The 288358-nt window shown below is 48.2% G+C and overlaps 2 protein-coding genes and 1 long non-coding RNA gene across 9 annotated transcripts; 1 reads left to right on the top strand and 2 right to left on the bottom strand.

Annotated features, from left to right (window-relative positions):
• Nucleotides 1-47653: 47653 nt before the first annotated feature.
• ARHGEF9 (Cdc42 guanine nucleotide exchange factor 9) lies at nucleotides 47654-286781 on the bottom strand. Of its 7 annotated transcripts, XM_068151951.1 has the most exons (14): nucleotides 286478-286781; nucleotides 256464-259189; nucleotides 246221-246368; nucleotides 241649-241758; nucleotides 122904-123083; nucleotides 111685-111876; nucleotides 102980-103159; nucleotides 100385-100617; nucleotides 94064-94193; nucleotides 83890-84021; nucleotides 64159-64402; nucleotides 63442-63510; nucleotides 51546-51705; nucleotides 47654-48938 (listed from the first exon to the last, which is right to left on the bottom strand). In XM_068151951.1, the coding sequence occupies exons 2-14, from the start codon at nucleotides 259119-259121 to the stop codon at nucleotides 48932-48934; spliced, it is 4443 nt and encodes a 1480-aa protein (XP_068008052.1). In that variant the 5' UTR covers nucleotides 259122-259189; nucleotides 286478-286781; the 3' UTR covers nucleotides 47654-48931. The 7 variants fall into 7 exon arrangements, with proteins under 7 accessions (XP_068008052.1, XP_068008051.1, XP_068008053.1 ...); XM_068151950.1 differs by having other exon boundaries at nucleotides 47654-51705; XM_068151952.1 differs by lacking the exons at nucleotides 241649-241758; nucleotides 246221-246368; nucleotides 256464-259189; nucleotides 286478-286781 and adding an exon at nucleotides 192892-192990 and having other exon boundaries at nucleotides 47654-51705.
• Nucleotides 57287-64167, top strand: LOC137447943 (uncharacterized). The gene is made up of 3 exons (XR_010988949.1): nucleotides 57287-57623; nucleotides 57743-57978; nucleotides 63590-64167. It is a non-coding gene; the product is annotated as an uncharacterized lncRNA (long non-coding RNA).
• Nucleotides 175090-175676, bottom strand: LOC137447942 (uncharacterized). Its single transcript, XM_068151960.1, has one exon. The coding sequence runs from the start codon at nucleotides 175267-175269 to the stop codon at nucleotides 175090-175092; it is 180 nt and encodes a 59-aa protein (XP_068008061.1). The 5' UTR covers nucleotides 175270-175676.
• Nucleotides 286782-288358: the final 1577 nt, after the last annotated feature.

Genomic DNA, 288358 nt, shown 5'->3' with positions numbered 1-288358 from the left:
CTCTGAGAAGCAAGTTGTCTTTCAAGAGAAAATGTCTTTATAACCGCCCCCGACCCCCACCACCCCCCATGTCTTTACTCTCCTCCCCTCCCCCCCCTTTCCCTGGTTTTGGGCAGTTTGGAGTTTTCCCGATGCCACTCAGCGTATCCCGCTGGAAAGTCACCCCTCCCACACTGCCTCCCTTCTTGCAGCAGCCAAGTCTGAGCATCCCTCACTCTTAGGAGACAGAGAAAGTGGGGTTTATTCGGGGGGGAGAGGACATTTCAGGCAACCCTCCTGGTGTTATTATTCACACAGCACTGCTGGCTGCCCCATCTCTCATGGGCTCCTCATCGCAGCTGCTCCCGTCACCCGAACAGTATCGCCATCCATTGGGGTGGTGACTGATCCACCCATGCTTCGAGGCTTCCTCCTGTCCCATGCTTTGCTCTCACCATACCAGGATTTCAGCAGGGGTGAGCACTCCTGCCATGCTGGGGAACAGCCTGGTTTGGCTACAGGAGTTGCAGATGGTTCCCCTTACTCCTTCACATCTTTTTCCTGGGTCCTTCAGCCACAGGGGCAGCACAGCCTGGGTTAGAAACTGTACTTAGCCAATGCCAGGTGTCCTGAGAGATGTCCCAGTGTATTTAAGGGACACTTCTGGAAATTCATCTTATGGGGAGGGAGTTGTTCTGTGCTTTGCAATGCACTTCTGAGCTATATGGCTTTCAGAGAAACATCAATCAGAGAATTATTTCACTTGGAAAAGAACTTTTAAGATCATCAAGTCCAACCACTGACCTAACACCACCGTGGCTATCAAAACATATCCCAGAGTGCCATGTCTACACATCTTTTGAGCATCTCTAGGGATGATGACTCCACCACCTCCCTAGGCAGCCTTTTCCAATGCCTGACCACTCTTGCAGTGAGGAAATTGTTCCTAATCTCCAACCTAAACAACATACACAAACCACTGTGCTGATAAGGAGAGAGTAGGGGAAGCTCTACAGCTGCCCGTACAAGTTGTCATTCCTGGTAATGCCATAAATGTGACACTGGGGTTAAATGACTTCTTACAGGCTTAAAGGAAAGCACTGTTGGAGTCCCATGGCTGAATCCCAGAATCCCAGCATGGTGGGGGTTGGGAGGGAATCTCTGGAGATCATATAGTGCAACCAACCCTGATAAAGCAGGGTCACCCAGAGCAGGTTGAATATGTGGATTGCTTGCCCTTTTGTGTGTGTGTGTGGTTTGTTGTTGGTTTTGGTTTTGTTACTCTTGATCAGTTTACCTTCAAAAGAAGAGAAAGATAACCAGGGGCATTATCATAGTGTCATAGTATCAGCCAGGGTTGGAAGGGACCACAAGGATCATCTAGTTCCAACCCCCCTGCCATGGGCAGGGACACCCCACACTGGATCAGGCTGGCCAGAGCCTCGTCCAGCCTGGTCTTAAACACCTCCAGGGACGGCGCCCCAACCACCTCCCTGGACAACCCATTCCAGGGCTTCACCACTCTCATGGTGAAGAACCTCCTCCTCACCTCCAGCCTGAATCTCCCCACCTCCAGCTTCATTCCACTCCCCCATGTCCTATCACTGCCTGAGATCCTGAGAAGTCCTTCCCCAGCCTTCCTGCAGGCCCCCTTCCTGTAGACCTTACACTATGCATACATCAAGGGATTTAGTGGAATTGAACTGGGGCTGGGGTATTAAGAAGTTTTTCATAGAATCACAGAATGGATCAGGTTGCAAGGGACCCTCAAATATCATCTAGTCCAACCCCTCTGCAGTCAGCAGGAATATCTCCAAATACATCAAGCGGCTCAGGGCCCCATCAAGTCTGACCTTGAATTTTGCCAGGGATGGAGCCTTGACCACATCTCTGGGAAACCTGTTCCAGTATTTCACCACTCTCATGCCTATTTTTATTATACTTCTAAAATCCTAATGCATGTAACAAGTCTGTATGTACATTAAAATGCACTAGAGCACAGTGGGACACAGATATGGTTCTCTGAGTTCTAAGTCCCTATTCAAAATGTAACTTCATTATAAAATGATTGGACTTGATGCTCTTAAAGCTCTCTCCAACCAAAACCATTGTATGATTCCATGAGTAGTGGTTTAGGTTTGATTTCCAAGGAGTTGCTTAAGAATTCATTGGAGGTTACTGACCAGCTGCTAGCAGATCTTGTGAGATGCCCCAGATAATAGGTTATCTGTTGATGAACTTAATTGATCTTTAACTGTGATTAAATGCCTAGGGTGTGTGGATTCACAAGGAGCAGGAGCAATGGGTTTAGACTAAAGCAGAGCAGATTTAGATTGGACATTAGGAAGAAGTTCTTTACTATGGGGCTGGTGAGATGCTGGAACAGGTTGCTGAGAGATGTTGTGGATACCTCATCACTTGAAGTGTTTCAAGACCAGGTTGGATGAGGCTTTGAAGGTCCTGGTCTAGTGGGAGGTGTCGCTGCCCATGGCAGCGGAGTTGGAACTTGGTGACCTTTAAGGTCCCTTCCAATTCAAGCCATTCTATGATTCACCCTAGCTCAAAAGCATGTTAGGAAAAGCAATTTGCTAACTGGTCTAGTAGTATAACTTGTTTTGCTGTGACAGTTATTCCATCTGAGGAACTCAAAGCCCCTTATGAACATTAACCAATATCTTAGACTCGCAGTACTGATGGGAACTGAAGTAGAGCTAGAAAAGGCCATTTCACTTCCTACTGAGATACTTTTAGTGTTGCAAAGGTATCTGGCAGTTGCATCAGCATAGAATCATAGAATTATTCTGGTTGGAAAAGACCTCTAAGATCATTGAGTCCAACCATCAACCCAACATGACCATGGGTACAAAACCATATCCTGAAGTGCCATGTCCACATGTTTTTGAACACCTCTAGGGATGGTGACTCCACCACCTCCCTGGGTAGCCTGTTCCAGTGCCTGACTATTCTTTCAGTACAGAATTTTTTCCTAATAACTAAATAAAATAATAACAAGAAGGAAGTGAAGATTGCTGTGTCTGGTGGAAATACTAGAGAACTGGGATGGAAAGCAGTAACCAGTAAGAGTTTGGCTGGAATATCAGGGCTGTGGCCTGATGTATCATGAGCACTGTATGTCTGTAGGACCAAGGCACTGTAGCCTATGAGATCTATACTAACTAGAGAATGACTACACAGCTTGCCTGGTCATCCCTTGGAGTATCTTCCATCCTTTATGGAATTTGCCTAGCATAAAGGATTACAGGAATTTGTCCCTTTCATCAGTTTGGCAGAGGATGATACCAGACCTGGGAATAATCACAGAATCCCAGCATGGTGTGATGGAAAGGGACCTCTGCAGATCATCTATTCCAATCCTTCTCCTAAAGCAGAATTGCTCATAGCAGCTTGGCCAAGATCACAATGTCCAAGTGGGTTTGGAATCTGGGATTCAGCTGAAACTTCCTGTGTTCCAGTTTGTGCCCATTGCTCCTTGTCCTGTCACTGGGAACTACTGAGAAGAGTCTGGCCTTGTCCTCTTGCCCCCCACCCTTTAGCTCTTGCTGAGCATTGATCAGATCCCCTCTGAGGCTGCTCTTCTCCAGGCTCAACAGCCCCAAGTCTCTCAGCCTTTCCTCCTCACAGAGATGCTTCAGGTTTTCCAGCATCGTTGCAGCCTCCTCTAGACTTTCTCCAGTAGTTCCCTGTCTGTCTTCAAGTGGGGAGCCCAGAACTGGACACAGATGGTAGCATTACCAACAGTAGCTGCCTTAATGCTGAGGAGAGCTGCAAAACTGTGGCTGGGTGTGCCCTTCTCCACAATTTGGTCAGTGTCTCTATGCACACATATCCTCTAATCCCTTGGGGATCAAAAGACAAGTGAGCTTTGGCATCTGAGAGCAGAGTGGGGAACATTCTGATGAAAATATTTTTCATTGGAAAATGGCATGTTATCAAACCAGGAAGCTGCTGGGGGAAGTTTCAGCGGGAGTAGCTTCTGATGGGGAATGCATCTGTTTGGAATTGTTTCTGACAGAGATGCAGTTTCTAAGGAGTGAAAGCACCACCACAGCCTTGCCTGCAGCTTGGTGATCTAGGTGTTCAAGGTCTGGATTCAAGGTGTTAGCATGAATTAGGTGAGAAAACTCTGCTCTCACATGCAGGAGTCTGTTCAAAGGTCCTCTGGCTGTTTCATTTATCTTGTTGCAGACAGGTTTACTTATTGATTCCTTTGTTTGGAAAATAGCAGAAAGAAAATACCTTGAAGAATCCCTGCTTGGCTCAATCACAGAATGGGAACAAAACACTTCTCTGGCTGGGAAAAACATTTCCTACGCAGCTTTGTTCCTACAGTAGTACATAGGCTATTGGAAGTCCAATAGTAAGAGATATGAGGCCAGTAGAGCCATGGGCACATTTCTGATGAGTAGCAGCTTGTCTGAAGGATGGCACCTTCAGAGGAAGGAGACAGGAAGCACACACAGTCCTTAGCAAGCTTTCTGGGCAACTTTATTGTTTACATAAAAAGGGGGAAAAAAAGCCACGACAAAGAATCATCCCAGTCCCAGCTTGTCCCAGCACTGGTGCAAAACCATGAAGACCTCTCTGAAGAACCTCTTCAGCACTTGTTCAGACCCCAGAGGAAATCTGAATGTTTCATCCTTTCACTGGAAACATGGGAGATTAAAGGATAAAGATTATTACCTCCCATTACAGGGCTCTTTGAACTGCAGTCTGTTGTTTTAAACTTCAACATGGAGGAAATGTGTGATGTTTCATCTCTTTGTGATTCCTCTGTGAGGCTGTTTTCAGGCATCTCCTCATGGCTCTTTGACTCAAATCCTTTCTAACTGAGGCTGCCTGGGGAGATCCTTACAGCTTATAAATATAATCTTGGGCTCATACAGCTCTCAGGAAGAATGAGCTGGTTTGGAGCAGTAGACAGATTTCTGAGCCAAGAGTACAAAACAAGAGAAAAGTTAAGCAAAATAAATGGCCATCAACAAAAGGAGACAGACACGAGGTTCGATCACTGTTTTGTTCTGCTAGAGTCTGTGGCAGAGAGACAAAGATATCCACCTCATGAGCAAGGAGTTCATGAGCCAGGTTTCATCCATACACAGCATTTGAGGTACGAAAAATATTCCATCCCTTTAAGGTCCCTTCATCCAGATCTTCTCCCTGCAGTGACCTTCCTCAGTCAGAGGCCAGATTGCATGTGAAAGGTTTTCCTTCACCAGAATGTGAACTTCAAAGTGTGAGAAAAAATGGGTTTCATCCAGCTGCAGGTCTCAGAGTGAGCGACCAAGAATGCTCCTTTTATTTATTTTCCTTTGGATTCTAATTCCCTCTTTACTCTTTCTCGCTCTTTGGGGATAAAGCAGGATTTTCTCCACACTGAGAATGAGTAACGTGGTTCACATCCATGGTACTCTGAAGACCTTCCCTTTATGCTGAAGGTTTCTGTTCATGTCTCCAAGGCACGATCACAATTAGAACTGATTCAAATAGCTGGAGTGGAGGGAGAGAAGCCTTAGAGGACAAAAGAAAAAACAACAAAGCAGAGATAGTCTTTGAGAGTGGTGAGACAGGGAAACATTAGTGGCTCCAGAGCATTCACATTAATCAGGACACTAGCCAAATCCAGCAGAAAAGTGTTAGGGTTAATTCAACCCCCAGCACAAGGCTGCAATCTTCTACTGTGAGCTTTTTAACTTGGTAGTTTATCACTTCAGTCTTGACATGCACCCATGCCTTGTCCAAAGGTTCTTAAAAGCTATGCTGTAAATGCCAGACCCCACTCCAGCCTTCTCCTCCCCATGCTGGTCTTGTTGGAGATGTCCCTGCTCTCTGCAGCGTGGATGGATTACCTCCTTGGTTTGGTGTAACAGTGTCCCAGGACGTGGATTGCAGGTCATCAGCAGCTCTGAGTCAGCCAGAACAGCTGAGCTGAGTTGGCTTCAGGTGTATCCCAGACCACCAGCATCACACTCAGTGTAAAGGGGGAAGTTTGCTGAGAGCAGAGGTCCTCTTGCAAGGTGGGGCTCCTGCTCTTTTTTCTCCTGGTCTTGAGGACTGCCTTCCTGGTGTGCCTGCTCTACGTTTGCTGGGCTGAGTACAATTTTATATGCTTTATCTTGACATTGGCATTAAGTTGGTTATTTTATTAAGTCTGTTTTCATTTCAATCTGTGGGTCTTCTCTCTTTTCCCCCAATTCCTCTTCTATGCTGGGGAGGGGTCATTGGGCTGGTAGATCAACTGCTGTAGTTTAGCCCCAGATATGGGCTAAATGTAGACTAGATGACCATTGAAGGTCACTTCTACCCTGACCCATTCCACAATTGCTTGTGAAAACTGCAGTGTGAGTTTTAGATCAGCCTGTACTGGCCTCTTTTCTCACCCCATTTGCTACCTCTTAGTGATTGCAGTAACCACAGAGCAGCATCTAGAGCAATGTAAGATGTTTCCTTCAGCACTGACCTGGAAGACCACTTTGGAGAAGCAGACATCCAGACATCCCACTTGGCAGGAAGGCTGTCCAGCACAACTACACTGCCCAGCCATCAGCTGGAGAGAGCTTGTGATGGTCTTGCAGAGATGTGAAGGTCATTAATCACCGTGCTGGCTTTTTTCCTTCCCCTTGCACATACTCCATGAACATGCTCAGCACTGTTAGATTTCACAAGTAAATGCTTCATGTCCTAGTTGAGATTGTCCCTGGTTACACTAGCCCCAAAGTAAACCAGAGAGAGCTGCATGCCTCAGTGCAGCCAAGCCTGGGAGGCAAAAATAGCAGGCTGGTTGCTGAGATGATGGAGAGAATCAAAGAGACACTGTCTACCAAAATGAAGATGTCTGCAAATGAGCTTTCAGCCAGCGCAGAGCCAAAAGAAATGTTTCTTCCATGGACTTACTCATTTCTGAAATCTGAAAGGACACAGTGGCTGAAGACAAATGGCCATTGTGCTGAAGGTTTTAGAAACGAGACGTAGTGGCACAAAGACACTGATAGTGACACTGCCATCACTGATCTTCATTGTCCAAGCCAAGAGGCAGTGAATAAAAGCTTGAGAAAAAGCAGATGTAAGTGAATGGGAAGATTCTCACTGCCTTTAATGAGTTTTGGCTCTCAATCTAGATAGAGAAACATAACCAGCAATGAATAAACAAGACCCTAAAAATCCTTTCACCTTTAGTAGAAGAGTGGTGTTAGTAAAATGACCAGGAGGATCTGTTTACCATGCAGGCCTTTGTTTGGCTTCTGTTAGAGAAAGTGGCTTTGTCCCACATCAAGTAACAAATCTAAGCTTCACACATTGTTTTTGCCTAGGTCAGCAGCAGCCATCAGGCTGGGATCTCAAAGCATAAACTCCTAACCTGTCCTGGCTGCTCTAGCAGAAAGCTTCTCTTCCACCAGCCAGCATGGAGCAGCTTTGGTGTTCTCTCACCAAGGCCAGCGCTACTTAGAAAGGATGAGGTGTCATGCTGAGGAGGACAGAAGAGAACTAGGAACAGAAGGGCGTTAAGAAAATGTGCTTTCTAGAGCACGATTCTTATGAGGAACTTAGGGTTGTTCAGCCTGGAGAAAAGGAGGCTCAGAGGAGACCTTCTGCCCCAACTCCCTCAAAGGAGATTGAAGCCAGATGGGAGCCAGTCACTTCTCCCAGGTAAGAAGTGATAGGACAAGAGGAAACAGCCTCAAGTTGCACTGGAGGAGGTTTAAGGTGGACATCAGCAACAATTTCTCCCCCAAAAGGGTTGTCAGGGCCTGGAACAGGCTGCCCAGGGCGGTGGTGGAGTCCCCATCCGTAGTGTGGTTTCAAAGCCTGGGAGATGTGGTGGTGGGAGACATGGTTTGGTGGTGACCTAGCAGTGCTGGGTTAAGAGTTGGACTTGATGATCTTACAAGTCTCTTCTAACAAAAATGATTCTACAATTCTAAAATACTTGCCTGCCTCAGGCTGTGGAGGTGTCTTTATGGGTAGAAGGACTTGGGGCAGCCCTGGATTACTGCAAAACCATGATTTATCGGTACAGTTGCTTGTGAAATCAGGGCAGGAGGTGCAGGCAGAGCTTACAGGAGGAGGGCAGGACAGTTCTATCTGTTTGTCCGGTTCCTTCTTACCCCAGGGGTTGGGCGTTGAAGGAAAGCAGAAGAAATATTTCATATTTGTTCATCATGTATGCTTCAAATAGCATCCACTCTTAGGAGACCATGATGGCTTTTACAGGCAGGCAGACTTGGATCTAAGAGTCTGTCTCAGCAAGGTCATGGAGTGAGTCAGCGCAAGGCCAGGAATAGTGCTCGGGACCAGCACGTCTGAGCGGCTGTGTGGAGCTGGAGACAACAGGCTTGCCTTTGTCTCCTGGGAATCACTGCCCTGGCCACAGAGCTCTGCTCAGGCCCTTGTTCCAGCACACTCCATGTTCTGAATTTCTGAGATAAAGTAGACACTTCTTGGATGCTGTTTCCTCTAAGAAAAAAATAAACAGCAAGACCTTCCTATTCTCAGTGAGAGCATTCTGGTGTTTCACCTCTGTATGCCAGAATCCCAGCATGGGTGGGGTGGAAAGGGACCTCTGGAGATCATCCAGTCCACCCCTCCTGCTAAAGCAGAGTTACCCAAAGCTTGCCCCAGATCACAATGTCCAGGTGGGTTTGGAATCTCTCCAGAGAAGGAGACTCACAACCTCTCTGAGCAGCCAGCTCCAGCACCCTCCCAGGAAAGAATTTTCTCTTCCTGTTCATATGGAACCTCCTGGGTTCCAGTTTGTGCCAGCTGCCCCTTGTTCTGTCCCTGGGCACCACTGAGAAGAGTCTGGCCCCATCCTCTTTCCCCCCACCCTTTAGCTCTTGCTGAGCGTTGATCAGATCCCCTCTGGGGCTGCTCTTCTCTAGGCTCAACAGCCCCAGGGCTCTCAGCCTTTCCTTCTCACAGAGAATGCTCCAAGCCCCTCAGCAGCTTCCATTTGACAATAATTTCCTGTTCTTCTTGGACTGGGGAGCCCAACACTGAACCCCTTACTCCAGCTTTGGCCTCATTAGGGCAGAGTAAAGGGTAAGTTAGATGATGTCAAATGAACTCAGATATTTTCTTCCCGCTTGGTGCTCTTCTTTCTCCAGGTTTCTCTACTAGTCTCTTAAGCTCAGTGGGTTGTCCAACATTAGAATGGAGGAATGATCTAGTTGTTAGGGCACTAGCTGCTGGGTCAACAGCATGATTCAGTTTGCTCCTCCACTAAAGCCCACCTGTTGGTTCCTGGAAAAGTCTCTTGGTCTCTCTGTCTTTCTGTTCCTCATCTTTAAAGCTGGGTTAAGTACATGTCCTGAAGATGGAAAGTTCTCATAACAGCTGTGCTCCAGGCTCTGCAGTAACACCAGCTGCTGAGTACCTTAGTTCTCCTGGACAAGGAGATCCTGGTGTGATACTAGATTTACTCACAAGGTGAGAATGTACTTCGGGGTTCAGTGGGAGAAGGATGTCACCATAGAATCACAGAATCCTTTTGGTTGGAAAAGGTCTTTAAGATCATTGAATCCAACTGTTCTGTAACTCTGCCAAGTCTGGTGCTAAACCATGTCCCTCAGCACCACAGTATTCCATCTTTTAAACACCTCCCAGGAAACATTGCCTCCCATGGCAGTGGATGAGACTCACTGGTCCTGGAAAGCAAGATGGTTGAATGTTGAATTTGATTATCTTATAAGTTAGACTTGATCTTAGAGGTCTTTTCCAATCTTAATGATTCCAGGATCATAGGATTGAAGCTGCATCAAAGCCTGTATCCCATGGAAGTTGAGTTCTGCTCATTGCTGCAGAATGGAGCTAAAAGTCCCCAAACTTGGTGTTTCCTGAGGGCCAGCCACCTGCATCTCCCAGTCTGTTTACTCATTTAACAAGCAAAGCAGTTATTTTTTGAAAAGCCTTCATGTCCCCAGCAATGCCACAAGGCTTTTGTGTATAGAGGTTCTTTGTCATCCAGCCATCAGGAAGGATGATAAATCCTGCAGGGATAGAAGTGGGGATAGTGAGAACTTTCAGAAGATAAAACAAGGGTTTATGAAACCAGCAAGGTGGGCTCTGAAGACTGACTTGTGGTTTTCTTATCTCTGCTTCTCTCTCTTATCAGTTCTTGTTATCTCTTATCATCATGTTACAAGTATTTGTCTTAGTCTCCTGGCTGGTGCTTGGCAATTAGGATCAAGATCTAATCACAGCAACCTTTTCAGTTGTGTGGGAGGTAGGACTTTCTTCAGATGAGGGTTGAACTCACGCTCTGTTTTGAAAAGTACAACCAAAACATGGAACTGTTGCTTAATTTTTTCATTTTGTTTTCCTCAGCATTAAGCTCCTCAGGCCAGGCGTGTTCCTCTTCTCCACACAGCACAGAGGCCACGCTGGCTGCTGGAGGCATTGGCATCTGTAACTGACAGCACATTTGCCCCCAGGCTCTGTGTCTTTCATCACTCGTACTTTTATGGCAACAGTTAGTAGCGTATATTAAACTTTCTCTTTTTCTCCAGAGCCTGGGGACATCCTCAGATTTGTTGTCCCTTGGCTTAATCCAAGATGGCAACACTTGGTGTGAAGGCAGCAGCAGTGGTGCTGTGCAGAGGAGCTCACTTGGGAGGCTTTGATCATTTCACGGGAAGGGTCCAAAGGAGATCTCTACGGGGACTCCTTTGGGTTTGGCTTGCATTTCAGGGGAAAAAGAAGGACCTAATCTCTTGAAACCAGTTGGGAAGGAAGGGAGGGGGTGCACTTCTCTGCCCACACAGTGTGTCGCCTGTACTCTGTGCCATCCTGCACTCCTAGAACATTCCTACAGGATGCTAAATGGTCTTTAAAGGAACAAACTTCACTGGCTGACTCATGGTCCATAAACTGTTGCATGCTGCAAGTAGTAAGGTGGGTTTACTGGTGGCATCTTTACTTGCAGAAGACAGAAACTAGCAGCTTCTTCTAAAGGAAGAGGATCCAATGGGAAATGAGGCATGGAGATCCCAGCACCAATGAGATGAGCAGGGTGTTACAAGGCCAAGAGCTGCCTCTTCCTTCCCAGCATTATCCCAGAGCACTAAGGAAAGCAATTGTCCTCTAAGTCTTTCCTACAGGATTCATAACCAAGCTTCCTGTTTCCACCAGCTGAGTGCTGCTTCTTGGAGCTAACAGGCATGAACACCACCACTGACAGCAGAGCCTCTTTACAGAATAGTAGGGGTTGGAAGGGAACTCTGGAGATCATCTTGAAGGATTTGACCATTGCTTCTGCATCAGCCAGAGGCAAAAGGAATTTCTACCTCTCATTTCTTCTCCCCATGGCCTCATCACATGTTTTCAGATCTTCCCTTTGGCTCTCCTGCACCTGCTTCAGTCATACCATTTTGTCTTTCTTCATCTGGAACATCTGGAATACAGGAAGTTCCATCTAAACATAAGGAAAAGAACATTCACTTTGAGCACTGGAGCAGGCTGCCCAGAGAGGTTGTGGTGTCTTCATCTCTGGAGGCATTCAAAACCTGCCTGATCATGTTCCTGCGTTATTTACTCTAGGTCATACTGCTCTAGCAGTGAGGTTGGACTCAGACTTCAGAGGTCCCTTCCAGGTTCCAGCATGCTGGGAGTCTGTGATCTGCATTTGCATGATGAAGGCCTTCATGTCCTTCCCCCCACCTCCCTCCTGCCCCAGCTCCTCTGCTGCTTTCCTGCTTTAGCCTGTCCTACCCCATCAGCCTTTCTTGTGGTGTTACCAGCAGTGCTGTGCTTACCCTCTTTGCTTCTTTGACAGCTATGACACATGTCCATGCCTAGCTACCATGTTTTCCCATGCCACTATTGCTCCATGCTGCTCCTTGGTTCATCCCAAGCCATTTATTGTGTTTGACGTGCACTGCAACACCCTGCTCCAAGGAGCAGCAGGTTTGATCTGGGGCAAACTGGAGGGAACATACAGGCAATAATGTCCTTGTTGAAGGAGTGATGATGGTTGGTGTGGAGGGTTTGAAGACTGATGTGTCTCCTTTACAAAGAGACATGGAATTATACTGGGAGGGTACAATTCAGGACATTTTGCTCTTGCCCTTCTCTGTTGGCTTTATTATTCCAGTTCAGTGTATTTTTGGTTTTTTGTTTTTTTTCAGTGACCCTTTCCCTCTCAAACCCCATCACCTTCAGTGGGACCACTTCAGGAGTAAGGGACTATTCAAAATGCATAAGGGTAGCAGTATGTGGCAGATGGAAATGAATATAGAGATGTAGTAAAAAGCATTTCCTAGGGTTCTTTCTGCCCATTTTATGCAAGGTATCAAAATTTAATAGGCATGAAACCACCAAGGTTCTGTAGAAATCTAACATTGCTTTGGAGAAATGGTTTGAAAATATGTAAGTTGCATCCTCTTAGTGTCTGTTGGCAAAATCAGCAGAGCTCTGCTGCTCTTCACAGTGTCTGTGCCTTATGGAGTCAGGGAATTGTTTTGACTGGAAGAGACCTTTAAGATCACTGAGTTCAACTGTTAACCCAACACTAGACCATGTCCCTCAGCAGCACATCTCTATGGCTTTGAAACCCCTCCAGGGATGGGAATTCCACCACTGCCCTGGGCAGCCTGGGACAGGCCTGGACAACCCTCAAGGGGAAGAAATTGTTCCTCACATCCAACCTAAACCTTCTGTGTTGCAACTTGAAGCCATTTCCTCTTGCTTTATCACTTGTTCCTTGGGAGAAGAGGTTGACCTCCACCTGGCTCCAACCTCCTTTCAGAAAGTTGTAGAGAGGCAGAAGGTCTCCTCTGAGACTCCTTTTCTCCAAGCTGAATAACCTCAATTCTCTCAGCTGCTGCTCACAAACTTGTGGACACCACAACTGCTTTGGACAGCCTGTTCCTTCTTGCATCCATCCATCCATCCATCCACCCATCCATCCATTGCTTTAATATAATAGGTAACAAATGACCTGTCTGCCATAGGTGGTTGGAGTATGGTCACAAGATGTCCAAGCACATACCATAATTCTAGAGAAGACTTTCTTTAGTCCCATGACCATCCAACTAATGTTACAGCTTTCAGCCGCCATCCTTCAATACTCTCCTCCTAGTCCTGGAACCCTGACCTGAAATTTAGCTGTCCCTTTGGCAAGAAATCTCTTCATGTGGAAATTAGAGAATTGTTTTGGTTGGAAGAGACTTCTATCACCAATTCCAACTGTCAATCCAACACCACTGTGGCCATTAAACCATGTCCCAAAGTGCCATGTCTACATATTTCTTGATTCCCTCCAAGGATGATGACTCCACCACCTCCCTGGGCAGCCTGTTCCAATGCCTGACCACTCTTAGGAAAGACTTTTTTTTCCCTAATATCCAATGTAAATCTCCCCTGGTGCAATTTGAGGAGATTTCTTCTTGTTCTATCACTTTATACTAGGGAGAAGGGACCAACACCCACTTCTCTACAAATCACATGTGTTCACTGGGATTTATCCTAGACACACCACTGCTGCCAGGGGCTATCTTGCCTCTCTCTTGCCTGGTATGATTGTTAAAAGCAGGATTTGATAATTTCTCTGTTCAGCTGCCTGTGGTCTATTGCCACGTGTTGTCCTTGATGTGATAGAAGCCCTGAGAGCCATTATACAGGAAACTCCAGGGAAAATGGGAAAGCTGCTTATTTTTCTTGGCATATGACTGGTTGTTCTGGCCAGATTGAGTCCAGCCTTGTGTGTGTTTATGTCACACGTTGTTATTTGCATGGCTGGTCCTGGTATGGCTTTCAGGGGCTGGTGGTTTTGTAATTTGTGCAACCCGTGGTCTGTCTGCCTTTGCTGTCCTCCGCTGGACTTGGGGCAGTTTCCTTTTCTGTGACCACTTCCTCCTGAGGGAGCAGTCATTTATGGTCAGAGGTTAACCTCATTTGCTGAAGCATCCAGCTTCTATGCCAATAGATCTATAAAAATGGAGAATGGGGACCAAGAGATGGGAAATAAATAGAATCACAGACTGGTTTGGGTTGGAAGAGACTTTTAAATCTCATCTGGTCCAACACCCTTGCAGTGAACAGAAGCATCTGCAACTAGAGCAGGTTGCTCAGAGCCCTAGAAAACCTGACCTAGAATGCTTTCAGGCATGGGGCTTTTACCACCTCTCTGGGCAACCAGGGCCAGGTTCTCACCACCCTCAGCATCAAACATTTCTTCCTTCTCTCCAGTCTGTCTATTCCTCTTTTAGCTTAAACCATCACCCCTTGTCCTGTCACAACAGGCCCTCTCACTGAACCTCCTTCTATTTTCCCATGAGGGGGGATTAATAGGACAAGCTCTCCAGTTCACCGCCGTGGGTGGGCGTCCTGTGTGTCTCAGCCTCGGGCTTCAGCTCCCCTGGGCGTCATGAAGCTACTTCTGTTTTCTTGCTAGAGCTCTGTCCTAATTTTGGCTTCATCATCATGTTAGTACTTGGATGGAGCAGCTTATCAGCCTTGGCTGGTGGCTGGCTAGCTCTGCCATCTGTAAATCAGTCGATATGTTCCCAGTTTGGTCCCCCCAGAAATGTGCTGAATGTTGACGAGGCAATAATTTTAGGTTGCCAGGAGTCATGTTTGGCTAAGAGGAGTTGGCAGCTTCCTTGAGACTGAAAGAAAATATTCTAAATACAATAAAAAGCACTATAAAGCTCAGCTTTAAATAAATATTAGGCTTTGATGCTAACTGGGAGAAGCCAGATTTCCAGCTGCTGATAGGATATCCTGCTCCAGGAATGTAATCTGAGTTGCTTGGATCACTTTGTCTCAACAATTTATTAATCATTTAGACTGAAAAAGCCCCAAAGTGTTGTCCATAAAAGTGATCTTGACCATAAGTTGGAATTGTCCAGGGAACGATCCTTTAATTAGCTATTACTGGTTGCAGGGTCTGCAAATACCCTCGTACAAGAACCTCACCTATTGTCCATCCTGCTCCAGACATAGAATCATAGAAGTGTTTCAGATGGAAAGGACTTTTCTAAGATCAAGTCCAACAATCAACCCAACACCACCATGGCCATTAAGCCATGTCCCAGATTGACATGTCCACACATGTTGACTCCACCACCTCCCTGAGCAGCCTGAGTGCCTGAGCACTCTTGCAGGGAAGATTCTTTCCCTTAATCTCCAACCTAACCCTCCCTTGGCACAATTTCAGGCCATTTCCTCTTGTTCTATCACCCAATACCAGGGAGAAGAGACCAATCCCCACCTCCCTCTAACCTCCTTTCAGGGAGGTCTCATCTCAGCCTCCTCTTCTCCAGATTAAAGAACCCCAGTTCCCTCAGCTGTTCCTCATGAGACTTGTTCTCTAGACCTTTCACCTGGCCCTGCCTATCTCAGGTAGGCTGACTAGAACTTGGTCTGGAGAGGTAACACCAAACCATGACTCTATTCCTGTGCAAAATTCCCATGAAAACCATATTTTGAGGTCAGTGATCCCTGTGTTTATTTCCTGGCAGGTCCTATTTGGTGAACTTGCCCCTTGTTCTGTGTTTACTGATGGGAACAGGGTGGGGAGGGTTGTTGTGTTGAGTGATTATAAATATCTGCTGCATCCTTTCAGCAAGGGATAAAACAGCTCCCTTGGTTTGAACCCAGTGGCTCCAGCTCAACAATCAGAGCACCCAAACCACATGATCCACAGTGAGATTCCCTGGTGCCAGACAGAACATCCCGGAAAAACCCACCAGAGCCTAAACAAAACAACCTCCTGTGAGGTAAATACAGGGATACACAGGAAAAGCTTTTCATCTTGGATAGACAGGCAGAATTGTCCTGTCTTCCTCTGCCCTTAAGGAAAAAGAGAATCCTATAAACCCTGTTTTACTACCCAAGGCATTGTCTGATCAGTAGGAGTGGGAGAAGAGGGAGCAGCTTGTGAGAGAATGAAGACTTAAGCTGGAATATAGGACTTTTGTAGAAAAGGAGAGAAAGATGCTGAAGGTGTTCAGGAGTTCTGGATCATGCAGTGTAGAATCACAGAATTATTTTGGTTGGAAAAGACCTTTAAGATCATCAAGTCCAACCATTAACCCACCACCAAACCATGTCCCTCAGCACCATATCTATATGGCTTTGAAGCCCCTCCAGGGGTAGGGACTTCACCACTGCCCTGGGCAGCCTGTTCCAGGCTGTGACAACCCTTTTGGGGAAGAAATTGTTCCTGATGTCTAGCCTAAACCTCTTCCAGTGCAACTTGAGGCTGTTTCTTCTTGTCTATCACTTCTTACCTGGGAGAAGAGACCAACAAGCAGAGGCAAGTGCTTTTTTGTCAGCTCAGCTGCTTCCAAAGAGCAGGTCTTGGAATGGGCTGCCCAGGGAGGTGGTGGAGTCACCATCCCTGGAGGTGCTCAAGAGGGGATTGGACGTGGCACTTGGTGCCATGGTTTAGTCATGAGGTCTGTGGTGACAGGTTGGACTTGATGATCTTTGAGGTCTCTTCCAACCTTGGTGATCCTGTGATTCTTGTGAGGATTGTCTGAGGGAACTGGGGTGGTTGAGCCTGGGAAAAGGAGGCTGAGGGGAGACCTTATGGCTCTCTACAACCTGAAATGTGGTTGGAGCCAGATAGGGGCTAGTCTCTTCTCCCTGCTAACAAGAGATAGAACAAGAGGAAATGAGCTCAAGTTGCACCAGGGGAGATTTGAGTTGGATAATAGAAGAAACTGCTTTGCTGAAAGGGTTTTCAAATACTGGAAAGTCTCCCTAGGAGGTGTTTTAAAGCCACAGAGATGTGGTGCTGAGGGACATGGGGTAGAGTTAGAGAATGATTGGACTTGATGATCTTAAAGGTCTTTTCCAGCCAGAACAATTCTATGATTTTCTGACTCTTCATCCTAAATATGTGTAGCATAGTCAGGACATTTCTCACACCTGAATCTGAAGGCAGAGTGTTAACTTTTATAAGCTTTGGGAGGGATTTCAGCTTTCCCTTGATTTCCTATTTTACCTCTTGTTATGTGTTCCACAGCAGTGTGGCAGGACCACCGCATTGTGCCTTTGTAATGCCTTTTATTTCATGACTACAAAGGGCTTTGAGACCATTCAACATTTGGAATAAGAACTGGGTCAGTTCTGCCTTCCTCATTTTAGAGATGAGGACAAACAGGTGGAGAGGTTAAATGGTTTGCCCTGCAAAAAGGAAGTGTATGTATAGAGCAATTCAGGGGAGTACCTCAAATTTTTGGCTCTGTACTTCCCACAGGAATGGATTTCCTCCTCCTGTGAAAATTGCTTCCTCTGTTGTCATGGACAGTGAGGCTTCCAGCCAGGAATTAGGGTCTGTTTAGCTCAGAAAAGAGGAGACTGAGGGGGGATCTTAATAATGCTTACAAATATCTAAGGGGTGGGTGTCAGGAAGATGGGGCCAGACTCTTCTCAGTGGTCCCTAGTGACAGGACAAGAGGTAAGGGGCATAAGCTTGAACATAGGAAGTAACATCTAAACATGAGAAGGGACTTCTTTACTGTGAGGGTTGCAGAGTGCTGGAGCAGGCTGCCCAGAAAGGTGTTGGAGTCTCCTTCTCTAGAGGCTTTGAAGGCCAGCCTGGATGTGTTCCTCTGTGGTCCTTGTCTGGCAGGGTGGTTTAGACTCGATCTTCAGAGGTCCCTTCCAACCTCTACCATTCTGTGAAAGAGACCCCAAAGAATATCAGCAGCCCAAATTTGAGCTTTGTCCCTCTACAACACAACCAGAGGGATGATTAAGAGTGAGCTCTTGCAAGAGAATGGGACTGGTTGATGTGTGTTCAGCTGATGGGTGAAGTAGTGGCAAGAAGTGTCAAGGCCACCCAAAACAACGTGCTGCCATAGCCTAGCCCAGCACCCTGTGAACGTGGGGCAGAACTGTGGCAAGACCTCGAATTGCAGAATATTTCCCCAGTTACATGCTTCTGAGAAACTGCAGAGCACCAAGGAATAACGTTGGCTGGCCAACAGATACAGCAAGGATTCCTTCTCTCCATTTCTGTTTGCTTTCATTGCTGATCAATCCCTGGATGTGGAATTTACTGGAAAGTGCATTTCTCTTGATGACCTCATTTCTTGTAGGGACTTATGATAATTTGTGGTTTTCTGGTAGTGTTTCTGCAGAGATGAGGGTGCATGAGGAGCCTCAGTTTTCATTTAAGGGTAAAATGGAGTTTCCAGCCATCGTAGCTGCAGCAAAGAGCTAGGTGACAGCTCAAAGAATACATAGGATGGAAAAGTTGCATGCCAGGCCATCTACATCAAATGACCCTGCAACAAAATTAGCATGGATTTCAAGATGTTATTTTATCACCTTGGAGAGGAACTGCAGGCTTAGAAAGCAGAAGTTGTTCCAAAGCATTTTAACAATGTTAGATTTGTCTCCAAATGTACATGAGAATACATAGAATCATGGAACTGTTTTGGTTGGGAGAGACCTTTAAGATCATAAAGTCCAACCATGAACCCAGCACTGCCAGGTCACCACTAAATCATATCTCCCAGCACCACATCTTCAGGGCTTTTAAATCCCTCCAGGAATGGAGATTCCAGCACTATGATGGGCAGCCTGGTCCAGGCCTTGACAACCCTCGAGGGGAAGAAATTGTTCCTTCTGTCCAACCTAAACCTTCCCTGGTGCAAGAATTGTGCCATACTGATGAGACCCAGCTGGGTTCTGTGCACCTGGTGTTCCTCTAAGTGTTACCGCTACTCATTTTGGTAGGAAACATCCATGTCACCATCTTTCTTCTGTAGCACGGCACAAACCCTCAACAGGTCTGGCTCAAAGCTGTTGTCTAAATTTTGAAGTGTAGCCCCTACAAGAATGAAAACCTGATTTCAAGAATCTAAAACCTTTTCCTTCCTTCTTGGTGGATCCTTAGAGAGGAAGGGAGAAGACAGGGTCTCCATTAAGACATGACAGGATTTCCAGCAGGAAGGGCAGCATGTTCTTATCTAAGACACTTACGGGAAGGGGAAGGATGGGAAATGTTGATTCATCAGTAAGTGTTGTGGAACAAGTATTTTTTAAATGGCCCCATTTTTGTGTTGTTTATAAATAGTTGTGTCTTTAAATGCCATGGCAAGAGCAGGATTGTGCTGGGAATCATGGATGTGATCCTGGACAATCTGGAGACTTTGTGTGGAAAAGCAGCACCTTTTTATAGTGATCTACCAAAATAAAGAGGGTGTGGGAGTCCCTGGGGCCAAATGGATGAGGGACCAAGAAGTTATTTAGAGAGAGAGTGGAATGTTCAGGCTTGAACAGGGACCGTGATGCATAAAGGGGCTAGAGGAGCCAGCATGACCCTTTGGAAAGCAGCAACATTCCTTCTCAGTCACTTGAAATATGGTAGGAGCTGATAGCAACTGCAGGAATGATCTTTGTAGACAGAAATTGATTTTCACAAGATTGCCAATAGAGAAAAAGAGTGAACTGGCATGAGCACAGCACGTGTCAAACCCAGTGTTTGCTTCCACCCCTCTGAATGGACAAAGCATCAAGAATTTTGACAGCAAAGGACCTGACCCTCTGAAAAGTAATTTTCAGTGGATCTGCAGATTCTCTTCCTTCAGGCTGAAGGACAAAAATAAGTATTCTGCCCCTCACGATGGTTCACTGCAGTGTACCTGCTGGCTTGGCTTCTGGGCACAGTGTGTCTGAGCTGGCTGGGCTTGGCCACTAGCTAAGGATGGATGCATTTCTGTGTTCAATGTCCCCTGCTCTTTTCTGTAGCTTTGTTTTGTGCCAAAAGGAGAAAACTACTATTCAATAACAAAAATAGCTAGGGGGAAAATTAAATAAATTATACTTTTATATTCTAGTATGGACAAGAGTATGGCCCCATCTCTGGAACCATTCCAGGTCAGGTTGTTTGGAGCTCTGAGGAACTTGCTCTAGTTGCAGATGTCCCTACTGACTGCAGGAGGTTGGACTAAATGAGCTTTAAATGCCCCTTCCCACCCAAACCATTCCATGATGCTATGATTCTAGGATTGTTGAGTTAACTGACTATATGTCAACAAGACACATCAGCCATGGTGGTTATGGCAGAGGGCACTTTGCTCCTTAAGGCAAGTCCTTACACAGCATTGCTTTGAAGCTGTTGGTGATTCTCATGTCAAAAGCAAGCAGATTTCAGGAGAAGACCAGGGTTTGTCAGAGGGTTTAGGATCCTGGGTATTGAGAGACTGGATGCAAAATAATCATTCTCCCTGGGAACTGAGATTATTCAGCCTGGAGAAGAAGAGGCTGAGAGGAGACTTTCTGGCTCTCTACAGTTCCCTGAAAGGAGGTTGCAGTGAGGTGGGTGTCAGTCTCTTCTCCCTAGTACCAGCTGATAGAATGAGAGGAAGTTGTGCCAGTGGTCAGGCATTGGAACAGGCTGCCCAGGGAGGTGGTGGAGTCACCATCCCTGGAGGTGATCAAGAAAGGTGTGGATATGGTGCTCTGGGACATGGCTTAGTGGCCATGGTGATCTTAGTTTGATGGTTGGACTTGATGATCTTTGAGGTCTTTTCCAACCAGAACAATTCTGTGACAGAGGAAGGTGGGGGGCAATGGGGAATAAGGCAGACCCCCAAATTCTGTATTTCCCTGTTGACTTGTATCTCAGAGACCCTTGAAATGTCAAAATCATTTAAAAATGCCCCCAAAAATGTTAAAACAAAAGAAAAAACAAAGTGATGTGGGCTCTATCCCAGATGGAAGCTGGCATTGCATGCTGGAGGGTGTGATGGTGGCTGAGCTACAGCCAAGAGCCACCGGCAAAAATCTTCCCTTCCCTTTGTGCACAGGCTCTGAGTATGAATTTAAGTTCTAGCTCAACTTTGCTTCCCCAACCAACATTTTCCCTGATCCTTTGTGGCTGGTGAAAGTATCTAGGCGGGGTTAGTCTTGTGCTTCATTTTGGCTTGTTGGGGACAGTGCTCCTTGGGGTGGCTGATGGACCCCAAAAGCACCTCTGGACTGAGTTAGAGACGGAGAGTGAGGCAATGTGTGGGAACTGAGATCAGGTCACCCTTTATGAGAAATGTCCGGGTCTGATAACGCTTCCTTGTGAAGCTGCCAGCTTCCTTCCAAGGGCTGTGAGGACGGCTCCGTCGCGGCTCTGAAGGAAACGAGGCCAGGGTGGTGACTCACCCAACAAAACCTGAGTGAAATACTTTACAGATGAACTGTGGACAATCTGGAGGGAAGCAAGGGCAGGACAGGGTGGGAAGGGGAGTTTGCTGCATGCTGACAGTGGGCTGCTGGCTTGGCTGACATGACAGAGTGTTTGGAATTCCTTGGGAAGGGTGAGTGCAGAGATAACTGGGTAGGGATGTGGGTCTACTGCACTTAGCTTTGAAGGGTCAAGTTTTGTGGGATCTTTAACATTCCTGCCTGAAAGGAGAGGGGGTTGGCCTCTTCTCCCAAGGAATAAGTGATAGGACAAGAGGAAATGGCCTCAAGCTGCACCAGGGGAGGTTTAGGTTGGACATGAGCAGCAGTTTCTCCCATTGAGGGTTGTCAAACCCTGGACCAGGCTGCCCAGGGCGGTGGTGAAGTCCCCATCCCCAGAGGGTTTTCAAAGCTGTGTAGATGTGTTGCTGAGGGACATCATAGTTTAGAGGTGACCTGACAGTGTTGGGTTAGTGGTTGGACTTGATCATCTTAAAGGTCTTTTCCAACCAAAACAATTTGCTGATTCCATGAATGACATGGAAATGGCAGTCCCAGCAATGCCAGGTGGTCAGTTTACACTGAGTGTTTTAAATGTATTAGGGATTTTAGTGAGAAACATGTATCTATAGTGAGAGCATCTAGACCTACATCTAGATCTGTACCTCAGCCACAGGACCACTCATTCCACCAGTGACACAAGCAGACACTGTGTTTTACCAGGGCTCATGCAAGCCTGACTTAAGCACCTACCTCAAAGATAACTCCATTTGGATGGTGGCCATGGACACTGGGAGGACACTGTCCTTAATGATGGAAATATGTGACTGTGGCACTCTGGGACATGGTTTGATGGCCATGGAGGTGTTGGGTTGGAGTTGGACCCAATGACCTTGTAGCTCTTTTTCCAACCAAACAATCCTATGATTAATTTTTTTTCAGGGGAGAAGTGTTTTAGATGCTGTTGCTTGAGTGAAGTAAACCAGAAGCTGAGAAAGGTCTCATTTCTGACAACAGTTACAAGAGGCATAGTGGGATGAACTTTCAGTGTTCCAATAAGATAAAGTGGAATAGAAAATTGGTGTGATAAAAGAAGAGATTGGTGAAATAGACATTTTTGATGTGCCACCCTGAAATATGCTCTGTTTCATTAAGTGATTCCTTCAGTTGAAGGGATAACATTTAAACGCAGTAAGATTAGGAATGAAAAGGCTTCAAGAGAGCTTCGTTTCTCAGCGAGAACATTCAGGGACATTCTGACATTTAATTTTCTGAGCAGAACGCAAAAGTGAAGCTGGAAAATGGGACACAATTAACATTTACTTAAAAGCTGGGTACAGTTTTGCACCGCTTCAAACAATGCGCTCGGAGCTGAGCAAGTAATCTGAGCTCCATTTCTGCTTAGGAATGGTTTGGAACCAGCTTTGCAGTTGTCTCAAATGCACCAATTCTTCTCTGAGAGGTTATTCATCAGATAAGTTTTATGAGTAATTCTCAGTCTTTCCGTGCTGGCCTTCTATATTTAGATTTTCTGCTGCGGTGGCTAATACTGAGTGGAGGCTTAGGTCACCCATGACTATTTCTATTCTCTGACTGAGCGCTCTGAGCACCAGCCTCAACTTCAAATGCCCTTTAATTTTGGTTAATTTACTCATCCTCTCTAGCACCAGTCAGAAATTATTTTAAAAGCAAAGTGTCCAAATATTAATTGACCTCAGCACCACTCTGTCCTTTCAACCACATCTGCAGTTATTTACTGGGCTGAAAGACAAGTAAGCAAATTCAGAGATTCATAGCATGGTTTGAGTTGGAAAGGACTTTAAAGATCATGTAGTTCTGATCTCCCTGCTGTGGGCAGGGACACCTTCCACGAGACCGGGTTGCTCAAGGCCTCATCCAAGCTGGCCTTGAACACCTCCAGGGAGGGAACAACCAAAACCTCCCTGGGCAACCTGTTCCAGTGTCTCACCACTCTCACTGTAAAGAATTTCTTGCTAACATCCAGTTTAAATCTCCCCTCCTCCAGTTTCAATCCATTCTCTCTTGTCCTGTCACAAGTACTTGTAAAAAGGAAGGTGGTAGCCAGGTGGGGGTTGGTCTCTTCTCCCAGGCAACCAGCACCAGAACAAGAGGACACAGTCTCAAGCTGTACCAGGGGAGTTTTAGGCTGGATGTTAGGAAGAAATTCTTCCCAGAAAAAGTAATTGGCCGTTGGAATGTGCTGCCCAGGGAGGTGGTGGAGTCACCATCCCTGGAGGTGTTTAGGAAGAGACCGGATGAGGCACTTAGTGCCACAGTTTAGTTGATTAGATGGTGCTGGATGATAGGTTGAACTCAATGTTCTCGAAGGTCTTTTCCAACCTGGTTAATTCCATTCCATTCCATTTGTCCACAGCTTTCCTGTCGGATCCTTTAAACTACTGGAAGGCTTCTATAAGGTATCCCTTTTTCACAGGTTAACCTTTTTCTTAGTCATATGTATCACTTGGGTTGTCATGGATTTGTGGAAAGCAGCACTAATTCCTTACAAAATGAATTGAGGGTGTTTGGGTTGCATCAGTTTCTACTTTATCCAGTAGTTACATCGTCATCTTCTTCTTTTCTCTTTTTCTCAGTACTTAACAGTGGGGGGGAAAAAAATGGGAGATTTTCCTTCAGAAGATGTTATGCTAGAAATATTTTTTGTTGTTTGGTGTCTGAAGCCTGATGTGCAGTGGGAGTAATTGAGGAAATTCTTCTGCACCACTGACAGTAACTAGCGGTGTCCGTTTTCTTCCATAGCAAACTATTTCTGTGCTTGTTCCAGAAACTGAAATGACTCTCGCTTCTGTGAAGGGAATGATCTTAAGCTGTTGATGTGTTTCCACCACTGTTGTTGTCAGGATCAGACTCAAGGACAGGATGGGACTTTTTTTGGTTTTATTTTTAAAATCAGTTTAAAAATACAGAATTGTTTGGCTTCGACCTGCCCTGCAAGTGGTGTGAACCGTTCTGCAGCACCTTTGATCACAAAGGGTTTCATGGCCACAGTGGTGCCAGGTTAACAGTTGGACTTGATGACCTCAAAGGTCTTTTCCAACCAAAACGATTCCATCTATGATTCTATGATGAAATAAGGTGGCTCAGGGAAGCTTCAGCAAATCTGGTTCCTATGCAGCCACTCAATCCTTCTCCCAGTCCTTCGCATTTACTTTGACTCACAAGCCTCTGTAGGTTCAGGATGAGAAGGCTCCATCTCAGCTCTCCATAGCAGTGCTCAAGGGATCCTTTTCTGAAGGCCAGAGTCTGATTTTGTTTCTATGCAGATCTGGGACCTGTCCTCTAGCACATGGGGACAGTGCTGGTGTGGTCTGGATGCAGCATCTCCTCCTTTGGGAGCGTGGCTGTGGAGGTTGCATCCTTCATTTTCCGTGTGCCTTGGGACACACTGTTAAAACATCTCTGAAGGACAATGATGCAGCACTTCCATCTCTCTCTGATGGCTGGGACATCTCCTCCCACAAATGGGAGAAACAGCAGATAAACTGCTTGGAAACACTTCAGACATCATAGTGTTGTCATTGAGACAGAGACAGAAGAAAGAGAAAAATATAGATCAAGTGCAACACTTTGAAGTGGCAAACCATCAAGTTTGATAGCCTCATCAGATAGCTGAGTGTTAACAGGTTGGAAGGGACCTCTGAAGCTTGTAGGATACTTCTTTAGCCCCAGAGTGGATTGATGTGGGACATGAAGCCACAGTGTGTCTTAGTCTGCACTCCTGACTACAGTTTTGGGTAGGAGCAAGTTGGTGGGAAGTTTTGACAGTAGGTCATCTCTTGAAGATCTGATTCAATGAAAGACCATTGTCAGGTCTTCCTCCCATTAGAGAGGTCTTCAGGCTGCTGAAGGGTGGGTGTTGGTTGAACAAGGTGAGCCCTACTGTGGGGACTGATGAGTGTCAATAGTTCTTCATCTAGGTGTAGCTATCACTTACCCATCTCTGCTGAATACAGGGCATGGAGAGAAACACATATCTTTAGATGTAGTGTTAGCTTCAGAAGGGTTTTCCAGCTGAATGCATGGCTTGATAGTGCCAAATCCTATACATGGTGCTCCACAGCAGGGCTGGTCCTGAAGAAAATACCACAGGCTAAACCCATCAATTTAGAGAGCAGAGTAAGAGCAGCTTGTTGGAGTCAAGAGCTGCATCCTCTAAATGTTAAGGGGCATGTTGCAGGAGATGCTTAACAAATGCAAAAGGTCACCGCTGCCCAAGCTTTCAGCAAAACAAAGGCCAACTATTTTTAACTTAATTTCAAGTGGGAAGCCTAAAGCCATGAGATGGCCTGATTGGAGCAGGCCTGGACTTGTGTGCTGATCAGAGTTGGATGCATAATGTGAGCTGCCTCCAAAGCCTTCTCTGACCTCTGCTAATGCTGTGACACCTGCAGTTGCAGCTGAGGTCTGACCTTGTGAAGTCCTACTAGCACCACACTGAAAATCTGTTCCTGTCTTGGAGAGTTGCTGTAAGAGACAAGGAGTTCAGCAGCCAAAGATGGGGATTAGCAGAGAGGGGCATAAATAATTTGCATTGCTTAGTGCCCCATCTCTAGCTGTCCACTACAAAGGAGTGAAAAAGCAAGAGATGGATTGCCAGGCAAATGGGACACACACCATGAGATCCATAACAAGGGGATCTTGTGTTCTCCTTGGAGAATGTAGGGCTACTTAGATGTGTCCTCTACAGGACCCAAAGCTTTGGCCCCAGTGTTATTGTCAGAACTAAACATGTGTATTTTCTTTTTGAGACAGGTCTGTAGAGGTCACAGAATCACAGGATGGCGATGCTTGGATAAGACTTCTGGAGAGCATCCAGTCTAACCCCCCTGCTAAAGCAGGGGCACTCACAGCAGGGCACCCAGGATCAGTGTGCAGGTGAGTTTGGATTCTCTCCAGAGAAGGAGACTCCACAACCTCGCAGGGCAGCCTGCTTCAGGGCTCCAGCACCCTCACAGCAAAAAAGCTTCTCCTCATCTTCAGATGCAACCTCTGGGGTTCTATTCTGGCCCCCGTGTCCTGTCCCTGGGCACCACTGACAAGAATCTGTCCTCTTGCCCTCCACACCCTTCAGCTATTGACCAGCACTGAGAAGATTCCTTCTCAACCATCTCTCCAGGCTGAACAGCCCCAGGTCTCTCAGCCTCTCAATCCAGCCTTGGGTTGACATTTTGCAAATGAAGCTAATCTCTGCCATTGGGTTGCTGCCAAATGCACCATGAGGTCCCTGCCTTCAGCAGTGACGTAGGCAAGACTAGGAGGGGTTTGTATTGAAGTTAATAAATACAGCACAAGTTGGGTTTGTTCTTGGCTGTCTTTCTACCAGCTCTGGTAGGAAGCAGTCATCAGAATGACAACCCCAGCTGCAGCTCACAGAGCACTGCACTATCTTATTGTCACAGCCAGTGGTGCCACTCACGCAAACAGATGTCCCCACACTTACAATCACTGCATGATCCTCTGGATCCCATTCCTCAGCCACTGATCATCCCAGCATCTGCTTCTGTGGAAGAGCAGGTGATCCTTCAGCTCAGCAACTGGGTCAAACTTTGTGTTTCAAGGGGGAATTCTGCCGTTGCCTCAGTGGCTATTTTTGACAGTCAGGCTCTTCCTCCCCTTGGTACAGGCAAGGACCATCCCAGGCTGCTGCTGGTTCTAAGTGTTATGATAGAATCATAGAATGAAGTTTTTTGGAAGGGCCCTTTGAAGATCATCCAGTCCAGCCACCCTGCAGTCAGAAGCGACAGCTGCGACTACATCAGGTTGCTCAGAGCCCCATCAAGCCTGACCCTGAGTCCTGCTTGGCAGCCTATTCCTTTTTTGCAAGAAGCACAAGGCTGACTTTCCATAGAACTGTGGGGGCTTTGGAGCTGTTCTCAGGGTAAAACCCAGCTGCCTCAAAGGTGTTGCTCATCACTTTCTATCTGAGCACACCTTGAATACTGGGATTCTGTTCTGGGCCCTCGTTCCAAGAAGGACATTGATGTGCTGGTGTAGGTCCAAAGAAAAGAGCCCTGGTGGAGGGTCTAGAGCACAAGTCTTGTGAAGAGCAGTTGAGTGACCCGGGGTTGTCCAGCCTGGAGAAAAGGAGGCTGAGGGGAGACCTGGATCTCTGCAACTCCCTGAAGGGAGGTTGGAGCAAGGTGGGGCTTGGTCTCTTCTCACAAATCACAAGGGACTGGACAAGAGAAAATGGCCTCAAGTTGCAGTTGGAGAGGTTTAGATTGGCTGTGAGGAAGAATTTATTCGCCTTGAGGGTTGTCAAAGCCTGGCCCAGGCTGCCCAGGGTGGTGGTGAAGTCCCCATCCCTGGAGGGCTTTCAAAGCCATTCTAACATGGTTTCTTAGAAGTCATTATAAAGCTCTCAGCATGGGAGGCTTCTGGTTTCACTCCTTTAATGAGAGGCTGAGGTCTACAGTGAGGGTTTTCTGGTAGGAAAGGAAGGGCTTTTGACAGACTGCTGAGAAGAAGATCCAGTCCATGATCAGGTTTAATAGTTTCTCAGGCTCAATTACATATTTGTTTTGCCATCACACACCCTGACACCTTTGAGGTTGTTACTTGTGGTGAAGACTCAATATTTTCCACACTCATCACAGCTTAAATCTTTTTCTATTTTTCTTCAAAATATTGCTGTGAAGGTGAAATGAATGTTTCTCACCTCAGCTTCAAAGGCAGCAACCAAAGCTCACAAGGTCCTAACCGCAGCCCTGGAAGTGGATTTGCGAGGGATATGAGATCGTTGGGTTTTACACCGAGCACACAAGAAATGACTGATCAGATACATCCTCCTCCAGGCTGGCATGGACCAAGACCTCTGTATGTCACTACCCTTAGAATCATAAAATCATAGAATTGTTTTGGTTGGAACAGACCTCTAAGACCATCGAGTCCAACCATCAACCCAACACCACCATGCACACTAAACCATCCCCGGAGTGCCATGTCCATGTGGTTTTTTAATACCTCCAGGGATGGTAACTCCACCACCTCCCAGGACAGCCTTTTCCAATGCCTTGTGTGGAGTCTTTCCCATATTTCAACCTACCCATCATAAAGCACCACATGAGGTGTTTGTAGCCAGCAGCCTCCTTCTCTTCTTAGGAGAGCAACCTCAAAAACCAAACCCAAGCTGCATTTCCACAGCGTCCTGCAGTGCACCATCTCAGGAGACTTTCCAGAACTGGCTATTACAATTAATAATAATTAAAAGCAGAGAAGCAAGGACAGAAATGCCTGGCTCAGTTAGTTGCAAAGCTGCTGCAGATTGCATGCTCCAAAGCACAAAAGGGAGCTGATGCCACGAGTGAGGAGCAATAGTTAAAACAGCCCTGGCTGCTTCCCAGAGAGATGAAGTTCTAATTAGGGCCATGGACAGTCAGCTAATTCAGACCTTAATGAGCCCTAAGGGACTGGGGGATAACAAAAGTTCAGATGGGTACACCACTGTTCAGCCTTGAAGCTCTGCTGGTTTATTAATAGGAACTTTGACAATGGATGTAGCATCCTACATGCAACTGGGAAGAAACTGTGGAGAAGGAGCTTCTGAAATCTGGATGGTGGAGACAGGTTCAGTCTTCTGTAGTGACAGGTTTCAGCTGTTAAAAAGCCAGAAGGGTGCTAGCCAGGTTTGAGGTCTCTGTAGGGAAAGCCCAGAGAGCTGCAGAATTGGTTTGTGAGTCCTTGGGTTGCAAAGAGAAATCAAACCTGTCCAAAGGTCAACAGCCTGAGAGCGTAGAATCATAGAATGGTTTGGGTTAGAAGGGACATTTAAAGTTCATCCAGTCCAACCCTCCTGCAGTCAGCAGGGAGATCTGCAGCTAAAGCAGGTTGCTTAGAGGCACAAACATCTGACCTGCAATGGTTCCAGGGATGGGGCTTCTACCTTCTTTCTGGGCCAGAGTCTCACCAGTCTGTCAAACATTTCTTCCTTCTCTTCATTTTAAGTCTCCCTCTTTTAGTTAAAACCATCACTCCTTGTCCTGTCACAACAGACCCTGCTCAAAAATCTGTCCCCAGCTTTCTGATCAGCCCCTTGAAGTCCTGCTAGGCCACCAGAGGGTCTCCCTGGAGCCTTCTCTTCTCCAGGCTGAACAGTGCCAAGTCTCTCAGCCTGGCCTCACAGCAGAGGGCTTCCAACCGTCCCATCATTGCTGTGGCCTTCTCTGGCCCTTCAACAACTCCATGTCTCTGCTGTGCTGACTCCAGAGCTGGCCCTAGCATTGCAGGCAGGGTCTCAGCACAGTGGAGCAGAGTAGAATCCCCTCCCTCCATGTGCCTTTGCATCACTCATCCTCTTCAAGTACTCCATATAATTTTCTTTTCCTTTTCTGTTGCATGTGTCAGTACAGAGCTGTGCTACACCTGTGGATCTCAAGCCCCTGCAAGGAGCAGAGAAGTTAGATGTTAACTCAGCTGGAAAGGTCCATCTAGCCAATGGTAAGCAGGATTCATTTTATTTTCTTGCTAAAATAAAGGAGAGTGCCTTGCTCCTTACCCTTGTTTACACAGCTCAGAACAGCTCCTGGCTTTGTAAGGCAGGGTCACACCCTTCCCCTCACTGCCGACGTGCTTCCTGAGAAAGAACAACCTGTCTCCTCCAGCCACTGCTGCTAGCAAAATAGCTGGAGTGCCTCACCTTCCCCTTCCTCATGTGGAAAGTGGTCCTCAAAAAAACTCAAACAGGTCTTCAAAAAGAAACAAACACCCACAAACTGTCCTTGCAGATAGGGCTTAGCACCTCCCAGCATGGGTCAGGGTCACTGATGGTGACAATGATCTGCTCTTGGAAAGCGAAGGGAGCCGGTGTGCTGCACGTGTTCTGTAGGTGACAGAATCACTGAAACCTAGTGTGGAGGAGGTTGCAAGGGACCTTTGGAAATCATCAGATTCACTCCCCCTGCTAAAGCACAGTCTCCCACAGCAGCTTGCCCAGGATCACAGTGCCCAGGTGGGTTCAGAATCTCTCCAGAGAAGGAGACTCCACAACCTCTCTGGGCAGCCTGCTCCAGGGATCCAACACCATGACACCAAAGAAATTTCTCCTTGTGTTCAGATGGAAACTCTGGGGTTCTACTCTGTGCCCCTTGACCTGTCATTGGGCACCACTGCTAAGAGGCTGGCTCCATCCTCTTGCTGAGCTTTGAGGAGATCCCCTCAATCTGCTCTTGTCCAGGCTAAACAGCCCCAAGTCTCTCACCCCTTCGTCTTCAGAGAGGTGATTCACCCACACATCTTCCTGTTATATCTCCTGCCTCTCCTACATCAGCTCCTGGCTCCTGCACAAAGAGGGAGCAAAGGCTGATGCCTGGATGGAGAAGGGGATTCCTACACTTTGATACCTGTATCTACTTTGACCTTGACCCTGGGATAGACAAAGGTACTAGGTTACTGCAGTATGAGTGTTGTATGCCTGTTCTGGAGGTGTCTTGGCAATTGACTCTGGGAACTGACTCTTCTTAATGCCACAGAGAATTATACTTCTGTCTGTATGAGAGATATGATGTCTGTGTCCACTGAAACAAAATTAAGACAGACATACCACAAACTTCTGTGTTTGTACAAGTAAAAAACTTCTGCTCCAGTCTGGTCTCCTGCCCCTGCTGCTCACCCCAGTAGTGAAACACATGGAGGGAGGCTGAGGAGTCAAATGGAAAGTGAAGGGAAATGTGACTCACCAGATGTTCTGCAGCCTCTTCATTAGAAAACTGAGTAGGTGGAATAGCTGGGATTGGGTTAGGAATTCCCCATCCCACCCTGTGCTTAGCTCCCTTCTCCTTTTTCACTTTGAAATCACTCAATGTAGTGTTCATCAAGATGACAATAGTGGATGTTTTCCATCCCCTACCAAGTCAATCCTCCATCACTCCTGCTCCTCAGTTCCTTTCTTCAGCAGCATCCTTGTTCCTACATTTTGGGTCATAGCATGGCCAAGAAGGTCTTTGGTAACCATGTTCACTGTGAACCCTCATGGCTGAGAAGGCCAGTGGTGTGGTGGATGTGTGAAAAAGTGTGACAGCAGGTTGAGAGATGTTTGCCTCCCCTTCTACTCTGCCCTAGTGAGACCAGGTCTGGAGTGCTGGGTGCAGTTCTGGGATCCACAGTTCAGGAGAGACAGGAAGCTACTGGAAGGAGTCTAGTGGAGGCCACAAAAATGCTGAGGGGCTTGGAACATCTCTGTGAGGAGGAAAGGCTGAGAGCCCTGGGGCTGTTGCACAGCCTGAGAGGGAAACTGATCAATGCTCAGCAAAAACTAAAGGGTGGGGGGCAAGAGGGTGGGGCCAGACTCTTCTTAGTGGTGCCCAGTTACAGGACATGGGGCAATGGGCACAAACTGGAACCCAGGAGGTTCCACCTGAACACAAGGAGAAACTTCTTTGGTGTGAAGGTGCTGGAGTCCTGGAGCAGGCTGCCCAGAGAAGTTGTGGAGTCTCCTTCTCTGGAGAGATTCCAAGCCCACCTGGACATTGTGATCCTGGGCAAGCTGCTGTGGGTGCTTTAGCATGGGTGATTAGAGTGGATCATCTCCAAAGGTCCCTTCCAAACCCCACCCATGCTGGGATCCAGTGGTACTTGTTCCCAACTGGAACTCCTTTTCCCTGGCTTTGATACATGGTGAGTAATCCCTGCCTCCTCTTTTCCCTCCTCACCATTGTTTGATGGCCATTTCCTGGGGCAACAATGTGAGGGAAATAATTAGCAAAGCTCACAGCAGTAACAAGCCATGAAAACCTTTGCTCTCCAATTATCAAGGAGAAGAAATGTGACATGATAACACTCTTTAATTCATTAACGTGTTAATTGATTTCACAATGTCTCTTCTGTGCTATTTATGAGCTGCAAGCAGAAAGCATCAGCACAAGGTAGCTACTTGAATAAAAGAAAATACTGATGTGAAGGTGCCTGAAAGCAAAACTGAAATAATTGCCTCTCCTACTGAACTTGGTATGCATCAAACCCACAAACTTGCTGCACTTCCAGTAGTCTGGGAAGAAGACAGGGGCAATTTTTCCCCCTCATTAATAACAAGCACTGACAAGGTGATTGGAACAGACTAATGAGCAGCAAAACTCCCTGAATTTATTGTTTTGCAAAAACACAAACCAAAACACCAACCAACAACAAAGAACAACCCCACTCCTCTTTTCTCTGTGGTCACAGAGGAATGCTAGGCAGAGAATCAGGACCTAGACATTAAGTGGAGTTCTTGTACACAGTGTGTCTCCTCTCCAAAACACTTCCAGTGGTATTTGGGTTTGTGTGTTGATTTCAGAAAGCTCTTGCTATAAGCTGGGTCTCTTTTGGCATGAATCCTTCTCTCCTGAGTATTTTCCAGGTGGTTTGGGTTTTGTGTGTGGTTTTTGGCTTTCTTTTTTTAATAGCTGAGAAATCAAATCAGCAGGGCAGCAGACAAAGGCAATCTTGTACGATCTGGAGTCACCGTCCCTGGAGGTGTTAATGAAATGTGTGGACGTGGCACTTTGGGACAGGGTTTAATGGCCAAGGTGGTGATGGTTGGACCTGATGATCTTAGAGGTCATTCCCAACCAAAACAATTCTGTGGTGTTACGAAAGGCAGTGCCTTCAAAGGTTAACCCACTGGTTGGCATTATTGGCTCAGCATCTTTGCCTGGACATCTTGAGCCAAAGATGCTATTGAATCATAGAATCATTATTGCTGGAAAAAGACCTCTAAGATCATCAAGTCCAGCTGCCAACCCACTGCCACCTCAGCCACTAAACCATGCCATGTCTACAGGTCTTTTTGCACACCTCTAGGAGTAGCATATCCTAGGAATAGGACCCTTCTTCCCCTGCCTTCTCTCCAGGAGTCTAACACACATTCAGAAGATAAGAATGATGCTCCTAAAGAAAGGAGAAAAAAAATTGTGCAGGTTGCTCAGTTGGAATGAAAACAAATTATGTTTTTTCTCCCATTTTATTTGCAGTGGAGATAGGTGTAAATAACAAAGAGGTGCCAGGGAAAGGTTAGGCTTGAGGTGAGGAGAAAGTTCTTCACTGAGAGAGTTGTTAGCCATTGGAATGTGCTGCCCAGGGAGGTGGTGGAGTCACCGTGCCTGGAGGTGTTCAAGAGGGGATTGGATGTGGCACTCAGTGCCATGGTTTAGTCATGAGGTCTGTGGTGACAGGTTGGACTTGATGATCTTTGAGGTTTCTTCCAACCCTGGTGATTCTGTGGGAAGGGATGTGTTCTCCCTTACCTCTGATGGAAACAAGGCTAGATGAGCAGGAACTGCACTGACAGGCAATGGGTGTTTCCCTCACTGAAATGAAATCTCAATTGACATTTCAGGGGGGTTGTCCCCCTCCCAGGTAGTTTTTGCTGGACAGCTGTCAACTGGCTGGTCAGTTTGGCCATTTCCATGTCAAACTTTTGAATTTGACCTGGACAGACTGGCAATTTGGGATGAGGGTCTGAGAGGAATCTCCTGAAGTTCAACAAGGGCAAGGGTAGAGTCCTGCACCTGGGGAGCAATAACCTCCTCAACCAGTGCAGGTGAGGGGTGACCTGCTGGAGAGCAGCAGAGGAGGACCTGGGAGTGCTGGTGGACATCGAGCTCACTGTGAGCTACCAATGTGGCCTCATAGCCAAAAAGGCCAGTGGTTTCCTGGGGCCCATGGCAAAGAGCATGGCCAGCAGGTCAAGGGAGGTTCTCCCTCTGCTCTTCCCTAGTGAGGTCACAGCTGTAGTACTGGGCCCAGTTCTGGGCTTCCCAGTTCAAGAGAGGCAAGTTGGATTAAATGATCCCCAGGGGTTTCCTTCAACCTGGCCCATTCTGTGATGCTGTGAAAAGCAGATTGAGGCTGAAACTGGGCAGCATTTGGGGTGTTGAGGTCTTTCTAACTGAGCACAATGGAGATGGCAATCATGACCAAGGTTATTTCTTCTTACCACTTTTCAACATCTGTTTCTCCAAGAAGTCTTGGAGCACAAGTTGCACAGCTGAAAGTGGAAGGGCAATGAAGTCCTGCCCACTGTGAAGCTTCAGCTATTTGGGGTTCCAGAAAAGCTCAGGCATCTGAAAATGCATTATCTTAACATTTGGCAAGAGGAAAGTATGGAGGAGAGAGCATTAAAAATTTGCTGTTCATTAACACAGGCTAATTAAGTCATTTAGCCAGCTCTTTCAGTACTATTCTGAAGGTTTTTTTCCTGCCAAGTTCTAGTCTCTGGACCAGCTTTAGGAACTAAGGGCTTGTGGGCAATGTCAAGCATCATGCACTGGCTCTGCTAATTTGTGGCTGGATTGTGCAATCCTTCCCCAGCCAGTGTGACTAATTTTAGCTGTGCCTAGCAGGGCAAGTGTGGGACAGCTTTGCTTAAGTTACAGGCTGGAGGACCAGCCCAAGCAGAAGGATTAATTGCATAAGAATTTAGGACAATCATGAGTAAGGCTCGTATGTTGGAGCCCTTTTAATTCTGTGTTCATAATGTGAACTTTGCTGTAGTCAAGGGTTTCCTGAGAATATTATCTCTAGTACACTTGGTTCTTGAAAGCCTTTTATTTCTCAGTGGCAGGATCTCAGCCTTTCTGTGGTTTCAGCATCCAGCCTGGGAAAAGAGGCTTGCTTTCGCTTTGGTGTGGGTTCATCTCTTTGCCATTATCCTTCTCACAGCTTTGTTTTCTGTTAATAAACTTATTTTTAGCTCAATATAGCCCACTTGAGATGCCAGCCTTCCCAGGCAGCCATGCTGCTAAGCAACACTGCTCTTTCTTGGAGCATTTCATGTAGGGTTGGGTTTGCTTTTTTCCCCCCACAAGTAAGTAGTGAAGCCACCCTGAAATACATGTGGTGCTTGGGCTGCAGCTTTATTTCCCAAAATAGGCTGAAATCCTGCAAGCCAACAGTAACTAACCAACAGTGGCTGGATTTGATGATCTTCAGCTGCACCTCAAATCCTGGGTTCAGTTTTGGGCCCTTCACTGCAGGAAAGACGTTGAGGTGCTGGAGCATGTCCAGAGAAGGGCAACAAAGCTGGTGAAGGGTCTGGAGAATAGGGCTGGTGAGGAGCAGCTGAGGAAACTGGGGTGTTTAGTCTGGAGAAGAGGAGGCTGAAGGGAAACCTTACTGCTCTCTACAACTTGCTGAAAGGAGATTGGAGCCAGGTGGGGTTTGGACTCTTCTCCCTAGTATCAGGAGATAGAATGAGTGGAAATGGCCTGAAACTGTGCCAGGAGAGGTTTAGGTTTGAGAGTAGGAATAATTTCTTTGCTGCAGGAGTGGTCAGGCATTGGAATGGGCTACCCAGGGAGGTGGTGGAGTCACCATCCCTGGAGGTGTTTGAGAAATGTGTGGCCATGGCACTTTGGGACATGGTTTAATGGCCATGGGGGTGTGGGGTTGGTGGCTGGACTCAATGATCTTAGAGAGATTTTCCAACTGAAATGATTCTGATTCTTAGAGGTGTTTTCAGTCCTTTATGCTTCTTTGATTCTATGATTGTAAAACCTCTGGTGAAGCAAGGATAGAGGGACAGTAGCCAATAGATAACCTCAATAAAACTGGGAGTATGTGGGTACATTGCATCCAGGAGGAACAAAACCCTTACCCAGCTGCTCTGCAGAAGCAAAATAAACTTGATCCCAGCTCACCACCAACTTTTCATCTCTGAGATCGTTTGTCTGTCCAGAGGCTTGTGCCTGGCAGGGATTTGGCTAGCAAGGCTGAAGAATGTTTGGCAAAAAGGAAGAGGGAATTCAACAACAAAGTCTGAGAGGAGACTTAGTATTGAGATCAAAATCCAAAAGCAGTTTATAAGGTACATCAAAGTGCTGAATTTAGATCCTGATATTTGTCTGATTAATTCAGAGGAAAATTCCCTGCAGACCTCAATACCCTTGGAGAGAGGCTCTTCCCATGCTGCTGCTGCCAGATTTGGTCCAGGCCATCTTCAGTGGGGCTTTGTATGGTGAGAATAAAGCTCCATCTCTTTTCCCAAGGGCAGTGTGAGGGCTCTTCCAGTTATGGCCAGCAAGATGTCCAGTTTAATAGATGGTAATTCTGACCAGAGGGAGGGAGGAGTGATGATCCAGGGCCACAGATTTGATCTTCAAGGTCTTTTCCTACTTAAATGATTGCATGGTTAATATCTGGCTGGTTCTCAGCAGCTCCTAAGAGGAGGCTATGTCAATCTCATCCCTTTCATTGAAACCATTATTCTAAGAGATATCCCACCCTGCTATCTAGTTTGATAATGACCTTTTTTTCTTCCCCTCTCACATGACCTGGAATGTTTCCAAGGATGAGGCATCTATCACTTCTCAGGTGGCATCTACCCCCTCTCAGATGGGGTCTCACCACTCTCAGGGTAGGAAAAAATCTCTTCCATCTCTCTGGTCTGACTCTCCCTCTTTTAGCTCAAACCATCAGCCCTTATCCTGTCACTACATGCTCTGCTCAAAAATCTGTCCCCAGCTTTCAGGACTCTTGAAGTCCTGAAAGTCCACCAGAAGGTCTCCCTGGAGCCTTCTCTTTTGCAGGCTGAACAGCCCCAACTCTCCCAGCCTGTCCTGTCAGCAGAAGGCTTCCAGCTCTCCCTTCATTGCTGTGTCCTCCTCTAGCCCTGCTCCAGCATTTCCCTGTCTCTGCTGAGCTGAGGACTCCAGAGCTGGGCTAGAGCTGCAAGTGGGGTCTCAGCAGAGCAGAAGGACAATCCCCGCCCTCCACCAGCTGCCCACACTGCGCTGGATCCCATTGTCTGTGACACTGGTGAGGGTACTGACCAGCACTGATCCCAGTATGGAGCAGTGCTGTTCAAGCAGATAGAGACATGTTAGTAACAGCCATGTAGAGGGCTGAAGGTCATGCTCAGGCAGCACCCAGCACAGAGGTTTTGTTGTCAGAGACAGGCTGATGTGAAGCTGTGTAGAAACACCATTTTAAGTCCCACCCCCCCAGTTATAATTCCTCTGCTCTTCTGAGGCTGGAGGGTGAGGAATTCAGCAAGGGCAGCAGAACAAGGGCCATGCCTGCAGTGCCAGGCATTGTTTATAGCTGCTCCATGCCAGCGTGAGTGTTGTACCAGCAGGATCTGCTCACTGGGATCTGCTAATGTGGGCGGCCACTGCCAGGTGCACAAAGGGGTTGAAGACCAACAGAAATATTGTGATGGGCTCTCTCTGTGCCAATGGAAACAGATGGTTTCCATGAAGAGCCACATCTCTGCAGTGTTTCCATCCAGACATTGCGGTGGAGACCTTTCAAGTGAAACTAAGCATAAAAAAAATACCCTAGCTAAGCTGATCACAGTTGCTGTCCCTGTCCAGTCTAGCAGAGCGCTCTGGGCTAGCAGCAGATTGCAGCTAAGTGGGCTGTGAAAAGGCCCAGCAAAGGGAGGCAGAGCTAATGACACAGCAACACTTGTCTAACTCAGATAGATAGACTGATTTTTTGTGGGGGATTTTTGGTTGTTTAAATTGTGCCTCTTGATTTACGGCTCACATCAACCGAAAAGTGTTCTTGAAGGAATGTCACTAAGAAGAAACAGCCTAAAGTTGCACCAGGGGAGGTTTAGCTTGGGCATGAGGAACAATTTCTTCCCCCAAAAGGATTGTCAAGGCCTGTCCCAAGCTGCCCAGGGCAGTGGTGGAATTCCCATCCCTGGAGGGGTCTCAAAGCCATGGAGATGTGGTGCTGAGGGACATGGTTTAGTGGTGACCTGGCAGTGCTGGGTTAATGGTTGGACTTAGTGAGCTCAAAGGTCTCTTCCAACCAAAACAGTTCTGTAATTCTGTGATTATTTGGCTCCTGAGAACAGGCTTCAGAGCTAAAGCCAGTGAATGATTCAACTGGAAGACTGAGGTGGTGGGAAGAGGGTGGTGTATTCAGAGCCATCATTTTGAGCACCCAGCCATGCAGAGGGTTGAAGGCCACACTCATCCTGCACTGACCACAAGCAGAAAAGTTTTGCTGGCAGAGACAGGCTTATATAAACCACAGTGGAAATGCCAGTTAGAATTCCACTCCTCCCCAGTTATAATTCCTCTGCTATTCCCAGGCTGGCAGAGATTTCAGGAGTGTTTGAAAGGAACAGAAAGGTCAGGGCTCACAAAGTGAACAAAGCCAGTGCTGATCAAAGGGAATCCAGGGCAGGGACCACAGTGTCTGCTCTGATCTTTATGCCTCATTAACCCCTGCCTCTTGCTGCCTCACTGGGTGCTCCTAAAGGCCACCCCAAACTGCTGTGTGGACATTTGCACCACCAGCAGCACCTGTCTCTGAAGAAGCAGTAAGTATTTCCATCCAGATGGTCCTGGAGAGAGTGACATAAGCTGGCCCCAAAGAGCTGCCCAACACCATGTGTCCCCAGCCCATGCTTGGCAGCCCCACAACCAGCCCATCCCTTATCCAGCCAGGACACTGTGTCCTGGCCCCACAGCCTGGGAAGATGCCAGAAGCCATGTTCTCCCCTCCTGCTTTCCTGGTTTACTTGTTCTGGAGCCCATCCACCTGCTCTTCTCTTGCTGCCCCCCTGAGCAGTGTAAATAGTGCCAGCAGAGCTCTATGCCATGTGCCTTTACCCATGGCAGACTGTAAGGAGGACTGGACTGGCCAGAGTCCATCCAAAATGAACCAAGCCCACTGCCAGCACCAGTGTTTCTGCAGAGCCTTCAGCCAGGCTGGCCTGACAGAGGCTGGCCCGACAGAGGCTTGGAGAGGTCCTGCTCCCATCCTTCTGGGTAGCTCCAGCCTTACAAATCAATGTATTCCTTACCTGCTTATTCTCTTTCTTTTCCTTCGTTTTCCTCCCTTTCCCTCATTTTCTTCCTCTCCTTCCTTTCCTTCCTCCCCTCTTTGCTTATTTCCTTTCATATTGCATTCATTGTCTGCTCACTTCTCAGATAGACCTTTCTAGCACAGCTTGTCCAAAAGTAGACTATTGTCATCACCCTATTTCCCTGCTGTCAATCTTTGCTTGCTGAGTTGATTCACAACCTCCTCTCCTTCCTACTTGTTGCTGGAGATGAGGCCACACCATGCTGATCCTCAGCAGTGTGGGCAGCAGTTGGAGGGAGGGGATTCTGCTCCTTTGCTCTGCTCTTCTGAGACCCCACCTGCAGCTCTGGACTCCTCAGCACAGCAGAGACATGGACCTGCTAGAGAGGGGATAGAGGAGACCATAGCAATGATAGGAGGGCTGGAATCCCTCTGCTGTGAGGCCAGGCTGGGAGAGTTGGGGTTGTTCAACCTGCAAAAGAGAAGGCTCCAAGGAAACCTTCTGTTGGACTTTCTAAACTTAAAAGGGCCAAAAGAAAGTTGGGGACAGACTTTTGGGCAGGGCCTGTTGTGACAAGACAAGGGGTGATGGTTTGAACCAAAAGAGAGAGATTTATACTGCAGAGAAGGAAGAAATGTTTGAGGTGAGGGTGCTGAGACCTTGTCCCAGGCTGCTCAGAGCAGTGGGAGATGCCCCATCCCTGGCACCATTGCAGGTCAGGTTGGTTGGGGCTCTGAGCAGCCTGCTCTAGTTGCAAGTGTCCCTGCTAGCCTTTAAAAGTCCCTTCCCACCCAAATTGAGTCTGGGATTCTACAGTTCTAACCTGCCTTTTCACAAAAAGCCAGAAGACTTGCAGAGCCAAGGCCAACAGCAGCACTGAGCAGCCTCTGCGTCGCTGTCCCTCTTGGGGTTTTTGGGCACCTGTTATTTGCTAACTTTGAAGCACCCCCATTGTCTTCTGACCCTGCTGCTTGTCTCTAATTCAAAATGGGTCTCTCTGGGGAGCATGAAGGAACAGTGACATTGGATATGGGCTTTGGTGAGTGATGCCTCTTGGGTGCATGCTCTGATTTCTTTCCTCCCCACCCCAGCAGACAACATTAACACAGTCCCTGTGGCTTCTCCAATTCCAAGTCTGTGTTTCCATGTGTTCATAGCATCACAGAATGCCAGGTTGGAAGGGACCTCAAGGATCATCTGGTCCAACCTTTCTAATAATAGTGTAGTTGAAGTGGTATGGCCCAGCAAGCTGTCAAGCTGTCTTAAAACAGTCCAGTGTATGGGAATTCACTGCTTGCCTTGGGAGGTGATTCCAGTTGGTAAATCAGGGGAGTCAGCACCCCCAAAGTGCAAGATGCAGATGGGACAACCCAACCTCCTGGTTCCCTTTGCCCCATTCCAGCAGAAACCCACTAGCTACTCCCTGTCCAACAATGTCCTTACTAGAGCCCTCATGCAGCACTAGTTCCATGTGAGGCTGAAACCACTCGTGTGTAATCAGGCAGCGAGCTCAAAGGTGTTTAATGATACATCCAGACAGTAAGAGTAAGGCCGGTGTAGCTGCACTAGCAACACCCATGGCAACGGTGCTGGCACATCCTTGAGTGTCTTGGCTGGGTGCTCTGCTCCCCAGCCCTTCATCAGCCCCTTCTCTGCAGCAGACAAACACTTCTTGGGCGTCTCCATCCGTTTCCTTATGCCCCGGTGATCCTGACAAGGATCTGACACGCAGGCTGCAGGTCCCACAGCCGGGATCCCAGCTGGAGCAGGCAGGATACGTACCTGGCATGTCCAAACCTCTTCAACATCACCTTTGCAGTCACCTTTACTGTCACCAGCAAACAGCAGATGCCTTCAGGCGTTGCTTCAGCAGGACCAAAGGAGGTCGGTGGCTCTGTGTGGCACCCACACGCTTGCAGTCCTTAGAGACTGGGCACAACTGGTGATGGGAGCAGCACCAGAGACCACGTCACCCATCTCGGCTCTCACAGCTATGAGTATTTATTGTATTTGCTCCTGTTCTCTTTTCCTGGTCCAAAGACTCTGGATTTCCTTTGTATAGCACGAACCCACCGCAGCAGCAGGGCTGGCCAGGGACTCCTCTCTTGCTGCCCTGTATCTGTAGGGGAGTGAAACTTTGAGGAAAGCAGTGCCTTGGTCACATAGTCCCTCTAAACCCAGCCTATAGGGCAGGGTGGCAATGTGGTTACAGCTTCCTTGAGAGGATGAGAGAATAACTCTCTGTGTTCCTGGCCCACCTCAACCTAGTTCTGTGGGTGACAGAGCACAGGACCAGGCTCTCTCCAGAGCGTGGAGGCTCTTTATCTGGAGACTTCCAAAACCCACCTGGACACATTCCAGTCAGTCTGACGTAGGCAAACCTGCTCTAGCAGTGGGGTTGGGTTGGATTATCTCCAGAGGTCCCTTTCATCCCCCCACCATGCTGGGATTCTGTGATTTTATGTGATGGGCACCAGTGAATTGCCTGTTGGAGTAGGTGGGTGCCAAAGGCCTTTGTGTCATTGGGGTGACACTGAGTGCACAAGGAACCTCCACAGCTGGCTATGGGCACCAACACCAAAACATAGATGGGAAATCAATTCCACTTTAAGATGTGCTAAAGTACCTTTGATTTAAAAGCCCTGCAGCCAAGGCTGTGTAGGAGTGACTGATGATGGCAAAGTGACCAAATGTCCAGGTCAGTTGGCATTAAATTGATATTAAAATGACCTGGGTAATACAGTTCAAGAAAGCTCTGCTCAGACCATTCATGGGGCCAGGCCAGTGCTCAGCTGGGATGAAAACACAGTCTCAAAGGACTGGGTGAGATAATGACTTCGTCTGTAAATGACTTCTTGGCTTAGACCTGCTGCTCTCCTTACCCTTCTGCAGTGTGCTGCAGTCTATGGGATGTAGTTTCCACCCAGCCTGTATAAAACCTGCCTTAAAACTCACTGTCCCTAGGAGGAAGAGATGCCAGTGGCTCACCTCAGCTATTTCCAAGTGTTTCCTCTCTGGATCAGCCCAGGCACTAAACCCTTGGATCAAGACCACAGAAGCATAGAAGTGTTTTGGTTGGAAAAGACTTCTAAGATGATCAAGTCCAACCATAATCCTAAGACCACCATGGCCATTAAACCATGTCCTGAAGTGCCATCTTCACGTTTCATAAACACCTCCAGGGACAATGACTCCACCACCTCCCCAAGACCAGCTGTCAGTTACACCTGCAAAAGCCTGTGGTAGGCACTGGGGTTGTTCCAGTTGACACCACATCAGGAACAGGATTTGTGGTGTTTTTCAAACCTTGGTTACACAGTTCTAGGGAAAAAACCCTGATTCAAAGAGGGCTCAGGATGGGCATTGTAGAAGTGAGGGGAACCCTGGTCCTGCTGGGTGGGTTGATGGCTGTTACTTGTTTGTCATCACCACCCAGAGCAAATGGTGCTGTGGGCAAAGGTCACCTGCTTCCTCATGTCCTTGGAACCAGCAGAGGTGTGGATTCACACGTCCACAGCCTCCAGGTGTCTGCTTCAGGAATAAAAGCCTCACATCTACCTAGAAAGAGAAGCAAATAAACCAACACACACACACACCAGCTAGAAAGAGAAGCAAATAAACCAACACATCCTCTGAGTGCTGCTCCAGATGGGGAAGCAAGAGAATAAAAGTTCTTTTCCAAAGTTAACTTCCACTGGGACCAGCCAGCAAGACACCACCAAGTCTCTTGGAGATGGATTCTCAGAGGTTATTGAAACACTACTTTAATACCAAGGTTTATTTTGGAAGACCCTAGATCCTGGGCAAAACGTGGCTGTTCCCCTCCTGCTGTGTGATAGGGACAAGCTGGTTCTAGCTGTGACAGGGCATGAACAAAGTCCTTTGTGTGCAGCCCTCATCTCCACTCACAATGAGATTACCAGTGGTGGGAGCTACAGAGGAGGTGGCTCATGCTCCACAAGATGCCCCAGACACTAGAACAGGCTGCCCAGTGCAGTGGTGGAGTCACCATCCCTGGAGGTGTTCAAGAAACGTGACACTTGGGGACATGAGTTAGTGGCCATGGTGGTGGTAGGTCAGTGGTTGGACTCAATGATCTTAGAAGTCTTTTCCAACCAAACCCAAATTATTCCAAGACCAGAGACCTTCCTCAAGCACTGATGTTTTCTTTATGAGGCAAACATTCCTTGCAAGGGTTAAACTTTTATAGCTGGTCTCCTAAATGAAATATTAGGCTCAGTCACGGAGGTGCTAGGTAGAAGGTTGGACTTGATGAGCTTAGAGGTCTTTTCCAACCAATTCTGTGATTCTAATATTCTATTCCATGATTAAACCCCTGTGGTGTTTCTGGAGTGGAGATTTCTTAGTTGCTGCTGTAACTGACAAGAAAAGTGCTCTATGTGCCTCAGACAAGGAATGTGCCACCAGATTAGCTTTGGCAGGTGTGTCCACAGAGAGGTGCTGGAAGAGCATTTGGAAATGGGCCCTTGGGGTGGGGAGAAGGGGGTTGGAATGGGAAAACATTTTGGGGGATGTTGGTGATGCCTGGCCAGTGGAAAGGGCTGTGCCCAGAGACCTTCCTAGAGGTAACAGCTGACTGTGGCTCTGAAAGGAGAAGGTGCACATCTTCACCAGGATGTGCTTTGCCTGGAGAGAGCTGGAAAAAAAAAAGGATGTGAACATTAAAAGCATTTAAGGAATACCAGGTATTGCTTTGCCATGGGAAAGGAAAGAGATTTAGCCAAACACACACAGCTTAACCATCTGGACCCAGAGTTGAGGGGAGACCCTGCTTGCAGGAAGCAGCTAGTGTCCTTCTTAGAAAAGGATTCTGAACCCCCTCAGTGGACACTGCTCAGGAGTGCTCTTGGAAATGCCAGTTATTCCCACTGCACCACCCATGACATGTAACTCCAGTTTGCTCCTCCTAACCCCGGCACAGATGGGGCATCACGTGCTCTGGAGGACACTGACCTGCTACCAGATGTAGTGTGAGACCTGCTGCTGCTGCTTAGCTGCAGAACAAGAGGAGAATGTGGTGTTGGGTAGATTTGGATCTGTAATCCCAGTGCCATTAGGCAGAACAAAAATTTGAGTCCCTAAAAAGCAAAATCTGTCCTGCAATGCCATGGAGACGCACATGGAGCAGGCAGACATGGCTTTGACATACGGAGGCCTTCACAGGATGTTCCTGCCATGGCACAAACATCTCGGCCTAAAAGCTTTATTCAATTCATTGCAGTTCCCTACAAGACCTGGGGTCTGATTTTGCCTGTGGAGGCAAGGTGCCCTGAGCCCCAGCTTGGTGACCAGGCAGGCAGCCGAAGGAGCCTGACAGACCACCACAGCGGGCTGAACTCATGGAGATGGTCATTTCCCTGCTCACCACCATTCCTTCTGAGGACTGAACTCTCAGCGTTGCATGTAAGTAATAAAGGCTTTGGTAGAAAAGAGAGGACTTGGGATATGTTTCAGGGAAGTTCTGAATCAAGAGCTCAGGGGTTAGCTGGGCACATCCATGATGGTGTGCACTTACTGCTAACTTGAGAGTTGGTTTGGTCCATTAGCTGGAAAAATGGACTAATGAATCCCAAGCAAGAAACTGAGTGCTGGGGCCAGCTCTGGAGTCCTCAGCACAGCAGAGACAGGGACCTGTTGGAGTGGAGCCAGACAGCACCACAGCAATGATGGGATCTCTGCTGTGATGACAGGCTGAGAGAGTTAAGGGTGTTCAACCTGGAAAAAAGAAGGGCACAGGGGTGCTGATCAGAAGGCTGTGCACAGACTTTTCAGCAGGCCCTGTTGTGACAGAACAAGGGGTGACAGTTTGAACTAAAAGAGGGAGACTCAGCCTAGACACAAGAAAGGAAATTTTTTAGGTGAAAATGGTGAGACCCTGCCCAGAGAGGTGGGAGATGCCCCATCCCTGACACCATTGCAGGTCAGGTGTTTGTGGCTCTGAGCAACCTGCTCTAGTTGCAGCTGTTCCTGCTGACTGAAGGGAGGAGTGGACTAGGTGACATTTAAAGGTCCCTTCCCACCCATTCCATGGTTCTATGAATTTTAAACTGGGTCTCTTTGGTTTTGTTTCTGGCTTATGCAACCAAAGTTGCTAGCACCTGGCTGAATGCTGTGTAGCTGGAGAAAGCTAAAAATGAAGGCATCTTGTCATTAAGTGCCACACAGAAGTTGACTACAGGCTGCTGGGACATGCCCAGCCATGGTGAGTGTGACAGGAAAGCAGCCAGGGCTGCGAGCATGTTGCAGGTCATGAAGGTTGCTCATTGCTTCTGTGTAAGCTTTGCTGGTGCTTATGCTCCCAGGACACACACTGCCTGGTTGGGTTTCCTCCCCATTCCCTTTGTCAGGTGTGGGTTTTTTTGGTACAGTTCACATCTTGGGCAATGCTCCTCCTGACCACCACCCTGCTTGGTTATGCAAAATCCTGGCAAACAACTTTTTTTGGCCTGCAAGTGATGCTGATGTGGGTAGGAGAGGCGTCCTTCAAGGGGCGGTTATGTATGGACCTAGAACTTTGGGTCTGCTCTCCCCAGCAGTGTGATGGAATGATGCTGTGCCAATCCTGTGTGACTTCAGTTGTGTGCTACAAGAGCCCCAGGATCACTTGAACCTCGGTGTGGCACCAACATCCTCTTCATGGCAAGCAGTAATGTAAGCAAGAGACCCAAGCATGGCTTGAGGTATTGCTGAAGCAGTAGGCAGATGTAAAGCTGGAATGCTGGCGCCTGCTCCTCAACCTGCTCAAACTCTGGCCCTGCAGAAGCCTTTGTGCCTGCAGGGCTGCCTTGGTCCTCTCTTTTTTCCCCAGAGCAGAGCTGCTTGGGCTTTGTGGGTTTTTAGTTCCTTGTCTGACTGGTTTCCCAACACAGCTGGGTTAAGATGTGGTCAGTCCATGTGTCAGCAGACTGGCCCTCGCTCACCCCAGCAGGCAGGGAAGAGCATAAAGCTGTCAGTGACCTTCCTGAAAAAATGAGCTTCTTGGCCACAATTGCTTATAGCACTTGGTACACATCCCTCTGTGTATCTCCACATGACACCAGGCATCACCCCAGCCACCACCAGCCAGGGCTGGATGATGTGTTAACTCCAGTTTGGTTATAACCCTATTTCTGGGATCTCTAGAGGACTCAACTCTCTTACCTGTGAAATGCCACTGGGTTTGTGGAGCAGGCACATTGCCTTTTGGGGGTCAAGCACCCAGTTCCTCCTCCCTGTGGGCACCTGCTCCCTGCACACCAAGGGAAAACCCAGGCAGGAACCTGCACAGCTCCTGTGGTGCAGCCCTCTGCGGCAGCACAGGCTGGGACCAGGCTCCCTCCCCTCCAAACCCACCCCCTGCTCTACTTTCACATGCTCACCATGGGTTCGTGATTAGATGTGGCTGGAGAATTTGGTGGTCTGGATGTTTGGGCAGGAGCTAAGCAGAGGTCAGTGACAGAAAGCATTTTAAAGCCATGTTTCACAGCAGACTTGTAAGGCAGCATTTGAACTGCTCAAAAGCAGGAAGGCTCTGCAGAAGAACCTGGCCAGGCTGGATCAATGACTCAAGGTCAGTTGTATGAGGTTTAACAAGGCCAAGTGCTGGGTCCTGCACTTGGGTCATGGAAACCAAATGAACCCTCCGGGCTTGGGGCAGAGTGCCTTGTACTGGGCACTACTGAGGCTGCACCTCAAATCCTGGATTCAGTTTCAGGCCCCTCAGGGGCTCCATTGTGTCCAGAGAAGGGCAAGGAAGCTGGTAAAGGGTCTGGAGAACAGATCTGGTAAGGAGCAGCTGAGCAAACCAGGGTTGTTCAGCCTGAAGGGGGACCTGTCTCTCTACAATGCCCTGGAAGGAGGCTGGAGCTAGATGAGGATTGGTCTGTTCTCCCACATAAAAGTGATAGAATGAAACGGCCTCAAGTTGCATCAGGGGACGTTTGGATTGGATATTAGGAACTATTATTTCATTGCTGCAAGAGTGGTCAGGCACTGGACCAGGCTGCCCAGGGAGCCACCATTCCTGGAGATGTTCAAGAAACGTGTGGTCATGGCACCTGGGGACGTGGTTCAATGGTATTGGGTAGTGGGTTGGGCTCACTGATCTTAGAGGCCTTTTCCGACCAAAGCGATTCTGTGGCTCTGATTCTGTCAGCGTTGAACCTCCAGCGACTCATTAAATCATTGCACTCAGTTCAGATGGAGGGCACCAGGTGAGGCGTGGTGGGGAGGGGACCAACTCCAGGCCAAAGCCAGTATCTTGGCTGCCCACCACTGTCTTGGTGGGGCTGGCAGCCACGCGTGCTCAGCCTCTGGGAGAAGAGCGAGGGGGAGAAAATGATTTAAAATGCCTTCGGATGCCTTTTCACTTCTTTTTATTTAATTCCATAAATATTTTCATAAGGCTCAGTGTCTTTTACAACACTTCTTTTCTTTTTTTTTTTTGTGTTTTTTTTTTAACTTTGTTTTTTTTTTTTTAACCACTTTTTCTGTTGTAGTTTGTTTGCTGTTGGTTTGTTTTTTATACACACGACTTTGACACTTGTTTGACAGGGTCAAACGGTCCGATAGAAACAGAACTCATAAAACTGGCAAGTGCGGATCAGAGCTGGGTTACCAAAATCTCTCTCTTTGTATTGTATTTTTTTTTTTGTCTTTTTTTTGGTTTTTTCTCTTACTGTTAAAACCCCAAAAGCACTAAAATATCAGTATTTGGCTTCAAACTAGAATTTTTAAAAACATCTCTTGTTTGTTTGTTTGTTTTTCGTTAAATTCTCTCTTGCTACAAGTCCCTGTCGTCATAAGCGCCTGGAAAAACCTCCTACAGATTTCTTCTTCTTCAGTTTGTTTGTGTTTTTGTTTTTTATATTTTGTTTTGTTTTTTTTTTTTTGTTTTCTTCTTAAGGAAAAAAAAAAAAACAAACCCAAACATAAGCTTGGTGATGCCATGCAGAACTTACAATATAGCTACTAAATATACATGTTCCCTGAAATGTAGCTGCAATGAAAAGATGACCAGAGCATAAAGAGAACAAAACCAGAAACCCAAAGCACCACAGTGGACTAGCAATAACATTGCAGTGGACAGCCTGGGGACTGCCCAGCAACTGAAACAGATTTCAAATATATTTCTCTATGTCATTTTTTTTGTTGTTGTTGTTGTTGTTTGTTGTTGTTGTTTGTATCCTTTTCTATTTACAACTGGTAAAGATGCACCTAGGTTGGGTCTTGGTTGAGCTTTTTTTTTTTGTTCCTTTTTTTTTTGTTTTGTTTTTCTTTTGGAGAGGGTGGGGAGGCAAAAAGTCTTGAATTTAGATCCTCTGTTCTAGTGTCTAGGTCAAAGGAGGGGGAGGGGATGCATGTCATTTACCTAGGGAGGAGGGTCTTTCTGCTTGTTAAATAGAGAGGGAGGGAGATTCAGCCAGAGAAATGCCGTAAACACGTCAAGTTGGCGACAGCTCTCCTGTTTCTGCATATGGAATGGTCAGAGGGGTCCTCCTGGCTGGCATTGAAATCAAAGTCTGCATCAGATGCTCAGTTAAGACCTCCCCCCCCCACGGTCTGAACTGCGTCCACGCTGCTCCCAGCGCTTCCAGACGTGGGAGGCGAGCAGCCCAGCCCTGCTCCCCACTGGGAAAGCCACAGCAGGTAGGAAAAGTGGGACCCAGTGCTGGTTCTTCTTTTGTGACAAATGCTCCATCTCTTGCGGCACCTCGGCAAATTAGGGAAGGGGAAGAGCTTTCTTGAAGGCCACTGCCCGAGAGCCAAGCCCCTCTTCCCTCTGGATCAAACGCCTGCATCTGCTTTGCCTGCCGCCCAGCCCCGGCGAGCACGAGCAATGCTAGCTTGGTTTTTGGCTTTCCTTTTTTAAGAGAGAAGCTGCGAGTCCAACAAGTGGCCTTGTCAGATCCAGCCAAGTCTTGATTTATGATGCAAATAATGGTGTGGCGGTGGTGTTGCTTTTTTTCCTAGTGCTGAATATTTAGGAAGCATCTTCTCATAAAAATTATGGATGTCTCAGGCTCACTCTCTGAGGCACAAAACAGTAAATGAACAGGCTTAACTAATGTGCTTGTTACTTGCTTGCTTTTTTTTTTTCTCTTCCCTAAGCAATTAAAAAGGCAAAGGAATAAGTGAAATTTTCATTATGTTGACAACACTTTGTAACATCTCTCTCTTTCTCTCTCTCCCTCTTTGCATCTCTCCAGCCATTCAGAGACAGGAAAACATTTCCATTCATTTCTGAGAACCCAGCTTGCTCCCTTCTCTAAACACCCAGAAACAAGATCCTACTCCACATTAAAATCTGACCAGAAAAAAAAATGCAAAGATGCAAAAAGCTCACCAACAAAAAATCATCCCTGCCAGAAATCTGCTTCCTATCTGGGATCGGCGGCGGTTCGCCACTGCCTGTCACAGAGGGGATTTCTCTTCCCCTCCAAACCCCTGAGCTGGCTGTGCAGCTCAGTCAGACTTTCTAGATGACTAAAAAAATAAATTAAAATTGCTGAGATTCATTTTGTACTTAACAAAAAAAAACCCAACAACAACAAAAATTATACAGCCAGTGCCTTGTGATATGCCCTGAAATGAAACAGACTCCAAGGAAATACTGAAATCACACTCTCTGCTCTTCCTGTTGGTTTTCTTAGGGGAGGAAAAAACCCAACCAAAGATGGATCTTCCTGCTGCCAGATTCAGAAGAAGATGATAAATGCAATCATCAATCACTTCATGACATGTTGTCAAAGGAGCCTACAGAACAGCTCTGTGAGTTTTAAAGTTCATCTTCTAAACCTGGTTAAACTGCCTCATTTGCCCTAGGATACAAAAAACCAACATCCTAGAGCACAATAATTTGTTTTATGAGCTTAAATAGAAGCTTTTCAGCTTGCAAACAAAGGTACTTGAAGTTAAATTGTAGGAAGTGGCTTTGAAATTGGAGCTGTGAATCTCCGGAGGGAGAAAAAGAGAGAGAAAGAGACCTGGAGCCTTGGGCTGATGGCTCCAGAGCACCCTGACAGCCATACACCTCTGCAGATGCTGCTGAGGTTAAACTGATCCCTGATTCAGATCAGGTCACTTAAGCCTGGTCAGACAGCTCAACATCTCAGGTCACATCTATATCTTTACTAAAGGGCACTTCTCAACTCCTCTGCAGCTCAGGTGCATTAAATGTCAGGGAAATCATTCCAATTAATTGGGCAATAACCCTTCTGCTACCAAGTCACTGACAGCAGTGCCTGTTCTGCTCAGCAGGTCACTGTCCAAGTCAGACCAGGGACCCTCTATGTGACAGAGTAGAGCAGACAGGGAGAGCTGTCACGGTCCTCACTATTCAGATAATTGTGCCTGTAAATGGCACTCAGTGGTTCATTAACACAGGACTGTGCAGGTGGGAGTGTGGCCAAGAGGATGGGACCTTAGTTCCTGAAGGAAGAAAACTGGCCATTTGCAGGAGCCTCATAGCCAATTTTCCTGGAGCTGGAATGGAGCCAGAGGGTGTGGAGCCATTGGTTTGGAAGCTTTTATCTTTGTGTGGACAACAAAGATAGGGGTGGGCTTTTCAGTGTCTCAGCTTCAAATGAAAAGAACTCAAAGGCAACACCCACCCCATCCCCAAAAAATGAAGCTAAAAGCAAAAGAAGTAAAAGCCCCTGGTGGTCTTTTCTCAGTCTTGCTCTGAGTGTGAAGAGATCACACTGAATTGAGAAAAAGAGTGCTTAAAGAAACAAACAAACCCAAAAGCAAATCATTAACTGAGGAAACCCCATCCCTAACTTCCTAGGGAGCTGAAAGCCCTTTACTGCTTGGTTTCACCTCAACAAAACAGTTAAAGCCAGAGAAATACTGCGCAGCAGAGCATGGGCACGAGGGAGCACATCCAGACAGGCACGAGTCAGACCAGAGAATGCAGGACGGGGGAGAGATGCTCTTCACTGAAATGGTGACTCTGGGGACAACCAAGGAAGGGACGGAGAGGGAGCGAGAGGGAGCGGAGAGCTCCTGGCACTCCAAAATACAAACAACACCCCCCCACACACCCCCCCCATAAATAAAACCAAACAAAATATACACCAACATAGTCCATGAGGAACTTGGATGATGAATTCACACAAGCCAGGAAAACATTCTGGGATGCCGGTGACGACTTGAGATGGCAATGAAGACGAAAAGAAAGAAAGAATAAAAACAAACCAACCGACTAACAGCCACAAAAACCCCAACACAACCAACCAAACAAAACCCAAACCAAAAAAAAAACACACCACAATATCCAACCAATGGAAGAAAAGAAACCAGGTCAGATGGTTAGAAATCATTGGTGCTTCCTAGTATCTAGTAGCAGTTTGCTTCCCAAAAACAACAAAAAAAGGTTTTTGGTCCTTCTATATATATATACATATATGTATATACATTATTATTTGTAACCTGTGTGTGTGTATATATATATGTATATATATTTAGTTGCAACAGTGCTTCTCCGAAAAAAGGTCCATCTATAAATATAATTTTATTTCTTTTTATTTTTTTTTTCCTTTTTTTTGTTTTTTTTTTCTCCTTTTTTTTAAAGTTTTAGTTCTTTTAAGTTAAAATTCTCCATCTCTCTAGGTATTATTTTTTGAATGGTGTTAACCTGCTGAAGTTTTGCCAGAATGGTGCCTGGCTGCGTCTGGGTTCGGTGAACTCGAAGACCTGGGACTGGGATATGCCATCTGTCACCATGTATTGTCCCTGATTTAATGGATCCTGGGGTGGTGGGTAGGCTGGAGGAACCGACTTGGAGTAGCTCACACCTGCATCGATGATTGGGGGGAAAAAGAAACAGATCAGTCAGAGTGCAATTGGGTCAATAGTCTTTCTTCGTCATGCTATCGTCATGCTGCCCCCTCCCTGGAGGTGTTCAAGGCCGGGCTGGATGAGGCCTTGAGCAACCAAGTCTGGTTGAGAGACATCCCTGCCCATGGCAGGGAGGTAGGAGTAGATGGTCTCTAAGGTCCCTTCCAACCTAAACCTTTCTGTGGTTCTGTGACTCTTCTTTGCTTGACAACCAGGGTCCCCAACACCACGGGGATGTGCTAGAGATGGTGACTCTACAGAGGAAAGCGGCCGCTGCCTCAACTCAGCTCACAGCTACCTACACTTAACCTCCAGGTGAAGATCTGGAGAAGATCCATTACTTTTACATTGGCAGAGTTTTGCCTGCCCTCATGGAAAAGTCCTGTGGGACCTAAGGAGGCACATACATGGACAGGCCACATGCATTATTGATCTGTTCAGATGAAGGCATCTGCACTGTTCAGCCTGCTTGCAAATGTATCACTTCCTGCTTCCAAGCTCCTTTTCATCCTCCCTCCCAGTAGACTTAGGCCCAGCATGCCCCAGCAACCAGCTTGAAGGACCACTTGGCTTCGGTTCTTGCACCAGAACGGAGCAGAGCTGCTTTGGAGAACATGCTACGCTGTAGGGACCTGTTCTACCTGCACAAAGGGCAACTTGTGATTATCTCTGTAGGACTTTTCCATAGGGTTTGTTTTGAATTTACCAGCCTGGTTTCAGCCAGAAAAATAAAAAAAAGGGCAGAAAATGTTGATTCTGCACAATCCAAACTAGTAGCAATGGATGGACTGGCAAGATTACACTTTGAGGTTCTACATGTTGCATTCCCACACAGGTGAGGCACAGCTCTTGTGCAGGAATGGGGTGAGGGGATGCTGTCCTTACAACCTTCCCATGGAAAAGGAGGTCTTCAACAAGTTGGGACCTATGGATGGTGGAGCAAAGGTGGCTGTTGGTGGATGGAAGCATCACCACCAAAGCGTACACTACAGGGAACAGCAATAGATCTACTTCTGCATGTCCTTCCCCACACCACCACTGCTGAGGGATAACCCCTCCTCCAGCCTCAGGTCAGCATGATCAGCTGGAAACCACCACTGCAGAGAAGGGCAGAAGGAGAGAGGAGCAGGTTGCTGTAAGCTCTGGCCATCTCTGGATCCCCTCTGCTGCAGGCAGAACTGCTCTTCCTTCTGCGGGGAGGGCAGCCCCGGCCGGGTGATGGGTGGTAGGCTTCGCAAGGGCCATCTCGAGGCCATTGCCTCCCCAGGTAGACTCTACCCAAGTAGATCAGTGTCCTCATCTGGAAAGCGGGATGGCATCACCCACCTACCTCACAGGAGGGTTGTGAAGCTAAATTAATTAATGTTTGTAAAACACTTTGAGATCCTCGGCTGGGAAGGTGCTAGAGAAGGCAAAATATGGTGATTAGCACCCAGGTACCACAGCAACGTCTGCACAAGAAATGTGACTCTTTGCATTCAGTTAGAGGTTCCTACCCACACACAAACACATGCTTGGTGGGACCAGCATGGGCCAGCCCAGGCACAGGAAGGCTGCAGACACTTGGGTACTTACAGACAAAGGGGAAAAGCCTCACAAGTGCACTCACAGAGCTCATCAGACAACTCTGGGACGTTGCCACGTTGTATTTTGGGACCTCTTTTAGATACAAAGCTTAAGGCAGTAGGAAGGAGAATTGATTCGCTTCCCCTTGCTATGGAATTTACCAGTTGGAAATCCTCACAAGGTTCAGACCAAATGAAGATATCATCTGAACTATGTCTGTTTTCTCCTTCTTTACAGCCAACAGCATTGAGTCATGCACCTCTCTGTCCACTGTAGGGAGTAACCAAGACCTTTACGGTGGACAAAACCCACTCTGATTCACACTGATTAACCTTTAACAAAGTCATCACAGTTAATATCTGAAACTTATTTGAAAGGAACAACCTAGAGATGTCTCTGCTTGCTGGACTGAGTTACTCATCCACAGGTTTTCTGTTCTGTCCTTTCCAAGCTCCTGTCTCCCAAGAAAAGCCTGCACAGCACAGTATGGGCACAGAGCCCTCACTGTTCTGGGGTCAAACCTGGACAGGGTCAGCTCACCACAGAAGTACCTGAGACAATCTCTGTACCATCCTTGTTGGCAGACCCCACCTGTCAATTTGAATTTACTACACTACATAGCTTAAGCCAGTGATATCCTATAAGTAAGTGTAAAGCATGAGCTTGAGCTCATCTTTCTCCTGCCTCTTTCATCCCTTCTTCTATCACTGTCAACCTTGTTGGAAGTCAGGTCAACATGTGGGCAGTGGGACCATCTGCAGAGTCTGCTGTGGAGGGCACACTCTAGCCCTGAACCCATACAAGAGTGTAGATGTTCTCCTGGAGGCCACCAGCCTCCATTGCCTTGACTACTTTTCCCAGCAGAGATTGGTGAGGAATTCTAGGATCTGTGGGGAGGTTAGGATATGGTATAGGTCCTTTGCATGGCTTGAGCTAGGAAATTTATCTTCTTCTGCCTGGCAGGTGGTTTGGCTCTTCTAATGACCCAAAGGACCAGGAATTACTTCAAAGGCAAATAGACCTTGTGCCACTGAGATTACAAATTCATGTTATACAACAAGAAAGAGCTGTGAATCTAAAGGGATCTACAAAGATTGTGTCTAGCTGTGGAAGACCTTAAACCCACGTTGCACTAATGACATGGACAATGCCTTCTGCATCCTTTGGTTGCAGAGCAGCACTCAGCCGTGAGTCTGCTGGGCTCTTTATTGTCTCTAAATCCATAGAAGGTTAACTGATGTATTTTAATTGTGACACAGAAATTCTGAGATCTCCTTGATCAGCAAAATGCTCTTGGAAGGCTGAAGCAGCAGAGAAAGGGCAGTCTGGCTGAAGTCCACTGACATTGATGGCGTTCCAATGCAAAGAATGTGATCCACAGTCTATCTTCTCCAAAAGACAAAAAGGCAGACTCCCCTGGCCAGATCACTAGCAAACCACATTCAGTTCTTTCCCATAATAATCTCTTTTGGTCCAAACTCCTGAAAAATGTCTGTTTTTACTTGGAAAAACCCCATGCACACACTGCCATGACCTCCATGAAGAAGTTCAGACCCATACTCTCCAGTTGTGGCCTGTAATCACAAATGTGTGGATCTGCTCGAGGATCGAGGCTCTTGGCTTTAATATCTAAGCTGGATGAACATCAGAAGCTCCTGGCTGGTTCTACAATCAACAAGCAGCTGAAGTTTTGCATATTTATCCAACAATCTCCATGGGCTGAACAATCAACTCTCCAGTGGCATGCAGAATCAGTGTGGGCTTATGGGCATGCAAAGAAAAACCCTATTGGTGCTCTGGCAAGTCAGTGCTAATTCCAGAAACCACATTTTCCTTGTGAAACTCTGATACAGCTCTTGGCAATAGCTTGAGGTGCCCCAAGAATGGTTCATTTTTATATTTAACAAGGTAGAACATAAGAATTGGGGTGGGGTGGTGAGGGTAGATTCACCTAATCTGCACATCTTGTTGTGGAGTCTCCTTCTGTGGAGACCTTCAAAACCCACCTGGACATGTTCCTATGCAATCTGATCTGGGTGAATCTGCTTTAGTGTGGGGGTTGGACTAGGTCATCTCCAGAAGTCCCTTCCAACCCCTACCATTCTATGATCTTCAAGCCCTGAGAAAAAGCATGACAGGTCGGTGTTTTTCTGTCCTACCCTGAGGTGGTTTGCTCCTCAGCAGAACCCACGGTGCAGAATTGTCTCTTGAGGGATGTTTTTCAGATGCAAAGCCGTAACTCCGCTGCAACTCAACAGCAAGAAATGAGCAAAGCCCTTCTCCAGCATAATTTTGGGCTGCTTGGCCAACACAATTCCACATGCAAAGGGAAGGAATCGATAGGTGAGTAATGATTTCTAGAGGCTGCCTTGCCAAGGCGCACGCCCATGACCAGACTTGGAGCTCCTTCTGCTGGCTCATGCAGAATTCTGCACCGGAGCAGCATCCAAAAGCTGCAGCTGCAGAGCGAGAGCGCTGGGCAGGGTGGGGGTGGTGGAAATCTTCTTGGAATGAGAAGAAGAAAACTGCAGGGTTTATAATTTGGCTAGACAGATCTGGTTAAAGAGGGATGCTGCGCTGTCACATGAAATCAGGGCTGTTTTTAGCACCAGGCAACGTCACTCAGAATCTTTCAGATTTCTCAGCTCAGAAGAAGACAATTAAAAAGATTTAAAGCTACCTCTTTTTTTTTTTTTTTTTTTTTCTCCCTAGTTCTGGTTTGTTTTGTTGGTTTTTTTTTTGCCCAGATCCTTCTCTTTGAGGTTACAACACGACTTCAGTAGCACTTGGAAGATTTGGCAGCATGCTGTTAACTCACAGGCCACATGGACATGCAGACAGACCCCGCTGGAATATAGCAGGACAGGGACATCGACACTACACCTCAACGTCTGTTCATACAAAACACACACAATACACCCAGATCTGCCTAAGTATAACCATGGAAACGTGCCTTATGAGCTGTTTACTCCATCCTCAACCTCTAAGATCACTTCTGCTTTGATCAGGAGCTGTTTCATAGGCTTTTCTTCTACCTAGCTGTCTAGATACTGTGCTGTTCATTAGCCAGAGTTGAGTGGGAGACAATAACATACCAACATCTGCTTTTTTCTGCTGGTTGAGTGGACGCTGCTGGTAGCAAAGGATGAAGTGCTGTGCTCCTCTCTCTCTCTGATCTGAATAAAAGCAGAGCCAACTTCCATCCAATGCTTGTAATTGGAATAGGTTGCCCAGGGAGGTGGTGGAGTCACCCTCACCTCCACTCACAATGCCATCACCACCTCTTGTCCCCAGTAGGGAGCTGCAGAGGAGGTGACTCATGCTCCACAAGATGCTTCAGACCATGCTGGTCAGGCATTGGAACAGGCTGCCCAGGGAGGTGGTGAGGTCACCATTCCTGGAGGGGTTCAAGAAACCTATGAACATGGCACTCTGGGACCTGGTTTAATGGCCATAGGGGTGTTAGGTTGATGATTGGACTCAATGATCTTGGAGGTCTATGATTCTCTCTTTCAGGAGCCACACTCCAAAATCTCTTTAATTCCATTTCCCCCTGAATATGGTAACCCATGCACATCAAGGAACATACCTCAAGACCACTAATTGCTGTATGGTTAATTACTCCTACAGTAGCAACAAGTTAATTGGAAGCAGCGATGGCTGATGGGTCCAGCCCTTTGCCTTTCTTCAGCACATTTCCACAGAGGATCTCAAAGCACTTCACTACTGCTTACTTGGTTTAGAGTTGGCAAACTATGCTGGGTCTGAGCTCCCACTCAGGGTCCCTTCCACCCACCAGCCTTCTATGATTCTACGACCTGTGTTCAGCTCCCTCATTGCAGATTGACTTTTTATGGCCAGAACAATGGATGGCACCTGTGAGCAGGCAATATCTGCCTCTGAAGGCAGTCCAGAGCAGCTCTTGACTTCATCAGATTGTGCTTCCACACTAAGCTACCCGACTGACATTTTGTCATGCTGAAGAGGAATTTAAGTGTGTGTCAGCCACAGCTCTTTACCCAGCCAGGGACTTCACTCATGGGTCTAGCAGAGGTGGGTATTAGCAGGGATGGTTCTGCTAGGAAAACATGCCTTAGCTCTCTTCCCTATACACTAGCTCCTCTGTTTTGGAGGAAGAGGGAGGGAAAAGAGTTGACTGCAGCTTAAGAAGTGCAACAAAGGAAACCAGTCGTCTTTTGTCCTGGCTATTCCACAACCAACCACAGCACCCACAGATACTGAGGAAATGACCTTCTTGACTCTATCAAGTCTGTTGCTGCAACCTGATATCATTAGACAAGACATTAAGGTAATGATTCCTCATGTGAGAAGCAAAAGCTAAGTGAGGCAAGATGGAATAAATGATACTAGGGCTTTATCAGTCAAAGCCAGGTGAAAACTAATTTATCCCATCTCGTGTTTACACAGCCCCCCTCTCCTCCAGTGCTCTGCATGCTGACAGCAAAGATCTTTCTGTCACCTCCATTGATCAGCTCATCCATCACTGCCCTGCAACTCTGCCTCTTCTGGGTAGCAACACTGCCCCTCACCTATAAGACCTCACCAAACTGAAAGAGCAGGAGAGCCTGGGCGGACAGACTTGGTTCAGTTGGAATCTCAACATGACACTGATGTCAACATCCAGCCAACAGAAAGCCCCAGAGGTCAGTATCACATCTCACCACAAAACTCCCCTGGAGAATTTGCTCCAAAGCATGCACACATTGCTGACTCACCAGTACCATCTTTAGAGCTTTCCTAGCTGTGAGTGTATTCCTGATTTCCTTAGCTTGGACATCTGACCAGCTCTCAGATGATCCTGTTGACTCCAGCTGGGTAACAAATGCTGTGAGTGAGGAGCCATCTAACTATACATCATCATCAATGAGGCTGGTGTTTGTGGACCCAAAGCATGAAGTGCTTGAGTAAGCTGCAGACAGGCACCTGTGTTTTGGAGGTGTGGCGTGGGGTCTGTTTTCTACAAGCAATGGGCTAAGCTCATGGTTTCTCCAAATCTGTGGGGAAATCCCACCAAAGGCATGATTAACTCAATTCTTTCACCTACAGAGCTCTGAGAGAAAAGGGAAGTGACCCTGATTATCTGAAAATGCAAATGCTCCTCTTTGCTTTGATGGTTACTCTACCTGTTGCTCAAGCTCCTTCAATCCCCTGGAGGCTAAGCCTACACCTGTGAGTAGGATGGGGAAGCATGTCAGGGCCACATCAATCTTGTTAGCAATGAAACAGATGAGACAGAAGAGAACCACAGGAGGTAGCCAGAGCTGCTGGTACCTGATAAGGCCTATCCTTGCCAGCTGGATGGAGCCAGCAGGAGAATGCTAAGGTGCCATCATCTCCTTTTGCTCTGCAGGCTGGCTGGGGGAGAGTTTGAAATGCAGAAGTGTGAGAAGCCAGTGAAAAGCTGTTGGGCATTTGGTCAGGGTTTGATGACAGTTCACGGTGAGCTCAAGTGATCAGAAAGGCAGAAATTAGCAGGAAAGCTCAGTGATTCAGAGGGTGCTTTACTGCAGGCCAAAGCAGTTTGTGCAGGCTAGGGACTTAACCCCTTCTGGGTCTTCACAGCTGAGTATTTCTGGGCACATTTAATGACAACATCTTTCTAAGCTCAGGGCTAGGGGTGATGGGGATGGAATGTGTTTTTCTCCTTCCCACAAGTCCCAGGCCACCAGGCTAAGGAATTGTCTGGGCTGAGGGCATCTGCTTTGGTGAAGCTGTGGCACAGTGCAGAGGAGAATATATATAGGACAGAAAGAATTGCCTAAAGGAGGCTTATAGCATGGGCCTGAAGGACTCTCCTGGGGTGGAACACCCTCCCAACTCACACTAAGGTCACTTCTTTAAATCAGAACAGACATTCCATTCTCCAAAATGGAGACAATAAGTGGGAAGCAGTGCTTTAAGAATGGGGTCTCCTTACGGGGCAACGAGACCTCTAATCCCCCTGACACCCTTGGCTGACAGCTTCTGGGAATGTGAACAAAAATCTCTGCAGGTGTCCTGCATGGGGACAGATGTGCACAAAGCTGGGAATAAGTAACTGAACGTTTCTAAAAGCTGCAGACACTAACCCTTGGAGGGGAGATTAAAAGTACTTGGTGGATCAAGGCACTCGAGGAGCCTTTTGTTTTCAGATGCTTGAAATGGAGAAAGCAGCCTGGATAATCCTAAGGCTGGAAACCCACAGGAGATCCATTTCCAAGGGAATTTTAGGCTCATTTCCACTGTTTTAGTCTAGAAGGAGCAGAATTCTGGAAGCACAGCTTGGTGCTGCAGTGCCGGTGCAGGCAGTGAAGGTCCTCAGTGGTACCTGAACTCATCAGCAGAGAAGCTGCACACTTGACTGGCTGTAGCTTAAAAAAGGGCTGCTGGGGCTTTTTGTTGTTTTTGTAAGTCCAGACAAATAGATCTCTCTGTTGCTTTACTATTTCTAGGAGACACCACACTGAATTCTATTCCCAGTTACCACACTGACGTTGGAAGAAGCTAAAGGGCAATAACCAAGAGCAAAAAATCTTGAACAATCATTGAGAAAAGAAAAAAAACCAACAACAAACAGTCCTTTAGCTGGTGGTGAGGTGCAGAGCCAACACTCCCTGTTTCCTTTATGTCTAATGGACTTCAAGAAGCCCTGGTCTAATACCATTATGTTTTGCCCAATCCAATAAGTAGTGCAAATCCCAATATACAGCTGAAATCTGACCTTGTGCATCATTAAATGGATTTGGAAGGAAACTTGGCACTGCATGTGAGCATGACCTGAATGTTGGGAGGAGGCTGCTTCCAGAGGGGACTGACTTGGGCCCCATGGGGGACCTGCATTTTGGGATCAAAAACTCCTCAAAGGACCAAGAGTTGTGTCCTCCTGGATAAAATTTCTATTAGTTAAAACCCCAGAGTTTTAAGGTTTCCTCTTTCCTTGTCACTCTCTACAACTCCTTAAAAGGAGGGTGGAGCAAGGAACAAGTGACAGGACAAGAGGAAACTGCCTCAAGTTACATCAGGGAAGGTTAAAGGACACAAGGAACAATTTCTTCCCCAGGCTGCCCAGTGCAGTGGTGGAGTCCCCATCCCTGGAGAGCTTTCAAAGCTGTGGAGATGTGGTGCTGAGGGACACGGTTTAGTGGTGACCTGGCAGTGCTGGGTTAGTGGTTGGACTTGATGACCTTATAGGTCTCTTCCAACCAAAAAGGTTCTGTGATTCTATCATAAGGAAATTAAGGCTGAACTTCTATTGGAAAACCTGAAGATCTGAGGTTGGGATGTGGCTCCCACAGTGAATCACCACCTTCCCCTGAATTACTGCAGTGGATACAGATACATGTAGAAAGGATTGCACCTGTAAATCAGACTGTTCAACAACTCTCACTATTAAATTGACTCCTATTTGTCTCCTCCTGCTCTCTGGCTTTAATCAATCAATCACCTGCTGGAGTCCCCATTCCCTGTAAGGAATGAAAAACTCTGTAGATGTGGTGCTGAGGGCCATGGTTTAGTGGTGCCCTGGCAGTGCTGGGTTAATGGTTGAACTTGATGACCTTAAAGGTCTCTTCCAACCAAAACAATTCTAAGATTCTCCTGCTGCTGCCTCATGCAGTGAGCTGTAGTTTACACACTAGCCAGCACAGGCCAGCTCCACAGCAGACCTTTGGGGAGGTGTGTGCTACAGCAGTGTGTGAAGCACGCAGCACTCCATGCTAGCTGAAAAATGTTTTTCTGCTTCACCTCTAACAAAGCTGATTGCATTTTCCATTTCACCTCCTTTGTGGCTTTCCTCTCATCCTTAAGTATTCAGTGACAGGCAAATTACCATGGCTTCCCATTCAAGAGGTGGAGGGATGTGCTGAGATAATCTAGAAACGAGTCTGTAATAGGCATCCATGACACAGAAGCATCAGCATGTTGGGTCAGGCTGTTGAGCCATCAAGCCCTTCTGTAGCTACCAAGACCTGTCCTGCAAAGCCCATCAGTTTACATGAGTAAACACTCCTTCTCCTAAAGGCTTCACTGCTACCAGCCCCAAGGGCTGCACCTCAGCCTCAGCAACACTGCCTGCCAGGACCTTTGGCAAAGAAACTATTGGCAGTATGTGTAAAGTGGCAGGATTTGAGGAATCAGTCACTACAAGCCAGCTCTCAGAGATTTTGTCATCCCTCCCTCTTCTGAGCAATGCCACCAGCTCCCTGCTCCAGCAGCCCCATACCTGTCTTGGGGTCTTGGGCACAAGACAAACCACAGAGCTTTCAGCAAAACTTTTAGTACTGGTACTTAATTTAATTAATCTGAGTCAGGGCTATGATTACCACAGCACAGGACAACAGAAAAAGAGCTACTAATTTAATGACCCTCTTTATTGCTTTGCAGACTTCTCATGTCTTAAAACCAACCAGCCCTCCCTTCACTTGTTGCTGGGGGTCTGCCTGAGCTTCTCTCTGACTGGAGCACTTCAGCCCATAAACAGAACCACCAAGCTCGTTCTTCCTCAAAGAAATGCTGACTGGTGTTTAGGGAACTAATTAATTTTATAGCCAAAGAAATCAGAGATAATAACCTCTCCTTTTTCATCTCCAAGAGAAAGAGAGAGAAAGAGAGAAACCAAGAGAGCAATTGCTGCATGAGAAACCAGTCTGGTTGGGCATGTTGGATTTGTCAGGATGCAAGTCCAGTGAGTTAAGTGGGAATGCTCATAGGCATGCTCAGGCACCTTTGAGGGGTCACTAAATGACTGAACAGTACAATTATTAATTAACTAGTACCATAATTAATTAATAATATAATTAACAGTAAAAAAATAATTTAAACTGGTTTTGTCATGGCCATCATGCAAGTGAGATCTTCTGACATTTGTCATCATCTCCATGGTTGGTTCCGTGCTGGGACAAGCATGCCAGTGGTGAGGGATGGGCCTGCAAAACTGAGCTCATGAGAGGGTCCACTACCACCTGACCTGCATGGACATTGTGTATGATTACACATCCCTGGGTCCTTTTTTTGGGGTGTTCAGATTCATACTTTAAGGTTAGAAAATCTGGCCAGGAGAGTTTTTAGAGAACATCTCAGTAGACAACATAGGAAGTTAGTAGAGAGGAAAAGACTAATGACAATGGAGAGACACAGCAAACCAAGGAGTTCACAGTCGGCCTAGCAAACCACTACTGGACCAGCAAAGCCAGTAGACAACAAACAGGTGAGGCAGAAAGCAAAGAGCTCTTCAACTTCTGCAAAACACAACCCAAGGCAGAGCTGGGATGGATCTGCCTGCAGCTGACTAGAGCCTATGAATGTTGAGTCCTCTCCAGACCCATTTAGAGGCATGGTGGTGCCATGGTACTTTGGTAACGAATCGATATGTCTACGACTTTGTGAAGCTTTGGAAAACTTGAGAAATATCCTCTCTGAATTTCCCTCTGGGGTTAGTGTTTCAAAACCTGTAGCTGCAAGAGTGATTGCCAGAGATAATTAATGCTGGCTGCTTGGCCAGTGGAGACTCTGTAATATCTCACATGGCATTTATTAGTTGGCTGTAGCCTGCCTGGGTGGGGAAATCAATCTGACATCAGGGAGATTTAATGTCTTTACTAAGATGCTTTATTCCCTAGAGCTGATGCTACTGTGCTGTCCTTAAAAAGTTACAGGTAGCCCCAGGAAACATGAGTGTCCCCTTTCCAAAAGGAGGAAAGGGGGAGATGATCCCTCACCATCTCCAGGATTTTAGCCACTTTCCCCTTCTTTGCTAATGGGAGACTTTGGGAATTAGCAGAACCCCTACACATCTCCGCACTCACTCCCATTGCAGCCTGAGATAAACGTCTGAGATAAGATTTCTGCCCCCAGGGACAGCTTCTGGACATCAGACTGGAGACAACGAGATCAAATTCATCTCTGGTGCAACTCCCACTGGCTTTCAGTCACATCAGACCAGAGATTAATTTGGCCCACAGATACATTAAGAAAGATACAAAGCACAAACGGTATTTTATATAAAAAGAGAGAAGAAAGAGAAAAGGGGAGGGGGAAGTTGAAGGGAGATGCTGGTCCCTAACCCAGCAGGACTCAGCCCAGCCCGCTCCACCCTCACATCACCAGGCACAGTGCGTGTTGCCGGTTACCTTTTTGCTTACTGACTTTCTTTACTGTCATTGCCGCTTGTCGCTTTTGATTCTCTGATATTTCAAAGCCTGGAAAAGGGAACATGGCAAACACAATTCAGAAGGTTGCTTACAAAGCTTCTTTTGTCTTTTTGTTGTTTTTTTTTAGGGAGAGGGACAACTATTCTGCACTCTTAAGCCCTAAGCGGCAAAGCATCTGCGCATTCAGGCGGGGATCTGAGTGGAAAGCCTTTATAACGTGACTCGTGCAGGGGCTGCATGGAAAGCAAGTGAGACCCATCATCATTTATACACTCCCATGAATCTGCCCAGTGCTCCACAGCTCAGCAACAGCCTGAGCTGATGTTGGTTACAGCCATTTATAAGCTGGTGCTGAAGGAAGGGCATGGCTGGTAAGTTACTGACTTCCTTGTCTTCTGACCCTTCACCGGAACAGAAGTCATGCAGCCAGGAGACTCTGAAGTCAGATGGCCACAAAATTCCTTCTCCCACATGCCCAGGGAGGCCAGCCTTGAAGCTATGGGCAAAATTCCTTTATGAAACACCAAATATACCATTAACTTAACTAGGAAAAGCCCTATTTATGACTGTGAGAGCAACCAAGGACTTCTGAACAAAGCTGATCTTACTACAAAAAATTCAACAGGCTTCTCCAACAGTGGGGCTAAATGAGGCATTGCCAACAACCACCTTTCAGATTCATTTCTTATTTCTCACCTATCTTTTCATCTTCTTTTACCATCTTCCTTTCTTCTCTGAAAGCTCTAAGCCATCGAAGCTTCTCCTCCAGTTTCTTGGCAAAGAATAAGTGCATTTCCTCAGTCTCCTTGTTATGAAGTTTGAAGGCATTCTTCATGCTGACATTGAAGTCATCATCTCTCCCATCTTCTATATCCACCACTTCATATTTATCCATGTCTATGCGACCCTTGTAATACAGAATATCTCTTCTTATCAGATCCTACAGAGAGGAAAGAGAGATGGGTTGGTTGTAAGATACTTATAGAGGCTGAACACAGCAGGGAAATCATGGGAGGGCTGAAAAAAAAACCACAAGGAATGGTGAAACCTGGTCAGATTCTTCAAGCCTCACCTGCTGTGAATACATTTGTGGTTGACTAAATAAATAACCCTATTTATTTAGTAAAAGAACAAAAATACACATCCTCAAGCTGCCAGATTTTGCTTATAGGCATGAAGAAACACCTTTGACTAGGTGACACTTCCACCGTTTTCCACGATGGGAAGTTCTGTTCCATAGGACAAGTGGAAAACACAGGCCACCAGCCTGCAAACAAAGCTGTGGGGAAGCATAATTCTGAGCAATGAGGTTGGGCATGTAGGGAAAAGCAGACTGGGCAGTGCAGGTCTCAGCTTGCCAAACATGTTCTCAGAGTTCAGTGAGATGGTCTCTGCCCCTTCTCCTTGGAGCCCATTTCCCATTCATACACAACTCAGTAGTCAGCAAATCAGCCAGATTCTCAGTTCAAAGAACTCCCAACCTATCTCTGCCCCATTACAGCCTGACCCTGGCTTTAACCCTAAGCCAGATTATTTTTTCCCTTTTTCTCTCTTTGATGTCTATAACCTTTACAGCCAAACCTGCTCATCCACACCTCCTCTGTAAGTTGATCAGATGTCAAGGGGCCACAGGTGGAGGGAGGGGATCCTGCCCCTCTGCTGAGACCCCACCTGCAGTGCTGGGGCCAGCTCTGGAGTCCTCACCACTACAGAGTCATGGAAATGTTGGAATAGTGGCAGAGAAGGCCACAGCAATGTCAGGAGGGCTGGAAACTCTCTGCTGTGAGGCCAGGCTGAGAGGTGGGGTTGTTCAGCCTGCAGAAGAGAAAGCTCCAGGAAGACCTTCTGGTGGCCTTTTAAGAATTCAAGGGGCTGTCAGAATGATGGGGAAGGATTCTTTATCAGGGAATGTTGTGACAGAGCAAAGGGTGACAGTTTAAACTAAAAGAGGGAGATTCATACTGGAGAGAAGGGAGAAATTTTCTATGCTGATGGTGGTGAGAACCTGGCCCAGGTTGCCCGGAGGTGTTAGATGCCCCATCCCTGGACCCATTGCAGGTCAGGTTGTTTGGGGCTCTGAGCAGCCTGCTCTAATTGCAGATGTCCCTGTGGACTAGGTGACCTTTAAAGATCCCTTCCCACCCAAACCAGTCTGTGGTTCTATGACTTTATGATTCTTGCCCTGTGTTGTTTAGCAACAGCTCATTTCTCTAGATAGGGAAAAGTAAAATAATCCTCATTATGAATTTTTCAGAGCTCATGAGACCACCCACAGCTCCGGGGCTGTTTGACATGCCTGGCTGAGCTCTGCTCCGTGTCAGCAGCAGCCGTGCTATGTCCCAGCTATCAACATCCCTCCTGCCAAACCAGAGATGTCACACATTCACAGCAGCAGGAGACAGTGGTAGGTGGAGGTGGCACTAAAATCAAGTCTTCTGAAATGTATTGTGGGAGCTGCTCAACCACAGATGTGAAATTGTGGATGCTGATAAACTGTAGTAAAAAACAGATAACTTCTTGGTTTCCTCCTAACCCTCTTTATACTTCTTTGTGCTTTGCCCACCAAATTCTGCACTGCCTTTACAGACTGAAGGAGTTGGGGCTGTTCAGTCTGGAGAAAAGAAGGCTCTGAGGTGATCTTGTTGTGGCCTTCCAGTATCTGAAGGGGGCTACAGGAAGGCTAGGGAGGGACTTTCAGGATCTCAGGTAGTGATAGGACTAGGGGGAATGGAATGAAGCTGGAGGTGGGGAGATTCAGGCTGGAGGTGAGGAGGAAGTTCTTCACCATGAGATTGGTGAAACTCTGGAATGGGTTGTCCAGGAAGGTGGTTGGGGTGCCATCCCTGGAGGTGTTTAAGCCCAGGCTGGATGAGGCTCTGGCCAGGCTGATCTAGTGTGGGGTGTCCCTGCCCATGGCAGGGGGGTTGGAACTAGGTGATCCTTGTGGTCCCTTCCAACCCTGACTGATTCTGTGATTCACTCCAGATTTATACTGGGGTAAGAGGAGCACTGGCCCAACATCTCCTGTCTTTATAGGGACAGATAACAAAAAAACCCTCAGAAAGCAAAGTATCTAACCATGACAACACAAGGTGGCTCAAGTCACAAGACACAAATACTAAAACAGCTAAATTCAGCCACACACCATCAAGATCTCCTTCTTCTCCCCACTCTCAAAAGCCAATATTTAGGTGTCTTAAATAAACTGACCTTAAATACTTTTTGGTTTTTGAGAGTGCCCTAAAGATAAATGCTATGGCAAGGGATTCATTTAAGGAGAAAACTAAAATCAATGTCCAGCATTTATTTACTCAACTTAGATTTAGTAGTGAGGGCTTTTTAAAGATAAGCAGTAGGTATTGCTTTAAACAAATCATTAATCTTGGCAAAGAAATTGCACATCATCATTACTATTCTTTTTGTTAGCAAACATGCCAATGGATCTGCCAGACAGCATTAACTGTCAGCAGACAGGGCAGTTTCCAGGACCTCAGCACCTTTAAAACCTGCCTCCTTCCTCTGGGATGATCTAGCAGGGGAGGAAAATCCAGTAGCTAATGTATTGTGCAAATACAGAACCACAGAATTGTTTTGGTTGATCATCCAGTACAACCATCAATCAACACCGTCAATCAACACCATCAAGGACATTAAACCATGTCCCCAAAGGCCATGTCCACACATTTCTTGAACACCTCCAGGGATGCTGACTCCACCACCTCCCTGGGCAGCCTGTTCCAGTGCCTGATATGTCTTGCAGGAAAGAAATTGTTCCTAATATCCAACCCAGGCAGCCAGCACCAGAACATGAGGACACAGTCTCAGGCTGCGCCAGGGGAAGTTCAGGCTGGAGGTCAGGAGGAAGTTTTACACAGAGAGAGTGATTGCCCATTGGAATGGACTGCCCAGGGAGGTGGTGGAGTCGCCGTCACTGGAGGTGTTCAGGAGGAGACTTGACAGGGTGCTTGGTTACATGGGTTAGTTGATTAGGTGGTGCTGGATGATAGGTTGGATGTGATGATCTTGAAGGTCTCTTCCAACCTGGTCTATTCTATTCTATTCTATTCTATTCTAGTCTAGTCTAGTCTAGTCTAGTCTATTCTATTCTAAACCTAAATCTCTAGGATGGAGGCTTTGAGTAGTGCTGTTGTCCAAAACACAACAAAAGGATTGAGTTGAATATGCAGTAGAAAATCTTTTCTGCTTTGTCTTTTCTTGGAAAATTGCCTTTTTCCTCTCCCTCTGCACCCAGCAAAGTGCTGGGAAAAGGCTGTGAGTATCTCACTAAACTGGTTCAATTAAATCAATACTCTGCTCTGTGCTTAAATGTGAGCCTTGGTCTAGTTCTTAAAAACAGCATTTATCTTCTCCACATTCTTCAAAACACTTGATAACAAATCTCACAGGAAACATGGATGTGCTCCTTAAATTAGCTGTACCAGAGACCATTCTTCCCACTGCTGAGGAAGACTGTGGTGGGAGAAGTGGAAGCGAACTACAGCTCCCTGAAAGGAGGCTGAAGCCAGGTGGGAGTTGGTCTCTTCTCCCAGGGAACAATAGGACAAGAAGATATGGCCAGAAGTTGCACCAGGGTATGGCTAGATTTGACATGATCTCTGAGATCTTTTCCAACCTTACTGATTCTATGATTAAGAACTATTTCTTTTCTGAAACAGGGAACAGTCTGCCCAGGGAAGTGGTGGAGTCACCAGCCCTGAAGGTGTTCAAAAAACATAGAGACAAGCCACTTTGGGACATGGTAGTGCTGGGTTGACAGACTTGGTGATCTTAGAGGACTTTTCCAACTGTAATGGTTCTCTGATTCTCTATGCAATATCCACCCTTATGTGGAGGTTTGGTCATAAAAGGTATTACCAGAATAGATAATCACCCTTCTCCTCTCACCCAGCTGTGTGCATTAGCTTTTTCCTTGTGCATACCGACACAACAACTTGGGTTGGACTTGATGACCTTTAAAAGGTCCTTCCCAACTCAAACTGGTCTGATTCTATGATTCCACAAAAGGAGGACCATTTCCCACTCATTGACCATAAACTCCAGTACTGGTAACACGAGTTACCAGGAAGTTCAGACCATGTAGTGGATTAATACCAGTAACTGGATGATGTCATAGATCACAGATCATAGAACCATTAACATCATTTGATCATCAAGTCCAACCATCAACCCAACACCACCATCCCCAGAGTGCCATGTCCACATGTTTTTTGAGCACCTCCTGGGATGGTGACTCCACCACCTTCCTGAGCACCCTGTTCCAAAGCCTGAATGGAAGGGACTGGGCACTGCTTACCATGATTTCTCCTTCCTGCTTCTCCTTTCTTCCCTTTTTTTGCCAACACTCAATAAAAGGATTATTTCCCAAATGACTAAATTTTAACAGCCAGAGTATGGGAAGCACAATAACTATTTGATCTATTTTATGACAGATGTTCCCACAGCTCTTAAAGAAAAGCATATATCACTTAGCTCCTTAGTGAGGCATAAGCCCCTTCCAATGCACTTGGCTTACACTGCAGCTGATTTCTGCGGTATTTAGGAATTCATCTGATCTAAAGGAGAGACCAGACCTGTTTTAAGGAGCATTTTAGGCACCTGGACAAGAGAATAAAGACTTAGGGAATGTGCAGGCAATGAGAGCAATGCTGCTTTGCCTGATTTCTGCCAGATGCAGAGAGAAAGCCAGCAGCAGTGCTGAGAAATGAACCTTGTCCTCCACACCGTCTCTGTCAGCACAGGACTATCTTCCCTTCCTTCCAGCACATAAGCTAAAATGGAACACACACACATGAGATAAAGGAAAGCAGATAAGTGGCTGAGGATGGCAGTGGATGGTCTGAACAGACTGGTGTAAGCACTGCATGTCAAGAAGGACAAAGCAGATAAGGACAAAATGGAGATTTATCAGCTCTACGTTGGCAGCTCTACATCAGCCAGCACCATGTGCTCCCAACCCAGAGCCAGCTCTCTCCTGGGCTGATCCCCAGCAGCCTGGGCAGCAGGTGGAGGGAGGGGATCTTGCCCCTCTGCTCTGCTGAGACCCCACCTGCAGTGCTGGGGCCAGCTCTGGAGTCCTGAGCACAGCAGAGACACGGAGCTGCTGGAGCAGGGCCAGGGGAGGCCACAGCAATGATGGGAGAGCTGGAAGCCCTCTGCTGTGAGACCAGGCTGAGACAGTTGGGATTACTCAACCTGGAGAAGAGAAGGCTCCAGGGAGACCTTCTGGTGGTCTTTCAAGACGTAAAGAGACCAATCAGAAAGATGGGGAGGGATTCTTTGTCAGGGATGGCTGTGACAGGACAAAGAGTGATGGTTTCAACGGAAAGAGAGATTCAGACTAGAGAGAAGAAGAAATGTTTTATGCTGGTAGTGGTGAGAACCTGTCCAAGGTTGCCCAGAGAGTTGTTAAGATGTCCCATCCCTGGAACCATTGCAGGTGATGTTTGGGGCTCTGAGCAACCTTCTCTAGTTGCAGATGTCCCTGCTGACTGCAGGGTGCTTTGAAGATCCCTTTAACCCAAAACTTTCTATGATAAGCAGCCACACTGTTGAGAGAAGCTCAGGCTTAGGGGAGGGCAGAAATGGCAGCTGGGACAGGCTGCTCTTGTTACTCCTGATTATCCCAGGGTTAACATAGGAGAGAATTAGGAAGGAATCATTAAACTATAGAATTTACTTTGTTTATATGCTCATTAAGTAGCAGAATATTCTATATCATCCTGCCCCTGGTTTAGCCAGGACTAGCTGGTTCACACTGTCCATTTCTGAATGGCATAAAAAATTACTTTCCATAGTTCAATCAGGGAAGAGCAAGAAAATACAGAACTACACACACACACAACTGAAAAAAAAAGACTCTCAAAAAGCTGATTAGTAGGGAAAGGACAAAAAACTGGAGTTGTTTAATCTAGAAGAGGACATAAATAAAAAGGAATGGGCTGTCGGCATGCCAATATGTGAAAGCTGCTTCCCCTCTAAGGAGGCTGCTGATTGTGGCTTGGCTTAATATACCACAAGGGAGAAGAGGATTAGATCCTTGGAACAAAGTCCTTCTAGCTCAAAAAATACCTGAACGCTGGAACAGACCAAATGGGGAAGGTTTGGGACAGCATTCCAAGGAGATTTTCACAAATAAGGTTAGGCAAACATCCATCAGTCTCTGATGGATGTTTTTGAGGATACTTAATCCTGTGAAGGGAACATCTCATCTCCTGGGGTGCTGCCCAGCTCTGAGTTTTGATGATGCCTAAGAGAAAGGCAATAGATCTCCTTCTCTGAAGACTTTCAAAACCCGCCTGGGTTCCTGGGCAACTTGCCCTCGGTGAACCTGCTTTGGCAGGGGGGGTTGCATCAGATGAGCTCCAGAGGTCCTTTCCAACCTTCACCATGTGGGATTCTGTGGTTCTGAGACGCAGTAGAAAAAGGGACTGAGAGCAGGCAGGATCAGCACAAACTTCAGGACCTCTTGAAACTAGAGCAGGGTAGACATAGGCTGAACGTTAGGAGGAAGTTCTTCACAGTGAGAGTAGTGAAACACTGGACCAGGTTCCCAGGGATGTGGTTAAGGCCCCATCCCTGGAGACATTGAAGGTCAGACTTGATGGGGCCCTGAGCAACCTGATCTAGTTGGAGACATCCCTGGTGACTGCAGGGGGCTGGACAAGATGATCTTTGAGGGTTCCTTCCAACCCAATGCCTCCTGTGATTCTGCTGGGGGTGGGGGGCTGGAGAAGCCCCAAGGCACCACATGGGACAAGCAAAGCATGAGGAGCTGGACAGAAACCTGCAGCCTCTGCAGAGAGCATCCAGCTTGCACTGCATGGCTCTTAAGGAAATTGATGCATCTAGGTCATTTGCACTTATTTTTCTAAATATGATCTTTTTTTACCCTACAGCTTCTCTGGTTTCCTTTTCTTTCCCTGGCTGAGGTTAATTAAGCTCTTCTGAGTAACGCTCTGCAGTCTGTTCACGTAATATGTACTAAGGAAGAGATGGAGCCAAAAAAAGTCCCACTTGACGGGAGCACAAAACCAAGTTTTGACATGTTACGTAAACCCACCACAGCTCTGCTCTCTGCCTTTGCTTTGTTGCAGCTTTACAGCTGAAGTGCTTGTGCCTGAGGTAGTGGTTGCACTCAAGGGGATGTGCTTTCCTCTTTGACCTCCTCAGGTTGTCTTCTCCTGCTCATCCTGACTTAAACATCCCCATTTTACTGTCCCCTCTCTGGAGAGGTGACTTTAGCTGTGCTTGAAAGAAAGAAAGAAAAAAACACCTCTCTTTGGTGACGACCACTAAGTGTACCCAGGTGGCCAGGAAGGCCACCAGCATCCAATTTCTTCCCCCAAAAGGGTTGTCAAGCCCTGGAGCAGGCTGCCCAGAGAGGCTGTGAATCCTCCTTCTCTGGAGACTTTTAAGACCCATCTGGCTGTGTTCTTTTGTGACCTGCCCTAGGTGATCCTGCTTTGGCAGGGGGACTGGACACGATGATCTCTGGAGGTCCCTTCCAACCCCCTACCATTCTATGATGCAATGGCCTGGTAAATGCCCCAGGCTCCTGTTAGCTTTGCATGGAGCCAGCTTCATGCATTTCAGAAACTACTCCTATTGACTTCTTACTGGGAGGGGTGGGGTGTGCAAGGATGGGTGGGGAGGTCTCCAGTGAGGGCTATGTGCCCTATGAGGAGAGGCTGAAAGCCCTGGGGCTTTTTAGTCTGGAGAGGACTAAGAGGGGATTTAATAAATGTTTATAAATATCTGGGGGCTGGGGGTTGATAGGGAGGGGACAGGCTCTGCTCAGCTGCACCCTGTGACAGGACAAGGGGCAATGAATATAAACAGCACAGGAGGTTCCACCTCAGCATGAGGAACTTCTTCACTGTGAGGGTCACAGAGCACTGTAACAGGTTCCCCAGAAAGGTTGTGGAGTCTCCTTCTCTGGAGACTTTCAAGATCCATCTGGATGTGTTCCTGTGTGACCTGTGCTGGATTCTATGGTCCTGCTCTGGCAGGGGAGTTGGACTTGATGATCTCTGGAGGTCCCTTCCAACTCCCTACATCCTATGATCCTATGATTTTAGGGCAGCCTATTTTTCCCAGGCGCTGTGGATTACTCTGTGCTAGGTCACACTCCACTTCTCCTGAGTAAAACAGATCATCTGTAAAATACAAGTGGAGAAAGAGCCATTTCCAGCCATGACTCATTGGATCCCTCCTATGAGCTGACAGCACACAAGATGCACCCAGAACAACCTCTAACAAGTTTCTCATTGCAGATGTAGGTTATTGGTTCTCCTGGTTCTCAAACTCCTGCATGGCAAAGGAGTTTCAAAATTACTTGGGAAGGTATCCTTCACTCCCTATCAGGTGTTCTGACCCCAGCTCCTGAGGCTGGCAGGGACTGGCCATGAGCCTTTGGGTATAAAGCAATTCCTCCCCCACTCCTTCCCCATCTCTGTAATGGGATAACAACATTTGCTTATTTTAAAGTGCAACTGGGAGCTGTAAATAAGTAATCACTGAAAGACTCATTGAAAGCCTTTGATGGTGGATCTTTAGCAGCTCAAAGCCTTGGAAAGAGCTTCACATTACACAGGCTTTGGGATTTGGAAGCTGGCAAGAGAAGGGAGGCAGAGAGAAGGCTCTGCAGGTGACAGCCAGCACTGTGCAGATCCCTCTGTCCCTGCTGTGAGGCCTGAGGGACATGAAATCAGACTCGTTTGAGTGGGAAGGGACCTTTAAAGCTCATCTAGTCAAACCCCCCTGCAGTCAGCAGAGACCTCTGCAACTAGAGCAGGTTGCTCAGAGCCACAACCAACCTGACCTGCAGTGGTTCCAGGGATGGGGCAGCTACCACCTCTCTGGGCAACCTGGCCCAGGCTCTCACCACCCTCAGTGTCAAACATTTCTTCCTTCTCTCCAGTCTAAGTCTCCTTCTTTTAGTTTAAACCATCACCCCTTGTCCTATCACAACAGAGTGGCTCTTCGGCTCAGGATCATCTGTCCCCACCACAGCTTTACAGATCATCCCAGTGAAGATCTTCTGAGATACTTTACTCTTGCACTAAGCATGGATGACTACAGGGCAAAGAAATAGAAAGGTTTTCTCCTCTCACTCCTCCCTACCTGAAATCATAGAACCATGGAATGGTTTGGGTGGGAAGGGATCTTTAAAGACCATCTGGTCCAACTTCCCTGCAGTCAGCAGGGATATCTGGAACTTAGAGCCAGGTTACTGAGATCACGGCTTGAAGTGTGTTGCAGTGAAGCAACAATCCTTAGCAGCAGTTGTGAGGCTGCAAGACCAAGAGCATTACACTAAGAACAGAGAGATAAAGCAGTAGATGATGGAGAGTGAATAGTTGATACTGAAACTGGCACAAGATCAAACTAGGGTCCACAACAGCTGCACAGCCCACAATGTGGAACAGGAAGAGGTCTAGGAAAGGCTGAGTTGTCCTCTGTGCTATGATGTGTGTCTCGGCCCCCTCTCTGATGGCTTCTCATTGACCTGGGCAGTGAGTGCAGAGCAGAAGGGATGAAGCAGATGGAAGGAGCAGTTTTCCCATGTAGTCCCAAAATTTGTCCTGATTTTCCTGCCTGCCTGCTCTGTCTCCACTCTGCCCAGCCTGCCGTGAGCAGTGAGAGCGTGGCATGCTGCCCTGTCTCTGGGTATCTTCACTCAGGAGGGCTTCCAGTGGCTTTGGGTTTCAAAAAAAAAAGAAAAAGATGGAGAGCCTACACTTTTTAAATCTCATTTACCTTAAAGCAACCCTCTGCAGCCCAGCCTGCTTTTCAGGAACATGAAGCAGAGAGCTTTCCCCAGCATCAGGTCTTTACACATCACCCTGCTGTGGGTTGCATTTGGAGATGGGACAGTTTTGCACCACTCCCAGAGTCTTCAAAAGTGAGCCTCTCTGCTGTCCAAATGAGACTCAATGAACTCTTCTGAATGTTTTTGTCCTACATATTCTTGATACAGACTGAGAGCATGGTGGGGGACCTCTGGAGATCATCCAGTACAACCCCCCTGCTAAAGCAGGGGCCACCCACAGCAGCTTGCCCAGGATCACAATGTCCAGGCAGGTTTGGAATCTTTCCAGAGAAGACCTCACAACCCCTCTGGGCAGCCTGCTTCAGGGCTCTAGAACCTTAACAACAAAGAAGTTTCTTCTCCTGTTGAGGTGAAACTTCCTGGGTTCCAGTTTGTGCTTATTGCCTCTTATTCTGTCACTAAGCACCACTGAGAAGAGCCTGGCCCCATCCTCTTGCCTACCACAGGCAAGAGCATTGCTGAGCATCGAGAAAATCCCCTCTTACGCTGCTCTCCTCCAGGTCTCTCAGCCTTTCCTCCTCACAGAGAGACTCCAGGCCCCTCAGCATCTTTGTAGCCTCAGCTGGACTCTCTCTAGGCCAGTCCTCATCCCTGTCTCTCTTCAAGTGGGGAGCCCAGAGCAGGATGCAATACTCCAGGTCTAGCCTCACCATGGCAGAGCAGAGAGGAAGAAGAACCTCAACACTCTTCTTCCACACACCCCAGGAGACCATTGGCCTCTTGTCTGTGAGGGCACACTGCTGGCTCATGATGAACATGTTGTCCACCAGTGCTCCCACAAAATAAAGACAGACATCAGAAAACCAATCCCAGCCTTGCTATGTTTTTGGGCACCTGTGAGTGGAAGCTTTGCTCCCACATCTTTGGACACCACCATTTGGGCAGGGCCAGCATTCAGAGGGCACAGAAGTTGCACCCTGAAAGCGTGATGAGGAATGGGTGGAACTGAAAACAAGGGGATGAAGCATCACCTCCACAAGACAACCTCGGCCATTCTTCCTACCACAAACTTCCTGGGATGGGTCAAACCCTTTGGAATTTCCCCAGGGGCTGCCCTGGGAAGGAGGGAGGTGAAATCCCTGTGCTGCTGGTTTATGTAACTCCTCCTTGCAGAAGGACAGCTGTACTGGGGAGGTCGGCAGATTCCTGCCAAATTATTCAGCACTGTCTGTCTCCTGAGCTTGGAAAGAGACTGCAGTGTGGGATCTGAGTGGGGGAGGACTGGAGCTGAAAGCATTTCTGTGGAACTGCTATTTTTGTTCCATGTGTTTAGTGGAACATCAGTGGCATTCTGATGCTTTGGTTCCACCTCAAGCCCAGCCACACTGGCTGCAGAGCAGCGAGCTGAGGGCAACTGCATTCCCCACAAACCACTAAGAGGAGGAGATGGGAAAGCCTTCTGCAGGCACATCACTCAGCTATTCTGGGCTCTCCAGTTTGCTCCCAGGGGCTTTACACTGGGCTGCTGAGAGGCCAGAGCAGCAGGAGGGTTAGATTTCCATCTCTGGGCCAAATTTACAGCCCCTGCAATTACAGGAGTGATAAATTAGGCACAGGGTGCATTGTACAGCATCTTGTATAGCTGCATGGCTAGATGAGTAGGCTGAACCTGTTCCTCATCCAGAAAAGGAAACCCAGACTGTGCAGGGCTCTAAATTCAGCCCTTTCTGGATTTTACCATTGAATTAGCAACTAACAACCAAAATCTTTCTCCTGCCCCTGTCCAGCTGACCTTGATGTTTTTCTCCCTACAACTCCAGCTCTTCCCTTTCTGCAAAGAGGCAGCTCCTGCCTCCCTGAGCCAGCAGATCATCAGCAAGTTGCTGAGTCCAGACAGTGCAGCCCCTCAGAACTGTTGGGGTTGGGAAAGACCTTTGAAATCATCAAGTCCAGCCACTCACCAGAGCTCACAATCTCACCACCACTGCTAAGCCACTGCCACTAAACCATATCCCTCAGCACATCAACACATCTTTTAAACACCTCCAGGGATGGTGACTCCACCACTACTCTGGAGCAGTCTGTACCTCAGTGCCTGAGAACCCTTTCTGTGAAGAAATCTTTCCCAATATTCAACCTGAACCTCCCTTGGCCCAACTTGAGGCCATTTCACCTTGACCTGTCACTTGTTTCATGCAAGAAGAACCCAACCCCCACCCCCCTCCAGCCTCCTTTGAGGGAGCTATAAAGGGCAATGAGATCTCTCCTCAGCCTCCTCTTCTCCAGACTGAGCCACCCCAGTTCCCTCAGGGGCTCCTCATAACAATTGTTACTCTTCTTTGGACACTCTCCAGCACCTCAATCTCCTTTTTGTAGTAAGGGCCCCAAAGCTGAACCCTGGATTCAAGGTGTGGCCTCACTAGTGCTGAGTAGAAGGGGACAATCACATCCCTAGACCACGCTGTTCTTGATACAAGCCAGGATGCCATTGACCTTCTTGCTGGCTCATATTTGATTGGCCCTAGGTCCCTCTCTGTCAAGCAGCTCTCCAGACCAAGCAACACAAATTCTGCTGCAAAACCAAGCCCAGGGCAGTAACCAGCAGATGCACATCGTTGCCAAGGGGTCACCAAGCAAATGCAGATCTGTAGAGTCACCTGCAAATGTTTTCTTGCCTCGAATAGGCCAGTCTGAAAGCCCAAGTCCTTTTTCATATATGTTTTTAATATATAACCTGCTGGAATTCATCCTTCATGTTCAGCTATCTGCTAAGACAAGGACACAGATAGCAGGGCAAGAAGTAAAACTTCCTTGCCATGCTCCACTATCTGGACCTACAGAAACCTCATCTGCAGGTCACTGTCTGATCAGCTGGGAGTGAAGGTGGGCCTCCATCAGCTGGGCTCTGGAAACACTGGTCTCCAAAAACTTCATTTAGTGCTTTGCTTCTGGGGCTGTGAGCAAGGCAGGGTGTTTACTTTGGTGGCCTTCGTGCTCATCCTGTGCTAGCTCACCAGCTGAAAGAGCAGAATGCCACCCAGCCCCTCCCAAGCTGCTGTCTGCAGACAGCAAAACACAGCCTGACCCATTTCCCCACCCTGCTGCAGGCTGGAGCCAGCCCTGGCCCAAACCATGGCATCTCATGGGGAAATCTGTGTTTCTGGGAGGAAAAGAGAAGGGGTGGGAGGTGCTGCAGAAGTCACACAGTGTTCCTCGTGGGTCAAAACCCCTCTGGAAGTAGTAAGAATTGCCCCAGTGCTGGTCTGTGTGTTTGCAAACAAGATTTGCAGCTGGCCCTGGGAGACCTCTTTTAGCCTGCCATAAAACCAGGGCTGCTGTGTCGATGCAAAGATAACCTCTATGTTTTTAACAGAACCAGACCTTCTTATACTAAAAGGGCTCAGAAATGTCTCTTTTATCTTCCCCTTTGGAAAGCTGAACCATGCTGGAGTCTGACAGGATTATTTTCTTTACTCCAGCTGCTAGAGCACAGCTATTTCTGGCTGACTCTACTGCTATTAAACTGGTCTCATTTTCCTTCTCCTCCAACCTGCTCTGGGAGCTCAAGGGAAGACAACAGCAGCAATAACCCATGAGCTGGAGCTTGCATCTCCCCTTGATTACAAGAGACACCTAAAAAGCACAAATTAAAATGTGTTTCATGAAGTCACTGAGGAAGTGGGGAAATAGCCTCAAGCTGAGCCAGGGGAGGATTAGATGGCATATTAGGGAAAATTGGAATGAGCTGCCCAGAGATGTGGCGGAGTCACCATCCCTGGAGGTGTTTAAAAACCTGTGTAGGTCTGGCACTTTGAGACATGGTTTAGTGGCCATGGTGGTGTTGGGTCAGTGATCACAGATGCATAGAATTATAGATGATCATAGACTTACAGAATGCATTGGGTTGGAAGTGATCTTTAAATGTCGTTTAGTCCAAACCCCATGCAGTCAGCAGGGACATCTGCAACTAGAGCAGGCTACTCAGAGCCCCACCAAGCCTGACTTTGAATGTTTCCAGGGATGGGGCCTCCATCACCTCCCTGGGCAACCTGTTCCAGTGCTCACCACTCTCAGAATAAATAACTTCTTCCTAATGCCCAATTCTAACCTACTCTACTCAAGTTTAAAGCCTTTGCCACTCATCCTATCACTAGGAGCCCTTGCAAAAAGTGCCCCCCTGGGTTTCCTGGAGCCTCCTTCAGGTACTAGAAGGCTGCTGTAATGTCTCCATGGAGTCTTCTTTTCCCCAAGCTGAAGAACTTTGAGGTCTTTTCCAACCTTAATGACTCTATGATCTTTCTGTGCTGTCAGCAAACATGAAGCACAGAGCCCCACCAAGGTGTGCTCAACTACTGGCAAAAGAAAACCACAAACTGGTGCAGTGACTCTGTTAACCCTTTTAAGCCACAGCACTCTGGAGCTCACTGGGGAACTCCAAACCATTACCCAGCACAGAAAGATGAAGATCCTCATCTGTTATGTGCTGAGCACCTCGAGCATCCCCCAAGGGATGTTAAGGATTACAATAAGTTAAAGCATCTCTGTGTTGAAGCCTCTCAGCTTGAGGGTGATAAGAAAAGGAGGCCCTGTGCCTTTAACATCTTTTAATGCTACCATCATCAAGGGTTGACTTAATTGCATGGTAATTAGGGTTAGCAGACTGGAATATGTATTCCTTATTCCTGATTATAGGCATATGGTAAATCAGAGTGAGGCCAGGGCTTGCTTCCTACACAGCTTATTCCCTTCTTCTTTTCCAAAGGCATTTTTGCATTTGGGTAACCAACCAACAGTCTCTCCTGAAGAAAGCCCCACTTTATCCTCCACACTGCAAAGCTTCAACTTCTGGATCAGGAAATACTGGCAGAAAATCCATTAGGAGAGTTTGCCATTAATCCAGAGTCATAGTGCTAGGACCAGAGGCAATGGCTTTGAGCTGGAAGAGGGGAGATTTAGACTGGAGATTAGCAAGAAGTTCTTTACACTGAGGGTGGTGAGACAGTGGAACAGGTTGCCCAGGGAGGTTGTGGATGCCCCCTCCCAGGAGATGTTCATGGCCAGGTCAGATGAGACCTTGAGCAACCTGCTTTAGTGGGAGATGTCCCCACCCAAGGCAGGGGGGTTGGAACTAGATGATCAGTAAGGTCCCTTCCAACCCAAACCATGCTGTGATTCTATAGAAGTTATTAAGCTTTGCAAAGAAAACCCAAATCAGTAGCTCTCCCAGTGTCCCTTTTATCAACAGCTGGAAACATCCAAACTAACTCCATGCTCCCACTCTGACACAGGTTGTGAGGATGTTCTGCAGAACCACACCCACTGGCAGGATTGTGTTCACTTTATTGATCACTGAAGTGGCTGACCTGACCATTTCATCTGGCTAAACCTCTCACTTCCTACCAGAATTCAGTGCTGACACCAGGAAGTGACCAGTGCTGTTTGTGAGGGCAAAATCTAAGCCCAAGATTTCTTCCTAAAGCTCAGAAAGCTTTTTGTTTGTGAGAAGCTTCCCACGCAAGTTGCTTGGCAAGATGTGTGCCAGGAACAAAAGCTGCCTGATGCAGCATCAGCTTCTCCACCTGCTGCTACTGCTCTTCTTCATGCAGCCCTTGTAAATCTCAGTGCAAGATTCCTGCTTGGAAGAAAGTCTGGAAGCAGAATGCTGCTGAAATGTTTGTGGTAGAAGAAAAACAAAAAGGCTTTTACATTTGCAGACACTGCAGGAATTCCTGCACCATCCTCCTGGCCCTAGTGTGCACCCATGGGGCTCAGCAAATGCCACCAACACCTCACCTTAGCCTATGGTTCCAGCCAGTTCTGCCACAGAGCAATTATTCCATCCTCTAGTGAGCAGCAATCTGACAGCTTCTGCAGTGAGCCCATTGTGCAACAAGTTTTGCAGATCATGCTGTTCAAAGAGAATGGCAGAGAACACCAACAACCAAAACCACCCCAGAGCTTTGATACCAAACTGTCTCTGCTCTGTCAGAAACTCCTGCATCGGTATCTGGCACACCGCAGGATTCATACAGGGGATTCAAGAGCACAGAGCTGCAGCAGCTGCCAACATCTCCCAGGGAGACAACAGGTAATGAAGGTGAGGATGATGTGCAGGTAACTGCAGTGAAGATCTGGAGGAGTGGCAGACCTTAGCTGAGATATATGCTTGTCTTCTAGAGCCTCATAGAATGACAGGGGTTGGAAGGGACCTCTAAGATCCCCTAGCCCAATGCTGTCATCAAACTGAAGTATCTGTGACACATTCAGATAAGGAATTGGGTTCTGTTCCTTCTCCTCTCTTAAAAATGTCTTCTGACTAATAAGGAGGTAAAACTCAACCATCATAACTCAAAATTAAATCTAGTCTCCAGTAGGCTGTGCCATGGTTAAGGATGCACTGCAGCTACTAATTGATTGTATCTGAAGAAAGCCCACATCAAGCTCACTGACTAAACAAAGCCCAGCAGGCTGTCCGTGGATTTTCTCATTGCCCACCTTTGCACTAAGAGGGGTGCTAATCAATCTGCTGCTTTGGAAACATCTGAAGAACTTCTTGTACAAGAAGCCAGAGGAGCTGGCAGTCCTGGACCAGTCTGAAACCTGAGACCTTCTGGAAACTTCCAACTATCCCTTCTGGACTCAGGTCAAACTCCAAATCCCTGAGGGTTTATTGAAGTGGGACATGAAAGCACATTGCAAGCTCACTGTCAAGCACTTTAATTCCCATGACTGGCACCAGGCTGTGCTGCAGATGACCCCAGGACATGCTGCTCTGCCCACTTCTGGCCAGGCTGAGCTGAAGCAGCAGCACCCCTGCAGATCTGCTATCTCCTCCCCGCTCTTGGGCTTGTGTAGGTCATATTTCATATCCCTCAGAGAGTAATTCTAAAGCATGGGGTAAGAAAGACTGGCACCAGATTCCCACACCATGATATAAATGGTGCTTCACTTGGAAAGCCCCAGGATACAGCACTCTGGCTCTGAGCAGAGGTTCTCCTGCCAGATGGTTGCCTGTTGGGATCAGTAACAGCAAGGCCTGACACAAGGGTCAAGACATCACAGGCTATAAATCATTCAGATTCTTTTTATGTGGGATCCCAAAATGTGAGCTAACGCTCCTCTGCATTCCATGCTCAGGCAATCTTCCTTAGTCATGTTCAAGGAAAACATTATCAAGGTGGGAGAGTCCAGCTGTAACCCCTTCTCCTACCCCAACTGCAGACTGATGCTGCAGAAAGAGATGCTAAAGGAGAACCTATAAAGACCAGGCTGCCCAGGGGAGATGTGGAGTCTCCTCTGGAGAGCTTCCAAACCCACCTGGACATTGTGATCCTGGGCAAGCTGCTCAGTAGCTCTGACATGCACACACCCACCACAAAATGCCTTTAGAACACATCAGGGAAGAGGACAGTGCCTCACCAGTGCTGTTTGCATGCTGATGGAACCTTCTGAGCTTCCAGAAGTCTGCTATAAATTGCTGAACACTCTCTGCTCATATTGATGCCCATGGAAATCCTAGCTCTGGTTTTCCTGGGAGTTAAGGGGACACCTGATACCTCTTTGGACAATACCCAATGCAAGCCAAACTGAATGCTGCCTGATGAACCAGAAGTTCAGGGTCATAATCAAAGTACAGGAGGTTAAAGGAGCTAGGATTGTTTAGCCTGAAGAAGGGAAGGCTGAGAGGAGACCTAATTGCTTTCTACAGCTCTCTGAAAAGAGGCTGGAGTGAGGCTGGTGTTGCCCTTATTTCCCAAGTAACTAATGACAGGACAAGACTAAATGGCCTCAGGCTGTGCCAGGGGAGGTTTAGGATGGATATAAGGAAAAATTTCTTTCCTGCAAGAGTGGTCAGGCACTGGAACAAGCTGCCCAGGGAGGTGGTGGAATCACCGTCCTCAGAGGTGTTCACAGAACAAATAGATGTGGCACTTTGGGACATGGTCTAGTGGTTATGGGGCTGCTGGGTAGAAGGTTGGACTTGATGATCTTAGAGGTCTTTTCCAATCTTAATGATAATGATTCTAAGATTGAAAACCAAACCCAGCTGTGTACTTCCAGACTCATGTTGGCAGTTCCCTGAACATCTGCCTTTGTTATTGTTGCTCTGTGGTTATTTTTCCTTTGGCAGAGCTGGGGAAGAAGTAAAAGGCACAGCAACAAGGAGGGAAAAAATAAGCACAGGCATTCCAGAAGGCAGAATTTCAGTCAACCATGACTCAGGAGAAGAAAGTGCCACCCACTGAACAACAGAGACCACAGCTTGGTGTACAGCGGGCAGTGATGCCAGTGTGAGTCAGGAGCCACCCACATCCTCACCCACACTGCTTCCTGAGGCACAGGGCACTCCTGGGGGACTGCCACGCAGCCTGGGGCTTGTTCAACCTCTCCTGAGCACATGAGATGTGACAGGAACACATCCCTGGTGGCTTTGTCCAGAGTTGTCTGCAGGTTGCCCTTGATCCCACCTGAAGCAGGTCCAGGGGACACCCTCTGCACAGCGAGCTGCAGAGAAAATGTCACTGAGTCCCTGTCTGTTAGAAGGCAGAGCCACCAAGGACTTCACTTGGAACAGTTGTGATGGCAATGAGCTGGGATCACCTCAGTGGGATGACAGCCACACAGCTCTGCTGCTGCTACTGAACACAGCTGCTCCAAAACACAGTTCACCTGCTGCTATTAATACTACATCATGTTGGCTACAGTGTGCAGAGACCTTGGTGTGGCCATGGAGACCTTTGTGTGGCCATGGAGACCTTTATGTGGCCTTTCAGGACTTCAAGGGACTGATCAGAAAGATGGGGACAGACTTTGAGCAGGGCCTGTGACAGGACAAAGGGTGATGGTTTAAACTAAAAGAGGGAGATTCAAACTAGACAGAAGGAAGAAATGTTTGACACTGAGCATGGTGAGACCCTGGCCCAGGCTGCCCAGAGAGGTGGCAGATGCCCCATCCATGGAACCACTGCAGGTCAGGTTGGTTGTGGCTCTGCTCTAGTTGCAGATGTCCCTGCTGACTGCAGGAGGGTGACCTTTAAAGGTCCCTTCCCACCCAAACCATTTCATGACTCTTCACTACCTTTCTCTACCTCGTGATGGGTTCCATAGCAGAGATACTGTTCCATAAAATCCAGCACAGCACCTAGGTGAGGATGGGCCTTAAAATGCACTTCACCAAGTGACAGCACATACACCCTGCCACAGACCAGACTGTGCCTGACACTTCTTGGAGAGACAGTGACCATCATCTGAATGCAGCAATTGAGTTGTCTGCCCAAGCACCAGCCTTCACGGCTCACACCAAAATTCCAGGGCTACCGAGTCCCAGCCCATAAAGCACAGCCAAACCCCAACAGTAGAAGTGAGGCAGTGAGCCAAACAAGGGGCAGTGAGGAAAAGGCACGACATGAACAAGAGAGGTTGGATTTGCTGTGACATACAAATCCCTCTGTCATGGTGTACTCACCACTCTGGAATTCAGTATCTCAAGGATGTGGATCGCCCTTCCTCAGTGCTCTCCACGTCCTCTTCTGCACATGTTGCGAACAGCCACATGCCCTACAAACCACTTTGGACTGGCAAGCCTGTCCGCAGCACGTCCTTAGCTGTGCTGCTTTCTCCCTGGATGTCCTTACCTTCTTGCAGAGAACCATCTGGTGATCAAAGAGAAAGAAAACACGCTGCTGGTTCCGTCCATAAGGCTGGTAAATCCAGGACATCTCTCCCGTGTAGATCAGCTCTGAGCTGCGGTCCAAGATGTCATCTCCCTAGAGGGCACAGAGAATGAGGCCAAGCGAGTCACAGAATCATACAACAGTAGGGGTTGGAAGGGACCTCTGGAGATCACCCAGTCCCATTCCCCTGCTAAGGCAGATATGCCTAGATCAGGTTGCCCAGGATCACAATGTCCAGGTGGGTTTGGAAGCTCTCCAGAGGAGACTCTGGGCAGCCTGCTCCAGGGCTCCTGCACCCTCACAGCAAACAAGTTTCTCCTGAAGTTCGAGTGAAACCTTCTGTGTTCTAGTGTGTACATGTTGCCCCTTGTCCTATCACTGGGCAGCTCTGAAAAAGGACAGCCCAATCTTCACAACCTCCACCCTTTAGCTCTTGCTGAGCACTGACAAGATCCCCTCTGAGGCTGCTCTTCTCCAGACTCAACGACCCCAGGGCTCTCAGCCTTTCCTCCTCACACAGATGCTCCAGGCCCCCCAGCATCTTCCTAGCCTCCACTGGAATCTCTCCAGCAATTCCTGTCTCCCTTGAACTGGGGAATCCAGAATGGGATCCAATACTCCAGATGTGGTCTCACCAGGGCAAAGTAGAGGAGGGAGAATCTTCCTTGACCTGCTGGCCCCACTTTTCTTCATGCACTCCAGAATACCACTAGCCTTCTTGGCCACAAGGGCACACTACTGGCTCATGGTGAACTTCTTGTCCACTAGCACTCCCATGTCCTTCTCCATGGAGCTGCTTTCCAGCAGGCCAGCCCTTCACCTGTACTGGTTCTTCCCCAGGTGTAGGACACTGCAGTTACTCCTGTTGAACTTCAGGAGGTTCCCCTTTGCCCAGCTTTCCAGTCTGGGCAGGTCTCCACTGCTCCCAGCCAGGGCAAAGGGATGGGGACAAGCAACAATTAAACTATACATTGCCCCTTCTGCAGCTCTCAAAGCCACTCCATCTCAGACCAGAAATTGGAGATAAGGAATAAATCTGGAGGAAGAGAAATGAAGGAATGAAGTGCAGACATGAAGCATGGTCACTGGGCTTCACTTTGCAATGAGTGAAGAGTTGCTCCATGTACTGTCCCTGTTCTCCATTCTCCAGGCATCCCCAGACCCTGGATCTTGCTGCAGGTACTGGTGGCATCCTCAAGCCTCTTCCTCCTACCCATGACAGCATCACTTTGTAATTAGTGTAACAAATTCATTGGCATCCTCTCCCTTGTAAACAGCATCCCAAAGCATGTCCTCCTCTGGAAATCTGACTAGCCACCAAAGTCATCTGCACTGGGATATCCATTCCCTCACCAGTGAGGCTGCCAAAGCTCACCCCTCCAGACTGCTGCCTCTCTTCCCACTCCTCCAGGCAATTACCCTCCCTTCTGCCCTAGCTTATTAGAGCTCTCCATCTCCAAAAAGCTGTCAGGACCACCCTGGCTCCTCTGGCAGCCTCCAGCCCCCCCTCCCCAGCTGGCTGCCAGGATGTCCTCACCCTTCCTCAGCCTGCAGCTAAGGCTTGTTTTCCTCTCCAGTGTTTTTTGAAGGAAGGATTCATGAGCAGATGGTCTTGCAAGCGCAGCGCTCGCTCTCCCACTCGCCGAGAGAACAAATGCACTCACCCTCCACTAATTGGGATGAGCTGGACTTTTTAAAAAGTTAATTAAAATCTATTTATTAAAAAATGGGTGAATTCACCACCACCTGCCCTGGGGGCATCTCAGTGTGCATCTCACTCTGGAACACCACAGAAAGACAGCAGGATGGCTTCGGCTAAAAGGTAAAGGAGGAGGATTCAGGAGTGAGGGAGGGAAAAGCTTTTTTGGTTTTTTTGGCTCTGAAAGTGGTGCAGTTCTGGCTTTGATGCCAAACTAGAACAATCTTCTGGGACAAAACTGTCCCAAAATCTCAGCAAACACTTGTAAAGGTTCCTCCGGCTAAGAGGGGCATTACAACAGGCACACTTTGATGGTGCTGAGCACACTTGTGGGTGCCAAAGCAATCAAGACTCATCCCCACTCCTAATTTCTCAGTAGAGGATTCAACTGCTCTTCAGGTAAACATGTCATTAACCTCTCAGCATTGTTTGGATGTGACCACCTGAGTCCCTGGGACCTGTGACAACAGCAAATTCATGAAGCCTTGCATCCTGCTCAGTTGGCTGAAGATGACCCAGTGTGGCCACCAACATCCTGGCCTGGATCATCAGTAGTGTGGTCAGCAATAGGATGAGAGGAAATGTTCTCAAGTTGCAGCAGGGGAGCTTTAGGTTGAGTATTAGGGACAATTTCTTTGCTGCAAGAGTGGTCAGGCATTGAACAGGCTGCCCAGGAAGGTGGTGGAGTCCCCATCCCTGAAGGTGTTCAAGAAAAGTGTGGACACGGCACTTAATGGCCGTGGTGGTGTTGGGTTGACAGTTGGACTCAATGATTAGAATAGAATAGAATAGAATAGAATAGAATAGAATAGAATAGAATAGACCAGACCAGACCAGACCAGACCAGACCAGACCAGATTGGAAGAGACCTTCAAGATCATCGTGTCCAACCTATCATCCAACACCACCTAATCAACTAACCCATGCAACCAAGCACCCTGTCAAGTCTCCTCCTGAACACCTCCAGTGATGGCAATTCCATCTTTGAGTTTTTTCCAACCAAAGCAATTTTGTGACCACCATGCTGCAGCACAGCCTTTACAATTGCCTCAGCAAGGTGTCTGTCCACCTCTCAACACCGCCTCTCACTTTGGTGGCTGTGGCATCTGAAGGACTCATCAGGGAGAACCTCCTGGGAACATAGAGGGCTGTTCCCAGAAGGACTAGGCTGTGCATCATGCAAGAGTATGGTGTCAGGGTCTGATTTCAGCCATTGTGCCTCCTGGCTGCTGTGACAGCTGAGGACAGCTCATAGCCAAGCCCTTCAACAAGCAAACACAGCAGCTGCAGACATGGTGGCTTTTCCTGGCTAAACATCAGCTCCTGGGAAGGAGCTTCACACAAGCCTATGGATGGGAGCTTTATGAGAAGGGCTGAGGCTGGAAGAGGCTAGGGCTGCTAAAAATAGAAAGCCAGTTTTTTTACTCCTGTGGTAGCATCTCAAGCCTGAGGACACACAGAGGACTCTGTAAACACTTCTACTTGATTAGCTGAAGCCAAACTGTGTAGTCCCTGCGAGCAACATAACCCAAAAAGAGGCAGATCTGAGGCGATGGAATTTGTATTGCGTTTTTTATGTTGGGAAAACAATTCCTGCCTAGAGTCTACAGGCTAGAAAGAGCTCATTTCCATGGCTTAGCCCCTTTGGAAAAACACACTGCAAACAGTTTTGGACTAGCTCATGGCTGGCCAGTCCCAGCCCCCAAGAGCAGCATCTCTAGAGCCCTTGCTGCTCCTCAAGGCCTCTGCTGCTCGAACAGGACACCAGTCTGGTTGTGCCACCAGAGCCTCCTACAGCAAATGCAACCAACCTTGAAAGACTCTTTTCTTTCCTCCCTCAACACAGTTACACCACCTCTTTGAACAGCAGCAACTGCCTTCTGCTAGCACAGTGTCCCTGCAGGGGGCTCATGGGGTCACTTGTAGGGTCCTGTTTGCTTTTCTGTTCCACTGATGACATGACTACCCCAGCAGGACTCAAAACTGGGTCCTGACTTGAGGCAGGCTTTGCACAGTGCCTCTCCCAGTCCTTCCCTAAAGCCAGTCCTAGCACTGGAACCTTCCAATCCTATACAAAACTAGGGGGAAAACCAAAGTCTCTTTCTTTTTATTTTCCCCTTGAGGTTGGATCATCTATAGCTTCTGCAAGAGGGCTCTGAGCAAACTGAGCTAGATCAAGATGTCCCTCACCACAGTGGGGGGTCAACTAGATGATCTTTAAAGGTCCCTTCCAACCCAAACCAGTCTGTGATTCTGTGAAATACTGCTAAAAAAAATACAGAGCTGAACTTTTAGTTCCACTGAACTGGCACATATCCTGCTGGCTTCAGCAGAAGCCAGCAGCAAAACAGCTAAGAGAAGACCAGAGGAGTGCCTCAGGTCTCTTCCAACCTGAGTTATCCTGTAAGCCTGTAAGAAAAAGCCTCAGCCCTCCTCATTCTGGAATCCTGCAAAGGGCAGCAAAAAGCAAGCTGACTCTTCTCTTCCTCATGCAGGCAGAGTCCAGCTCCTTAGTATGCAGTAATGGGAGCAGAGGGTCACCCAGATCTAGGCTGGACAAGTGCTTCATGCTCCCTCAAGCTTGCCAGCACTAGAAGATGTGAAGTCCTAGAGCTAACCCTGACTGTTGCAGCAGAGAGGCAGCTCTGCTGCTTCTGCTGTGGAAGGATGTTGATCAGCTGCTCAGTTATGCTACAGGTGACCTATAAGGTGACCACCATGTTCTGGAAAGAACTGGGAGGAACCAGAGGGTTTTGTCATGAAAGAAATGCTGTTTGCAGCACCAGCATAACATGGAAGAGCACCTCACAGAATGGTAGGGGTTGGAAGACACCTCTGAAGATTGAGCCCAACACCCCTGCCAGAGCAGGATCACCTAAAGCAGATCACACAGGAGCATGACCAGGCTGGCCTGGAAAGTCTCCAGAGATGGAGACTCCACCAGCTCCCTGAGAGGCCTGGGCCTGCTCCAGTGCTCTGCCACCCTCATGGTAAAGAAGTTCTTCCTCATGTTTAGATGGAACTGCCTACGTTCAAGTTGATGTCCATTATTACCTCTTGTCCTGTCATTGGGGACCAGGGAGAAGAATCTGGCCCCATCTTCCTGACACCTCCCCCTCCCTTAGATATTTGTAAGCATTAACAAGGTCCTGCTCCTTCTTGCCATGAGCAGTCCCTGAGCAGACACTGTCCCATGCTCAGAAACACTCCTCAGCCCATGGGACCTGCTGCTCCGTGCCCCAGCCCACCTCCCAGCGTGGCTCTGTGCTCTCACTGCTGGCCACAAAATCCCTTTTCCCAGTCACCACTCAGCATGCTGAGCTCTCTCCTGCCTGCCACTGTTGTTGGTTAATTAGAGATTGACAGGCTGATTAGCACCCTGGGCTAGAGAGAGAGCAGCAAAAGCAAAGTGAGAGAAATGTCCTCTTCATCAGGCTTGGGTTCTGATACCTTCTGTTGCTTGGAGGGGAAAAAAATGAAAGAGAAAAAAAAATCCCCTAACCAGAAGGCTGTGCTTCAGTCCCTGATGCAATTTCTCTCCCAGGAGGATTTCTCATCAGGCTGTCCTCACTAGGGGAACAGTCTGTTGGTTTGATGCCTCTTTTTTTTCCCCCCATGTCATTCTTGGATTCCATAATGTAATATCAGGCTGAGGCCAATTACAATGCATTACATAATTAAGGGCACTAAGCCTTGATTTAAAGGACCCAAAAATAATGAGAAGGGGAAGGAATTTAAAAGGACAACATTCATGAGGTTTCCCAATTCTAGTTGGTTTTTTTCCTTTCATGTACATTTAGTACTTGTGAAACCTGCCAAAGTGGCAACTCATGGGAATCTTTTGTAGAACTATCTGGAGATCTACATGAACCAAACCCATCAGTTTAAAGAGCAGGTTAAAACCAAGCCAGGCTGATGAATGAGGCTCTCTACTAGGCCAAACATCCCAACACTTGCTTGGGGACCTTCAGCTTTGGAATGTGTCCAGAGAACAGCAGCAAAGCTGGTGAAGGGTCTGGAGAACTACTCTTGTGAGGAGCAGCTGAGGGAACTGAGACTGTCAGTCTGGAGAAGAGGAGGCTGAAGGGAAACCTCATTGCTCTGCACAACTCCCTGAAAGAAGGTTGGAGCCAGGTGGGGATTGGTCTCTTCTCAAAAGGAACAAATGACAGGACAAGAGGAGATGGCTTCAAAGTCCCCCAGTAGTGGATTAGGTTGGACATGAGGAACAGTTTCTTCCCCAAAAGGTTTCTCAAGGCCTAGCCCAGGTTGCCCAGGGTAGTGGTTAGGTCTATATTCCTGAAGGGCTTTAAAAGGTGTGAAGATGTGGTGCTGAGAGACATGGCTTAGTGGTGACCAGGCAATGCTGGGTTAATGGTTGGACTCAATGATCTTGGAGGTCTTTTCCTACCAAAACAATCCTGCTGCCTCACCTGTGTGCCTGTAAGAACAGCAGTGCCCAAAATGTGGCTTGCATGGACTCAATGATGATGGGCTTGGTGGAAATAATTTCTTTATAGTCCTCTTGTGTGTGTATATATCCAGACATTACCCACCAACCTCTGAGATTTGTAATTCTCTCTCTAAAGAAGGGACTGAGCATGTAAAGGCTGCCCAGGATAGTCTCTACTTGTCCCACCTGAAGTCTTGATCCAGAGGAGACTTCACAGGCTGTTGTGAACCTGCTCTAGCTGTATTTGTGCACTGGTTTTGCCTGCCTTCACTTAAATGTCACTGGTTTCATCTGAGGGTGTTTAACTACAAGCAAGGGGATGATGCTGAGCGATGGGAAACAGAGGTTGAACATCAGGAAACACTTCATAACCACGAGAGCTCTCAGACATTGAAAGGTCCCTGCAGGAGGTGGTGGAAGCCCTGGATTTTGTGCTGTTAACTACTGAAAGGACAAAAGGCACTGAAGGATTGAGTGTAGGCAAGGGCAGCACCTCGCTAGGTCTGTCTAGATATTGGCTATTCGAAATAAAGAGGTGAGTCATACATGGCAAGAGTCCAAGCCAGGCTTTTTGGTCAAGGCCACATTCCTCCAAATTACACAGGGCCACATTTCAAAGTCTTGGGATTATTTCTCATTTATAGCAGGCAGGGAGATCAGAATCTTCCCTTCAGGTTCTGCTCAGTCATTGACTTGTATAAAGCAGCCAAAGCTGCCAAGAATTCCTCAAGACTTCATTCCCTGCCTGCCACAGGAGCTTATCAGCTGCCTCTGGAGTAAGGCCACCCTCTCTTGGTCCCATTTGTGATTTCAACCATCAGACCTTGCTTAGGTGACTTCTTGAACAAGAATAAATAAATACATCTGCTTAAGTCAAGGATATTCACATTTTGCAATTGCTGACCCTGAAATTCACCTTCATGAGGCTTGAAGGGATTAAAAAGGACTCCTGAAACACCCAGGCATAGCTCCATGGGATTCAGTAAAATCCCTTCTGCTGAAATTAGCCAGGACATGCCCCCAGCTCCCACCTTCCCCTGTTTATGTTAGGCTCAGCCATCACAGAGTCAAAGACCTCTAAGATGATTGAGTCTAACCATCCCCAATAACACTCTCTCCTTGCAGGAAAACTTGGACTCACACTTGGTATCCAACAACAATCAAATATTCTCTCCACTAAATATTTTTTTTTGTTTGGTTTGGCTTTTTACTTTAAAAACCTTTCCCCAGCATCTTATCACAGAAAATGGCTTTAAGCAGGAAGAGGAGAGACTTAGACCGGGTATTAGTAAGAAGTTCTTTCCAGTGAGGGTGGTGAGACACAGGAGCAAGTTGCCCAGGGAGGCTGTGCATGCTCCCTCACTGGAGACATTCAAGGGCAGGTTTGATGGGGCCCTGAGCAATCTCTAAAGAGAGTACTTGTACAGATTTAGGGCAGATCTAAGCATCTGACACTGCTTTTCATTTCTCCTGCTCTCTTCCTGTATTGTATTATTGTCAGATTCTGAGTATTTGGGGGTTTGGTGCATCCTTCTGGCCATCATATGGACAACTGTGAAGTGGGGGCTGGGTGTGACCATTCGGAAGTTACTTCAGAGGAAAGAATCAAGCAGTCAAGTCCTCTGCTGAATCCAGCTCTCATCCTCTAGTACACTTAGCCCAACTCTATGGTTCTTCCTGATCCAAAATACAGACTAAAAATGGCAGGAAGGGTGATTTCCTTTGAATGGGGACAGGAGTTGCATGCCCACTGGATCTCTGAGCAGTACCAACAGCAGTTTTTGCTGTATGATGAGAAGCTGAAGGATGCTGCTCTAATTCTACTTAAAATTTGGAATAGTTGTGGAGGGAAAAAAGAAAGGAAAAAAAGGGGGGAAAAAAAGCCTGGAAGAATGATTTGGCAAGTTGCTGAGGATTGGATGGACATAAAGAATAGGTACTGCTAAGCTGCAATGAGTTATAAACGACATGGCTAAAGCTAAGCAGGAGTGAATTATCAAGGAGATGGCTAAATAAAAATGAATTATCAACTGAGCTAATGGAAGAGAGAAAGGAATGGCTGTTCCACAGATCCCACATGGAGGTCACCTTGGCTTTCCACTCACACATGAATATTCACCAACTTGGAATTGATCTGTCCTCAATCTAGAAGTATTTATGACAAAGGTCTCAGCACTTCTACAAATGACACACATGAGCTCACCACAAGGAATTCACTGAGGGCTGGAGATGCACCCGGTGGTCCTGTGCCTCCTAGAGAGCAGATTTCAAGCTCCGAGCATCAGCTGGTGTGTCAGTAAGAGAGACTTTCTTCAAAGTAGCCAACAATCAAGCAAATAATCTGCCTTCTCTGCTCTCTGAATTTGAGAACCAGCTGTGATTGCTGCATTTAATGCCTTATCAGGGTTGAACCCAACCTTCATTGCAGCAATGAAACTAGCTCAGCCAAGAATGAAACACAACCAGGTGATCCACCTGGATTTCTCTTCTTCTCCCTGCCTTCCTACATCTTTTCCAGGCTGGAAGGATCTCCTTCTCACCACCATCCTAGATCCTTCCACTACCTGAAGAGGACCTACAAGAAAGCTGGGGCAGGGCTTTTTACAAGGGCTTGTTGTGATATGATGAGGGAAGATTTAGACTGCAGATTAAGAAGAAATTCTTTATAGTGAGGGTGGTGAGACACTGGCACAGGTTGCCCAGAGAGGTGGTGGATGCCCCTCCCTGGAGGTGTTCAAGGTCAGGTTGGACAGGGCTGTAAGTGACTTGGTCTAGTGGGAGGTGTCCCTGCCCATGGCAGGATGTTTGGAACGAGATGATCTTTAAGGTCCCTTCCAACCCAAACCATTCTATGAATTAGAACGAATCAAAAACTAATTAGGATCAAAAATTAGAAAATAATTGGGAGGATGTCTGCATATTTCCTCTGTACTAATTTAGACAACATGATCCTATTGGCTTGAATGTGGAGTTATTCCAGACCTTCATGATTCTGAGGAAGAAGAAAGGCTGTACCATTGCTCTGAGGATCTACTCAGTAAACACATGGATGGATGACAACACAGAAAGGGATTTACAACGGCACTGATCATCACTCTGCTTCAAAACCTCTATTTACAGATTACATCCATCAAATTACTTTAAAGAAACTCAGATGAAAAGAAAAGCAGAACATGATTTTAGTCTGGCTTAAATCCTGGAGGAGACTGAAGGTCTGCTAGTGAGGCATCCCCCTGCTGACTTTGCCTTGCCTGTGCTTCTCAGCTCCTTAATTATACGCTCACTACACACAGGGGTGGTTCAGAAACATCTTGAAGTGGGTACTCATTTTAAATGTGCAAATAGCATCTCTCACTTCAGCTTAATGTTTTGGCTTCTAATCATGAAGCAACTGCCAGCAGAGTTTGCTCCGTTTTCCTAACCTGCACAATTCCCAGGGCTTTTTGCTCCCTCTTTCCCTACTCCTTCCCCAGTGCCACAGCACAGAGCCACCACACACACAGAGACTGAGCCAAATCCCACTTACTCCCAGGACCACAGCACTTCTGTCACAAGTCACTCCAGGTTTCTACTGATAGATTGGAACTGCACCCTGGATTTTCTTCAGAGCACCATTAATGTTTTACATCTCAAGGACCATCTCTAAGGTTTGTGAATCTCTCTTCTCTGTCCCAAGCTAAATCCCCATACTAGGTTGTGTGAAAGCAGCTAGGTATGAGGTGTGACTGGGGCAGGCCACTCAGAGAAGTTGTGGAGTCTCCTCTGGAGAGCTTCCAAACCCAGCTGGCTATTGTGATCCTGGGCAAGCTGCTGTGGGTGCCCCTTCTTTAGCAGGGGGGTTGGACTGGATGATCTCCAGGGGTCCCTTCCAACCCCTACCATGCTGGGATTCTGGGATACAGTCTTGGATAATTCAACAATAGTATGAAATGTACATTTTCCAGGTCTACAACACTTAAATCAGGGCTGAGCATCTACTGTACCTCCCAGTCCAGAACGGAGGCCTGCCACTGAGCTATCTTGTCAATGTTCTCCAGTCTCCGCTTCCGCTCGTTGATCTGTAGAGTCACGTTCCGCATGACGGCGAGAGCAGCAGCCACGTATCTGTAGTCACTGGGGAAGGCAAAAGAGAACGCCCATCAACCAGAGCCTGATGTGCAGTGGAGATGCAGAGGTCTGTCATTAGCAGCAGCATGATCTCACCACCCTCTCAGACAGCAAGGCAGGTAGGATCTGCTGCTCATTACTAGGATACTGTATTTTTGTCTACCAGCAATGTCCTTCTGCATCATCACAGAAGAGTAGCTCACTGGAAACTGAAATGCCATGTCCATGAGACAGGCAAACCAGCCAGCTCCTCAGCTGGCTTGCAACAGCCCAGCCTCTACCAACCCAACACATAACAGTTGTGAATATTGCTTCTTAAAGGCTTGAAGGTCTCAGCTAAAGAGCATCTTAAAAGGAAGGCTGAAATGCTTACAGCCTGTGTCCTTGGGGGGGATTTTCCCAAGAAAAAGTGAAGACTGTGCAGGGTTGGACTGATATAATCAGGAGAAGGGGAGATTAAGAGTGGATGTTAGGAAGAAATTCTTTACAGTGAGGGTGGAATCACACACACAGAATCACACAGAATCACCAAGGTTGGAAGAGACCTCTAAGATCGAGTCCAACCTGTCACCACAGACCTCATGACTAAACCATGGCACCAAGTGCCACATCCAGTCCCCTCTTGAACACCTCCAGGGATGGTGACTCCACCACCTCCCTGGGCAGCCCATTCCAGTGGCTAATGACTCTCTCAGTGAAGAACTTTCTCCTCACCTCCAGCCTGAACTTCCCCTGGCACAGCTTGAGACTGTGTCCTCTTGTTCTGGTGACGGTTGCCTGGGAGAAATACTGGAACAGGTTGCCCAGGAAACCTGCATCTACCTCCTCCCTGGAACCATTCAATACCAGACTGGATGAGGCTTTGAGCAACCTGGCCTAGTGGAAGGTGACCCTGCTCATGGTGGGGAGGGGCTGGAACTAGACAATCTTTAAGGTCCCTTCCAATCCAAACCATCCTATGATTCAAAAAGATTTCTTGATGAGACACAAAGTTGGAGCCTTCCATGCCATGGAGTCACCTCCAAACGTGCCACAGAGCAGACATCCCATGGCATTCACTCTTACTGCAGCCTTCAGGTGAGCAAATCAAAGCAACTCTTGGTTGGTTTTTTTCCCCCTCATATGGAGCTGTGAGTGCAATAACAAGGAGAGAAACCAGTCTCCTGCCAGGGCCAGCGAAGATGATGATCAGTCTCTTCAAAAAGTGATGCTGCAATCAATGCCATTGATTTCTGCCCTGTGCCTTCTTCTCCATTCCAAGGAACTTTAATGTTCATTTCAATCGGGAAGACAGACAAGGCCAGCTGCCATACCACCACCATAATTTATTATTAACTGAAGGCTTGGTATTGATTGCTGACTAATGAGAAAACCTGCCATCTGGGCAGCTGCAGGGGAATGGGGTATTGATTATTGCTAAGAGTCGCACTGCTGACAGCTAAAATAGGGGTGGAGGCTATGAATTAAATCCCTATGTGATCCAAACAGGATAAATATCAAGAAACAATCACAACATGATCTACAACAGAATATTGCTTGATGTTTTGTCCTCCCAACCATTCCACAGAATTATTTCAGTTGGAAAAGACCTCCAAGATCATTCAGTCCAACATCACAATGGCCATTAAACCATGTCCCAGAGTGCCATGTCCACATGTTTGTTGAACACCTCCAGGGATGGAGACTCCACGACCTCCCTGGGCAGCCTCTTCCAGTGCCTGACCACTCCTGCAGGGAACAAATTGGTTTTGATATCCAACCTAACCCTCCTCTGGGACAACTCCAGGTCATTTCCTCTCATTCTATCAACTGATACTGGGGTGAAGAGACCAATTCCCACCTCAGTCCAGCCTCCTTTCAGTGAGCTGTAGAGAGCAATGAAGTCTCCCCTCAGCCTCCTCTTCTCCAGACAAAACAGTCTCAGTTCTCTCAGCTGCTCCTTACAAGACCTGGTTTCTAGACCCTTCACCAGCTTTGCTGCCCTTCTTTCTTGGTGAAATCTTGAGATTGCAAATGTTTAGTCAATTCTCATGTCAAATTTCTGAGCTTAAAAACCAAAAAGTCTATGAGTTCCAGAACATCAGTTCAACACAGTAAAAGGAAACAGAGCAGCAGGCTGTCTGACATATCTACTCCAGGACATGGTTTAATGGCCATGGTTGTATTAAGTCAATGGTTGATGTGATCTTAAAGGTCTTTTCCAACCAAAATAATTCTATGATTCTGTATCCACCACAGAATCAGGGAATGGCTTGGGTTGGAAGGGACCTTAAAGATCACCTAGAACAAACCCCTTGCCATGGGCAGGGACACCTCATACTACACCTTGTTGCTCAAGGCCCCATCCAAACTGTCTTGGAACACTTTCAGGCTTGGAGACATTACTCTGCACCTCAAAATGTTCATGAGTTTTTGGAGGGAAAGTCATTATGGCCAGGAGGGATCTGCAGAGGCAGGGAGAGGTGCAGGGTTTAGAGACAGACATCTCCTAGCAATGATGCTTATGCAAAGAAAGGGAGGCTCATGCCAGCTCAACCCTTCACAGTCTCCACTTTCTTACATAACATATCCATACACTCTTAACACCATCTCTGCTCCACAGCAGGAACACTCAGGACACCACCAAGCCATGCTTAAGACCTTCATATATTTAATTCATATTAAGCTGGGGTAAATCTTTTAGAGGTGAACAGATGCAGCTTTGTGAAAAATTCAAATGAGAGCCTCAAAACAATCAGCCATTGAAGGGAGCCAGGCTCTGGAGTCATCCCCATACCTGCCTCCATGCAGAGGGGGTCACAGAACCATAGGTGTTTAAACAGCACAGGTGTGGACCTGGTGCTCAGGGACATGGTTTAGTGGTGACCTTGCAGTGCTGGGCTCAAGGTTGGACTGGATGATCTTGAAGGTCTCTTCCAACCACAGATATTCTGTGATTCTGTGAATTGTTTCAGATGCAAAAGACATCTAAAATCACTGAGTCCAACCATCAGCCCAGTACCACCATGGCCATTAAACCATAGCCCAAAGTGCCATGACCACACATTTCTTGAACACCTCCAGGAACAGTAACTCCACCACCTCCCTGGGCAGCCTGTTCCAATGCCTGACCACTCTTGCTGGAAAGAAATTTTTCCTAATATGCAACCTAAACCTCTCTTGGCACAATTTGAGTGGCAGTCAGGCTGGGGTTGATCTTGATAATGCTAATTCCCTAATTCCAATTCCAATGTTCTGTTTGGAGAGGAAACTCCATGCACATTGTGGGGTTTTTTTCCCCACACAATAATGAAGAAAGAGTCATGATTGAACTTTTTGGGCTCCAAGCCCATGTCTGGGGCAGAGCTGGCAAAAACTCAGAACAAAAAAATAAGAGAAGAAAAGGATTTGGGCAGTGCAACAATATCAGGATAGCACTAAGTATGAAATTAAGGTAAACAGATTGTTTGTCAGCTAATGCTGGGGCTGCAGGGATCTCTTTCCAGTGCTCAGCCAGAATGCAAGTTGAGATTCTTGCCAAGTATCACATGCTAACTAAGGGGAGAGTGGTCAGGCTTGTGGTTTCGGCTCTGTTGTCCTGACCTGGCACTGGGCAGGTCCACAGCTCTAGAAGCACAATATTAGCCAAGAGGAAGCAGGGGGGAAAAAAACCAAACCAAGAATATGATGTTCATCAGTCAGATGAAGTGAAGGTATTTGCTTTCCTTGGGAGTCCTGCTCCTTTCTGAGTTTTGCCTGACTCTGTAAATGGCTCAATTGATTTAAATTCTATTTTCTACATATTACATTCTAATCAGTGTGCCTAAGAGACTCCTAACCCAGCCACTGATGAGTCTGATTTCACTGCAGGATTAGTCCACTCTATAATTTCCCAGCTTCTGTTTCAGACTCCCAATCTAATTGTGAGCACTGTCAAACTGTAAGTGCATGAGGACAACTCTCCACCTGATTAGTGGGCCCAGATGAAGCTCCCCAGTTGGTTTCCCATTTCTCTCATTTTCCAGACCTCACCTGCCAGTACTGTGTCTAGCTCTGGGGAAGCCAGCACAAGAAGGACATGCACCTGCTGGAGCAGGTCCAGAGGAGGGCCAAGAAGATGATCAGAAGACTGGAGCACCTCTCTGTTCAGCCTGGAGAAGGCTCTGGGGAGACCTTACAGCTGCATTTCCATATCAGAGTATGACTGTGTCTGCTTACTTAACAACATGTTTATTTTAAAACATCCCAAAGGAAAAAGGAATGTACTCCCTAAATAATTCAAGCCTTGGGTAATCTCACTGTCCACATCCCTTTTGGTATCACTACCAAATAATTTTAAGCACAGACCTCTTCTCTCCTGATGTCTTCCAACTCCAAGCCACATCTGAATTCACTGTAAGCACTTTGAGGGCATCATATGGCTAGGAAGGGGAAAAGCCACAAGATTTGGGGATCCCAGAGCTGCTTCCTGATACCCTAATGGTCCCACAAGTCCACTCCAAGGTTGATTTAATCTCATTATGAAGGGAACACCAGAAATTGGATTTGGAGCTGAATCCATGTCCAAATTGGTGATGGCAAACCCCATCCCCTTCTGCTTTCTGAGGCTTGTGCATGTTGCCTACCCTGATGGCCACAAAGATACAAGTAACAAGCAGGCTCCCCAGGGAGCGACTTGAATCTCCTTCCCTGGAGGTGTTTAAATGACACAGAGATGTGTTGCTGAGGGATATGCTTAGCACCAGACTAGGTAGAGTTATGAGAAAGGTGGGACCTGATGATCTCAGTGGTCTTTTCCAACCAAAATAATTGTGTGATTCTGTGATTTGGAACTGAGCATTCAGTGAGTGGGAACCAGACTTGTGAACTAGGTCAAAGCAAATCAAGGCATCTCCTTGCTCACATCAGGTCTCTCTGCCCTTCACAGCTGGATTTGGGGAAAACCCAAAAAAGTAATTCACACACTTGCATAAGTTTCTGAAACATCCATGGTCTTTTGTGCTCTCTGTGGCACCTCCTTTTCAGTGGGTTTTGGAAAAAGACAGAAAATTGGCAAGGCAGAAGAAAATCTTCTCTTAGGGAGCCTGATTCTTCTTTCAGCTTGTTTTTATAGCAGTGTATCTCAAGTGATATCATACTGGTTTTGATTTGCATTAGGTCAGGGAGTAAGGCTGATGGCCCTCAACAGCAGCAAAAGAGATCCTGGAAATTTTAGGCAGTAACCAAGTGCTGGGTACCACACTGAGCCACAACCCAAGGGCAAAATGAAGCATGGAATCGGGCTGAAGAGCTTCTCAGATCTGAGCATATTCAGGTTGGAGTTGAGAACTGACTGCTATGTGCTGAGGTCCTCTTCAGGATAAAGGAATGGAGCACTGCTTCCAACTCTGGGGCCCCCAGCACAAGAAGGACACTGAACTGTTGGGAGAGAATTCAGAGAAGGCCAGAGAGACGATCAGAGGGGTGGAACACCTGCGCTACAGGGACAGGCTGAGAGAGTTGGGGCTCTTCAGCCTGGAGAAGAGGAGGCTCTGGGGAGACCTTACAGTACCTGAAAGGGCTGTTAAGAAAGCTGGGGAAGGGCTTTTTACAATGGCTTATAGTGACAGAACAAGGGGCAATGGCTTTAAGGTGGAAGAGGGTAGATTTAAACTGGATATCAGGAAGAAATTCTTCACAGTGAGGGTGGTGAGACAGTGGAACAGGTTGCCCAGGGAGGTTGTGGAGGCCTTGTCTCTGGAGGTGTTCAAAGGCAGGATGGATGGAATGTGGAGCAACCTGGGCTAGTGGAAGGTGTTCCTGCCCATGGCAGGGGGGTTGGAACTAGATGATCTTTAAGGTCCTTTCTAACCCAAACCATTCTGAGATTCTATCAAGAATGAGCCTTTCTGAGCTCTGCATGCTAATTAGGGAATTCTTCCAGTATAACAGGGAGAATCAGGAAGTACATACAAGGGTAATTAGTTCACATGTCTGATTATAACAGAGAAGAATTTGGCTCCACTGAGCACCAGCACTTTGAGTAGCTTTCTAAATGTCTGCTGAACCTTTGCCCCACTTCAATTTATATTAGCTGTCACGGAGAGAAAAGCTGGGCAGGGAAAAAGCCCAACAACCCAGAAAAAGCCCACAGAAAAACCCCAAGCCCTGGCTGTGTGCAGAGGGCAGCTAAAGAAGCAGCAAGCAGAATCCTTCTGTGTGGTAAGAGGTGGACCTACCTGTGATCCTGTGCAGTGTACTTCAGAAGCTCTGCCAGCTGCAGTGGGTATTTGCAGATCTTCTGCACCGGTGTGAGAAGGAAACCATCAATGGCAATGTCGATCATCTGCTGCAGGAGGCGACAGGCTTCGAAGAAATGCTGGTACCTGCTGTCTTTCATCAGCTTGGAAAGCTCCATGCATGCATCCAGGTGGTTGTTACAGTACTCCGAGTAGATCCAGAAGCCATCTTGCTGTGAGGGGCAGGAGAAGAGGGATGGATGCAGATGGGAGGACACATCAGATAAGGGCTGTGAGCAGTCGACCACCCAACTTGCCAGCAAGACCATGTTACAACTGAAGAGGTTAGAATAACCCAAACAGGAGGAGGAAGGGCCCCAGCATGCAGGTAAGGTCTCAGCAGAGCAGAGGCAGGATTCCCTCCCTCCACCTGGGGATCAGCCCAGGACATGCCTGGCTCTAGGCTGGGAGCGCACAGTACTGGCTCATGCCCAGCTTTCCACTCCCCAGCACCCCAAGTCCTTCTCCACAGGGCTGCTCTCCAGCCCTTCATCACCAGTCTGTGCTGATACTGGGGATTGCCCTGACCCAAATGCAAGACTTTGCACTTGGCCTTGTTGAACCACATGAAGTTCAAACAGACTCTCTTCTGCAGCTTGTCCAGGCCCCTCTGGATGGCATCCCCATTACATGGATGATCTGCAGCTCCATATCACAAGGGCTCAATGTCCTCATCCCTCAGTTTCCAAATGGCTAAACAGGGATAATTCCCTAGGAGTTTATTAGCCAGCTTTCAGCCCCTCTCTGATGACAGAGAAGTGTCAGATGTTCCCCTGAACAGTGGTAATAATCCTTCCTATTGTCACCATAAATGAATTGACAGTACAGCCTCAAGACATGAAGTTTTAGCTGCTCATTCTCACCACGACTTCTTACATCTCTTCAGCACAGAGGTGGAATCTGATGCTGCTTTGGGAGGCAGCAGCAGAGACTGTGGGCTCTGCTAGGAATGAGCAGTGTTAACACCACTATACAACTTCTCACAGGGAAAACTGCTCTTCAATTAGAAGACCAATGATGCTTAGGAGATGCTGTGAACCTCTTCAGGGATGACCTGCTGAAGTTTCATGACTGTCTCTCCAAAAATGTCTCTAATTACAAGTGAATTGTTGTTGCCAGCTCAGCCCTGACTGTAAGGAAAAGGTAACAAGGCACACGATCTGCACCCCAGGTTGAAGCACCTCATAAGCAGGCTCTGACCCAGCACTTCCTTCTCCCTAAAGGAAAGCCAGGAGCTGCTCAACTATTGTTTCCTTGACGTGTCCTGACACATTTACCACCCTGGCCAGTTTATCAGCTCCTGTAGTATGTGGTTTATGTAACAGCACAATGGGCTGGGCAAAAGCCTCCAGGACTCTACTGTCAGCTAAGATGTCCTGTCCAATGTGCACTTAGCGTGAGCGAGTATCTGCTGCCCTGCTGCCACCCAGGCAGCAAGAACCAGGAGCTGACACCTCCTCACCTGGCCCAACAGCTCCAAGGAGAAGGGAACTGAAGATGAATGGGGCTTTCAGCCCATCCAAATTCATTTTGGTGCCATGGAGGACAGCTTGGGCATTTGCTCTCCTCTGCTTTTTGTGTGTAATGCACAACTAAGGCCTCTTTGTACTTCTCTAGACTTTCTTCCAACCCTCTGGTCATCCATAACCTGATCAGGATGGCCTATGAGTGGCTGTGTTAAGTCATATACTGAAGAGCAAAGTAAGGCAAGGGAATAGGAGAGGGACACAGAATCACATACTGGACTGGGTTAGATCTTTAAAGCTCTGTTCCAGCCCCTTGCAGTCAGCAGGGACATCTGCAACCAGAGCAGGCAACTCAGAGCCCCAGACAACCTGACCTGGAATGGTTTCAGGGATGGAGCATCTATTACATCTCTGGGCAACCTGGGCCAGACTCTCAGCACCTTCAGTGTCAAACATTCCTTCATTTTCTCCAGCCTGAATCTCCCTCTTTTAGTTTCAAGCCATCACCCCTTGTCCAGTCACAACAATCCCTGAGAAAGAATCCTTCCTCATCTTTCTGATTGGCCTCTGTAAATCCTGAAAGGCCACCAGGTCTTCCTGAAGCCTTCTCTTCTCCAGATGGAACAGCCCCAATTCTCTCAGCCTGGCCTCACATCAGAGGGCTTCCAGCCCTCCCAGCATTGCTGTGGCCTCCTGTGACCCTGCTCTAAAAGGTCCTTGTTGTGCTGAGGACTCCAGAGCTGGCCCTAGCACTGCAAGTCAGCAGAATGGAACAGAGGAACATTGCACCTGCAGAAGGTTAGTAAGGGTGGATGTGAAAAGGTGTTGGAATTCAATGGCACTGGGGGATCACCCAAGTAAATGCCTCACTCTGAATTCTCCCTGCACATGCACCCCATGAAGCAAATGGAGAACCATGCAGCGTTCTGTGATATGTAACTGGAACTGATGCACAGAAGTCATCTGGAGCAGCTTCTGCCTCCTGACCTTCCCTGCCCCTCCCCTCCTGTCTCTGTCAGAAAGCCACCCCCAAGCCCGGCTGCCAGAGGACGGAGGCAGGTGAACTCACGTGCTCCAGGAAGCAGGGTCCGATCTCGCTGAGATGGGGGTCCTCGTTGTTGTACTGCTTCTCCAGGTCCCGGACAAAGCCCATCTGGAATCTGTAGATATCTTCGATGTTCCCAAAGATGATCTTCAGCTGTTCGTCACTGAACATGTCCCTCCTCTTCCGGCACTGCTTTAAGTAACCCTGCCAGGAGTAAGATGGAGCAATCCAGAACAGAACCCAAAAACCCGGCGCTGAGGCTGCTCCCAGATTTCTCTTGAGGAAGCAGAGAGTGAAAACAAAATCAGGCAATGGTCTGAAACCAAAATCCACATCAGGACATGGCCACCCCCCAGCTCCTGCCCGTGAGCGCAGGCGCGATACACACGGCACGCCTTCAAACGCCACAAGTCCTTTTGGATAGACAACGTCTCAGCTTCAGCTGTTACTCCCTCAGCACCCTACAGCAGACCCACAGCACCACCTTTGCTCAGGACCCACCAGGTTCAGTACACCCAGGCCTTCACAGCCTGCCTCAGAAGACACTGGGGACCATGTGTGTGCAGTGCACTGGGGGGACAGAGATGGGTTTTATCTCAGCATGGAGGGTTGTGCCAAGGGAAGTTTAAGTTGGCAAGAGTGTTCAGGCACTGGAACAGGCTGCCCAGGGAGGTGGTGGAATCACCATCCCCGGAGGTGTTCCAGAAACATGTGGACATGGCACTTGGGGACATGGTTTGATGGCCATGGTGGTGTTGGGCTGATGGTTGGACTCAATGATCTCAGAGATCCTTACCAACCAAACCAACTCTATGATTCTGTGATCCCAGTTGATTCAGCACCAAGTGAAATGCTGAAGAAAAACACCCTTGCTGTGTTCCCAGGCTTGGGAATCATCAACATGCGTTCTTCAAGCACACCTGCCTGAAGCACACGTGTTGACACATGGAGGCTCTGCATACCTGCACTGAATTTCTGGCTCTGCCACCAACTTACGTGACATTGAACAAGTCACTTCATCCTCCCTGTGCTTTCTCCTGCACGAGTGATTCAGGGCAGAAACTCTGCAAGGCCAAATATATCAAATGTTTGCTGGTCTGGATGGTGGCCTCTTGACTGAGAAGAATTTACACAGGGGTCATCCTGAGATGACTTTGCCTGCCTGTATTCTATAGGAAAAGGAAAAACTGAAGGGACAGAGCAGCCAAGAGCTCCAGTGGAAGGACTATATTTGGGAGCTCTAGATGCTTAGTCACGCAGACGAAGCGGCAGCTGGTGACACGCAGCTGCTGGTCCACAATGCCAACTATCACAACGCTATAATAAACTGTCCTTCAGCCTCACCATGTGGTTCCTGGGAGGGAGAACTTCAAAAAGATGAATGATAGAGGCAACTTTGGCCAATCTGGCAAAGAACCAACCTCTGTGATGTCCAGATTAGCTCCAAGGATGGCGTTACCCAGAATTTACTGGCTCTTTCAGATGGGAGGCTTGGGCTATGGAATACCTTCTGCATTTACTAAATGTAGGTCTCTCCTCTTGCAGGAGCTCCTTGATGACTCATTTCCCTGGGTTTCCCTCTCTCTTTTTTCTCATTGTGATCGGCAGTGCAGAGCCTACTTGGAGGCCTCAGAACTGTGGCCAGCAGCTAAAGGGAGGTTCTCCTCCCCCTCTGCTCTGCCCTAGCTTGTCCACAGCTGCACTACTGGGTTCAGTTCTGGGCTCCCCAGTTCAAGAGAGACAAGGAGCTACTGGGGAGATGCCAGTGGAGGCCAGGAAGATGCTAAAGGGCCTGGGGCATCTCTATGAGAAAGGCTGAGAGCCCTGGGGCTGTTTACCTTGCAGAAGAGCAGCCTGAGAGGTGATCTACTCAGTGCTTGGCAAGAGCTAAAGGACCTGTAGTGGGAAAGAGGATGGGGCTGGGCTCTTCTCAGTAGTGGCCAGCAACAGGACCAGGGGGAATGGGCACGAACTGGAAGCCAGGAGGTTCCACCTGAACACAAGGAGAAATTTATTTGCTGTCAGGTGCTGGAGCCCTGGGGCAGGCTGCCCAGAGAGGTTGTGGACAGATTCCAAACCCACCTGGACTCTGTGATCCTGGGCAAGCTGCTGTGGGTGCCCCTGCTTGAGCAGGGGGTTTGGACTGAATGATCCCCAGAAATCCTTTCCAGTCTCTGCCTTCTGTGGTTCTCTGACACACTCACTTGCTCTAGAAAGCAGTATTTGTATAGCCCAGATGGGGCATTCCAAACTGTGGGATGGTCTGCAGGACAGTGTAGACAGACCCCAAAACCAGTTTAGAGACAGAAAGAAACTGGAGTATTACCACAACTGCCTCTGAAGTTACACCCTGCAGTGAGGGTCATCCTTCTCATCCTCTCCTTCACCTTGCTTTCAGCCAGACAAGAAGGATGGATGGATTGCCCACCTCTCCTGACTATCTCTACACCCACTCCAGGTTGGAGAAAACTTAGCACTTAACCTCCTGCAAATACTTTCCAACTTTGGCCTATACTCCAGGGACTACATGGAAAAGTACTTTAAAGAGAGACAGTCTAGCAGCTATTTTTAGGTATTCATTGAGCAAAACATTCTCCAACATCTGCTCATCAGTCAGCTATCCTTTCTCTGAGCAGACCTGACGAGAGGAGCAGAAGGAAGATGACATTGTTTTATGTAACAGAAGTAAATTTACTGGAAAAACTCTGCAGCAGCCTTTTCCCTGGCTGTGGATGAATCTTCTGTAGAAATCTTCTTTCTCCCCTTTGCTGGCTGCTGCTGGAAGCCAACCATCCAAACACACAAGCTTGAGAGAACATAAAGCTTGGGTCTGTTCAGCCTGGAGAAGAGAAGGTTCCAGGGAGCCTTCCAATGCCTGAAGGGGGCCTAGAAGAAAACTGAGCAGGGACTTTTTACAAGGGCCTGTAGTGACAGAACAAGGAGCAATGGCTCTGAGCTGGAAGAAGGGAGATTTAGCCTGGAGATTACAAAGAAATTCTTCAGAGTGAGGGTGGTGAGACACTAGAACAGATCCCACAGGGAGGCTGTGGATGCCCCCTCCCTGGAGGTGTTCAAGGTCAGGTTGGACGGAACCTTGATCAACTTGGTCTAGTGGAAGGTGTCCCTGCCCACAGCAGGGGGTTGGAACTAGATGATCTTTCAAGTCCCTTCCAGCCCAAACCATTCTAAGACTCTATGATTCCATGAACTCAGTGCATTCTGTGCTTCTCCCTGTGGTTTTACAGGTGCCCGTGCAGCAATGCACTGCTTCAGCTTCTCTGGAACACGTGTCTCAGGCAGAGTGATGAAGCAGCATGAGGAGAATGGGGAATATTCAGGACGGTAGTCACAGCCAGCAGCAACCCCAGGGCTGAAAGATGTTCACACAGATCAGCCAGTGATGGATTTCAGCGAGCAGGAGGCGAGCGTGGGGGCTGGCCGGCGGGCAGCCGGCAGCACGCAGCGGGGCAAAGGGCTGAACACAAAGGGCTTGGGGCAGTCACCCAGCGCCGCTGGCACCAAAGCCAGTGTGAGGAAGAGCCTGACCTTCTGGACAGGTGCACATCTTCTTTCTTTTTTTCTTGAAAGCTCTTCCAAGATAAGCAGATAAACATGAAAAGCAGCATGAGAAGACATTCTGCATTATTCTTTGACAGCAGGAGTTGGTTGGGTTTTTTTTCCCCTGCAATGTGCAAACCAGCCTGCTCCTCTTCCTTGGAAAGTCCCAGTCTCCCAGCTTCATGGGGGTTGGAAGGGACCTCTGGAGATCATCCAGTCCAACTTCCCTGCTAAGGCAGGTATGCCTAGATCAGGTTGCCCAGGATCACAATGGCCAGCTGGGTTTGGAAGCTCTCCAGAGGAGACTCTACAACCTCTCTGGGCAGCCTGCTCCAGGGATCCATCACCCTCACAGCAAATTTTCCCCTCCTGTTCAGATGGAACCTCCTGGGTTCTAGTTTGTGCCCATTGCCCCTTGTCCTGTCACTGGGCACCACTGAGATGAGTCTGGCCCCATCCTCTTGCTGAGCATTGATCAGATTCCCTCTCAGACTGCTCTTCTCCACCCTCAATAGCCCCAGGACTCTCAGCCTTTCCTTCTCACAGAGATACTCCAGGCCCTCAGCATCTTTGCAGCCTCTGCTGGACTCTCTCCAGTAGTTCCATGCCTCTCTTGAACTGAAGAGGCCAGAACTGGACCCAGTTCTCCTGTTGATTTACACAAACTAGATCAGAGGCCCCGTCCCTGGAGGTGTTTAAGCCCAGACTGGACGAGGCTCTGGCCAGCCTGATCTAGTGTGGGGTGTCCCTGCCCATGGCAGGGGGGTTGGAACCAGATGATCCTTGTGGTCCCTTCCAACCCTGACTGATACTATGATACAAAAAAAAAAAAAAACCTAAGACCAAGCATAAGAACAAAGTTGAGATTGTTTGAACTGAAAAGGCCAATACAGTCACATCTGGTCCCAGGCAGTCAGGACTCTAAAGCACCTACTAAAACAGTGGCCTACAGCTGTGTATTCAATGTGAGGCACTGGAGCCCACCTCAAGTACCAAATCAAATCCTGGAGGAGCACAAGCCTGTCCCTCCAAAAAGCTTCAAACCAGAAAAATTAGGTGTGCACAAGCAGGCTGTGCAAGACAGAAACTGATTGCACACAACCCCACATTGATCCAATGAGCTTTATGCCCTCCAGTCTCATAGTCACAGATGACAAACTGGTCCTACAAAGGGGCCAGCAGCTCCTTAGATGTGATCTTCTGAAGAAGGGCCACCCTGCTGCCACGTTTTTATGCTGCTCTGCTGTGAGGCAGCACAGGAGTGGGTTTTCTCCATCTCCAAGAACAAGTCAGGCTAATGCCATCCAGGCCATGTGAGAACTTGTCCCTTCAGCTCTGCACAACAGGCTCAGACTGACGCACTAAGACGCAGTGAGGATGTTCTCCACCCAGCATTCAGAGCTGTCCTGGCACCACAGCAGAGCTTAGGTGTAATCCAGCCAATGTTATTAGAAAATAAATTCCAAGTGAAATTACTTGGAAAAGAGCAAACAGCAGCACTGGGAGTTGGCTGCCCTATCTAACCTCCCACCTCCTAATTACTCATAACATGAAGGTTTCCTTTGATCTCCCAACTGCTTCACTGTTCCTATCCAAGCTCTGTCACTTCTTCCTCTGAAAACTCCTTAAATGTAGCCTTGTCTTCCTAATCCATATGCTGGTCCAAATCCTGCTCCTTCTCAAATCACCCTGCTCTTTGTAGCCCTGCTGTGTCTTGTTCTACATTCCCCACTGCCTGCTACAGCTCAAACCATCTTCTTAACCTCCTGCTCTCATCAGGGTTCCTGCTCTGACCAAGCACCTTGGCTGCTCTACCAGCACCACTGGTGCCACATCATGGACAAGCGTGGCTTTTCTGTATCCTTCTGGGATCAAACCCCAAGAGCAGGATCATATCTTTTGCATGAGCAGGGAGGTATCTTTCTTTCCAGGAGCATGGGAATATCTTTTCTAGGAGCAGAGGCTGATCTTGTCAAGCCTGGAGATGACCATGTGTCTGTGTGGTGCTTTACAGACCATGAGTGAGAAAAGCCTGCCTGCCAGTAAGACCAGCTATTGGTACCTATTATAAAATCCCAGCTTTCAGTAGCTTATTATTTTTGGAAGCTCTAACATTTAAGCCTGAAATGCCTCTTGCTGGCTATTTCCTTAAGGTTAAATTATTTTTCTTTCTGTCTTTTCTTCACCCTAATGCTCCATCCACTCCTGATTACGTAGCCCAAGGAAAACTCATATTTGCTTCCTCTTCAAAATGGTCACAGAGCTGTTTCAGCCCTTCATCCCCTAAGGAGGGCACAGCAGCAGCAGCAGCATTGGGCTTTGCTGGGATGGGGAATTCCCCTCCAAGTCAGCTGCTTCACACAGGTCTTGGCTTGAGCAGGTCATTTTCATTCTGGTGCTGGCTAGCTTATGAGCGCCAGACTTGGCAGGGCTAGTGCCATGGGTATTATGAATAATAACATGGTGTGCAATAATATAGTGGCAGGTAGTGGAAATAAATACATCCTGAGGCAGGAAAGAGCAATTGGAGGGCTCTTAATCACCCTGCTATGGTCCTGTGATAACAGCCAGACGTCTCAAAGTGCCTGAGTGGTGTTAGAGTTTCTAGAATCTAGAGTTTCTAGAGTTTCTAGAAAAGACCTCTAAGATGGAGTACAACCATTAACCCAACACCACCATGGCCATCAAATCATGTCCCAAAGTGCCATGGCCACACATTTCCTGAACACCTCCAGGGATGGTGACTCCACCACCTCCCTGGGCAGCCTGTTCCAGTGCCTGACCACTTTTGCAGTAAAGACATTTTTCCTAATATCAAACCTAAACCTCCCCTGGTGCAACTTGAGGCCATTTCCTCTTCTCCAATCACTTGATACTAGGAACAAGAGGTCAACACCCACCTCACTACAACCTCCTCAACAACAAGAGTGTATCTAAGCATTGCTAAACTCAATATTAAATCAGGCTCAACCTTTTTCACCCAGCCAGAAGTCATAGTATCACATCCCCTCCAAGACCTCATATCCCTGCTGTTCGTTGTGACAACTTAAAATAAAGACCAAAGGGGAAAAGGGAATTCACCACAGTCAGCAGCATTTCTGCATCTCATCAGGGGCTGTCTGATATCTACTGATTCTTCAGTACAGAAATCACCTCCACACAAATCCATGCAGCAGCACTGGGAGGACCTCAAGCTAGGCAACTTCCACCTCCAGCCCCACTCCTCTCTTGCACAGACGGAAGAGCCACACCATGCCATGCCAAATGCCCAGGATGACTGAGCTGGCCCCAAGCCTTCTTACAGCAAACAGATGATCTGATTAAAGCCAGCACAACAAGGGAGGGACAGCCCATCATTTTCCAGATGAGAATGCCTATTTCAGTCCTCCTCCTTCTTTAAGAGAAGGAGCTGAATCATTTCCTGGTGCTCTACCTGGAGGTAAGATTTATTCCCTCAATACCATTTTGCATCAACTAGAATGAAGAGTGAGCCTTAGAGATCTCTTTCATATCTGGGACACATCATTAGGTGCTGTCAATCAGTGTCACCCCACAGATGTCACTGAAGCCATACCTGCCTGCCCCTCAGGAGACTCTGATTGGCAAAAGCACGGGGAGATGGATGAGAAATGCAACTTGAGGTTGGTTTAGTTTCTCAACACCAAAGTGCCAATGCAGGAAATGAAACAATATGTGGAGGAGGAAGCTCCTGCAGTTCTTCCCTTCTTCACTGCAAAGCCCTCAGACTGACAGCACAGCAAAATTAAGCTCATTTGTTTCCCAACTGAAATCCCAAGACTCTTCCATGTTTGAAAGGCATCCCAGATGTTTTTTGGATGGCTGCTTCACCTCGTCAATGGAGAAGCAGTGAGAAAGAAGGGAGGAAGACATTATTCCTAGCAGAAGTCACAAGGGGCTTCACCACACTGACTCCTGAAGACTGGGCAGAGGCTTTCTAAGTCCCAAATGTACAGAGGGATGATCTGAAAGCCATGGACTTTGATTTTAGTGCTAGCAAATCTCTGCCACTTAGTGATAAGCTCTAATCATAATGTCCAGGCTGTGCTGCAGCACCATGCATTCCCCTTCCTGAACACCCAGCACCACATGCACTGCACTTGGGGCTTTGCTCACGGCACTAACTCTGTACATTGCAGGACAGCAAGGAAGGGTTGCAGTGGTTAATTGTAACATCATGAAGAAGAACCAAGTTGAGGATGTATGGGGTCAGTCACCAGCGTTCATTTATTGCTGGTTCCCTTACACCAGATAAACATTCCCATGGTGAAGAAGTGTTGCTCCCAGTCTCACCATAAGATAAGGCACATGGGAACCATTCTGAGCCAGGAGAAGCTGTGAACCCAGTATGAACCACAGAATCATTTTGGAGGGAAAAGACCTTCAAGCTCTTCAAGTTCAACCATTCTCTAACTCTACCAAGCCTGGTGTTAAACCCCGTCCCTCAGCACCACATCTCTGTGTCTTTTAAGCACCTCCAGGGACAGGGATTCAACCACCTCCCTGGGCAGCCTGGGCCAGCCTTCGAGAACTCTTTCAGTGAAAAAGTTTCTTCTAATACCTAATCTAAACCTCCCCTGGGCCAGCTTAGGGCCATTTTCTCTTGTCCTATTACTTGTTACTAGGGAGAAGAGACCAATTCCCATCTGGCTTCAACCTCCTTTCAGGGAGTTGCAGAGAGCCAGGTCTCTCCTCAGCCCCCAGTTCCCTCAGCTACTCCTCAACAGCCCAGTTCTCCAGACCCTTCAACAGCTTCATTGCCCTTCTCTGAATGCACTTCAGGACCTCAATATCTTTCTTGCAGTGAGGACAATGAAGATGAAATGGGGAACTGATTGGTTTAATTACAACCTGGTTTCCTCAATCATAAGTTCAGAAGTGGACGGCCTTGGGTTCTAATTAATCGGCCTGCTTGAGGGATCTCAGCTTCATCATTTCTTAGTCAAAGAGGTATGAGAAAAGGTCAAGAAAATCACAATTTCAAGTGAATACAAACTAAAGGTAATTATCAGATCCAGCAGAAAGTGCTGCTCCTCTCTAGACTCGAGACTCCAAGGGATCATCAGATCCTTCCCCTCACCCCCCCAGGACAAAGCCCCTCCTGAGTTCTCGGCAGCCCACCCGTGCCCCCTGGTGTCACAGCGCCCCCGCACCTCGCAAATGTCCTTGAGGTGCTTGATGTAGTGGCGCTCCGTGCTCATGATCTCATTGATGACGTTGGCTCTCATCTGGTCTCGGTTCTGGACGGTCCTGCCGAGACACAGGCAGTCGGCGCTTGGATCCAAGTGACCATTCTGCACATCGCTGGTTCCCTCCTCCACACCATCTTCTTGGTTCACCCATAGCTGTGAGGAGAAGAAGGGAGAGCAAGAGGATTACTCAGCAAAGCAGCAGGAAGCCAGCCAGTGAAAGCTAGCTGGGGCTTAGGTTGCATGACCCTGGGACTGACTCCCTCCTCAGGGCAACAGTGATGTTCCTGCCAGAGATTTGCTGTGGCGTCCACCACAGCTCCTAGCCCAGACAGGCCACGTTGGGACTGGTGCAACCAGCCCCAAATGGTTCCCCACACACTGCCAAGCTCCTCTTGCATAAGAAGAGCTTTCAAGTCTTGATGGTTTTGATCCCAGACACAAGATAACCACGTGAAAGGGCTCCTGGGGCTGGCTGCTGCCAAGTGCTGTGAAGCAAGATGCACACACACCTGTAAGCCAGCCCAACCTAAACCTGCTGTGAGTAGGGTAAAGCACTGCTTGTCCCAGGTCCTGCACACCATCAGCTAGGGTCTCTCTCTCTGCAAGGAGGGATAAGCTTTTTACAAGTGACTGATTTGAGAAGGTCAAGAGCATGACCATCTGGTTCAGGGAGGTTGTCCTCCCCATCTTCTCTGCCCTAGGGAGGCCACATCTGGAGTTCAGGTCCAGTTCTGGACTCCACAGTTCAAGAGGGACAGGGAATTACTGGAGAGAGTCCAGGGGAGGCTCCAAAGATGCTGAGGGCCTTGGGGCATCTCTGTGAGGAGGAACAGCTGAGAGCCCTGGGGCTGTTGAGCCTGGAGAAGAGCAGCCTGAGAGGGGATCTGATCAATGCTCAGCAAGAACTTAAAGGGTGGGGGACAAGAGGATGGGACCAGACTCTTCTCAGTGGTAACCAGACACAGGACAAGGGGCAAGGTGCACAAACTGGAACCCAGGAGGTTCCACCTGCACTGGAAGAGAAAATTATTTGGTATGAAGGTACTGGATCCCTGGAGCAGGCTGCCCAGAGAGGTTGTGGAGTCTCCTTCTCTGGAGAGATTCTAAACCCACCTGGACATTGTGATCCTGGGCAAGCTGATCTAGGCATACCTGCCTTAGCAGGGAAGTTGGACTGGATGATCTCCAGAGGTGCCTTCTAATTCCTACCATGCTGTGATTCTGTGAGTCTGTGATAAAGCCTTTGCAGGTGACTGATTTATGAAAGTCAAGATACATCTGGTTCAGGAATCTGAATGAAGGTGAACATCAGCCCAGGCTCACCAGGCTGTGGCACTGGTTTTTAAGCTTCCCAGGCTGGGGGGTGTGAGTGAGCATTGATTTCCATTTCACAGCAGCTTTCCTCATCATTTCACATGAAGAGCCATTCTTGCTCAGGTGAACTCCCCATCTCAGCATCCAAAGCTGCACTGAGATCAGACCAGCTGAATAAAGCTCCAACAACCTGGGGCAGATGAGGGCAGCTTTGGACAGGATGGAGCGCCTCTCAGCACTGGATACTCTACATTGGAACAAACCACAAAACCAATGAGAAAGGGTCACAGCCTTTTCAGCAGATTGGATTGTTTTCCCATCATCAAATAAAACTATAAATAAATCTCTTTAACTTCTGGTGGCCTTTCAGGGCTTCAAGGGGCTGATCAGAAAGCTGAGGACAGACTTCTGAGCAGAGTCTGCTGTGACAGTACAAGGGATGATGGTTTAAACTAAAAGAGGGAGACTCAGACTGGAAAGAAGGAAGAAATGTTTCACACTGAGGGTCGTGAGAGCCTGGCCCAGGTTGCCCATCCCTGGAACCACTGCAGGTCAGGTTGCTGGGGGCTCTGCACCTTTAAAGGTCCATTCAACCCAAACCATTCCATGATTCTATGAACTTGTAAACTCAAGATAACACTGCCTCACTCTCCCTGAGTCTTTGAACCAGAAGACATGGATCAAATGTCTCCTACTGTTACATTTCCCCCCAAATAAAAAATAACTAACCAACTCAGATTTGGCTCACTGCAGTTTGTAAACATGAAATTAACCTTCAACCAGACATATATACTCTTGCTTTAGACAGAAGTACAACCTTGCTGCAGCAGCACAACTCAGGGTCACCTGAGCTCTGATGTAAATGAAGCTCCTCTGCATGTAAACCCCAAATACTGAAGACTTTCAAGTGTAAAATTACATCCAACTATAAACAAGTGACACTGTCCAGCACATGGAAACCAACTGCATCCTTAAGCTCACCTTCCAGTCCTCTTTTGCAGTGGTAAGAGCTGTTACAACCTAATTCTGCCCATGCTTCTGCCCTGCTTTCCTAACCAGTATCGTTCTCTGCTAAACCACTTCTTACAGCTCCCAGTTTTGCCCCCCTATAGGGAGTTACAAGAGGCTGAGATGTTTGAAGGAAACCCATCTCTTCTCTAGCAGAACATCCACACCAATGCAAACTGAAAAGATTAAACCTCCCAAAGCAATAAAAGGCTGGACTTTTCGCCCTGCTCCTGTGACCTACCTTCCTGCACCTCAGAGAAGGTATTTTGCAGCTCTCCCAATCCCAATTGGAACAGCTTGGCAGCAAGTTTCATGACACTCCTGTTAGGTGGCCAACAGAGGATATTTTTAAAGCTCTACCTCCTGGAGTCAAGTCATCAGGAGAATTTCAATTTTCATTTAGAAGATAAAGAAGAAAAGATCTAATCCTAATAGCAGAGAGGTGAAAGCTTGAAAACATGAACCCTGAAGGCTTTGAGACTCTAAGGCAAACAGCAAGTTTGCAAACTTTTGTGGTTTCCAAAAACCTTCACAGTTTGGTCTGGTTTTTGTGCCTTGCAAGAACGTTCCCTGCTTCCACATCTGGAATCTCCAGAGTCCTGCTTGCCTGCCTTAATGAAATTTTTGCTCCTTCCTGCTAGGATTCGTGTTCCCTAAAGGACAAAACTTACTGTTTAGATGAGTTCTCATTTGATTACAAACAAATGCAACAGTTATATTGGCAAGAGAGGAAGATGAAGGTGCCTTCCACCCCATGTTCTCCAACCTGAGCTGCTGAAAGGATTCATCCCACTGTGCTGTTCAAACGTTCCAGCTTTCTGCCTTAACCTCTAAATTCTCCATAATTCAAGCAAGGATCACTCTCTCAGGGGGTCACTTGAGGTCTGGACCATGACTCTCAGAAGATGAGGTACACCAGCAACCCTGCTGCTGATCTTGGGTCAGTGTCTTCAACTGGTGGAGGCCTTTCCCATCAATAAATGGGGATCATTGCCCTCATCAGTGACATTTTCACTGATATTTGTGAGGCTGAGAGACTTCATGTCTAGGAAACTCACAGAAAAGCTCACCCACAGTTTGAAACATAGACTAAATACATGACTGAGGGCTCACCACACTCCTGTGCTCATCCATGAGCAACACTTTGGTGAGAGGGACCTTTGGTCTGACGTAGATGGTTGATTTTGCAGCTTCACCTCACAGATCCTCTTGTGCCCACACTGAGAAGGAGCTGGGCTGTGCTGATGGAAGGGAAGGTTGCCCTTAAGAGTGTTAAATGTCCCCTCTGACCCAACACTACCACCTCAAGCCAGATCCTCTCTGCTTCACTGACCTGCTCGCTCAAACCGCAGTGCTGGTGTGCTGCAGGCGACAAGAGGTGGAAGAGGCAAACTGGGGGTGACACTGTTTTACCCAGGAAGTTATGAAATGTCATGTTTAGTTGATTTAGACAATGCTACAGAAGTCCTTATTTTAGCCCAGTCCACAGTCACCTCTAAGTAGGGTGTTCACCATGTTTAGATACAAGTGACCCTGCCAAAAATGTTCTCCTGCCTGAAATGCTGGACCAGGCTACCCAGAGAGGCTGTGGAGTCTCCTTCTCTGGAGAGCTTCCAAACACACCTGTCTCTAGTTGGCCTTTTCAATTCAAACAGTCTTGACTTTGGTTTTGTGCTTACTCTTGGTATGTGCAAATCAGCTGCAGTACAGTGCCCAGTTGTAAGCTCCCCAGTTCAAGAGAGACAGGGAACTACTGGAGGGAGTCCAGGGGAGGCTCCAAAGATGCTGAGGGGCCTGGAGCATCTCTGTGAGGAGCAAAGGCTGAGAGCCCTGGGGCTGTTGAGCCTGGAGAAGAGCAGCCTGAGAGGGGATCTGATCAATGCTCAGTAGAAGCTAAAGGGTGGGGGGCAAGAGGATGGGGCCAGGCTTTTCTTCCAAGGAACAAACAACAGGACAGCAAGAAATGGCCTCAAGTTGCCTGGGGAGATTTAAGTTGGGCATGAGGAACAATTTCTTCCCCCAAAGGGTTGTCAAGACCTGGACCAGGCTGCCTAGGGCAGTGGTGTAGTCCCCATCTCTCAATGGGTTTCAAAGCCCTAGAGATGTGGTGCTGAATGAGATGGTTTAGTGGTGACCTAGCAGTGCTGGGTTAATGGTTGGATTTGATGATCTTAGAGGTCTTTTCCAACCAAACCAATTCTCTGATTCTTCCCTAAGGTGGTGGTTAGCCTGTGCTGTGCCCTTGTTTCCAGTCCTGGCACTGCATTCTGTGCACGCTCTGTTGGACTCTACTGGATTAAAAAGATCAGTTGCTTATTTGCAATCAAGCAGGGCTCATGGTGCAGAGCTTTGCATAAGTAAAACATCATCAGTCTCCGTGTGTCCCTCCAGCGATCCGGGCACAGCCTCTCTCTGTCCTCAGGAGGAAGCACAGACTCTCCTGAGCTCTGCAAGTGCCCAGAGGCATGTCCTTTCCCTACATTTAGAGAGGAGGTGAAGACCTGGCAGGCCCAAGGATGCTCCAGGTGCTCATATAGCTGTCCCAGCCAGCCCCAGCCTCATTGCCTTTCCCCAGGCAGGCTGGAGGCACAGGGAATGCATGGAACTGGGGTTGGGATGCTGTTCCTGGGAATCATAAAATTGTTTTGGTTGAAAAAGACCTCTAAGATCAACCTAACACCACCATGGCCATCAAACGATGGCCCAGAGTGCCACATATTTCTGGAAGGCCTCCAGGGATGGTGATTCCACCACCTCCCTGGGCAGCCTGTTCCAGTGCCTGACCACTCCTGCAGGAAAGAAATTGTTCCTAAAATCTAATTATTTCTAAAATCCAACCTAAACCTCCCCTGGTGCAACTTCAGGCTGTTTCCTCTCATTCTATCACTACTAGGGAGAAGAGATCAACACCCACCTCACTGCAACATCTTTTCAGCGAGCTGTAGAGAGCAACGAGGAGCCCTCTCAGCCTCCTTTTCTCCAGACTAAACAGCCCCAGTTCCCTCAGCTGCTCTCCAGACCCTTCACCAGCTTCATTGCCCTCCTCTGGACTCTTGTTCTTGGAGTGAGGGGCCCAAAACTGCCCCCAGGATTTGAAGTGCAGCCTCCATAGTGCCAGTACAGGGGCACTATCACTTCCTTACTCCTGCTGGCCACACCATTCCTGATGCAGGCCAGGATTGTGGTGGCTTTCTTTGATGCTGAGCTGAGTGGCATGAGCTGTCACGACAACAGCAGCTGCAATCAGCACAGGCATCATTTGGATGCTAAAACACTGCTTGAATTTAGGAAAGAAACCAACCCCCCAATTTGGCTGCAGTGCATCCCGTGGCTGGCAGGCTGCTCGTGCCGTGGGCCATACCTCCACCAGCAGCTATTTTTGTGCTGGATTTGCCACGGGAGAATTCAAATCTCCTTTAGAAGGCACCAACTGCAGCAGACACTGCAGCACATCCTGCTTTCTTTGTCCAACAGGTAAATGCCACATCTCCTTCTGTGTGCAAGACCTCGCCTTGGTGGCACTGACACCGGTGCTAATGCAGTGGCTGCTGTGGGTGGAGAAGCAGGTGAGGGATGTGCTGCTGCATCCACGTCCCTACGTGTACAGGAAGGTCTTAAAGGCAAACCCAACCCCAGCAGATGGGGCAGGAAGGTGTGACTGGCTCCTGAGACAATGCCTTCAATACACAGCATTCACTGCTCCCATGAATGAAAGCTAAACCCACCTACCCAATAAAGCTATCAGCTGACAGGAATTCAGACAAGACTTTGTATTCAGAGTCTCCTTTGATGCCTTGAAAGCTCATTCCAGTTTCTCCAGCACTTCTCCTCTAGCAGCACAAAATAAAGTGGGTCAAAGGCAGCTTTTCAGCAGGAAAATCAACCTAAAATTACGACACCTGGGGAAACCTAGGCAATGGTGAGAGGGACCCACAGAGCATCACTGCACTGCTCCACCCCTGCAGTTCCTCCTATCTAAGAGTTACAGACTACAGGTAATTCATACACCATTCATTGCTCACACCTTTGAGGACCATCTGCCTTTGTTTCTGGACAATGACTCAAAACCAGGCGCTACAATGTTCCCCTATCCTTGAATGGGGAAAAGGGGTTGGAAGGAACCTCTGGAGGTCATCTAGTCCACCCCCCTGCTCAAGCAGGGGCACCCACAGCAGCTTGCCCAGGATCACAATGGCCAGCTGGCTTTGGAAGCTCTCCAGAGAGAGAGACTCCACAACCTCTCTGGGCAGCCTGCTCCAGGGCTCCAGCACTTGCACACTGAAGTTTTTCCTCCTGTTCAGTGGGAACCTCCTGGATTCCTGTTTGTGCCCATTCCAAACCCACCTAGACATTGTGATCCTGGGCAGCAGGCTGTGGGTGACCCTGCTTTAGCAGGGGAGTTGGACTAGATGATGCCCAGAAGTCCCTTCCAACCCCTACCATGCTAGTTTCTGTCCTAAACCCAGCTCATTCTTCAGCCTTAAGTCTGGTTCTGTAGCTCTCCTCTGCCTCCCCGATGACTTACAGGGTTTCATAACATTCTCCCTGAGCACAGAAGCTTCCTGCAGGAAACCATTCACCATTACCAGCTCCAGATTCTACTTCTCTGCTGTGCTTTTTATCTTCCCCCAAAAGAAGCATCACTTTATCATCCCACTTCTGCTTGGAAGTTCCTGTGCTCCCAAAACTCCACAGCTTTCCTATTTCCTTCCTGCTTTTATTCACGTCTCAAGCTACTAAGAGGACAACTGCAGGTACTATGCATGGAGACAACAATTCCTGTATGAGACAATTCCAGCCTGGTTTTTGTTTGCAATCCCCCAACTATTCACATGAAACAGGCCAAGGGAGCCAGCAGGTCATCACTGTTTCCCTCTGCACTTGCAAATGTGCATTTTTCCTGCTATGAGGTTGAGCGAGCACCAAATGCTTTGCCAAAGATTTTCATATGATCTGGCTGGAGAGCAAGCAGTGTCAGACTTCTCATTGCAAACTAGGTTTCCAGCCCAGTTTTGTCCTCAGAATTGATCCAAATGACTGTTTAGAGGAAGCTGACTTTGCAGTGACCTTCTCCTGCACCCTATCATAGTACCCACAGGAGCCCAGCAGTCCAAAATATCCTGACATTCCTGATAGGGTGCTGAGCCATCTCTTTTCAACTATATTATTAGCTAGAAAGGCTGGACCAGATGATCCTTGGTGTCCCTTTCAACTGGGCATTCTAGGATTCTGTTCTGGTTTTCTACCTGTCTGGTTTGCCCTGTCATCCCTTACTTGATCTGCTTTTCATCCTCTAGTATGCAACACGTTGGTCCTTTTTCCTCCTGCACTTGCATAAGAGAAATAGAGATTTATAGCCAAGTGATTCTTTTGCAAGTAAAACTAGAACCACCCAGGCTAAATCAGGCAGTTTTCTGGCATCAGCTTCAAAAAGCAGGGCTCAAAGTACAACAGAGAGGAAAAAAACCCCAGCCTCCTCATTATGAAAGAGTGATCAGAAGAAGAAATCCAAAGCAATAACATGGAGAAAAGAGGAAAGCAAAAAGGGTTCAGGTTAAACAGTCCTTGACAAGACCCTGAAGGAGCATAAATGTTCCACCACGACCCTACAACTGAAAGTGGGATTACAGGCACCTTCCCTAAAGGCCCCAAAGGTTTTACAGGCATCTGGTTCAACTGATTTACCAAGAAAGACAGAGAGAGTGAAGCAGGGGGAGGTGGGGAATGTGCGAGAATAGAAATGAAGAGGCAAGAAAGCGACCTCAGCCTGCAGAGGAGCGTAGATGACAATCCAAGTGGCAGTTCTCTCAGAAGAGGCCCAGCAGCAAGTGGGCTGCATGAAGAAGGCAGCTTGGGTTGGGAAACCCCAGGGGCAAAAGTTTGCCTTCAGCCTCCCTTACAGAGCTGGGGACAGAGAGTGCCAGAGCTCCGTGGGGATTTGCTCAAATGCCCGCTCCCTGGGTTGGAGGACTGAATGATCAGTCATGGGGACAAAATGCTGCAGCTTCCCACTTCTGCAAGAGCATCAGCTGGTTCCAGGGCAGGTCTCTGGTCCCTGAGCACCACTCTGGTCCCATCCCATGCTGAACAACCATCTCTGAAACGAATAGCCACACTGGCCTCTCACAGAGCTGATAGCAGGATTGATGTTGCTGGAGTGAAGTCATGCTGCAGGGCTGTGACATGAGATGGAACAGGCAAGAGACTTGCACTGGTAGGGCCATTGTGAACCTAAGCACCAAGGTTTGTTCCAGGATGCTGCTCAGACATTTCTGTAATGGACTCTGAGATTCATCAACCCTCTCTTTTGTTTGTCACACTTGCTAAAAACATCCTCCCAGCCTTCAGAGAGTGCAGGGAAAGCTCATCCCAGCCAAATGATCCATGAGCTTGAGGCCTGGGAGTCAACAGGGTTGTTGGGTTAGGTGTCTGGTGGGGTTTGTTAGGAAGTGGATGGTGCAAAAGGAGGCTGTTGTTAAACCTGCTGTGAACAGCACGTTCACATAATCACCCAAAGAAGGATATTAAACCTTTTCCCCAGAATCACAAAGCAAACTGGTCAATGCCCTGACAAGTTCAGCCAGTGCAGAACATTTCAGTCTCTAAATCAAGCAGAAATAAAGGGACAGTTGGATTTTTGTAATTTAGTGAGCACCAAGCTGAGACATGCTGGCCACACAGCCAGGGTGTGCTCTGCAAGAAGATTCTCATCTAGATCACACCCGATACAAATCCATTTTCCCATCCTGTTACCTGCACTGCCTGCAGGGTCAGACCCACAGTGGTCCATTCAACAAAACACTGAACACTGTTTGTGTCCTGGGCCTGAATCACTAGAAATGTTTTCACACAAGCAGCCCAGTTCCAGTCACTGGTCTCTTGCTCTCAGCACTGGCCAGACTTAGGAGAGACACAAGAGCTGCATCACCAGAACCACAGGTGATAAAATAATCATGTACAGAGACACAGTTCCTCTCTGCTCTGCTCAGACCCCACCTGAGGACTATGTCCACCTCTGGAGCACCAACACAAGAAGAATGTGTATCAGAAGGCTGAAACACCTCTGCTATGAAGAATATCTGAGGCAGTTGGGATTGTTCAGTGTGGAGAAAGGAAGGGTGCAAGGAGATCTTCTAGCAGCCTTTCAGCATTTGAAGGGGGCTCCAGGAGAACTGAGGAGGAGCTTTGGACAAAAGCATGGAGTCACAGGATAAGGGGGGATGGCTTCAAACCGAAAGAAGGTTGACTGAGATGAGACATGAGGAGGAAATGCTTTCCCATGAGGGTGGTGAGACACTGGAACAGTTACCCAGAGAGGCTGTAGAGGCTCCAAGCCTGGAAATGTTCAAAGCCAGGGTGGATGGAGTCTTGAGCAACCTGGTCTAGTGGAAGGTGTCCCTTCCCATGGCAGTGTGGCTGGAACTAGGTGATTCTTAAGGTCTCTTCCAACTCAAGCCATTCTATGCATCTATGTAGCAGTGAAGAAAGTCTGGGTTCCCTTGGTGGTGGTCACCACACACACATTTTAACCCAGCTCATGCACTGTAACCCATTTTCCCAATCCTTATGGCTGTTTCTGGGATGAAATGATGTAGTCAAACAGGGATGCTGATGATGCAGGGTTACCCAAAAGAAGCAGGGTTCAGAGGGAGGCGAGGGCAAGGCAGACAACCAAAGCAAATGTGGAATCTCCCTGGGATGCAACATGGTCTTCAGCATGTGTTCTGGAGAGAACACTCAGCCCCTTGATGCTACAGAGCTTGTCAAATTGCCTGGAAGGCTCTTAGGAAAGAGTCATTGCTCAGACAATTTTACAAGGCAAAAGAAAGCTTCAGTTTTTCAAACCATATCCCCAAAGCTTCCAAAGGAATTAAATCTCTGATCTCGCCTATTGAACCCTGTGCAGAAGGGAAGAGAAGGAAGTTCACAAGGTCAAAACCAATGTCTTGGCTCCCTGAGGAAGGCCCAAGAGTGCCCAAATAACGTGGCAGGAGCTGACGACAGCAAAAAAAGCATTTTCTTGCCCTTTTGCCTTTTTAACACATACTGAGCAGAAAACGAATTAAGTGTTCAAATCCTTCTTATTTGTGAAAGGCCAAATCACCACTGGAGGTGTCTGGGTACAGCAAAACCTGCTGCAGCAGAAAACCAGGGACAAACAAATTGGTTGTCTCCTTAAAAACACCCAGAGCTGGTCACAGAGGAATTAGTGAAGTCATTTTGCATCTCAGACCGCTGAAGAGTCAAAACGCAGCACCGCTTTTGGAAAGGGGAGGGCTGACACCTCCCTGGGCTACATGCAGACCAGAAAGCTCTTCCAAATGTGGGTCATCTATAGTTGGTGTGAACTTTTCGGTCCCATCAAATCACCTACTTGTAGCCCACACAATACTGAATTGGTTTTCCAAAGAAGAACTGCTTAAGGCTGCACGAAAGCCACAGCAGAGGACATAAAACACAAGAAGCAGAGCCAACATCTATTCCAGCCTCCCTCCGCTCCACTCCCATTTTATTCATAGATTCCTAGAATGGTTTGGGTTGGAAGGAAGGGACCTTGAAGATCATCCAGTTCCAACCTCCCTAACACCTTCCACTAGACCAGGTTGCTCAAGGTCTCGTCCAGCCTGGCCTTGAACACTTCCAAGGAGAGGACATGCACAATCTCCCTGGGCAACCTGCTCCAGTGTCTCATCCTGCTGTCAGAAGCCTTCTTTGAGCTCCATTTTTGGGGCAGAAAACAGACACCTTGGTAATAAGCAGCAATGACAACAAAGACAGTGCTCGGTTCAGTCCATCAGCCGTTGGGGGCATGGTTGGCAGGGATTCATTGCAGCAGTAAGAAGAAGAAAGTCACTCACCCTCACGAAGCTGGCGGGAAACCATCCTTCTTCATCGTCGATCTGACCCCACCACCAGTCCTTGTTGGAAGCATCCAGGACCTTGATAACGTCTCCTGCTTTAAACGCCAACTCCCGGTTGGCCATGGTGACGTGATCCCATACTGCCTCAGCACTTACAATAGAACCACCACTGATCAGCTTTGAAAACAGAAAACCAGCAGTCAGTAAAAGTCTGTTTCCCCTGACACCAGCACATGCACATCAGCAGCAGCACAGACAAAAAGCGCTCAGCCAAAGCCCAGCAACTTCCCTCCATCCCAATCCATGACCATTTCACCCTCACTTGATGTAATCCAGCCTGAGACCATTCCTACAGACCATTGTTCTGCTCCTAACCATGCCATGACAAAGAGCACCAAAGTGGATGAACCTCCTGGGGTCTTGGCCCTACATGTAGGAAAAAGCAACATCTCCCCTCCCACCACCACCATGAGCATGCATATTTATCAAGGAACACAGATTCCAGGTGTCATTTGGTTAGTAGAAGGTACAGTCCCCAAAACCATCCCCATAATGTTCCCAAAACCTTCCCACAATGTTGCCCAAAATAGCAACACTAAGTGACGGTGTCCTGCAAAGAGGATTTCATTTCAGAGCAAATTTGCTCAGCTAAAGGATCAAACAGGTTTTCCATGCAAATCCAGCCAGTGATTCCAAACATATTTACAAGAACATTTGGTGGTTTAAACTGGAAGTTCCATATTTGTCCGGTGCTAGTGATGTCCAGACACTCCTCTGGCTAGGAAGGACACTGTGGCACCCTCCTGTCCTGCTTCAGACCTGACCTGGAGCTCAGCCCAGCTCCGTGGCACATCCAAACCTCACTCTGCCCACAAGAAATCTGGCTACTGCGACAGTTTCCACGGTGCAGAGACCTGTTCACTAGAAACTGGACTGAGGCCAGACTTGTGTCTGACAGGACTACTGAATGTCTCTCCCCAGGGTCACCTCAGAGCTGGCCCACCACCGTGACAAGGACCCAACCAGTTTCCTCCTTCACATGCGTGAAAATCATTTCATGTATATTAAACATCTCCTTAGTGCTGGCAGGCAGGACTCATCCAAACACTGATTCTTGTGCACCCACCAGTCAAACCACCCATCCATGCCTGGGACACCTGCTGCTCCTCAGAAGGACAGTCCTGCATTTTTCAGCGGAATAATAAATTGTGTTTATGTTTCATCAGCTGCAGGATCCTGCAGGGAACAGCATGACAGGCCCAGCACACACAGGCTCTACCCATATGCTTATTAACTGAACCTCACTCAGCACTGCCTCTGTCCAAGGCACACGGAACACCTACTTGGGCTCATCTCCAAACCACATTTTCAGCTCTCAGAAAATGAGTTCAGCACTGCAACCACTGTGGACCTTCCACATGGCAAGACTCTAACAGCTACAGATAACCCTTCAATCTAGGCTAGCAACCTAAATCAAGGGGTTTAGATGCTTTCAAGGTTCCTAAATGCTTTCAGATTTCCTAGATGGTTTCATAAATAGGAATCAGTTTAAACCACAAAGGACCCCAAGACAGACCTGGAAGGAATCAAGACTTCACATCTGAAGGAAGCCCCCTCCAGACCAGTTAAGAGCTATCAGTTGTCCTGCCTGGACCAAGCTCTTCTCCTTCACTAATGTCTCCACTTTGTCACGTTTACAGATACCATCCAGCCTGTAGTTTCCCAGGTTAAGCCAAGCTCTGCTCTTGCAGCCTTGTCTCAGCTCTTCCCTCCCCTGAGCATCTCACCAGCTCTAGATGTTTGTCCTGCAACTTCAACGCAGATGACCAAATCCTATTCCCCAAAGAGCCCTTCCCAGGAATTTGTGAAACAGGATGAAATATTGATCACAGTGTCACAGAAACCCTGCAGCAACACCTAACATCAAACTCTCTGTCCCATGGCCATCTCCCACCAGTGCCTCATGGCAGTTCTCCATCCAGCTTCTCCCACAAAATGAGGCAGGGTGGCTTCCCTTTGTCTAGAAAATCCATTTTCTTGTCATACAAAGAAATGAGGTTGGCCTGACACTCACTCTTCCTGCTAATGCCATTGGGGATGTTAGTCCACCCTCCACTGATGGTGACCCAGGAACACAGCTATTACGCAGAAGCCAAGCTTCTCCTTTTTCTGCTTCAGCTGACATAGACTTTGCTGTCACTTCACACACAGGCAGTTCTGGGCACAGGCTGCCACAGAAACGTCACTGAAACCAAGCTTCAGAGGGACTGACTTTGCAAAGCAGCATTTCTGAGCCTAGGGCACAAAATCCCAGCTCTGAGGAGCACAGCTTGGCCGGCAGCAAGAGTTGGAAGGAACTTGAGAGGACTGTGCTCAGCCTTTTTCTGCTGTTAACACCCCTCACTCCAAGGACATTGAGAGACTGGAGAAGGCCCAGGAAAAGCAATGAAACTGGTGGAGGATGAGGAGCACAAGTCTTGTGAGGAGCAGCTGAATGAACTGGGGTTGTTCAGTCTGGAGAAAAGGAGGGTGAGGGCAGACCTTCTGGCTCTCTACAGCTCCTTGAATGGAGGTTGGAGCCAGGTGGGAGTTGGTCTCTTCTCTCAAGGAACAAGTAGTAGGACAAGAGAAAACTGCCTCAAGTTACCCCAACAGATGTTTAGACTTCACACAAAGAACAACTTCTTTCCCAAAAGGGTTGTCAAGGCCTGGACCAGGCTGCCTGGGACAGTGGTGGACTTCCCATCCTTGGAGAAATTTCAAAGCCATGTAGGTGTGGTGCTGAGGGACATGGTTTAGAGGTGCTGGTTAAAGGTTGGACTTGATGATCTTAAAAGCCCCTTCCAACCAAAATTATTCTATTCTATGACCTAGAATATGCTTTCAGCTATGGTGGCTTTTCAAGGTGCTTCTTAAGTATTAAGAACAAAGGCTGGAAGTTCTTGGTTTTCCCTGACTAGTGCCAGCAGAGAGAAGAAAGGCCTCTTTAGCTGGCCCTTTCCAGCCCTTGTCCCATGTCAGAAAGCCACATAATGTTTTGGGTGGGAAGGAGCCTTTACAGCTCCTCCAGTCCAACCCCACTGCAGTCAGCAGGAACATCTGCAACCAGAGCAGGTTGCTCAGAGCCACAAACAACCTGACCTGCAATGGTGCCAGGGATGGGGCAGCTACCACCTCTCTGGGCAACCTGGGCCAGCCTCTCTTCACTCTCAATGGAAAGAAGTTTCATTAGCTCAAGAAAGGGATCCACATGCCAGGAAGCCCCTGAGCAAGTCTTGGGCTTCCAAAATCCAAACCCAGCTCAGTCTGTACAAAGAGGAGGGCAGTGGGATGGCAGAGTTTGAGTTGCAAGCATCACATGGGCTGGGTGTACCGAGAGAACGTCAGAGGCTAAAATTAAAAGATCCATCCGAATTTATTTTGCAAGACATCTTGCTGCATCTGTGGAGCCGTCTGACTCGTTCAGGGCAGGTTTACAGAGACACAACCTGACATCTGCAGCAGCAAGGGATGAAGAACTAGAGAAAGGTCAGGCTTAAAGTATTCTTTTCTGAGAGAATTCAGCTCAGGAGCACTTCACTGCAGAAAGCTCCTGTCTCTTGGTTTTCAAATCTAGGTCTTAGCACTGTGGTCAGACTTAGTCAACCAAAGACCATGAAAGGATTTATCTCCCATGATTTTAGATGTCTACCAGACAGCATCTGAGACAGTCATCTGGACCCCTTTACAACCAGTGAAGAGAAAGAGACACATCTGGAGCGTGATTCATCTCAGCTATTTCAGTTGTCTACCTTTGAAGGAGGTGAATCACGTCTTAGAAATTACTGTTTCTCTGTCTTTAATTGGGTGAGGCAGGAGTTCACATTTCCAACATCTTTGTGTTCATCCCATCCACAATCTGGCCATCACTAGAGAGGGGCAACAAACAACTGGGTTTAGCAATCATCACCCCCAAGAGGAACAGCCAACTATCCAATCACCCTCTCCCAGATGCAGCAGCCTCTCAGCAGGGGAGGGTTGCTGATAATAAAATTGTGTCCACCACAAAGATTCATAACATTTCAGCCTTGTAAATTCACACTAAGGAGGACTTTGATGCTTAAGGGAAATGTCCTACTCATAAGAAGATGCAAGAGGTGATAATAGACCTTTGTTTTTGATCTACCCTACATACTGCTCATCTCCCAGGTCAAAGTCCTAGCCCCCATGAGCACTGCCCTTGCAGTTGCTCAAACTAAAGAGCCCAGATTAAAAATCTCCTCCGCACTTTCAACATCAGTGCAGGAGAAATGCCAAGAGCACTCCAAAACAACAGACCTGAGAGTGATTTTCACTGGTTTATGGGAGACTTCAGAGCACTGCCAACCACTCAGAAGGGGCTGAAACAAAACCCTTCTCATCAGGCAGAAGACCAGACTCACTACTGGGATGTTGTGCATGGTCTACAGACCAGACTCACTTCATTATGGATCCTTCTTCACCTCCTAGCAACTGGCCATGGCCAAAAAGAATCATAGAATCACCTCAATTGTAGAAGATCTCCAAGGTCATCAACTTCAGCCAACAACCCAACACAACCATGGCCATTAAACCTTATCCTTAAGTCCCATGACTACACATTTTGAACACTTCCAGGGATGGTGACTCCACCACCTCCCTTGGCAGCCTGTCCCAATGCTTGACCACTCCCACAGGAAAAAAAAGTAATATCCAGTTTCAACAGGATACACAGATAAGGAGCCTCTCCTACATCCCAGCACCACAAACAAACAATTAATGAGGAAAAGGAAAGAAGGACAACATTCTAATTATCTGCACAACTACCCATTTCCAGAGCACACACTAAGGAGATGTAGTATCATCATGGTATCACCAGGATCACTTACATCAGCCTTTCCAGGGACTTTTATTACAGGTTTCCAAAGTGCTCTGCACATCTCCAGCTATTCAGTCACAACCTCTAAAGACCCCTAGTGAAGGCACTCCTGAGAGACAGGTGACTGTTGTCAGAGCAGCAAGTCAGGTCAGTGGGAAGGGATTCAATCATTCAGATTCAAAGTCCATGTGGATTTTCCCTTTCTCTTCTCAGCCGGTGTTATTTCCAGGATGGAGCTTGGCCACTGGAAATACTGAATTACATTTGAGGTGCTGCCAAAATATAATGACAACAGTCAAATGGGGTTCCAGAGGACTCTGCAAGTCATGACCTGTGAGATGCTGTGCCACCAGCATGTGCCAGCCAAGAGGTCTTGATCCAGGCACACCATGGTGTGCCATGGAAGGGATGCTGAAAGCTCTACCACAGCAAACACATTGTGGTGGGACATTCTTGCAAACTTCTGAGCTGGGATTGTCCTCACCAGTGCTGGGAAAGCTCAGAAATGCCCATCTGGTGAAGGATCCCAACTGCCTCCCTCCTTCCATTGTGCTTTCCAAGGACCTCAACCTGAGGGACTATCATTAACACCATTAGATTCCAAGGAATACATGAAAGGAGCTCAAAAGTGACATTTGGCTCTGGAATTTGCAAATTCTGGGCTTTTTTTCCCTAGCTATGGCTTTATGGCATTGGTAACAAGATAAAGTAACTCTCCCCATCAAGTAACCAGGGAAATGAAAATGGAACAACAAGAAGGAGATGCTGTTAGATGGCACAGTGGATCACTCTGCATTACTAGAGCAAGTCTGGAGCAAACTCATGAAGGAGAGGAAGAAGGAACGTACAAGTGGGAGACCTGCAGCAGCAGGTCCCACAGACCTTCTCATCTCCTGCTTCTTCATAGCTATAGCACATCCTGGTCAAAAAAGCCCAGGATAACCACTGAAGGTGCTCTTGTAAAGTACATTTCAGACAGTGACCTCTAAACCAAGGTTTACAGCGTCGTCCAGCCTCCTGCAGCGTTTGAGTCTACCAGCCATGAGCCAGCTGCATCAATGCAAAGGAGCTTTGCTCCAGCTCTACAAGATGGGTTCTCTTGGAAGAAGATTTTGGAGAGAGGGTGAACCTCTGCCTCTGATGCATCTGGTACATTGCCCCCAACTTTGCTCCTGTCCAGAGCCATGAGGCACAGCTGGAGGTGAGCATCTGCTCCTCCTCAGCCAGTGCCTGCAGTGAGGCAGCCAAGGATGAAACGTGCTTTAGTGAAGTCAGCCAGGGCTGTAAAGCATTGCTAAATATTCCCAACTCATCAACACTTACTGGCTTCTTATGGGCCAGCTGGGAAAGCAAGCAGGGCCTCAATGGTGCCTGCAGAGTGAAACAAGCACAAAATAGCAGAAGTCTCCTTAGGAGAGTGGTTTGGTTTGAGGTTAGGCCACAGGAACCGCTGTTAGCTACCCACACCTCTTCCAGGGACAAACAATCACTCTTAGCCCACGAGTTTCCATGTTGAATTTCCAGCACAGACTTTGTCACTAATTCAAAATGTACTTATTGAAGAGACATCTTCACAAAAAACCTGAAGAAATTGACCATGGCAGGGGGTTGGAACTAGATGATCTTTAAGGTCCCTTCCAACCCCAACGATTCTATGATTCTATGACCATAGATCAAAAGCTCCTCAGAACTTTCTAAATTCCTAGGACCATAGCCTCTGGGTAACATGAATAATCTCAAAGCATGGAAATATTTCTCCATTAGATCATTTATTAATGCATCAGTAGAGTTCTAAGAGTGAAGAGAAAAAAAAAGCTCTGGGTAGTTTCCTTTCAAATCAGTATTACATAAGCTCTGTCCTCCACAGGAGAGGGAAGGCAGGAATAGGAGCAGGCTGAGAAGGGGAGATGGAGAAGAGTGGCAAGACAATGTCATTTCTTCCAGCTGTCCTTGTGCAGGCATGCCCTTTCTTCAGACAACATAAAAGCACTGCAAAATATCAACAGCCTCTCCCATTGTACTCAAAAGGCCACAATTGTGGCAGCCAAAAAAAATCTTCAAACAAGAAGCTACCAAGTGCTGGTGTTCTGAGGAAAGAAACCTACACTCTCAGTAGTATCAGTGGTCACAGTGGAAATCAATCCCCAGCAGAAGAGGGGATGCTGATGATCTGCCAACCTCCAGCTAAATGAGAACACTTTGCTTTTCACATACTGAAAAGAAAGGTACCTCAAGCTCCTTTACACTCTTTTAATGGCATTGATCCCTCATGAGCTCAAGGCTTGCAACACACATTGATAGGACAGAGAGGTGCTAGAGAGTGTCCAGAGAAGGGCAACAAACCTGGTGGAGGGTCTAGAGCACAAGTCTTGTGAGGAGCAGCTGAGGGAATGGAGTTGTTCAGTCTGGGGAAACGAAGGCTGAGGGGAGACCTTCTGGTTCTCTACAACTCCCTGAAAGGTGGTTGGAGCCAGGTGGTGGCTGGTCTCTTCTCCCAAGGCACGAGGGACAGGATAGGAGGAAATGGCATCAAGTTGCACCAGAGAACGTTTAGGTTGGACATGGCTGCCCAGAGCAGTGGTGAACACCCCAACCCTGGAGAAGTTTCAAAGGTGTGTAGATGTGGTCCTGAGGGACATAGTTTAGTGGTGACCTGGCAGTGCTGGGTAAAAGACTGGTCTTGATGATGTTAGAGGTCTTCTCCAAGCAAAAGCAATTCTGTGATTCTCTGATAAGGCTGCTATCATGGGGCCGTTTATTGCAAGAGCAATGCCACCCTCTTAAAGTCCCAAGGAGGGCATTCATAGCTCTGCTGACCCTCTCTCTCCCCTATGAAATCCATGTATCTGGAGCACAGGAGTGGTTTGATGGGTGCTCACCTGAGCTGCACAGACAACAGAAGTTGCGGCCCGTGTTTCCATCCAACGTTTCGGTGCCATTCACAACTGGGGCAGGTTCACTCAGCTGATGGAGCAGACAAAAAGGAAGGACACAAGAAAATGTCGTCCCACCCCATCATGTTGTACTTCTGCTCCTGCACAGTCTCCCAATAGTGCCTTTGATTGTGTGTTTATTTTTAGCACTCTTGTTGGAAATTATACAAAGTGAATAATGCCAAATCATGGCGGATTCGCCGCACGGCTCAGCGACCAAACTACTGGGAGGGCACTTCCACTTGATTTGTTGCTTCTCTGAAGAGGTGCAATCACACAAAGGTTAAGCACAAGGCAAAGAATTTCTCTTTCTGCTCTCAAGCCCTTTGATGAATTTGACTAATAGCTGGATTTCAGCTGAAAGAGGCTGATTGAGAGAGCCTCTGATCTCCCATGTCCTGAAAAGACTATCACGCTTAGTTGGAAGCTTTGTGGCCAACAGGTCAAGGAAGGGGGTTCTGCCTGTCTGCTGAGAATCCAACTGCAGTGCTGGAGCCAACTCAGCACAGCAGTGACATGGAGCTGTTGGAGCAGAGCCAGACGAGGCCACAGCAATGATGGGAGGCCAGGCTTGCTGCGAGGCCAGGCTGAAAGAGCTCGGATTTTTCAGCCTGGAGAAGAGAAAGCTGCATGGAAACCTTCTGGTGGCCTTTCAGGACTTCAAGGGGCCAGAAGAAAGCTGGGGACAGACATTTGAGCAGGGCCTGTTGGGACAGGACAAGGAGTGATGGTTTGAACTAAAAGAGAAAGAGTCAGACTGGAAAGCAAGAAGAAATGTTTGACACCGAGGGTGGTGAGACTCTCTCCCAGGTTGCCCAGAGAGGTGGGAGCTGTCCCATCCCTGAAACCATTGCAGGTCAGGTTGTTTGGGACTGAGTAACCTGCTCTAGTTGCAGATGTCTCTGCTGACTGCAGGAGGGTTGGACTAGGTGACCTTTAGAGGTCCCTTCCCACCCAAGCCATTCCCTGATTCTAAGATAGATCTAAAGGCAGAGAATGAGCCCAGAGCTAAAGGTCCATTAGGTCTGGGTTATTACATTTGTCACCAATTTAAATTTTCTTGAGAAGGCATTGCCTGCCACACACAAAATCACTTCACCTCCTGTAAGTAGACTCCAGGGTACAGTATTAGCCCTGTTCTCCACCTTGTTATGGTTGCTCTCCATATCATCCCTATTAATAACACCAGCTGTGGAGGGTAGCTGGAGAGCTGAGAGTGCCAGTAAAACCACAGCAGCGATGAGGAGAAGGACAAGTAACAAGAGGAACCCCAATAAAGCTCTGCCCATGTGGGTTTTAATTGGCTCTGGAGCTCCAGCAAGGTCTCTCCTTTGATGGCACATCTGTCACCATAATTGCTTTCCAATCCCTTTGGTCTGCTGGGGATATTAAGCCTCCCCTTGTCTGATGACAGATCTTGCGAGTACTTACAAATAACCACCAACCACCATCTTTTAAACTCATAAATTATGAGATAGGTTCTCAGGCTCAAGGTTTAAGCTGCTCTGAGGGGAACATCACCTCTCCTCACACACAGCCAGAGCTTGGATTATGCCCAACTTTACTTTACTGGGCTGAGCCTGCACTGTACTGGTAGGGGAGGCAGCCAGGATAACCAAACCATGTCCCCAGCCCTGCTGCAGCAGCAAATAGGGTGCCAGGTAACATCAAAGGGTTGAGTAGAGACCACTGAAGGCATGGGGAGGGGCTGGGGACATTAACTCTCGATGCCCAAGGTGCAGAGCAACAAGAAGAAAACTGGATATTACAATATATACCTATTGTAGAGTGGGGGACATGAGTCTGTGGCTGACCACTGAGCCCTCAGTGAAGGGATCCAATTGATACACAGAGATTAATCAAACCACATAGCTAGACAGCTATCATGTCAGGTGTTCCTTCCACAGTGCAGAAGTACAGAGCACCCAGCCACATGGAGATTACAAAGTCACAGAATTCATTATTTTGGTTGGAAAAGACCTCTAAAATCATTGAATCCAACCATTACCCCAGCACTGCCAGGTCAGCACCAAACCATGCCCCTCAGCACCACAACTCCAAGGCTTTGAAACCCCTGCAGGGATGGGGACTCCTCCACTGCCCTGAGGTGCCTGGGCCAGGCCTTGACAACCCTCAAGGGGAAGAAATCTTTTCTCATGTCCAACCTAAACCTTCCTTAGGGCAACCTGAGACCAGAAGAGACAGACATGCATCTGTCTTCCAACCTACATTCAGGGAGTTTAGAGAGCCAGAAGGTCACCCCTGAGCCTTCTTTTCTCCAGGCTGAACAACCCCAGTTTCCTCAACTGCTCCTCACCAGACCTGTTCTCCACACCCTTGATCAGCTTCACTGCCCTTCTCTGGACATGCTCTAGCTCCTCAATGTCCTTCTTGGAGTCAGAAAAAAACCCGAGCACAGTATTTCAGTTATCATCTGCAACTTACTGAGGTGCCTTGATCCCCTCATCCAAATCATTGATAAGGGTATTAAAAAGAACCAATCCCAAAACTGAGCTCTGGGGAAGCCTTCTGGGGATCATCCTGCCTGCCCCTATGCCCACGCTGTAGCTAATTTGTAACCTCAAAACTCATGCATGGATGAGTGAGACATGACTGGAAATGCCAGGAATGCCAAATCCAGAGTCTTTTCCCCCCAAGAAGCCTGTCCTTACTGCAACTGGAAAGCAGAAGCCTTCTCTCCTACAGAGCAGACTGGGTGAATGCAGGCAAACTGAGCTCACTGGAGCTACTGAGGAGTTTTTGCAGGGAGAGAAGATTGTGATTGCTCTGGGGAGGGGAAGAGTGCCTGATGGTTCAGAGATTGCTTATTTTCAAGTATATATCACCTGTTATTCTGGGGCATGGGAGTTCCCAAAGCAAAAAGGAAATAAGGAGCAAATTACACACCTGACTCCCTGTGGGCTCAACACAACACAGCTACTCCCAGAGGCACCAGCACACAGCTTGTTCAGGTCTTTGCCCGTGAAGCTGCAGAAAAACTGCCAGAAGCCACCACAAAAGTCTAGGGATGTGACTGTCCTCCTCAACTCAGCTTGGTGAGGCCACACCTCAAATACCGGGTTTGGTTTTGGGCCTCTAAGTACAAGAAGGACATTGAGGTGCTGGAGCGGGTCCAAATAAGAGCAACTATGCTGAAAGCTTCAGGAGTTGAGAGGAGACTTTGCCTTCTACAACCACCTCAAGGGAGGCTGCAGCAGGTGGGTGTCTGTCTCTTCTCATGTGCAACAAGCGACAGGACAAGAGGAAATAGTCTCAAGTTGAGCCAAGGGAGATTCAGGTTGGATATTAGGGGAAAAAATCTTCACAGAAAGGGACCTCAGGCCCTGGAACAGGCTGCACAGGGAGGTGGTGGAGTCACCATCCCTGGAGGTATTTAAAAGATGCATAGATATGATGCTGAGGGACGTGGTTTAGCAGCAGCAGCATAGCAGTAGCTTAGCAATAGTGGCAAGATTGTGAGCTCAAAGTGAGTGGTGGGATTGATGATCTCCAAAGGTCTCTCCCAAACTCAATAATTCTCTGTTCCTATGATTCTATAAAGCTGATGAGACAGAGCTAAGCTATCTCAGCTGTGTTTAGCAGGAAGCAATGGCACACAGACACACAGCTCCAACGCTCAGGCACATACATCAGAGCTACTCAATGTCATAACTTCTCTATCTACGGTCAGGCACTGGCAGTGAAATGAATAAAGTGACAGGACCAGAACTAATGAAAGCATAAGTAGATACTTTGTCCTAGAAAAGGTGACACAGTTGGCCAGAGTCTAAAAAATCATGAAGAGAAATGGATTCAAATGTTGGGCTGTAAATACAAAACAGAAACATTGTTCCTGGATGGCCAAGTTGGAAGGACCCAGCAGTGACAGCCCCTTCATGGTATCAATCACAGCAGCGTGTTTGAAAACACCTTTTAAATATGGAGGAGATGGTTGGATCCTGTCACATTAGGACCACAAGGCATTAAACCACTGCTCCAGTAATAGGCTTAATGCATAATTCACGTGTAGCACCACTGAAGCACGAGGCCAAAATGATATCATGTGGGGGGGGGGGAAGAGGTATTTTTAGGGAGAGATGAGAACTTGGAACTTCAAATGTGGTGGCAGTGCCCAGGCTGGAGTAATGTCCAGAATAATGCATCACCACAACTCAGGCTCCTCATGTGCTGCTCTGGTCTCTTAATTTCTCACTCTCTCTTAATTTCATACTCTGAAGTCCCTGCAGCTTGTGGCTAACACAGTCAAGGAGTGGCTTGTTGGCAGATGAGCACAAACTGGGGAAAATCGCCTACAAAGTGTTCTGAAGACCCTGAGCTTGCAGCAGAGCTTCGACTGAACACAAGCACCACGTGAGCAATGGTTGGAGAACCAACAGATCACACCCAGAAAGCACCCCTGGCTTCAGGCAACGCTGCATGGAACACCACAGCCCCATCTCTGCCAGCCAAACCACTGTCAAGTGGAGTCTGTCCAGCAACCCAAGAACCAACCACTGAAAATCCCACTGGGCAGTGAGACACCAGGTAGCTAACATGACATTCTTACTCCCATCTTATTGACTTTGCATTACCATAGGTTTTTCCTGTTAAGAGCTCAACAGACAATCCTGGATGTCCAGGGCTGTCTCATCAGGAAGGTAACGAGTTGATGACAATTAAATGAGGGTAACTCCTCCAGATTGCCATCAGTGCCTGCAAGCCTCTTACAAGGATTGCCCAGATCAGTAAGGGGATATGCAGCCATCACCTCTAAGCTGCTTTTCTCCATTCAGGTTAGGAATGAATGAAAGCCACTGTCTAATGGCTTCTCACATTTTATGGAAGTTGCCACAGCCAAAATGTCTTCTGTAAAGGAGTGATTGGAGACAGACACATGCCATGAGCCCCTCCCTCAGCTGAACTGCAGCTTGGATCTACACTTGTCAGCCTCTAATCAAAACAGAGTGGAAAGCCCGTAATATTAGGTCTGTTTTCAAGCCATCAACACTGGTTTTGCAACATAAGTTATCACCAGTGCCTCCTGGGGGAGACAGCAGCTATCTCCATGGCACAGCAGGAGAGCAGCTGCATCCCCAGACTCCAGCACTCCCTTCACTGCCCACAGCACCATCCCTGCAGCCACCTCACAGCCAGGCAAGCCTCATGCTGGACCCATATCCTTGTGGACCTCAAGGTCAGGGAGAAGCTACAAAAACCCCAGAGTAGGTAACATCAGCTTAGCCCAAGAGTGAGTCTGAGACCCCACCTGCAGTGCTGGGGCCAGCTCTGGAGTCCTCAGCACAGATATGGACCTGTTGGAGCAGGGCCAAAGAGGCCACAGCAATGATAGCAGGACTGGAAGCCCTCTGCTTTGAAACCAGGCTCGGAGAGTGGAGCTTGTTCAGCCTGGAGAAGAGAAGGCAATAGGGAGACATTCTGGTGGCCCTTCAGGACTTCAAGGGACCATAAGAAAAGTGATAAGACATTTTTGATAAGGGCCTGTTGTGCCAGGACAAGGGGTGATGGTTTGAACTATAAGAGGGAGACTCAGACTGCGGAGAAGGAAGAAATGTTTGACACTGAGGGTGGTGAAGCACTGGCTCAGGTTGCCCAGAGAGGTGGGAGATGTCCCATCCCTGAAACCTTCCAGGTGAGGTTTGTTTGGGCTCTGAGCAGCCTGCTGTAGTTGCAGATATTCCTGCTGACTGAAGGGAGCTTGGACTAGATGACCTTTAAAGGTCCCTTCCATCCCAAACCACTCTGTGATTCTATGATTTTTAGCCTGTGCAAAAGGCTGCTGGACAGCAGTGAGCAAGGGACGATGGGCAGTCTCACATAGGTGTCAGCTCATCTGTTGTATAACCAGCTCCTTCCACTCCCTCCAGGTCACACTACTCATGCAAGCCCCATCCCTCTCCATCCCATGTATCCTACTCACAAGAGGCCACATTTGCTGTCTAGTGTAACAAAATCATCACCTCAGTGGTGCTGAAGCCAACGGTGACGTACCCAGATAATCCTATTCAAAGTCTGGAGGGCAAAGTTGTCACAGATGAAATATCATTGTCTATTATGTGTTGGCAAACAGGGGATGGAATGGCAGCCACTCAACATAATGGCTTGAATTCCAGCTCCTTCAAACTGGCCCATTGCCGCTCTCTCTGATCACAGGATAGATTTAAAAGTATAATTTCCACCCCAAAAAAACTCCACAGCTGGAGTAATCTGACTCATACAGCTCCCTCTGCACCAGAAAGCAGCTCATGGAGAGTGGGGATCTGCAAGCCCCTTGCCACCTGTGTACAAATGAGGATGTGGACATGATTCCTCAAACTGGTGGATGGCAAAGTCCCTCTGACATGAATCACAGAATGACAGCGGTTGAAAGGGACCTCTGGAGAGCATCCAGTCCAATCGCCCTGATAAAGCAGGGTTACAGCAGTTTGCCCAGGATCACAACGTCCAAGGGAGTTTGCAATCTCTCCAGAAGAGACTCCACAGCTCTCCAGGCAGCCTGTTCCAAGACTCAACTGTCCTCAAGTGAAAAAGTTCCTCTTCATGTTCAAATTCATGCCTGCTCCCCTTTGCCCTGTCACTGGTCACCACTGGAAACAGACTGGTCCCATCCTCCTGACACCCACCCTTCAAGTACTAATAACCATTGAGAAGATTTCCCCCTGAATCTTCTCTAGGCTAAAAAGCCTAAATGTTTGGATTGAGGCTTCTGAGACCCAAAAGCCAGATCCTTCATCTCTGCACCCCACAGGAGAGAAAGCTTTGCTGAAGCTCCATGAGTAGGGATACAAAACTAAGGCCAAGTTCAAGAGAATTACAAGGCAACTCTCCCCATGTGCCTCAACCAACACTTCAGAGCTGAACAGTTTGAGCTGCAAACTCCATTCCATTTCTGCCATAACAAAATCATCTTCATGTTCCAATGAGTCCACAAGCATGGAAAAAAGGCATCCAAATAGGAGTTTTCTTCAGGACAACATGATGGATTTTTCCCTGGCTAATAGATTGGATTCATTGAGGAACAAGAAGAGCCAAGAAAACTTACTTGCAGCACAGGTTTGCTGCTTTTAGCAGCCTTTCCTCCAGGCTGGGTTATCTACACAGGCTGGTTTCCACATTGTTGGCTTTTACCTGCTATGATCTGACAACCATTTTTTTCCAGCCTAACCTGGCACTGCCTTGCTTACAAAAAAATCTCTTCTGAAACTACTTTGGAGAAAAGGAGGAAGACCTTCTGGCTCCCTAAAATTCCCTGAAAGGAGAATGGAGCCACGTGGGTGTCAGTCTCTTCTCCCAAGGTACATGAGACAGAACAAGAGAAAACAGCCTAAAATCACACTAAGGGAAGTTTAGGTTGGACATGAGGAACAATTTCTTCCCCAAAAGGGCTGTCAAGGCCTGAAACAGGCTGCCCAAAGCAGTGGTGGAGTACTCATCCCCAGAGGTGTTTCAAAGCCATGTAGATGTGATGCTGAAGGTTTAGTGGTGACCTGGCAGTGCTGGGTTAATGGTTGGACTCAATCATCTTAAAGGTTTCTTCCAATCAAAACCAAGTTTTAAGAAGCACTCAGCAGCCATTTAAAACTTGAAGGTAAATCAGATCAAAATATTTCATCTGAAAAAAGCAGATGCTGAAAGGTGACCTTATGGCTCTCTACAACTCCCTGAAAGGAGTTTGGAGTGATGTAGGGGTTGGTATCAGTGGTATCAGCTGAGAGGAGAAAAAGGAATGCCCTGAAGTTGTGCCAGGGGAGGTTTAGGTTGGAAATTACAGTATCACTGTATCACAGTATCGCCAAGGTTGGAAGATACCCCGAGGATCGAGTCCAACCTGTCACCACAGACCCATGACTAGACCATGGCACCAAGTGCCACGTCCAATCTCCTCTTGAACACCTCCAGGGATGGTGACTCCACCACCTCCCTGGGCAGCACATTCCAATGATTAATGACTCTCTCGGTGAAGAACTTTCTCCTCACCTCGAGTCTAAACTTCCCCTGGCGCAGCTTGAGTGTGTCCCCTTGTTCTGGTGCTGGTTGCCTGGGAGAAGAGACCAACCCCTTCCTGGCTACAACCACCTTTCAGGTAGTTGTAGAGGGCAATGAGGTCACCCCTGAGCCTCCTCTTCTCCAGGCTAAACAATTAGGAGCAATTTTTTTGCTGCAAGAGTGGTCAGGCATTGGAACAGGCTGCCCAGGGAGGTGGTGGAATCACCAACCCTGGAGGTGTTCAAGAAACCTTTCAAGAAACCATGGCACTTTGGGACATGATTTAATGGCCATGGGGGTGTTGGGTAAATAGCTAGGCTTGATCTTAGAGATGTTTTCCAACTGAAACAATTCTATGATTCTACTACTTCAAAGAGTAGTAGAATTTCCTCATTTCCTTCATGGACCCATTAAATCACTCAGCACTGCTCTGCTCCTGGCCTGGTGACTTGCCCCCTTTCTGGAGGTGTTCAAGGCCAGGCTAGACACAGCCTCAAGCAACCTGCTCCATCGGAAGGTATCCCTGCCCATAGCAGGGAGGTTGGAACTATGTGAACTTTAAAGTCCCTTTCAACCCAAACCATTCTATGAATCCACGCCTCTTGCATTGAGACACAACTGGATTGAAAATTGAGGTGCAGATATTTGCACTAGGATTTGCAACACTGTCTTGAAGCAAACATCTGAGTTGTCTGAAGGGGTTTGGAATGAATAATTTTCTGTGTTATTCACCTACCTCTGGCAAAGAGGCTCCATCTGCTCATGGAATGTTTTTTCTTACTTAAAGTGAAGGTCATGCAAGTTAAAGAGGAATTCGCACATCCCCAACGCCCTCCAACCATGCTCATCTACACAACCCTGTGTCTACCTGGTCAAGGTTGTTAACCAGTCAAAGAGAGAAGTACAGCTGTCAGGTTAAGGGTAGTGAGTAATCACCTAGTGCATCATTGCTGCGACAAGCACCCCGGGACACGGGCTGGAGTCAGAACATGTCCTGTGCAATTCATCACTAATCAGGACGTGTTCCGACAACAAAGGCAAAAGGCAACTCGAAAGGTGAACCAAAATGTTCCTTCTGAAACACCTACCCTTAAAAAAGACTTGAAAAATCTGAGTGGAAAGGTAAATGGAGTGGATGTAAAAGCCAGAGCAGCTTCTGCGCGGAAAGCAACCAACTCATGCGGGGCCATGATTCACCACAGAAGAACTGGCAGCAGTACAGCTCATGTGAAGCTAATCATAGAATCATTAAAGGCTGGGGAAGACCTCTAAGATCATCAAGTCCAACTGTCAACTCAACACCACCATGACCACTAAATCACATCCCAAAGCGACACATCTGTAAGCTTTTGAACACAGTGCTGCCTGTGTGGGCTTTGAAGGTGTGGAAGATCCTTCCTTTCCCTGGACCCAGGTCATTGACCTACAGGGGCCTGGAATGAGCCTTGGTTGCCTTGTATGAAAATAACAGGCCACTGGTTAGAGTCATTGGATCCTGGGATTGTTTTGGTTGGAAGAGACCTTTAAGATCATTAAGTCAAATCGTCATCCCAGCACTGCCAGGTCACCACTGAGCCATGTCCCTCAGCACCACATCTCCATGGCCTTGAAACCCCTCCAGGGATGGGGACTCCGCCACTGCGCTGGGCAGCCTGGGCCAGGCCTTTACAACCCTTTTGGGGAAAACATTTTCCTGATGTCCAACCTATGGAAAGAAATATGGAAAAGAGGTGATGCAGTGGAGAAATCTGAACAGTTGCAATATACAGGGCCAAGGGGTGCAACATGCAAAAGTGCAAGTGGCACAGAGGGCAAGTCTGATGGGAACAAACCCTTCTCCTTGCTATTTCCTTCGTAATAAGTGGAATCTGGGAGAAGCTGGACATCCCAAAACCATAGACAGACTTTTCCTGGAGTTTGTTTGGACAAGGAAAGGCTTTGAGATAGTGTTAGGCTTCAGCTCAGAGGAGTTTGACTCAGGTAGGTTGTGGTTCAGCTGAACACAAAGGTCCTCTCTCATCAGCTCCCCAGGCAAGTTATTCAGGGAGTTGGTAGAGTAACCATCCCTGGACATGTTCAAGAAATGTGTGGACATGGCACACTGGGATATGACTAAATGGCTATGGTGGTATTAGGCTGAAGGTTGGACTTAATGATCTTAGAGGTCTTTTCCACACAAAACAATCATGTGATACTATGGCTTTGCTGTTTCCAAGCCTGTGAAGCACCCTGGCTGGTGGGAGCCCAAACACCACCATACCAACAAAGGGCAATAAACTCAGGTTGAGAGACTCACAACTCGGCAGGAGGTGGCTAGTTCAAACTCAACTCTAGAGAAGGTCAAAAGTCTCCAAGCTGTACTGGACAGCTTCACAGCTCAAGTCTTGGTTTGTTGGCTTTTTTCAGACCTACTACTTGGTACAAGCAGCTGCCCAAAGCCTGTTTCTGCCTCACAGGAGCATCTGACATTTCTACAATAACGTGATGGGGAAAAAAGATAATTTCTCCTCTAGTTCAGCTGCAGGCTTTGATAACCTGGATTGCTGTCACACAGGCTGAGGGATCCTGCAACGCAGCACAAAGCAAGGAAACAACAAGTGCAAGAAACTACAAATGGGGCCCAACATTCGTGGCAGCCTTTGATACTGTCACATCTTCACTGCAATGTGGAAAGGTGATGCTATTCCCTGACATTCTCTGATGATATCAAACAGGAAAACCTTGCCAATGGATCTGAGAAATGAAGCTAATAAACAGAAGGCAAACTCATTCCAAACCCATATTCAGTGGGAGAGCTGCTCACAGGGCAAGGAATCAGAGAAGCTACAGTGGCAGGAAATCAGGGAGGAGTTTGTAAAGCCCTGAAATGAGAGCAAGATCTGTGAGATGCTCCAACAGTCCCTCCTCCCCTGGCTTGTTCTGCACGAAGCAACTCATTTCAGACAGATATTGACAGCGTGGGAGGGATTCAGAGAAAAGCAGCAAATTCTATCAGAGCTTCTGAAGGATTAATGCCCAAAAAGAGATTTAACCTGTTCAAAGCTCAGCTAAACTCCCATTGCAGGCTGTGCAACACAGGCTAAATACTTCCAGGAGAGGCTTTAATTCTGTGTAATGGGGAGAGCCAGGAGTCTGAACCACAGAATTGTTTTGGTTGGAAAAGACCCCTACAATCATTAAGTCCAACCTTCAGCTTAGCACCACCATGGCCATTAAACCATGTCCCCAGGTGCCATGACCAGACATTTCTTGAACACCTCCAGGGATGGGGACTCCATCATCTCCCTGGACAGCCTGTTCCAGTGCCTGCCCACTCCTGCAGCAAAGAAATTATTCCTAATATCAAACCTAAATCTCCCCTGGCACAACTTGAGGCCATTTCCTCTTCTCCTATTGTTGGTTACCTGGGAGAGGAGACCAACTGCCTCACCTAAGTACTGAGAGACATTCTCTTTTTCTCCTTAAAAAGGTGACAATGATCCCATCTCCAGCATTACCTATTCTCCTCAGAAATGCAGCTCCTCAAGGAACTTCTAACAACTCAAGTCATTAGCCAATTAAGAGCAGAGAAGAGCTGTGAAGATTTTTGAAGCAGGTCATTTCAGTGCCCAAAGCAGCCTTAAACAAACAACAATACATATAAATACTCCAGAACAGCTCGCTCAAGGTGTTTCCAGTATCACTGCTGGGAACTCACAGGGCTGCTCATGCACTAAAAAGTGCCCCCCAAGCTCCTCCTCCTTGGGCCACTTTGTGTTAGAGGGGGAACTGTGAATCATTTTTACACTCCAATGGAGCTGTGGGAATTAAAGCACAGCTCATGCACTGGCATCATCTTTGGGCAGGTTTTCAGACAGCCACCTATGGGGAAAGGAAGATGCTCCTTGATGCCACACACCTGTATCACAGGGACAACCACTCAAACAACTGCACTTTGTTTTCTGCCAGCCCTGGACACTGGGAACACAGTTTCAAGCTCATTCGTCATGCAAAGCTGTTGGCACGGCTTGGGGGACCTTGTAGGTACTGAATGGAGATCTGTGCATGTTGTTGCCAGCAAAGGGATGCAAGGAGATCTGTCACCAAGGAATCCATCTCCACTGCTTCTTCTCCCTAGTTGCAGGTGACAGAACAAGAGGAAATGGCCTCAAGCTGCACCAGAGGAGGGTTAGGTTGGATATTAGGAACAATTTCTTTGCTACAAGAGTGGTCAGGCATTGGAACAGGCTGCCTGGGAAGGTGGAGTCACCCTCCCTAGAGGTGTTCAAGAAATGTCTGGATGTGGCACTTGGGGAGATGGTGGTGTTTGGTTTATGGTTGCACTCAGTTGGTCTTTTCCAACCTTTACAACTCTCAGATTTTAAGAAAAGTGCAGCTTCCCAGTGTCCAGGAGAGGCTGGAATCTCCCAAGAGATTCTCTTTTCATCTGCCCTCCTGCAGAACAAGGGGGAAGGCGAATGCCTTGGAGCTGCTCAGGATGGCAGGGTCCCAATATCCCTCTTCTGTCCCCAGCCTCACTTTGGGGTATGCAGTGCAGCATCTAAAGCCACAGCTACCTCCAAATCTGCACCCACAGATAACCCCAGCAGTGGAGTGACAACCAAAGTGCTCCTGCCTGTGGAGCTGTGCTGGCTCCAGCAAAGCTTCTGCTTTGTCCAGAAGCTATGTGCACAACCCCAGCTGCTGCAGGTCATGGGGAAAAAATTCTGATTTTCCATCTGCAAATGGTGTAAAACCCCCAAGTGGCAGCAGTCAGAGGCTCAAGGACCTCTTGGTGATGAAGGCAGCAGTGTTTGGATGGGGATGCACCCAGAAGCACTACACAGCAGACAAATCCTCCAGACCTCACATCCACCTCCATCCAAGGGCTGCTTCCAACCAGTGATGGAGGTAAGAGCATCAAGGCTGCACCATCTTCTACCCTTCTGCTCTTTTCTCCACCAACACAGACACCACAGCAGCATTTAACCTCTCCCCTTGACCTGCAAGATCCCAGGAAGGGTGATCCAGCCAGCTCCAGGACCTACCAGTCTGCAGCAGATTCACAGGGTGCTTGCCAGCAGTTTTGGTAAGAACCGGTTTAGCAGCATGGTGGCCTCACTCCCAAAAGTGAAAGCTCATTAAGGCACAGCTAAAATACCCTCATTATTTCCCTAACACTACTTCCCCTGTAAGTAATTGCTGAAGTCACAACAGGATGGGAGGTAGCTGCATGATCACTAGTAGGATAACGACAAGTCTCTACCAAGCTCCCCATTAGGTTGTGGTCTACACAAGGCAGAACCACAGCTCTACCTAATTAAAACTGCAGGAGGGTTGGATTTGAGAAGGCTGAGTACAATTATCCAAGGAAGAATTGAGCCAGGATGCTGTGACTTAACCCATCACCTTGTGCATAAAGTGCTAAAGGACTTTAATTGCCACCACTGATGGGAGTCCACAGTCATGACTCACCTCCAGCACACATCACAAAGTTGCTGGTTTCCTCACTCCTGCTTTACTTTTGCTAAGGTGCTTCTGAGGCCAATGCTTTGGTGGTCATAGGACCACACTGGGAGGCTGCATTTGGTTCTCCTTTGATTTTCAAACCAGCAGGCTTAATCCCCAGATTCATTTGGGCCCATCTAACAGCTATTGCCAATGTCCCACATGCTCTGGTGAGGGATGAGAGCAACAAAGAGCGGAGTAAATGGAAATCTGGGAGGAGTTGTGAGGAACTGGGCTTTTTTTCTGACATAATGTAGTTTTTAAAGGTGAATTTTAGGATTCCTTTCTGTCCATTACCCCCTTGTCCTGTCACAGAGCACCACTGAAAGAAGGCCTGGTCCCATCCTCCTGACACTCACCCTTTAAGTATTGATCAGCATTGATGAGATCCCCCCTCACTCTTCCCTTTTCCAGACTAAAAAGCCCAAATTCTCTCAGTCTTTCCTCATCAGAGAGATGTTCCAGTCCTCTCAGCATCTTTGAAGCTCTTTGCTGTACACTCTCTAGCAAGTCCCTATCCTTCTTGAACTCAGGAGTCTTGAATTGGATGCAGTACTCCAGGTGTGGCCTCACCAAAGCAGAGTAGTGGGAGAGGAGAACCTCTTTTGACTTGCTGGCCACACTCTTCTTGATGCATCCCAGGATGCCACTGGCCTCCTTGGGTACGAGGGCACATTGTTGCCTCACAGTCACCCTGTTGTTCACCAGGACTAGAGGTATTTAACCTTTAAAATTCACTTAGCTTTTATTTAAACACTTTAAAAAAAAAAAAAAGAAGTTAAAATGTTGTACCCAAAAAGCCAAAAGAGCAAACCCATCTGAACTATGCTCTTAAATGTGTCAAAGGATAATTATTTTCCTTCTGAAATGCAAAGAGCTTTCAGTCTGCATGCTGCAAGGTCAGAACAACACAGACACATTTTCCTTCTCCTCAGTTTTTGTCCTCATGAGCCATGAGCCTGCTCACATTTCACATCCCTGCTTCCCACCTTCCCAGTGTCTATTCAGAACTCTTCTTACCATAACGATCTTGTCAAATTAATTCATCATTAAGGACAGATTTATACTTCCCCCCACCCTTCACTACCATGCATTAATTAGTGACACGGTTGCCATGGAAACCCAGCTACATGAGCTAACACCACATAACTTGCCACGTTGGTAAAACGTGGACTAGAGCCACACCAACAGGCACTGATGCTTGAAGTCCAAGCTGAAGCCACATTTGCTCCCTTCTCAGGGCTTTGTGGTCTCTTCAGTTAATAAAAGCTGAGAAAACCCCCAAAGACCTGGACATCAGGATGAGTTACTCTGTGACTGAGTCTGGCAGGCTCCCATCCTGCCTGATGATCAGAAACTGCCTTCTAAGAGCCTCTGTTTTGCTGTGATCACCCAATATCTGCTCATTCATCTTAAGCAGTTGCAGAATCACAGAACCATAGAATTGTTTCAGTTGAAAAAGACCTCTAAGACCACCATGTCCAACTATCAACCTAAGACCATCATGTCCATTTATCCATGTCCCAATATGCCATGTCCACAGGTTTCTTGAACACCTCCAGGGATGGGGATCCCACCACCTACTTGGGCAGCCTGCTCCAATGCTTCACCACTCTTGCAGCAAAGAAATTGGTCCTAATATCCAACATAAACCTCCCCTGGCATAATTACAGGCTATTGCCTCTCATTTTTATCACCTGATATTGAAGAGAAGAGACCAACTCCTTTCAGGGAATTGTAGGGAGCAATGAGGTCTCCCTTCAGCCTCCTTTCTACAGACCAAACAATGCCAGTTGCCTTAGCTGTTCTTCACCAGACTTGCTCTCCAGACCATTCACTAGCTTGGTTGCCTTTCTCTGGACCTGCTCCAACACCTCAATGTCCTTCTTGGAATGAAGGGTCCAAAACTGAACCCAGCATTTGAGGTGTGAGTATAGGGGCACAATCACTTCACAGCTCTTCTGCCCAGCAAGTCTGTGTCCTCATTGCATGCTCCTGCTCAGTCACACTGAGCCAGGCTAGACAAGGCACTCTGCAGCTTACCCTTTGCAGACAGATTCTCCATTCCCCCCACTGTCCTTGTCCCTGTTCCAGTTTGAATACATTTCTGTTGAATATTGGCAATCAAACAGTCTGCTCTGGTCCAAGTGAGGTTGCACCACTGTCTGGCACAGTGGCATTAATCTCTACTGGAAATTCATCTTCTAATACATCCTTGGATCATCCCTTGCTTTTTGATGGCCATATCACACTGTCAGCTCATTGTCAGTCTTTGATCACCCTGATACAGCTCAGTCTTCTCCCTGCCTGCACGACGGGAGCCTGCAGCAGGCTCTGCTCTCCCTCTGAGCCACACGCTGCTCTCTGCTGCTGTGCTGCGGGGAGCTTGCTGCCGGGTTCCGTGGTTACCCTGGTAATATTCCACAGCCCACTTGGCTCATCTAGGAAGCAGAGAAATTCAAGGCTTAAAGACCTCTTTAAACAGGCAGTTTTCACTATCAGGATAAACCTAGACCTACATCTCAGCACCAGACTAATTCCAGAAGCAGAAAAAACTCACAGCTTCCTCCAGCACACCAAACCTGACATAATCATAGCTTGAAGGTTAGACTTGATGATTCATAGATTGATTTGGGTTGGAAGGGAACTTAAAGACCATCTAGCTCCAGCCTCCCTCCACCTTCCACTAGACCAAGTTGTTCCCATTCCAGCCTGTCCTTGAACACCTCCATTGAGGGGGCATCCACAAGCTCCCTGGCCAACCTCTTCCAGTATCTCTCCACCCTCATTCTTATAAATCTCCAATCTAAATCTTCCATCTTCCAGTTCAAAGCCATTGCCCCTTGTCCTGTTACTACAAACCCTTGTAAAAAGTCCCTTCTTAGCTCTCCTGTAGCCCCCCTTCAGGTACTGGAAGGCTGCTCTGAGGTCTCCCCAGAGCCTTCTCTTCTCCAGGCTGAACAGCCCCAACTCCCTCAACCTGTCCTCACAGGGAAGGTTCTCCAGACTTCTTATCATTTTCATGGCTCTCCTCCAGACCTGCTCCAGCAGTTCAATATCCTTCCTGTGTTGGGGGGCCCAGAACTGCATGCAGTGATCTTAAAAGCCTCTTCCAACAGAAAGAATTATCTTAATCTACAAAACCTTTGAGGTCCCCTCCAACTCAAACTGTTCCATGACTCTATGATAAAGCAGGGATTTGTCCACACCTTGTCAAGCCAGCTCCTGAGGAAGACAAGACCAGGTGCTTACCAGCAGGTCACCTCGGTGTGTCAAACCAATGCAAATTCCCCCCTCCCACACTTACTGGAAATGAAACAGATTTGGCTCTTCCAACATGTGAAATACCAGAGAGCACAGGCAGAGTCCAACTGCCTGAGTCAGCAGCCACCCTGCTGCATGCACTAATCTGAGCACAGCCACTACCTCAAAATGCTTCACTAGGAAGGAAATAGCCAGATAGGGCTTTTAAGAACCCTTTTAGCCTTCATTTCCTCCAGAGGCATGCACATGGCTCATGTCAAAGCTGCCTCAGCAGGGAAGAGGAAACCATCCCTCAGCTGGCTTCTGCAGAACATCTTCTCGCTTCACACAGAAGCTGTAAGAGGTGTGGTGGCACAGTGGCTTCCCACCAAACAATCCCACCTCAAAGCATCCACTCCAGGATGGGATTTCTTCCCACACCAGCAGACCATTTTCTACTCAACACCTCAGCTGCAGACATTCCCCTGCAGCTCAGCAGATCAGTACAACATGTACTAGCCTACAACACCTCTGTACTGACAAAAAAGAAAGGAGGAGGATGTTTAGGTTGAGAAGAGCAGGACATGTGGAGAAGTTCAGCCTCTCTATGAGCAACCACATGAGAAAACTGAGTTTGACAAAGCATTGAAGAAATCAAGCTGAAGAAGATCCCCACTGCCAAGTTCCTCCATTCTTCCTCATCCTTTCAGCAATCCGCCCGCAGAATTTTCTTTCCCATCTTGAATAAATAGTTTTGCACTTCAGGAAGCATGCAAACCTTCTGCATACTTTCAAACTTTCTCTGGCCTCCTCATCAAGCTCAAATCCCTCCTCAAAAATAATCATCAAACTCTGGGGGAAAAAAACACTGGTTTTGAGACTTGTGCTAAAAGCTCCAGAAATTTTCTTTCCAAAGCTGATGCTTCCTCAGCCTCTTCAATAATTCAAAGGACCCAAAAAAGGCATAAACAGAGAGAAGAGAAATGCTGAACCCAGGCTGGTGTCCAAAGCCCAAGTGAATGGACAGCCTGAAATAAGAGCTTAAGGAAAGGCAATCTTATGTCAGAGGAAACAGCCAACAGGACCTCCCAAACCCCAGTGCCAGCACATATTGGTCTGCCTCAGCTCAGAAGAATACAAAGCTTTCAAGTTGTGTAGTCAAAGCAGAGAGAGCATTCCTCACACTGAGGACATAAAGCTGACTCTCAGTTAATGAAGGTACAAAATCAATACATCCCCATCAAACTCAAACTGCTGTTTCCTCATTTAAGAGCTCTCAGTCCAGTTTCCTGCAGACAAGAATCCAGAAACCACTGGTAGAGATGAGAAATCATAGAATATACTGGGTTGGAAGGGACTCTCAAAGGTCATCTTGTCCAAACCCCTGGAGTCAGCAGGGACATCTTCAGCTAGATCAGGTTGCTCAGGGCCACATCAAGTTTGACATTGAATGCCTCCAGGGATAGGGCCTCTGCCACATCCTGGGGCAAGCTATTCCAGTATCTCACCACTCTCGCTGTAAAGAACTTCCTCCTAATGTCCAACCTAACATCAATCTGCTAGATTTCCCAATTTCCAGTAGATTGGATTTTTGGTTTCCAGGAGTGTGAATGAGATCAGGGTTGAAACCTCTTGTCCCAGGGCAGGGATGAATTACTCCTGCAAGATTTCTGGGGAAAGGAAGAGTTTCAGGGGGAGAGAAAGAATTGAGAGACATGAAGAAGGCAGACTGGTCACCCAAATTTGGGAAAAGGTGTTTGGATCATTGCCTGACACTTCTGTATCCAAGCTAAATTTGACCCTCCTCTTACAAAGAAGCCACGTGCAGTATTCCACATTAAATCCATAGCAATGAGTAGCAGACATGCACACCCTCCACATACATGCAGGACAAATCCTATATGCTCCCATGCCAACATACAGGTGCACACACACACACTGAAGTAATCAGCTGTATCCAGATGTTCCAGACCATAAAATGTCCTCATGAAGTGGTGTTTAAGACCTTTCTAATATGTCTTTCATGAGGAGAGTACCAACAAAACCTCCCCCCCATCCCATACCCCCAGTTTCCTTTTCCCATACTGCAAATTCATGACAGCAGGGCTGATGAGCACAGGCCAAGTCTAAAAATGCTGAAGAAAAACAAAGAAAGAATAAAAATGGGTCTGGATTCCCCCAGCTGGACAATGAGGAAAGCCCTTCCCATCCATGGGGAAAACTGCTGTGAAGGTGCAACTCCTTCCCCTGCAGCGCCTGAGGCAGGAACAGAAGCCTTTAAATTACTGTTATCTCAACCATTCTCTTTCTATTTGTGCCTTGTAGAAGGAAGATTTCTTCTTGTTATTTTTAAAGGCCTCTGCTCAATACCTGACAGATGACAGCCTCTGCAAACAAGCTGGCAGAGCTACCAGTTCCCCACTGGTGGGATGCTGCTGACTGGGAACTCACAGGAGCTGTGCCCGACACCAGCTCCCAGAGCCTGGTCCTCCTGTGGCACAGCCACTAAAGAGGTGCCTTGTTTGTTGTATCTCCACTTCCAGAAATAATTCCAGACTGAGAGGGACCCAAGGGATGCTTTGCAGAGCAAAACCGTGGGCAGCTGACAGATCAGGGTAATTTCTTAACTGAAACCTGGAGGGACTTCTCTTTTTCTTGGCTTTTTTTAGTGCCCTGCATGAAATTCTCTTTCTTTCAGTGGTACTTCTGGAAAAGAAGCAGCAGAGCTTTGCTCTGAGCTTTTAAGCTTCTGTTGATTCTATCAATTTGCAAACATCAAATACATTATCATAGATTCATAGAATCACAGAACAGTTTAGGTTGGAAAGGGCCCTAAACATCATCTAGTTCCAATCCCTCTGCCAGGGGGTAGGGACACCTCTAGAACCAGGCTGCTCAAGGCCACATCCACCCTGACCCTGAACTCCCCCAGGGAGGGGGCATCCACAACCTCCCTGGGCAACCTGTTCCAGTATCTCATCACCCTCACCATAACAAATTTCTTGCTAAGACCAAATCTGAATCTCCTCTCCTCAAGCCTCAATCCATCCTGCAGGACCACAAGCAGGATGAAGGTACCATGACAGCAGCTCCTCACTCAAGTACCATGACAGGCATTACTCACCCATCATCCATTCACAATGTGAAAGCTTTACATAAAATAATGAAAAATATAAAGGAAGGATACACACCACTCTGTCACCAAGCTCAAACCCCTCTGCTGCTCTCTTTGGCTGTGTGGATGACACAGAGAGGCAATCACCCCTTTTCTGCAGCAACTGCAGATATTAGCCACCAGCCAGTGACCTGTGCAGCCTGGCAGAGAATGAGCTTATTCATGAACCCAGAGCAAACCAAGTTCCAACTCAGCTGGGGGAGGAGGAAGGACAAGGAGACACTCTGGAGTGGGCACTTGGCTTGGTTGCCTGCCAAAAATGGTAGTAGCCATAGACTCTTAGAATCATTTTCATTGGAAGAAATCTTCAAGATCACAGGGTCCAACCATTAACCCTACACTGCCAAGTCACCACTAAACCACATCCCTCAGCACCACATCTCCACGGCTTTGAAAACCCTCCAGGGATGGAGACTTCACCATTGTGCCCTGGAGAGCCTGGGCCAGGCCTTGACAACTCTTATGGGAAAGGTATTTCTCCTATGTACCAGTCCTGAATAGTCATTACTAGAGGCTGAAGGTTGGCTGCCCTCTGGCTTTGCAAGGGATCAGCCTCTTGGACAGAGAAAGCATTCCAGTAATTAACTCTCAGCTGATCCTCAACTCATCAGCAAGGCACTGTTAGAAAGAGGGAAGTGCTGTGTGACCCCTCCAGAAACTCATCATTCTGCACTGAACAGCAAAGAATTATTTGTGCATTAGAGAAAGGTTCAAAGACCTCACTGACCTCCTGTACCATACTATTCTCCAGCCAGTCTAAAAGCTCACTTGAGCTTCTTGCAGGAGAAAGACCTTTTTTGTTTCAAGAAACATTCTTATTTCACATGAGGAAATAACATCTATTAAAGAAATGCAGCAACATTTGTTCTGGCTGCTCTTCCAAATTGCCACTGAAATAGGCATGTACCAGGATTAGTGCCCATCCCAATGCTTCATCAGCAAAACCAAAGCAGGAATGAGTGCAGGAAGCAGGGAATTCCACCTGCAGCTGCCACAGCATCAGCATCCTCTGCCTGGGGCAGCAAACTGGGCAACTTTAATTTAGAACCAAAGAGAAAATGAGATAAAAGACAAACCTGGCATCCTGGGGTGGGGAATCACAGTGCCACAGAATTCTGATGTGCACCACTTCTTATCTGAAACAAATTGTTCTTCTGATGCTCAGATATACTGCATGCACGTTTCCAGCTACAGAATGCCAGAATCCCAGCATGCTGGGGGTTGGAAGGGATCTCTGGAGATCACCCAATCCAATCCCCGTGGCTAAGGCAGATATGCCTAGATCAGCTTGCCCAGGACCAGAGTGTCCAGCTGGGTTTGGAGAAGGAGACTCCACAACCTCTCTGGGCAGCCTGCTCCCGGGCTCCAGCACACTCATACCAAAGAAGACTCTCCTGGTGTTTAGAAATCATCTCTGCTGTCATGAATTTGCAGTATGAGAAAAGGAAGTTGGGGGTGTCGGGGTGGGGGGGAGGTTTTGTTGGTACTCTCCACATGAAAGACATATTAGAAAGGTCTTAAACACCACTTTATGAGGACATTTTCAGGCTTGCAGGTGGCATCTTTTGGACTTGGGTATTTCCTTTAAGGTCTACTGCAAACACACCGCTACCCTGAGACATGGGCTAACATCAGCTGGCAAACCGCTGCTGTGCCTCCTCTTCATCCACAGGGTTTTGCATTCCCTGAAACTCCCAACCATAGGTAGTTTTGTTATAGTGGTCAAAAAGAACTTTGAAGATATGCAAAGACTGGCAATTTCTGACCTTCAAAATATTATAGTTATGACATTTCACTTTGTTGTTCCAACCACGGACAAACGGCTCTGATAAAACATGTCACACAACCAGTCCCTTATGCCCAGAACACAACAATCGCCTCTTTTTTTTAAGCACCTAAAAGGTTCAGTTAGACTATTATGAACTTAACTGTAGCCAGAAAAGAAATGGAAGAGTTGGAGCACCAAGGGTGCAGCTATTTGTGTTAAATTGGTCTCGATTTTTCAAGCATCCTGTTGAACATTATAGAGGTCAGGGCCCCTCGCAGCTCTGAGAACCTCAGAAGTCTCTAAAGCCTGGTGAGTTTCACAAGGAATGCGCTATTCCCAAATCACCTCATGTTTTACAGGGTATTATGACTTGCAGTTTTAGAGGGCCAAAACACTAAGCAAATAAAAAGTCTGTTTCTTCCAGAGTTTCCAGCCTCAGTTCTTCCAAAGGCCTGGAGCACAAGCACAGCTCCTGCGAAGCAGGGAAGCCTCAACCATCAGCTTTTATCAAAGATCCACCTGTCCCAGCTGTCAGGTTTGGGGCTTTCCTTGCACAAGAGGTTCTCATATTAACCTGGTGTCATTCACTTTTTGCTGCTTTCTGTGTTCTAAGCTCTTTGCATTCCTGAGATAAAACTCTTCCTGAAAAGCTAAAAAAACCCCATCACATGTTGATGATGGATTGTTCAGACCCAGATGAACCTTCAGACATCAGATGCTCCAGGCCTCTCAGCGTCTTCGCAGCCTCCACTGGGCTCTCTCCAGTAGCTCCCTGCCTTTCATGAACAGGGAAGCCCAGCCAACTTCCCATAAACCATACCTGGAATTGATCAAAATAGTTCACCCTTTCCTTTTCCTCCCTCTCTATGCCCTTACAGACACACTGTTGTTCCATTGACAGGCTGCTCTCCTGCCATACTCACACAAGCCACTACAGTTGCACCACACTTACTGATAGCTCCATCGGGCTCAAGGCAGTTCAGTCTCTGGCCTTGACAAAGGGGAGATCTTATCAATGCTGATATTTAAAGGGTGGGGGACAGGAGGATGCAACCAGGCATTTTTCAGCAATGCCCACTGACAGGACAAAGGGTAATGGACACAAACTTGAACATAAGAAATTCAGTGATGACAGAGTACTGGAGCAGGCTTCCCAGAGAAGTGGTGGAGCGTCCATCTCTGGAGACATTCAAAATCCACCTGGACACGTTTCTGTGATCTTCTTTAGGTGAACCTGCCTTGGCAGAGGGGTTGGACTAGATGATCTTCAGTGGTCCCTTCCAACACCTACCATTCTGTGATCCTGTGACAACTGCATCTTTAAAGAGGGATGTGACTTATGGTAGTGGTGATGTAGGCATCTATTGGAGTGAAGCCACACGATGACTTGGGGTCACACAGTAATGCTTTCCAGATACAACCAGCCAGGGCTGGATTTACACCACTCATCTACTCTACACTAGGGCTGTAAAATTTCATCTTTCTCTCTGTGCTGCCCTTCCCTTCCAGATTAATTTTATTAACAGCTCTTTTTATGAGCACTATAAAACGTCACTCCACATTTGGGCCACTTGGAAGAGGACACATTCCTACAGAGATCTGCTGTTATCCGAGGGAGGCTCTCTAAGCACACTCCTCATTCCCCATTTTTTTCTCACTGGGGGTGCATCCTCCTTTTGTCCCCTTCAAAAGAGGTCAAAGCAATGACACAACCAGTCAGGTATTGAAATATTGCAGTGGTTTTCTCCAAGGTGCTTGTGTTGCACATTATTCCTCCCAAAATGCAGGCAAGGACACCCGTGGCCTTCAGGTCCCTTGGGTTAGCTCAGATCAGCTGCTGGAAAATGTCACAGCAAATGCTGGGGTTTTTGTGATTTATACTTTATTTTCTCCACTCATGTTTCACAAATAAAACTCAATGTCTTCTTTTCACTGAATGACAGCACTGCAGCTCAGCAAATTAATGAAATCACTCCTGGGCTCTGTGTGTTGATTACTCTCTCTCTTTTATTATTGAAGAAAATGTCAAATGCTCAGACCTTTAATTTGAATCTTTCAGAAGCATTTCAGCAGTTTAGGAGCAGCTTTCTCACCTCTGAAACAATCAGCTCACATTGACTTCTCAACACACAACCCCAGATCTAATTTCTGATTTCATCAGGGCTGCAAAGCAAATCCTAAAGTCACAGAAGCACAGAATTACGGAATCGTTTGAGTGGGAAGAGATCTTAAAGGTCATCTACTCCAACTCCCCTGCAGTCAGCAGGGACATCTGCAACTAGAGCAGGTTACTCAGCGCTCCAGACAACCTAACCTAATCCAGAGATGGGGCCTCTTCCACCTCTGTAGGAAAATCCTACTAGGCTGACTCCCAGGCACCACCCAGCTTCAAGCACTGGGACCAAATCCTCTCTGGAACTGGAATTGCTGGAGAACACACAGTCAGACACAGAGATTTTAGGCTTGATCTTCATCTTAATTCTGAACTGAAAACAGCAGCCTCAGATAGAACTTCTTTACAGCGAGAGGGAGGAGACATTGGAAGAGGTTGCCCAGGGAGGTTGTGGATGTCTCCTCCCTGGAAGTGTTCAAGACTAGGTCGGATGAGACCTTGAGCAACCTGGTCTAGTGGAAGGTGTCCCTACCCTACCTACGGTGGCACAGTTGGAACTAGACGATCTTTAAGGTCCCTTCCATTCCAAACCATTCTATGATTCTTAGCTAAGCCTGACACTGAGCTCACTTGGTGCTGCATAGCAGCCACCCAGCTGAGAGGCTCAGGAGGAATGAACCATTGCATTGGTTGAGTGTCAAACACCATGGTTAACGATGAATGTGTCAATACAGGTCATCCCTAAAACCTGGACCTCGATCAGTCCTCTCCTCTGCAGCTATTTCCCCACTAATAACAACAGGGAATAGCTCTTTGGTCTCATCTGGTCCATTCTGCTGCTCTCCCCAGAGTTTGCTAGCAGGCTGCACCCAGGCCTGTGTTTAACAGAACATATTAATGAACTTTTGATGGAGCACTTGGATCCTGCCAACTCCAAGAGGATGCTTTACAAAGAGCAAGCAAGACCAGGCTGGGGGCTGTGCAATGCAGTCCTGGTGCCCAGCCCTGCTGCCAAGAAACCAGAGCCAGCAGCACAGTCCTGACACTGCCTTCATCCACTCTGCCACGATTCCTCCTGGAGAAATCCATCCAGTCATAATTTTACATGAATAAAATGCTTCTCTTCCAGCTTTCCCATCACATTCCTCTAAGCCACACACACAGAGCAAACTGTTCAGCGTCTCGCTCCCTCCTCCTCCTCTCCCTCTGAATTTTTCCTACCTTCTTTTAGCCAATCACACAGGGACAAATTCTAGCCTGAGCTTCATTAGGAGAAGATACAAAAATAGAAGTACATTATCTTTTGTGCTTCTCAGTTGATTCAGCAGCAGCATGAAGGTAAAATAATTAAATGTTTGGCTAATGAAAAACAAACAAAGATCAAAAACCCCACCCAAACAAGCCACAGGAGAGGCTGGGTTTGGGCTTTTCTTGCACCCCAGCACGGAGATTTAGGGTCTCTTGTGACACACAGACTTTGTCCTCCTCACTTTTCCAGAGCTATAAAAATGCCTGCTGCTGCTACCTCCCCTCCTTCCCTCCTCCTCGGCTCAAAAATAAACACGATGGAGATTTCGGTTCCGGAGAAGCTGGCAGCGCGTCCCTGCCGCAAAGCGCAAACCTCCGGCAAGCCCCCTGCAAAACCTGTACCCAAACCGCCCCACGTCCCGCCTGGCAAGTCTCTCATCACCTCCAAAAGCTCCCCCAGGGCCAGGAGAGGAAGAGGAACAGGAGCATGTCTGCAGGGACCAAGGTCAACAGAGGAGAAGTTCAAGAACTGTTAGTGAGTTGACTTGATCCTTCATCAAAATCCCTTTTGCTTTCCCTTCCTAACACTTGACTGCCCACGACGTGGCAGGCTGAGCCGATGTGACAAACTGTCGAAACACATTTTTTTTTTAGAACAGAAAAAAAACCCCTTAAACCTAGACTTTAAAGGTAAAAAACTGACCCCTGCAAGTCTCTCTACCACATGTGACGGTCCTGCTCCTGCTGGAGAAAAACGAAGGCTCAGAGAGTAAATTGCTGGGAAAAGGCTCCAACAATTGCTGGGGAAAGGCTCCAACAAACTGGTCAGAGCTCCAGCCTGCAGGCAGAGGACTAGCAGCAGTGATGAAGGTCAGGCTTGATGAGGTGCTGAGTAACCTGATCTAGTTGGAGGTGTCCCTGCTGAGGATTGGACTAGATGACCTCTAGATCCCCTCCAGCCCAGTGCATTCTATGAGTCTACCTCCTAAGGTTCACCTTGGCTTTTAAACTCACATTAGTCAAGAAAAGTAAGCACAGAGGTGCAAAAGCACCTGAACATTTGTTCATTTGGACAGATATCTTCAGGGGTCCCTTCAAACCCCTATTATTACATGATTTCTCCCCTCTACCTGGCATTGGTGAGGCCACACTTTACATACTGGCTTCAGTTGTAGGTCCCTCATTTGAAGAGGGACATTGAGGTGCTGGAGCAGGTCCAAAGAAGAGCAATTAAACTGTGAAGGGTCTTGAACACAAGTGTTGTGAGCAACAGCTGAGGGAACTGGGGTTATGACTTCACAAAGGGTGGCTAAGGGGAGACCTCATTGCCCTTTACAACACCCTGAAAGAAGAGTGGAGCCAGGTGGGGGGGGTCTGTCTCTTCTTGCATGCAACAAGTGACAGGACAAGAGGAAATGACCTCAAGTTGTGCCAAGGGAGGTTCAGATTGAATATTAGGAGGAATTTGTTCGCAGAAAGGGTTCTCAGGCATTGGAACAGGCTATCCAGGGAGGTGGTGGAGTCTCCACTCCTGGAGGTATTTAAAAGACATGTGGACACGGTTCTGAGGGACGTGGTTTAGTGGTAGTAGCTCATCAGTAACAGGGAGATTGTGAGCTCTAGGTGAGTGGCTGGACTGGATGATCTCAAAGGTCTCTTCCAACCTCAACAGTTCTATGAGTCTGATTCAGCTCCCAGACACTGACCTAGGATACAATGCTGTTCATTGGCTCCATATGGGAACAAGCAAATTTTATCTAAATCACTCTGCTGGTGCTAGAAATAATATCTGCTACCAAAGCAAAAGGACCACAAACAGCATCATTTCCACCTCTACATCCCAGGGTGGGGTTTATTACTGCCATTGTATCAGTAATGACCTATTTACCACCAGGCTACTCAGGGTGTCAAATCCAAAATGCCTTCGTGTTCCCTGCTGGAGTCTGAGATTGCTATTGATGAGCTTCATGATTTGATGTCAAGGAAATGAGCTGAGTTGAAGGCTATTGCAGCTCTCTTTGGAGAAATGCCAGAGAATTTTTAGAGAGAGTCTTCAAAGCAACAATAAAACACCATGGATCTGAGTCAGAATGGGCAGGCATCACTGGGAGAATCTGTGAGCAGCAGAGCTCTGTCTCTGCACACAATAGCCACAGAGAGAAGAAACTAAGTAAGACTCTCATGCTTCCAAACTCATGTCCAGTCATGTGTATGTATCCTAGAATCCCAGAATCCCAGCATAGTGGGGACCTCTGGAGATCATCTAGTCCAACACCCCTGCTAAAGCAGGAGCACCCACAGCAGCTTGCCCAGGATCACAATGGCCAGCTGGGTTTGGAATCTCTCCAGAGAAGAAGACTCCACAACCTTTCTGAGTAGCCTGCTCCAAGCTCCAGCACCCTCACACCAAAGAAGTTTCTCCTCCTGTTCAGATGGAGCATCCTGGTTGTGTTCCAGTCTGTGCCCATTGCCCCTTGTCCTGTCAATGGGCACTGCTGAGAAGGGTCTGGCCCCATTCTCTCTCCCCCCCCCCCCCCTTTAGCTCTTGCTGAGCACTGATCAGATCACCTCTCAGGCTTCTCTCAGCATCCCCAGGTCTCTCAGCATTTCCTCCTCCCCCTCACAGAGAACCTCCAGGCCCTTACAACATTCTAAAATGAAAAATCAAAGCCTGATTGCTCTAAGAATCTTGTGACTTGCTGACATATTAGGAAAGCTCAGCAGCTCTACTTGACTGAGAATGCTGCTCCTGGACTCAAAGGTCTTGGGCTCATTTCCAGGCTCCCAGTGTTTTCCCCAGGTAGGTCCATCAGGATTAGCAGAACCCTGGAGGTTCAGCTCACAGGTTCATAATGGCTGGTGCTACTACATGTGAAGGAAAGGGGGTGGAAAAAGGGCTGGTTTGGATTTGTGCATCAGTGTAAAGGAGGGAGAGTTCATGAAGAAGTAGCAGAGGATGGGACAGAATTATTTAAGAACTAAAGCTGTTTCTGTGCAAAAAGAAGAACCTGATGCTCTCGGTAACAAAGGTAGGTGTCTTTTCAAACCTAAGATACTGAAGCTGCTGGACACCGATAAGACTCCACAGCCCTGCCTCCCTAGCACCCCAGCTCACCAAACACTGCCTGAGATTTCTAAGGCCACCCATAAATCCAGCAGACTTCTCACTATGCTAAAGAGATCAGGAAGGTTCGGAACAGGCTACTGAGCTGCCAAGATAAACCCCTTTCTCCCAGCCAAATCCACCTCTATCAAGCTTTCCAAAGCAGTGATCAAAATGCTGACTCCAGCATATGAAATAGCTCACTACTTGTTTCTTCTCTTTAGGCTCAATGCCAAAACCAAGACTGATTTGCACCTAGCACCACACCAGCATCAACCCCAAACCCAGCCTTGACCTTCCCCAAGGCCAGTCCTTCTACACAGCACTGGTGGACCTACAAGACCCTGTAGACAGAATGATGGATGGGACCCACTGACTTGCATGTCTCCATCCCCCAGCTCTCTAGCACAGTCACACTGGCAAGTCCCACCATCTGCTGAAGCCTTGAATCCACTTCAGGTCATGATAATAAAATATTCCCTTCCTCTCTGCTCCAGTGGTACCACAGCCCATTTCCAGAGCTCCTCTACTCATGAATCCATCTGTCCCTGGGAGGTCTGTTGCTCCTCTCTAGGTGCCATTAGAATAAACTCTGTTTTGTGCAGGTCTGACTGGTGCTGCCCCTTCATTAAACCACGCTGGCCAGAGAGGTCCACGTGGGAGGAAACACAGAGCTCTGAGACACTCAGAGACTCTGTGCTGGAAAAAACACATTTGGATCATCTGTTCTGCTCAAAGCCAAAGGAAGACTATCCCCTCCAGAGCCTGTTCTGGTATTTTCTCCCATCTCATGAGAACTGTCCCATGTGAAGGTATTTCAGTTATTTTCCAGAAACACAAATCCATGGCCTAGTGAATCACATTGTCTGCATGTTCTCATTTGTCCTGCTCTCCAGCCCCAGTTTTCCCTTTTTAACATCACCCCTCTATACTTAGTAAAACCTCTTGTATCAGATCCTTCTCTCTTTCACAGAATCCTAGCATGGTGGGTGCTGGAAGGGATCTCTGAAGATCATCCAGTCCAACCCCACTGCTAAAGCAGAGGCACCCACAGCAGCTTGCCCAGGATCACAATGTCCAGCTGGGTTTGGAAGCTCTCCAAAGGAGGAGACTCTACCATCTCTCTGGGCAGCCTGCTCCAGGGCTCCAACACCCTTACAGCAAAGAAGTTTCTCCTCCTGTTCAGATGGAACCTCCAGGGTTCCAGTTTCTGCCCATTGCCCCTTGTCCTGTCACTGGGCACCACTGACAAGCCCTATCTTCTTGGCCCCCACTCTTTAGCTCTTGCTAAGCATGGATCAGATCCCCTCTCAGGCTGCTCTCCTCCAGGCTCAACAGCCCCTCCTCACAGAAATGCTCCAGGCCCCTCAGCATCTTTGCTGCTTTCACTGGACTCTCTCCTTTCCTCATCTCTTTCCCAGGCTAGGGATGATTTCTCTGCAGTACCATCCCTTCAGATCCATTCCAACTTGGTAAACCCACTGCAAGATTTCTTTCCCCGTTGCTCTAAGCCAGCAGAGGGAGTTGGTCAGCAATTTGCACAACCCAAACTGTGAGCTTGGGTAAGTGACAGTTCAGAGAAGCCTGTGACAGGCAGAGTGAATCAGAGCTGACCTCCCAGGAGAAGAGGGACCATGTCCCATGAGACATGGTAGCTTGGCAGAAGAGCAGAGCTCTGCCTGGACGCATTGCTGCTTCAGTCTCTGCACGGTGCTTGCCAAGATTTCAAAGCAAATCACTATCAGCAGCTCAAGATGGACAAGAAGCAAGGTAAAATCTACCTCATAAATGCCACCAAATACAAGAGAAATGTCAGGTGCACCAAGCTGGCCTTTCAGGAGACTGCTGGGAATGACACCCATGACATCCATTAGACCCAGAATTTAATTCTGCCAAGACAAACACACCACACACCCTGCCAGGTACCTGAAACCTTCAACACTGATGGACTGATGAACCAGTCTCTTAAGGAGGATGAGAAGACAGATGGTGAAAGGCAAAGAGCAGATGAGTAGGCAGCTATAATATCTATGTTGCACAGTCTGATCTGATGTATTTAAAAGAAGTGATCAGAGTAAATAGCACAGTAAGGCCCCAGCTCCAACAGAGCATGGCTCCAGCTCCACACAAGTACTGTCCAGGCAAACAGGAGCTCCCCTTGGGTGGGCAACAATCCATCCACCTCAGTCTAGCCTGGAAGGTGTAGTGTAGTCCTCACCAAAGTGGGACTACCCTGTAGAAGCCCTAGGGCTTCCACCTTCCAACCCCCTGTGCTCACCAGTACAACCACCTCATGGTATTTCTCAAGAGAGAAGAGGCTGAGAGCAGAAAGCCCCAGAACACTCCACTGACTGCCCCACTTGCAATGCAACCAGGAAGGAGTCTTTCCATGGCCGCTGGAAGGAAGAAGGGATTCAAACAAGCTCTGGAAAGAAGCTGAAAATAACAATCCAAAAGCTGCAAACATCTGGAAGACCAAGGCTTTGCTCTCCAGTTCTGAATTGATTTCTTGCCTCAAATAGATTTCTGGCAGGGTGGCAATTAAAGTGAGTTACACAATGCTGTAAAACCCTTGCTCGTTTCCGTTTCAGACTTTATTTTTGCATCTTTGCTTTCTAGATCCTTTTGCATTTCAACAGCCACTCCTTGGATTTTAACTCTCTCTTATTTTTCCACTCTTCCTCTGGCCAAGTCGTTCTGCATCCATTTTTGGGTTTTATTTCTGCGAGGATTATGCTGCTGGTGGCCCTCTAACGTTCCCCTGTGAAGAGCTAGTCAGCGATGAATGTAGCCACTACAAGCTGCTGAGAAAACACATGGGGAACCCTCTGAGCACTTACAGAATCAGAAACTGGTTTGGTTGGAAAACCCTTCTAAGATCATCGAGTCCAACCTTCAACCCAACACCACCATGGCCATTAAACCACATCCTAAAGTGCCATGTCCACACATTTCCTGAACACCTCCAGGGATGCTGACTTTACCACATCCCTGGGCAGCCTGTTCCAATGCCTGACCACTGTTGCAGGAAAGAAAGTGTTCCTAATACCCAACTTAAACTTCCCTCTCCTCTTGAGACCTCCTTGTAAATCATAGGGAAGGAGGGTAGACTACAGGCAAAACAGTTCTGCTTGTTTGAAGACCTTGGAAAGCAAGTCCAGCTGCCACTGAAAAGGGCAGTACTGCCATCAGACCTACTCCAGCCATCTGCTGGCCTTTGCTGCACTGGGATGGATATAAAAACAAGACATCAAACCATGGGATTTCCAGCCAGACCAGCAGTAACAATGTCAGACACCAAACCCAGCCACCATAAGCAACAGGGTTGAGTTTTACAGATGAATTGGGCTCCGAGTAGCAGAGAATTCCCTCTGCACTTACCCTACACAACCTTGAGCTCTGGTGGAGATAATGCAAAGAACTGCTGTTAGTCCCAAGCCTTTCATCTTCATTTGACTTCTAAGGGTTTTTAGGCACCCTTCTCCACATTCAAACTAGACAAAGTGTTCCAATGTTTATATAGCACCAAGGCTTTTCAGTTACTCAGCTTCAGAAAACACTTTTATGATGCTGGAATGCAGAATGTCAAGTAGTATTATTGCTTCAACTCCAACCTGAGCTGGGAAAAAACCTGTCTGAGGTAAAAACAGGGGGGGAAAGGGCAAGGAAAAACCCTAACCCCACTGCTAGTAACAGGGAGATGTGCTCAGCTGTGGGAGAACTGTTCAAAGGAACCAGTAGAAGTCTTTCATGACCATCTGAAATTAACCACTCCAGACGTTTCCTGCCAGCTGTGACAAAACAGGAGGGAACATGCCCCAGGGAACAACCTTCCTCTTGGGGAGAGGATGGCCAAGCACAGAAGCTCTAAAAGGAAAGATGTGGGAAGTAAAATGTGAGCTGCTGTCACTTGGCCAGAGAGATGGCATGTCTCTAGGAGACAGCACTTCCAAGGGATCCCATCAGCAAGAACAGGGCTGGGCTGCTCCAGGTAGCTTTTGTGCCTTTCCTACCATTGCTGTGTGCACTGGGAGCTTCTCCTGTGTCTTATTCCATGAGATGAGGATTCTTGGTTACCCTGAATGGTTCTGCCCTGCAGCTTATACCATGAAAGCCTGAAAAGCCACTACTCCAAAGCTACTATTTTTACTTAGGTATCTCTATTTAACACAGATTAATGTCTTAACTGCACAGAAATACAACAAAAGGCTTGGGGGGGGGGGGGGGGGGGGGGGGGAGTACAAACAAAACCAAACAAAACCCCCTCCTAATTTGGATCAATTAACAACAGAGAGCAAGTGTATTATTAATGAGTAAAGACTGAAGGCTCTACAGAGGTGCAGAAACCTCATCTAGCTGAGAGCTGTACAAAACAATACAGATGCAGTCTGATGTTGCATATGCAAAACCTTGGAGGCCAAATTAATCTTTGGTGGAACCCTGCTGACATCATTTGGTATCTTGTATTTGCTGGGATCTCAGGTGCAATTCAAGACATGGCTTTGAAGCCAAGGAGGGAGCAAAACTCCTTCTACAAAGGGCAAAGCAGCACTTTTCAGCCATCCTTGGTCTGCTATAATCCCTTCTGCCTTCAGCACAGCACTTTTCCTCCTCTGCTGTCAAACCATTTAAGGAGAAAGGGCAACTTCCTTCTGCATTCTGTACAGCAAGAGAAGCAACGATGTAGAAAGATGAAATGGCCTCTGCAGCATCCCCCACAGGGCTGTTAATGGGGGCAGCTTCCCCAAAGCCCAGCCCCAGGACCATTCCATCATTCCTCAGCTGCTCCAAACACTGGGCAGCCACATGGAGCTCAGACTGGGCTTCTCAGTAAAATCTGGAGAACCCTGATGGATGCTGGCCTTAAGAGGACATCTCTGCTGAGCTCTGGAGAATTTCCTGCTTAGAGCAGAGTGTTCTGGGTGGGTTTGAAAATGAGAAAATTAAAATTCTCTTATCTCCAGACATTAGGAAACTTGGGAGCTAATGGAGGTGAAGACAAGAGTGCTCTGGATGGAGAAGTAATGTCTTTATCCAATCTTGTGTCTTTCTCAATCTTCTCTGAAGCATGTGTCTCAGACACTATCCCAGACAGGGTATGGAGCTCCCTGCACTCCTGGTTTCAGCCAGCATGGAAATTTACTGCCTCCTTCAGAAGGCTTTGATATTTTAAATCCACAACAGAGCATTCTCCATGCTTGAAAGGCAACCACCAGCTTAGCTACAGCAGGAGTATTTGCAGTGCCCTGGGAGATGAAAGCAGTTCAAAACCTCTTGGTTTTATTGGGCAAATTAAAAAGTAAACAAACAAGTCCTTTCCTCTCTTTCCCTTAACTTGGCTCATGCTCATTCTTCTCCTCAACCCCCAAAGCATCCTGCAGAAATGCAGAGATTTGACTAAACAGCCTGGAATTAATCCTGGAATTAGAGATGGAGAACCTGAGATACAACACTGTCATAGAATCATGGAATGACTTTGGTTGGAAAAGGCCTTTAAGATCATCAAATCCAACCATTAACCCACTGCCAGGCCACTGCTAAATCATGTGCCTTAGCACCACATCTCCATGGCTTTGAAACCCCTCCAGAGATGGGGACTCCACCACTGTCCTGAGCAGCCTGGGCCAGGACTTGACAACTCTCAAGGAGAAGAAATTGTTCCTAGTGTCTAATCTTCCCTGGGGCAACTTGAGGCCATTCCTCTTGTACTATTCTTTGTCTCTCAGGAGAAGAGACTGAGCCCCACCTGGCTCCATCCTCCTTTCAGGGAGTTGTAGAAAACCACAAAGTCTTCCCTCAGTCTCCTTTTCTCCATGATGAACAAGACCAGTTCCCTCAGCCACTCTTCACCAGACCTGTTCACTAGACCCTTCATGGATTTTGTTGTCCTTCTCTGGACCCACTGCAGAACTTTGATGTCCTTGTGGTGAAGGGCACAAAACTGAACCCAGTGTTCAAGGTGTAGCCTCACCTTCTCGGCCACCTGGGTACACACTGTAGCCCATGATGTAAGATTCAAACTCCTGATGTTCCTGCTCTCTGATTAAGCTAGATCCATCTTACTTGGCCCATTTGTATGCACTCCTCAGTCTCTCCATAATTCATGATGCTCCCCACTCACTGCAGTGCTTAATGAACAAGAAGCAAACTGCTGTCCTCTCTTGTCCCCTCACGTTACAGCGTGCAACAGCACAACCACCGATGGGACCAGACAAGTGCTCTCACGGCTGCAGAAGCTGCTAAGATGGTGTCCAACCCCCTCCAAATTTCCCCCTCTGCAGGCACAGCCACTGCACTCCATGAAGTGCTGGGAAGGAGCTTGTGGGGAGAGCTGGAGACAAGGGCTAAAAGTGGCTGTTGACTTCACTCTCCCATTTGGGCGTAGGTGGTGGAGGTGGGTGGCCATGAGCAGAGGGGAGGTGGAGGGGGCAACATTTATTTCCAGCTGCACTCATGTGCCATTTCTCTCTGCACTGAGATTCGATTTGGAACAGCAGGAGGTGGGGAGTGGGAAGTGGGGGTGGGGGGGAATTGGGACCAAAAAGGAAAATCACAGAGTCTCTGCAGAAAAACACGTTAAGGAAGAGGAGAGAAGTCGTTAGCAGAGGCTCAGGGCTGTGATGATGATATTGTTGCAGGAGGGGTGGGGGTGGGGAGTTAAAAATAGAACGAAGTCCAAAGCTACTGGGACTCTGGTTCTGCACTGGACACAACTGTGTAGGATGGAATTAAGGCCACTTGACCAAGCAGCACAGGCTGGTGCGTGGTAATGAAATGCTGTTTTAAAAGGGCTGCTTGCAGAAAGCCTGCTTCCTAATAAATGGCAAGGTTTTCTTCACTCCCAGAGATTATGTAATCTGTTCTTGCCTGCTGCTGACTCACATTTTCCAAAATATAGCTGGGAAGGAAAACATATGCACATGTGGTTTACATCTCCACGTTTCCCTCTATATGGAAAAAAGAAATAGGAAGGAGGATGCAGGGCTGCAACCTCACATGCATGCTGCTGAAAGAGGGGCACAGCCTGGCATCTGCTCCACAAACACACTCTGGAGAGCACCATTTTCTGGGGCAAAACACAGCAACTGTTTAACACAGGGAGTGTAGGAGGAGAACAAGAAACTGGGAAGCTATGAGGGGGAGACGGCAAAATAAGAATCACGGAATGGTAGGGGGGTTGGATCCCCTCTGGTGATCATTGAGTCCAGCCCCTCTGCCAAGGCAGGTTCACCTAAAGAAGGTCACACAGAACGTGTCCAGGCAGGTTTTCAATGTCTCCAGAGTCTACCTGGACAGCCTGCTCCAGGGCTCCATCACCCTTAAATTACAGAATTCCCTCCTCACGTTTAGATGGAACTTCTCATGGTTAAGTTTGTGCCCATTACCCTTGTCCTGTCACTGGGCACCACTGGTACAAAACTGGTTCCATCCTGACACCTACCCTTAAAGTCTTGATCAGCATTGATGAGGTCCCCCTCAGGCTGCTCTTTTCCTGACTACAAAGCCCCAATTCTCTCGGTCTTTCCTCATAAGAAAGATATTCCAGTCCCCTCAGCATCTTTGTAGCTCCAGAAGAAGCATTGAGAAGGTGCTGCCTACAACCTCCAGCCAAAAATGGGCTCTGTGGACCAGCCACAGTCTCATACCAAGCTTAAAATCAACTTGAGTGCAGTGGGGGAGCAAAGCCAGTGCTGGATAAATTCTGTAAATATGGGGTCCCAATCCCATTAATGCTGTGACCATGCTTCCCAGGATCTAGGTGTCCACCAAAGAAGCTAGGCTCCTCCTGCTTCACAACTTGTAATTATAAGCCTGTTAGTCTTCAGTGTATTTTCTCCCAGCCTGCAGGCTGGGGAGGTTTGGTATGTCTGCTCTCTGTCACTGTGTACTTTTCATTCTTCAGGCAAAGACTTTTAGACCCTTTTGCAAAACCCTCAGTGTCCAGGAGACGGAATCGATCTGCTGCTGGGCATCAGAGGAGAGATTCATCTACCCTGGACCAGAGGAGACTGAACATCTATCTGGATGTCAACTCCTGGTCATGAAATCAGGGCAGACAATTTCCCCCAATGACAGCCAGGTTTCCTGGGTGCTCCTGCTCCCAGTGGCTGGCAGGGGTGAGGAACTGCCCACAAGGACACCACAGTGAGCCCCATCCTCACCAAGATCACTGCACCCAGCACACACAACCCTCCTCCTCGCACCATCTCCTCCTCTAGCCTGTGGCAAAGAGTGAGCCAGTTCCCCAGTACAGCACCCTCAGCCCCAACAGCCCTTCGTGATGGTAAGAGGCATAGATCTGTGAGGCTGGACCTGCCCCTCCTTACCTTACACAGTCCCTCTCCTTCACCCATGTACCCCAGAACGCACATACACATGAGCACCATTAGCACTCTGGTTTCTCCACCCAGCTTTGCATCCACATGACCCAGAGGAAAACAATTCTGGTTTAATAGCTAAAGCTGTGTCAGAGCCAGCTGCCATTTAAAGGGTCACAGAATCAGAAAATTGCCTGGATTAGAAAAGACCTCTAAGGTTGAGTCCAATCATCAACCCAACACCCCCATGGCCATTAAACCATGTCCCAAAGTGCCATGTCCACATGTTTCCTGAACACCTCCAGGGATGGGGACTCCACCACCTCCCTGGTCAGCCTGTTCCAGTGCCTGACCATTCTTGCAGGAAAGAAATTGTTCCTAATTTCCAGCCTAAACCTGCCCTGACATGATTTCAGGCCATTTCCTGGCCAACCCCACCTCATTCCAACCTCCTTTCATGGAGCTGTAGAGAACGATGAAGTCTCTCTCTCAGCCCATCCTAAAAAAGATGCTTGCTCTTGTTTCCACGGGAACTTCAAATCACTGCATCAGGATTCAAAACCTGTTCTAGAATCGACTTTTTAACTGAATTCTCCCAGAACTTCACCAAAGCCCAAACATCCAGCATGCCTAAAAGCCTTTGGAATACATCTTCAAAATAAACATTAAAGATTGATCTCCTTCCTCCAAGATTATACTAAAACCTGACTGAAGCTCAAACCAGATAAGGCCAGAGAGTTGCATAAAATTAATCAGCACCTTATCAAGCCAGGAAGAAAGAAGTTCAGATAACAAGCCTAGCCTAAATTTGGTATCAGAACAGCAAACTTCAGAGCACAGTTGATTAAGAAAACCTTGTCAGATATGCTGAGTACAATAGAGGAGAGTGGGAGCAGCAGAAGTCGCAGGGGGAACGTGGTCCACAGAAATCCTCTGAAAAATCCTGGTTTCTGATAATGCCAACCAGAGGCTGGTGCCTTCCCCCCCCCCAACTTCTCCTTTTGTTTGTTTGTTTTCCTCACACAGAACACTTTTACTTCAGAAAACTTCCCTACAGATACACCTAGCAAATCAACCCATGGCTTCTCAGGGTAAAAAACTGCCCTTTGGGGTGTTTGGTTTGTTGAGGTTTTTTTGTGTGCAGCTCAAGCCATGTTGCATTTTTTTGTAAGAACACACCACCACCACCCCTTACACAGGATCTTTGCTGCTCTCCAAATCCTCTCAGTTTGGCTGATTTTACCCTCCCAGCATCTTTCAGGTGTGAGCTGCAGCCTCTCACCCAGCCAGGAGCTCCAAGCTCACTCAGACCTCATTCAGGATAGCTATACATGCTACTTTCCCCCAGGAGCAATGCAGGAAGGAGCAACTGATCCTTCTACAGACCTCCCTGGGGCACACTCACGGCATGGAGCAATGTGGCTTAGCAGCACAGCTCAAGGACAGGATGCTGGAGCACATAGCTGCCCATGCTGGAGATCATCTAAGAACAGGAACTGGAACAGGCTGACCAGGGAGGTGGTGAAGTCACATCCCTGGAGGTGTTCAAGACATGGGTGGACATCACATTTTTGGATATGATTTAGTGGCCATGGTGGTCTTAGGTTGCTGGCTGGACTTGATGATCTTACAGGTCTTTACCAACTGAAACAGTTCTATGATTGTAACCTAAACAGTAACTTTGAATTTAATGTAAAAATAAAGGGGAGACAAGAAGAAAAGAAGAGACTTGCTGCTGCTGGAACCCCATCTTGAGACCATTCTACACCACAGCAGGGCTGCCCCAGCACCCATCAGGCTACAAGTGTTGGCCTTGCCAGTGCTGGTGAGATCCTGGAGGGAGGTGACAGGGCTTGGGAAAGAGCTCATCCTTCAGAGACTTACAAGAGATGGCAGAGCAAAGCGGCTCGGCTTGACTTAGCCGGAGCTGCTGCCCAAAATAGCAACATGAGCCCTGCCAGCAGTCTATACGTTCTGTTACATATGTCTCAGCTGATGCGAAAGAAGGAGCAGGCACTAAACCACATGGGACCTTCCACATGGGCCTGGACAGACTTTTCTGCTCCTGCAGCCTCCCACAAGAGATCCTCCACCACTGCAAACAGCTTGTTCCGTGGCTCCCCGGCACAAGCCTGTTCCTCTGACACTTTCAAAGACAAGGTTCAGATACAAAGGCACAAGACAGAAGCCATACAGCACATTGCCCACCCTGCTCCATCAAGGATCAAGAGGAGGTAGCACAGCCCAAGGAATCCCTAAGCTCTGCTCCTTCTCCCACATAGCTCAGTTTCCCTGTCTCTGTGATGTGAGGAGAGGCAGCTCCCCAAGATTCTCCTGTGTTCTCCAAAACACACTCCTATGAAAATTTCTGCATGAATAAACCAGGACTAGTTGAAATCCAGACCTAATTCTTTAAAGACCTTCATTCAGGTGTTTCTTCACCCTCTAAAGCCCTGTTTAATTCAGGTGGTGAAGCTTTCAGGCCAGCCCAACAGAGTCATCATCAGGAGAGCTCCGAGGCCTTCTTGCCCCGAGCTCAGATGTCCTAGTGAACACACCATTACTGTGGAGTTTCTGACAACACAGGGACAAACCTCCATATAAACTAGAAATAAGCAGTGGAGGCTGCCTGCTGCTTTGCTGATGAGGAGGACTGCGAGGTTAGAGACAACTTGGCACCCATGGGGTCCTTCAGATTAACATTCATTGCCACTCAGGAAATAAATTCAACCCCAACCCATAAAATAACTAACTCATGGTTCCCCCTCCAGCAGCTCTTCCTCCAGGAGCATCTATTTTTAGTGAGGAGCATAAATCACTCCAGTTTGCCCATCTACAACAGTGCCAACAGGCAAAATCCAGCTATAAAAACCAGGGCCAACACAGGCACACACACATTGTCCACATGTACCACCCTGCCCACCCAACCTGCCCCGGACATGACACTTGGCAGCTACAGGACACAGCAGAAAGAAAAGAGGTAGGAGTTGATTGAACTTGGGTACACCTCAGTAATGGGTGATGTTCATCTTCTGCAGCTGGGGAAGAGGAACCACAAGGAGGCGAAAGAACACACACAAGGCCATCGTAGAGTAAATCAGTGGCAAAATCAGGACCTGGCAGAGTTACTGCTGCAACCCCCAGAACAACCATCCTTTTCACACTAGGACAAGTATTACACAATCATTAACATCCTGGAGTTTTCCTTACGCTTCCTAACTTCTAGTCATTGGAGATTGTGGAGCTAAGAGCCAAATCCCTGTGTTTTAGCAGAACAGCTATCAGAACATCACACCGGGAGACACACACCGAACACAATTAGCGCAGCCCACTGAGAAGACGACACATTGCAAATGCAAAACGCAGACCCCCACCCTCCACACCAACACAGAGGCATCACCAACAACGTGTAGCACAGACAGATGCACCACAGGCACCATCCAGACAGACGTGCAAGCAAGCAAGCACAAAGAACACCCCATCTCCAAGCACAGCCACCATTCCTTATGTATGGAAGCCAAAGACCGACACCGAAATGAAAGGAACACCACAGAAGAGGGGTTCTAGTCACAAAATAAAACAACAACTTCCCCCCCTCAAAAAAAAGAGAGAGAAAAAAACAACAAACCAAAACCCAAAACTTACATGGATTTTTGGCAATTTTCCTTCAGACATTATACACAGCAGTTGGGCTGTGTACTGAATACCTGATCCAAAAAGAAATATAAGCACATTATGCAAACAGACGGGGGGGGGCAGGAGTCAGGTGAACATGCAGCTCTCGACAACATTCAGCTACGGGATGAGAAAGCACCTCTGGGCTCCCACAGGAGGGCTGGGATCTGGGCAGATCTTCACTCACTACAAAGCCTAAGCAAGTGCTGCGCTGCCATTGCCATCCCGGAGGGAAATCCAAATGGCAGGGCAGAAAAGAGCCATCGCGTCAGAGACCTCGGAGCAGTCCTGGCCCCCTTTTAACTTGTCATGTGAGGTTTAAAACAGAGGTGGGAAACATCTAAGGGTGGGGGAGGAAGCCTTTAACCAAACCACAAGGAAACCCTTTTATTAGCTTCAAAGAAAGAGCATTAAAAGCAGAAGGATCATCCTGACATGGATGCTTGTTCTGGAGCATCCAAAGAGGAGAAATCCAGCCTCTCCCCCTGGCTGGATCTTGATGCCGGCGGATTGCTGCTCAGGAGCAACGGACTTTTTCTGGACTGTGTGAAATGGGGTTGCTATGATACAGTCAGAGGCATTTTCATGAATCCTGTGGCAAATAACATTGAATCCTGCTTAAGCAGACAAACAGCAAGGCAGGTCTGCCAGCAGCCAGCCTTAGCCAACACACAGCAGCAATCACTGCAAGAGAGGGGCTGTGTTCGAACTATGCTATTTGCATACAAATTAATAGTTTTGGTCTTTGGGGTTGTATTTTCCAGAAGGTCAGCACTTTGATTTGTTTAAAGGAATGAACCCTTTTCCCTATCACTGAGCTGGAGCATCCTCACAGACTCAATGTCCATAAATAAGGGGGGGGATTTATGGGGCCAAACAACCCCCAAGACCCACACATGACCTGAACTGTCCCATGGAGCAAGAAAGCTCCACTATATGGAGATGTTCTACAGCATGCAAATTACACCCCAAATTCTGCAAGCACAGTCACTGATGAGTAGAAGGAGGGATCTATTGCAAGCAATTAGGAATGCTGTCACCCTCAAAATATTTTAATGCAGAGCGTCGTGGACTGAGCTGCTCAGGGAAAGTATGACAGGACAGAGTCTGCAAAGAGCTGCTGCCAAGCAGGCAGCTTGAGGCTCTACTGCAAGCTGGGAAAACACTGAACTACAGGTGCCCAACTGCAAAATTGGGGCTGGGTCACATAGATCAGGGCCTGCTTGAAAAGGTAGCCACTGGGGATGGGAAAGAGATCAAACTAAACGAGCTTAACCCCAGCTCTCACTCGCTTTTTAGGCTTATTTCCTCTCTTTCCCCAAAAAAGTCTGAGGGGAAGTCTGACATAATAGGGATGGCATTGCTACAATAACAAAGTTTTCTGCTCCAACTTCCAGGCTTGTACTGCTCTGCAGAAACCAGCCTTTGAGATAATTCCAGGTGAGAAAGTTGTGATTAAATAACATTAATTCTCTCATGCAGGTTCTCCAACGGGAAAAAATATCAGCTCCCAGCAATCGCTCCTGCAGTAGCTGAGTCTGCAGGACACCCTGGTCCTCCCCATGCACCCCACCACCAGCCTGAGATCCCCTGAACACACAATGTCACTGATGGAAACAGGAAGGAGCTCGCAGGAATCAACAACTGAACGCAGCAGCTCCAACAGATACGGTACCAAGCGCCGGTGCTTCCACGCACCCACCCAAATCCCACCCCAGAAGTACCACCTCCAGATCATGGAGCACTTGAAAATCAGGGTAGGAACCAAATATTCCTGATGGACATCGCATTACACCAAAGCTAACCTTCAGAAAAATAAGCATTCAGACACAGTTGGTCCTCATTTTTAACTCACTGGTTTCATTTTTTTTTTGGGGGGGAAGGGGGGGAGTTCTGTCATTCTTCCACCCTTTCTCCTCCAAATCTAAAGACTGCCTCACAGAGAAGGTTCTTTGGGCTGCTCTTTAATGGATCCCCTTTCCACGGTGATCCTAGCTCATTTCTTTTATTTCCAGGAGAATCTGCAACCTATAAAACTAATGACACATGACAGCTAATGGGCAAATAAAGCCACTATGAGCTGTTGAACAGCCCAAACCACCCTCAGCATCAAATTTCTTCCTGTTTTTTTCTTAATTTCAGGTAAAAAGCAGATTGTCTCAGCTCTGAGGAAGTGAAGCCAACACCTCTTGCACAGACAGCTACAAGTGAAGAGGGGAAAACGCAGCCAGCAGGCACCGGAGCATTTTCGCTGGGCTTATATCACTGGGGCTTGGCTTTTCTACCCATTAAAATGGGCTCCTGCCACTAAACCCTCCTTGTCAGCTCTGGGGTGCTGACTGTTACCACCCCACAACTCAGGGGGGAAACAACAAATTCCCTTTTATTTACAGCTAAAACCACTTGGAAAGCGCCAAATTTGCAGCATTTAACTCACTTTCCAATCCTGCCACCAGCTGAAATCAGCTCCTAAGCCCAGCAATGCATTTAACTTGCAGCAGACAGATTCTGCCACGGAAATAAATACATGTCTCCATCTAGAAGCTCCAACTCTATCTTTAGGACTCACTCACATGATGATTATTTTCTTTCTGATTAATAGAGGCCATCAGATAAACAACAGAGAGCCGGAATTAGCGCAGACTAGTTAAATTATCAAGGCAGCATCATTCCAGTGAGCATCAGTAAGAGATACAAACATTTTCAAGCTGGTTTTTTCTTTAATGTGTTTGAGCAATTCTGATTTTCCTTTTTTTTTTTATTTTTAATCTTCCCCAGAAGGGAAAAGAATACCTAACAAATCCTTAGGTTTTCCAACATAAGTGCAGCACAGAGACATATTTCCAAGAGGAAAACGTTACTCCTTTCAGACATTCCCTTCGTATTCGCTCTAAACTTCCCGCACTGCCACTGGAATCCCCCCACAGCCAGCTCTGTCTCCAAGCTGTAAACATTGCAATTTGGGGTTAGACCTCTCTCAGCAGTGGACCTCTAACTAGTGGACACCTTTTCAAAGCCAGCCTGTAATACACAACTTAGCACTTCATTTTCAAGAAAATCAATGGGAATAAAGTCATGCCGAAAGAAACCCATCTCAAAAGCTCCTTATCCTTCAGGTGGGCAAAGATCTTTTTCTTACATATAGTCCCAAAATTATAGAGAGATATTTACACACACACAAAAAGCAAAATAAAATTCCTGGAGACATCAAAGCAAACCACAACCCCTCCAAATCTGTTGCTGTAACAAAGAAAAACAAAGCATGCATTCCTCTTATTTTTTCCCTATTAGAACCCTCCTTCCCAATTTCCAGAGATATAAAGCAGGCACAAACACGGGGGGGGGGGGGGGGAAACACCACCAAAACCCAGCAGTTTCAGTTCCTCTCCCATCTTTAAAGACAGGAACTAAGCTACATCAGTGTGGATATAGAATTTGGAGGCTTTGGGGCTAAATATTGAGAAATCAAGTCAGATCATCAAGGCAACACAGAGAAATAAAGTAGCAGTTCTCTCCCCCCTTTTTTTTTTCCCACCCTTCTCCTTTCCTGTGGCTGAATGTTATTTTAGCCAAGATTTAAGCCTTCAGTAATTTCACATCTCCTCCCCCCCACCACCTTGAAAATGTTCAGCGCTCGATTCCACTGCACATCCCAGCACCTCTCACCTGGCAGCTACATGGTTACTCTGACAGACATTACACATCAACTGCTTGCTGGAAAATTGCATACCCCCCCCAGCCCCCCCCCCCCAAAAAAAAAGCAATTTACTTCTTCTTAACTTCAGCCTCTATTTTCAAGGAAGCAAAACATCACACAGCCAATGCTTACCCCAGACAGAGATTTCCCCTCTGCTTCTAACTCAAAATATATAGAGCTCTATCTGGCTAGCACAGAACGATCCAGGACTGGATTACTATTATTTATCACATTTAAAACTCAGGCAAAAAAAAAAGAAAGAAAAAGAAAAAAAGAAAGAAAAGAAAAGGGGAAAAAAAAAAAGCAGCTACACTTACAGGCATACTTAAAAGACAAGACATGACAAAAGATTTAGGGAGAGATAATATACCAACGTCATACATATCACAGCGAGGCCATGTTGAAGCTCGTTTCCCCCCTCAGTAAGAAATCTCTCTCTCTCTTTCTCTCTCTCCCTCCTCTCTCTCTCTCGCTCGCTCTTGCTCTCTTGTTGAATTGCTAGTGGTAGTAGTTGCCCCCAACAGCTCAGGAGAAAAAATCCATTTAACGAGTGCCCAGGAAGAACATGAGTATGACATTCACAAGCAATAGCACCACAATCACTGCAAAAACGACCACCGTTTGGACATCCAAGGTCATGGTGCAATGCAGAACACTGTAGTGTTCAAGATGTGGGGCTGGCAGATTTGGAGAAGTCAACCTCTGCTCTGTAAGACTGTCCATACATCCACCATGCTAGAATAGAGGAGAAAACTGTTCCTGGTTTTTGGTTTTGTTCGTAATGCTTTGTGGTCTGGCTTTGAGTTTCTCCCCTATGTGCTGTCTCTAGCTCATTCTGGAGCCCGCTAAGTGAAGCATCATCACAACCAGTGAGCACTTAGGATGCAGATCCTTCCTTTAGGAAAAGAAAGCCAGCGCTGTCTGCAAGCTTCTCTCTCTCTCTCTTCCCCCCTCTCTCTCCCGGTCTGTCTCTTGCTGGCTGCCTTGGCTTTTTAATTCGTCAAGCCAGTGCAGATAAGAAGCCTGGGTGAGTGTGACAGCTCTGCAAGCTGCTGCGGCTGCATCTCTCGGTTCGAGGCGGACCCTTCCGCATACTAATCAGTGACCAGGCGGCGACGGGATCCTGGCTGTCAGTCAAAGGCAGAAGGAAGCGCTGGCTCCATAAATACGCGATTCTTCCGCCCGCCGTGACGGCGAGCACCACGCAGCCATGCCTTCTTCCCGTCAGCTTCGGCAGCAGGATGGAGCAGAGCGCTGTGTGCGGGGCGCCGTGGCGGTGGGATGGCAGCGCTGAGCTCCAGGAAGGCGTCTCCCGGCTTTCCGTGCCGCGCAGGTTCCCGTTGCGGGCTGCCTGGGGACGGACGGCGGGGACGCGGCTGCCCCGACGGTGCCGCCTGCGCGGAGCCTCGGACGGACAGTATCTAAACAGCAGCCAAAAGAGCCAGTGCTGCTAGGAGCCTGCTCACACCAGGTAGGGGAGGCAGCAGAAGGAGGGGGGAAGAAAAGCAGCCAAAATAACACAAAAATCAACCTGGAAATGGATGGTGAGCCTTTGCTGGGGGGATTTGGTAGAGGGAAACACTGTTTAGCTCTGTACCATATTACGCACAGCATCCCATCCTGAATCCATGGCAGAGCTTCTCCTCAGCACTGCACTGGAGTTCCCTGTGAAAGGGTTAAATGGGATTCTGAGCCATAGATTTATAGGATGGTTTAGGCTGGAAGGAAAGATCATCTAGTTCAAATACCCCTGCCTTTGGCAGGGACACCTTCTGCTAGACCAAGTTGCTCAGAGCCTCATCCTGGTCTTGAATGCTTACTTCCAGGGATGGGGTACATACATCCTCCCTGGGCAACCTGTTCCAGTGTCTCAACACCCTCACTATAAAGAATTTCTTCAAAATATCCAAGCTAAGTCTCTCCTCCTCAAACTCTTCAGTTCTACATAGAAAGATGGATAAAAGAGGGTAAGGGGGAGGGATCTTTATTGCTTCTCCAGCAGCCAGGAAAGCTCACTTCTACCCATAGAGGGTTTATGGTCTAGGTGCCAATTGCTATCCCAAACCTCCTCCTTAGATCCCAGAACCAGCAGTTACCATGGTGAAACATCACACACACAGATGTGCTCAGCTGGGAAAAGCAAATGGCTTTCCAAAGACAAATACAAAAAGTATGGCAATACATCTGCACCACTCTTAAACCTGCATATGAAGGCTGATCACCAGCACCTTTAAGGAAACCTGCTCCTTCAAACATGCCCAGAACATCTGCACACAGACACAAGGCCAACACATACCAAACAAGTAGTGGTGTTGTTCTCCAGCAGGGCAATGGCTGAGGGGACCACCAGCCATCCTGTCTGGCTGGGGGAGAGCAGCAGCTGTCCTCTGTGGGTCATGCTCCAGAACAAAATCTGTCCCCTCAGTCACAGTCCAGAGCAAATGCTCCAAAACCCATCCTCCCCCCATGTCCCACTTCAGAGCAAACACCCCTGAATCCATCCTCTCCAGTCACACTCCAGAGCAAGTACCCCAGAATCAGGAGAACTTTACTGTTTAAACCAGAACAGACAGGGCCTGGAGACAGCTAATGTCTGCAAGCCGCAGCCTTTCATCCCATCACACCGTCCTTCCAGGGTGGGTACATTTTGTCCCTAGCATTTGGGGAAGGAAAAGATGTGATTCTGCTCCCACCCCATCATTCAAACCACTACTAGTTTTCTACTGGAAGGCTTATTTTGTTCTTCTTTCTTTGCTATTTGGGTTGCTGGAAGAGCAGATTTCTTCTATATGCACCTCCACCATCAAAGGAGAGCCTATGTTGAGTGGGCAAGGACTGGGGCTCCACACTGCCCTCCTAACTCAACCCAAACAGAGATCTGATGGTTTCTGCAAGACCAAATAGGTCCAAGGCACTGTCCTCCTCATTTCTGACCAGCTCTGCACCATGTGTTCTTGGACACAGAGGGTGGGCTGTGTGGAACAGTCTTCGGGTTCATCAGTGGTTTCTTTCTTTTGTGTGATCACTAAAAGCCAGAGGCTGTGCCCAGCAACTGAGCCTGTGTGTTCTGTTCAAGCAGAGGATTTCTCATGTACAAGGACAGTGAAAAGCAATTTTTCACCGGCTTACTTAGCTTTAAGCCTGCTGCCCCATTACCACATCTGCCATGCTGTGCCCAGATGATGGATTTCCTGATCCCCAGCTTGTCCACCAGCTTCCAGACCCCCATTTCCTATTAAGTGTGCATTCTGGGGACAGTCAGTCTGCCTGGTGCCATTTCAGACAACTCAGAACAGCAAACATATAGTAGATGTGGAATATTTTTTATTATTCCCATCCTTTCCCAAAACAATATAGGCAGTTTCCCAAGACCCAAGCCTGAAGTCCCACAAACATCCAGGAAATTCCAGCTTCAATTTCAGTAATAACAGTGACCTCCCCAAAACACAAAACTGGCCCAAATTTAGAGGCATCTTTATGGCCAGTTAATCTTTCTCTCTACACTGCAACCAGCACTGTGGGAGCCTGGGTCTAAAGTCCAGCCTGAGCTTCATCCTTTGATGGGAAGCAAAGTGGAGATCTTGTACCTGTCCCCAGACAGATACCTCTGCAGACACAGCTCATCCCTTGCCTTCTCACCTCTGTGTCCTGTGAAGCCCAGAATAGGAAATATTTCAAGGCAGACTCCTCCATGCCTTTGCATATAGACAGGGAGACCAAAAATTGGGCAGACAGAAGCAGATGCCCAAGAAATATCGGGAGGAAAAAGTTGCAGTGCCTATCACACATGCTCACTAGCTCCTTCCGTAGCTGAGAGGGGGGATTTCATTGCCAGCACTGTGCCAGGCAGTCATTCTGCCAGAGCTGAGCCAGTCACAGCAGAGGGGAGGGCAGAGACTATAAATAGAGACAATGAAGCCAGCCCCCTGCCAGCTGCAGGCAGGAGGTCCCCCACCAGCTCGCTCCCCACCTACAGCTTCTGCGTCACCAGCAGCTGCAGAGCGCAGGGCGATGGCTGCGGAGACCCCTGGCTGTCCTGGCTGGCTGGAGAAGCTGGGGGAGAGCAGCAGCTGCCCTCCTCGGGTCACACTCCAGAGCAGACACCCCAAAATTCATCCTCTCCAGGCACACTTCACAGCAAATGTACCAAAATCTGTACTCCCCAAGTCCTGCTCCAGTGCAAATGCAGCAAAATGCATTCTCCCCAGATCCTGCTTCAGAGCAAACACTGCAAAATCCATCCTCTCCAGTCACACTCCAGAGCAAACACTGCAGAACCCATCCTCCCCTAGCTCCTGCTCCAGAACAAACACCCCAAGACACGTGGCATGATAGCGTCTCCCCACATACAGCTGCCAACACTTAGCTCTGGTGGGAGGTCTGTGTCCAGCAGCCACCACGAGTGCTCAGCTCAGTTTTACTGCACAGAGGCTTCCATTTCAATTCCACTCCCAGTATTCCCACCAGTATTTGCTGCTTTATATAATTCCCCCTGCGTGTACTACATGTTAATTTTACTATGAACTGGGTGATGCTTTCTCCTGGAAGCTGCACTGACAAACACCACCTCCACAGCAGGGGTTTACATCAAACCATCACCAAGCTTCATGCTGCCTGAGAAGTTTGGTCTAACCCTATAAGCAGGGATGGGGCAAGAAGAAAAGATTAGCAATAGTTATAGAAAATCCCAACTTGACAGCACAAGCCCCTGAGACTACACTAGCTGTCAGGAGCACAACTTCTAATGCTAGATCAGCAATGCTGCTTCAGCAGCAGAAAGTGGTTTGGAAGTTCGGCAGGTCTCCACCAGCTGTGTCAGCTAAGGAAGGAGCCAGGGCTTCCACCCAGAGATCACATCATCCAGAAATCAGCATCTACAGATTCGTACAGTTGTCTGGGATGGGGTTGAAAAAGTCCTCTAAGATCACATCCAGCCATTCTGGACTCTCAACACACACATACCAGAAGGATCCTACTCTAACACCAAAGACACTATGTCACGATTTGTGAGGTAAGCCCCTGGAACAGTCGATGCCAAGCCTCATCCCTTCTGTGTTCAGCCATGTGACCACAACTCCCTCCAATGGATGTCTCCGGCAATTAGCACAACCCACTGGTTCCAGCTAAACCAACACAGAGAGAGGAGCTACAATGTGAATACTTAAAGGTCCTCTAGTCCCCCTCCCAGTGAGAGGCAGGCTGTGTCCACATGAGCTGGCAGGAGAGTCCAGGCGGTGCGCAGGGCTTATGCTCCAGTTCCGTTCTGCTGTAGATCCCTGTGCAGACTGACCACTTCCACTGCAGCAATCTCCTGGACACGCAGAGGCATCTGTGTTACCATCAAATCACACAACCATTTCAGCTGGAAAAGACTTTTAAGATCATCAAACCCAACCATGAATCCAGCACTCCCTGGTCACCACTAAACCCTGTCCCTCAGTACCACATCCACAGGGCTTTGAAGCCCCACCACTGCCCTGGCCACACCTTGACAACCCTCAAGGGGAAGAAATTGTTCCTCAGGACCAACCTAAACCTCCCCCAGGGCAATGCAAGGCCATGTCTTCTCATCCTGTCACTTGTTCCTAGGAAGAAGAGACCAATCCCCACCTGGCTCCAACCTCCTTTACAGCTCCCTGAGAGAGCCAGAAGGTCTCTCCTTAACCTTCTTTTCTCCCCAGTTCCCTCAGCTGCTCCTCACAAAACCTGCTTCCTAACACATCAGCTCTATCTTCCACTAACTGCAAAACTGAAGCACCCAAACACATAACCTCAACACAGACCCAGTGAATTCTGATGGTGCTGCTATAGGAGTAGTATGGCTGAGCTCTGGGACTTGGTATGAGGATCCCAACTCTGCTCACCAGCTGCTCAAAGGGGATAAATCTTTTGGTGAATTTGGGAAAGTTTCAAACAAATCCTGGAGTGCCTCTTGATTCTGAGTGGAAAGAAAACTCTGGTTGCATTGGTCTGGACTGAATGAAATCCACGACCTAAGGGAAAACAGTTGCTGGCAATGTCAGTCCTGAAACGTTTAATAGTAGGACCTGATGATCTTCAAGGTCTTGATGATCTCTTTTAAGGTCTTTGCCAACTAAAATGATTCTGAGATTGCATGATTTTAACTGCTTTGATTCTCTTGTAGTCCCTCTTTGAGCACAAGCCCCATCTCAGACCTGACACCATAGGAGATGTTTAATTAACACTTCCCTTGAAGAAGAATAAACAATGACAGTAGCCAGGGATGTGTGGGCAGGAGCTGGGCAACTGTCTCCCACTCCCAGTCTCCTCTACTGGGCACTTACTGCCTGCAAGGTCAGGCACCAATACAGGGTTTGACTTCCTGAGAGATCATGAGGAGTGCAGCAAATTAATTATGTTTTCTAAATCTAGCCAGGAATTAAGGTCAGGGGTTTGGAGATTAAAGGTCAGGGGGATTATGATTTGCTAAGTTTCCCAAAAGGAGGATTTTCTTAAACTGGGAGTTGCCTCTCTGTTCTTTCTCTTCACAGTATGCCTGACACACAGCCCTCTGCTCCCATCCTCCAGCCAGGTGGGAAGCACCAGCCCCATGGTCTGCAGAGCTGCTGCAAAGGGCAGGTTTTTCTTCAGACATCTCTGTAATCATCTATGTTTGTGGAGTGGCTTCACAAGAAGCTTTAAAAATCCCCTAATACCTAAAATTCCTTACCTAAAATAGAATCATGGAATCATTTGGGCTGAAAAAGACCTTTAAGATCGTCAAGTCCACCCATTAATGGAGGAACAGCTATAAAAACTTGGACTCAGGAGGCTGATATGCGGAGTTTAAGTTATCTTTCCAGACACTCACTGCACCTTGCCTGTCCACCCCATCCTTCCAATGCAAAGCTTCCACCTTTATCCACATGAACTTGGGACTTTCTTCCAGTAACTTCCTCTCCTCCTTCCTTTTCCTTGCTCTCAACATCTCCCTTAGAAGCTTTCCTTTTATCTCACCCTCTGCCCCAGTCTTCCCTCCCACAGCAGCTGAAGCATCCTCCACCAGAGAGACAAACAAGCAAACAAAGCAGTGGGGTGGCTTCCCCCAGCATCCTCCACACGAGCTGCACCACACGTTTCAAGAAATCCACAGCACAGCTAGAGAAGCAAATGATTCACTTACAGACCTAATCTGAAATACCATTACAGAAAGACAAAAGGCAGAGGTGGGAAAGGATGGGATGATGATGATGATCTCAACAGCTGGTGAGGCATAAACAGACCCTAAAGGAAGAGTGCTTAAGAAAAAGCTGAGTTGGGTCCCTGCTAAGCAGTGACATGAGGTAGGTGGTGGATGGGGCAAATCCCCCTGAAGCAAATTGTTTTCATATCAAGGCTGAGAGTCCTGGAAAAGAGAAGTGCAGTGTCTAAGCCCCCTTTTGCAATGTTTGAAGGACATGGGGCAGTGGTGGAAGCTGAGTTTGCCACTGTGCTGCTACACCTGGCCAAGAGCAGTACACAAAGCTCAGAGGTTGTGGGGATGGACCTGAGCATCTTTGAGTCACTGCTCTAAATACTCCATGAAAAATAAAACCAAGCCTTTTACCAAGAAATGGGAAGCATCACAGTGACCTCCACAGTTTGACCACTGGTACTATATACAAAGACAGAGCTCAAGAAAGCTGTAGCAGAATCATAGAATCACAGAATCATTCTGCTTGGAAAAGATCTTTAAGATCATCGAGTTCAACCATTCCCTAACTCTACCAAGTCTGGTGCTAATCTGTGTCCCTCAGTACCACATCTTTACCTGTCTGAGACTCCTCCAGGGATGGGGATTCAACCACCTCCCTGGGAAGGCTGGTCCAGTCTTTGAGAGCCTTTTCAGTGAAGAAGTTTCTTCTGATGTCCAACCTAAACCTCCCCTGGTGCAGCTTGAGGCCGTTTCCTTTCATCTTACTTTTAACTACCCTTTCTTATTTTGTCTCAGAAAAGAAGAAGGGATCCACACCAGAATGATATCCTCAGTGTAGAGGCTCGTTCATAACAATTTCACCTACTGCAAGTAGCCATACAACAATCAGAGGTGGGCCAGGGAGGTTGCGATGCACTTGTGCATCAGCCCTGGTTAACCACCCCCCTGAAAACTAACCATACTCCAGATCAACAGCTCTTAACCCCTTGAGCAAAGGGCAGTAGCAACATGTCAGATACTAACCAAGGCTGGCTTGGACCACATCTAGAGACCTCAGTTAATTCTGTTTCCTTCTCAAACAGACCCAGCATCTCAGCAGATGGTGCTCTTTCCTCTGCCAAAGAATTAAAGCACTTGCACAATGCTGGGAGTTGGGGGGGAAAGAAAGCAAAAGCCTTCTCAGTGCTGTCTTACAAGGTGCCCAGATGCTTCTTCCACAGGACCCTCACCAGGTGTCACCTGCATCCTAGCAGGGCTTAGGGTGTCCATACATGGACACCTGCACAGCTCTGCCCCAGCCCTGGGGGAGCAGTAAGGAGCAATGTTCTGATCACACAAGTCAGACTGGAACAAGCCTGTCTGGGGGGATGCTGAGTCCACTCTGCTCCTCTGACTGTGGTGAGAGCAAACAAAACATCTATTTTTAAGTTTATTTGAACTTAAAGCATTATGGCAGACTAAAGTCTTCTGCCCCTGGCAATCGTGATGCAAGTGCTTTATCTTCTCCTTGCATCTGCTCCACACCCAGCCTGAACTCTAGAGAAGCATCCTCAGACTCCCCATTTGGAAAAATAAACGGGGGGGGGGGAAGGAGGGGGAGATGGAGAAGATATGAGAAATCCAGCAAAAATCAGATGTGGTAACACCAATTACCCTGCTCACAGGGAAAAAAGACTCCAGGGACTGAGAAAGTTCAGTTGAAAAGGACCCATCAAATGCAGGTGTTCACGTTAACCTTACCTAAGCTCTCTTTGGTCTGAAAAAAACCCCAAACAACTGGCCTCAAAGAATACACAGGGTGAATACTTTTGAATTTGACTTCTCAGGCTCCTGGGCTTGCAGTTGAGCTTGGAAACAAGGTGAAAAGCAAAGCTCAAATTGCAGAAAAATCCAAGACAAGCCTCTTCCTCCCACTGCTCCCTCCAGGCACTCTTTCAGGAGCTCTTACAGGAACTCCAGTGCTCCTGCTCTCATTTCTGACATCAAATTGCAGACATCTTCCCACCAAAACAAGCCTGGACAAAGCGGTAAGTGCAATAAGTAGTAATCACCCACTAGAAACTACCTTTCATAAATCCAGGGCCAGTGTCCCCAGTGTGGTCCCTGACACAGTTGCACAAACACAGGACAGAAAGCTCTTCATCCTGAGAATCAAAAGGTGCAGCCCAGCTGCCTCTCAGCCCAGGAAGGTTTTCTGAAATCCAACACAACACATTTCCCTAGTGGTTCAAAAGCCAGTCTAACAGAGTGTTTTCCTCTAAGCCTGCAGAGGTTCAGCAATCAGCAGTGCAAGAGCAAGATGCAAGCAATGTGGTCCATGATGCACCTACTCAAGAGCAATCCCAGAAACCATCCAGAGGAGAAAGTAGGCAAGAAAGAAAAGTTCCTGGTTCTGCTTTCTGCCTTACCCTACACAGAGCCTGTATTTAATGAGCACCAGGACTCTCCACTCTTCATCACACAGGTCAGTACCAGCTCTGCTGATGTCCTTCACCAAATCAGGTCCTGCCCCAATGCATCAAGAGGAATGCAAAGGGTTATGAATTGGAGCATCCTGATGTAGCACTCTCCTTAGGAATGGTTATTCAACTTCTCACTGCTGCTCTGTCAGCCTGAGCACTCTGAGGGAAACAGGAAATTACCCACCATGTGTATGTCAGGAAAGCTGAGCCCAGGCAGGTTCCATGACTTACTGGGAGGATGTAAAGCTAGGGCAGATGGAAGCAGAAGCCACAATCCTGCTTCATGCAAGTGGATGAGGATGGAAAGAAATAGCCCTCTTCATATCCCTTCCCAGAATCCCAGCATGGTGGGGGTTGGAAGGAACCTCTGGAGATGAACCACTACAACCTCTCTGCTAAAGCAGGGGCACCCACAGCAGCTTGCCCAGGGTCACAGTGGCCAGGGGCGTTTAGAATCTCTCAAGAGAAGGAGACTAGGCAGCCTGCTCCTGGGATCCAGCACCCTCACAACAAAGTTGATCTTTCTATTAATATGGAACTGCCTGGGTTCCAATTTGTTCCCACTGCCCCTTGTCCTGTCACTGAGCACCTCTGAGAAGAGTCTGGCCCCATCCTCTTGCCCCCCACCCTTCAGCTCTTGCTGAGCATTGATCAGATCCCCTCTCAGGCTGCTGTTCCCCAGGCTCAACAGCCCCAGGTCTTTCAGCCTTTGCTCCTCACACAGATGCTCCAGGCCCCTCAGCATCTTCATAGCCTCCACTGGTCTCTCTCCAATAGTTTCATTTCCCTCTTGACTTGGGGAGCCCAGAACTGGATGGATTCAGCATTCCAGCTGTGGTGTCACTAGGGCAGAGTTTTTCTGTGACACTGTTAGCTGTAGCTTCCCTTGTCTTCTCCTTGTCAAGATACTGAGCACAGCAAAAGCTATCTTATTAAGAGGCTGACCCATGGGTCTCATGTTCTTCACACAAATTAACCTAGAGAATTAGATATTTTCCATATAAATCATTTTCTCCCCCTCACTCTGCCTCCCCCCCACAAAAAAGGAGAGGGAGCAGCCTCTTGAACCTGGCACTGTTTTAATGAAGAAAGCAATGCGTGACAACCTAATGAAGTAGGAATTCCAGCTGGATATCAGTGGATGGAGGAACAGAACATAAACCACGCATTTTTATCAGCAGTAATAGCAGCATTAGAAAGGAAAGAGAAGTTTACAGCTTTTTCTTTCCCCACAAGAGGGAAATGAGTGCCAGCCACTTGCATTTCCTATTCCACCCCAGCTCAGTGGGATAATTTGCAGCAGGAGCTCTCACAGGCTGTGGTCCCCATCTGCTGCCACAGAACATCCTTCCAGGAGCAACCAGTGCTGCCCTCCCTCTGACCGCTCATGACAATGTGTGACTGTGGTGAGCCAAAGGCACACCAGCTGGGTGGGATCACAGGGATGAACCTGCCTGCTGGAGGCCATGGGTTGAACACCACAGGCACTGAAAAGAACCTGGTGCTGCGCTGGCTCCTTCAAGAAGCACAAATTGCACTTGTGCCTTGTTAATCAGCTGTGCCAACACAGAAATTCAAGGGGGTAGAGCTGAGGTTTGCTGTGTTACCTAAACCAGGAGCTCTGAGCCCTTCAGCCTGCAACCTGGAAACAACTACAGCAGAGAAGCTGCAGTGGAATTTACTGCATGCCCAACACCACCTTAGGTTAAATCCAAGGAATTCTGTGGCATAGCAGGGCTCGGGAGAGAGAAGTTGAGATCCCTTCAGAACAGAACATGCACATGAATGCAGTAGGGTACAGAGGGAGATCACCAGAGCTCTGGATCAGCAACTAGGCTTGACTTCACAGAATCCCAGCATGATCTCCAGGGATCATCCAATCCAACCCCTCTGCTAAAGGAGGGTCACCCACAGCAGCTTGCCCAGGATCACAATGTCCAGCTGGGACAGAGAAGGAGACTCCACAATGTCTCTAGGCAACCAGGGCTCCAGCACCTTCATACCAAAGAAGTTTCTCCTCATCTTCACCTGGAACTCCCTGGGTTCCAGTTTGTGCCTGTTGCCCCTTGTCTGGTCACAGGACACCACTGAGAAGAGTCTGGCCCCATCCTCTTGCCCCCCACCCTTTATCTCTTGCTGAGCGTTGATCAGATCCGCTCTCAGGCTGCTCTTCTCCAGACTCAACAGCCCCAGGGCTCTCAGCCTTTCCCCCTCACAGAGAAGCTCCCGGCCTCTCAACATCTTTGTAGCCTCTGCTAGACTTTCTCCAGTAGTTCCCTGCCTTCTTTAGCTGAGGAGCTCAGACCTGGACCCAGTACTCACCATTCCCTGCCTATGTTACCCAACAGACAACCTCATTGTATTTTTCTCCCATAAAATGCCTTTTCATAACAATGGAAACTATGGGAAACCGAGAAAACTTGATGCATTTGTCCTATTATCTAAGAGCTTAGTCACTCAGGGAATTAGCCATGTTCAAAATAACAGCCAGGCTCCCAGAGATTCAGAGCAAAACCGTTCTGGAGGAGAAGCAGCTAATGTCGGGAATACATTAAGATGTTTGCTTGAAGCCGTTCAGAGATTTTTCAAGAAGTGTTTAAAAAAGACAAAACCCCCTTTGACTAGATACAAAGAAAACAGGTTCTTAGCAGTTTACAAAACCTGCTGTGCTCAACCACCAAAACCCTGAAGGCTGGAGGGACAGATGGACTTGGGGACCACATGGCACGTGTGGTTTCCCAGCCAGCGCATTCTGCTCCGCGCTCTACCAAAACCCGGTTCCCGTTTTGATGGCACAGAATCCTCCAAACAACCATCTCCAAGGGTTTTTTTCCAGACAGCCCTGATGAATCTCAGAATCCCACCACGGTGGGGGTTGGAAGGGACCTCTGGGGATCATCTAGTCATAGAATCATAGAATTATTCTGGTTGGAAAAGACCTCAAATATCATCAAGTCCAGCTGTCAAGCTAAGGCCACCATGGCCATTAAACCATGTCCCAAAGGGCCATGTCCACATTTCTTGAACATCTCCAGGCATGATGACTCCACCACTCCCCTGGGCAGCCTGCTCCAGTGCCTGACCACTCTTGCAGGAAAGAAATTGTTCATAATCTCCAACCTAACCCTCCCCTTGGCACATTTTCAGGCAATTTCCTCTCTTTCTATTACCTGATACTAGAAAGAAGAGACCAACCCTCACATCACTCCAACCTTCTTTCAGGGAGTTGTTCAGGGAGGTCTGACCTCCCTGCTAAAGCAGGGACACCTAGAATCACTAGGGGCAGTCTCAGGAGACAGAGAAGTTACAAACACGTCAGTTATGCAGCAGGTAGGAATTGGGGCACATAACCATGGTCTGCATGTGGGACTTGAGCCAAGCCTCCTCCTCACCCATCCTGGGACTACCACAAGGACAACTGTCAGCACAGATCAGCTGCTTGTACAAAGATTCTTATTTACCATAACACCAGCTCCTCCTTAACCTGCATGTTTCTTGTGTACTCTTACAGCAGTGCTGGCAGGAGTCCCTCACTGAAAGATAAAAGAAGCCCCAAACTGCGAGTGAAATGGGCAACAGAACAGAAACTATGTGGGTGAGGAAAATCCCACCAAGAGACATGCTTGTTAAGACTGACTGAAGCTTTGGGAGCTCTGCAGCAGCACACGGCTCTCCAGTGCCTGCAGAGCTCATTCACAGAATCATGGAATTGTTTGGGTTGGAAGAGACCTTTAAGATGATCAAATCCAAACACTGACCCAGCACTGCCAAGCCATCACTAAACCATGTCTCTCAGCACCACATCTACATAGCTTTGAAATTCCTCCAGGAATGGGAACTTGACCATGGCCCTGGGCAGCTTGGGCCAGGCTCTAACAAGCCTTTCAGCCCAAGCAGCAGCCTCCAGTGACAACAGATCCCAGGATGAACACAAATAAACCTGCAATAAGCCATTCTTCCATGGAAAAAGGCCCTCCTTGCTGCAGCTGCAGAGTACAGAGATGACAGATCAAGCAACATCCTCTGCAGGACACCCAAGCTGTCCACAGGTCACTGCAGCTTCCCCAGGTGCTTCATCTTGATGTGCTCCGTCAGCAGTAAGACGAGTGTTCTGTGTTCCCTTTGATCTCTGTGGGAGTCCAGGGTTCTCTGGGCCTCTTGTCCCATTTTTCCCTAATGCCTGGATGCTGCAAGATCCTTTTTCCATCACTCCCCCGGCCTGCCTTCTCTTCCCCAAATTGCATTTTCTTATCTAAACTTTCAAAAAAATGAAAATTGGACCCAAATTGCTTTCTTCCACTTCTCTTTTCCCAACTTCACACTGAGCTTTTTAGGATTAAGGAGCCCAGAGAGTCTTTGTATTTTAAACACCCCATGATTTGCAGGCTGACAAGAGGAGTAGAATCAGTAAGGAAAAATCAGAGAGCTGTAGAATTATAGACTGGTTTGGGTTGGAAGAGACCTTTGAAGGTCATCTAGTCCAACACACCTGCAGTCAGCAGGGATTCATGTAAGAAAGTTACATGAGTAACTTTGCTGCTCCCTCAGGGGCACTGGTAAGGGCATGCCTTGAATTTTGGGTTCATTTTTGGACATCTCACTCCAAAAAGGACATTGAGGGGCTGGAGAGGGCAAGAAAGCTGGTGAAGGGTCTGGAGATCAAGCCATAAGGAGTGGCTGAGTGAACTGGGGTCGCTTAGTCTGGACAAAAGGAGGCTGAGGGGAGACCTCATTGCTCTCTACAACTTCCTCACAGCAGGTTGGGAGCCAGATGGAGGGTTGGTCTCTTCTCTCTAGTATTAGGTGTTAGAACAAGAGGAAATAGCCTGACATTGTGCCAGGGGAGGTTTAGGTTGGAGATTAGGGAAAATGCCTTTCCCGAAAGAGTGGTGAGGCATTGGAACAGGCTGCCCAGGGAGATGGTGGAGTCATCATGCCTGGAAGTGTCCAAGGCATCTCCAGGGTGGCATGGCACAGCAGGACACGGTTTAACAGCCTTAGGCTGGATCTCTATCTTAGAGGTCTTTTCCAACTAAAACAATTCTATGGTTCTATGAAAGTTTCTGGCTGCTGAACTGTCCTGCTCAGGACCACCTCCACCATCTGCACTGGGTGGCACTTTCATTCATTAAATTCCTTTTGGACACGATTGAAGTCATGATGATTTACAAGAGCTTACTTCTTGTTGATGGTAAAAATGGAAAACATCAACAGATTTGTTTTAAATATCTGAACTGTAAAAATGTGGGGAGATAGGGAAGTAATAAAATACATTGAAAAAAAACCACAGATGGGGATTCTGGAACTCCTGAAGCTCATGGCTGCACTCTGAATTCCACATCACAGCAGTAAGCCCAGAATTAGCCCTCTGTGAGGAGTAACCAAGGAAGATACACACTCCTCTTGCTTGTCATACGACCAAAGGCTTGGAGGAAAACTCTGTCCCTGTCAGATAAGAAACTCTTCCCAGAAAAGGCTGTATGAGGGCATGGTTTAACCCAGCTGATCTGATTATTGTGCCAGATCGATGTTCTCTGTGCAGAATGCCAAACCAAATAACCATCCTGCTTGCAACGTCCATCAGATGCAGAGATTATTCTCGTCACTACCAATGACAATTAGTTTCATCTTTCTGGGTTAGAAACAGACACTAGCAGAGTTTAGCAACTGAGTACCAGTGGAGCATGAAAATGCCCTCATGGGATGGCAGAGTAATTGGGAAAAGATTAATTGTTTGGGAAAGGGAAAGCAGCACATGCAAAGGAGGGAAAAAAAGCAGCCCCATCAGCTTGATATTATGGATAATAAACGGTTTAAGGGGTTGATTTTGAAACAAAGAGCCACCTGCCAGGAGGACAAAAGGTACTATCACTTGTAAAGTGTTAGTGACATGCTTCTTACAGATGACTAACTCTGGTTAGATCACAGATTCATAGAATGCTTTGGGTTGGAAGGAACCTTGAAGACCATCTAGCTCAGCCCCCCTCTCCCCCACCCCGCCGTGGGCAGGGGACACCTTCCACTAGAGACCAGGTTGCTCAAGGTTGTTTGAGATGAAGAGCACTGCCAACAACAGAAAACAGCACTGAAATCAGTGCTGGGCAGGACTGCTGAGGAACCAGCCCAAAATCTGGTTTTAGACCGAGGTGCCTGAGCAGATCAAGGTCCAAGGTGCTATGCAAAATCAATCTCTTTTGTTGCTCTTGACTATTACACTGACAGGAGAGGAAAAAATGAAAATCCACAAGAAAGGCTCAGAGCTGAGGACAATTGGTCCAGTGCTGCTCTAGATGACGTCTAAAGGTTCTTCACTGTGTGGAAGACAGCATAATGACTGTGAGTGGATCAGCCAAGCCTCACTTAAGAGGAAACTGAGCCATTTTCTACTCTGTGGACATTTTAGCCATAGACAGATGACAGAATTACAGACTGGTAGGGGGTGGAAGGGACCTGTGGACACCATCCAGTCCAACTAATCCCTGACCTGCTGAAATGCAGCTACCTGCAGTGTGAAGTAACTCACTTCTTTAGCAGACCACACCAACATGAGCCAACATTTTAAACATTCAAAACTGGAGTAATTCACCAATAGGAAGAGCAGGGAAAATCTGTATTAGATAGGATGTAGCTCCCTGTGTTGGCACTTGACCAGGACATCTGGACCACTGTGCCTTATCTTGCAGAAAGGGAGCAGGATTTGTAGCACGAAGTGTCACCAGGACTTTGGCTTCAGAACCCAGAATCTCCAAGCACAGGAGCACCATCCACCCATCAAATCCCTCAGACTACAGCCACCCCTCCCCAGGCATCAGCCTATTGTTCCATGCAATTGCAAAGATTTGTCTGATTTGGTTCAGTTTGGCTTTGTTACTCCCTAATCGTTTTACACCTTATTTTCAGGTGATCTAGAGACATGTGGAGCATCTTTGAATATTGCTGAGGTTAAGCACTGTGTAAAACACAAAAACCACAGCCCTCTTTTGTTTTCCCTGAGAAGGAACAACATTTGGAAATTCCTGAATAAAACCTGCTTCAGAATCGATGAGTTTCACTCCCCCCCCACCCATGTGTGAATTCACAGGCTATTCAGCACCCACTCTAATCCCTCTCTGAAAGAAAGGAAAGATTAAACCAATCAGGACAAAATAACAAACTCTCCCCTATTGCCAGCAGCAAGAAAGGCAGCTGCAAAGATAAGAGAGCAAGAAAGTGTCAAGTTATGTGCTATGTCCATTAGGAAATCAAGCTGCCCTGCACCACGTCCCCTGCTGTCCCCAGCAGAGCTCAGCAGTCACTGGGGAAGAAAGGGCAAAAAAAGAGAGGGAAGAACCAGATGCAGCTTTTCCAGCACCACTTTTCTTCCAGTGCAGTAACTGCTGAAGATGTAAATGGGCAAAGGGGCGAAAGATTTGTGTTGCTTTGAAACCAGCAGAGAGGGGAGAAGTGCTCTGTGCTGGGAAGGGTGGAGATGGGGTGGCAGAGAAGGATGATCAGAGGCTAAGAGGAGGCATAAAGACACACACACACAGAGCCCCCCAAGAGTTGCTGGGTGGTAGGAAAGCCTTAAACAGGACTCTAAGTATTTGTAGGCTGCTGCCTATACCCTCACATCAAGCTTCCAGCGCCGGGTCAGAGCCTTTCAGAAGCATAAACCATTAAGCTTCTGTTTGTGTAAGTATCTTAGAGCGGATGGAGGGCAGGAGCAAGCTGCCCAGGGCATGACGGAGCTGGCGGATGAGCAGCAGGAGATGTGGGCAGTGATTTCTGGCTCCAAAATCATTCTCGCTGCCAGCAACATCTGCTGGGTGCCCCCGACAGAGCCCAAATGCAGGGGCTGAGCCAGGTGACGCCAGCACGGGTCCATGCCATGGGACCAGCCCGTAGGGATGCCCCGCGGCTCCCCGCAGGATGGAAAACGCCCAGGGAAGGGATAAAAAACACACACAAAAACCCCTGCAAAACCCGGTGCAGAGACTGGGGAGAGCGGAGGGAAAAGCCATTGCAAAGCGAAGCTGTGCAGGGAGGGAGAGCTGGGGGGAGGAGGATCTCAATAACAACCGCATGTCTTCCCGGGGAAGTTTCTGAATGAGAAACGGGGACCCCGGCTGAGCTGGGGAGCCCCCAGAGCTGTACTGCAGGCACAGCGAGAGCAGACCGGCAGTATTGTTTTTTATGAAGCAGGGCTGTCACTGCCTCAGCCGCTCTCCCGGAGCTCCCCACTTCAGGAGTGTTTCACAGCCTGATGCAAGCAAAGGCTCGGGCTCAGCAGCAAATTCGGGCTCCCCCCGCACCGCAACTCATCATCCGCGGAAGGGGCAGATCTGACAGGTCCCAGGAACGCTGCCGCCAGCCAGCAGCCCCGTTTAGGTGCTCCTCTCCTCCCAGCCCTCTCCCCTCAGCTCTTCCACCACACACCCCACAAGCCAGAACCTGGAAAACCCTTCGCTCTCCCCCCCGCCCGCTCCCCAAAACCCACCAGTTCACCCTGGTGAAACCCACCTCCCACGCCCCAACGCATGCACAACCCTCCTCCTCCTCCCTTCCTCTTCATTTCTTCTTTTGCTCAGCAGTTTGGGGAATGCAGAGTCCATAAAATGGCTACAGAGTGATCAATGGTTTCAAGGACAGGGAGTAAAGGAGGAGTCAGGAGGTAGGACAGAGCCTTGTTTCCCCCCTCCAAGTACTGCAATAAGAGGAAAAGAGAAAGCCATAGCTACCTGAACTCACCATTCCTGATCCATCCCTTAGCCACTGCATCTTGCTTCTGATGATGTCCTTATTATCAGGGAGGGGAGAGAGGGAAAAAAAAAAATCCCTACTGCCTGGCGAGAGCTGGCAGCGAGAAAAAAAGAAGCCCCCCCCACCCCCACCCTAGGCTGGAGCTTTCAGTCAGCCATCCCTCAGCCCAGCAATCCCGTGCCTGTCAGGAGCAGGTTGTTAGCAGCCTCCTCACTACCTGGGGTTGTGATTATTTATTTCAGTCACAGGGATTTCAGGGTAGGGGGATGTCTCTTCTGTCTTTTTTTTTTTTTTTAGTCTTTTGGGTTTTTTTTTCCTTCCCCTTGCCATGCTTTGAAACTCTGCAGGAGAAGAGTAGAAGGGAGGGAAAAAGGGAAGGAGGATCAAGGAGAACTTCAAAAGGGTCTTCACGAGTGCTCAGCACCCCTGTCCTCCACCTTCCTGCCCGTGGCTGGTCACCCTTGCCCCCGGCAGAATGGGACTCCCAGATCTGCAGAGCCAGCACATGCCTCCAGCTCAGCGAGGGGCTGGGGATTCTGCTGACGTTTGAAGGGCAGCAAGTTCTCACACTGCTCTCTGCATGCAGGAGAAGTCCCCTTCCCACCACAAAAACCCACCCTATTAGCCAGGAGAATTTCCACCTGCCTGGGGTTATCATCTTCCAGCACCCACGCTCCAGTCCCCGCTAAAGCTTTGAATCCGACCGCCTGCTCCCCTTGCTTTCTCCTGGGCAGAGCAAGGAAGCAGCAGCCCCCTCCACCCCCACCCCCAGAGAATACAAGACCCTCAGTTAGCATTCACCATCACCAGGGCCACCCACCACGCCGGGGCAGATGAGCTCGGTCCGTCTGGCGCCGGCTAGGAGCTGCGACGATAGCATATGGGATGTGCAGAGCCAACTGGAAACAGGATGGAATCCCTTTGGTTCCTCCAGCTGGGACACGTATGTCGACATGGTTCTCCCCATTTCGATGGAGATGTGGAGCTGGAAAGATGTTGGCCAAGGCTGCTCTCCAAGAGGATGCTGCACCGTGGCCACAGCCTTCCGCCTGTCCTCCTGGAGCCAAGTGCCCGCAGGAAGGAGCAGCCCATCCAAGGACTGGCACACACCTGAATACAGGCAGAATATCCCACCAGCAGTCCTAAGATCTCCTCCTTGGCTGATGGTAAAGCCTGAAGCTAGCTTCAGAGGCAGGAGAGGACAGGCAAAAATCACAGAGACAATGTGGGAAATGGCTGAACACCCTGCTTGGGGTATAGAAGCCAAAGCCAGGATACACTCATGCTGGATATACTGGAACCACACACAACATACACTGCAAAGCCTCTACAGAAGCCACACTCTCCTCTTCTAACCTGCAGAGGGTTGAGTGTTTTGTTGTGGTGTTTTGGGGTGTTTTCCCCACACAATCTTCCCTCAAGGGCAGAAGGGCATTTGAATGTCCTGTTCCTGACCTCCTCAGGAGTCAACACTTTTCTTGCAGCTGGAGATTCTGAGTCAGGAACCGAGATGCAGCTCCTCATGACTGCCCCTTTCTGCTAGCCCTGCACCATCAGAGCACCTAGGTGTCTTCCCTTACTTTTAAAAGGACAGAGCAAAAGCTCAGGCAGGAATGAAGGTATGCTGACCAGCTTCTTTGCATGGCTTGTGTCCCATGTAGTCTGCTCCACCCCAGTACCTCCATGAACTTCACTCCAGGTTACACCCACCTTGATCTTGGCAGTGCAAATGGAGGGAGAAATTGTCTGGCACATCCCACCCTGTTGCTCTACTTGGTAAAATGGATCTGAAGGAGGAGGAGGAGGACAATTTCTGTTGAAGCTTGTTAGACACAAGCAGAATTACAGATTTCTCTCCTCCTGCTGTCAGCTGCTGAGGGGGCCCGTCAATAAGGCTGATGTTCCACTGGTTCAATTCCCAACCTTTGTTCATGCTAAGCTCATTTGAGAAGTAAATCAGAGGCTGTCAGGTTAATTCTTGCTCCCTGCCAAGGTGACAAAAGGCAACAAGGACCAGAGATGAGCCAAATCCCTGAATCAGCATCAGCCTGCACACAAACCCAACCTTGCCCAGCTCAGTGGGGCAATGATTCTCTCTGGCATACACAATCTCAGAAGAACCCAGCTGTGTTCTCCCTGCCAAGAAAATGCACCTCTGAGGCCTCCCTCTCTACACAAAGTGTTGTGCAGCTAGCAGGCAGGGGACCAAACCCAGAACCCCTGCCAGAGAGAGAATTGGGGAATCATGGAATCGTTAGGTTACAAGACACCTTTAAGATCATCAAGTCCAAACATTAACTCAGGCACTGCCAGGTCACCACTAAACCACATCCCCTCAGCACCACATCTCCACAGCTTTGAAACCACTCCAGGGATGGGGACTCCAACACTACTCTGGGCAGCCTGGGCCAGGCCTTGACAACCATCAAGGGGAATTGTTTCTCATGCACAACCTAAACTTTCCCTAGTACAGCTTGAGGACATTTCCCCTCTTGTCCTGTCACTTGTTCCCTGAGAGAAGATACTGGCACCCACCTGGCTCCAAACTCTTTCCAGGGAGTTGTAGAGAGCCAGAACATTTTCCCTCAGCCTTCTCGTCCAGGCTAAATGATCCCAGTTCCCTCCCCTATATCACAGGGCAGCTTCTGGATGCTCAAGATAGATCCAAACCACACCAATGGGATCCCAAACTTGGGAGTTCATTTTCTTGCAACCTGCAAGAGGAGGGAAGGAAGCACAGCAGCATTACAGGATTTTATCTGCCTCTAATCTCTTTGCTTCACTGTATTCTGTTACCACATCACCACTGAAATCTCCTTTAGATCTTCAAGGCCTCTTTTCTCTAATCCCACCCTAAGAATACAGCTATAAACCTCTCTAGATAGAGAAATGTTTTCCGAAATGCTTCTCTCCCTTCCCTGCTCCTGCCTTCAGCAGAGAATTTCCCTTCCTTTGCTTCTCTCTCCCACTTTCTCCTTCCTCCCCAGCTAGGATCATGACTGCAAGCTCTGGAGAACATCGCCCAGCAAACGCCTCCCTGTTGAAATTCCAGCCCTGAATTGCCTCATTGAGGCAGGAGCCCTGTCACACAATGGTTATTTCACTGCTGCAGAAGGCAGATGTTCTTCCCCACATAGCAGAGAGCACAAATATGTTCTTGCAGCCATTGTCTCTATTGAACTGCAAAGAAAAGGCACCAAATCCTGCAGGTTAATTAATGAGAAAGGAGGGGAATTTGTCTAACCTCTACTAGGAATTAGCCAGCCTGGCTTTATAAACCAATCAGCCACGCTCCACAGCTATGAGACATGTACCTTCCTGCAGGAAAAAATCCTCCAAGCCCCATGGAATAGTTTCATAATGGCCCAGTGCCTCCCAGATTAGCTCAGCAATAACGCAGCGCTCCGGGCTCTTGCAAAGTATTATTATTATTTATGGTACATTACAAGATGGTTTGTTTGCTCTTTAATAGGAGATGACATCTTCAGAAGCCCAAGATACAGGCATCCTTCTGAACTAACTCTAGCACAAAGAGAGTTTTAGCCATAAATTAGAGGACTCAAGTGCAGAAAAATCATTTTGCTATGATGTCAGCAATTGGGATCTTGCTGTTTCCCATAGAAGAGGGGGGGAAGATCATTATCTGCCTTTTGCAGCTGCAAAGCAGGAGCAGAAGATCCTACCCTGACTTTGAATCATGGAATTGTTTTGGTTGGAAAAGACCTTTAAGATCCCTGAGTCCACCCATTCCCTAACCACAGCAAGTCTGGGGCTAAACCATGTCCCTCAGCACCACATCTCTGACTCTTTGAAACACCTCCAGGGATGGGGATTCAACCACTTCCCTGGGGAGCCTGTCTTTGAGAAACATTTCAGTCAAGAAGTTTCTCCTTCTGTCCAACCTAAAAGTCCCCCTGGTGCAACTTCAGACCATTTCCTTGCCTGAAGCTACACATTAAAACAGGGACAGAGAGTGGAGCCCAAATTTGTCTGTATCTGCTCAAAACCACTTCACAGAATCATAGAATTGTTTTAGTTGGAAAACACCTCCAAGATCAAGTCCAAACACCAACCTCACACCACAACTGACATTAAACCATGTCCCAAAGTGCCATGTTCACATGTTTTTTGAACACCTCCAGACAGACCCCAGCCTAGCTCCAGGAAGAGGTGGTACCACACACAGCTTGCTCCTAAGGTAAAGGAGATAAAGGATGGAAGGGGCTGTGGCCATGCTGTCCACTCAAAGGACTTTTGGGTTGATTTTACTAATAAAATGAAAGCTTCCATTATTTGGATAATAAAAACCAAACTGTACCTTTTAGGAAAGCCTTAGTGGAGAACCACAGTTTAGAAAACTTCTTTTTAAAGAGGAATTTTTGTATTAAGTGAACTGTTGAGTTCACAGCTCAAGGTCTCCCAGACACAGAGATGCTCCTCCCAACCCAGTCTGGCTGTCCTGTGGGATGACAGATATCAACATGCTGGAGCATGCCCAAAGGAGGGCAACAAAGTTGAAGGGTCTGGAGGACAGGTCCTGTGAAGAGCAATTGAAGAACCTGTTGTTGGTTTTTTTTCAGTCTGGATAGAAGGAGGCTGAGGGGAAATCTCATTGCTCTCTGCAATTCCCTGAAAGAAGCTTGAAGCCAGGTGGGGGTTGGTCTCTTCTCTCTAGTAACAAGTGACAGGACAAGAGGAAATGGCTTCAGTTTGCTCCAGAGGAGGGTTGGGCTGGGCATTTGAAAAAACTTTTTCATTGAAAGGGTTGTCAAAGCCTGGCCCAAGCTGCCCAGGGCAGTGGTGAATCCCCAACCCTGGAGGAGTTTCAAAGCCATGGAGACGTGGCACTGAGGAATACGGTCACCTGGCAGTGCTGTGTTAATGTCAATCTCAAAGGCCTTTCCAACCAAAACAATTGTATGACCAGGGTAAGCCACAGTCCAGCCCTTGGCAAGGCTGCAAACCATGGGAGCCCCATACCTGCCTCCCTCCCAGAACTGCTCTTTTGGCACATTACCCCTGTGGTTGGACTCTTCGAATCACAGATCGCATCAGGTTGGAAGGGACCTTCAAAGGTCATCTCGCCCAGCCCCTCAGCAGTCAGTAGGGACTTCTGCCACCTGATCAGGTTGCTTGGGGCCTCCATCAATTTCCATCTCAAATGTCTCCAGGGATGGGGCCTCAACCACATTCCTGGGCAAGCTGTTCCAGTATTTCACCACTCTCCTTATGAAGAGCTCCCTCCCAATGTCCCATCTGAATCTACCCTACTCCAGTTTCAAACCACTGCCCCTTATCCTACCACTACAAACCCTTCTAAACAGTCCCTCCCTCAGCCTTCCTGTAGGTCCCCTTCAGGTGCTGAAATGCAGCTCAAAGGTCTCCCCGGTGTCTACTCTTTTCCAGGCTCTTGTTTACTATTCCCTTCTCCTCATCACCCCCAAGTGACTGACAGGACCACTCAGCCCATTTGATTTGCTAATATCTTTCAACTTTTTCTCCAAGAGTGGCATTTTTAAAACTCCCACTCCTGCTTTAATCAAGCCATGGCAGCCTGTTGCCAAGGAACGCACTCTGTTGCTAAGACCTTTGTTTTAGAGGCAAAAAATTAATAACCTGCAGCCAAATTACACTCTTTGGGTGATGAGGAAAGCACCTTCAGATGCTCAAGCCCCTGAAAAGTCTCTCCAGCATCCAAGCCATTTTTATGTCCATCTGTTACTAGCGCTGCCCTAGTTCTGCTTATTCAGGGAAAATCCTATGGAGATTAAAACAAGGCATAAAACTAAATTTGAGCAAGAAAAAGCTTTACAAGCAGCACAAAGCTGGTATATAAATTCATTTCATTTGTGTACTTAGAGGCCTGCAGCCAAAAAAAGAATCTTTTTAAAGAAAACTAGATCTTAACATTACTATTCATAGAAGCAGAGAATGGTTTGGGCTGATAGGGGACCTTAAAGATTATTAAGTTCCAGCCCCTAGCCAGGGGGGACAATGGATTGAGGCTTGAAGAGGGTAGATTTGCACTGAATATCAGAAAGAAATTCTTTACAATGAGTGTGGGGAGACACTGGAACAGGTTGCCCAGGGAGGTTGCAGGTGCCCCCTCCCTAGATGTGTTCCAGGCCAGGTTAGATGAAGCCTTGAGCAGCCTGGTCTAGTGGGAGGTGTCCTGGCCGATGGCTGGATGATCTTTAAGGTCCCTTCCAACCCAAACCATTCTATGAATCTGTGAATATTCAGGAGATCTACAAGGAAACAATAGGTGCTGCCCCAGGATATGCATTTTAAGGTCAGAAGGGACTGACAAAGCCACCTCCCCTGCAGCTGTCCTCCTCTCTCACCTGAAGGCACGTTTCCTCATAGGACAGAGCCTCCAGAGCCCACAATATGGCCATGCCTCATAACGTTGGGGCTTTAACAGCCCTGTCTGTCCCTTCTCCCCGACCCAAATCTAGGGGGGATCTCAGTGGAGCAGGGGCCCTCACACACAGCACCTCAACCTGGTTCTATGCCCACCAATAGATGCTACTCCCTGGAGCCAGAAGTGCTTCTCCTCTCATTGAGATATCCCACCAGCAGCAAGATGGCACAGTGTGATCCAGCCAAGGCACAGCTCTCTCTGAAGTCCAGGAGCTTACTGCTTCAATAACCATCTGACAGCTTGGCTCTCCATAAGCAAAGCTGTTGCACGGAAAGGCAAGCAGACTGGTCCCCCAAGACCTCTTATCTTCATCAGGCAGGTGAAAGCTTAACGAGCAGGCCACATTTATAAGGTTATGGGCACAGTTCATCAAAATGCAGAGGGTGATGTGGAGAAGTTGTTCAAATTCACTCACTGCTCTTCTAGCTCTATTATTTAGAACAAGCTGTGACCTGTGGCCCTGGGTGTTGAGCTTAAGCAACTCATTCCCTGGCTGTGTTTTCATGGCTTCAGTTAGTCTGAGTTACAAGCACACAGCAGGAGATACTCAGCCAAGCAAGGCTAGGGCAGGGACAGCTCCTGGAGCAGCCAGACTTCAGTCCTACAAGTATGGGATGAAGTAGGGGGTGTCCAGTGACCAACACCCAGGACAGTGAGAAGCATTGTGACCATCTGGTCTAGGATGATGTTTATTCAGTCCTTAGACACATTGTTCTAAGGTGAGTGGGTCAGGCCAGTCCCAAGGTTTCTAGTGCCTCCCTGCATATCTCCCTCTGCTTTGCCTGCCATCAGCTGTTCCAGCCAGGACACAGCTGGGCAAGGGAAACAGGCATGGAAAGGAGCAGCTGGGACCAGCCCCAACCCCACCAGGAGAACTTGATACTGAAGCATCATCTGTAGCTTCAGTCAGCATAAGGAAAACTCTTTGCTGAGTCTGTTAACTGGAGCTGTTGACTTTCAGAGTCAGGGAACTACCCAGAGAGATGCTCTCCTTCAGGTTGCTAAAGCATCATGAGGTTTCCTGTCTCTGAGAGCACTGCCTTGAGTCATCCACTGGGGTCAAAAGAAAGGCACAGAGAGTCCCTCTTGCCCACCCACCATCCACAGAGGGATGTAAATTCACCTGCAGAGCCAAGATTGCAGCTTTTCAAACCCACTGATTCCAAGATGGTTTCCAAGACCCCTCCAAGTCCCCTCATCAGGCTTCCACTGACACAACCAGCCCACAGATCTTCCCTACTAAGCTCAATCTGCAAAGGAAACTTTCAACCTTGTTTTATTTCCAAAAGCAGACAAAATTTCCTTCCTGACATTGCCTTTCTTAAAGCTTCCATTCCTCTTCTCTTCCCTAAACCTACAACTCTTTACTGGTATCCTTTGAAATTGCTTTTTAACTCAATGGTTTAATTCCAAAGGCAATGAGATCCCACTTGGGCTTGTTTGATCACTGTAGAGGACACAGGCCACAGGCTCAGAGAGTCTCTGGCTTGCCAGGAGAGCACAGCAGGAAGGGGTTGCCATGCCTTTCAATTCTGCATTGCCACGCTGCAGTGTGATGCTCCATCAGTGCAGTGGTGTGTGCAGTAACAGAAGGAGACAGGCAGATCCAGGAGGAGCCAAAGGTTCCCCCATGGAAGCCGTTTCACAGCAGGGACTCTTGATAGAAAACACAGGGTGTAAAACATGGACAAGGTTCAGCTAACATCTTCCAGAGCATTTACAATTCAAGGTCATAAACTAAGAGAAGTGTAGAGAGGTCAGATCTCAGGAGAAGTTATAAAACTGTGGTCAGATGACTAAAGGGGTTAAACCCAGATGCTTCCTGTCTGGAAAGCCTCTGCAGAAGCCATCCCTTTATTAATCACACATCCCCACACAAAGCCCTAAATATGTAGCATCCTCTCCCTCTAGTGGCTGGAGGCTTGGAAATTAAGAGGGTGGAAAGTGACCCTGCAGTTCCTGGAATCAAATGAAGTTGTCTAAATCTGTCTGTCCACCAAAGCCCTCAGGGAGCCAGCAGCCACCCCAGCAGGTACTAAGCTCAGAAGACTTATTACAGCCTTTGCTACAGTCAGTCCTCAACAGCACCACACAGATCAGGATGCAACGAGCTGGCATCTAAAATTCAGCCTGCTTCCACTCCACGTGTGTGTCACCAGAGTCACCTCCTACATGTTTTGCCCATGTGTTTGTTTTTCTTCCCCTTCACAAGGCTTGTTAATGCACCAAGAACACAAAAAAGCTGCTCACTCCATTCTTTCTCCCCCCATGTCATCCCACACCAGTCATTCTGCCAGGTCTGCTCACAATTTACAAGGGCAGTGGTGCTGGTAGGAAATCACAAGGCATAGAACCAGCCACCCAGAGATGGTCTGACCACACAGAGACAGCACTAGGGAGACAAACCAAGTGTAAAACTTGACACGACAATGCAGAGAGCTCCAAAATAAACTGTTTCCAAGTATCTCACAAGACTGGGAAGCGACTGGTCCCCTGTACTCAGCACTGGTGAGACCACACCTTGAATTCTGGGTTCAGTTCTGGGCACCTCACTATAAGAAGGACATTTTCCAACCCTGGAAATATTCAGCGCCAGGTTAGATGGCACCATGAGCAAGTTGGTCTAGGAGGTGGCCTTGCCCAAGGCACCAGGGTTGGATCAAGACAATCTTTAGGGTCCAACCCAAACCATTCTGGATTCTGCAAAGCAGAACACAGCCACCCAAGCAGTTGCCTTGAAGAACCAGTGAGGCAGGCAGGTATTAAGCCCCACATTCATGCCAAAACCCCCATTAAATCCACATCCCATTAAAATGCCTCCATCTTTTCCTGCATCTTTTCAGGTCTCCCCTTTGCTTTCCAAAAGTGACCTTTGCCATCCAGTGCTTCGATTGGCAGGGAAGCTTCTCAGGAGAGCCCAAATATGGCCCAAGAAGGGATTATACAGAGGCAAGAACTTTCAGAGCCCATACACGTGAAGTCAGAACACCATCCACTGCCTTCTGGGGTGCTAAATATACCCACATCTTTTACTATAGCCGTGTCACTTTGCTCTCTCAGGAGCCGTCTGCAGCAGTCCCTACAGAAAGCAGCTTGCTATTTATATGTAATGTGCTTAGCAATTTTTGTCACTGAAGTCACGTGGATATACTCTAGATGGAGCTTTTTTTCATCCTCATAAACTCCAACATGGGAAAACAGGAACACTGCAAACTAATCTTCACAGGTTCTTAGAAAGGGATGAGTGTCCCACCGCCTCCAGGAGCCTAATTCCTGCAAGCTGAGGATTTCTTTTTTTTCAGAATACAGCATCAGAAATAAGTTAGACAGGCAGTCATTGAAAAAAATCCTCTGTTCCATCTACAAGAATGGTAGATTTCAGTGGTTTACCCCAGATTTCCATAGACTAAAGATGCATATAGATACATAAAGATGCATTCTGTCCCTCAAGAGAGAAATATGCATCATCACTTGTATAAGCCAGGTAACACTTCAAGTCCATCCTTTTCTCCCCAAAGCCAAAGCTTCTGGAAACACAACAAGCAGGCACATTGACTTCAAGACCACTTTTTTCTCCCCAAATCTAAAGCTTCTGTCAACACAAGCAGCAGATATATTAACTTCAAGATGAACTTCTTCCCAAAACATAACATTTCTGGAAGCACAACAAGAGAGACCCATTCACTTCAAGACTTCAAGGTCACCTATTCTCCCCAAACCTAATGCTTCTGGAAACACAAGCAGCACCCACATTGCCTCATATGGCTAAAGACAATCTCTGAGACTCCTTAAAATCTCAACTGTGGAAAACCCAAGACAGAATCAAAGGCACAGCTCTAAAAGAAATGCTGGGGGGGGTGGCCCTCGCTTGCTTAAACTCTGCCAGATGGGACCTACAATGACATTTGAAATGCATCAAATGCACAAGAGTTCAACCAAGCTGCACCTCAGGCTATAAATGCAACCAAGCAGCTCCTCTTGAGTGTGCTGAGCCAAGCCCTCTCCTTGCCATTTAGCACCTGGAGCTTGCTGGGGTGTGTTCATTTGCAGAGGGTGGGTTTGAAAGGCAGAGGATTGTTTATAAAACACCGTTTTTCTTAATTAAACCACGTTGTGAAAAATACAAAAACAGCCTTCTGGGACTAGCAGACTAGCTGTAGAGGCATCACTAATCTATTCCTGTGTGAAGTAAAAAGGTGTGAAAGACATGTTCTGAAAGAGAAAAACGTGTGGCTCGTGTTTTATCCTGCTTCCACTAACACAGCCATATGTTGGCTGCTGTCTTCTATTAATAAACTCCTGCTCTGCTGTTATCCCACTTTGTGTCTGGGTGAGCACAACTTCAGGTACATAAATGCTTAATGCTGATACTTTCAGTGCATTTTAAGGCTCAGGTGTCACTTCTGCCATAAGGGGAATTTGATTCAAATCTCATGCAAACAGCTCTATTAAGACCACACCAATGCCAGGCAATCCACCAAGAGGCAGAAGGTGTCTCCAAATGACCCTAATGAATCACTGATATATGGACATTTGGAAGAAGTTCTATACAGAAAGAGTGATTGCCCATTGGAATGGGCTGCCCAGGGAGGTGGTGGAGTCACCGTCATTGGAGGTGTTCAGGAGGAGACTTGATGGGGTGATTGGTGCCATGGGTTAGCTGTTTGGGTGGGTTGGATTGGTTGATGGGTTGGACGCGATGAAGGTCTCTTCCAACCTGGTTTGGTTTATTCTATTCTAAATAAAGGTTTATTACAAAGACACATCAGAAACACCAACCAGTGGATCAACATCCAACATCAGCTCAAGGGCCAAGTAGGTTTTGCAAGAACTTTCCCATCTTTTTGGAGACTAGCCACTGAAAAAGCATCTTCACAGCTTGCTGCAAGAAGCTGTCAAGGGTCAGGGCTAGGCTAGCCACTAGACAAGTGCCAGAGGCTCTCCAGGAGGGACTGTAACTAAAGTTACTAAACCAGCTGGGATGGGAAGAAGAACAATCCCATGAAATAGAGACAATGAGACACAGACCAACATGGAGCCCAACCCCTGAAGACAATGACTAAATGATTTGAGAGGTCTCTTCCAACCAAAACAGTTCTATGATTCTATAATTCCCCACGTTTTTGGAGCTTGCAAAACTTGACTGGAAACCCAAGGAAAAAAAAAAAAAAAAGGGGTTTTGGCAAAGATTCCCAAAACTGCTGCTTATTAGAGAACACTTTTTTCCATGCTTTGATTTGATCCCCCACAGTTCCAGCTGGAAACCAGAAAATCATTTTGCTGAGTACTTCAGCACCAGGAAGGCCACGTATTTAGGAGGGATACAGGACCAGGGGATTATTCATCAGGAGACTTCTCTTTTCTCCAAAATGCCCAGCAGTAATCTAGCCTTTCCCCTCTGCCTCTCAGCTTTTCAAAGAAAAACAATGGGAAACCTCTTTCCAAAAAAAATCAATTCACTTCACAGAGAAACACCATCAAAAACCAGAGTGGGACCTTCCTGCCCTGTATGCATCCCGTTGAGAACAGCGAGCCTGGATTGGGATATTCAGAGGCACCACAGTGTATCTGCTCAACCTTTCCAGCCTGCCAGTTGTGTTCCATTCACAGCTCACACTCTTGCAGTCCTTAAATGGCGATACACAAACCTCCTCCTACCACTTTGGCCCTGGTAGCTATGAACATTGCATGAAGACAGAGAACGGTTCATTACGCTCTCCCCCCACGCACAGTGTTTTTTTGCCCTCTCCCATTTTTCTGGAATCTCAATGTTATTTTTAACATTTAATAACAGTTCTGGTCCCCCCATCCCAGATAGGGCCAAATCCTGTGATAACTCCAGGTGTTCTCCGCTCCCATTGATTTCAAGCCTACGTAGAACAGACCAAGCAATGGGGCTGAGCTCTAGTGCCTCTTAAGTATTCCCTTTTTCAATAACATTCTTAATGCTGATTCTTGTAAGACTTCAAATCATTTCACATTCATTTACAGGAATTAAATGCAACGTGCCCTTTCCCTTTCACTGAAATGGAGCCAGTTGGCAAAGACAGCCATTAGCTGCCCGCCCACAGAAACACTCCACAATACATTAAGTCCCAAAGCAAAGAACATTCAAATGCACATCATGCCACAGCCACCACAGAATCATGGAATGGATTGAAAGAGATCTTTAAGCTCATGGAGTCCAACCCTCAACCCAGCACTGCCAGGTCACCACCAAACTATGCCCCTCAGCACCGTATCTCTATTGCTTTGAAACTCCTCCAGGGATGGGGAGTCCACCACTGCCCTGGGCAGCCTGGGCCCAGCCTGACAGCTATTTTGACACCTCAAGTTCAACCTGATCACAAAATACTCACAGATATTACAGAATCCCAACAGGGGGTTGGAAGGGACCTCTGCAGATCATCAAGTCCAACATCCCTCCTAGAGTGAGGTCACCCACAGCAGCTTGCCCAGGATCACAATATCCAGGTGGGTTTGGAAGCACAGCCTCTCCGGGCAGCCTGCTCCATGCCTCCAGCACCCTCACACCAAAGAACTTTCTCCTCATGTTCAGAGAGGAAAAATACATTAAACCAGGTTTAGTTTCTGCAGGGTTTATGCTTGCTTTTTGTGGGTTTTGTTGGGTTTGGTTTTTTTTTTAAACAAGCTCTTAAGACTCTTCAAACACACCTTCAAAACCTTTCTCCAAGCATGAGCATAAGTTTGCCCCAGGCTAAGAAAAAACAAAGGACAGCAAGTTTTGGTAGCCCTGCACTTTCCTCACCAGGAAGCAGCTCCTGCAAGCTTTCCCTATAAAGCATAAGGGTTTCAAGGAAAGCCTTCAAATCTACAGTCATGGAATAGTTTGGGAGGAAAGGGACTTTAAAGGTCATCTAGCCCAACACCACTGCAGTCGACAGGGACATCTGCAACTAGAGCAGGCTGCTCAGAGCCCCAGACAACCTGACGCTGAGTATCTCCAGGAACAGGGCATCTACCTCTCTGGGCAGCCTCAGACAGGCTCTCATCACCTTCATCACAAAAAAAAATTTCCATCACCCCTTGTCTGTCTCCAGCTTTCTGATCAGCCCCTTGAAGTCCTGAAAGGCCACCAGAATGTCTCCCTGGAGCCTTCTCTTCTCCAGGATGAACCACCCCAACTCTCTCAGCCTGGCTTCACAGCAGAGAGCTTCCAGCCCTCCCATCATTGCTGTGGCCTCCTCTGGCTGCTTCAACAGGTCCATGTCTCTCCTGTGTTGAGAACTCTAGACCTGGCCCCAGAGCTGCAGGTGGGGTCTCAGCACAGCAAAAGGGCAGAACACCCTTCCCTCCACCTCCTGGCCACAGGAGGCCTGCAGAGCTCATTGACAAGGAGTTTCAGGAGGCTTGTAGACCTGACCTGCCTGGGGAAGCCAAGGTATGCTGCACAAGCTCCCCAAGAACGAAGTAATTCTCCATGACCAGAGCTGTTTGTCAGCAAGAACAACACAACAATTTATCCTTGATGAAATTACTTCTGCTTTTCATCCCTTTGCTTAATTTGTTCCCTCAAGGAGATGAGTGCTTTCTTGAGTTTAGGGAGACTATTGAACCCTGGAAAAATCAGTCTATGGGAAGCTTGTTGAAAAACTACCTCTGGTATGTTCATGCAGTACACCACATTGATTATGTTGCATGCACAGTCTTTCAGCACATTAAATTGCTTCTCCCTGAAAGCTCTTCTCCCACTGAGTCTGTTAATTGTTTCTGCTTTTAGAAGTTATTAGTGAATGCAGAGTTCGGTAGAGATGCTGGTTTAATAATCCCTGAGACTCCAAAACAGGTATTGGATAAGCACTAGCAACAAAAGCCTCGCTGCAGCACTTGTTGAACATGACTTACAGACCAGCTCCTCCAAACACAGGTAAGAAACAGTCCCCTTCTGCCCCAAGGCAGGACCTCATCCAGCCCCTTCTGAGAGCAAATCAGCTTCTCCTCGGCATGAAGACACCATATACAGTGCTCCTGGACACAGAGATGGACCATTATGTGCCCGCAAAGCAATTTCACTCGCCACCAATGCACACAGTGAGCCCTGGGCCACTGGACAGGAGGCACTGACACTTCCCATCACAGAGGCATTGCCAAAAAGACCTGTTCCTGTCGAGTTCCCCCTCTTCACCAGCACGTTGGGCAGGACAGACAACCACTGAGAATGAACTGATTTCTCAGCACAAGCTCCCTGGGTCATCTGCCCCACCTCCACTTATTGTTTCCAAGAGTAAATCATCATTTCTTTACTCTTTTAGAAGCGTATTTTGCTTTAGCAGTGTGGTGATGAACAAACCCCATTCCCTACCTGCCAAGGCTGCAGCCACCAGCTGTCACTAGTGTGACAGCAAGCTGGAAAGTGCTGCTTCCTCTTCTTCACCTCCCTTTGATTCCAACTGTAGGCCCCTTGCTCTCTCTTCTCTCTCTTTCCCAATCCATTCAGCAACAGCTGAGGATTTAGTGTCAAGCTTCAATGTTACAGAAGCACTTTTAGGCTGAAAACGTGTCCCACAGTATCACTTTCAGTCTCTGAGCAGAGCTTTGGGAATCCCAACTCATCCCTGGGCTCTCACTGCTTCTCCCACTCCTATCTGTCTTCTCAAGCTGCTCTCTCAGAGTCGAGAAATGCTGTTCCCTTTAACGAGGCACATTCTAACAAATCAACAAATACTTTTCCCTCAACAAGGCTCTTGCTGTTATTCCCAGATGTACATTCATGTACATCTCCTGCCTGCTTGGGAAATCCCTCTTGGAACTGCACACTAGAACATTTACTCATCAACTGATAAGGTGGGAGGGAAAGGAGAAAAAAGAAAGCTGCCTGGATGTCTTTGAGACAATGAAAGAGTAGGACAAACACCCTCAAATGCAAAAAGTTCTCTGGTTCAAACAAGAAATGAAATACATTGCAGAGTTCCTTTGTGTCTGGTCTAAAGTAGGAGTGCTCTGGGAAGGCAAGACCACACAAACTGTTCCCTCCTCCTCAAGTCTCTGAAGCATCCTCTCTAAAGAGCTAACACCACCCAAACCTGAGTGTGGCCTCTATGCCATGGCAGATGTCAACTGCTACTGGGAGCAGAATGGGCTGCCCCCATGCACCAACTCAAAGTGGTGGTTCTCTGTTGGGCACTGGTTAGGCCACACCTCGAGTACTGTGTCCAGTTCTGGGCCCCTCAGTTTAGGAAGGAGGTTGACTTGCTGGAACGAGTCCAGAGAAGGGCAACGAAGTAGGTGAGGGGCTTGGAACACAAGCCCTATGAGGAGAGGCTGAGGGAGCTGGGGCTGCTTAGCCTGGAGAGGAGGAGACTCAGGGGTGACCTTATTGCTCTCTACAACTACCTGAAGGGGGGTTGTAAAAAGGCAGAGGTTGGTCTCTTCTCCCAGGCAGCCAGCACCAGAACAAGAGGACACAGTCTCAGGCTGCACCAGGGGAAGTTCAGGCTGGAGGTCAGGAGGAAGTTTTACACAGAGAGAGTGATTGCCCATTGGAATGGGCTGCCCAGGAAGGTGATGGAGTCACTGTCACTGGAGGTATTCAGGAGAAGACTTGACAGGGTGCTTGGTTACATGGGTTAGTTGATTAGGTGGTGTTGGATGATAGGTTGGACGTGATGATCTTGAAGGTCTCTTCCAACCTGGTTTATTCTATTCTATTCTAAATGAGAAATTTCAGGGAGGTGAAAAAGAGGTGCTCCAACCATCCAGACCTCCAGGGAGCCAGCAGCAAGATCGGGCCCCAGAGAAGGGATAGGACCTCTCACCCTTGGACACTACCCTTTTACTCCTCTGTAGGAGGATGATGTCTTGGCAGTGCTGGGTTAATACATGAACTTGATGATCTTGGAGGCCTCTTCCAAACAAAACTATTCCATGAGTCTGTGATTTCTAAAGCAACATTAGCCATATTTAAGATTCAGCTGGACAGGCACTGGGTCATCTTCTCTAGATTGTGCTTTCAGCAAGGAAGGTTGGATCAGATGAACCTTGAGATCCCTTCCAACGTGGAATTCTAGACATCTATCATTTTTAACCCTGAAACTGGAGTGGTGGAGCATGCCATCTTCTCTCTACCTTCTTGCAGCACTGAGCACCCCAAGTGGCAGCAACAAACAGGGGGTTTCTTGACAAAACCAAGCATGTGCCAGAGAAAGCAATCTCCAACTGGCAAACATGAGCAAATATGCCAATATGTGCAGTAAGAGGTGAAGAAAGACTCTCAGATGCTTGCACACCCCCTCGAGATGACCACAAATGTGTAAAATACCTTAGTATTCAAGGCAAAAAAGCAAGAGGATGGCTTGCTGATGCAAGCCCTGAGGGGTGCATCTCACTGACATTTCCCTCATGCACAACATCAACAGCCACCTTCCTAACAATCAGAGAATCATAGAATACACTGGGTTGGAAAGGACCTTTGAAGGTCATCTAGTCCAACCCCACTGCAGTCAGCATGGACATCCGCGCTAGAGCAGGTTGCTCAAGGCCCCATCAAGCCTGACCTTGAATGTCTCTAGAGATGGAGCCTCCAGCATCTCCCTGGGCAACCCATTCCAGTGCTCCACCACCCTCATAGTATCATAGTATCATTCAGGGTTGGAAGGGACCACAAGGATCATCTAGTTCCAACCCCCCTGCCATGGCCAGGGACACCCCACACTAGATCAGGCTGGCCAGAGCCTCATCCAGCCTGGGCTTAAACATCCCCAGGGACAGGGCCTCGACCACCTCCCTGGACAACCCATTCCAGGGTTTCACCACTCTCATGGTGAAGAACCTCCTCCTCACCTCTAGCCTGAATCTCCCCACCTCCAGCTTCATTCCATTCCCCCTAGTCCTATCACTACCTGAGATCCTGAGAAGTCCTTCCCCAGCCTTCCTGTAAAGTAAAGGACTTCTTCCTAATGTCCAAAACTTCTTCCTAACATCCAAATCAAACAGACACTTTAGAACTGTTGGGCTTGGGGCAGTAACTGCCAGTACTAAGGCTGACAATATGTGAAGATCTATCCCTCACATGTAGCCAGGAAGGGGTTGGTCTCTTCTCCCAGGCAACCAGCACCAGAACAAGAGGACACAGTCTCAAGCTGCACCAGGGGAAGTTTAGGCTCGAGGTGAGGAGAAAGTTCATTGGTCAGTGGAATGTGCTGCCCAGGGAGGTGGTGGAGTCACCATCCCTGGAGGTGTTCAAGAGGAGATTGGAAATGGCACTTGGTGCCATGGTCTAGTCATGAGGTCTGTGGTGACAGGTTGGACTCGATGATCCTTGAGGTCTCTTCCAACCTTGGTGATACTGTGATACATCACTACAACTGGAGCCAGCACAGCAAATGCAAGGACATAATTAGTGTTTAATATTTCATCAAAATGTTGAATTTTTAAACATTGGACTTGTCAGGATTGGGGGGTTTTATTATTATTATTAGTATTAATTATTTAGCTGGTTTTACAGCATCTTTGAGACTTTCTCTCAGCGCCTCAGATGGCTCCAACGCCAACCGCTCACCAAGCGATGCCACACACGCTTGTCAAGATGGCTGCTACCAGTGAGCTTCTTCATTAAACACTCTGCTCCTGGCTGCCACTCATGTTTTATTCATGAATAGAGAGGCTCATCTTCCTCTGAGCTTACACACTCCTGGGAGAGACTGAGCTCTTCTTCCAGGTGTCTCAAGGCACTGATGGACTCATCACACGGTTCTTCCACGCCTGACCTGGCCTCCACTGTCACATTGGGTTTGATGCCTCTCCACAAACGTTGTTACCCAAACATTCAAGCACTATTGCCAGCAAAGGCAATCCTTATGGGCCACAAAGCCTGCCCAGGTGGAGACATGCCTAGCTCGTCATTCACCTAACCCTGTCTCTCCAACCCCACTAGTCCCTCTGCAACCAAGGGCAGTCCTTCAGCTTTGAGGAAAGCAAGTCTGACATCTTATGAGGAGCAGCTGAGGGAAATGCAGCTGTTCAGCCTGGAGAAAATGAGGCCAAGGGGAGACCTTCTGACACTACAACTCCCTGAAAGGTTGAGGCCAGGTAGGGGCTGGTCTCTTCTCCCTAATAAAAAGGGACAGGACAAGAGAAAACAGCCTCCAGTTGTACCAGAGGAGGTTTAGCTTGGATATTAGGAGAAACTTCCTCGCTGAAGGGTTCACAAAGACTGAACAGGCTCCCCAGGGAGGTGCTTGAATCCTGATCCCTGGAGATATTTCAAAGAGGCAGAGATGTGTTGCCAAGCGACATGGTTTAGCACCAGAGTTGGTAGAGCTAGAAAATGGCAGCACTCAAGGCTCTTAAATGTCTTTTCCAATCAAAACAGTCCTGTGATTCTATGGTCATGCCTTGCCCCCCTCCACTTAATCCAAGGACAAGCCATCCCTCCTTCCACACTGAGATTGCCACATCTTTCTCTACCTCACCAACAGCCAGAAGGCAGCAGAGGTAAAGCACCCCTTCTCTCATTCCCCAGTGGCATCGCAGCTCTGGGACAGTGAAGCAGAAGTGCTTCTGACCCGAGTCTTGCTGACAAAATCACCAGCTATAGGCTTTATTTAGCAGGAGCACACTTGGCTGCCAGGTCCCAGGTGCAGTTGCAGAGTGGCAGATCTAAGGATCATCCTTTCCCTGTAACTGGAGCAACAGTGCCATGGATGTCACTCAGGGAATAAACATGAACCTCAGCAACCCATTTTTACACCCAGTTCCCCTGTCTCTAACCTAGCCTTAAGCACCCTGAATACAACAGGATCTGAAGTACTAGGACAAGACATGTCAAACCCTGGATCAACACCCTGCCAAAACTCTGATTTGTGGAATTGAGCCTCTGCTCAAACCATCTCAGGACCTGCCTTTTCACAGCAAAATCACAGAACCATAGAATTGTTTTGGTTGGGAAAGACTTCTAAGATCATTGAGTCCTACCAGCAACCCAACACCACCATGGCCACTAAGCCATGTCCCAGAGTGCCACGTCCACATCTTTCTGGAACACCTCCAGGGATGATGACTGCACCACCAACTCCCTGGGCAGCCTGTTCCAGTGCCTGACCACTCCTACAGGAAAGAATTTTTTTGCTAACATCCAACCTAAACCTCCCTGAACAATTTCAGGCCATTTCTTCTTTTCTTTCACATGGTACTGGGGAGAAAAGACTGATTCCCACACCATTCCAGCCTCCTTTCATGAAATTGTAGAGAGTCCAGAGACCTCCCCTCAGGCTCCTTTTATCCATGCCGAACACTCCCAGTTTCCTCAGCTGCTCCTCAGCAGACCTGTTTTCCAGACCCTTCAACCTGCTCAGTTGCCCTTCTCTGGACATGCTCCAGCACTTCAATGTCCTTCTGGGAGTGAGAGGCCCAAGTGGAACACAGTGCTCAAGGTGCAGCCTCACCAGTGTTGGATACAGGGGCACGATCACACCTCTACCCCTGCAGGCACATTCCATGGCAAGGTATGGACAGCAACTCCCAGGCCCTCTCTAGCTAAAAGATACTGTGGAACGCTTTTACTCCACATCATGCTGGCCCTTGCCTGAGCACCCATTTCAATGCTACCCCACACCAGGTGCTGCTGATGCAAGAGCTTGTTGGGGTATTCAGTGCCACTGTACAGAGCAGTCATCAGTTCACCTGGAAACAAGGACATTCGAGGGGGTTTTTGTTTTCCCAGGTTCTAAGAAAGAGATGGGGGGAGCTAATATTAGCTCTTCCAGGAATAGTTAGATGGCTAAAAAGAGAACAAAGGTGATAAAATAGTCTGTCTACAGCCTCTGCAGGAGAGGTTTTATTCCTCCAGCTTGCCTGCTAGCCCCACCAGCCTCTGCCTTTTGGTGTCACTTGATGGAAAGCCTGGATAAAACCCTTGGGGGTCAACTCCCTGACACCCACTGTCAAAGGGAGATAGGGTTAACTGCACATCAGCTAAAACTAATCATGCTGGTAGTTTTGGGCCTTCAGCAAGGAAAAAGCAAGCTCTGGGCATCTCAGGCAGCTCTTCTTATCTATCTAGATCACTGCACTCCCAGGCAGTGAACAGAACACCTTAGTGTTCCCCCAGAAGCCCTCAATGGAAAAACTCAAGGGGATTTCAGAAACTGAACACGTGCATATTCCCTGCTGAGGAGATGCTACCTTAAGAGACAAAGATGGCTTTGACCCAAATCACAGCAGCCCACACACAGTGAAGTGGGACCCCGAGCTCAAGTGTAGCTTCTGTGAAACCAGGGTGTGTGAATCCCAGACTCACAGAATAGTTTTGTTTGGAAGAGACCCTGAGGATCATCAAGTCCAAGCATTAACCCAGCCCTGCCAGATCAACACTAAACCATGACCCTCAGCACCACATCTACACAGCTTTGAAACCCCTCCAGAGATGGGGACTCCACTGCCATGGGCAGCCTGGGCCAGGCCTTGACAACCCTTTCAGGGATGAAACTGTTCTTTGTGTCCAACCTAAACCTTCTCTGGGGCAGCTTGAGGCTATTTCCTCTTGTCTTATTGCTTTTATAACTGGGAGACCAAGCCCCACCTGGCTCCAGCCTTCTTTCAGGGACTTGTAAAGAGCAATGAGGTCTCCTCTCAACCTCCTCCTCTCCAAACTAAACAAACCTAGGTCCCTTAGCTGCTCCTCACCAGACCTGTTCTCCAGACCCTTTACCAGCTGTGTAGCCCTTTGGAAACTCCAGCAGGTCTGTCACAGGAACAGACACGTGGTTTCACCTTTTTTTTGTGTTCCTGCAAACTGCTCAACATGGACATGGATTGTCCCACATGAGCCCCAAACTCCTGCCCCAGTTCCTGTATGACCATTCCAGGCAGAACAGCCAGCAGCTACTGCAAAACAAACCAGCTCCATCAGTTGTTTTTGCCTTGGCAATTTGGAGAGCTTAGAGTCAATAATAGTTTGTCACTGCTGCTTTTTCCTTGCAGTGTGAGCAGGCTTGGGAATCCCACAAGGCATGTGTGGATCTGATCCTCTGATGAGTGTCTGTCTTGGATCAGCAACCAGCAAGATACCTTGGTGCCCTGGGTGCACGTCGCTCCTCCAGACAGCCCTCTGCATCCATTAGCAGCATCTGCTGCTAATAAACAAGGAGAAGCCAAGCTACCAGCTTGCTGCTATTTTTAGATTCAAAATCTGTTTGGAGAGCAAAGGAAATTTCCAGCTTTCACAGCAGCCTTTAACCTTCTTTATGGGGGAAGCTACCTGCTGTATGTTCCCACCAGGAATATACTCACATATGGATTCCTTAAATTACCTGAAAGGCTATTAGCTTAATTTCCACATCAGAAGCTAAAGCACAAAGCCAGAAGAGAGGAAAGGGGTTATAAATGAACATGAGCCACAAGTGGCACATAAACCCAACTCCATGCTGCTGAGAGACAGATGAGCCATTGCCTGTTCCTACAGATGAGCACTGAGCAGTGAGTCAAGAGCTCTTTTCCTGACCCACTGGAGGGTCTTGGAGCTGAGCCACACACCCTTCAGACCTGGGCAAGAAGCATGGCCAAGGTCTGTGCCATGACAGTGCTGGAGAAGCAAGATGCTCAGAAAAGAATCAGAGTGATTTGGACTGGAAGGGACCTTTCAAGGTCATCCAGTCCAAGCTCCCTGCAGTCAGCAGGGACATCTGCAACTACAGCAGGCTGCTCAGTGCCCCAAACATCTGGCCTGCAACGGTTCCAAGGATGAGGCACCTCTCTGGGCAACCTAGAACAGGGTGTCACCATCATCAGTGTCAAACCTTTCTCTCTTCTTTCCAGTCTGAATCTCCTTGCCCTGTCACAACAGGCAGGAGGGGCAGGATCCCCTCCCTCCACCTGCTGCAAACACTTCTGGGGATCAGCCCAGGACATGGTTGACTCTGGGCTGTGAGCTCACAGTGCCAGCTCATGCCCAGCCTTTCATTCACCAGAAGCAGTGCCAAGGGGTCAAAAACTCTGACATCTTGCATCTTTAGAGACTGATTTGCAAGAAAACAATGAGCTCTCTTCCCACTGCAGGATATCACACAGCAGAACATCAAAATAAGCACTTCTGTCACAATCTTCAGGGTCAAAAGCAAAGAAGCCATTGTAAGCTGAAGGCAGACAGAGGGATTATTCCTGTGAGGAATGCAGCACCTTCTCTTGTATCACAACCAGCCCTGACACCTCTCTCTGACTAATCCATAAAATAGATATAAATGAGCCTCAAGCAAAACCTCAGATCCTTAGTAACTCTTTGCTTCAAACTCGAGATCTCAGTCTGGTTACTCAAGCCTTTTATTAGCACTGGATGTTTCCAGCAGAGTTCTGCCAGCACTCATATCTCTGCAGAAGGATCTCAAGGTATGAAGGGTTTGAAGCCTGGCTCAAGTCACAGATCATCTGGAAGTCATAGCTTCATCAAATGATAGTTTCCAATTCCTTTCTATCAAATACCAGCAGTTCTGTGTGCCAAATTCAAGCAAAACTGGAGGCAGAGGAGCACAGGACCGAGACACATGAGTCAACTGCAACATAAAAGCTCCAGCTCAAAGCTCACTTTGAAGAAAGAACCCCAAACTAGCATGTTCCTTTTAGTTCTGCTCAAAACAAAGATGCAATTTTCACCATCAGTGGTATAATTTGGGAGTGGGTGGTGAGGACTGACTCAGGACTTGTGAATGCTTTGGGCTGGCCATGCTGCAAGGATGGGGGAAACCACCATTGGATGTCCTTTCTTCTGCTATGCTTTGTGGCCAGCAGGACCAGTGCAGACCCCTGATGCCACATCCCAAATGCTGGGTTCAGTTTTGGCTCCTCACTCCAAGAAGGACATTAAGGTGCTGGAGACCATCCAGAGAAAGAGTCTGGAACACAGATCTTGGGAGGGTCAGCTGTGGGAACTGGGGGTGTTCAGCCTGGGGAAAAGGAGGCTGACAAGAGACCTTCTGTCCCACTACAACTCCCTGCAAAGAGGCTAGAACCAGGTGGGGAGTCAAGTCTCTTTTCCCAGGTAACAAGTAACAGGATGAGAGGAAATGGCCTCAAGTTGCCCCAGGGAAGGTTTAGGTTGGATATGAGGAACAATTTCTTCCCTGAAAGGCCTGGAACAGGATGCCCAGGGCAGTGGTTGAGTCCCCATCCCTGGAGGGAATCCAAAGCTGTGAAGATGTGTTGCTGAGGAACATGGTTTAGTGGTGCCCTGGCAGTGCGTGAGAGTTGGACGTGATGATATTAAAGCTCTCTTCCAACCAAAACTATTCTGTGAGTCTCAAGCCTGAAGAAAATTATCATAAGCAGAAAAATCAAAGGGCTGCAGTAGCAGCAAGGGACCAACTCCAAGGGGTTCTCCAGGGACATTCTGCTGCTTCCCCAGTTCTCTTGCCCGCTCCAGAGTCCCCCTTGCTCTCCCTCCTCACTAAATCTTTGCCGCATTGTGTACAGTCTGGAGCCCTGAACATCCACCCTGCTCCAGAACCATCCAGGCTCTGATTAGGGACTGAAACATGTGGCACTGTACGTGCACATCAAAGCCCTCACAGCCACAGCATCTGCAGGGACAGGGAAGGAACAGAACAGAGGTGACATTGGGGATGGAAGTTGCGTAGGGGGAGCTCCCCATAGAGATTTCTGCCAGAGTGTATTTAAAGATCTTGGAGGCTGCAGCTCCTCTGAGCTTTTAGAACTCCTGCTCAGCACAAACCCAGATCCACCAGCCCTCCTCCCTCCCCTCCCAACCCTCCTCAGCATCCAAAGTGTCAGCCTCAGACTGATATCAGACTGAAATCTGCTGGCAGAAGGTGGCTGTTTTCTCAGTTTTGTTTTTCCACTTAAGTCTGCATTATCCACAGCAGCCTGAATATTCAGATAGCTCTGATAACAGAACCTGATGTCTCCAGCATGTGCCAAAAGGAGCCTGACAGAAAAGAAAAGCCAATCTCTTCCCAATGCCCCAAGATGCTCACATCATCTTTGCGTTCCCTGAAGGGCCAAATCCCTCTCCCCCCACCCCCCCCCCCCATCATCTTCCCTTCACTTTGAAACAATCAGCTCAAAAAAATAGAATCATAGAACTGTTTAGTTGGAAAAGTCCAAATTTCAACCCAAACCACCATGGCCATTAAACCATGTCCCAAAGTGCCATGTCCACACCTTTCTTGAACACCTCCAGGGATGGGGACTCCACCACCTCCCTGGGCAGCCTGTTCCAATGCCTGAGAACACTGCTCTTCAGATACTAGTTTCAATCCAAGACTCTCTCAGCCTGAAACCTGAAAAGCTGCTGGAGATCATAGATTTATAGAATGGTTTGGGTTAGAAGGGATCTTAATAATCATCTAGTTCAAACCCCCCTGCCATGGGCAGGGACACCTTCCACTAGACCAGATTGATCAAGGCCACATCCAACCTGGCCTTAAACACCTCCATGGAGGGGGCATCCACAACCTCCCTGGGCAACCCATGCCAGTGTTTCACCACCCTTAAAGTCACACCAGCACCTTACTGCACTCCCTGAGAAAAGCTGCTGGAGCTGTTTCCTTCCTGATCCTGCTGAAAATCTTCCCAAAGCTCCAGGCAGCCAAAGGAGTGCAGCTGTTGGCTTTAATTTTGTCCAGATCTTTCCAGTTGATGGGCTGCTCCATAAGGGTCATGGCCTGAGCAGTCAGCTCAATTACAGGTGCCCAGCCTTGTGGTTTCCAGCCAAATTGGCTGGCAGAGCTCTAAGGGATTTCCAGAGAGAGAAGCACAGGGCAGAAGACCACTTTTAAGATAAGCTGAAGCTGCCTGTTATTTAGACTCACTTTTCTTGGTTATTGTTTAGAGATCCTTTCAAAGCAGCACAAGGAGCACAGCTCAGAAACTACAGCTTTAAGTAATCACCTGAGACACCAGCTGTGGGAGCTCAGGAAGTTTCCACAGCTTGAGGGCTGCCCAGCTATCCTCAAATTCATGGGAGACTGCCTGGATAAGAGAGAAGGATCAAGGTTTAGTGTCTGCCCTCTCCATGAGATGATATCCTAATTCCCACATCTGTTATCTGCTACTGCTCCAATCAGCTAAGGGAAGAATCCACTTACTTGAGCTTCTTCATGTACACCTGATCTTCCTTCTGTGCAAACCACCCCAGAATATGCAAATACTGAGATGCTGCAGCTCAGTGATGAACAACCAATCTTACCCTCTTTAGACCTCTGCTGAAAACCTCCAATCAGACCATGATCACAGGAGATCTGACAGCACTGGAACTTCTACAGAAGCAGTCCTGAAGGTAGGGTGCAGAGAGGTGATGGGACAACCTCTGCCCTGCTCAACCAGCCAGCAGCACATCTCCAGATTCCTAATTCCACTCCAAAGCCCTCAGCCCATGTCACAAGAGTGTGATCCCCAATGAGATGACCAACACACTGTCAACTCTTTAGAATTGTTTAGGATGGAGAAGACCTTTAAGAAAATCAAGTCCAACCACTAATCCATCACTACCACTCAGCTGCTAAACCACATCCACTCAGCACCACATCTCCACAGCTCTGAAACCCCTCCAGGGATACGGACACCACCACTGCCCTGGGCAGCCCGGTCCAAGGCTTCCCAAACCATTTGTGGAAGGCATTGTTCCTCATGTCTGACTTGAACCTTCCCTGGTGCAACTTGAGGCTGTCCTACCACTTGTTACTTGGGAGAAGAGCCCAACCCCCACCTGGCTCCAGCCTCCTTCAGGGAGTTAGAGAGCTAGAAGTTCTCTTCTCACTCTGCTTTTCTCCAGGCTGATCACCCCCAGTTCCCTCAGCTTCTCCTCACAGCAGCTAATGTGGTCCAAACCACAGTCCAGATTTTCTTTGGGAGAATCCTCCTCTAAAGAGGCTGACATTTGTTTTTGAATGAACAGGTGAGCACAGGCCCTCATGTGGCTACAGGAACAGATCAGAGGAGGAGCATGCATGTACCTCAATCACCACTTCAATCTGGGTTCTAATATTTTGTGGATTATTTTCTGTCCTTTTCACAGCTCCAACAAAGAACAACCCATTAGCTGAACTCAAAAATAAACCCAAACAGCTTCAAGCTATAAATAACCAAGTCAGATGGGCAGGATTCTATAAGCTCCTATTTTCACCATGCAAGGGCAAGAAAACAGGAAATGCAAGGAGAAAGGGTGGGCTTGAAGACATTTGTCATCTTTTTTCCTCTCCAGTCTGTTGCTATAACACCAGATCACAGATTCATAAAATGGTTTGGGTTAGAAGGGACCTTGAAGGTCATCTAGTTCCAACCCCCCTGCCATGGGCAGGGAACACCCTCCACTAAGACTCAGTTGCCACTGCAGATCTGCACCATTCCATCCCCTCACAGAGCCCATGGACACCCACTGAGAATACATAGGTGTCCCTCTCACAGGAAAACACCTCCAAGACCAAGCTGGACAGACCCATCTGGATGGGTGGAATTTAGTAAACCCCAGAATCATTAAGGGCATCCGGAAGTGAGGAAAAGGGGAACAACATCTTTACTGTGAAGGTGCCAGAGTGCTGGAGCCCTGGAGCAGGATGCCAAGAGAGGCTGCAGAGTCTCCTTTCTGGAGTGATTCCAAACCCACTTGGCCATTGTGATCCTGGGCACCCTGCTTGTGGGTGACCCTGCTTCAGCATGGGTGTTGGACTGGATGATCTCCAGACATCCCTTCTAACCCCACCACACTGTGATCCTGTGATGCTGGGGATGCTCCCAAGGTCAGAAATGCTCAGCACCTCTCTTTGGCCAAGAGGGCTCCAGGCTTTGTGTCCTGACATCTCAACAGTAGCTCCATACTGAAACACTCCATAGGATACCTTAAATATCTCAGGACCTCCCTCCCAGCTCACTCATATCCTTGTTTTTTAGTAAAAGCTTACAAATCTCCATTTTCAAACAATGGTTCTCAGCATATCCAGGCATGATTATTTTTGTTTAGAGATGGAGGAAGGAAAGGGTGTGAATTATGCTTAAGAAAACCCTATGGCATTTTAACAGGCATGGGAAAGAACCAATTTCAGAGCAGTGCTTCATAATGGATATCTCCATGGATACCTCTTTGTCAGCATCTCATTAGATAGGAGCTGAGATGCATAAGAGTATCTGCTCCTGCATTTCAGGAGGTGCCTCAAAACCACTAATTATGCAAATCTCCATTCTCTGACTGATGGATACCTGTAAGTACAGGTGACAAAATGGCTAAGCTGAGCCATGCTAGGAAAGAAAGGCAACATACTTCATGGGGACTTCCTTTACCATTGCCAACACTCCAACAATTACCAGAGACCAGGGAACCACTTTGGGTTACAAAACTGCCCTTTTCCTCCCTCTCTCTCTTGTGACAGTGAGACAAAAAAGAAGAGAAGGAAGGAGAGGCAGAATTCAGACAGCAGCATCTAGGACACCTGCTTGAAAGAAAGCAGAAGAGTCTGCATGGCTGACCCATCGCCAGGATGACCCAGGAGAACTGGAGAGCCCAAGGGAGTTAAGATGATTATGCCTTCTAATACTCCACAGATCAGTAACTTCCTCAAGACCATGCACCAGCTTGGCTGCTCTTCTGAACAGCTGAGGAAACTGGGGTTGTTCAAGTGTTCAGAAGAGAAGGCTGAGGGAAGACCTGGGTCAGTCTCTCTCACCTAAAGCAAGGGACAGTACAAGAGGAAACAGCCTCAAATTGTGCCAAGGGAAATTTGAGTTGGATATTGGGAAGAATCTCTTCCCAGAAAGGGTTCTCAGGCACTGGAACAGGATGCACAGGGAGGTGGTGGAGTCACCATCCCTGGTGGTATTTAAAAGATGTGTGGATCTGGTACTGAGGGATGTGGTTTAGTGATAGTGGCTCAGCAGTGGTGGGATTGGGAGCTCTAGGTGAGTGTTTCTATTTCAGTCAGACTACTCTGAAAGCTCAGGAACAAAGTGGAGCCCTGCCAGGGTTCTAACATCCAGATTAAAGAGCTCACCCAAGAAGCTGCCGCTGCAACGCTTTAAACAGAAATTGGGGTTCAGTGTTAGGAGTGGGGAATTGGGATAAAGGAGAAAGTTGGATCTGCACAGTAGGTTTGTACTAGTAATAAATCAGAGCTTGAGAGTCTTGTATGTCCCCAGCACAGTTCTGACTGGCAGCAGCATAAAACTGGGTTCAGACCAACAGAGGTAGATAGGAACATGAAGAACTGTCCAGGAAATGCTTTCCCAAGTTCATAGACAGCCCAGCTTAAACGTCCCAACTTAAAAATTAAAGGTCAGCTCTGAGCATTCCCATCATCCATGGCTGCACAGAGGATACCAGCACTTGCCCCATTTCTCAGCTCTGAGACCTTTAGCACAGTCAGAATCACAGAATCACCAAGGTTGGAAGAGACCTCAAAGATCATCAAGTCCAACCTGTCACCACAGACCCATGACTAGACCATGGCACCAAGTGCCACATCCAATCCCCTCTTGAACACCTCCAGGGATGATGACTCCACCACCTCCCTGGGCAGCACATTCCAATGGCTAACAACTCTCTCTTGGAAGAACTTTCTCCTCACCTCAAGCCTAAACTTCCCCTGGCACAGCTTGAGACTGTGTCCTCTTGTTCTGGTGCTGGTTGCTTGGGAGAAGAGACCAACCCCTTCCTGGCTACAACCTCCCTTCAGGTAGTTGTAGAGAGCAATGAGGTCTCCCCTGAGCCTCCTCTTCTCCAGGCTAAACAACCCCAGCTCCCTCAGCCTCTGCTTGTAGGGCTTGTGCTCGAGGCTTCTCACCAAGCTCACTGCCTTTCTCTGGACACATTAGCCAGTCCCTTCATGACACTGCCACCCAGGCACCAGGCAGCTCTGCAGATGCACCGACAGAGCAGCAGCTTTTCTGCTCCAGTGGTGCTGAAAATAGATTTATTTTTTTAATTTTTTTTGGTTAGAGCTTCAGGCTGGAGACACCACAGTGAGAGAGATAATGCCACTGAGTCAGGTACCCTGAAGTAAACATCAGCATCCCACAGCCTGTGGAGAGCTCAGGGGAAGTTCAGGCACTTCTGGAACACAGGAAGGAGACGGTGCAATTGACAGCACAAGAGCTCTTCACAGGCTCAGGTGCCACTAATTTTTTAAAGGGCAGCCTCATGCAAACCTGAATTTTGAGCACTTCTCCCAACTGTTTTTCCTAGGAACCCATCTCACAGAACAAAGCTCTGATGTGCATGCAGAAAGACAGACCCATTCCTGACAAAAACCTTCCTTAGGTAAGGACAATTCTCCCAAAGCTTCCTGGCTCCCAGCTCTGCTCTCCAAAGAGCATCAAGCCACAGCATTCACCTATCAACCAAGCACCATTAACTGTAACCTCCTGAAGACTCAACTGAACAACTGTTATGCTCATGACAGGTGTAGCAGCAATAGTCATCTAAACATCTCCCTCACAGCAGATGTGAAGATGGTGAATGGCTAAGGTTAACCAAAGCTATGCTCTCGACACTGAAGACAACAACACAGAGTCATTTAGGCTGGAAAAGACCTTTAAGATCATTGAGTCCAACTGTTAACCCAGCACTGCCAGGTCACTACTGCACCACGTGCCTCAGCACCACATCTACATGGCTTTCACACCCCTCCAGGGACAGGGAATCCACCACTGCCCTGGCAGCCTGGGTCAAGCCTTGACAACCTTTTAGGTTGGATATGAGGAACAATTTCAACCCTTGAACCTCCTCTAACACAATGAGGCCATTTCATGTTATCCTGTCACTTATTCCTTGGGAGAGGAGACCTGGCTCCAACTTCCTTTTAGGGAGCTGTAGAGAGAAAAAAGGTCTCCCCACCTCAGCCTCTTCTCCAGGCTGAACAGCCCCAGATCCCTCAACTGCTCCTCACAGAGTTCCTCATAGAGTCCTCATTAGAAATTTCAGCAGCTGAATAAAAAGATCACAACTGATACAGAGGTCATGGGGTCCACAGCAGTTAACCCTACCACAGCCATGCTCCATCACAAGGCTATTTGAGTTTCTTGTACCTGTTCAGCCAGATCTCATCCATAGCTCAGAGTCCTGGGGCGACCAGAGGAAAGCACTCTGGTAGCAGACATGCCAGCTCCCCGCTGTCTATACCCCTGTGATGTGACATCCTTTTTGTCAGAGGACTTCTTTTTATTCTTCATGAATTTCCTCAATAGCTTTCAGAATACATTTGAAGACAAAGGCATGCTTGAATATTAATGCTACCAAAAAGTAATGGAAGTTGAAACTCTGTCCTTGATCATGTCTAGACAGAACCAGACATAATGGATTTCTAGTACCTAGGTAGTAGATAAAAATAGATTAATATTACTCAAAAGACCTGGAACATCTCTACGCATCATCCGGAGAGGAGCGATGCTGTAGCACAAGCCCTCACCAAGTACCTGTTGTCTAATGGCAATAGGGACATGGTTTAGTGGTGACCTTGCAGTGCCAGGTCAAAGGTTAGACTAGATAATCTTGAAAGCCTCCTCCAACCAAAGATACTCTGTGATATGAATGGTGTACCACCAGCTCCTGAACATCCAGCTGCAAAGTACCTGCAGGAAAATGGTCAAGGGGTGCTGAGGAGTTCCTCAAAGTCCACTTGCCAGTCTCTTCTGGCAAAGGGAGTAACAAACACCATCAGAACTAACAAAACTGAAACTCAGGGAATTTTGAAGATCAGGAAACTGCCCCCAAAGACTGCAGGCAAAGTGAACTAATCTCTGAACATCAGTGTCGAGGTCAAACAACTGACCAAGAAAAAACAGCCAGCCAACCTGAGGTCAAACCCAGGTCTGAGCTCCACGACTGCGTTACAGAACCCTCAAAGACAGCAGATGAATTCCCAACACTGAGCTCCTAAGCAGCTCATACTCCCATCCTATTATGAACTGAATTCTCCAGTACCTTACACAGCTATGGTGGAAGCTGTGGAGATCAGATGCCCAGGCCCCACTGACCAATCAGCACAGGTCCACTGACAGCACAGTGCCAAAGAGAGATGTGACCCCAGGGCCAACAAAGCTTAAAGCAGAGGCAGCACCCACACTTAGTCTGAGGGCTGTGGATTGTGCTCCTTCACAGACAGGCACATTTTTGACTGTGAGGCTCATACAGCACAGCATGACCCCAGTGCTATCCCTGCAGGTTACCCCTGCTTCCTCCTTTTGGAAGAAACAACCTGACACTTGTGAATGGGACCCAAATTTCTTCTCACCAGCAGTTACTGTGAGCCTTGGAAGCCTCACATCAAGCTCACTGTGCTAAGCTTCCAATTTCTTCTTGCACTGAGGAAAAGACACCATCAGACTTTTTAGGTAGGCTTGGCTGGCTTTGGTCTTTTGGTCAAGGCAGCACTTGCTCCTCACCAAGGAGTGTTGAGTACTCCAGACCATAGAATCATAACATTGTTTTGCTTGGAAAAGACCTTCAAAGCCATCAAGTCCAACTGTCAAACTAACACCACCATGGCCATTGAACCACGTCCCAAAGTGCCACATCCACATGCTTCCTGAACACCTCCAGCAATGGTGACTCCTCCACCTCCCTGGGCAGCCTGTTCCAGTGCCTGACCACTCTTGCAGCAAAGAAATTTTCCACAATACCCAACCTAACCCTCCCCTGGCACAACTCCAGGCCATTTCCTCTCATTCTATCACCTGGTACTAGAGAGAAGAGACTGACCCCCACCCTACTCCAACCTCCTTTCAGGAAGCTGGAGAGATCCAGAAGGTCTCCAATCAGTCTTTTTTTCTCCAGGCTGAACATGCCAGTTCCCTCAGCTGCTCCTCACCAGATCTCCTCTCCAGACTTTTCATCAGTTTTTTTGCCCTTCTCTGGACACAGTCCAACCCTTCAATGTCCTCCTTTGAGTGAGGAGCCCAAAACTGAACCCAGGATTCAAGATGTGGCCTCACCAGTGCCTAGCAGAGGGGCATGATCACTTCCCAGGTCCTGTTGGTCACACCATTGCTGATCCAGGGGGGGAATGCTGGCGGCCTTCTTGGCCACCTGGGCACGCCGCTGACTCATCCTCAGCCAGCTGTCAACCAGCACTCCCAGGTCCTTTTCCACTGTGCAGTTTCCAGCCACTCTGCTTCAAGCCTGAAGCATTCACGGGGTTGCTGTGACCCAAGTGCAGCACCTGTCAGTTGAAGTTAACATTTGCAGGGAATCTCAGACAGACGTAGGTGCTGAGGAGCAGGAACATGGAGTCCAGCATCCCTGACTGTGTTTCAGACAAGCTCTATTCCCAGTGCTTATGTCCACAAAGTTGTTTCCCCACGGGTAGCACAGAAATGCTTATTTGGACCCCAAGCTGGTGTGCTAAAAGCGCCAGAGTGTTGAGTAAGAAGCATTCACACTTAGCCAGGACATGAAGACCTTTGTCAAGAAAGGGGGAAAATGAGAAAGGAAACAGAAAAAAGAGAGCAGGAGTGGGTTCATCCACGAGTTGTGGCTGTTTTAGGTTGAGACCTGGGGGAATTAACTTTAACACTGCATTTCCGCTCCTTGTTCCCTTTCTCTTGTGCACAAACTCGCATCTCTCTCCTGTCAGGCTTTGATGGCTTTATGTAACTGTTTAAAAATTGAACAAGCTTCTTAACTTAGGTTTAGCAGAACACACTTCTTTGCCTGCCTGCCTCCCTCCCTCTCTCTCTCTCTCCAATGCACATTAAGAATAAAGATTTCCGGAGAAAACAAGACCTTTTCCCTCCTCTGACATCAGCCACTGTGGTACACAAAGCCACATCCTTGAGGACTGGAGTTCTCGTACATTCTGTTCCAGCACAAGCCAACACATCTCCAGTCCCAGTGGGCTGGGGAAAAAATAATAAAGACTCATCCCAGAGCAAATATCCAGGTTAAGCAGCACAGCAGCACCCATAGTGCTCTTCCATGGGAAGAGAATCCTAGAAAGCAGAAGTGAGGAGTGAAACCCAAAACCCTTGGCTGGAAGGGCTGCCAGTGAAAGCCCCAAGTGGCAGGCAGGGGTTTGCCCCATGTTCCAGCCTGAGAAACACTCTGTCACCTGCTGCTAGCACGAGAATCATTTGTTGCTTTTTAAATATGAGCTGAAAAGGTTTCTGCTCTGTGTGACTAGATAAAAAAAAGCTTGAGAAGAGGCTCCCTCAAGGCTCAAAAGACAGAGGCAAACAACCCCCATCCTCTTCTATGTGTTTGCATTTCTTAATTGAATCTGTTTCTAAGCCAGAACTGTGTTTGTTGATGCTTCAGGTTGGCATTGCTGATGGAAGAAGCTGTGGGGAAACCCAGTAAAAATATTCAACAGTAGGATTTGTAATTAAAGCCCTTCTCTACTTTTGCTTTGCCTATTACAAAGTGTGTGTCTGTGTTTGCATTGTGGGCTCTTCAGGGCAAACTGCTGCTTACTGTTTGCACAAGCTTGGAACAACAGACTCCCTTCTGACCCAGGGCCACCAGCTGTATTCAACAGCAAACACACCACAGGCATCTCTGGCTCGAGCTGCTCTGCTCCCAGCTTAGAGCTAAAGCGTGGGGCTTGGGGCAATGGGATAGGCAGGGAAAGGCACCAACCATGGATTTTGCCCAGCTCCAGGTTTGGGAGACAAGCAGCAAAATGCACACTCTGCAGCCCAGCTTTGAGGTGTCCATCCTCTCCTCAGTGCCCATCTCCTCTTCAAGTACTGGAAAACTCCACAGGCCACCCTGCAGCTGCGTCTGTCTGCTCACTGATCCTGACCATCCCCGGGCATGGGAACCCCAGCAAACCCAGAGTTTGTGCTGCACACCAACTTTACTGGGCTTCCCCCAGTGCAACAGTGCTGCTCTTCCTCCAAGTGGTACAAAAAAATCCCAAGGCACATGACTGCAGTGAGTACCCCTTGATAGGAAAAGGGGTGATGCTTTGAACTAAGAGAGATTCAGAGTGGAGAGAAGGGAGAAATATTTGACACTGAGGGTGGTGAGATCCTGACCCTGGTTGCCCAGAGAGGTGGGAGATGCCCCATCTCTAAAACCATTTCAGGTCTGTCCCCATATTTCTTTATCAGCCCTTTTATGTACTGAGAAGTCTCCTTGAAGACTCCTCCTATTCTCAGGCTGAACAACCCCAATTCTCTCAGCCTGTCCTCACAGCTGAGAGGTTTGTTTCAGCCCTCATTATGGTTGTGGCCTCCTCTGGACCCTAGGGACTGTTCAAGCACAGAACAGAAAGTTCAAAACAGAGCCCACAAGTGGGACCTTTAAGTCCAAAAACCAAGAAAGGAGCCACTAGACTGAGGTTCCACAAGACAGAGCAGCATCCCAAAGAAAATCTGCATGTCTTTAGAGCCTTGACTAAAAGCCTGAGGCTCCAGGAGGCTTTGGACTGTAGGCTGCTGAGGCAGCTGCACTGTGCACCCAGAGTTGAGCACAGCAGGTTTGTGGATCTGAGCAGACAGCAGCAGCGTCATCAGAGCTCCAGTGCCTCATGCAGATCTGCAGAACAGAGCCACGTGTCACAGCCACAGCAGGCAAAGAGCAAGGCATGAAATCAGAACTGGAAGAAGATCCTGGCCCTACTTTAGAGGCTCTGTTGCCAGCTCAAGAGCCACAGTTCTGTGGCACAAGTGGAGAGTGCAAAAAGGAGTACAAATTCCCCACACAGCCCTGAGCTGATCCCCGCATGAATGCTGCTCTCCAGCACGTCGCAGGCAGCTGCAGGACACCTGCCTTCCTGGCTAGAGCTTCACAGTGCACAAAGCTTGCCCCAAACGTGGCTGAACTGCCCTGAGCCACCCCACTTTCCTCACCCAACCTGTACAGAGCCACAAGGGATCACCACCAACCCTTGCAACTCCATGCTCCACTAGATGACTGGACCTTCACCAGCCTATACATGGCACATTATATAAGCTATACAGCAGGCAGCTCCCTTCACACCACCACCAATTCCCTGGTTAACCCCAAAATTCCAGCAGCCCTAACAGCTGCTTGCACCAGAGCCACTCAGCTCAATTGCTCAGTGTCAAGCAAGAGTTACCCAGAGCCAAACTTCTGACCTACTTCTCTGTTGTGTTTCTCTCCCTCCCTGCTCCTGCCCTCAGTCCCCAATTAAATCCGTGTGAGATTTCCTCAATTATCCTCTTCCTGCTAATAGATGTGGAAAGAGGATGCCATAACAATGTATTCCCCTGACAGTGGTTCCAAGTGCATCTCAGCATTGATGTTGAGGAGTGCAGGACGCATGAATGTTTTAATTAAACCTAAATGTATAGAAACTGAGCAGTTCCCTCAAGAAAGCTGAGCTTTTGCTGTCACCACAATACTTAACCTCTCAGCCATGCAGTGAGAATCCTCGTGCTCTTCTTTAATTGACAGGCCAATAAATCAGCACTAATCTCCCCTTTCTGCATGCTCATGCTGATGCTGGGATGTGGTCAGCTCTTCTGGAACACAGCAATGTGCAGCTGGCACAACCTAAACGCAGGAATCCTGTCTGGAAAACACTCTGATTTGGAAGAGGCAAAGCATCTGAATCATAGAATTGTTTCAGCTGGAAAAGACCATCAAGTCCAGACACCAATCTAAGACCCCATGGCCACTAAACCATGTCCCAAAGTGCCACATCCACACATTTCTTGAACCCCCTCCAGAGTTAGTGACTCCACCACCTCCCTGGGCAGCCTTTTCCAATGCCTGACCACTCTTGCAGGGAAGAAATTGTTCCTAATATCCAACTTAAACCTACCCTGGCACAGCATGAAGCCATTACCTCTTGTCAACTACTTGGGAGAAGAGGCCAACACTCGCCTCACACCATCCTCCTTTTAGGTAGCTGTAGAAAGCAACAAAGTCTTGTCTCAGCCTCCTCTTCTTCACGCTAAGGAGGCTTCAATCCAATGGAGACTCCATCTGCACACCTGCAAGCTGCACCTTCCATACTTGAGTTCCTACTTTATCCCCTCTATTTACCCCAAACTGTATCTTAGGCCAGAAACTCTACAGGATCTCCTATGAGCAAGATAAACTGCAATGATACACAGCAGTGCAAAGGGATCTCAGTGGAGTGATACTACAGCAGATAAGAAAAAGGGTTATTTTAAGCCTGGTGGTGAGTAACCTGCTACATATTAAAGGAAGCTGGACCACATCCCTGCTGCAAACACCCACTAAACTTAATAGGCAGCAGGTCCACAAGCACACAGCAAATACCTAGTAGGGTGATCTCCAAATTATTCAGGGCATTGCAGTGCTAGATGAAATGAAAACAGATGAAGACCTAAGCCAAGGCAGCAAACAAAACAACTCTGCAATGAGATGTGAAACCATCTTCCCTCAGTAAGGAGCCACCAGGCTAAGCATCACACAAGACTGCAGAGACTGTGCTAGAAAGCAACTGTGGAGAGGAAGAAAAAGAAAGAAAATATCTGTTTAACCATTTTCCAGTATTTTTTCACCCTCTGGATGTTAAAAATTAATACCTCTGGGAGCAGAGTGCCCCCTCTCATAATCCCAGTCCCCTTTTTAAGTCAGTGTCCCTCATTCCACCAAAATTATGAGCAGCAACCCTCAGCCACTCTCTGGAAAACCCACTTTGCTAAACACCTCCTGAGAAGCTCTAACCAAAAAGCTGCAGCCTCCCCTCTCACCTCCCCCCTCTCCCCTGGCTGTTTGCTGTGTGTACACCAAAGGCCATCGTTTCCACCTTAATGCACATGGACTGAAGCTATTTTTGGCCAGGAGTGACGTGGCTTTGTTTGCATAACTGAGTGTCCCACCTCATGATCTGCCGCTCTAATAGTCTGCAAAATAATAGCTGGAAAATGCCTGATTCCCCAAAAAAAGTGTCTGTAAAGTTCACTCTGATTTATCTCCAAGCCAGAAACAAAAAGGAGGGAAAAACAAAGCCTTTCTGAAGAAGCACTTAATAAATGCTTCAGCAAGATGTAAATTCCAGCTGGGACGTGGGGCCTAAATTCTGCTCTGCTTAGGGTGACAATGTGTCATGTCCTGGTCTGAGATAGACCAGCACTGATTGTGCTCAGGATGGGACTTCCCAGCTCAGGCTCTGCTCAGTGAGGCACTTTCTGAAGTTCAGGGCGGGTTTGCAAAGCCAGGCACTGCTACTAGCAGGGAGAAATTGAGGGGAAGAGCTCCTGCAAAGGGCTGGGCTGCAGAAAGGCTCTGCCTTGGCCTTCCTTCTGGGCACACCAAGGGCACTGCCCCACCTTGGGGCCAGAAAGGCAGAGGGGGCACCTGTAAGGAAGAGCAGACAAAACAGGTGACCCTCAACTACCCAACAAGAGACTCCAACCCATGGAGGGCATCTTCAGGAGACAACTGAGGGATCACCAGGGTCAAGCCTCTTCTTCCCTGGCCGGTGTCCCAGGAGGACTCTGCCCCTTCTGCCTTCCATCCTGATCCCTGTGTTCCTGAACCTAGCTCCAGAATCCAGCTCCTGAACCTGGTTCCCATCTGCTGCTGAGTCCAGGGTGGGACTTGCCCAGTGCCTGGCCCCAGCACCAGCAGCGACATCATTACCATCAGGGGTTGGGTTCCATGTTGATTTATGTCTCAGTTTCATTGGATTGTTGTTCTTTTTCTCCCAGCTGGTTTAGTTTTTCCCACCCCATCAGTCTCTCTTCCCTTTGGGAAGCAGAGAGGTTTCTGGGGAGCCTTTGGCACTCATTTGGTGGTCAGCCCAGCCCTGACTCTTGACAAAGGGTCTCAAAGCAGAGAAGACAAAACAAACCTCGCACGGGAAGGCAACTGTTTTGCAGAGTGGAGTTTCAACCACTCCAGCCAGATCCACTGCAGACCTGATTCGTAACAGCTCACATCAAACCCAAAATATCACCTACAGGAAACACAAACTTATCACTGATGGTTGAAAACAAAGGCAGAGCTCAAAATAGCAGCGTTTCAGAGGAGGCGAAGATGTCCGCTGGACTCTTCTCAACTGTCAGAACTGAGCTGTAATCACAGATCTCTCTTGAGGGATGGTTGATATTTGTCCAGTGTTAAAAATAAAAGTGAGATATCTGAAAAGAGGAAGACATGGCCCTAATAAAGAATGTAGGGAAGTAAGTCATGTGTAAAAAAGATCCAAGCACAGCTTTTTCTTGCCCAGTCCCCAGCTACTGGCAAAAGCTGAACAAAATTTCAATTCTATAGCCAATTTGTCATTGCAAACTGCTGCAGAGGTGGGACTGAATGTTCTCCTACCTTGCCCAGCTACCTGAGTCAGGAAAATCACCCACTTCTGTTTTAGCACAGCCTTGTTTTGGAAGTAGCAGTGCTTCAGGTTTTTACTTCACTCATAGCCAAAGCTTTGCCTCTCAGAATGGATCTGCCTGAGCATGAGCTTCACACTTGGGCAGGATGAGCGTTCAGTTTACCCTTGAGACAACTCCCTTCACTGCCTTCCTCCCTCAACCATCATCCTTACCCACCTCTGCACCCAGCATTAAAAGAGCTTGTGCCACTTCACTGCACATACTCACTGGCTCCACAGGAGTCACACAGATAGTTGGGTAACCCAAGACCATAAACTGGCCAATCCCTTATAAAGCCCAACCACAGTAAAGGGAAAGGATAGAGACCATGGCCTCCAAGACTTCAAGGGGCCATCAGAAAGTTTGGGATAGACTTTTGAGCAGGGCCTGTTGTGACAAGAGGTGATGGTTTGAACTAAAAGGAGAAGATTCAAACTGGAAAGAAGGGAGAAATATTCAACACTGAGGGTGGTGAGAGCTCAGCCCAGGCTGCCCAGAGAGGCAGGAGATGCCCCATCCCTGGCACCACTGCAGGTCAGGTTGTTTAGGGCTCTGCTCTAGTTACAGATATCCCTGCTGACTACAGAGAGGTTGGACTAGACGACCTTTGAAGGTCCCTTCAACCCAAACCACTCTATGATTAACCATTTCATGAGGTCACTGTGGAGGTGAAAGCCTCACAATGCAAAGACACAGGTCTGTCATACTGCAGACAGTGGAGATCTCCCAGAGGTGCTCCAGCCAGCAGCAGCCCACACAGCTCAGCGTCTGGGAGTCAGCACTCAGAAGACAAAGGCAATCCCACAAGACAGCCTCCGTCACCACTGCCCTCTGCAATTCCAGGAACAGGCATCACTGCCAAGCAACCTGAGTACATCACTGCTACAGTGAAGTCCTGAAACTCTTTAATTGACCTCTTTTTCCTCTTTGTTTTCCTACTTCCTAGAAGGTATCACCTTACTGCAGCCTATTTAAGTGCCCGACAGACAGCTGCACCGAAGCAGCCCTGTCACTGCCTAGCAGCATGCTGCTCACTATTCAGCTCAGTCCCTTCCCCAGCATTATGCTGATGCTGATCTGACATACCCACTTCCACATCTAAACATCTCAGAGACACCAAGTACCCCTACAGCATAGCAAGTCCCCTTTACAAGACAGTCACACATCCCTGCCTGGCTGCAGTGGGACCTGCTTGCTTCTCCAGGCAAGGCTGAACTCACTTAAAATTTGGAAGCACGTCAAGAGAGAGAGCGCTAAGGAGCACCTGTCATACAAAGGGCAGCAGTGGAGTTACTTCTGCTGGTGGATAAGTAAGCTCTTGTGTGAAGAGTGTAAAGGGGAATCATTCAGTACTGACTCATCTCTGTTGGAGGAATCTGCTTCTTGGGCATCCCATCCCAGCTGTGGTTTATAGCAGGCTTTTTCCGGCTTGCACCCATTTTTTTGCTTCCTTTTCTCTCACTCCCCAAATCATACATAGCATCACTGGGGAGAAATCCTACACTGGATCCCACCACACAACACAGTAGCAGACAAGCAGGACTGAAACTGACACTTTGGTAGCATGTAGATTTGCAAGACAATGGATCTTGACCTGGGGAGCAATCAGTGCCCAAGCTCAGCACGAGTCAAAAACTGCTGAGGGTAAGAGTAGTTCACAGCAGTGGCCAAAAACCCCTCCAAAGGCGATCTCCCGAAGGCCACAGGCTCTGCACTGTGTCCTTGACAAGGGTGTGGTTTCTCTGATGCCAGTTCATGAAGGTTCAGGATCCTCACCTCAAAGGACACTGCAACAGATCCTGATGCGGCAGAGTCTCTCTTGGTATTGGGATGGTAAACATCATCTAATGCTGGTAACAGCAGCACTGCAACCAGCTTCTTCCCAGTTACACAGGAGTGCAACTGCTGACCCTGTCACACCAGGCACAGCCAACATGAAATGTCTATTTTTGTTCAGATAAGATTGATCTCTCAAGGGTTTTAGACAACAGGATAATGTATTTCCCTAGATATTAGAGGCTGAAAGAGATTTATTAGAGGCATTATTCTCTATATTCTGTGCAGTCCATTAAGAGATGAAGTTTTCCTTGAGCTCACTACAGGCCATATGATTTCACTAATGTAATAACCAAGTTCCCCTTGCAGCTTCTCAGCCTGTTAATTTTCTACTCCTCCTTCTCCAAGCACAGTCTTGGGTTAACATTCCAGGTTTAATTCAGGTATGAAAAGCACTGTAATCCTGCAGGACAAAACCCAGGACAGAATTAGATCCTTTAATCCTACCTGTGGTACCTAAACCAAACTTCAGCATCTTGCTTTCATAACAGAGCAAACTACAGAGCACCTTCCCTCCAAGCCTCAGACTTGCAGGTGTCAGGGACACCTTCCGCTAGATTAGGTTGTTCAAAGCCTCATCCAGCCTGGCCTTGAACACTTCCAGGGAGGGGACATCCACAACCTCCCTGGGCAACCTATTCCAGTGTCTCACTATCCTCATTGTAACAAACTTCTTCTTACTCTCCAGACTAAATCTACACTACACGGGTATCAGGTTAGAAGTTGAGAAAGGAACAGAGGGAGTGGTCCCAAAGCTTCTTTCCAGAGCATCAACAAAAACAAATGAAGAGCTCTGAAGGCATGATGATACTGCACTCCGGAGTAGGACAGTCTTCCCACCGCCACACTGCAGCCCAAGTGGAACTTCCCTTGGCCATGTCAGTTTGATGATGCAGTGAAGCGCTTCAGATCTCATCTCAGAGTGCAGGGACCCACACACATGGTGACCCCTTCATCCCTTGATGAGTTCCTGTGCGTATGGACCCAGACAGCAACCATCAGCTTCAGCAGCATTTTTGGATGGAAGATGCAACTCAGATTCACATCTCAGCAGTTACAGAAGAGATTTTGAAGGTAGGACCTGTGCTTTTGCCTTTCCCTCCCAAATTTAGCTCCTTTTCAGCTAAATACTGGTGACACTGCAGTGGCCTTGCATCACAAGTACAGCCAGAGCTTAGGAAGCACTACAAAAGCATTTCTTCCAATATTTACTCAGAGATTTTTCATGCTACACCTACCACGGACTTTAGCTTATTGAGAACATAGTGCACTGGGGAAGGGCAAACCACACAGAGCACAGGCTGCTGCCAAGCAAAATGTCATTAAGGTTTTAGCAACGCAAATCGAGCTTCCATTAAAGTTGCTTTTGTACAAACCATGGCCCAGAGCAGAGCACAGAGACACAGCTGAGTAACAAGCTGGAGCAGAGCAATCAAGGTGGAACTACTGAGCAATAGGGAGAAATTCCAATCTAATGTTTAAGATGAGGACAAGAAGCTGAATCTGAACTCCAGAAGAAGTGATTTTGTACAGTCACTGTCATACACACATTTAACACCACGTAGGATGTGGTACCCACCACCTGCAGCTGCACACAAAACACCCCAAGGCCAACTTCAACTATAAAGACCATCATGAACTGGAAGTTGAGATTCTTAATGCAGGCCTGCATGTAACCTCTGAGCACCTCTTACAAGTTCAGAACTTCAAATCTTTCCGGTGCTACCCAGAACAAAAATCCACAACTCCAAGTTTTAGTCATTTCAAGCTTCCCCTCCCTGTAAAGATTCACACTCACTAAACTCCTGCTGTCACCAGATGTAATAGAGAAACTATGGAATCCCAAGTTAGTATGGTTTGGAAGTGATGATCCAGTCCAAACCCTCTGATAAAGCAGCAGCCCCCACAGCAGCTTGCCCAGGATCACAATGGCCAGCTGGGTTAGGAAGCTCTCCAGAGAAAGAGACTCCACAACCTCTCTGGGCAGCCTGCTGCAGGGCTCCAGCACTCACACACCAAAGAAGTTTCTCCTCCTGTTCAGGTGGAACTTCCTGGGTTCCAGTTTGTGCCCATTGCCCCTTGTCCTGTCCCTGGGCACCACTGGGAAGAGTCTGACCCCATCCTCTTGCCTCCCACCTTTTATCTCTTGCTGAGCATTGATCGGATCCCCTCTCAGGCTGCTCTTCTTCAGGCTCCACAGTCTTCTCAGCCATGAGGGAACACGGCTGGCTTATGGTGAACTTGTTATCCACCAGCACACCCAGGTCCTTCTCCCTGGAGATGCTTTCCAGCAGGACATCCCTTCCCCTGTACTGGTATAGAAGGTTGTTCCCTCCAGGTGCAGAACTCTACACTTGCCCTTGTTGAACTTCATGAGGTTCCATAGTGCTGTGACAGTGATGATGTAACAAAGTACTCTGGGTTTATGTCCCCCCAGCACTGCTCTGTACAGAACTCCAGCACTCCTTATGTTATTTCTAAGCAAGACAAAATAACCAAGGCATGGTGAGCTGGTAAGTGCTGCTCACTTCTGCTACTCAGCATCCTAAAGTATATTTTGCACTAATATTCATCACAGTCTCCGAGGAGCAAGTTCAAAGCATGACCCATTCATGCAAAATGGATGCAAATGGGTTTAAGGATGACCTAGAGTTCACCAGAGACTGAACACATTCAATGTTCTCTGTGCTCTGACCACTTCATAAACTAAATCACATTGGACACACCAAACCTTAGATCTTTAAGAGGCTGCAAACTCCACTAACTCATAGCTCCTTGCTGAGCACACTTCACCCAGACAGATGGGACCATGGAACAGCATCAGAGAGTTATGAGGCTCTGAGACAGGCCATCAGGGTCTGCCAGCATGGACTGAATTGCTTTTCCTCCTTGAATGAGCAAGCCGATTTTATTTATTTATTTTTAGCAATGCTGCACAGGCAGAGCTCTTCACAACTTGCAAAAAAACACCCAAAACCAGCTACAAAAGCCTGGCTTCACAGAAGAAAGCAATGGAAGAGTTTCTTCACCCCCTCTGCTTTGCCCTAGTGAGGCCACAGCTGGCCTACTAGATCCAGCTCTGGGCTTCCCAGTTCAAGAGAGACAAGGAATTACTGGAGAGTCCTGTGGAGGCTGCAAAGATGCTGAGTGGCCTGGAGACTCTCTGTGAGGAGGAAAGGCTTAGAGACCTGGGGCTGTTGAGCATGGAGAAGAGCAGCCCCAGAGGGGATCTTATCCATGCTCAGCAAGAGCTGAAGGGTGGGAGACAAGAGAGGATGGGGCCAGACTCTTCTCAGTGGTGCCCAGGGACAGGACAAGGGGCAAGAGGCACAAACTGGAACACTATTATCTCCACCTAAGCAATGGAATAAACTATATAAAGATTTCAGAGCACTAAGTAGAGCAGTGCAATAGGTTTAGACATAGAACAAAGCCCCCAGAAATATGCAGATGGGACCTACCCTGCCAGCAGAAGTACTGAAGGTTTAAAATGAGGGAAGGGAGATCCAAAGAGGATGTGTTTTCCTGGCAGCCCTCCACATGTATGGATAAACCCCTCGGAACCAGCACACTGCTATTTAAACTAATTAAGCAGCAGGAAAGCCACGGGACTCTGCTTTTCCATCAGCCTGTTCACATGGACAGGACTGAAAACTGCTGATTACACCCAGCTCACGTAGCTGAATGCAGCAATCCCCCATCCCCACCACACCCCCTGCCTCCCCCAGGTAGCAAAGCCAGAGAGAAACAGTGCAGGACACATTTCAAACAGGGAAAAGAAGAAAAAAAAATAACCCCAGTCAACAAAATGCTCATTCAGCATTATGCCAGGAGCTAAAAATAGAAAGCAGGAGAGCTGGTGCTGAATATCAAGCAGCATTCCCTGTTCGATGCAGCACAGTTAGAGCAAGAGAGAACCCAAATCAACTTTCCCTTTGCTCTCTTCTTTTGGTTGTCTGCACTTCCCATCCCTCATCAACATGCCCGCAGGGAATTAGCCCCGGGGAGCTGTGGACTTGCAGATCCACCATCATTGCAGTGTCAGCCCCCCACTAGCCTCTGAAAATAGCTCAGGTCTTGGAGAGAAGCAAGGACAGGCTGGGATGGTGCCTTTCTTGTGAATATTCAGCACCTTTGCGCAGCAGTCTGCCTATTATTAGTATGGGGGCTGTCAAAGATGCTGGCTCCCTTGCAAAGTTTCCATTCCAGCTAATTAGGGGCTTCCTCCAGCATAGAAATTTGGGCTTGAGAACCTTGTATACACAGGACAGGAAGTGGGGAAAGCAGCAGAGAAAAGCAAGGTTTGCAGTTCTCTGCTAAGTGAGAGGCTTAAAATTAAATCTCTAGTCACAGGTAAGGTGGAAGGAACCAACACACACATGCCTCCACACCTGGAGAGGATGGTTCTGATGTTAGGGAGCACTGGAATACATCCCCACAGCAGAGCTGAGATGAGTTAGACCAGACACCTGAGAAGATGCAACAAGTCCCTTCATAAAGAGCAGCAGAGGCCAGTGGTTTGAGTCAGAATGAAACCAGTCCAGGATGTGAATGTTCCCTTCTGCTTCTGCCATCCAGACCATACAACACCTCTCAGATCAGAACTCATTTCTCCCCTTGTCCATCGCCCCAGGGATCAGGATGTGCCTGAGGGTAAATCACGGAGGCATGATAGATGCTGAGGGCACTTTCAGGTTACTCTTTGGCATTTCAGCTGCCTGCAGCTTGGGGCACCTTGTGGTCCTTTGCAAGTTGGTCCTGATGACCATGCCAAGCTGCTCCCATAAAAGCAAAGGCTCTAAGTGACCCAAGTCCTAAACCAAAAGGCTTTGCACATAAACTGTTTCAGTTCAGTTTTCTTCAGGCTGAAAACTATACTCCTGAAAAACAAATAGTGGAAGCTTTTAAAAGTCATCTAAATTTGGCCCTATTCACTTTTATCCTGCTTCAAATTTACAGGACAAAGAGATCAATCACTACACATCTCTACAGGTACTATCTCCTCCAATGCTTCAGTTCCTTATTCAAACTAACAAACATTGCCTATTCCAGAAAACATTTCTGAAGGCTGTGCCCAGCCTTGCAGACACTTGCTAGGACAGTTTGGGCATGGCTGAGAGGAGCAGGAAGAAAAATACAGGTTTGTGCACAGAATTATAAAGCTGTTTTGCAACAGAAAGAATTCTGAGACCACTGAGTCCAACCATTCTCTAACTCTGCCAGCTCTGGTGCTAAATCAGCACCACACCTCTGCAATCTTTAAACATCTCCAGGGATGGTGTCTCAGGCACTTCCCCAGGCAGGCAGTTCCAGTGTTTGAGAACCCTTTCAGCACTACCTGACTCCAATCTCCTTTCACAGAGTTGCAGAGACCCAGAAGGTCTCTCCTCAGCCTTCTTTCCCCCAGGCTGAACAACCCCAGTTCCCTCAGCTGCTCCTCACTAGACTTGTGCTTTAGATCCTTCATCAATTTCATTGTCCTTCTCCAGACCTGCTCCAGCATCTTGATGTCCTTCTTAGAGTGAGGGCCCAAAAAACTTGAACAGAGTACTCAAGGTGTGGCCTCAGCAGTGCTGAGTACAAGGGGAAGTACAGTGCATCACATGCACTCCTAAGATGAAGATGAGATAGCACACAGGTACAGACACTTGCCCTTCTCTCCTTTCTTCCTATCAACACTTACTGCTGCCACTGCATTTTGCCATCCCTGATGTCTGGAGACAACGATTAAGATGCATCCAGCTGCAAAATTATGGACACTGCTACCAGATGTGACAAACAGTGGTCTTGAGAAAGGGGATCCTTTCTCCTTGGGCTTAGGATGAGGTATCAGTGCAGACTACTGGGTCAGCAGGTAGTTAAGAGATGCCATTTCTAAGTCACTCTATCCAAAAGGAAGGGAAATGTTTCTGTCAAAAACCTGGATATGTCACAAAGCATAAGCAGCCTCCAAGGGTTCACAAGGTTCTCATCCAGTTTTTTGCATGACATGTAGTGACACCAATGCTCTTTCTGCACAACCACCCCCATTTCCCAAGGGTCAAAAAGGCACCAACACCACTAAGACAAGCCTGATGCTTTCTCAGTCCACTCTTGCTCTCTTATAGAACACACTGGGTTGGAAGGGAGCCTCAAAGGTCATCTTGTATAACCCCCCTGCAGACAAGCAGGGACATCTACTAGATCAGATTGCTCAGGGCCCCATCAAGTTTGACCTTGAATGTCTCCAGGGATGGGACCTCAACCATATCTCTGGGCAACTCTCCACCATTCTCATTCAAGATGGAATTCAGGCACAACTGCAGAAGTCTGACCTCTGGTTTGGGAGTATAAATCCCTCCTTTCCATGCTAGCTCTGCCACCTGACTGGTGTCAGCTGTCAGTGAACAAGAGATAGCCAAGCCCACAAATCTTACCTCAAATTTATAAATCTTGCCAAAGGAGAATTGTCCTTCTGGCAGAGAAGTGATTTACAGACCTGTAGATCTTCACCCAGCTTGGAGCACAGGCAAGAGATGAACTTTCCAGCACTGCCGTTGCAAGCCACATTCATATAACCTCCTCTTGCAGCATTTAACATGATCCCTCTGACTTGTAAAGCCCAGCAGAGGTGTCACACCTGCCTCTTGGATGTAATTAAGGCTAAGCAATAAAGCTGCCCAATAGCAGCTCTGTAAAAGTCTCTGAAGGCTTCTCCATAAGCACCCAAACCCAATTCTCTGTCCCAGTGAAGCACAGGTCTTGACATATGTATCTGAGCCAAACATCATGCACAGATCTCTGCACTCATGAGAACCTCATGTCCCTTTCCAGTTCTACATCCTTCCTAGGTTATCACCACTGGAGAAACAGATGTTTCTTCCCTAACCCTTCCCAAACTTGAGCAATGTTTTTGGTTTGCTGAAGCTTCTAGCTCAACTGGATTTGGATTGTTTTCTCTTCCAACAGCTTGGATGTTCAGCACTACCAAACAGCCTTCCTGAGCTGGGAGAAGCAGTTTGTGTGTGAAGCAAGATAAAGGCCAAAGGGAAGGAAGAGAAAAGGAAGGCTAAACTCCTTATCCATCCTCTGGCTTCTGTTTCAGCCCACAAAAAATGAGGACAGAAAACAGAAGTGATGCAAGATAGCACTACAGAAAGTTACAAGTGACTGAAACAACCCTGGTCCATCCCCACACATGTCCCCTGGAAGCCAACACAACACCCAGCACAGGCAGGCTGGAGAAGACAGTCTCTATCACTGCCAACTCACTGCTTCTACAATGGAGAGACAGAGTCCAGATCCTCCCTGGTAATCCCAGTTCAGGAAGGCAGTTTATCAGGCATCACAGGGAAAATGAATACAATAAAGGATTGGTAAAGGAGGACAGTAACAGGAAGGAAAAGAACCAAAGACACAACCACAGAAGGTCAGTGCCCCCCTGTTGATTCCAGCAGAGAAATTCCTGGCTCCCAGATTATCCCTTGTTTATCTGCTCCAGAAGAGCAACAGGAGCTAAACCCCTTCTGCCCTAGTCACTAGAAAATTCTCCTTGCGTCACGTTAGTTGCCAGGTTGAAAGTTTTCTGGGTCTTGGACAACTCAGAGTCTTAAAATTGTTGGTATCAGTGAAATCAGATTCACAAAACAAGACCATGGAACAACCAAGGTCTCCAGACTCCAAATGCTCTTGCACAGCAGAGATGAAAAGCAACCCTCCACACAAGCAGGGAAATATATCAGACAAGTGGTACCACTTTTGCCATCTTCTCTTCATTTTTCCCAGAGAAAGCCACAAAGATATCCACAGGCTGAGGACAGCTTTCACTTCCCCCTCTAGAAGCATCACTTACAGAAAACTCACAGTAAAGTGTGCCTATATTTGCAAAACACTTTGGGAAAACATCAGTGAGATGAATTTGTCACTGGCAACAGCACCCAATCCCACATAGTTAAAAAAGGGAAGGAGAATTAAACTTAAATCATCAATTTTACAGGCAGTCTCAAACTTCACAGCTCCCTCCAACTGCAAAGAACATTGAGCCAAAGAAACAAGAGGCCCAACACCTCTGTTAAACCATAAAGCTTCTGGAATACATGGAAGGGAAAATAATCCTGGGTGGGGGGATAAAGGGTAACACATTTACTTTACTGCCACAACATAACTCTTTAACAGTAATTTTCCAAAAGCCCATCTCTGGTTGAAGAAACCACAGATCGAGGAAGCTGTTAGCAAAGCACACTGTTAGCTTCTGAGGCTCAACATGCAGAGGCATATTCCCCAACAACTCCTTACCCTACTGATCTGTAGCTTCTCAGCTCCAGGCTTGAAGAGGTTCCATCGACGGCCACCGTTGCGGCAGTTCCCGCGCACCTTCAGGGTCTTTGAAGCCTGCTCGTTCTCAGCTGCCAGGAGAAAATCCACAGGAACAGAAAAGAAACAAAACACAGAGGAATGACAAAAGATAAATGCTGTGCTTTAGCTCAGGCTGGGGGCGGAGGCTGTTCTTTGAAATGAAAGAAACAAAATTGTTTGCAAGAGACTCATTCAACCTCCTCTGTAGAGAAAGGCAGCAGAAAGTATATTTAGAAGCTTTATTCGGGGCTCTTCTTGGGATACAAGAGAAGCAGCGGGGCTTGGATACTACAGAAACAAGGGCACAAACTAAAAGCCAAGAGCCAAATTCAGAGGTGGTACAAGAAGGGGGGTCAGACAGGCTGGGTGTGAAGCCCAAATGCTCTCCCAGGAGCAGCAGCCAGCAGGAACCAGCACTCCGAGTGCAATAGCTCCCTGGGTCAGAGCTGCTACCAGCACCTCAGCAGCTTGGCCCTGCGGAAATGCCAGCTTCACAGTCGCTGGGCTCCACAGGAAAAGAAACAGCTCCTTGAATTCAGGCAGAAAATAAAACCTGGGAAAGTCCATGAAAACGGTTTGCAAAGAATCTGGGCTACTTCTCAGCCTTTCAGACCAGTCCCTCACAGATGTAATTCTGCTTGAAGCAAGCTACAGCATTTGCACCAAAGCTCAGCCTGGCCTTACAGATGGTGCAGAGCCCAGCACAGAACAGCTTGTGAAGAAGAGGCAAATGGAGGAAGAGGACTAGCTGGCAATTCACCTTTCAAAAATCAAGCTCTGCTTTGCTAATCAACTCAAATTCTCACCTCTTCATATTAGCCCTCTATTTTGGGGGGGCAAGGATGCCGTTCTGTATGAGGGCAAGGTGCTTCCCCTGCCAGATTTGGCAAGGTCAGATTGTCATCCCTTCCTCCATCAAACTCCTCACATCCCCTAGCCTGGAGTTACAGCCCCTGGGAGGAAGGAAAAGAGCTGAGCACCACTCATGCCCCCACAGCAGCTGCCAGTGCAGGCTCCTCTCAGCAGATGCACGTGGTCGAGCAGCACACATGTATGTGTCTGTGTGTACACACACACACCCACGGGTGTTCCCAGCCCCTGAAGGCTGGCTCATGGAGAAAGGCAGCCATAGAAAACAGCCAGACTCTGCATTTCATCCCTCAAAGAGGCACAACACTGATTTTCTTTTACCTGAGGTCCTTTTAACCCCAGCAAAGGTTGTGTCACTGCAGAGGGACATATTAGTATCTGAAATGGACTTACAGGAAGGCTGGGGAAGGATTTAGAAGGGATTGTAGTGATAGGATAAGAGGCAATGGTTTGAAACTGGAACAGGGTAGATTTAGGTTGGACATAAGGAGGAAGTTCTTCACAGTGAGAGTGGTGAGATACTGGAACAGGTTTGCCCAGGGATGTGGTTAAGGCCCCATCCTCAAAAACATTCAAAATCAGATTTGATGTGGCCCTGGGCAGCCAGACCCAGCTGGAGATATCCCTGCTTACTGCACAGGGCTTAGACAAGACAACCTTTAAGGGTCCCTTCCAGCCTGATGCAAACTGTGAATCTGAAACCAGATAACAAAGGGTGAATAGTTGCAGGCTTTAGGAGAGTGGCAATCCTCACCTCCCACTCCTGAGCTTCAGGTCACCTTTACCTTGCAGCAGCCAAACCCACGGGGAGCTCCGTGCTCCCTGCCCCTGCATCAAATCGCTGGGGCCTCTGCCGTGCCCTGAGAGCACAGCACCAGAGAGTTGGGAGCCTGCTGCAGCCCTGGCATGGCTGGGTGGGCAGCGATCCCGGATCTCTCCCAGCGTTGCTGGGAGAGACTGCAGCGAGCCCCACTTCCCCAGCGCTGCTGACGCAGGCGGCCGTGGGTATTTTTAGCCGCACGCGTTTCAGTTTCTAGACTCGGGGAGAAGGGAGCTGCAGCGCCAGCGAGAGGCTGCTACCGGGCTCCAGAGGCAACGTGCCCACGTAGTAGCACTTGGCAGCAACGTGCCAACACAGCGCTGCTCACACTCAGAGCTCTGTATGTGCGCTGCTCCCCCACGTGCTAGGAAGCTCAGCACCCCCACAGAAAATGCAGCAGTTAAAGATGCACTACTATGTCTGTTCCTTCCTTGTTTTTCTGAACCCTGATGTGCTGCCACCATCCATTATCTGCTCATATTATAAAATGATAGAACTGTTGAGGCTGGAAGACACCTCTGAGATCAAGTCCAACTGCTTTCCCAGAGCTCCCAGTCCTACTGCTGCAACCCCAGGCTGCTGCTCCCAGTCCTACTGCTGCAACCCACAGGCTGCTGCTCCCAGTCCTACTGCTGCAACCCACAGGCTGCTGCTCCCAGTCCTACTGCTGCAACCCCAGGCTGCTGCTCCCAGTCCTACTGCTGCAACCCCAGGCTGCTGCTCCCAGTCCTGCTGCTGCAACCCCAGGCTGCTGCTCCCAGTCCTACTGCTGCAACCCACAGGCTGCTGCTCCCAGTCCTACTGCTGCAACCCCAGGCTGCTGCTCCCAGTCCTGCTGCTGCAACCCACAGGCTGCTGCTCCCAGTCCTACTGCTGCAACCCCAGGCTGCTGCTCCCAGTCCTACTGCTGCAACCCACAGGCTGCTGCTCCCAGTCCTACTGCTGCAACCCACAGGCTGCTGCTCCCAGTCCTACTGCTGCAACCCCAGGCTGCTGCTCCCAGTCCTACTGCTGCAACCCCAGGCTGCTGCTCCCAGTCCTACTGCTGCAACCCCAGGCTGCTGCTCCCAGTCCTACTGCTGCAACCCCAGGCTGCTGCTCCCAGTCCTACTGCTGCAACCCCAGGCTGCTGCTCCCAGTCCTACTGCTGCAACCCACAGGCTGCTGCTCCCAGTCCTACTGCTGCAACCCACAGGCTGCTGCTCAGCCACTGCCACTAAACTATGTCCCTCAGAACCACATCTTTTAAATACCACCAGGGTATTTAAACACCACCTCCCTGGGCAGCCTGCTCCAGTGCCTGAGAACCCTTTCTGTGAAGAAATTCTTCCTAATACCCAATCTGAACCTCCTTTGGCTCAACTTGAGGCTACTTCCTCTTGTCCTGTCACTTCTTGCATGTGAGAAGACACCCACCCCCACCTGGCTCCAGTCTCCTTTGAGGTAGATGTAGAGGACAATGAGGTCTCCCCTCAGCCTCCTCATGTTCTGACACACTATTCCCTATAAATTGTTTCCCAGATGACAGGTGTACACATCTGCAGCACCAAAAGCCACAAGCCTGCTGCTTCTAAGTAGCTTGAGAAGAAATGGAGCCACTGATCAGTCTCATCTGACATATCACCATCAGAGAGCACATAAAATGAATCTGCTAGACCCAGAGTAAGCAGAGCTTTTACCCTCCTGTCCTCTCCAGCAATGCCAGCACATGTTGGCACCATTCCCAAACCTACCAGTTGATAAATCACAGGATTCCTGGTGTTAGCTGAGTCTCTTCAGGAAATAATTTCCTGACTCTAATTATCAATCTTTTTAATTAGAGCTTCCAAAAAATGATGTCATGTATTCATCATCAACCTATTCACCTGCCAAAAGCAGACCCTTCCAGCAAACACGTTCTGCAGTGCTTCCTCATTTTGAGCAGGTTAAAGGGAGAAGGCAGCTCATCATCTTTGGCTCATGAGACTCTCTTCTTGACCAGGAAGAGAACCCAAGCATGGGAGAAAAATAAAAAAAGCTCTTGCTCCTTGCTGTGTTTCCAAAGAAACATCAGACCTGAGCTGTGATTGAAATATCAATCACCCTCACCACCTCCAAATAGCAACTACTCACCACAGAGCCTGGTGAGAGGACAGGAAGCCATGAAGGAGCCACTAGAGAAATACTCAGAAGGTCACACGTTCATAGAATGGTTTGGGTTGTAAGGGACATTAGAGATCATCCAGTTCCAGCCCTCCAGCTATAGGCAGGGACACCTTTCACTAGACCAGGTTGCTCATGTCCAATCTGGCCCTGGATGCCCCCAGGGAAGGGGTATCCACATCCTCCCAGGGCAACCTGTTCCAATGTCTCATCACCCTCACTGTAAAGAATTTCTTCCTAATATCAAGTCTAAATCTCCCCTCCTCAAGACTCAATCTATTCCCTCCAGTCCTACCAGTAAAGCCCTTGTAAAAAGTCCCTTCCCAGCTTTCTTGTAGCCCCCCCCCCTTTGGGTATTAGAAGGTTGTTATGTCTCCCCAGAGCCTTCTTTGCTGAACAGCTTTAGAACCTTCTGTGCCTGTTCATCTTCTCATAATCAAATTGTGGGGTCTGTGTTCAAAGACATTAAACAGTCTGATTTCATAACTACACTGTACACAAAAGGAAACTCCTTCACATGTGGCTCTCAGAGCTCCCTCACCTGGCTCCAGGGTTGTACTAAGCATAGATACAAGCCACATTCCTGACTTTTCAACCCATACTGCCCTTTGCTTGAGCTGCAGGACAGGCAGGACCAAAACACAAACCCAGAGGAGAAGAAACAGCCCAAAGCTACTCACCACGTCTCTTGAGCAAGTGCTGCATGCGCCCTCCCACCTGGTCCAGCCCCATGGGGGTGCTCTGGGAGAGGGGCTCGGAGCGACATCTCTCCACGAGGGCTTTGAAGGGTGCTGCTTGTGGGGAGGGTTGAGAAGGATGAGACATCGGCTGGCAAGAGAAGGGGCAGAGAAAAGTTTTACTGATAGGTGTCAAACCTCAGGTAAAGCCATCACAGAACACAACAACATGTAGCGCTGTCACGACATTCCAGCACACCTTTGACCTCCTCACTCAATCTGCACCTGCTTCCATTTTTTGACTGAAAGGTTAAGACTTGCTGGTTCAGGTGTGGGAGAGCCCCAGCTCCCACCACATGAGGCTCAAACCCTGAATACAGCTCTTGGTGCTCAAGTCCAACAACTTCCAGTAGCACTTAACCTCCACGACGCTTCAGAGAGTAACACGTCATGCACAGGGCTCTTTTCTGCACAGCATTTTGTCTGCTCCATGCCACAGTGCCCAAACAATGGGCCAGGCTAGGTCTGGAGGTGGTGACCAAGGTGAACTACACTTCAGATCGTTTGACATATTCATGGAAATGAAGCAGGTCTATGCTAAAGCAGGTGAGTCAGTTTTACAGATCAAGGTCAGACAAAGCCCTGTGACAGCTGGACTGCTCCATGGTGGTGAGGTGGCTCCAAGGTCAAGACAGGAAATCAGGTCCTAGGTTGGTGTTGAGCCCAGCAAAGCCCTGGCCAGACAAAGACACAGCTGTAGGTGACCTGGAGGCCAACACTCCTCGCACATGGCTCAAAGAAGGACCAAGCACACAAGACAAAGCTTACACGGGCTGCCAGGACCATGGTTAAAGTGTGGAAGGCCCAGGGGAAGACTCCTGAGGGTGATTAAGAGCAACTAGGGCATTCAAAGCACAGTGAACATGGACAGCTAGGAGGTCTGCCTCAAGGGGCATTCCTGAACTGAACTAGGAGATGCATCCTTTGGTGGCCTACAGGAAACAGGTTACAACTAGCAGTCACCACTGGTCTTCACAAGCAGTCACGATCAAGAGACATGAGTAAGAAGTGGAAAATGGAACAAGAGGATTTTTCAGAGACTCCTCCATCACTTGAAAGACAGTCATGGAGGAGAGCAAGAAGCTTGCAATGGTGAGGTTTAGGACAGTCCATGTGGGTGCTCACCCAACAGGGTGAAAATAATCTCTGCCCACAGCATTAGGACAAGTTACAAGTTCTTAGAACAAAGTTGGGATACCCATCAAGAACAACTCCTGCAAAACTCAGTCTCCCTGATAAGATGATCAACACAAAAGTGAATTAAATTAGTAACAGGATGTCATTTTCCTCACTCCCAAAAATCTTCACAAAACACTCCCTTCCAGGTATTTCCAGAGGTCACACAAGGTCTTTTTCTATTCCATCACCGGAAGCCTACAGATGGTCTATGGAGGGGACAGGAGGTGAATGAACACAAGAGCACTGCTATTCTTGCTGGGCTGCTGGAGTCATCAGGAGGCTACAGGGAGCCTTCTGAGCAGAGCAAGGACTCTCCATGCGTACATGCACTTGAATCACTTTGCAGTAGGTAACTGCAAAAGAACATCTCAAAGCCAAGTCTTGCATGATTTAGCTGCTAATGAAGAGCTCATATAAACACACTGAGCTTCCTGCAACCCAGTACCTGTAAAATCAAGTCTCTGTGTAAGCACAGCTGCTTTTCTTTGCACATACCTCCCTATCCACCTACATACCATCCTATCTACATCTTCTCCTGATGGCTTCTGGTATGACTGGGGAGATGTACACAGCTGCTTGCAGGTGGCCTCACCTCACTCCACAACAACTCCACCAAGAACATCAGCTTCAGATCATTCTTTAGCATTCTGTATTACCCTTAGGAATTTTTCTAGCTTTTTTCCCAAAATATTGAGGTCTAGCTTGTTGTGGGACATGAAATAGGGAATGCTGCTGTATAAACAAACCCAGAGAGAGGCTGGAGCAAGGTGGGGGCTGGCCATTTATCTCGATGAACAAGCAATAGGGTAAAAAGGAAACAGTCTCAAGTTGCACCAGAGGAGGTTTAGGATGGACAGGAACAATTTCTTCCCAAAAAGGGTTGTCAAGGCCTAGACCAAGGTGCCCAGTGCAGTGGTGTAGTTCCCATCTCTGGATGGGTTTCAGAGCCATGGAGATGTGATGCTGAGGGACATGGTACAGGCATCTTCTCAATGCTGATCAGGAGCTAAAGGGTGGGGGGAAAGACAGTGAGGCCAGGTTCTTCTCAGTGGTGTCCAGCAACAGGACAAGGGGCGATGGGCACAAACTGCACATTGTGATCCTGAGCAAGCGGTTGTGGGTGATCCTGCTTTAGCAGGGGGATGGACTGGAAGATCCCCCACAAGTGCCTCCCAACCCCATGCTTCTGGCATTCTGTGACTCACAGAGAGATACTTAGCAGAATGAAAGCTCCTTTTTAGAAATCACGATTCCAACTCCTACCTTTTGTTTCATTCTCCACGACGTGACCCCGTGGAAGTCTCATGTATAATCTTACAGTCAAGAAATCAACAGAAATATCAGTTTACAAAGGTCAGGAGAAGAAAACAGGAGGTGCTCCTCAGTGGGAGGCTTCTAGCTTCAATTAGAGCACACTTGTCGTATTTCCACAGCCCAGCTACTAACTGGGTGCCCCATATGGTTTGGTCTATTTGCCCTCAAGGCTCCAGCAGCCCCAGCTTCCACTGATGGGCCACTGCCTTTATTTACAGATGAAGAAAGAAGCAGACAGGCTATAATTACCCCAAAAGCACAGTGGCATGAATTAAGGCTTCATCTCCCTCTCCCTGCTCCCAGCACCATGTCCAGTGACCCTGTATGCTTCTCTTGACTGGGTAACAGCTGGGAGGAGGTAAAACCCAAAGCAAACCTTTCACTTACAGAAGATTTGGCCACATAATCCCTTCAGCACAAAGGCCAGCAATGCCCAGAGGTCTGCATCCACATCACTACTCAGCACCAAGGATGGCAGGAGGTGGCCTGCTGTGACTTTGAGGCTGGGTAGTAGACGAGCACAAGACCCAGCAAGTATTTTAAGAAGCCATGTGGAAAGCTGAGTTTGGTGCTGTTAGAGACACGTAAAGCTCGTCAGCACTGCAAACTCCACCTGCCTTTCCCTCACAAACCTAAATATATGCTTACCAAAAAAATAAGAACCACCCCACCCCACTCTAGTTAGCACTAAATATAAGCTTTAATTCAAGATTTTGCTAGCACCTCGTGGTTATTAAAAACAGAAAAAGCTGAACAGCTTGGAGATAGGCTGGGGAGGTTTTGTCTCCTCTAAAAATAAGATGATTGTCAGACAGAGCCATATTAAAAGCCATAAATACACAGAATCCTCATTCTGCAACTCAGTGGAAGCTCACTGCAGAGCACAGTGGAAGAGCTCTGTTGGCAGCAGCAGGATTTAGAAAGGAAAGTGCTATTTCTGCATTTGGAAAGACTACAAAGTCTTTTGGAAGCACAACTCCCAGCCGTAGGCTGAGACACAACCCAGTTTACTGCCAATAACCAGGAGATGGAGCAAGCTCTGAAGATCAGCTCTCAGAAATATCCATTTCCCAGTAAGAATCACACAACAGAGTGGGGAAGGAAAAGACAGATCACCTCAGCAGCCCCATTTCTGCAGCTGCTCCCTGAACGTTCTGTAGCAGAGAGAGAACGAAACAGTCTCAAGCTCAGGGTCACTAGGAGAAGTTGTTGCACATCACTGGAAATGTCTCCTCAAACACAGAAAAAGCAAGTTAGATCTTCCCCTTGTGAACAGACTACTGGCAGCTGCTGCACTAGAGTGCAACTCCAAAGCTGTGGGAGGATCTGAGATATGCCCCAGCTATCAGAGAGCAAATCTGCAAACATCCTCTGGCATGTGCAGGCTCAGGCAAATCAGTAATCCTGTGCTTCCAGTCAGACCCACCACACAGGGAGAGGCACTGCTTTTCCCACACACTGTGCACACACTGCACAGAAATCACAGCCCCTCATGACACCACGAAAGCTCTGATCCTGCACCATGAGCATGAACCATTCATGTTCCTGTTCTACAGCATGGAGTGTCTCAAGCACAAGATTCAAGAACAAACTTGATGGATGCTCAGGAAAAACAGCTAGTGAAGCTGGTGAAGGATCTAGAGCACAGGTCTGGTGTGGAGGAGTGGCTGAAAGAACTAGGGTTGTTTACACTGGAGGTTCATGGGAGACCTTCTCACTCTCTACAACTTCATGCAAGGAGGTTGGAGCCAGGTGGGGGTTGGTCTCTTCTGCCAAGGAAGCAGTGACAGAGCAAGAGGAAATGACCTCAAGTTACACCAAAGGAGGTTTAGTTTGGACATGAGGATTAATTTCTTCCCCAAAAGGGTTGTCAAGGCTAGGCAAGTCAAGTCCCCATCCTTGGAGGGGCTTCAAAGCCATGGATATGAGGTGCTGAGGGATTTGGCTTAGTGGGACCTGGCTGTGTTCTGTTCATGGTTGGACTCGACCTTAGAGGTCTTTCCCAAACTGATCCTATGATCTGCAACCACTTGCTGTGATAACAGAGTTTGATCCTACAGACGCTGACACAGCTCTGAACCCTGGGAAACCTGGGGCATCTTTGGAGCCTGGCACCTCATCTTACAGGACAAACACCCTTTGCCAAAGCTGACAAACCTGTGGAAATCATTTTCACACTTCTGGCAATCATAATTCCCCCAGAAAACAGCATCACAAACCCAAGTGGTGCCGACATGCAGCCACAACAGCCAGCAGCAAGCTGGAGGTAAAAAAAGATGTGGTTTTCTCTTCCAAACTCTCATTTCATAAGAAAGCCAGCAGAGGGCATAGAAAGCCCACAGTGAAAATTCTCGGCTCCACACTGCAAGAGTGACACAAACCAAACTGCTCTGCAGTGCTCCAGAGATGAGCAAGAAGGAACTCTCTGCTCCCAGTAACCAAGTTTCTGGGTCCTCAGTCATCTAAACTAATGTCTTAAATAGGCAGTGAGATGGATATTTTGCAACCTTCCCTCATCTCATTCCCAAAGGAGGTATCAAATCCCCCAACAACCCTGTCCAAGGCACAAGGGGTGGTTTGAAACCACAATGGAAATGCCATAACCACAAAGTAGTTAATGTAGTAACAAAGCTTCCTTCCACCTAAGCATCATCACAAGCTACAAGAAGTGGTCAAAAACAACTTCTGGGGCTGTGCCTGACTCCCAGCAGCAGCATTCTTCCTGTTAGGATGCTGTGGGGTTAGAAGAGGCAGGATGAAGATAATTCACTACAGTGGGAACATGAAAAATGGAAACTTCTATCATTTCTGAGGGTCTTAAACTATCCAAAATTTAGTAAAACCTCCATGGCATCTCTCAGTTCATTTCTCCTGTCACAGAATCCCAGCATGGTGAGGCCTGAAAGGGACTTCTGGAGAGGAAGGGACTTCATATAGTCCAACCCCCATCACTAAAGCAGCAGCATCCACAACAGGTTGCCCAGGATTACAATGTCCAGGAGGGTTTGGAAGCTCTCCAGAGAAGATGACTCCACAACCTCTCTGGGCAGCCTGCCCCAGGGCTCCAGCACCCTCACAGCAAACAAGTTTCTCCTCCTGCAGATAGAACCTCTTGGTTTCCAGTTAGTGGTGCTCAGTGGCAGGACAAGAGGCACAAAGAAGAGTCTGGCCCCATCCTCTTGTTCTTGCTGAGCATTGATCAGATCCCCTCTCAGGCTGCTCTTCTCCAGGCTCAACAGCCCCAGGTCTCTCAGCCTTTCCTCCTCACAGAGATGTTCCAATTCCATATTTGACAGACACCCATCTCTCAAATTAAGGAAGGCACTTTCACTCCCTATTTGCAGCTGTGTGAGTGGTGAATGAGTCATTCATTTCCCACTGACAATCTATTTTGACCTTTAACATTCTATCAGTTCTTCCGAGTGTTTCTATCTCCAGTGTTTCAGAAGTTTCCAGAACAAATGAGAATCTGGGATGGGGTCTGAAAGCAACTAGGCAGAAGCACAGCTTGAGAAGTGGTTTTCAACCTTTCTACAGCTGCACTTCCCATTAAATGCTGCTGCAAGGCTCTTTCCTTTAGAACATTAGGACCAAATCCTTCTGAGCTATTACTTGTCCATAACTTCACTCAGTTCCTTCCCAAATATTAAAAGGCAGTACTAGGAAAGCACAAAACAGGGGCTCTAATTGCAGGAGAGCAGAGCCAAACTGATTTGCTGTGCTGCCAGGACCGTTGTACAAATCCCCTAATTCCCACTCCAGCTTGCTCTGGGCTACACCAGCCTCAATCTTCTAAACCATCTCCCAAGAGGTTTGGGCAGGAGCCTCAACGAGAACCAGTACTTTGTGCTTTTCATAGAATCATTTTGGTTGGAAATGACCTTTAAAATCAAGTCCAACCATTCTCTAACTCTACCAAGTCTGGTGCTAAATCATGTCCCTCAGCACCATGTTTCTGCCTCTTTTAAAGACTTTCAGGCATGGGGATTCAGTCACCTCCCTGAGGACCTTTTCAGTGAAAATGTCTTCTAATACCCAACCTAAACTTCTACTAGGGCAACTAGAGACCATTTCCTCTCATCCTGTCCCTTTTTCCTTGGAAAAGACCAACTCCCACATCTGTCTCCAACCTCCTTTCAGGGAGTTGTGGAGAGCCCATAGCCTCCTTTTCTCCAGGCTGAACAACCCCAGTTCCCTCAACTGCTCCCCACAAAACCTGATCTCCAGACCCTCTGTCAGCTTCACTGTCATCCTCTGGACCCTCTGCAGCATCTCAATATCTTTCCTGTAGTATTTGCTTGAGCTCTCTCTTTGCACAGCCAACATACTTAAAGCTGCCACAGTGCCTGCTCACAGCAGCTGACCAAGCCAAGCCACCATGTCCCAGCAGCACCTTCTGCCTACTTGCAGTTGAGTGTCTCACTTGAAATACAAATCCTGTGACTAACACAGAGCAGCCCAGAGTGGAGACAGGAGGGCAAACAACTGTCCTGGGGAACAGGTGCCAACAAAGAGCTGGATGAAGCCCTAAAACAATAAGAGGCTGGAGTGTGGTGCTACTGTGGCGTTCAAGTTACTCCTCTTGCGTGTTTATTTTTGGTAGAACATTTGCAAGGGCTGCTCCCTGGTGAGACAGACAAGCAAATCCAACTCAAGCCATTCTACGTCCCTGTCACTGCAGGGGGTTGGACTAGATGACCTTTAAAGCTCCCTTCCAAACCAAACCAATCTATGATTCTATGAAATCCCTCAGGTATCTCAGGACCTCTGTCTCTAGAGCTGCTGGCAGGCTCTCTAGTTCCGTTTCTGTCCAAGACTACCAAACTGGTCTGGGTTTGACACAGCCACCAAGATCACTGTGCACCTCTGAATCTCTAGTCTGAGTTGTGGGGTGCAGGAGGTGTTCACAAAGCAGGGCTGAGTGCTCTCCTTCCCTCACCACCACTGCTTGTGCCTTCTGAGGGAGCAGGCCTTGCGTGAAGCCGGAAGCCACAGCAGCCCAGAGGTCATTCTGCTATCGCCGTGCTCAACGGGAACTCGGGGGAGGTTTCCTGTCCAGTTATCTCAAGCACCATGCTTAAGTTTCTTGGGAGTGTGTGTGTATGCTATACCAGCTCAGCTGGGGCTTATGGCCTCTCCTGGTCACAGATGACCTGAGCAATGACTCAGGTTTTGCCCCAAGAGCTCCACAATGAGGCAAGCAGCCATTGCCCAAAGATAGCAAATGGGAAGGGTCTAAAGAACAGGTCTTATGAGAAGCAGCTGAGGGAACTGGGGTTGCCCTGTTTGGAGAAGAGGAGGCTGAGGGGAAACCTCATTGCTCTCTACAACTACCTGAAAGGAGGTTGGAGTGTGGTGGGGGTCAATCTCTTCTCCCTATTATCAGATGATAGAACAAGAGGAAATGGGCTGGAATTGTGCCAGGGGAGGTTTAAGTTGGATATTAGGAACAATTTCTTTGCTGCAAGAGTGGTCAGGCATTGGAACAGGCTGCCAAGGAAGGTGGTGGGATCACTGTCCTTGAAGGCATTCAAGAAATATATGGACATGGCACTTTGGGACATGGTTTAATGGCCATGATGATGTTAGGTTGATGGTTGGACTCCAGGATCTTAGAGGTCTTTTCCAACTGAAGCAATTCTGTGAGTCTGCGTGGCTGCTCTGGGAAAAGAATACAGTGTTCCCGCTGCTCTACTCAATCCATCCACACCTCTCTTATCTTTCCCCTACCCAGAACACTTCCAGCTCAATCCCTGTGAAGAGCCATCCTACCACAGTCCTCTCATTCAAGCTCCTCCTAAACCCATTTCTCCCAGGCACCACCAGAAGTGACTAACCACTCTCCAAATTCCTGCAATTACACAGCGAGCTGTCTGTATTTTCTTGTATTACACAAAATGGAAGCAGAAAAACAACTCCAGGAATAACTAACAATGGTGCTGCCCATTGCAGCTGTGAGTCAGAAGTTCAGATTTTTTTGATTTTTTTTGTTCTTCCCCTCCTGACATTTTTAATCCACTGCCAATTTTCAAACACTTCCCCTCTTGGCTCAGAAGCTGCAGTGACCCCTTTTCCAACAGGGATTAATGTCATCACCTCTGTAACATCGCTGGTCTCTCCAAGCCCAAAAGGAAAGGAGAAAGTTTCATTGATCCAATTCCTCTACCTGGCATCTTAAAAAGAAGTCATTTTGTTCAACCTCAGCTCATCAACTGATTCCACAGCTGGTATGGAGCAATGTGAGCCTGGCATAGCTGATATGGCTGCTACAGCTCACAGATTTGGGCCCCACACAGGGATACGCAATGGGTTAAGAGTTATTGGGGGAATCTATCAGACTCACAAAGCATTTTCTCATCCTGCTTGTATGATTGGGATTGTTTAGCCTGGAGAAGAGGAGGCTCAGGGGTGACCTCATTGCCCTCTACAACTACCTGAGGGGTGGTTGTGGCCGGGAAGGGGTTGGTCTCTTCTCCCAGGCAACCAGCACCAGAACAAGGGGACACAGTCTCAAGCTGTGCCAGGGGAGGTTTAGACTCGAGGTGAGGAGGAAGTTCTTCACCGAGCGAGTCATTCGTCATTGGAAAGGGTTGCCCAGGGAGGTGGTGGAGTCACCATCCCTGGAAGCGTTCAAGAGGAGATTGGACGTGGCACTTGGTGCCATGGTCTAGTCATGGGGTCTGTGTTGACAGGTTGGACTCGATGATCCTCGAGGTCCTTTCCAACCTAGGTTATACTGTGATACTGTGATTTCCTTCCCTATAGGACTTCCGAGGTTTCCTAGTGTTCACCTAGACAACACAGACTTGCAATACCCAAGACTAGTCCAAAATGCAATGGTCACTTGAAAGTTTTGACAATTTTAAGGGCTTTGAAAGACTTGCTAATAACAAACAGGAATGCACTGCCATAATTCCAGCCACCACCTTTCACTCAGGGATGGGTATTTAAGGCCCAAAGGCCTTCAATTAAGGTATCTATCCCCAAGATATAATCATCATAAGATCATAAAAATCACAGATTTGTTTAGATTGGAAAGGATCTTTAAGCTCACCAAGTCAAATCATTAACCCAGCATGGCCAGGTCACCATTAAATCACATCCCCCAATACATTGCCACAGCTTCTAAAGCCCTCTGGAGACATGGACTTTAGCACTGCCCCAGGCAGCCTGGACCAGGGCTTGACAATCCCCTGTGGAAGAAATTGTCCTTCACATTCAACCTAAACTGGAGACTGGATGGGGCACTTGGTGCCATGGTTTAGTTGATTAGATAGTGTTGGATGACAGGTTGGACTCAATGATCTCAAAGGTCTTTTCCAACCTGGTTAATTCTATTCTATTCTAAACCTCCCTCAGGGCACAATTTGAGGACATTCATTCTTCTCCCAAAAAAAAAAGTGACAGGACAAAAGACCAACCCCCAGCTGGCTCCAACTTCCTTTCAGGGAGCTGTACAGAGGCAGAAGATCTCCTCTCAACATCCTTTCCTTCAGGCTGAACAACCCTCAGGTGACCCACAGAAGTTTCCCTGTTCCTTCAGCTGCTCCTCACAAGACTTGTGCTCTAGATCCCTCACCAGCTTCATTGCCCTTCTCTGGAGCCTCTCAATATCCTTCTCAGAGTGAGGGGAACTAACAGATATTTGGCAGTATGGGCTTACTGAAAAGGTTACAGCAGAAGCTGCTCTTACCTTTCCATTTTTGAGGCGTCCAGAGGAGACAATTCTGGAGACGCGCACCTGGAAGGGCCGGCACTCGTCGTCACAGTTAAACTGATCCTCTCCGTCCATTAGTTCCAGAGAGTTCTCTTCTACAAAGGAAGTGGTTCCATGCTTTTTAAGGTGGCAGTCAGCCTCCTCCAAAACCTGTCCTGCTGTGCATTTTAAAAAAGTCACCACAGAAATGTCAACACCAACCACTGGAGAACAGCCCAGGCCCACAGCATCTAGGTCATTCACAGGAAGACCTCGGGAACATGGCAGATCCCTGCCCATGGCCTGTGCCTTCTCCAGAGTATTGCTCGTGTCTTGAATCTCTCCCATCAGGGTTGTCTGTGGAAGCTGGATCTGGGCCTCAGTCACTGCAGAAATGTCACCATCTGCAGCTTCAGAATGGCCCAAGTTCATAGGATCCAGATGATTCACAGGAAGATCCTGAGAATGTGGTAGGTCCTCACCTACAACCTGTGTCGTCTCCAGAGTAGTACTCAAGTCCTGTCCCTCCAGCTCACCTCTAGACAAGTCTTGCAAAGGCAGCTCAGGATTTCTCAAGTCCTGCATATCCAGTCCTGTCCTTGAAATCTCCTGAGCCACTGCTGGAGATGGATCCATGTCTTTAGCAGCCGCTGGAGCACAAGCCAGGTCCTTGGTATTAGCTTCAGTTAGGGGCATCTGTGGAAGGTGGATCAGATCCTCAGTCACTGCAGAGAGGTCATCATCTGCAGTTGAAGCACAGTCCAGATGTACAGCACCCAGATTATTCACAGGAAGACCTTGAAAACATGCCAGGTCCCTGTCCACGACCTGTGTCTTCTCCAGAGTACTGCCAGTGTCTTGAATCCCCAGCTTACCTCTAGACAAGTCTTGCAAAGGCAGCTCAGGATTTCTCAAGTCCTGCATATCCAGTTCTGTCTTTGAAAGCTCCTGAGCAACTGCTGGAGATGGATCCACTTTTTTAGCAACCACTGGAGCACAAGCCACATAATCAGTATCAAGTTTAGTTAGTGATGTCTGTGGAAGGTGGATCAGAGCCTCAGTCACTGCAGGGAAGTCACCATCAGCAGCTGAAGAATGGTCCAGGTCTGCAGCACCCAGATTACTCACAGGAAGACCTTGAGAAGATGGCACATCCCTGCTCATGACCTGTGTCTTCCTAGGAGTGCTATCTGAATCCTCAGCCTGCTTGGCCAAAGCCGTCTGTGGAAAGTCAATCAAATCCTCAGGGAGGTCTTTAGTGTTTAGCTCTGTGAAAGAGTCACCTGCATGCTCCGGCGAGCAGCAGATGGACGGTTCTGGCCCAAAGGGTGCAAGTGATCTTTGGTTACATTTACCATTCTCGCTGCCCAGGGCAGAGGAACCAACACTGTGTGACGCCTCTGTGGCTTTGCAATGCTGCATAGGCTCCCTCCCCACCAAACTCTCAAAGCTCAGATTGTCCCACGTGCCTGAATCTGGGGACTGCAGACAAGCTCCCACCGTGCAGAACGCCCCTGCGCTCTCGTTCTCGATAACCAAGCCCTCTTTGTGGGAGGTCACATCCTGCTTCCAGCCTCGGAAACTCCGCTGAGGCCTTTTCTCATCAGGTGAAAAAGCCCTTGTGGAGCCTCGCAGCCTCCGAGCTGCCTCAGCCACACTGGTGAAGAATTTCACAACACCCCCAAAGTGGGTGGCTTTGGTTGCACTGTTTGATTTTTTCCGCTGGCTGAGACTCTCCTCACATCTCGTATCAAAGTCAAAATAAGAAGCACAAGGATCAGTTATATTTTCTAAGTTCTGGAAATTGGCTTCAGCCCTTTGATCTGGAAGCTTTGAATTATCTTTGCTAGTTAATGAAATTCCTTTCAGATAGCTCCAGACATCAGAGCTTCTGCCTCTTCTGCTCTCCTGTGGGAGCACAGCACACCTCTTTTGATTGTCCCCTTCTGTAATTGAAGGGCTCTTAAAGTTCTCAAAATTCAAAGACTCGCTCTTTCTGGCTGGTATTTTATGGCAGTTGCTATCATTATCCTCGCTGTGTAACCTGACATTAGTATCCCTGAGACATTTGCTTTCGCTGACATCAATTTCAGGAATGCTGATGTTCAGCTCTATGTCTTCAAAAGAAGAATCCAAATCATCAATGTACCCCGCATAGGAGTGGCGGGAGGGCCTCCGACCATCGCCTGGTTTCTTAACCCTGTAGATAGCTCTTTGCCCACTGCCATGATGGTCCTCCTCAGGGTCACAGGCAACCTGCACCGTGGACGCTCTCAAATCCGTGTTCTTAGCCACCCTGGAGGTTCTTCCCTTTTTTGATGGCCTTACCCTGTCCATGAAGGATGGCTTTTTTAATTCTGTGACCTCTGAGGTAACTCCCAGTAGGATCATGGACTGGGGTCTCTCTTTATTGGCTGAGAGCCCTTTCCTTCGTCTAACAAAGTTCCAGATCCGGCTGCCCCTGGTCATCTTCTTATACCTGGGTGCCTCCTCCCGTTCACCGGGGATCGCGTCACTGGAGGTGCAGTGCTCAGCACCACAGCCCTCCAACACATCAGTACTCCCTTCCTCCACATTTGCTTGGAAAATCCTGTTGGCATATCCATTTGGAGCTATCACGGGACCAGTATGCTGGCGGCCCTCTAGAACTTCCATCGCCCCGGCGCGCAAGCTGGTGTGAGGGGTCACAGATGCATTGTCTTCAGCTTGCTTTCTTCATAAGACTGAAGGAAATAGAAAGAAGAACAGAGGAATGCAATTAGGAAGAGCTTTTTTAGAAGTCACAATCATTGAAGTATCACAGGTCAAATCCTATTCCAGTGGCAGTGGTGGTTTTGCCACTGATTTCAAGTGAGGTTGAAATATTGCTCCTAAACTGTCTAAGTCCTAAAGCAGCTGAAATCTGATTTAAATGACTGCAAGATTTAGCAACTGCAAATAGAGCTTCCTGCATTAATAAGGTTACCACAAAGTGTACACAGAACACCATAAATCACAGATTTGGTTTGCAAATGGCCAGGACCCTAAAGGAATCAGAGTACACTATAGAAAGGAAAAGAGGAAATTATAGTAAAGCATCCCTGCACATGTCACTGTCATCTCCACCAGCCCCATCTGCCAGGAACCGGCAATGTGCTCCCAGTGAGTTCAGTCTCTTCAGGCAGGCATTCAAAGGAAAGTCAGGATGAGCCTTTTCCTGGAACTCATGCAATTCTGAAATACTACAGCATTAGAAAACTCATGAAATATCCAAGCCAAGTTTTTCCTACTACAGCTATGGCACCAGCATGGGAATCCTTTGCTGGAACTGGACTGCTAAATGAAAGCTGCTTGGCTACCACTCAACGCTACTCAAAACACATGCTCCCCTCAAATGAGTTCCACCCTATGTGAAGGGATTAAAACTACGAGTGCTACAGCACTGGCAGCCATTCCAAACCCTTTGCAAGAACACATTTAAACTCCTGCTCATACAGATCCTCATGTTTCTCTTCTGCTGGTGCACCACCCACCCTGTCTTGCTCCCACAGCTACATAAGGAGGTCCTCACATTACCTTTTACCTTTGTGACATGCAGAACTTCATGCTAGGCACTAAACAGGGTTAACTTCCCTCAATTTCCACTTCTAGTCATGGTAGGAAGAAGAAAGCAAGACTAGGAACAAGCAGTACAGCCCACAAGCTGGACAATGGGAAAACTCACCATTACACCCTGAGCATAGGGAGAATAAAGAGAGAACAGGCAGTCACCCTGCAGCACTGACACAAAGGCATCAGTCTCACTCCTACTCTCATCCATTACACTCACTATTTCTATTAGAATAAAGCTTATGGATGCAGCAGCTATTGCCCTGGACACCTCATGGACAAAAAAGGGCTCATTCTTTCAATTAAATAAACTTCTGTCCATACCCTGCCACCACATCTAGTTTCAATAAGCAACCACCCATGAGACCTCTGTGGATGGCAGACACATCAAGGAAGAAGAGCACAGCCAAGAGAAGTCAAAACCCTTAACGGAAACAACTACTACACCACTGTTTTTATGAAGAAGTCATCTGGCTTCCACTACAAGGCATGACACAGGGATTGTGACAAACATTTTTGGCACCAGTGGTACTTTGGACAGCAAAAACGAGCGTTTGGCTCTGCGGTGGGTTGGCTGTGCCAGATGTCCACCCCAGCAGGCTACCACTCTCCCTCCACAAACAGGACAGAGGGGAAAAGTGAAGATGAAAAAGCTCATGGGTTGTTACAAAAATATGGAGGCCCTTTATCAACTATAGACAGAAAAAACTCAACTTGGATAAAATTAATCTGATTTATTGCCAATTGAAATGGATTTGGATTACAAGAAGCAAAGGCAAAGCTAACACAATACCTCACCCACACTCACCCCCTTCCTCCCCACAGCTCAACTGCTCTCTTTATGGCTCTACCTCCCTTCCTTCCATCCCAATTGCTCTAACCCCTCCCAGGGGATGCAAGGGGATGAGGAATTGGGAGAGGTAAGGTCAGGACACCGCAGTTCCTCTCTCTGCGTTTCTCTGCTCCTCACGCTTGTCCTGTGGGGCCTCCACAGGACGCCATTGCCGTCAGGGAGCACTGCCCTGCTCCTGGACCTCACCCTCACATGCCTCAGGGTTCACAGCACTGTTTCCTATTTTTTCATCCATTCTTACTCCTTTCTGTTGGTTTTGTCCTTCCTTAACCATGTTTCCCCAGTCTGGGCTCTGCTCTGGGCTGCGGTGCAGCCGCTGTAGAACTGGATGTGCCCAGCACCGGGCAGCACTGCCTCTCCTCACAGCAGCCTGCGTAGCCGCCAGCACCAACACCTCACCAAACACACCTCGTGTGGTTACACACCCGGGGTACTGCCAGCTACACCTCATGCGATTACAGCCCCTGGGCACTGCCAGCTCCACCTCCTATGGTTACATACCTTGTATAGTGCCAGATACACCTTGTAGGGTTACACCCCCTGGGCACTGCCAGCTCCACCTCCTATGGTTACATACCTTGTGCAGCGCCAGCTACACCTCATACGATTACATCCCCTGGGCACTGCCAGCTCCACCTTGTATGGTTACGCATTTTGTGTAGTGCCAGATCCACCTTGTATGGTTACACCCCCTGGGCACTGCCAGCTCCACCTTGTATGGTTACACATCTTGGGTATTGCCAGCTACACCTCATATAGTTACACAGCCTGACCATACAGCAATTAGGGAACAGCAGGACCAGGGCAAGGATCATCCCCCTAGACTGGGCAGTGGTGAAAGCACACCTTGAATCCTGGGCCCAGTTTTGGGCTCCTCACTCCAAGAATGACATCGAGGGGCTGGGTCAGGTCCAGAAGAGGAAAATAAACCTGTTGAAGGGTCTAGAGAACAGGTTTGGTGAGGAGCGGCTAAGGGAACTGGGGTTGTTCAGCCTGGAGAAAAGGAGGCTGAGGGGAGACCACCTGGCTCTCTGGAACTCTGTGAAAGGAGGCTGGAGCCAGGTGAGTGTTGGTCTCTTCTCCAAAAGAAAAAGCTACAGGATAAGTGGAATGACCTCAAGTTGCAGCAGCACAGGTTTAGTGCTGAATACAAAGAACTATTTCTTCCCCAAAAGTGTTGTCAAGACCTGGACCAGGCTGCCCAGGGTAGTGGTGGAGTCCCCCTTCCCTGGAGACATTTTAAAGCCACAGTGGATACATGGTGCTGAGGGACATGGTTTAATGGTTGGAACTGATGACTTTAGAGGTCTCTTACAACAAAAATGATTCCATGATTCTATAGTTATCTTCCAAACACAATGCCTCACTCTATTCTGGCCATCTACTTACTTAGCCCTCTGTCTTTTGTACTCACCACGATGCACATGTTCAAAGAGAACCTCCTTCCCCAGGCAAAGGCTTGTTTTTGCCACCTGCCTCCACTTAAACCCTGTAGCACACATTCACAGACACTGTGCTGCCCTGGGTCTGTAGAGACCACAGAAAGCTTTTGTTCCCAAAAGTACCAAGGGTTTAGTGGGACTGTTCCTCCATATGGTGCTTGAGGAGACCACCAGCTCCTCCTTCCCCAGGCTGTCACTCTGGGTCTGTGAGTTATTCACAGACATCATCCCTGCTGCAATTTAAAGAGTAACACATTTGAATGGATTTGAAGGAGTGGGAAAAAGGAAAAAAAAAAAAAGAATATTTGAGTAATTTTAAGTTGTGCAGCCAACTGGCAGCAAAAGAAAAAAAACACACATCACAAAAGGTCCACATTTTATTGTTGTGTTTTTTTTTTCTCTTTCCAGTTTCATGTTTTATTGTTTTTGGCTCAGTGGATCCTGCATGAGGAAAGAAGATTCAAAGGCTTGTCTGTGAGGTCTTTGGAGGGATGCTAGCACAGAGAAGAAAGAGGCTGTATGGCCCTCCTCAAAGGAGCAACACAACCCAGAACCACAGGGCTCAAGGGTGGCTTTAAAAGAAAGAGAATTAATATATACAGAGTAATTTTTTTAAAAGCAGCTTTAAAACAGACATAAGTTTAAGTCACCACCATGAAGCCAAACCCGAGTGCTCTATGCGAAGAGGGGACCAGTGCTTGGTGGCTCCTCTCCCCGCTTCCCTTCCACTGCAGCCTCAGAATAGAATAGAATAAACCAGGTTGGAAGAGACCTTCAAGATCATCGTGTCCAACCTATCATCCAACACCACCTAATCAACTAACCCATGTAACCAAGCACCCTGTCAAGTCTCCTCCTGAACACCTCCAGTGACGGCGACTCCACCACCTCCCCGGGCAGCCCATTCCAATGGGCAATCACTCTCTCTGTGTAAAACTTCCTCCTGACCTCCAGCCTGAACTTCCCCTGGCGCAGCCTGAGACTGTGTCCTCTTGTTCTGGTGCTGGCTGCCTGGGAGAAGAGACCAACCTCTGCCTGTTTACAACCCTCCTTCAGGTAGTTGTAGAGAGCAATAAGGTCACCCCTGAGTCTCCTCCTCTCCAGGCTAAGCAGCCCCAGCTCCCTCAGCCTCTCCTCATAGGGCTTGTGTTCCAAGCCCCTCACCAACTTTGTTGCCCTTCTCTGGACTCGTTCCAGCAAGTCAACATCCTTCAAGCCTCACCTGAACCTCTCTTCATCTGTGAAACCATCATTGTTGCTTTGACAAAGCCCTCCCTAAGGAGCTGTTGGAACAGCAAGACACAGGGATGGTGTTCAGAAAGCCCTTTGACAGGCTGCTAGCAAACAATGCGAGAAAAGCACCTTGTTATTGTCTCCTTCACACCAGTGAAGCCTGCTGGACTGCACACACCAAAATCACTGACTAATCTTGGCAGGAGCCAGCTCAGGACTTGTTATTGCACTGTCACCTAAACCAGATCCAGCCTGAGGACTGCCACTGCCTCACCCAGAGCAAAGCCTCCAAACACCAAGGCAAATTCTCTGCATCTGAACAAATTTTAGCCACCTTTGCTCAGGCTTCCTCAACCAGGTGCCAAGATTTGCTATGCTCCATCAACCAGTACAGCCACTGAAATTAGTGTCTGTCACTGTGCAAATACGCAACAGCAGCTTGCTTGTGGGAAACCTCTGTTTTAAATAAGCCAACCAGAGAAAAGCTGTCAACCTTATCAACCAAACCACACAGGCTCCAGGGCACTAAGGCCCTTAATGACAAGAACAAATTATAGTAGGGAGAAGAATAGGCTTGAGAGTATCTGATAAACCATTACTCATCTTTTTGGGGAGCAGAAGTCAATGGAACACTTCAAGTGTATTTTTGAGAACATTTATTAGCCAGAAAACTATAACAGTTAGTCAATGGCCTTTTTATTTCCCTACTCCCCTCTCCCCACCTTAAGCAGCATTTATAGTGGAGGATGTCCTAACCAGAGAGAACATGAAGTAATACTATTACTCTGCACCTCTTCCACTATCCCTTGGAATTCTCTTGAGCCCAAACAGGGTGGCTCAGCCAGGGGGCTGTGGCTGGTGTGTTGGTTCTACAAAACACAAATCTCACCTGGTGAGGAAAATGGTTTCATAAAACAACAGCTATCGATCAAACACTGAAAACTGCTCCAACTTAGAGCAGTCTCATGGGTCCACACCCTGCCCTCTTGCCCTTCTCATCAGGCAGTAGCCTTTCATTCTGAAAAATTCACCTTCCTCTTCCAGGGGACTGAGAGGGATGAGTATTGCACAAAGCCCCAAGCAAACGACACAAGATATGCTACACAGATATCTGCATGATGAGCATGATTCTTTCTCCAAGTTTTCCTTCTTTATTTTGCATTACCCAAACCCTTAAGAAAGAACTAGGTGCTTTGTATTTCCTTGATGATTGCATAACATTTCCTTGGCAACAGGAAACAGGGTAGCCTGTTCAAACCAGGTCCAAGCAATCAGGGCTGTCACAAGCCACCACTCAGGGACTGACTTTTCATGGGCACCCTTGTTCTTCTGCAAGAGTCATCCACCACCACAGCAAAATAAGCATCCATATGCCTACCAAAGGCTGTAGCCAGACCAGCCATCTAGGCAAGACCAACTAGGAAAGGTCTGACACAGGCTGAGTAGAGTGTTCCCAAGGAACTCCATCATAGACTCTATGATTTTATGATTCTTAAAGAAAAAAGTGCTGTAAAGAACAAACACCAAAGCTGCTGGAGAGCTGGGACCTGGCAGGAAAGGAGACCTACAATGGAGTTTCAGGCTTGAGTTATTTTGGAAGGACTCTCTCAGCCACAGAAGCACACATTTCCTCACATATTCTTGTGCCTGATCCCTTTCTTGCTGCACAGTAAACTCCAAGAACCATCAATAACTGTTCTGAGGTTTTGCTGTTTGCTGTGTTCTCTCATATTTTGGTTTGCTTCGCCTGGAAGACCGATGATAAAGCACCAGTCTTGAGCCTAAGCTAGCATTTAAGTCCTACCTTGCTGCTGTCCCAGTACCTTCAGAACCATCTCATGAAGGAAATCAGCAATTAGCTCTTTTTTTAACTCTCCAGAGACACATTTCATGGAGACAGGAAAAAATGGCAGGTACTCCTTCCTATCCTGACAGATGGGTCTTCAGAGCCTTGTTGTAATGGGCTTTCAGTTCCCTGCACATCCTTGTGCGATCAGACTGTTCATTCCAGTGTGTGTTGTGAACCTCATCTTGATTATTGTTTGTAAGGTTAAAAAAACAATTGGGAATGCCACACAGGAGGATGCTCCAACATGACCACTCTCTGAGTGGCAGGGTATACATCCCAATAAATGCACCCAGGAACGCCCACAGAATCAGAGTGCTCTGTGTTGGAAGGGACTTTTACATCTCATCCAGCCCAACCCCCTGCAGTCAGCAGGGACAGATGCAACTAGAGCAGGCTGCTCAGAGCCACAAAACATCTGACCTGGAATGAACACTGGCATGGGGCACCTCCCACCTCTCCAGGCAACCTAGGACAGGGTCTTAACTACCCTCAAACATTTCTCCTTTCTCTTCAGTCTGAATCTCCCTCTTTGAGTTCAAGCCATTACCCCTTGTCCTGTCACAGTAAGCCCTGCTCAAAAGTCTGTCCCCCAGCTTTCTTCTGGCCCCTGAAGTCCTGAAGGGCCACAGGAAAGATTCCCCAGAACCTTCTCTTCTCCAGGCTGAACAGTCCCAACTCTCTTGGCCTGTCCTCACAGCAGAAAGGTTTCAGCCCTTGGATCATTTTGTGACCTCTTCTGGACCCATTCAAACAGCTTCATTTCCCCACCAGCCACCAAAATGAAACCCAGGCATCCCTAGGCACTGTAGCATTCTGGAGAATGCTTTTTCCAGGTTACAGTCAACTTGTAAATCCCCTCTTATCAAGTGACCCAAGAGGAACTATTTTGACTGAAGCCTCCAAGAGCAACAAGCCTTTGAAGTGATCAAAGAGGAAATTGGTGGTGCCATAGCCCTTGGGCCAGTCTGGACAGAATCAGACATGAGAAATGTTCTCTGCACCACGGAGTCTCTGGCAGAAAGCACCTGGAGAAATCCAAGATCAGCCTCTCAACTTTTGGAGCCATGGGTATGGAGGGTCTGAGACTCATTACTTCTACTCTGTAAAGCCAGGGTTCAAGCCACATGAGAAATAACCGGTACAAAACTGGCTCCTCCAGGCATCACAACTACCTGTGCCTCACTGGATGTTCAGAGTGGGTCTGCTCTCACTGTGGAGCAGTGACTCAACATGCAACCATCCAAGGCTCTCCATCCCCCTCTCTCACCTCTCGGCAGTGCTAAATTTGCTTCACAACCTTTTGGCCTCAGCCGGCATCGCGTGGCGCTGCCGATTTGCGCCGAAGGCCTGGGGGGTGGCACAGCCAAGGCGCCGGCAGCCTCGCAAGGCAGCAGCCAGAGCTGGAATGCAGCGAGGGCCCCGGGGGACACGATCTTCCACTCGGCTCTTCCTCTGCGGGATCCAAACTAACAAACAAGAAGGAGCCTTTGGCCATTGTTTCTCGGTGAAGGGGGGCGATGGGGAGAGGGCACGCGGCGCAGGCTGCCAGAAGGCATGGCTTGAGCTGAGGAAGTCCTGCCCGGGCTTCGGTGCATCCGCTCCTCTCCAGGAGGGGCGGGAGGAGGCAGGAAGACGAGAAAATAGAGAACAAATGATCATATAACCCTTGAGAGAAACCTGTCTGCTCGAGGAGAGCGCATTTAGCCCAAGCATGCAGCGCCTCTCGCTATACAAAAGAAAAAGAGGAAAGAAAACCCCGCCAGCTCTTCCGTTACCATGTTCTACCACCCAAAAAAAAATGGGAGGAAACAGATGTTAAGCTCTCCAGCGTCAGGAAATTATCTCTTTCATGAGGGTACAGTTACTTCAGTGTATTTAGGTCAAATAAATAGGGAGAGAATTGTGACTTCACCCCCCTTTCTGTTTATTTCTCCAGAGCCGTTTCAGCCCTCCTCAGAGCCGCTCTGAAGGACCCAACTCCAAAGCCACGTTCAAGCCTTTCCAGCTCACTACCAGGTAATGCCAACATAAGCCAGCCACACTCAAACCCCACCAGCAGATCCCCAGCTTGCAATGGCTCACAACAGGAACTGCTGCAGCCCATACAAAAATACAGCATCTTCTGTTTACAGGAGAAGGAGGACAGCTTGCTGCTGAGCTTCAGTCAGGCATGGTAGCACTGCAGCGTGCACAGCAATTCTTTTAAGCAGCGGTGGAAGGAGCATGGAGGAGAGAATTGGATGAAACATCTGCAAAAGGGATCTCCAGGCCATTAGCAAGAGTAGTTACGACTTTCCGGCGCTGTGCTCCCTGAGGAGCACTGAGCAAGTGCCCATAGGAAGCAACCATAGAATTCAACCAGCATTTTAAATGCTCTGCACAATACGTTACACAGGAAGTTAAACCCCTTCCATGATGGGCAGGAGAGCAGTTTGAATTCCTTTACAGTCTGGAGCAGACAGACCTGTAACGTGCACTGGCAGACCAGAAAGCCAACCATGTCCTGGGCTTCATCAAAAGGTGTGTGGCCAAGGAAGGTGATTCTGCTCCTCTGCTCTAGTAAGACCTCACCTGGAGTACTGCATCAAGCTCTGGAGCCCACAAGACAAGACAGACATGGATCTGTTGGAGCAGGTCCAGAAGAGGACCACAAGGATGATGAGAGGGCTGGAGTACCTCCCCTATGGGGACAAGCTGAGAGGGTGGGGGCTGTTCAGCCTGGAGAAGAGAAGGCTGCAAGGAGGCCTTAGAGCAGACTTCAAGTACCTGAAAAGGGCTACAGGAAAGCTGGAGAAGGACTTTTTATAAGGGTCTGTGGTGACAGGACAAGGGGCAATCAGTTGGAATTAGAGCAGGGTAGATTCGGATTGGACGTTAGGAAGTTCTTCACTATGAGAGTGGTGAGATTCTGGAAGAGGCTTCCCAGAGAAGTTGTGAACATTTCATCCCTGTAAGTATTTAAGACCAGACTAGATGAGTCTTTCAACAGCCTGGTCTAGTGGGAGGTGTCCCAGCCCATGAACTAGATGATCTTTAAGGTCTCTTCCAACCCAAACCATTCTATGTAACACTGACTTTTCAGCAGTGGAAAGCAACCTGCAGCAAGAGTCTCACTCCACCAACGAGTGACAACCCACCAGACAAAGTAAGAGCAGGCAAACATGCTGCTTTCCCTCTGGCAGCAAGATTCTGCCCCACAGAGTTTTCACTGGTCTAAGCTGAAGCTCTTTTAACCCTGGATCTCCCTTTGTGTAATTCAATGCTCCCCGGGGCAGCCGGGTGGATGCACAGACAGACAGCTCCATCCCTGTATTCATAAGGACGGAACTCCAAGCTTCAGCCTGAGTAAATCAGCTCACTCATGTCTAATTTAAACATTACTTCCTTCCCATTTCAGGGAGCTTTAGAGTTTGTGCAATGGCTAAACACAATGAAATTAGAGCAGGAGATTCATTTTGCCCATGGCTGAGGGAGAGACAGAGCTGCTCAACTGCATCTGGCAGATAAACTGCCCTTGTGCTGGTGCTGCCAGGGGAGGCACCAGCTCACACTGGTGGTTTGGTGGGATTGATGAGATGGTGTGACGGTGTCAAGCACTTTACCAGGCTACCAGCACTTGGTTTTGCATTATGCTAAGCCCTAAAACCTCCCACCAAGTCAGCAACAGCTTTATAAAGGGGAGAGAACCATCACCTAGCTCTTCATGCAAAGCTGAGCAGGAGAAACATGAGAGGAAAACACTGAGGTATAAAAGTCCATGTTAATTAAAATCAAAAGATGAAGATGTAACAGATTACTTCCTACTGAAGCTGAATTTCAGAGCACAGAGCCCTGAAGGCTTTGGCATTGTACCTGTTGTGAAATAATTCTCCAGACTCGCAGAGCAGACCCATAAATTGCACAGAGGAGAACATGTCCTCTGCCCATTTAACCAGCACTAGGGGTGTGTTAGCCCCTGCATGCTCCTTAACACTGCCCCAGCCCTTTTTTACAACTCTCCATTCTTTAAAGAGACAGGAAACAAAATCAAGGTGACAACCAAATAGATCTCAAAAGAATTTCACTGTTGACACTCAGGATGCATAGAGGTCACCAACAGAATAAGGGAGCCTGAAAAAGGAGTCACCTTCCACAACAAGATTATGTTTCCTCAGTCTTCTCAGGTATTTGGCACCAACTGACACCATTATAACAGAGAAATATCTGCCTATACAGGTAGGTTATTTAAGCTGCTCAGTAAGCAGTTGAAAGTAGCTAATTAAAGAAAAGAACACTTAATTACTATGCCATAGCAGATGTAGGTACTATAATACCACAGTGATGAGCTAAAACACAAGAGTACAGGCAGATTAAGGGGTCTACACCCCCACACATCCCAGCAATGTCAGCTGAACAACATGAAGCCCCTGGCTGTCATCCTCCCTGAGGATGCTGGCAGGCAATGAATTCATGATGCTTGATGCTTATCTGCAGTACCGGGTCCAGCTCTGGGATCCCCAGTTCAAGAGAGAAAAGGATCTACTAGAGAGAATCCAGTAGATGCTACAAAAATGCTGAAGGGCCTGGAGAATATCTGTGAGGAGGAAAGGCTGAGATACCTAGAGCCTGGAGAAGAACAACCTGAGAGGGGATCTGATCAATGCTCAGCAAGAGATAAAGGGTGGGGGGCAAGAGGATGGAGCTAGACTCTTCTCAGTGGTGTTCACTGACAGGACAAGGGGCACAAAATGGAAACCAGGAGGATCCACCTGAACAGGAGGAGAAACTTCTTTGCTGTGAGGCTGCCAAAGCCCTGGAGCAGACTGCCCAGAGAGGTTGGGGAGTACCTTTCTCTGGAGAGTGTCCAAGCCCACCCAGAAAATTTGTGATCATGGACAAGCTGCTTTGGGTGACCTTGCTTTAGAAGAGGTTGGACTGGATGATCTCCAGAGGTCCCTTCCAACCCCACCACGCTGGGATTCTGTGATGTTATATTGCTTTTCCCATTCATTTAGTAGAGACTTCAGCAGTCTTACAGCCATGACATTTCTCTGCACCAAATCCCTTAAAAATCCTTTCCTTCTCCAGAAGTAAAACACTATGGCTGCCCACAGTCTGAACAGAAGGACAGAAACCAGTAGCTGGCATTTAATTGTTTATATCTCGAGACAAAGACAGTGCCTAAATAATTGTCTATTGTGTCCCAGAGACAGCACAGGAAAGCTCTTCCCCTAGCAGGGAGCTCACAGGTCACACATGCTTCTGCCATAACATTTGCTATAAATAATCTTTGGTTGAGCAAAGGTTTGTGCTAGTTCCAAAGCGGAGCGAGGCAGGACTCTGCTCCTATCGGTTTCAGCCATTAGCTCTCCCCAGAGAGTGCATATCCTACCCTATTGTTCCTGCTCAAATGTTTGAAAGAATTATTTTTTCCTTGCTTCTTTTGTTTGGGGAGTTTATTTATATTTCCTCTTTGACATGGAATTACTTCTAGAAAAAATAAAAGTGCCATCTTCCAAGGCAGCTCAGCGGTGCCAATATTGAAACGAGGTGCAGAGGGTCACGTTTGGCGATCCATTGCCATAGTGACAGCCTCTGCAGTCTGCGTTCCTGTGACGATGTGCTCGGGAGCATGTTCAGTTCTGGAGCAGAAACAGAGCTGGGTGCCAACCACAGCCCCAAATTCCAGTGCAAAGACTGGGAGCATGTGCACCAACTGGTTCTGCTCAAACACTTCCAAGAATTATTTCAGCATTTATCCAGGAACTCCTTTACAGTGCCCTGGTGATGTCAACAGGCATCGCACATGTACACAACTGCCTCCCTCTAAGGCCTCTTTCTGTCCCTAAATACAGACTCAAAGAACAGAATCACAGAATCATTTCAGTTGGAAGAAACCTCTCAGATCATCAAGTTCAACCATTAGCCAGCACTGCCAGGTCACCACTGAAGCACATCCCTCAGCATCACATCTCCACAGCTTTCAAACCCCTCCAGGGATGGGGACTCCACCACTTCCCTGGGCAGCCTGGACAGGCCTTGACAACTCTCATGGAGAAGAAGCTTTTCCTAATGTCCACCCTAGACCTCCCCTGCCTCAACTTCAGATTGTTTCCTCTCATCTTGTCAATTGCTTCTTGGAAGAAGAGGCTAATCCCAACCTGGCTCTGGCCTCATGTCAGGGAGTTGTAGAGAGCCTCAGCCTCCTTTTCTCTAGGCTGAACAACCCCTGTTCCCTCAGATGGTCCTCACAAGACTCCTGCTCCAGATCCTTCATCAGCTTTGTCACTCTTCTTTGGACATAGTGAGCAACAAGTGACAGCCTTACCATGCTCTGACATTGGCATCAGGGCATGAGCAACCTGGTCTAGTGGAAGGTGTCCCTGCTCATGGCAATGGGGTTGGAGCTAGGTGATCTTTAAGGTCCCTTCCAACCCAAACCATTCTATGAAAGCCCTGTGGCTGTGGGGAGGAGCTGCTGGAGATTTCAGTTGTTCTCAGGCAGTACATTTCAACAAGAACAAACTTCTGGTGGCAAACCTTTCACAGTGCCTTCCCAAATATTAGTATTCTCCTATGGTTTGTATTATTATTTACATATAGTTATTGTTACTTTGTTATTCTCCATCGGTCTATATTATTATTTACATACTTTTATTCCCCCTCACTCTGTTTTCAGTTCTGTGTCACTATTTTCTTACAGTCTAGATTTTTGCTTACACGTTATTCTCCCCCTACAGTCTATATTATTATTTACATATTCCCTGGCTCTATGGCTTTTTAACCCTAACAAAGGGATAAGTGTGCCCTAAAGGAGGCCAGAGGAGACACAACTGATGTGGCCACCATTGCTTGCCCAGCCCCATCCTGCTGGCCACAGGGCACAGTGGGGGCACCACCCAGAAGGCGAAAAAGCTCATCAGTAATGATGCTAATTGAACTCGATGTAGCTTCCCTGTGTCCCAAGCCAGCTTCTGCTCCCATCAGAGCGTGGCTGGCTCAAGTGAGGCCCTGGTGCGTGAGCAATGTGAGCTGACAGCCCCTTTGCAGGGAAAAGCCACCTCAGTGAGACTGGCCAGACAGGGGATGTGCTCCCGGTGCCTGCCTACAGCTGCTTGTTTGGTTTGTTAGCTGCACCATGTCGGCAGGGCAGGTCCCCTCCACAAACTGGGGTCTGGAAATCTTGGGTCGTAAGATGTGCATATTTATTGACCAAAGCCTCAATCTTTTTTACATGGAGCTGGGCATTTTGTTCCAAGCATTAGGGATCATTTTCTGTCACCCTTTGCTACATCCTGTTGAGTCTTTTTCAGCAGCAAGTGAAATTATTGCCATAGGTAGCAAGGGAATGAAAAAACAACCATAAGCCGGAAAGGACAGGACCAGTCACCCTGAAAGGACCCATCTCACCCCCCCTGAGGGAGCATCTCCTCATCTCCAAGGATCAGCCCACCACATCTACATCTTCACCTGTCCTCTAAACCCACAAATTGTTTGGGACCACATGCTGGCACCACCTGGGTTTTGCAGGAAACTGCACAGCACGGATAAACAAACCTTACAAGCAGGCAAAACCAACAAACACTAAACTGCCAGCTCATAAAAATCACAGAAGTGTTTTGCTTGAAGAGACCTCCAACATCAAGTCCAGCCATCAACCCAGCACCACCACAGCCATTGAACTGTGTCCCAAAGAGCTACATCCACATGTTTCTTGAACACCTCCAGGAACAGTCGCTCCATCATCTCCTTAGGCAGCCTGTTCCAGTGCCTGAATACTCCTGCGGGAAAGAGATTCTTCCTAACATCCAACCTAAACCTCCACTGGCACAATTTCAGGCCATTTCCTCTGGTTCTATCACCTGATACTAGAGAAAAAGGATCAACCCCCACCTCACTCCAACCTCCCTTTCAGGGAGCAATGAGGTCTCCCCTCAGCCTCCTCTTCTCCAGACTAGACAACTCCAGTTCCCTCTGCTGCTCCTCACACAGCTCTGCAAGGCCATGCACCCTGTTGCCGGCACAGGACCAGCCCATAGCAAGTCAAGAAGCACTTGCTGGTGTTTTCTCAAGGATTAGTTTCCAACCCTGCTCAGCTGGTGCAAGAGCTACAGAAACTCCCACACTGGAGGCTCAACCTGCCTGCACAGGCAGGGCAGGGCTGGCCCTGGCTCCAGCTCGCTGGCACTGCCAGCGTTTGCAAAACCTGCTGAGTTCTCTGGATGTTGTCCCAGTGCTGTCTCTTTTATCTGGCTGGGGCTAGCACCTGGTACCAAAGCAAAATTGCATCTTGGCTTACAGGCTGGATCTATGCTGCATGCTGACACATTTCCTTCCTATAGTAAAACGTGTGGACTGTCCCATACATAAGCTATATCCCTCCCTTGAAGTAAAAGCTCCTTAAGGAGGCAATCCTTCCTGTCCATCCCACTCGAGAAGCATCAGAAGAACACTGGGAGCTGTGGTCAGACCCAATCATCTGGCACTGTGGCTGCAAAATGCCTGAGGACAGCAGGATGAAGGTGGCAAATGTTTTGACAAGTTGCTAGTCCCAGTAAGAGCACCTTCCCATAGCAGCTGTGATTCACCGCTTACGTCAGCGGCGCGGAAAAACTGACCCCTTCTTCCTTCAGAGGAGACAAAAGAAGTGCTTGAGAAAAAGCATTTAACAATGTGGGCTTGTCCAGCAGAAAACCCAAGCAAAGCTCAGTTCCCACAGATGCCAGGGGGATCATCCAGTGACTTTGATCACTCTTGGGCTTCTCCTTGTCTGACTTAAGATGGAATCATAGAATTGTTTTGGTGGGAAAAGACCTTTACGACAGTCAGGTACAGCCCTTGACCCAGCACTGCCAGGTCACTGCTAAACCACAGCCCTCAGCACCACATCTCCATGGCTTTGAAACTCCTCTAGGGATGGGGACTCCACCACTGCCCTAGGCAGCCTGGGCCAGGCCTTGACAACCTTTTTGGGGAAGAAATTGCTCCTCATGTCCAACCTAAACCTTTCCTCGCAGCCACTTCCTGTTGCCTCACTACTTGTTCCTTGAGAGAAGAGACCAACTACTGCCTGGATCCAACCTCCTTGCAGGGATTTATGGTCTCCCCTCATCTTCACTGCAGGTGCTCCCTCCACCCCACAGCAGCATGCTGTCAAGAGCTGTGGTCCCAGTGGAAGCAGGGAAGCTATGGCAGGCATTAGCACAACAGACACTATTTCACAACTACTCACAGCAAGCAAATCAAGAAGCCCAGCAGTCAGTGTGCCTCCCTGAAAAAGGCAACAACTGGGGAGGGTAGCAAAGAGCTACCCCCAGCACATGGCTGACAACATCATCTGGGGGTGTGGATCCAGGAACACAGCAGTCACCGCTCTGCCCTGGGCAGGTGATGAAAACAGGTCCAGGGAAGTCAGGAAGCAGGCAGTGAGGGAAGTGCCACGTAGCCAATTAAGCCAAATCCTCTTGATCCTCACATCAGAGGCACACACCCAGGTTCACTTTGTTTTCATTCTTTAAAGACAACTGCACTGAGCCACCTTTTCAAGCTGCACATCCTCATCCCATCTCTGGGAAGGGGTACTCCAACTGCCCTCTTTCCTGGCCTTGATGGCAGCTGGATGCAACATCAGAGAAGGGGTGAAGGAAGAGATAAGTGAATTGACCACCTCATTTGGAGCTGGGTTATATGCTTGAAGTTCTGACCCATTTTTATAGCAGCATGGCTTCAGACCCTCCAGGCCAAATGTGGCTGTCACTTATCCACTCCAAATCATCCTCTCCTCATACCCTCAGAGCTAGAAATCACCATGTAAGCCACTTGAGCCTGACCCCCAGCTTGTTAACACCAACAGAAAGAAACAGCAAACTGACACAAGGCTCTGAAGGTATGTCACTGGACACACCAGATTACTGCTTCTCTAAAAACCCTCCTGCATGCTCAGAAATGCTCAAGACAGCCTGACCATCTCATATGCCCCTAACCAAAGCTCCTACCCAGCTGTGCCCTGACTGCCAGGAAGGAGAGCGGCACCTTCAGCATGAAAAATCAGGAAAATGTCCAAACATGCATTTATGTGCCTAAACTCCACCCAAATTAGGGATCTCAGCATCCATTCCTGCAACATATTTATCCTTGGGCAGCAGGGAGTGTATGAAGAACCAGGAGAACACAGCACAGGGGTTTCTCCAGACACATCTGGTCTCCAAAGACAACTCCATGCCTAAATCCACAGCTTCCAGCAAAAGCTGCACCTCCTTCTGTGGCCTGTGGAAGACAGGCAATGCTTCTGCTTTTCTGAGCAGTATCCCAAGAAGCATCCAGCACTCATGTTCCCTGCCTACAGCACTGCACAGATCCAGGGAGTTGTCCTGCAGCATCCTTTAGTGAAGCTCTTCTCCCCCACAAACACTTCCTTTGTGTTTTCAGCGCTGCCTTATTGAACATGTTTATGCTGCAGCTGTAAACAAAGGTGAAGCTTTCCAGGAATCAAAGCTGGAAAGATTAGAGAGTAATTATCACTCAGAAAGGTCAAACTTGAAACCACACAAACAGACTCCCTGCAGTTATTACAGACAGTTTAGGTGGCTTTGCCCTAGTGCTTCATGGCTGCAAAACCCACTGATTACAATCAGAGCAGCACTGAGGAGCACAAACACACCAGTCTGGATCACACGGGGCTTCCATATAACCCGCTTCTTCCTCTCATGCTCTGGAGTCCCCAGTCCCTGGAGGGATTTCACAGCTGTGGAGATGTGGTGACCTGGCAGTGATGGGTTCATGGCTGGATCTTAAAGGTCTTTTCCAACTTACATGATTATGTGATTCTAAAAATCAAGCCAACCTATTTCTTTCTTCCCTTCCCAGGCTGAGAGACCTGGGGCTGTTCAGTCTGGAAGAGAGAAGACTCATAGGGGATCTTATCAATGTTCATAAATATTTGAAAGGTGGGTGTCAAGGTGGTGGTGCTGGCCTCCTTTCAAGGGTGTCCCATAACAGGGCAAGGCACAACAGACACAAGCTGGAACACAGGAGGTTCAGCCTCAGCATGGGGAAAAACTTCCTTGCCATGAGGGTTAGAGAGCCCTGAAGCAGGTTCCCAGACAGGTTGTAGAGTTTCCTTCTCTAGAGGCTTTCAAGCCTCATCTGGATGCATGCCTGTGTGACCTGCCCTAGATGACCCTTGCTTGGCAGGCAGGTTGGACTGATCTCCAGAGGTCCCTTCCAGCCCCTACCATTCTATTTGATTGTGGAAAGACCCTACCCTACTTAAGATGATAAAAGGAATATCTGAATGTAGTCTATCTACATAAAACTTTGGAATTTAGCTGAAGGGTTGAGCAGGAGGGTTAGACTAGATGATCTTCAGAGGTCCTTTCCAACCCCTACCATTCTGTGTGTACAAAAAGTTACCCTGGGAAAAGCCGCTCAAAGCTCCTGACTTGGAACAGGAGAGCCCCTGGGAGAACCCAGTTCCCTGCAAGAGGCTCTTATCACTCTGCTAAAACCAGAGGAGCAATAACAGGAAGAAAATGTTTTGGCAGGACTTGCACCACATAAAGTAAACTCACCAGGCACTGCTCCATAAAATCTCACTGGAAAAGACACGCAGCCATTAGCCCCCGTGGCTGCGGTGGGCTCCTGTCCATCAGCCTGCCAGCACTGCCCATACCATGGAGCCAAGCACAGCATGCTGTGAAAATGCTTGGAGGCCACCACCTCAAGGCCTGCTTCTCCTGACATTCCCCCATTACCTGTAAGTGGGTGCAGGGGGTCACTGAGAGATAGGGTGTTGCTCACCTGCTCTCACTGTTGCTGGCATCTTTTCCAGCTGTGGTCTACAGAGTAGAGATCAGAGAGCACAGCACACATTTTGGATGTGCTCTGCACCCAGGGACACTGAAACTCTGTACAAGAACAGAAGAGACAGGAATTCCAGTGCCAGACACAACTCTCTGTGCTGCTCAGAAACCAGTGGATGTTCTCTTCCTCCTTCTCAAGCTCAACAGGATGCTGGTGCCACCCTCCAGCCATCCAGCTGATGGTATTCACAGAAGCACAGAATTGTTGCAGCTGGAAAAGACCTCCAAGATCAAGCCCAACAATCGTCCTACCACCACCACAGCTATTAAACTATGGCCCAAAGTGCCACATCCACACATACCTTGAACACCTTCAGGGCTGGGGACTCCAGCATCTCCCTGGGCAGCCTGTTCCAATGCCTGACTACTCTTGCAGGAAAAAAAGTTCTTCCTAATATCCAACCTGAACCTCCACTGGCACAATTTCAGGCCATTTCCTCAGCTTCCATCACCTGATACTAGAGAGAAGAGACCAACCCCACCTCACTGCAACCTCCTTCCAGGGAGTTGTAAAGAGCAATTGTCTATTGTCTCCACAAGCAGGGACAGAGGACAAGCACTGCCACGGTGAAGTCCAACATCAACCATTTGGCTGAAGCTGAGAGTCTGGAGGCCCCACAACGGCTCCAGCTGGACGTGCTACTTCATACCACTCCAGCCACACGACCCCAAGCCCAGGGCAGCCCATCACATCGGTGCCATTGTTCTCACACACAATGGGCATGTCTCATACCCCAGAGTGAAATGAGGCAGCTCTAAACTCATTAATGGTTCTCTCAAACAAGACCCCGAGTGTGCAGGAGGCCTCTAGCAGACAATATCAACCCAGTTTCAGCGGGACTGCATCAGCCGCTGCCCCGCACCAGGCTGGCGTAAGAGGAGCAGCAAGAGCAAATGAGCCACAGCAGCTCCCGGCGAGGCTTGTTCAGATGTGTGACACAGGATGGCTCCTGCCAGGCTCCCTGTCCCCCTGCCAGGCACGTGCCTTGCACCGCTCGTCACTGCGACCTCAGAGAAGGCTTTTGGTTCACTTCCTCACAGTGGCAAGCAGCAGCAGCTGCCACCCTGCTCCCACACAGCCAGCTGAGCCCTGCAGTTCAAACGACTGTCTGTAGCACACATCTTGAGAGGAGCAGCTGAGGGAACTAGGGGTTTTCAGCCTGGAGAAAAGGGTGCTGAAGGGAGATCTTCTGGCTCTCTACAACTCCCTGAGAGGAGGTTGGAGCCAGCTGGGGGTTAGTCTCTTTGCCCAAGAAACAAGTGATGGGACAAGAGGAAACAGCCTCAAGTTGCCCCTGGGCAGGGTTGTCAAGGTCTGGCTCAGGCTACCCAGGGCAGTGGTAGAGGGGTCTCAAAGCCATGTAGACGTCATGCTGAGGGACATGGTTTAGTGGTGACCTGGCAGTGCTAATAGTTGGACTAAAGGATCTTAAGGTTCTCTTCCAACCAAATTATTCTCTGAAGGTATCAACACTTTCCTGTAGCAGTGAGGGAGCTGGCACACATCTCCTGCTGGCTCAGCAGCGGGGTGAATGACACCCTCACCATCTGACGCTGCATCAAAGGGGACTCACCTCCTCACCTACACACATTGGATGTGGCATCTGGGTCAAGACCTCCAGCAGCAAGTTCTCTCCCATTACCAGGCTGGTTACCAGAAGCTCTGTGTGTAGAAGTGTTGTCTGCTTGCACAGGCTCTGTGAGACTTGACTGTAGCAGCAAACGCTCAGCTCTTGGGATGCAGAGCTTGCAAAAGCTCCAGGAATTCCACACTTAATTCCACCCAGGCGTGCGGCAGCAGAGGAATGCCATGCATGTGGCTTCACTCTTTACACCTGCACCAGTTTGGTGGTTTCCCTCTATTGGGATGACAGCCAAGAGAATGAAAAACCCAGTGGTGAGGGGGCACAGAAAGCTTGAGCAGGCAACTCGGACACTGGGCAACCATCCTCATGACTTCAGACAGCAAAGCTTTCAAATCCTCTGCTGATGGACAAGGAGCAGCCAAAACACAACACTCAGCCCTGTGAGAGAGGACCTGTGGTTTGCACTGGTGAGGAAAGGCGTTTTGCAACTGGGATAGCACAGCCTGGGAATACAGCTATCACTGCCAACCATCTAAGCCACAAAGATGAGTTAAGGGGGGGCGGAGAGGGGGCGGGGAGAGAAAGAAAGAAAGGAAAACCAAGGTGAGAGCGAACACAGGCAGCCCAGTGTTTGCTCCGTGGCTCACATAAGAAACAGAGGCACAGGCAGGTTAGCAGGTGTCCTCATCACACCACAAGACCATGGCATGGTGAAAACAGAGCCTGCCATGGGCTGGACCAGCCTGTTTACCTCTGTATGATCCAGTCCATGCACTTTGGCATCTCAAAGGCAGCATACAAATCATGGAGTCCAACTATTAACCCAGCACTGCAAGGTCACCACTGAACCATGTTCCTCAGCACCACAACTCCATGGATTTGAAACCCCTCCAGGGATAGGGACTCCACCACTCCCCTGGGCAGCCTGGGACAGGCCTTGACAACCCTCAAGGGGAAAAAAATCCTTCCTCGCATCCAAACTAAACCTCCCCTGGGGCAACTTCAGGCTGTTTTCTCTTGTCCTATCACTTCTTACTTGGGAGAAGAGCCTGATCCCACCTGGCTCCAACCTTCTTCCAGGGAGTTATAGAGAACCAGACGGTCTCCCCTCAGCTTCCTTTTCTCCAGGCTGAACAATCCCAGTTCCTTCAGCTGCTGCACACAAGATTTGTGCCTAAAGACAGTAGAGTTGAAGGGCTCAGCTGGGTTTGTGGGAGCAGGGTGGCTGATTTTGCATCACTCAACACATCACCCACAAGCAGGGCTGAGATCACCCCTAGGTGATCCTGCTTTGGCTGGGGGATTGGACTTATCTCCAGAGGTCACTTCCAACCCCCACCGTTCTATGATAGGATCACAATCACAGAATGCCAGGCTGGAAGGGACCCCAAGGACCACCCGGTCCAACCTTTCTAGGTGATGGTGTAGTCAAAATGAGCTGCCCCTGCGCCCTGTCAAGTTGAGTCTTTACACTGAGTAGTGTAGGGGAATCCACTCCTTCCCTTGGGAGATGATTCCAACACCTAACTGTTTCTTCTGGAGTCCAACTGGAATCTCCCCAGCAGTAATTTGTACCCATTGTCTTTTCCACCTGACCCCTTGTCAAAAGGGAGTCTCCATCCTCCTGGTAGCCACCTTCTATGAGAAGCTGCTAACTGCGCTGAGGGATCACATCCTGACTCTGTTTTCCCTCCAATTTTTCCTTAACCCTGAAGATTCTGATGGAAAAAGCTAGCAGTGAATTTGAGCAGCAACACAGGGATCTGGGCGAAGTGTGAACTCCAGCCTTGAGCTTTGCCTCCCCGCTGGCAGCCCTGGACACTCCACAGAATCCTTTTAAACACAGCGAGACACTTTCGGATGTGAGCAAGCCCGACTCCTGCCCTTGCCCCAAACAATAGGCTCCGCAATAATGGTGCAACCAGAATTTCCTGTGCAGCCGTGCACGCCAGCTCCCGGGACAAAACACCATGGGAAAGAGCTGCCAGGAGAAAAGCCTCTCTGCAGAGCACCAGGGCAGCTCCTTCAGGCTCCTGGGCACAGGTTTTTTTTACAACGAGCAAAGCACAACCAACCAAGTCCAGACTGGGAAGGAGGCAAAACCACACCGGTAGCTTGAAACAGAAGCTGTCCAGCTTAGGGATGGCTGTGGGTAATTAATTCTCCCACCAAGGCTTTTGCAACATCTGGATGCAGCTTTCTCTCATGGATGTTTCACTACCCTGCACAGCCCTTGCGAAAACTCCACAGCAGGAAGGGCTGATTTGGGAGGCTTCAATCTCAGCTCGGCTGGGGTGAGTGTCATTGCTCTCACAGTGTGGGAAGCTCGAGAGCAAGGCTGGCCCAGTGCATCACTCACAACAAGGTAACTGGTCCACAGATGGCACGAGTCCCAGCTAGACATGAGCAACTACTGGCTCTGTATCAGACACCAAGAAGTAGTGACTGCATCCAAAATGCTCCAGTGTTGACATAGAGAAGCTTCTACCAAGAACAAGGGGTCAAAATGGATTGCAACCCCAGGCACAGAAGCAAATATGAATCTCCTACAGCAAAACAAGACCTGAGCACTCCACAGCTGTGCTGGGCTCCAGGATTTGAGAGATGGGGAGAGCTATCAGTGAAACAGGAAAGGACTAACCAGTGTACTCAGCACAAATACCACCAGCATCCTGCTCTGAGCCCAAGAGCTTTCTGCCTTTCCACCTGACAGCACCATATAAGACCTATAGGCTTAAAGCTGCAGACATCACATGCTTGGGCTCTCCCTCCTCAGTCCAAGGACTTCCAGTCCTCCTCTGCTGGAGGAGATGCAATGTTCAGCATGCAACAGAGGGTGGGGGACCAACCTCCCACGCACAACATCTTTCTATATCTCATCATTATCATCCCTCCAGCTCTACTTGCAACACTTGTCATCAAATGCTGATGTCATTCAGATTTCTATACCTAGTCTCAAAGAAAGGCACAAGTCACTTCTGAGAGGTCTTTTCAGTCCTGAAGTTACTTATCTGCATTGGATTAGAGACTCCCCTGCAACCTGCAGTGAAGGCCACAGTGAGGCAGGCTGTGCTCCTGCAAGCCCTGGAAGCTCATGGTGGAGCAGATATCCCCCTGGAGGATCCCACGATAGAGAAAGTGGATGCACCCAAAGAAGGCTGTGACCACATGGGGAAACCCATGCTGGAGCAGGCTCCTGGAAGGACTTCTGGCCCATGGAGACAGAAGCTCACACTGGTGCAGGTTTGCTGACAGGATGTGTGATCCCATGTGGGGTTCATGCTGGAGCAGTCGGTTCCTGAAGGACTACACCCGTGGAAGGGACTTGCAGAAGAGAATTCTTGAAGGACTAATGTTGAAGCTCATAAAGGACTGTCTCCTGTGAGAGGGACCCCACACTGGAGCAGAGCAAGACAGGGAGGAATCCTACCTCTGAGAAAGAAGAAGGAACAGAGGCTGTGGGCTCCAGCTAGGGCAGTGCCCTCTTTCCATAGAGAAAAAGCACAGCAACCACATGCAAGAATCAGAACAGCTCTTGGAGCTCAAACTACAGCAAAAACATTTACTACTAGATACTTGGAAAACACATTGTTAAGTGGCTTCATTTCCATCTGAACATGAGGAAAAAAACTCTTTGATGTGAGGGTGCTGGGGCCCTGGAGCAGGCTGCCCAGAGAGGTTGTGGAGTCTCCTTCTCCGGAGAGATTCCAAATCCAGCTGGACATTGTGATCCTGGGCAAGCTGCTATAGGTGACCCTGCTTTAGCAAGGGGATTGGTTAGGTGATCCCCAGCAGTCACTTCCAGACCCCAGCATGCTGGGATCCTGTGAAAAAGAAGCCAAACACTATCCCAAGAGTTCTAATTTCAACGACCAGAGGCTGAAGCAGACAGGAAAGTGCTCTCCCTGCACTCAGCTCTTGCATGCAACGCCCCAAAATTCATTCACCAGCATGCAGGTGCACAATGATGATCTTGTACCACTGAGGCACCAAGGAACTCTTGCCCAAAAAGCTGTGATTTCCAGATGAGCATCACTTAATTACTAAGCTAAGATGAGACTTGGTGTGGCACTGGACAGCCTGACCTAGTTGGAGATGTCCTTGCTCCCTGCAAGGGGGCTGGACATGATGAATCTTGAGAGTGCCTTCCAACCCAATGCAATCTGTGAATCTTCCTGCTACCAAAATCCTTTATGCTGTTAGCAAAATGCCCCCTTCTGGCACATCACAACTGAGATTTCTGGGTCGGATCCCGCAGACGAAGAAGACTTCAATAAATCCATCACCGAGCAGAAAATTAATGCTGCGTCCTCATGTCAGCACCAAACACAGAAATAACCTCTTGCCACAGACAGCTATTGTGTGTTTGATGCAAAAAGGCCAAATACAACAAATCTGCAAGAAAAAAAAGCCCTGCACAAACCCAAGCTGGCCATGCTCACGCCCTGAAACGCAGCTGGCAAAAGGCCACCGGGCCAGACGCATGTTCAGATCGCTGGTTCATGGTGCTGGCAGGAGCCTGGCTCGTGGAGAAATCCAGGGTGGGAACAGCACCCACAACACCAAGGTACTTAGTTTGCTCCTATTTCTCCTCTATTTTACCCATTTTTCACAGAAGGGTTTGGGTTGAATGGGACACTGAAGATCATCTAGTCCCATTCCCCCTGCCACAGGCAAGGACACCTCCCACTAGAGCAGGTTGCTCAAGGCCTCATCCACCCTGGCCTTGGACACCACCAGGGAAGAGGCATCCACAACCTCCCCAGGCAGCCCGTTCCAGTGTCTCCCCACCCTCACTCTAAAGAATTTCTTCATAATCTCCAGTCTAAATCTGCCCTCTTCCCGCTCAAAGGCATTCCCATTTATGGGAGGCTTCTCTTTACTGCAAACATTTGGGGAAGTCTTTGGGATCCCAAGACACAAACAAACAGCCAGGTAACTCCAGCAGTTACTCGTGTAACTGCTCCAAGCAGAACGAGGTTGCAGTAATTAGCTGCAGTGGTTTTCAGCTCATCCTTGGGATTCCCCAAACTATTTCTGAGAGGTCTTACCAAGGTAAATCCAAAGGCAAAACCTGTCCTCGTGTTTCACCTGAAAGTTTCACACAAGCCTGCAAGCTGAAAAGAATGAAAAACCACTGAGCAGGATGGTTGAGGGCAATTAGTGCTCAGGAAAACAAGCAGCAGCAGTGATGGAGAGGGCAGGAGACTACCAGAGCTTGAGGACAGGATGGAAAGAAATAACATTTCTAACAGGTATGGGAAGAACCAAAAATGGAGCAAAGGGTTGGAAAAGCCAACCCATTGCACTTGTGGCTTTTAGCATCTGGGATCAGGAACTTTACGGGGGGGGGGATCCAATGACCTCCTGAGGTCCCTTCCAACCTCCAATATACTGTGATACTTCCCAAACACATCTACTCAAGGTAGACCTCTCCCCAGCACTTCCAGCTTAACTGATCAGGACACTCCTTCCCTTCCTTGCACACATACATGCAAATCACCTGCTTCCTATTCCCCTCGCCTCGCCCCCCCCCCCCCCCCCCCCCCGGCAGCTTCTCTGCTTGGACCACCTCATGCCAAAGTGATCATGTCCTACCCATACAAGCAATGGGCACCACCAAGAGTTCCATTTGGAGACCCCACCAGCAGCCAGGCATACTCCTAGGCTGTGACATGGATCTTCCCTTGAAGGAGGAGATCAGAGCAGCAAGCTCTCTACAGCCTCCCTGAACAAAAGAGCCCCTCCTGCAGCCACACAGCCACCAGTCTTGCCCCATGTCCCCACCACAGCTGGGACCTCAGCCACTGGTGACAGGGGAGGACACAAGGTTTTGCTCTCAACATATAACCACTCCCGGGTCCCAACATGACAGCTCCAGTTGGTCCTCCTTATAGCAACACATAGAAATGTCAGGACAAAAGGAAACTGCCTCAAGTTGCACCAGGGGTGGCATAGGTTGGACAGGAGGAACCATTGCTTCCCCTTGAGGGCTGTCAAGCCCTGGCCCAGGCTGCCCAGGGCAGTGGTGGAGTCCCCATCCCTGGAGAGGTTTCAAAGCTGTGTAGGTGTGGTGCTGAGGAACATGATTTAGTGGTGACCTTGCAGTGCTGCATTAAGGGTTGGACTCGACGACCTTAAAGGTTTCTCCCAACCAAAACAGTTCTAGGATTCCAAATCAAATGAATTTACTCTAGCTGTGCATGAGGGTGTGAGGAGAAATCGCACCACAGCATGGAAAAGAAGTCAGCACTCCCAGTCTCTGCCCGGTCACTTGGTAAATCAGCACCCAAATGCCACCCCCGTGAACCACCCCACCAGCAGGGCAGCCCCACTGCCACTCTGCAGCGCCTCCAGCAAAGCTTCAGCCTGGACCGGGACAACTTAACTTACTTCAACAGCCATACGTTTGGCACTTTTCTTTTCCCTAGCGAAGATACCACGGAGGGAGTGAGCAGCATTCCATAAATATTTGATTTAGACAGCTACGGCATGTTTGGATCCAGCTCACTGGACACAGAGGGAGGTTTCGATAACCTGTGACCAATCCAACTTTAATCCCCGTGTGATGGGACTTGTGCACCGCAGCCCAGCCTGGCAGAGCTGGCATCACTTGGGGAAAGCGCTGTGCCCTGTCTGATAATAAAAGGGAGAGGCAGGGAGGTTCTATCAGCTAATAATCCCTGGATTTTGAAACATCTAATAAACGTTCAGGTGTGAAGCAGAACCGCAGAGGTGGAGATCAGCACGGCATCAACCAGGAACCCTCTAACCAGGCTCTGTAAACAGATGACTAAGTCTTTCTCACCGAGGTTGCCCCATTAGCTTCCCCAGAACTACTCAAACCAGTCAAGATTGAACCCTCCCTATCAAAATCCATTCACTACGGCCAACAGAAATACGCCCCGGGACTCAAATATCCACCGAACCAAGCTGGGGGAGCAATGACCCAGTTAATGGCCAGTTCACACGAGTGTAAACTGGGATAAAACGACCGAAATCTGACAGAGCGAGCCAGGACCCTGAGGGCAGAAGGTGCCACCATCACTTTTCTTTGTATTCTCTGCCGGTAAATGTGTTTCCACCCTCCACGCACGGGTACCTGGGGGGCAGACCCTCCCCAGTCCCCGGTAGAAGCACAACATTCTGATTAGTTTGCAAAACAAAATCTGCGTAATGTAAAATCAAGACTTTTTTTTTTGATCACAGACCAGAATCAGGCTTGCAGTAGGAAGTTCAACTTCAAGGTGGTACTTCCTCAGCAGCTCAAAGAAAACAAAGAAGGGAACACCAGGAAAAAAAAAAAAACCACAAAACACCACCACCCAAACCAAAAACCACCACCAAAAAAGTCCCATTCTGTTACACAGCAATTTTTGGCCAGCTAATCTGAATTCTGCGCTTACACCGAGGGCTGAGGAGGTTCTACGCCGCAGGTACCTGCGCTAGAGGGAGGACGTTTAGCAGCTAGGGATACAAAGAAAAGTAGCAGAACCCTCTCGCCCTGAGGGTCCTGGCGCCGGAGGTGCCGCTGCCCCCGCCCCAGCCCCGCAGACAGGACCGGAGCACCCCGCAGCGCAGCTGCCGCGGTCCCGGTGCCGGTCCCCGTCCCGCTCTTACCTCACCGCATGGCCTCGCCGCCTCACACACACACGGTCCCGGAGCCTCTCCGCTGAGCGTCTTGAAGTTGAGATGTCCAAAAAAAAAAAAAAAAAAAAAAAAAGAAAAAAAGAAAAAAAGGAAAAAAAAAAAAATCTGGGTAATTTTTAAGAAAGGCGACAAACGGTGCCAAATCCTCCGACAGCAACGAAATCAAAACCAGCAGGCACCGGGGGTGCCACCGCCATGCACGGCCCCAGCCGCCCCCGGGACCTGCCTCCCGCCGCCGTCCCGGCTGCTGCCCGGGGAGCGCTCCCCGCCTGCCGCGGCCCAGGACCCCCCGGCCCCGGGCCCGGCGGCAGCGGCGGAGCGCTCAGAGGGCGGCGGGGTCCGCCCCGGGCCAGGCCCCGGGGGCCGGCGGGCGCCCGCGGGCGGCGGGGCGCGGGGGGTGCCCGCCGAGGCCCGGTACGGGCCCCGCTGTTGCTGCTCCGCTACCGGGCATCCCCCGCAGCCCAGCCCCGGTGCCGTCGGGGCCCGCCCGGCGCCGGCCGCTGTTCGCCGCGCCCGGGAGCTGCCCGAAAATAATAATAATAATAATTTAATTTAAAATGAAAAGAAATAAAACTTCAAGACTTGGGTTCCCCCCCCCCCCCCTTTTTTTTTTTTTTCCGGGCTGCAGACGGTGCCCGGCCTGGCTGACAGCGGGAGCCCCGGGGGGAAGCTTTGCTCCGCCGGTGCGGTGAGAAGCCGGAGCCGGTCCCGCTCTGCACGCCCCGCCGGCTGCCTGCGCGGCACCGCCCGCCCCCCGCGCCGCGCCTGCCCCGGCAACGGCGGCGGCGGCCGGGGGGGGGTGGCCGGGAAGGAAATGCGAGGGGAGAAGGGGCTTGGTCGAGGGGAAGGAGCTTTTCGAGGGTGCTGACCCTGCTCCCCTGGCCCACGGGGGTGTTTCTCTCCACGATAACAATCAGAGGAAGCTACGTTTGCTACCAGAACAAGGTGACAACACCAGCACCCAACAGACCCAGTCCATGGGGAAACCAAGGTGCTGGAGCTCGGCATTAAGGTACGAGCACAAAGCTGGGCATGCCACGGCTACACCAAGTGCCCACGGCCACTTCTGGGCTCTTCCACGGGGCCTCAAGAGCCATCAGCCCAACGCAGGCCGTTAGCCCAGTTTTGCAGGTGCTAGCAATCAAAAGATCCTTTACCTCAGGCGTAAGTCAGACCAACAAACATCGGCTTTCAGCATACCTGCTCCACCACCACCTCCCCTAGTCTGTATGGTAGGATTTAAAAACCTACCTGAGTTTTATCCAGGCTCCTCATTCCTGAACAGAGTTGTCATCGTGAGCTGGACTCACTGTTAACGTCTTCCCAGCTAATTCTGTAAGAAGACCGCTGCTTCCTCCACCTTTCCTCTTTCTCTCTCTCACACAGATGTCCTTGCCTGCAGCCACAAGCCCAGCTGGCCACTATTAGCTTATTTGTCTTTGGCCAGGTGCTACTCATTTGGCAACCCAGGCACACCTGTTGAAGCAGCACCAAACTTCATCATCTCCTTCTCAATCCCCACACAGGTGGAATCGCACAATGATTTGGACTGGGAGGGACCTTAAAGCTCATTTAATTCCAACCCCCTGCCATGGCCATCTTCAGCTAGAGCAGGTTGCTCAGACCCCACCCATCCACTCAGACCCATAACGTTTCTAGGGATGAGGCATCCATAACTTCTCTTCCCATGTTTCAGCACCCTTGCAGAAAAGGATTTCATCCCAATGCCTGATCTAAATCTTCCCTCTTTCAATTTATAAACCAATACCCCTCATACTGTCTCTACACTTCTGGTGAAGAGTCCCTCCATGTCTTCCTGGTTAGTCCCTTTGAAGTCTTGAAAACCACAAG

Source organism: Melanerpes formicivorus, unplaced genomic scaffold (assembly GCF_026170545.1).
Source record: "Melanerpes formicivorus ecotype bairdi unplaced genomic scaffold, bMelFor1.0.p_v2 SCAF_22, whole genome shotgun sequence".
NCBI lineage: Eukaryota > Metazoa > Chordata > Aves > Piciformes > Picidae > Melanerpes > Melanerpes formicivorus.
This window is presented reverse-complemented; position numbering and strand designations above follow the sequence as displayed.

Bases quoted from the DNA above. Each gene is read 5' to 3' on its own strand.
- LOC137447942 (XM_068151960.1), bottom strand. From the start codon at position 175,269: ATGGACAGTCTTACAGAGCAGAGGTTGACTTCTCCAAATCTGCCAGCC.
- ARHGEF9 (XM_068151950.1), bottom strand. From the start codon at position 259,121: ATGGAAGTTCTAGAGGGCCGCCAGCATACTGGTCCCGTGATAGCTCCA. The intron at 246,369-256,463 runs GTAAGAGCAGCT...TTCTCTTGCCAG, and splicing joins GACGCCTCAAAAATGGAAAG to CCGATGTCTCATCCTTCTCA. The intron at 111,877-122,903 runs GTGAGTGACTTT...TTCTCCTCACAG, and splicing joins TTCCCGCCAGCTTCGTGAGG to CTATGGGTGAACCAAGAAGA.